The 288,358-nt window shown below is 38.6% G+C and overlaps 8 protein-coding genes and 1 long non-coding RNA gene across 38 annotated transcripts in view; 5 read left to right on the forward strand and 4 right to left on the reverse strand.

The window, feature by feature from the left end:
* The first annotated feature begins 7,912 nt into the window (after positions 1-7,912).
* Positions 7,913-9,121, forward strand: LOC129725902 (uncharacterized). The gene has a single exon (XM_055682315.1). It carries the CDS (start codon positions 7,913-7,915, stop codon positions 9,119-9,121), a length of 1,209 nt encoding a protein of 402 aa, XP_055538290.1.
* A 5,844-nt stretch (positions 9,122-14,965) lies between these two features.
* LOC129723405 (uncharacterized) lies at positions 14,966-15,729 on the forward strand. The gene is made up of 4 exons (XR_008727758.1): positions 14,966-15,088; positions 15,150-15,235; positions 15,342-15,490; positions 15,559-15,729. It is a non-coding gene; the product is annotated as an uncharacterized LOC129723405 (long non-coding RNA).
* Positions 15,730-26,870: 11,141 nt separating this feature from the next.
* On the reverse strand, positions 26,871-28,174 carry LOC129722936 (protein YIPF1). The gene is made up of 5 exons (XM_055676802.1): positions 27,925-28,174; positions 27,663-27,859; positions 27,415-27,606; positions 27,269-27,361; positions 26,871-27,205 (listed from the first exon to the last, which is right to left on the reverse strand). The coding sequence occupies exons 1-5, from the start codon at positions 28,058-28,060 to the stop codon at positions 26,942-26,944; spliced, it is 882 nt and encodes a 293-aa protein (XP_055532777.1). The 5' UTR covers positions 28,061-28,174; the 3' UTR covers positions 26,871-26,941.
* A 651-nt stretch (positions 28,175-28,825) lies between these two features.
* LOC129722937 (probable protein BRICK1-B) lies at positions 28,826-29,538 on the forward strand. The gene is made up of 2 exons (XM_055676803.1): positions 28,826-29,113; positions 29,289-29,538. The coding sequence occupies exons 1-2, from the start codon at positions 28,996-28,998 to the stop codon at positions 29,396-29,398; spliced, it is 228 nt and encodes a 75-aa protein (XP_055532778.1). The 5' UTR covers positions 28,826-28,995; the 3' UTR covers positions 29,399-29,538.
* Positions 29,539-34,407: 4,869 nt separating this feature from the next.
* LOC129725918 (uncharacterized) lies at positions 34,408-35,781 on the reverse strand. Its single transcript, XM_055682356.1, has one exon. The coding sequence runs from the start codon at positions 35,779-35,781 to the stop codon at positions 34,408-34,410; it is 1,374 nt and encodes a 457-aa protein (XP_055538331.1).
* Positions 35,782-41,558: 5,777 nt separating this feature from the next.
* On the forward strand, positions 41,559-43,868 carry LOC129724648 (uncharacterized). The gene is made up of 4 exons (XM_055679723.1): positions 41,559-41,710; positions 41,766-41,819; positions 43,214-43,581; positions 43,646-43,868. The coding sequence occupies exons 1-4, from the start codon at positions 41,701-41,703 to the stop codon at positions 43,730-43,732; spliced, it is 519 nt and encodes a 172-aa protein (XP_055535698.1). The 5' UTR covers positions 41,559-41,700; the 3' UTR covers positions 43,733-43,868.
* A 334-nt stretch (positions 43,869-44,202) lies between these two features.
* On the forward strand, positions 44,203-53,406 carry LOC129724646 (gamma-glutamyl hydrolase-like). Of its 7 annotated transcripts, none has more exons than XM_055679716.1 (5): positions 44,203-44,330; positions 44,494-44,863; positions 51,757-52,242; positions 52,300-52,661; positions 53,169-53,406. In XM_055679716.1, exons 2-5 carry the CDS (start codon positions 44,610-44,612, stop codon positions 53,225-53,227), a joined length of 1,161 nt encoding a protein of 386 aa, XP_055535691.1. In that variant the 5' UTR covers positions 44,203-44,330; positions 44,494-44,609; the 3' UTR covers positions 53,228-53,406. The 7 variants fall into 7 exon arrangements, with proteins under 7 accessions (XP_055535691.1, XP_055535697.1, XP_055535695.1 ...); XM_055679722.1 differs by having other exon boundaries at positions 52,300-52,553; XM_055679720.1 differs by lacking the exon at positions 53,169-53,406 and adding an exon at positions 52,765-52,990.
* Positions 53,407-61,715: 8,309 nt separating this feature from the next.
* LOC129720677 (arginine-glutamic acid dipeptide repeats protein) lies at positions 61,716-160,849 on the reverse strand. 9 transcript variants are annotated; one of them, XM_055672227.1, is made up of 18 exons: positions 160,374-160,849; positions 147,815-148,802; positions 110,853-110,884; positions 76,094-76,402; positions 72,703-72,924; positions 72,446-72,625; positions 71,661-72,380; positions 70,140-71,592; positions 67,859-70,052; positions 67,365-67,790; positions 66,993-67,046; positions 66,299-66,394; positions 66,159-66,235; positions 65,654-65,697; positions 65,439-65,550; positions 64,429-64,520; positions 64,127-64,191; positions 61,716-63,773 (listed from the first exon to the last, which is right to left on the reverse strand). In XM_055672227.1, exons 4-18 carry the CDS (start codon positions 76,157-76,159, stop codon positions 63,710-63,712), a joined length of 5,865 nt encoding a protein of 1,954 aa, XP_055528202.1. In that variant the 5' UTR covers positions 76,160-76,402; positions 110,853-110,884; positions 147,815-148,802; positions 160,374-160,849; the 3' UTR covers positions 61,716-63,709. The 9 variants fall into 9 exon arrangements, with proteins under 9 accessions (XP_055528202.1, XP_055528197.1, XP_055528196.1 ...); XM_055672222.1 differs by having other exon boundaries at positions 67,859-71,592; positions 76,109-76,402; XM_055672221.1 differs by having other exon boundaries at positions 66,299-66,379; positions 67,859-71,592.
* Positions 160,850-166,681: 5,832 nt separating this feature from the next.
* The window catches only part of LOC129726060 (protein phosphatase 1 regulatory subunit 12A-like), a 125,063-nt gene continuing 3,386 nt past the window's right edge, over positions 166,682-288,358 (reverse strand). For 5 of the 16 annotated variants that reach the window (XM_055682633.1, XM_055682629.1, XM_055682630.1 and 2 more), the window contains exons 3-21: positions 222,907-223,019; positions 215,272-215,820; positions 215,122-215,210; positions 214,693-215,046; positions 213,436-213,687; positions 213,028-213,106; positions 212,308-212,460; positions 211,892-212,053; positions 210,805-211,329; positions 209,966-210,125; positions 208,282-209,280; positions 207,921-208,116; positions 207,616-207,860; positions 207,501-207,551; positions 179,572-179,699; positions 179,414-179,504; positions 179,263-179,352; positions 177,132-177,893; positions 168,568-168,706 (exon numbers count right to left, since the gene is read on the reverse strand). In XM_055682633.1, the coding sequence (XP_055538608.1) occupies positions 177,777-177,893; positions 179,263-179,352; positions 179,414-179,504; positions 179,572-179,699; positions 207,501-207,551; positions 207,616-207,860; positions 207,921-208,116; positions 208,282-209,280; positions 209,966-210,125; positions 210,805-211,329; positions 211,892-212,053; positions 212,308-212,460; positions 213,028-213,106; positions 213,436-213,687; positions 214,693-215,046; positions 215,122-215,210; positions 215,272-215,820; positions 222,907-223,019 (4,353 nt within the window). In that variant the 3' untranslated portion in view covers positions 168,568-168,706; positions 177,132-177,776. Of the gene's footprint in view, positions 168,707-177,131; positions 177,894-179,262; positions 179,353-179,413; positions 179,505-179,571; positions 179,700-207,500; positions 207,552-207,615; positions 207,861-207,920; positions 208,117-208,281; positions 209,281-209,965; positions 210,126-210,804; positions 211,330-211,891; positions 212,054-212,307; positions 212,461-213,027; positions 213,107-213,435; positions 213,688-214,692; positions 215,047-215,121; positions 215,211-215,271; positions 215,821-222,906; positions 223,020-288,358 lie in introns of those variants that run through there. The other 11 variants (XM_055682635.1, XM_055682636.1, XM_055682637.1 and 8 more) reach the window with 11 other exon arrangements.

The raw sequence follows: 288,358 nt of genomic DNA on the forward strand, positions 1-288,358 counted from the left end.
TAACGCGTGTGGCCCCACCACCGCCACCGCCATATAGCGTGCGTGGCTAGCTGTATAGCGTGTGTCTATGTTTATAGCGTGTATGTGCATGTCTATAGCTTGTGTGGCTTGCTATATAGCGTACGTGGCTTGCTATATAGCGTGTGTGGCTTGCTATATAACGTGCGGCTAGCGTGCATGGCTTGCTATATCTGCTATATAGTTAATAGCATGTGTGGCTTGTTATATAGCGTGTGTGGCTAGCAGTATAGCGATTGAAATTTTCATATATACATAATTGCTAATAAATCACCTCATGTAGAATTTGATTATCACTGTAAATCATCCAAAACTAAATAAAAAATTTGCCATGTTGAAAAAATATTCACTTGTCAATAAATGGCATTGACACACACAATTAACTTCAAAGTTTATCTGAAGAATTTCTGAGCTAGTGAGCCTGAATCGCATAATTTTTCGCGCAAGTCTTACTAATTGCAGCAATCAGTTGTAAAATTATCTATGCTATCGTAAAACGCAGAAAAATGTTATTTGAACTGTTATATCACAGATGGAGAATGCACTATTTGCCCTTGTCTATAGCCTCTTCGTAGCCACTGTCTAAATTAAGATATCTTAGTGCAACTTGATACAAAAGACAGCCACAAAACAATTCAATTTCATTCTTGTTTTGGATACGGCAGCAAGTGAAACCGCGGTGCCGGCTACAGAGGTAAACGTCATCTGGAGCAAAGAGACTATTAAATTAATTAACCCCAATTGAGTGTATTCCCAAACCTATGCCAAGAAAGACATTGACACAAGACAGGCTGTCGTATTCTACGTTACCTCTGCGGTCGTGTCTTATAAACAACCTCTTCCACTTTTTCTACAAGCTTTACAAAGAATGAATAATCGCTTCTACAGAATCGATCAGCATGTATATATACATGCATTGCATGCATGCATTTGTATACAAATGCCAAATTTGGTTTTCTTTTTCTTGATTACCCAAGAAAATTTTTTTGGCTAACTAAGCGCTTTTATAACTAATCTTATTCAGCTGACGGCTGAACATAGGTCGAATAATGTATTTCTAAGTGTTTAATCAGCTTTTAATCAGTCGGTTTTGGAGAACTAAATCAGCTATCTGTTACATTCGGCTTCCTAAATAGCCGAACACGGGCTTAATATGAAATAACTCAGCCATTTAAACGACGTCGTACTCGCACAACACGTGCTAAATATATGGCAGTATGTGTTGTTACTTGACTGGGGAAGAATTTTATTGCCTTTTAAGTAAGGTTTATTACCCAAAAGGCAATTTTGCGCTATTGCTTCTAAAGTAATAAGGAAAAGTTTTGCGTGTACAGTAAAAGTACAGTAAAACCGCAGACACGTCCAAGCTGAGTTCCAAACTTGTGTAAAGTTTTTTGTAGTACCAATCCGCTACCAGTACCACCAGCCTCGTGCACCAGCTAAAAAAATGTATTGTAGCGATAAGGTCACCAGGCGGCGCTAGTGTACGAGTGATTTATAACGCAATTTACTTTGAAAATTTAAACGGAAATTTTGATCAATGTTGTTTTTGCGTGGACGTCTGTCTGCGGTAAAACCATTTTATTGATTCTGAGAAATAATGCATACTAGTAGCTAGCAGTGTTTTCTGACCCGGCAAATGTTCCGTTCATGATGAAAGCGCAATTTTACTATCCTCAATTTGATCGACAGAAATGATTTTAAAAAATGCTATTCCTATGTGCCCACTCATCACATTTACGGCAATTTTTTTCAAATTAAACGTTTTGGAATAATTCTCGCGTAATTTTTCAAAAGGACCTAAGTAACAATGAGAGATTCTCTCCTCTCTCACTTTGTTTCGTTAATTACGTCGTCATTATAAATATTTTCCAAGCTTTCTTCCCCTTAATCGAGAGATTTTTATACTGTCTTGCTTACTATGCATTGAGTGTTATGAAATATGGAAAAAATAACATAGTTATTGACCAAAGAAAAAGTAAACAAAGAGAGTCTCTCAATGTTAGATAGGTCCTTTTGAAAAATTTTACTTTGTGACTGAGTTGTTGAGAAAGAGTTCGCGTTAGGCGACCCATTAGGTAATCTAACCTCAGATGGAATAAATTCTACGTATGTACTTATATCACAGACAAACAGACGTACCACGAGGTTTATTTCCATGGATCAAAATAACGGTCATTTCAAACGAGTTACAGTTATGCGGAATATTCCCGCCGCAGCGGTGGTAGCCCAAGTAACAATTCTATAGCTACTTAGTTTTCTAACGGTTTTATCACAGCAATAAATATTACCAACGGTTTTATGGCGGTTAAACCCGTTGCCAAAAATAGCAAGTCGTAATGAACACTGATAGCTGTCAATAAAACTCTAATAAAACATACAATAAAGCCGGCAAGAGTCAATGCGATTTTGCTTTATTATTGGTTTTATTATTACTATCTATTGCCCCATAAAACCACTCCAGCTTACTGTCATATAATAAGAAACCAGTTTTATTGCGGTCATTCAAAATCTAAAAAACTACTAGTTGGCTATGAAAAATATCTCATAGAATTGTAATAAATGCCCAGTATTAACCTGTCAAACTTGTAAACGAATATATGCAGGCAATGATATACATACAGGTGAGACAAAACCGGCTTATTAGGTTAGTGTGATGCAGAATTCTGTCGCATTCTCCGTAAGATGAGTGTAAAATGCTTTAGAGCATCTTACAGAGCATTTGTGAACATTAATGACGTAGAACTCCCAAAATCTAATAAAGTAACAGGGCAAACTTAGTACTGTTCGGTAGTATTTTTTAGATTTTATCGCCAGTTTGTCTTGTTTCGGTTGAAAATAATTTCCTATGTCGTTAAATTATGCGTTCTTAAAAATAAGGTAGGGGCAAGACACTATTGATATATTTCGGAATATATTCAATATTCAATTAAACTAAGTATGTATCGTTGCATTTTTCGTGCATCTCTCTATTTATATCAAAGCTTGTTGATTCCTCATTATCGTCGGTGTGATGTCATATTTTTCATAAAAATTAAGTTGTCTAGGTCCCAGGGCTTTACCATATTTTTCTCTAATAATACAGGCATCCAACCTTTGCCGCACCTTACAACATATATATCATTGAACTAGGCTTATTGCGGTTACGATTGATACCAACTAATTACCAACCGCGCCATATTGATCTTTTGAAACTTTTTATGATCTTGAAACGAAAATCGAATCGTCGTCTGACTAACAAGAAATTGAACATCCAAAGTTGATTTTGATCTATCTCTGTATTGAAGAACACGGCTAGATTTTTTTTCTGAAAACCTGAGCTAAAACAATCCAGTTCATTTTTGCTAACAATGAGATCATTTTTGTAAGCCCGTACTATTTTGATGGCGCATAAATTTTAAGCGCCCATGTTCTCAAAATGCACGAAAAATTTTCATGCGCATATGCTTGAGAGCTACAAAACCTACCAAAAACCCCTTTTTATTTCTTATCTTTTTACAATATCACCATCAAATGAAATCGATTGCACGATGATAACCAACACAGGTGAAACATTTCTCCCGCGATGAGATATTTCCTTATTAAAAAAAGTGACGTGATGTTCTGGTGTGTGTGCAGGAACGGCACAACAAATCAACTTATTACGGTTGCTGTCAAGCAATGAAAAGTACAATTGGACTTATTGTGGCAAGTAGCAGAGCGCAATAATGCAACCAAACTTCTTGCGCTCTTAAAGAGGTAATGCCAGCTGCTTATAGTATGCGGTACTCTTTCCATGTTGTTTTAAAGCAGTTTTATTGCCATTCTTATAATTGCTTCAATAAGCTTGGCAAGGGTGGGCCACCTGGCTGTAAAGCAAACTTACAGCGGTTATCAGAAGGTTCTGATAGTATTTCTAGTTTTAACAGCAGTTTTGTGAAATTGGTCATAAAAACCGCTAAAAGAATGCAATACGACTTAAATTGTTACTTGGGAGCGCTGATGTGCCCTTTCCTTTGAACTCAGTGAACAGTATTCAAGCACAGTGCTGCCAAAATCAACAGAAAAGCTGAAAGTTTATCTTTTGCGGAATATGTCCAGTAGGTTTCGCACAAGTTGATCGGAACCACAATTTTATTAGAATTTTGTATGCAGTGGCACGTCTGTTTGTCTGTGCTTATATCACTAAACACTACGTTTTTTTATACTAATCTTTTCGAAATAAACGATATTTCTACTCGCTTTGTGAATGAGATGTTGACAGAAGGATTCGCATAGGGTGAACATAAATTACTCCATCCGCCATTATGGCACGTAAGAAGCTGGATATAAATTATAAAAATTTCTGATCATTCCATACATAACTATTTTGAATCTTTCTAGAAAAAAATAAATTATATGCTTTTAAAACCATTTATTGTGACGGACATGTTTCTGCTACTACCGCTACTTCTCGTAACATATCACACATTATTAGATTCGTTCTTATCTGAATCAATCTATCCTGAAGGTGGCATTGGTACACAACCGTGTGGCGGACACCACCAATCCGATCGCTTCTGACGTTTCTGGAAGTGGAAAGTTTAAAACAGAATTTTTTTCGCTGTAAGCACATGGCGATTGCAAAAATATACCAAATTAACCAGAGACGCTTCACATATTTGCTGGACTAATGCACAAACAACCACGAAGATAACCGTTTTAATCCAGTTCATATTGTTTACCCTGCAACCAACTATAAATTGCACAATTAAATTTGGTAAATCTCGTAAACTGTCACGATATTTATATACCCTCCAATTACTACGCTTACTTCGTGGTTTAAATCGATTTTTGAGCATGCAATTGATTCCGTGTATGGCGGGTTCTGGCAGCAAGGCTAACTCAGTGTGCATTGAAAGTATTCACTCAATCAATTGATTTTTTTACTGAAACCAGGGGGGATCTATCTGTCAAACATCGCGTAACCAACATATTCGGCAACATGGCGTTTGTTTTGGTTTTTGTTCTTTTTGGTCATGAAACTGATCGATGTAAAATATTATAGAAATGGACCGTTTTTTTATCGAAAATCGAGAATCCACGGAAAACTTTCAGGAATGTGTTGTGTAGTGATTTTCCCCCATTACATGTTCATCGCAAACATCATGGACCAACAAACGTCATGGACCAGAGTTGATCTGCGATAACGCACACTTAGGGGTACTGGGGGTAAGCCCGGCACTGAGGGTAAGACCGTCACCCCTAGGATTTTACTAGAAAACGCTAATTAACTGTGTTTTGGAATATGTGAAGTGTTGGTATTTATTATTTTAGACATTTTAAGACACATCGAAGCCATCGTGAAACGTCAAAATAATAGACAAAACATACGCAACTGCAGCCGATGCGTAAACGGATGTAATTTTTCGTGAGTGGAACTTAAGCTTTTATTCATTTAAAAAGACTAAAATGTTTTTTCGTTGCTCTACAATTTATTGCCTGTATTGTTAGCAATCACAGGAATTCGATCTGAGGTAAATTGAAGCGATAAATTTGTAGAAATACTCTTTTTAAAAAAATGTGTGCTGTCGGGGTAACACCGTCACCCAGTGAGTGGGGTAAGCCCGACATGGTCTGAGGCTAGTTGGATGTTACTGACACATATTTCGCATCTATTACCGATGTCTCGCTGATAAATTAATTAATTAATTGACTGTGATTTATGAATGATTCCAAGGGTTATTAGAGGTGTCAAATGTACTGAATCAAGTTACAAAACTGGCGGCTTTCCCGGTGGTATATATTTGAAATATGCTCCGGTGTGATCATTGTGATCCTGGCTTCGATGAAACCAGTAAATAATATGATTTAAAGTGCCACATGATAGGCTTGCCGAGAATCAAATTCTTTAATTGTTTATACATAATGTTCACCGGAACTTGTTCCGGCAATCTCCCCAGAACCAGCTAACCGACAACAACCAAATTCAACAGTAACATACAGAAATGTGAGATCTCTCATTCGGCGGTTTCCGAATTCAAATTGGTTCAGTTAATTCGATTAAATTCATAAACAAACTTAGTTGCTGGTGTAACCCCCAAGGGGTGCCGGTTTCACCCGCACTGATTGCTAAATGTCGTTTTGATCTAAGTTTCAAAACTTCACTATTCCTTGTAAAATAACAGTTTGAAAGTACTGAAAACCTTCATATCTTGTAGAAAACAATCTGGGCAATCATTCTGTGAAAGAAATTTAACAATATTCGCCATCAAGTGCTACTGAAGAATCAGTTTCCTTAGGGGGCCGGGCTTACCCCCACTACCCCTATATGAAATTTGACAGCAGTGAATCCCCTCTGACTGAAACTGATGTCTGAGTTGATTTGTTTCAGACTGCTGGGTACTCCAGAGTAAGTATTATTCAGTGAGTTAAATAATAATATTGTACCTGCTGCCAGTCCACCAGAGTTTTGGTTGTATTTGTCGGGATTTCAGCCACTTATCTCCTCCGATGACGTGCAAAAAATTGTGGCCCGGTGCGACGTGATTCGTTTAGTACCGAAAAGGAAGGATGTCTCGAACATGTCGTTCGTTTCATTCAAAATTGGATTGGACCCGTCATTACAAGAACGAGCTCTACTTGCTTCGACTTGTCTAGAAGGACTAGTGTTCAGGGAGTTTATGGACCAGTCAAAAAACTCTCGTCGACCAGCAGCCAAACCTGTAGACAACGACCAGACGCCAATTTGATGTGCTGTACATTGGACGGTGGGAACCAAATGGGTTCTTGCCCCCACTGACTGGGTCTGGATTTACTACCAAAACGTCCGAGGCGCAAGGACTAAAATTGACGACCTGCTCCTAGCTGCCACAGACAGCAACTACGACGTCATCATACTGACTGAGACCGGATTGAGTGACTGCATCGACTCCCTGCAAATCTTCGGTTCATCGTACAATGTTTTCCGTTGTGATCGCAGTCGCATTAATAGTAATTAAACGACTTTTGGTGGCGTTTTGATAGCAGTTCATCATCGTCACAGTTCCACTCTAGTACGTACTCGTCATGGTGAAATACTAGAGCAGGTGTTTGTTAAAGCTATGGTTGGTTGTAATGAGTTGCTGATTGGGGCTGTCTACATTTCACCTGACCGCAGCCGTGATCCCCAGTTGATGGACGAACATGTGACATCTGTTAACGAGCTATGTGACCACGCTTCCTTTGCTGACCAGGTGCTGATATGCGGAGATTATAATCAACCTCGTTTGCAGTGGTGTAAACCGACTGACGGTAACGTACTTCTGGCTGACACATCGACTACACACTTAAAACTGGATCTCGAGCTCGGCAAAAAAACATCCGAGTTCACTCGGCAACTTTGGATTCAACCGGTATTTCAGCAAAAAAATTGCCGGTTGCCGACAGTTGTCAGATCATTTTGCCGAGACTTCGTCCAAAAAACTAAGCTTGACGAATCTCGTCTCTATTTTTTGCAGAATTTATCGTTAAAAACTGTCGATGCCGAGGTCAGCAGAAACATTACTGGTATCTCGGCAAAAATTTTACTCGTTGCTGTCATTCTTATGAACGAGTTGCCGCCATTTTTCTTAGTGCAAATTTATGCGTGTTACGGGTGAGCAAACAGGAATCAGATACAAGTTTGGCTGAAATTTGTGCAAATTACAAGTGTTTACAATCCGGTAGCCGAAAAAAATGTAATACAGTTTGGTGGGAAGTGGCTGGAACTCAAAAAGTTTCATTTCGTGTGAATACAATATTGTATTTGTTTTAGGGATAGGCATTAGACGTAATTTTAGATTAGATGTTTAGCTCAATGCCCTACTGGCGAGCAAGATAAAGACAAGCAATGCCGAGATTCGGCGAAATTTTTTAAGTGTGTATATCTTCGACAAGTGCTACTTTATAAGACGAAATGAAATATTTGCATATGACTCAGGCTAATTGGCATCGTAACGAATATGATGACACTTTTGATCTTGTGTTTTGCTCTTCTAACTGCAAAACATCTGTTGACATTGCTGCTGCACCACTGCTGCCCATTGACCCACCTCATCCGCCGTTGGAAATATCTGTTCCTGTTCAACAAACGTGCCGGGTTGACGATCGGAATCCATTTTGCAATAAGCGCATTCTGAACTTTGGCAAAATTGATTACGGCGAATTACGTGGTTACCTCTCTACTGTTGACTGGGATTGCCTAAATGCTTGTCAGAATGTCAATGATATGGCTGCCAGTTTCTGTTCGATTGTTCAGCAATGGTTGCAAATGAACGTTCCATCAAAGAGACGGCCTTTTTCGCCTGCCTGGGGTACCCCACTGTTACGTGAACTTAAACGCGAAAGAAATGCTTGCCAACGAAAGCATCGCGTGCTACGATCTTCTTACAGCAAAATTGGTTTCCAGCGCGCCAGCAAAGCGTATCGAAAGCTGAACTCGGCTTTATACAAAGCTTATGTCATGAAAATGCAGTTTAACCTCCGACGTAACCCGAAAAGTTTCTGGAAATTCGTTAACAGTAAACGAAAAAACTCTACCGTGCCGTGCAACGTGGTCTTGGATGATATTGAAGCGAAACCTGCTGAATCTTCCGAGCTCATCGCAAAATTTTTTGCATCGGTTTTCGACGAAACTCCTGCCTATGAATTCGAAGCTGAGTCTGCTTCATCAGACGTTCCTATGGACTGCATTAATCTGACATCGTTTGTGGTTACTCCTGCAATGGTTATCTCTGCTGCGAAAAAGCTGAAAAGTTCAAATTCTACGGGACCTGACGGTATACCGTCGGTGATGTTCTGTCGCTGTGCTTTTGATTTTGCTGCGCCACTCGCAGCCATTTTCACCCGCTCCCTCAACGATGGAGTTTTTCCCGAAATTTGGAAGCAATCGTTTATGTTTCCCGTGTTCAAATCTGGCGACAGAAGAAACGTAAGAAATTATCGAGGAATAGCAAGCTTATCGGCAACGTCAAAGCTATTCGAAATAAACGTCAGTGATGTGATCCGTAGCCAGTCTATAAGCTACATCTCTAATGATCAGCACGGTTTCATGCCTGGGAGATCTGTTACCACGAATTTGTTGAATTTCACCAGCACCTGCAGGGTTGCCAATGTTTCAGTTTAAACTGGATTCCTCCAGTTTTTTTCAAGTGATCCAGTCAAACAGTTTATTCCCAAAATCTTCCAGTTTTTTAAGATATTTGCCAGTTTTATACAGCTTTTTTATTCACTGAAGCTCCGATTGATTTTCGGAAATATTTTTATAACATAAATTTTGTAGATTGATAAATTATTTTGACAACTCTCAACAGCATTTTCAGTATTCTATCTTCTCGCACGAAACACGGTCAAATTAAAGATTGCATGACATGATTGAGATAAAACCAAACAAATAGATTCTACCAGACCATAAATTTTTTTTATTTATTTTCTGTTGCGTAGCAGTTAAAATATTGTGAGAAGAATCAAATACCAAGAGATAGCGAAGTCAGAAATAATTGAAATTCAAACTTCACTGATGTAATGGAAGAAAATGTTGCTCAATTTTCTTAATTTTGAGATAGATTGATTGCGTAATTTTAAATATTGCTGCTGTTAGAGGAAATTTTTCAGTACATAATTTTAACAAAATGTAAGCCCGAAACAAAACAGTTCTGATTAAAATGAGTAATTTTTTGAGAAGAGTTATCTCTTTAGTTGCTGTATAAAAAACTGTCACTGGATTCAGTCCCCATAACAGAAAAGCACTCTCACAATCATTTTTTTGCTTCTTTTGAATTCATTTGGAATCCAGTTTTTTCCAGTTTTTCCCTCAGCCTTTATCCAGTTAAATCGAAAATTTTATTGGTAACTCTGAGCACCTGTGTTACTGCAATGGAGAACAAAACTCAAGTGGATGTCATCTACACAGATTTGAAGGCGGCTTTCGACAAAATCGATCACAATATACTGTTGGCCAAACTGTCTCATCTTGGATCTTCTTCGAGGCTGTTATCGTGGATTAGATCTTATCTGACTGGTCGTGAACTTCGTGTTAAAGTTGACTCCAGTGTATCTTCGAGTTTCTGCAATTCATCCGGAGTGCCGCAGCAACTTAGGTCCGTTGTTGTTTACGCTTTTTTTCAACGACGTTGCTTCGAAATTGCGTCTGGGTTACAAACTCATTTACGCTGATGACTTGAAAATATATTTGGTGATTCGTTCATTTGCAGACTGCCACTGTTTGCAAAATCAGCTGAATCGCAACCGATTATATTTGATTATTGCATCAGCGGGACTTCACTCCGAAGGGTTGAGAAAATGAATGACTTAGGAGTCGTTCTGGACCCAATTCTGTCATTCAACAACCACTACATCTCGATAATTGCCAAGGCCAATCGACAACTTGGTTTCATTTCGAAAGTTGCCAAAGGCTTCAATGATCCATACTGTTTGAAGTCCTTGTATTGTGCGTTGGTGAGACCAATTCTGGAGACCGCTTGCATTGTCTAGAATCCTGTTAATTCTTGCTGGATCGATAGAATTGAAGGCGTTCAGCAAAGATTTATTCGACTGGCCTTACGTAACCTTCCATGGCGAAATCCTCTAGCTCTTTCTGAATATGAAAACAGATGCAAACTTTTAAACATGGACACACTTGAGAAAAGGCGTAAAATTCAACAGGCGTTGTTCGTTGCGAAGTTGCTCAGGAGAAGTTAACTCCCCTCGACTACTTTCCATGCTGGATTTTCGTGTAGCTCAACGTCCTCTCCGGTACCGGTCACTGCTGCAGGAAAGATTTCACCGTACTGCCTATGCATATGATGCGGCGATACCCTCGATGATTCGGACTTTCATGCTTGTGGAGGATCACTACGACTTCAGTGAAACTTCTAGTCGTTTTAGAAATAAGATTTCACGTTCGACAATTTTGTAAATTTTTATTTATTCATTAAGACACTACCCATGTCAGATGAAATACAGACAAATACAAATATCCGTACGAAGCATTATTTTAAATTAGAAGCTACGAGTTTTTGCAACTATTTATGGTATACTCGAAAACTGGTTCAGTGCATAACCTATTTTTATTTATACACGTTTATAAGAAAAAAAAAAAAACAGCTGTTATCAGCGATGAGTATCATTCCGTTTATTTTTTTAGTCAAAAATTCTTAGTTAGAGGGTTAGTGATTTCGCTTATTTTCGAGTTACCATTTTGAATAATGCGACACCCGAAAAAATGTTCAATGCTAAGAGAGGTAATAAAAAAAAGTTTGGCTTTTTACCACAAAATGACACTCCGGTTATCGTACTAGCCCCATGAGCATTTTAAAACAAGCTCGAAAGAATTGAGAACAAAACCTTCAGACATGATCACTGTTTTGTGACACATTACATACTTTTTGCTTATTGAACGTATCTCACTATACAGTTTGGAGTAAAACAAGAATGATATATTTGAGTTATAGTGTGATAGCCTCAGATTTTTTTCGCTGTGCTCAGCACATCATGAAAATCCATGGAAAATTTAAGTTTATAAGGAATAGGTAAAAGTGATGTGATATACGTTGATTTTGGAAGTATAATTTCTTAAACATACTTGCTCTCACAGCAACCTCTCATAAGATACATGTCATCTATCAGAAATTAACATATTTTTATTGCTGTTTTTCGTTATTCAAACTTGTTATCTAATTAGGTGGGGGTAGACAAATGTGAGGCGGACACCAGTCCCCCCATTCATCCCATTGGCGTTTCTGCAATTGATGTTTATGGAAGTGGAAAGCTGTGCGCGGAAGACGGTTGTAAAAAATTATCAAACTATATGGAGTTGCTTCACATATTTGTTGGGTAAATAAACAAACAATCCCAAAGATCAGCGAGTTAATCCAGTTCATACTGCTCACTCTTCAACAAGTTCTAAATTGCACACTTGACTCCAGTCGGTCTCGTTAACTGTCACGATATTTATACACTCTGCTTTTGCCTCGCGCATTTCTTGGTTCGAATCAATCTTCGTGCATGGAATTGATTAAGAGCCATATGATTCAAACAAACCTCGCAAACAATTTTGAAACATTGTCGAATTTATAAGATCCTGAAATATTTGTAATTGTGAAGATTGGTTGAAATCATAGTTTTTGTCAGTTTTGTGAACAAGATCTCTTCAACCAATTTAATTTTTAATACTCCTAGCAGTGCGCAAATTTTATGCATGTAATTTGTATTACATACTTAAAATTTGCGCGATGCTAGGAGCACAGGCTAACAGACATAACACTTTGAACAAATTTCCAATAAAATCATCATTCTAATGATTGCGTTACTGTACGATAGTAACACTAGCACCATCTGCTGCCGTGTTCGTGTTCGTCTTGTATTTCGACATCAGCACCAAGTGCCAAATAAGGAACCACAAAATATGTATAAGATTACATGACAGCGCCCCAGACGGCGTTTTTTGTGGCAATGGAGCTAGGTTCCAATGTTACGCCTGTTAGTCTGTGCTAGAAGTATTAAAAATTAAATTGGTTGAAGAGATCTTGTTTATAAAACTGATGTGAAGTCATTCGTTGCGCTTAAACTTAAGCCTTTTCTTGGTGCCGCATACCAATCAACTCTTAACAACGGGAACCCCACCAAACCAATCAATTTTCTAAGAAGTCTAGCAGTCACACATGAAAATGAATCACGAGTTGAGGAATTACTCATCCGCGCTGGTTGTGTTTCGTTCAATCACATGCGAAGCAAAGCACCAATCACGGATAACGTAAATAGTAAGCAACGCGCAGCTGCTCTGCGACAGCAACAGTCAGCAAGGCGCAAAACAAAAACATCTCTCATGTCAAGGTTGCGGGTCTCTCATACCTATTTACGTATACGCAGGGTACGAAAATAATAAATTGAAAAATCTCCACCATCTCTTAAGTGTTCATCACCATCACCGGTGGCAACAAACTTTTACGCTACTTAGCGAGTCTAAATGTCGTCTTTCGAGGCGCACAACGAAAGCCTGTTTTACAGATTTCGTTTCTTGGCTCTCGTAAGAATGACTGGAATCTGTTCAGTACTTTGGCAGCTTAGCAACTTAGCATTGGGCGATACGACGGAGAGTATCGATACTTCAGTATCGATACCCGAGAAACCAGAAGTATCGAGATACCCAAAATATCGGTCAAAAAGTGTCGATACCAGAAGTATCGATACAATAGCTGAGATCATTTTTTGAATTTTTGATATTTACATTTACTGAAAACCAGTAATCGATTCAGTGATTCGCGAAAATACAGCAAAACTATTTGCTGAACAGAAAACAGTATATGAATGTTTGCTGGAATCCAGCAAAATAATTGATATGGCAAAAGTCCTTGTTGGGCTAGATGAACTTAAAAGTTGAAATGATAATCATACATCTCTAGTTCAACAGTAATTTCCCTATGGTCCGATGGGCGGGTGGAATCTGGTGCCTGACGGAAACATGGTTCCCTTGAACTAACTGGTTAACCAGCAAATTGATTTATGCTTTGCTGAATGAACAGCAAATTGTCATAGCTGACAACCAGCAAGTTGTATTTTGTTTTACTGAACATGCAGCAAACGACCTGTCACTTTTATGCAATTGAGCATTACTGAATAATAAGCAAATTTCATTTTGCTGAACAGATTGCTGAAAGCACAGCACACCAGAAAACAGCAAAATTTTGGTGGTTTCCAGCAATAAAAATTTGATGTGCCGACTTTTTGTTGTTTTTCTGGTATCTATCCGCATTCTCTAGAGCAGCGTGAATCAAATGACTTCACAAACAAATACATACAGGTAATGCAGAAATTCTGAGCTTTGGCAAACAAATGAATTAAACAACTTATATCTTCAAGATTTGTATTCACTGGCCCAATGGGCTGTGAAGCTCCCGTCTTATTTGTATAAATTATTGACACACTTCTATATTAATTGATGAGGAAGTTGATGACATAAAAAGTTAGATATGTCAGCGAAAATAAGATAGTGAAGTCTACCGCTGAATTTTTCTAACTAAATAATATTGCAATTTTATTTTTCACTTGTACTCTAACTTGTGTCGACGGAAAGCATGAGTTAGTTTCCGCTTGCCAATATTCGATCTGAGCAGTGTAACTAGAAAACTTATATTTGTTTTTGAAATACAGTCAAATTTCGCTGGTTGGGCTATGTTTAGTTGGGCTACGTTTAAGTTGGGCTCCCGCTCGTTGGGTTATAGCCCAACTAAATCGAAGCCAAACATCATTTCTGATAACGTTGAATTTCGTTTCAGGGGTTTGTGGATGCATTTTAACGCAGAAAGTAAAATTAATTCAAATAAAAACTAATGAAGCTGAGTATATATAAATGTAAACAAACAATATTTTAATCAATTGTCAGAGAAACAATATAAGTTTTGTGGCTTAATAATGCAACGTAGAGCTATGCCTATTTTTGGAAGTATTTGAGAACACGTTATTATTGAGCCCTCCTTTTTGGCTTTAAATGTGTGGCTTAAGTAGAACAAATTTCGAATTTGGCCCTATGCTGCGCTTGGCTCAGATTTTGACAGTTCGTTTGGCTCACAACATTCTCTCTATCTATTTCTCCATCTAAGTTTTGCAAGTGCAAATAGACTTGTGCGATATTTATACTGACAGTGGCAGCTTTTCAGTGGTTCCAGCTCGTATCAACTAGCTGGCATCTCTATCCGATTTGCTTTGCTTTATCGCAGCAAACATCGCAGCGGTTCTACGATGTGTGGGCTCCACTGACACTGACAGACAGCATAACATAGCGTATGAAAAGTGGCGGTGATCTCGTGTAGCCCTTAGCCCTTGTAACATGGCGCGATGTCAGCTAGCTGGTCCGTGTACATAAAAGAATATCGATACAAATATCGCGGTTTTCAGTATCGATACGGTCTGGTATCGGACGCTTGTGTATCGATTCAAAAAATCGAAATATCTCCTCGAAAGTATCGATATTTCCGATACCGATACAATATCGCCCATTGCTATAGCAACTGCGGAGATGAACAAAATTGTGTGTGTCTTCTGTGTGGGAGTGCTACTGTTTGCAGCAAACAGCTGTACGGCACCGGTTGAGCAGGTAAGTTACTGTTTTCACTTAAAGTACAATTCCAAAAATAAGTGAAGTTCCTCGTCTACAGCAAGACCCTATAACACTCCCACTTTTGGACAGGGTTACCAGATCCTCGGCGTATTTTTCGTGTGGATGGCTGCAGTGTCTCAAAAGGTAGATTTATCTCTAAACCCAGTACATATTCGCTAGCTGTGTTGTTCACCAGTTAGGAAACATCTATCATTCTTGTTTTTCTCCTTCACGCACACACAAAAACCAGGAGAACGTCAGCAACACCACCAACAAGAGTTAGTTAATTAGCGTACAGCGGTCGGCCAGTTAGCGAGGGCTTGCTGTATTTACTAAGAGATTGGCGCAGCATCCGGTTTATTCGCGTTAAAAGAGATTTCGAAGGCTGTTCGCACCTGTGTATGTAATTGTCAAAAAGTGCGTGATGACAAAAGCAAAAATATTTCCTTCTTTTTTTTCGCACGCAGAAACCAAACAAAAATATCAGCAACACCGTCAACGCCAATTGTGGTTATTTGTTTCAGGGTCGCGGAGAGCAAAACAAGCTGACGCTCGAAAAGGATTCCCTCTCGAAAGCAACGTTATCAATTCGCCGCAGTGATTTCATTGGAATAAATAATGAAGCATGATATTGCGAACGGACTTTCAATTCATATTTGATGCTGTTCGGGGTTGATGAATAATTAAAATTTGATTGCGTTGTACTTTTCAACGGTTTAGAGTATGAGTATGATTAGTCTAGTATCTAAAATGTTCAGGCCTTATCTGATTGAATAAAACAAGCAGGATTTTGTGTTATTATCAAACTAAATTGAGGTTGATTCGAACTATTTTTGAATTGAGCGACAATTTTGAATTTTCCATTAATTTTTATTAACCAGAGTGCGAAAAAAAAACAGAAATACGTTTTAAATCACTTGTACACTAGCGCCTGATCTAAATGCTTCAACAAAATTAAGGTGAAACGGAACGGAATCCATCATCATTGTTGACAGTACACACTTAGATATTATCACCGAGTACGGTAAAATAAATAACCGGGATTTTAACAACTGAGATCTCGGTAATTCATTAAAATACCGAGATTCTGTAAGAGAAACAATTGAAAACTTGTCAAACTTCAACGAGATTCTCGGTAATATTCTACCGTGATACTCATTAATAAATGCCAAAACTCGTTTTTTTATTAGAGAGGCTTTCGGCTTTTGGCTGGCTCGCCTCCAAAACTCGTTTTAATTTACTGAAGACTCGGAATTTCAACTGTCAAATTATTACGAAAACTTCAGTAAAATTTACTGAAGTACCTATTTTGCGATCAAAATTGACAATTGATTATCCGTATAATTTTGTTAATTATTAAGTTAAATGATTCAACTATTTACAGCATTGGTAGAAACGGAAGAGTTATGTTGCTTCCTGGAAATAAAACAACATCCATCACTCTGCTACCTTCATCCTGCGGAGCGAGTCGATAACCTACAAAAATGAGTAAAGAAAGAATTAATCGTTTTCTTAAAGTATTATTCGCAATAAACACAAACAAGATCTGAGGAGAAACAATGTTTACTCACTCAATATTTCAGGTTAATCTGAATATTACAGATTTCTTCATAATGATAATTAACTGCAACATCTGCTTCTTTCATATCTGAACCGAAACACAAGCAAAACTGATAGTGAAGCTTTCGTTATATTGACAGTTCTATTTTTCGGAATCTCGGTAAGAGTTTTGTTTTTTGATTCGACGAGATTTCGGTTAAATGATGTCAGGGTTCCGAGATTTGGTATTTTAGTTTACTGAACTCGGAAATTTGCTGTTTGATGGATTTTTTCGGCAAACAAATTTAAGGTATCCCGGTAAACACGGTTTCCGATTTCTCAGTAAATTTTTCACGGAACAACGGTAGACGAAAATGTTTTCAAGAAGTAGTAGTAGTAGATATTTTACTTTACCGAGAACATATTGTGCAGTTAAGTGTGTACACACTTAGATTTTATCGCCGAGAACGTAACAGCTGATAAATTCAGCGAAATGTTCTACAAGTTTTCGGCAGAATTTTCAAGAACTTCGGCAAACGAAATTTAATATCTGCTGGTTAACGGTAGATCGATATATTTGCTGAATGTTCGTCGAAATATATTACTGATAGTTGTTAAAAAATTCGCCGAGCTCCATCAGCTGTTGGAAAGTTTGCCGAGATAAATTAAGTTTGTAGGTTTACAATTTTCCTACAATTCGGTTATTTAGCTATACCAGTTTATTATATCATCTGAAAGAGCTGCATTTTCTAAGTAAAACGTGATTATCAAAAATTTTCTATCGTTTTCCTTCAATTGCTAATGCCTTGTTCAGACTACGCCGGATATCACCTGATATCGCCAGATGATATCCGATATCACCTCGAGCGTTCACATTAGGGTGAGCTGATATGATTTGACATTTGCTTTGGTAATTGAAAAGAGAAGAAAACAAAAACAGGTCAAAGCTAAAACAAGACAACAAGAGCAATTGGATTAGGATAGAGATGTCAGCGAGTTGGCTCGCACCAACGCGAACTCTCATACAGAGATGCCAGATGTTTTTGAAAAATGTCTGCGACTGCTCGAAAAACCGGAAAAATCTGCTCGAAATCTAAAAAATATCTATTCGTGAAAAGTCTGCCAAAATCTGCACACATTTTAAGAAAATCTGCGCAAATATAAGGAGACTCTGACAGAAATCTGCATAAATATAGAAAATCTGCAAATATCTGCAAATCAACAAAAATCTGCACACGGACTTTAAAAATCTGCGTTTTGCAGACAAATTTGCACATCTGGTATCCCTGCTCTCATATGCATTTGTCAACATGTGCGGGATGAAAATAGCAAAAATATTTCCTTCATTTTTTCTCGCATGCAACGAGAAGTTCGAAATTTGTAGGGTTGCGTCAAAAGTCTTTTGGCCGTGTTGCCAACTGCTTGAATCGTGGTTATTATTGGTTTTCGAACATGATATCCGCGATAGCATGTAGCCGAGGTGATATCCGTTGACAGCTCGATTGTATGGGATATCAGGTAATATGGATGGTGATATGGCCTCGATAGCACGAATCGCCTGATATCAGGTGATATGCGGTGTAGTGTGAACGGGGTATAAATCACAATTTAAAACTGCTCGAAATCGCTACAATGACAGTTCGCCGCGGTGTACCAACTGTCATTGTAGCGATTTTTATTCTTCATTTAAAACTCAACAATGATTTAAAATTTAAAAAAAAATCACGTTTACATTCACTTAACTGGGAAAGCAATTACAATCTTTTAATGAAATAAAATTTGAAATTATGTATAACGTGTTGATATGTCACCGTTTGTGGCAGAACACACAAAATAAATTCTGAATAAATATTAGTATGAATAATTAACCCATCACAAAACATCTCTCCTATGAAAGAAGATCTAAATGCTCACGCAGCCTGCTGCTGACAAAAGCAATACAATGGAATATATAAAGGTACGGAGATGGTTTGAGTCTCGGGTTTAAAGGGTTCTTTTTTGTTAACAGTGATGACGTAGAAGTCAAAAAACAATGCCCAAAAATCAATGTTCGGTACATTTTTTTCCAAAAATTTTTCCCAGGTTATAACAGTTTACGGCTGAAAATGCCTACCTGCGTCGTTGAACAATGCGGAACACAATTCCAAATGGCATTTTCTTGTTTTTTGGAGATCTACGTCACAATCCCAACACGTGCTTCTGTTTACCTCTTTTTCGTTACTAATACCACAGATAACAGACATCCAAGCTAGAACAAAAAACTCCAGAAATCGCGTGTAAGATTTCAAATTTTTACTCGTTTGGAATGCTAACGACATCTTTCTGCAACTTGCGACTTTAACCAGTTTAGTGATGGCAGCGCTGGATTATAGTCAAAGCTGCCAGACGCATGAACATTATCACAGGTTATAGAGTCGCTGTTTTTGCAATGATATAACACTGATTTTGTGAGGTGGGTGTATTTTTTGAAGTAGAATACTTCTCTCAGGAAGTTCGGCTACATAGGGATGTGAAATGAAAATCTAAAACCGAAGAAAGTGAAAAATATGTCCAATTTCAAATGCTAATAAATCGGTTAGTATTCGATGGATTTCCTTCGTTCTTGCAGCAATAGATTGGAAAATCTTCTAAGATTCTTCTCAAAATAAGTAATTGTAATTTTAATATTCACACTATTGTACTATTGAAAATAATCAAGCCTTGTCAAAACGAAAAATTCGACCTCTTATTGGTCGTTATATGCTTGCTTCCCAAGCACGGTCGACAGGATCATATACCTTGCAATTGAAAACATGCTATTTGGCCTATATAAGAGCCTGTTTCAGCCGGAGCCGCTCATAATAGTTCTAGACAGCGATAACAGCAGTCGTCCTTCCTTAGCAGCAGCACTAGCCCTGTGGTTGGTCACCACGTCTCAGGAGCAGCGCGGTTTTTCTCAGCGTGTGTCGCCAGACAGCCATTATTCCCCCCGTATTGGGGCAGCATGAAGATTGCCATCAGGAAATCCAATTTTGGAAATCAAAATGCCTTTTTCAATAAACAAGTCATTGAAAGTTAATAATTTTTGTCAACGCAAGCAAGCATTCTGTGTTGCATCCTAGCAATTTAAATTTGTCGCACCCGTCTAAATTTACTGAATGTGAAATAGCTTCCACAGTGCATGTTGTCCGTGTATCTTAATTACCCCAATGTTAGGGCAGCTCAAAGGTTGTAATTAGCAACCGATTTCGCAACACGCAACAGCGAGCAAACTAAATCGCTTGATGTTACAAACCGCAATAAGATACGGGTTAAAACCGTTGCATGTGTGAGAGCACCATCGGTGTTTATTCGCTGGATACAAAAATCAAATGCGAATTGTGGAATAATTCGTCTAAAGAACATAAGGAAATGGTAAACCTGAACTGAAAGGCGTAGACGTAGCACCCTTCGGCTATAAAAGAGTATAAAAGAGCAGTATTTCTGGGAAAACTAGCTACATTCATTAGTCGGAAGGTGAACTGGATGGACCGTCCAAAACGTTGACAGCAGTAACAGCATATATCGACACTCAGCAGTAACAGACCATAGCAGCGGGTTGCGCCTGTGGTTGCCTTCAAATTAAACAAATCACTTGCCCTGTGGTTGGTCACCACGTCTCAGGCCTCTGCTAGGCTGAACGCCAACGCGAGCAATCGGGCGAGATTTTTGCCGTACATCAGCCGACGCTTCCTCTAATGGAAAAGTTGGATCATTTTGTTCAGAAGAATATTACTGTCGGTAATATTACAGAGATGCGATTGCATTATATCCGATATGGAATTGAACAATTGTTCTTTTGAGGACAAACAAAACACTTAACTTGAAGAGTTAATAGTTTTGGGTACCAGTAGCAGTATGGTAACAGCCTCAGCGGTAGTAGGGTAGTTTGGGGTAATTTGGACCCCCTAAGGAAAACTTCTGTTATTTCGTAGCCTGTGCTTTCTATCCCACAAACGTAATGTATTATACTATTATTGACCTGTTTTCTATGTTTTTACACAAAAAAATCATGATATTGAGGTCAAAAGAACAAAAAAATAACGAAACTAAAAATAATGATTTTCGGACATAAAAAAATCGTTTGGGGTGAAAATGGACAACTATTGGGGTAATATGGACAGTGTTTGGGGTGAGGTGAACAGAGTAAAAAATGTGAGTTATCTAGTATTAATGGTTACCTAATACACAGTAGAAGGTGATATTAGGTATACAAAATGATAATTGCAATTCTTAGGCATTGCACAGTGATTCTACCATAGGCCAAAAAAAATTACCCTTTTCCAATTATTCAAACTAGCGCGCGCGAACACACACACATGTGTGTGTGTCAGTGTGTGTATGTGTGTGTATGTGTGTGTGTGTGTGTCAGTGTGTGTATGTGTGACTTAGTGTGTGTGTCAATGCATGTAATATATTTCTTTACCCGAAGTTTCATTAGAATCGGATGATATATCAATTTTTGGAAGCACTTTGAATGTTGCTGTGCCAGGAATTGCAATTAGTTTTATGCTCGAAAATCACAATTTTAAGCTTAACTCCGAATACTTGTAACTCCCTCAATTTCAATCTGATTTTGGATCAACAAATTTTGTTTTGAAGAGAAACGTTTACCAAAAATACAAGCGGTTTTTTAATTAAGTTTAAAATATTATGCCGGGAAACCAAAAATCATGTATCTCAGAACTTATGTGTACCGTACGGTCTTGTGAAACAGTTCGGAATGATTAGATAATCGACAGCCTATGGGAAATTTACCGTACTTTTTGAATTTTTGGATCACGGTTAGCATACCGTCGCTCATAATCCGTTGATCCCAAATCCGTGAAACGGGAAAATATATAACGAATGTACTTTGAAGAACGATTTCTTATTTTTATTGAAAGGTCCATCAAATACCTAATTTTCTATTAAATCTTTTAATCGGTCAAACGACTCAAAAGTTGAAAATTTTTGCAAAATGATTGTCGATTTTCGGCAACCCTGATTCAAAAAGGATTACCCTGAAGACCAAACAAACTCATAAGGGTATAATATTTTTCGATAAAGAACAAGTATACCAATGGTGAGTATGATCTGAACAAAAATTAGTCTAATAATAAGAACAATTTCGGACATCAGAAATGAGTTCAGCACTCCAAAATTGGCTTATACGTTTTTGTATGCCCGCGGTGTTAGTCAGACAAAAGAATTTACTTCAAACTCACCTGACCATATCACTCCAAAAAAACTGTCCATTTTACCCCAAACGGGACGCCTTACAAAAAACGCAGTTTCTTCCACTATTTTTTCCACTATGCTATCGTAATCTTTTATCAAAATGTAGCCTTCTACTAGACAAACAGGGCAGCAAAGCTGATTAGACTTGAAATATTAAAGAATTTCTCTATAACCTTAAATACACGAGCGTAAAACTTACAGCGAAATCAACTTTTGATGTTTCTTTTCTTTACATTGGCACTGCGGTGCACCCATCACAGCAAACCATGAAATTTTTATGTTAGGTAGGGTTCGGTAGTTTAAGGAAAGGATGAAGTAGTACATGGAACCCGAGAAAGTCATACTTTTCAAGATAAAGCACCGGTCCATTTCACCCCAGGGGTCCAAATTACCCCAAACTACCCTAAATGGAAGCAGCACGGCGAAACAATTCGGGTGTGCTTAGACGCGCGTCATTTTTCGTTGTTGATATTATTCCCCGCATGAAACGACGCGCTTTCGTACGATAGCGGCGGTATTAGCGGTAGATACATTTGCCAACACTTACTCCAGTGAAGCTGTGTCTAATTTTCAATGTGAAAACACCTTTTTTTTGTGTTGGCCGTGCGCATTAGGCCTCTGCCAGGCTAAACACGAAAAGCGGCGCGAACCGATTCGCCCGGCCGTAGGTTAATGTACAGCCGTGAGTAGAGCTGTGTAAGAGTATTCTACTTCAACCTTGCGGTCGTGGCTTTGCACACAACCCTCCTGTGATTTTTCTTTTTTTTTTTTCAAATCAACACTAAAACAAACAATTTTATCGTAAATATAAACTGGGATTGAATAAAATTGTCGATTGTGTACAAAGTACGACTGCTCGAAATTTGTACATTAAAAACTGCAACCCTTCTTATTGCGATAATATCGATAAAAGATGTAAAACTATCGATTTTATTAAATCGTTGACTACTAAGTGGTCTTAGCGCCACCATACTGCATATTGCGACATGCCAAAAAACTGTTGAATCTTTTTACACATGAAGCGAAATTAGCTTGGATGTCTATTATCTGTGCTAATACAGACAAATGTCTTCTTCTTCCTCACCTTTGTATACCTCATTGCAAGCAATAGACCATTTTACCTAAGGGGAGACAACTGGGTATAGATTTGCATCCACTTTGGGAACCACTCGCTGATTGGTTGAAATTAAAAACCCCGAGTGCGTTAAAATTTATCATCAGGTTTGCTGGCAGTGTTGCTGAACAGCATGTTTCTTTGTTTTGATCAATGTTTTTTTTTATGATGTCACCTGTTATAATCTAAAATATTTTCAAGTGAACATTCGAAATAAAGTACAAAGCGTACAAATACGGGTGAGGTAAGAGATCCGACTTGGATCATCACATATATCGATTACCAAGAGATCTAAAAGTGCGCAAAGAGATAATACGGTTTTGTCGGAAGTAAATAGTGTAGCGTAAGTTTATTTCTACTTTTGAATCCGTTCTGAATTAAGTTTGGAACAAACCTGTTGAGGCATATTGCTTGTGCGAAGAGTACAATTGGGTTGTTTAGTTATTCACGGATTTCCGATTTTTATATATCATTTAAAAGAGTGTAATTTTCTGAGCAAAACGTGATTTTTAAAACTTTATATCATTATGCTTCGATTTTTAAATGAAGAATTAAAATTCGCTCCAAATCGCTACAATGACAGTTGGTATAAGGGCAAACTGTCATTGTAGCGATTTCGAGCAGTTCTAAATCTTGATTTAAAAAGCGAAGGACAACGATAGAAATTTTTTTTAAATCACGTTTTACTCAGAAAATGCAGATCTTTCGGATGACATAAAAAACTGATATAGCTAAACAACCCAATTCAGATGGGTCAATGGATGAATCATAATCATTGATGGATGACACGTTTGATTTTAAGGATATTAAAGATGCAGATTTTCCGGTAACCCTCAGATAGTAAAACTATCGCCTGCAGGAGGAATTGTACATAATGCTGATAAAAAGCATTAAAAACATTCAAGACTTTTCGAGTGCATGGCATCAGTTACGGAAAATACAACAGGGAGCATCGAGGTGAGTGAGTAAGAAGAGTAAGAAGCCTGATGTCTCCCCTTAGCATTTTACGAGGCGTTTCTGAGCTCAATTCGTGGATGAAATTTTGACAGAAAGCCCGGAACCGTGGACATAACGCACGTAAAGGCAACATATCAATATCAACAGAATCGCGACACTTGTCAGTTCGTCCATGGAGTTGAAAATAGAACAAGGGGAAAAAACGTGATATTGCGACGCCCTTTACTTTTGAGGCAGTGGCGTGAAAAATAGCAGATAGAAAGAACCGTTTTAATGGTTTCACGGTAGAATCAAAGGTGCAAATTGATTAAACTATTTGCTATGGTGCTGGTTTAGCAGTTTGATAACAAATAATTACAGGTTAGTCAAAGAATTTACGATATTTAGTGAGGTATTCCCGAAATGCGGTAGTGTGCAGGAGGAAGCCATCGCTCCTCCCATGCTTGGATTCCGTCCCGCTTCACGGTAATTCGTAGGCGTACGAAACAGCGAAATGAAAAACGTATGCAGGAGTTTCCGTCCCGTAAAACATAGTGGCCCATGAGACACTATGACGACCTTCCCTAGCCATGACCTCCCGGCTTCGGAAAGCTAAAGGACCACATAGGCAACTAATCCAAATGAACATGGATAGCGACTGAGAGGGGGACCCAATTGGGTTGTTCAGCTATTCACGGATTTCCGATTTTTATATATCAGCTAAAAGAGTAAAATTTTCTGAGCAAAACGTAATTTTTCAAAGTTTAATATCATTGTCGTTCGATTTTTAAATGAAGCATAAAAATCGCTCCAAATCGCTACAATGACAGTTGGTATATGGACGAACTGTCATTGTAGCGATTTCGAGCAGTTTTAATTCGTGATTAAAGGACAATAATAGAAAATTTTTGAAAATCACGTTTTGCTTAGGAAATGCCGCTCAGATGATATTAAAAACTGATAAAGCTAAACAACCCAATTAACTATAATGGAAAGGCACTCAAAAACAAAAGCGGGAGCGGATGGATTACCAAATCCATTACGGCGTGAAAGATTGCAAAAATCGCTTTAAGAAATCACGAAAGAAAAGAAAAGCAGGGGCGACGCGCTCATACACAGGACTAACGAGTCTAAATACTCCGAGGTCTTGAGCGCAGCTAAAATATTGTAGTGAAGACGTCCGGACTATTCGTCGATCTCGTATCGACGACATGATCCTAGTACTTCGCAGAGATGCGAAGGGGAAGAGAGCTACCAACAAAGAGGTAGCTCAAAAAGTATTAGAGAAGGACCTGGTTAGAATCCTGGTCGTGAAAACGGCCCGACAGGTCTATTTTGTGTCGAAGTTGTGGTGGTGCAGCCACTTGGGACGCCTCCCAAGTTTTTTCGTATGCACCGGTAAACGGGATGCCAAGCACGTCACAGGAGGCTTCAAATGCCGCAAGCAACGACCCAAACCGCATACTGGCTACTAAACCGCAGGCGTTAACTGGTTACTAGGTATCAGATAAATCCGGGATGGCGGCCATATGGACGACGGACAGGTTCCCGGTTAAGAAGATCGTGTCGACTTCGAACGAGGGCTACGGAGTAGGAAACGGGTAGGAAACGTCAGGAAGGTGCGACGCGCCAAGATGGTGAAGCGGCCGAAAAGCAAAGCCTTGATGCTACATTCCGATTCGGAACTTGACCTTCTATTTACTATACACAGAATTCGCAGCCAACCGTTAAGTGTACAGGACAATTGCGGGGCTAGCGCTACGATCCTACTGACACTAACAGTCTCTCCCCAGTCAAGACTCGAACCTATGACGACTGCCTTGTTAGGCCAGCATCGTACCTCGAGACCAGCTGGGAAGGCCATTAGACTAAAAAAGGCCAAGAAGGCGCGGAGTAGGGGGACGCCCTAATACTCAAGACGGATTGGTCTAAATACTCAGAAGTCTTGAAGAAGATGAGGGGCGAAACCCAGCTCAAGGATCTGGGGGCGGACGTGCGAAGTATCCGCCGATTTCGCCCTAGCGAGATGATACTTGAGATCCAGAAGGACGCCAAGAATAAGAGAGCTACCTACAAAACGGTAGCCGAGAAGGTCCTAGGAAAGGATCCAACTCAAAAACCTGGACGAAATCACCGAGGGGTGCGGCAGTGCACAAGCGAAATGTGGGTCGGAGGTGGCCAAGGTCAATCCGCCTCCGAAAGGGCCGGTGGAGACGCAGGTCGCAGACTAGCGTCGGCGTATGCTATCCTGGCCTTGACGGAAGGTAAATTTAACGTCGGCTGGTCTGTATGCCCCGGGTATACTACAGCAACCGTACATTTGCTTCCGGTTCTTTGAGGGATGAGTTAACGGGTCTAACGCCGTTGGTGGTGGCGGGCGACTTCAACACTTGGGCTGTTGAGTGAGGAAGTCGCTCTACGAACTAGAAGGGTCAGATCCTGTTGGAGGCTTTGGCAATGCTCATCTTAGATCTGGCCAACCTTGGGGCCAAATGTACATAAAGCAGAAATGGTTCGGAGTCGATCATCGATGTAACGTTTTCCACCCCAGGACTGATCACGAACTGGACGATGGATGATGGCTACACCAATAGCGACCACCAGAGAGCGCGTTGGAGGCAGTTGCGGCTAATGCGAACCCATGGGGTGACACCTACGGGATTGTAACGGCCAAGATCAGACGTGCATCAGCCCCGGCAGAGCAGCGATGCAGGAGCGGATCATTGAGTGACTCTTCACACTCCACGAGCCAAAGGCCTGGCCTTCGGCTGTTGTGTCGCCACAAACAGTGAGTGACGGCTGTTTTGTTTGCAAGGCTACGTTTTGAGCAGCTGGAACCCCACCCACCTCCCTCCCTATAAACTTCGTGGCCCTCTTGCTGGCCACGGAAACAATTAATAACGTAATTCAGGCCTGATGGTATATTTCATTTGCAAAAAATACTGCTAGAAGTATCATTTTCAACTTTTATATTTATATTTATATTGTTACACTTATCACAATCATAAACCCAATCCCATCTTCTATTGCGTGGCATTTTTGGATGCGGTTATCACAGCTCCGATCGTTGTCTTTAGCGCTTCAACCTTACCAGTATCGACCGATTCGGATGGGTGAAAAAAGTAGAGCATAAATCCGGTGGCTAGGATAAAGTGCACTAACGCAATAGCGGGTGTGATAAAAATGGAAAACCTAGATGTTTTTATCGCCGGCATCAAAACCCAAAGTAGCGCAAATCCAGACAAGAATGTCGCCGTCGCTACCAGCAGCCACTGAAACAGGGTTACCTGAGGGAAGCAAATTAGCGACAGATTGATTGCAGAAAACGTTCATTCTAATGCAGAGCATACCTGTATAGTCCACAGAATGGAAGCAGGTACGTAAATGGCCATTGAATAACCATAAACACATACCAGTGACAGGAGACTGGGTGTGTAGGTAGGCTAAAAACATTGGATTTAAGTAAAAAGCATTAATCTTGTTGAAAGCTACACACTTCTTCTATATCCAGGTCATCGGTACGGACACTCCATCTCAATAGAGCCCACAAAGCAAACGGCACCAAGCTCGTGTAGAGAATGATCACTGTTGCGGATACTGACACCAGATGGAAATTGTACCGCCAGTGATGGTTCCCCGTGTTCTGCAAATAGCTCGCCATATTTCCAGAAATAGCAATAGTAAATATCTAAATCAAATTTATGAAAAGTGAAAGTGAAGTTGTAATAATGACCCTGTAGTTACCAACGTGATCACAATCCATATCGGACCGTACAAATCCGGATTAGTTCCAATGTTGAGTTTCAGATAATCTGTGGGGGCCCTCTTGGGAATAATCGAAGTGGCTATGCGATCCACTACCGTCATAGTATCAACATCGAAGAACCTTTGGTAGTACTCGAAGCTCAAAAACGATGAGCCCTTTGGCGTAGTACTGTTTTCTTTAAATAAATCATAAAACACAGATTGAAATTCAAACTACCACAACATAATACTAATACACTACCTTCATCGGATGGGATTTCCCGGTTTGGGGAAGTTTTCTTCGGCGAATCTATGTTCAGCTGGGCACTATTGGCATTACCTTCCGATATCAGAGGAAACTCCTTGAAGGACAGCAAATCATCCACACTGGGTTCCATTGTTGCACGTATGCACGACCAGACGGAAAAATAATCCGAGAATTATCGATCTCCGAGAGCGCAAGAAAAACAGAAAACAATCAGCTGCGCCGCGAATTGACACATCGACCAAAACAACAAAAATGATGACGTCATCAATGATGTGCTGATTTTCGAAGTTCGAAATTTGTGCATGCGTAAAACTGGTAAAACTAAAAGCTCTATTTTTCCACTACTGAAGCGTTAAATTTATTATGTGGTGACAGTTATTATGCGATATTTTCTACCTAAAAAATGGAAAATTGTAATTTTAGAAGTTTACCGTCCATCGCTTTATTTTATTCGTTCATGAATATCACCCAGGGGCCTATAAACGTCAACATTTTGCCTACCATCATAAATTCATCACGGCGGTAATATTTCATTTCAAATGCTTACAAAACTTATCTTAGCCATTGAAAGTGCACATTGTACTGAAAACAAATGTTGAGCTCTTGTTTTTTCGCATCTAAAACGACATTTAGTCGAGAACAAGTCTACCGACAAAATGGGACGTTTACTCTATTTCACTTGTTTTAGGGCAAACCAACCAAAAAGTGGGTACCAGAAACGCTGGTACCAGAATCAATGAGTGGTAGATGGAAAATGTATGGAGTTTGACAGCCAAAAGAGCCCCCTGATATCACCAAATTAGATTGAATGATTTGTTTTAATGTTCTACATCTGATCAACTTTTTTCACGGACACCCCTAATGCAAACTTGACGCTGTTTGCGTGAAATCCGTCTGCGTAAAATTTTGTTTGACGTTTCCGAATCCCATCCCAACCCAACTAATAAAAAAGTGATTCTCGTATAGTGGAAAGCAAAAAGAAAAGTTTTTCGTGTCGTTCGGTCTCAATTTAGCGATAATTGCAAATACAACGCTCAACAAGCACCAGAACCATAAAATTCACAGATGGAGACACACCGGGAAGCAATTCAAAAACAAATCCACCAGGATTGGGCAAATCGGGAGTACATCGAGGTGATTACAGCTAGCATCAAACGAATTACCGACTTTCTGAATTCTTTTGGTGAGTTTGTTAGTTATGTTACATTTTTTTTATTTATATACAATTTTGAACTTGGAAATTAGTAATGATTTGTTGATTTGTCATCGTCGGCTTAGACGAGAGCTTGTTTTTTTTTTTTTTTTTTGCTATTTGGTGACATCACAAGAAGCAATAATGTTCTCCGTTTGTCCTTCAGACATGAGCTGCCGGTCGAGGCTTGCTGTTCTCAATGAAAAGCTTACTACACTGGAACGGCGGATTGACTATCTAGAAGCATGCGTGACCAAGGGAGAAACGTTGCAATAATTTCAATATTTTGAAAGCGAAGAGACACAAAAAGGAGAACCTGTTCGGGGAGTGAGAGTTATCTTAAAGTAAGTTTTAGTCGTAAGCAAAATACTGCACGTGCAGTTGAAAAATAAATATATCTGGAATCTTATACATTAGAGGACTACGATAGTGAAATACTATGGAATTTACGTTTTGAAGACAACACTTAAGCTATAAGCATAGAATTTACGTACTATCATTACGCATGATCCATTTCGATTTCAATTCATTTTTGGAAATCAAAACAGGCAGTTGATCGGCATGAACATGCAGAGTGTGCCTCCGTAGAATATTACTTGCGAAGGATTCTCCGCAAAGGTTACATTTGTACGGTCATTCACCAGTATGAATGGGCATGTGCGTCTGCAAGCGACTCTGATTCGAGAACCACTGGTGGCAAATTTTACATTGCAATACTTTCGGCCTCACCTTCGCTTTAACCGACTTTGGACGTTTAATGATTTGCATATGAATTTCGTGTGCACAAAGTAGATGTCTCCTCTTCACTGCTTCAGAACAGTACTTTTTACCACAAATCTCACATGCAAACTTTTTTCCGCGTTTGCCGTGGTTTGATGGCGTATCGTTGGTTGAAATCAGTTCAGATAATGGTAATAACTCATCTTCTGTTTCTTGACTTGGTAGCTGGTCGGTTATTGATATCTCTTCAACTTTTATGCCATTGTGTGTACTTAGCTTATCAAATTCATGCTGCGTATCGTCTAGTTCATGCCCTACGTACTCTTCATTTAGTTCTGGATGTTTCTCACGGGTTTGTTGAATTTTCTTCAAATGTCGCTCACTACCCAGGCATCGCTCCCGAAACCGTACTGCATTTGAAAGCTCTGTCAAGCATGTGCTGCAAATGCTTTTGGAAAATACATCATTCTCTGAAATCTGTATTAAGATATTTTTAATCCATTTAGGATATTTCTCTAATATTAGAAATATAGTGATAACTTACTACAATTCCCCCACAATCCACCAGTAATTCGTAGATCTGACTGTTGAATTCGTCCAGAGTAACAAATACGTTAATTTTGTCATTTCGCTCAGTCAGGCAGCACCGGCATCTTTGTGGCAACACAAGAGACATATTTAATGTAATTCACAGTTCAACTTAAGCTGAAATTCATGTAAAAACAATTCTCTAGTAGATACTCTCAACTTCTTCTTCTTCTTCTCTTCTATTTGAGCTGTCCCTGTTGACAACTCGATGGTAGGGCTGAGTGACTAAGACTATATTGCCCTGTGATTTTTAGCAACGCTCGTAGTACTCCATGTACAACCTGTGAAAGAGATAGGAAAGGAGATTAAGGCAGTATGCAAACTTTGAAAGCAAAAATATATAAGGTATATATGGTTTAAATATCAATTTTTGTTTCCTTAAGAAATTTGACAACTTCTTTAAATGTATTTACATTTCGTGTCTCGAGTAGCTCAATTAATGTATTAAACTTTTTGTTAAAAGAATATTTAATTCGAATATTATCAAATTTCTTACAGAATAATATAGTGTGTTCTGAATTTTCTATTTCCTGGCATGTTTCGCAGTTCTCGTTATTTTCTAATTTCATTTTGGCACGCCAAAATTTCGAATAATCGTGTCCAGAAATAAGTCTATTCAGAAGTCGTGTTTCGTAGTTCGTTAGGCCCTTGTTGTGGAACCATGGTTTCTCTGTTATGGATGATTGAAATTTATAAAATTTAATTCCTTTTCCTTTAGTTTCAGCATAATCACGATACCACAAATTCGCCTCTATGTTAACCTGTTTTTTGATATTTAAAATAGCGTCTTTCAAAAGAATACTATTTTGTAGTGAGTGTGTCTCATCTAAACCATTTTTCGCTAACGCATCTGCTATATCATTTCCTTTGAGATCTATATGGCTAGGTATCCACTGAATTGTAACACCCCAGTAAAAAGCTTTTTTTATCATACCAACTACTAATTTACTTCCGTATTTGTTTTCAATGACATTGTTAATGATGACGCAAGCTGATTTTGAATCGGTATAGATCACAGCATTCTGGATTTCCCTTCCATGGATATCATCGAGAGCCAAATCTATAGCGATCAACTCAGCTGTTGTTATGCATGTTTCTATTTCTAATCGTCGACTGATCCTAGTGTTCGCGTATTCATTGAAAACACCTACTCCACAAATATTTTTATCTTTTGATGCATCAGTGAATATTTTTGGTCTATTTTTGTATTTTCCATGCATAGCGCATAGAGTGGCTTGTTTCAATTGAAATTGATTTAAATTCTTTTTTGTACTTGTAATATTTCCTAAGGTGCTTTCTACTGCTATGTTCTGATAAACTGACGGTAATTTTTCAAGAGGAGATATTTTGTTAATTTGATTATGGTACTCTAAATATATTTTCTCGATATAAGTTAATTTACGTTCATCAATATTAGTTAGATCTTCTAGTTTAAGTTGACTACAGATAGTATTGTTTGTATAAAAGTATCTAGCTATTTCTTTCGCCGTATTTTGTTTGTGTTGCATGTGTATCGGTATTTGACTACTTATTGCCATTAATGTGTTTAATGGGGTGGTGCGACTACAGCCAGTCACATGTCTTATGCAAGCATTTGAGATTGTTTGAAGTGATTTTATATTTAGTTTTCCTGTATTGTTAAATAAAGAGGCTCCATATCCTACAACACTGTTAATTAAAGAGTTATATACGTTAATCAAAACTTGAGGGTGACTGCCATTTTTGATACCAGATAATACTTTGATCATATTTAACCTATCAGTTACTTTTCTTTTAATTTCTTTAATGTGTGATCCAAAACTCAAAAACCTGTCTAGAATAATTCCTAAATGAGAGTAATGACGAACTGTTTCTATTAAACTATTATCAATTGTTATATTAAGAATGTTATTACTATTTTGAAATAATATAACTTTAGTTTTCTCAGCGTTTATGTGAAATTTCAATTGTTTCATATTTAAAATTAGTTTATTCATGAATATTTGAGCTTTTCGCTCTATTTCTTGTAAATTTTTCCCTCGAACTGTAACTGCAAAATCATCTGCAAATTGAATTAACTGAATGTCTTCATCCAAAAAATTATGTAAGTGTGCTGTATATATGTTGAATAAAGTAGGTGACATAACATCACCTTGCGGAAGGCCATTACTAACAATACGCTCAAGTGTTTTTTCTCTAGTCTTGAAAGTTATTCTTCTGTTTTGTAAAAAATTTGTAATCCATGTTATTATTTCATATGGAAAGGAATAATCAATCATTATTTGCTCTAATATATCTACATCGATGGAATTAAATGCATTCGAAAGATCTAGGAAGATAGTAGCGGATATGAATCCCTGTCTTTTATTTTGCTTAAGTTTGTTAATTAGATAGTTGCTACAAGTTGTTGTTGAGTTATTTTTACGGAAACCAAAAGAAGTATTCGGTAGAATATTATTATCTGTTACAAAGGTTTGCAATCTTGACAGTACTTCAGAATTTATCGTTTTGGTGATTGTTGGAATTAAAGATATTGGTCGTTTCCCTTTAATTGTTGACTGGTCTTTGCCCGGTTTAGGTATAGCTACAACATTAATTGTTTTCAAGGACATTGGAAGGTAACCGTTTCTCCAATATTTATTTATTTCTTTAACTATTGCCTGTTTTGATTCAAAACTTAAAGAGCGCAGCATATCGTAAGTAATTTTATCTTCCCCTGGGGATGAATTTTTCTTTTTATTTAATATGTGTTCAAATCTTTCCAAGTCCATTAAATCGTAGTTTATATAATTATAGTTGGATTCTAAAAGCCGAAAATCGTTTCTGCCAAAGTGCTTAGTCAAAAAACTTTCGGCCAAACACTCATCATCATAAATAATGTTATTAGTTTGTTTTCTACGTTTTCCCGTTATTTTGTTTATTCTATTCCAAAGTTCTTTTGAGCTTAGTGAGGGATCGATATTGGTTAAAAATTCCATAAATTTTGCTTTCATTTCTTCCCTTTTTAATTTATTAAAAATTGCATGCGCTCTTTTGTAATTAATTAAATTTTCAGTGTTTGATAATTTGTTAAAATCTGTTCTTGCCGTTTTTTTATTTTGCCATGCCTGTTCAACTCTATCTGACCACCAAAATTTAGGTATATATTTATTTTTAATTTTGTTTTGTTTATAAATTTTTTCGACCATCTTCTGAAAATCTATGATATCATTAATGTTAGCTAAATTAAGTTTTTTTATCTCTTCTGTGATTTTTTTGTAGTTAAAGGTATATTTGTTTTTCGAGTACTCTTTACAGTGAGAGATTAAACTAATTTGTATTGCTATATGATGACTACCAATACTTAAGTCTAATGTTTCCCATTTCAAATCATTAAAAATATCACTAGAAGCTAATGTTATGTCAATTGCCGATGATTGTTTGTTAAGTTCTATTGGAATAAAAGTTTTTGATCCATCGTTAAGTATAAGAACATTGTAATGGTTAATTTTATCCATTATTATGTCTCCCTTTATGTCACGATAATCGTTTCCCCAAGCGTAGTGGTGACCATTCCAATCACCGCCAATAATAACTTTTTTATACATTTTAACAGCCTCAAAAATTTTCGTTAAATCATCTTCTAGCTCATGTGCTGATATTGTTGGTTTAATGTACAATGCAACCAATATTAAATTTAATTTAACAACTTTGATTCCAGTAACCTGTGTTGAATCTGATATACCATTAAAATTTACGACTGTATAACTCCAGTCTTGGTGCAAAAGAATTCCTGCTCCTCCGTAATTGTCGTTTCGCGAGTTTAAAATTTTGTGGTATCGCGATATGTTGTACTTACTCGTTTGTTCCAATTCGTATTTAGTCCAAGTTTCAGATAAAAATGCTGCTGAATAGTTATTTTCGAGTAATATTCTTTGTAATTCATCCTTGTTTTTCAATAGGCTTTGTATATTCAGTTGTAATATGTTGAAACTATCCATTAAGAAAAAAAAATAGAATTAAAAAATAATATCATCTAATTTAAAGTGTTTTTTCAATACTCCCTTCATCAATTGCTTTTGCTTTCCAGTCCAAGATGAAATTTCGCTTTCCTGGATTATATCACTGTAGAAACCCATCAGTGCTCCTTGGGTATTACGGTTCGCTGTATCTGTAGCTGCCTTCACAGCTCCTGCCATGGTGGTATTCCATCGTTCTGCTTCGCTCACTTTGTGCGGGTTAAACCATCCATTTGCTTGCTCCGTGTTATTCATTTCCGCCTGATCCTGTTTACTCCTAAATTCATCGATTTTGCTCCGTTTTTCAGTGATTAGCTCCAAATTTCGTCTACTGTAACTTTGTTCCGTTTGTACACGTCCATTGCCATTTCTCTCCCGGATTTCAATTTTACGTTTCGGAATAGTACCTGTTACCTGGATCGGTTTCTTAATATGTTTATTTGCCGCCATAAAAGCGAAGCTTTCTGCTGGGGTGGGGTCTGTTGCACTCTCAGCAAGGGCTTCATACACGTTGCTGGTTAGAACAGGTGCGACAAGCTCTCGTGCTTCCACAAATGTTAAGCTTCGTTTTGCCATTATTGTTTTAATCGTTTTTTGCTTTTGTCGTTCCGGACATGTTACATCAGTAGTTTTATGGTCCGAAGATTTGCAGTACAGGCACTTCACAGGGTTTGTGCAGATTTCGTCCTTTTCGTCGTGTATCTGCGAACATCTTGAGCACCGTTGTTTACCTTTGCAGTTATCCGTTTTATGATTGAAACGATGACATTTTTCGCAAAACAAGACTTTTTGCACGAAAGGTCGCACCTTGTTAGTGCAGCAGAATAATTTAACCATTTCTGGTAGCTGGTTAGCGCGAAATGTTACACTTACTCGGGTTGTCGGTTCCTTTATTCCGTTTCTGAATCGGTTTAAACGATAAACGTCTACAACCTGGCAGTCGCATTCAATTTCCGCCTTTATTTCACGAATATCGATATGCGTTGGAATTCCCGCGAGGACTCCAGTTACGCAACACAAATGTCGCGGTACATACGCTTTGTATCCAAGCTTTTCCAGCTTTTTGTCCTCAACAAAAAGATTCGCTTTTGTATAGCTGTTCAAAAAAACTATTATTTTGTTCCGTCCAAGGTATTTCAGGTCGATAACGTGGTTCCGATACTTTTCCATTTTTCGAATCGCTGATCCGAGCGAAAATTTATTGATTTTCGTCTCGTTTAAGCATTCGACAATTACTCGATATGGTGCTTCATCTCGAATTGTATATAAAAACGATTCCTTAGAGTTGTTCAGTTTTGGCGCGTTTTCCTTCGTAGTCTGAGCGTCCATTTTTCCAGGATCTGTCGGGCTCGGAAGCCCTTCAGCCCCATCCATTTTCCTTTGTACTCGCAGTTGCTGGTTTCAAAGGTTTCCTGTCCAAAATAATTTCTCCTCGCACTTCTGTATGAATATTTGGTAGCCGCTTTCCACAATTCCAAGTTTGTCTCTGAAAAAGTCGAAAGAAATCCTTAATATTTTTCCTCGTAAAGCACAGGTGAAAACTTGACCTTTCGCCTTGGCGGGAAAAAACCGAATGACTCTCAACTTCTGGTTAGCCGCTGCTTTTATTTTGTGATTCTGGTCTTTAAAAAATATTTTGTTTATATTCAAAACCATAGAAACCTCCAACGCGCATAGAGCTGCTGATTGAAGACGATGTTAGTAAGAAAAGGTGAGGAGTTTTACCACAAGAAAAAGCAAGGTTTTTCAGTTTCACTATTTTCCTTCCTGAAGTGGATTAGCTTGCGATTACTAGTTACAACATATTTAATTTTACCAATTTGAGTTATGCACAGAATGGAACGTATATGCACACTTAATTTATCTCGGCAAACTTCCCAACAGCTGATTGAGCTCGGCGAAGTTTTTAACAAATGTCAGCAATATATTTCGACGAACATTCAGCAAATATATCGATTTACCGTAAACCAGCATGTATTGACATTTTGTTTGCCGAAGTACTTGAAAGTTCTGCCGAAAACTTGTAGAACATTATGCTGAATATATCAGCTGTTAAGTTCTCGGCAATAAAATCTAAGTTTGTGCGTTAGTCATAGTATTGGCCCCATTATTCAATTTCACTTCTTGATACCCGAAAAAATTTATTCTCAAACAAAAATGAACTTGGTTTTGTGGTTCACAAATCAGATATCTGTATCAAACAACAAATTGCAAAATGTGAGTGAAAAATAATTATTAATATCTGATGTTTTTAAAAAATTTTATCAACCAATCAGATTTTCGAGAAGCGATGAAAAATGTTTTTAAATTCAATACGCAATGCAAAACTTTCTAGAAAACAAATAAATTAACCTTTTCCGGTGTTTGACGTGATTCCCTAAAAGCATAGCGGGTAAAGCATATAGTTCAGAAGAAACTATTAGAAATATTATCATAAATAATAGTTTTTTTTCCTGTATGGACTTCCTCACTGCGACCAGAATCGTTGATCTATTGTGAGATATGCCCGGGTGTCTGTATTAGCAATACCGCTATTAAGAAGTGGCATGCTTACTGTTCTCCTATACCGAGCCTCCTTCCTCCTGCCAAATATCGCCATTTATAATTCCCTGGAGAAGTTTCGTCGTGCGTCCTTCTGGCCAGTTTTATTGATAAGAGGGACTTATTTTTGTCAAGAGGAAGTCACGCAAAGGTATTGTAGATTTCAGCGTGAAGAAAGGGTAACTGGTGGGGATTCTGAGAATAAACCCATGCTTAAAAGTCCTTTTTGACATCGAATGGTCTGATTCTACTAAGATTCGAGCCCACGACCATCCGATTTTTGAAATAGTTGTAAACCGCTCGATGGAACCAAACAAGAGATCGAAAATTAAAAAAAAAACACACTTAAAATTTATTGCCAGGTCTCGGTAATTTTTGCCGAGAACGGCACCACTGAGTGCTCGGTTTAAAAAAGACTGGCAGCTGTCATTTTTTCCAGGTCTATGAAAAGACGCCATTTTTCTATGACTGAAAAATGACAAGCAAAATATTGGAACGACGGTGGGTTCGAAATGGAAATGGAACCACAAAAAAGTCACATACAACCCAGTGCAAAAGCATAGCCGCGTCTAAGGGCAGATTTTTTCGTAAATTTCGGTTCAACCTAACTGAAATTTCGGCATAAAGTTTTACTGAGCTGTCACTACCGAGATTACGGATATTTTATGCCGAAATTCTAGTTAGGTAACCGAGATTTACGAAAAAATGTGACAGCTTATGAATTTTTTTAAACCGAGCAATCAGTGGTGCCGTTCTCGGCAAAAATTAGTTTCTGTAGAAGTTGGAAAAATAAAATCTTCTCTAGAAGGTAGAATATATTGAAAAAACTCAAGTTTAATTTAAAATTTCATTTCCATTTTTCATTTTGCGATAAATAGATGGTGGAGCAGTTGGAGCCAAGTCTGTTCAACCCCGATATTAAGGGACGGGTAATGGCTGACTGCCACATGCGGGACTGTATGAGTGCCATTGGAAGGGATTGAGAATGAGTTTGAGTGTTCGCCATCGAGTAGCACGTCTGTTTGTCTGTGGTACTGGTATTATCCGAACGATGATTTTATTGAAAATTTTTAGAAGTGTTATGTCTATGAGTCTGTGATACTTCCTTCTTTTTGTCTGTCTTGATTCAAACAACATCAAAAAATATGGGTCCCAACGCGGCCTGGAAAGCATGAAGACAAAGTAAACTAGAACCACAGACCAATAGACATAACAAGTCGAACAAATTTTCAATACAATCATCGTTTGGATGATTCCAGTACTTTACGTTAGTAACACTAGCACCATCTGCTGTCGTGTTCGCGCTGTGTCATGTATTTCGACATCAGCGCCAGCGTTACTGCATGTGTCAAATGGGGAACTACAAAATATGTATGAGATTGCATGACAGCGCCTCAGACGACGTTTTCGCGCGATGACTGTTACAGTGATGAATTGATGATTCGCTCGTTGGATGTTCGTTAGTTGGAGGTTCGTTAGTTGGGTGTTCGCTAGTTGGGCTGTCACCCAACTAAAAAGCATAATCAATCGCGTAATTTGAAACGTACATGTTATAAATTTACAACATTTTGTGTGTAATTTAGAGGTTTACTGTTCGGTTGTTTGTTCTTTTATTTCTTCAACGCCTTTACCGGAAATATCCAGCGTTCATCCAACTAACGAACACGATTCGCTAGTTGGGTGGTAGTTGTGTTCCAACCAACGAATTTCGGCTGTATTCGATTGAAAATTTGAAATGAACTTTTTTTGTGGCGATGGAGCTAGGTTACAGTGTTACGTCTGTTAGTCTGTACTAGAACCGAAATAATGTTAAACAACCAGCCAAAAGGCCAGAAAACGTAAAGCAGGCAAAAAAACAACAGAAATTAAGTCCAAATTAAAAAAAATCGTTCGAGTGAGCCGCAAAACACCTCTAACACCAGAGAACCAGAAAGCAAATACACTGGGGTCTTTTTTTACGCGGTTGATTGTACCGCGTTTAAAAGTTTAGATTAGACTTACTTATACTAAACCTATTTCAAACCGCGTACCAAAAATCTTCCGAATCTCGTGAAAATAATCCGCTCTATTGTAAAAAAAATCGCGTTTAATAAAATTCATAAAAATAATCCGCGTAAAAAAGACCCCAGAGTACAAGTAAAAAAAATACCAAGAAAAACCATATCAAGTTTAATTTAAAATTGATATAATGGCTTTTTTGCCTTGGTGCTACATTCCATATCGGAGCTCGACCGTCTGTTTATTATACACAGACTTCGCAGCCAACTGTTAAGTGTACAGGACAATTGCGGGGCTAGAGCTACAATCCTACTGATACTAACAGTCTCTCCCGAGCACTCCCGAGGTATAATGGCTTAAGACGCTTTAATTAGGCTGAAAAGATTAAAAAATAATAAATATGATCAAAAATAAGCCAAAAATGGATGAAAAGTGCATCTCAGGTAAAGGACGCTGAAAAAAAGTTGTCTAAAATTTTGTTAGAATTTCTATGAAAAACGAATAAAACAAATTTGGCGTTCCTTCCTGTTTGTTGAACAAAAATTAGAAAAATGAAAGGGAAAAGGCCAAACAGAAAATGATTTAAATTTAGCCAAATGGTTGAACGCTTCTGAATGATAGAAAAAGGCTAAGCAGAAATTGATTCGAAATTTCGCTATAGTTGGATCCATATATGGATGTGACTAAAGACAAAACTGATTTCAAATTGAGTTTCGTGGGCAGTGCATCAAAAAGTTAATTTCTTTTTAATTTGGCCTGAAAAACTTGAAAGTATCTCTGCTATTGAAAGAGAACACGAAAAAAATATTTTTTTTACCTGAAATTATTGATAGTTTCTGTGTTCGCTGGCTCGCAATAACGGGCGATGCCTGCGAGGCGAGTATGGAATGAAAGAATTGAAGGGTAACGATAAATACAGTGCTGTTTCACTGTCATCTGCAATAAAATGTTATTGTTGGATATGTATGAACACGGCTTGTCATGATTTTGTGTTTTTGTTTTAGGCTAGTGGCTCTCGATTCATGACATAAGAAAGTTAATTTACAACCAACATTATGACTGTAAATGTACAAATTAACTGAAGTAAAATTAATGTAGGTACTTGTACCTGAGGCCACAAACCACTCACAGTGCACGAACAAAACATGCTTTCCGATATATGTTACAGATAAAGCATCATACCATTAAGAGTATTTTTTACCGTTAATATAACGTGCTCAGTTCTGCGGATCGCGCAACTACCGGTATTAGAACGGCTGAGTGTACGAAATACACGCATTGTGCACAGTCACCGAAACTAGAGTGCCTATATATATATATATATATATATATATATATATATATATATATATATATATATATATATATATATATATATATATATATATATATATATATATATATATATATATATATATATATATATATATATATATATATATATATATATATATATATATATATATATATATATATATATATATATATATATATATATATATATATATATATATATATATATATATATATATAACTAGAGTGGCGCCGTGTCATCCAAAGTAACGCTGGTAACACTGAACATCATTTCTCTTTTCCCCACATGTGTTTAATAGGTTGTTTGCTCAATTGGAATCAGAGATGCCAGACTTTTTTTTGGCAAGTCTGTATAATCCATAAAAATGTCTGTATAAGTCTGTATACCGCTGCGAAAAAAAGTTACCGATACATTGATACCTAATTATTTGTCGACCTGTCAGATTGTTTTGTTTTATTGCTTGTTTTGATTGTTCTTTTTCGAGTCTATCATAGTTGGTCGATTAATCGATAACTAATTTATCTTTTAAATCTAAGTAACACATAGAAGTAAGAGTCTTTCCCGTGATAAAAATCGTCGTTCGTCGTAATGTAGCTAAACTGATACATGATGGCAGAAGTCTCGCGGTTATAAAAATAGTACCTTCAAGGTTTGGGACATTTTAAGCAATTCTTCAACGTTGGATATTGCTCCGAATAGAACAAACGGTCTTTTCACCAATATAACCTGCATGGCAATCGATCGAGACAATCAGCTGTTTGTTACTGGGGGCGAAACAGGCAGATTAGTGCCCACGGGGCCGATAAAAACCCCGATAGCCTGACTCGATTCCCGTTGTCATGATTTCACTCTCAAAAACGCAAGATTAATATGTTCAGCAAAGTGTTCAGTTCCTAGTTCACTTTTTCCAGCAACGGCTACAGTGACTTTTGGTTTTTGTGTTCGTTTTTTTGTGTATACTGGTAAAACCATTATGTAGAATATCAGATATCTGTGTAATATCTGTATTATACTAAATGTCTGTATAAAATCTGTAGGCTTATGCGTGTCTGTATCGCAACACAGAAAGTCTGTATAATACAGATTTGTCTGTATATCTGGCATCTCTGATTGGAATGACACTGACAGATAATTTTTATTCCGATTTTGACAGTGTCGCCACTCTATATATTTACAGGCACTCTAACCGAAACTAGAGTGCAGCGCGCCGTTAATGATGCTCTTCATCGTGTTACTCTTTTTTTGCAGACCTTTTTTATCCTGAACCGGTAATTTAGTTGATCTAGTACTGTACAGATGTCGCTTCGACGTACAAACCGTGTGGTTTGATTTTCGTTAGTGTCATCCGTGACTGCGAAACGGTTGTTTGGATCCAAATCAGTTTGTTTTGTTTTTGAATCTAGTTTTACGCCGGTTGCAATTCGTTCGAATAATTTGAGATGGATAAAGGTAAAATAAATTGTATGTGGTTCTTCGTTGAATAATAGTTCTTTACTATTCGTAGATACTTCAAGGGTTGTCACACTAAACAAAACTTTAGAGGACATTCGATTGCAGAGTAAGTTTTTGAAGTGAATTGATTCAACGTCGACTCTCTTTTTACGCGGGTAATACGTACCTTGTTGAAATAGCAAAGCAAAGCCTTGGTGCTAAATTCCGATTAGGAACCGGACCTTCGGTTCATTATACACAGACTTCGCAACCAACTGTTAAGTGTACAGGACAATAGCGGGGCTAGCGCTACGATCCTACTGACATTAACAGTCTCTCCTGAGCCGGGACTCGAACATACGGGGACTGGCTTGTTAGGTCAGCATAGTAACTCGAGACCAGCTGAGGCTAAGAGGGTTGTTGAAATATGTTATTCAATAAACAACGAATCAACGAATGAACTGTTTTACGGTAACATTAGGAATACCAGTTCCAAATGTATGATTAAAAGCGTTTGCTTTACTCATCTCGTGAGAGAGCGAAGACTTTGGTGAATATTCGCAGGTGATTGTAACTTCATTCTATATACCTCTGTAGTGAAAGCAGCATATGGCTAAGATACTATCTCCTGCTAATTAAGACTACAAGAAGCAAATTAGACATGCAGGACGATGAGAAATTGTCAATTGTAATAAAACAGATAATTAAGACAATCGAATATTCTACATCAGTGTTAATAATCACTGAAATTCGTTAGAAAGACAGCGAAGTTCTTAGTGCTGCCAAAACTTTGAAAATGTTCATTTTCGAGAACGGATTACCGATCATCAATCTTTATAATTGCCAGAACCATTTATTTACACTACATGTATCTGCCTAATGTAAATATAGCTTGCAGAAACAATCGTGCAGATGAAATTTGTGTAAAATAAGCATTCAAATCAAGTCTGCGGAACGAAACTAAGATGGACTCTGATGTAGAATTTAAACCGTGCAAGACACGGTGTCCACTATGGAACGGCCCTTAAAGGACTCAAGAAAATTTGAGAGCTGTCGGAGATATCTTAAAACGGTTCCCGGCAATATAACTGTTGACTAACCCATTCGTATGAAGCAAATCGTTTTTTGTCATAAAAAAACATGTTCTTTTTAGCATATTGAATACCTATCCATGTTTTTTGTAATCAGTATTATTTTTCCCATCAAAATCATTTGCTGTTAAAATAGGTCCATTTGTTCAGAAGTCATTTTTTTATTTGAAAAAGTAACAATTTTTGGAACCACCCTAACTCAAAGTCACCCTAAGTGTGAACAAAAAAAAAAGCCGAAGGAACGAATAATATATGCACAGAGTTTGAACAAAGTTGGAAAGTTGTTATCTGTTTTTTGGCTGCGGATATCCTGTTGTTATGTAATTTATTGACTTATCAATCGTCTCTCCAAAGTTATACTAACAGCATTATATAATTGTCAGCAAAACAAATATAACGCTTTCAAGTTTTTTTTGTGCATCTCCCGCAGATGCTAAAAACGACAAACTGTTGAAAGATTTCGGTATCGACATTGCCAACCTAAGCGATACGGCTCAGGAAGCGCTGGATAATTACGCCAAAATCCGACAGCTAACCGGTTTGGCTCAGCTGGATCCCTCGTTTGTGGATGAATACTGCTACCAGGAGCAGGCAAAGCGACTGGAAGCACGACTGCAAGCGATCCCACTGAATGCCCGCATCAAGCAGCTGAGAGAGGACATCAAGCGGGAAGAAAGCGACCTTGCCAGGCTGGAAGCCTTCGTTACCGAAACCCAATCACAACTCATACCGACGGACGTGATGGAAAAGATGCGAGTAACGCGCGAAAAGCGAATAGAAATGCTGCGAAGCAAACAAGTAATTTACCCGCATGTCGCGAGCCAGACCTAACAGCTAATTAATTGCAACATATTTTCCACAGAAAACACTAATGGGAAAAGCCGACACCATAAAACTGGATGATCTGATCGCTAAGGTCAACAGCCTGGAAGCAGACGAAAATACGTAATCCCACTGACGTTCCTTGCAATGATTGCAATGTTGCTCTCTATGCTTTGATGTGATTCCCCGGAATGAGATAGAAAAAAATAACTTCATTTAAAATCAATGGCACTCGAATAAAATAAACTATTGTATAATATCTACTCTACATGTTTGTCATTCGTGTGTCCGGTTTTATGGGATTCCTGACCCATGCTTTCACGACATGAAAGAATTGAGCGATGACACTTTTGTATTAATGGGCATTAGTTGGTTATAATTCATACGACAGAGAGAATTTTAGAACGTTATCGTTATGCTAAAATTCTTGCAATGATAATCTAAGCAGTAAACAAAAACGCCCATTTCCGTGCGATATGTCGAGAAAACACTTCACGTCAATTAGGGCTAGTAGATTTCGTCTCCCTTTTAGTTAACCGAGTCATCACAGTTAAATTGATAATTTGCAGCTGATAATGTACACTGCGAATGGAAGGCAATATATAGTAAGTCCGCAAGAGCGAACGAATGGCAAAATGTACTTCAGTAGTAATCGTGCGATCATTTGGTTCATTTCGTTGAGAGTCAAGTTGACGACGGTAGCCAAACGGCACATGTTAATCGAGGTACGTACACGCGACAGTATATAGTTCTACGGTCGATAAAAACAACGGCTGAATGTGATTATCAAGTTCAGCAATGTTGGGTTCAGCTAATCTTGCTTTACAAAAAACTTTTGTCATAGCAGTGTTTACTAATGCAATAGAAATGTGAACAACCTCCCGGCAGGTGTCAGCTGTTTACGCTTTCTAGAGCTCTTGACGGCAAGGAAAGGACGCCAGTTTTGATTACGGTTCTGTACGACTGCTTGAATTGGCATTTTGTGAATCGTTACGTGCGGAGGCATGATGGCGTGGAAGCTACTTGTGTTTTGTTTAGCGCTTCTCGGTAACAAGGCGATAGTGGAGACAGCGACAATCATCGATTCTGGCGAACGGGCGGTGAAAGTTCGGCTCAATGAGGAACCCGTGATTGGAATTCTAGCCCAGGAGATGTCCTACAGTTTGGCCGCCAAGTACGAGGAGGACTTCGAAAGCTACATCGCTGCATCCTACGTGAAGTTTATCGAAGGTGCCGGTGCGCGGGCTGTCCCTATTTGGTGAGTCAGAATTTTAAACTATTGCAAACATTTTTTTTTTTTTTTGCTTTCTTTAAAGGAAAATTATCAAAGTTTTAAGTTATCGAAGTGTACGAACTGTAATTTTTATCATTTTAAATTATCCACTCTAGACGAGATTGTATTGAACCATGACTCGCTGGGAAAAGTTGAAAATGCAACAGCTTAAGGTGAATCGGGACGTGGTCGCGATCAACTCGAATTTTGCAATCTAATTTTTTCTTGATTTATGAAGAGTACGTACATGAAACTTTGATCAATTGTTTTCACAACTGTTGCATGCCTGAAGTAGCAATTTGAGTGCTTTTTATTGAGTGTAAGCCGAATTTTTTACGCTCAAACTACAAAAGTAAAAAGAACTCTAACCTCAAAATTGTATAGGAAAAGACCAATATCCCGATTCACCTTAACAACAGGAGCAAAATGATCCTCAGGTGCACAATCGTGTCTGTCATGACAGCGAGCGAATCAATCCGCTTATCACCGTTCAGTTTGAATTGAAGATTAATTTTTAAAATGATTGGCAATCTTTTTGTCTTGGATATCTATTCATTTCTGACAGCGACTGTTTTTTGTGTATGAACAATATTCTAGCAAAAACGTCATTTTGTGACGATACGTTACTCATAACAGGGTGTGCGAAAACTGTAATTTTGTTGAGTAAATATGACTTTACTTGATAATGTAGTTATTACGATAAGAACGTTTAGAATGTTGAGTGTGTGCAGAATTGCCAGATTTGTTTCCAACACGTCACTCTCAATTTCAGCACAATAACCAATATTCAGGTGGCAGAACTAAAATCCCTACACTGTTTCGAAATTACTGAGATGTATTTGATATTTCTAGCAGTTTTTCAACTAAAATTTCAACATTACCCAGAATTACTACGAGTAACTTAAATTGTTTTTTTTCTGTCGGATAACAAACTAGCAAGCGACCGAGTATTGTCCGGGCTGTTATTCCAGGTTAGGAGTTATATCGTTTCTACATAAAAAATTCCTGGAGGTGATTAAACGAATTTTGAGATATTTTATGATTCGGAAATGATACAGATTAACCCTCTCTTTACCATGGTTACTCTACTGCCGTGAGATGACATTGTGACGTAGATCCAAGTGATCAGTTTTTCAGTACGGCCCAAAAACGAAAGAATTCTTCGTCACTTTTGTATGGAAATGTGTGCCAACGTCACTTTGTTTTTTTGATTTTATGTAACGTACGAATAAGTAACAACGAGAAAGAAGATACCAAAAGATAGGCCTTCGAATAATGAACAAATTGGCATGAAAAACTCATATTCGAGAAAGTGGCACTTACGTCACTTTGTCATCTCACGGCAGTCTAGAGCACCACAAGTTTGGATGTGTGTAACGTTACGAATTATTTAGCAATCTCCTCAAATTTCAAAAATATATTCTTGCACACCTAACTTATGTTCCGGCAAAGAATTATCCAAAAATGTACAGTCAATAATTTATTAGAGTACAAACATTTGAAAAAGTGCCGTTTTTTTCTTCGAAAAATAATTCAATAATTTCTATTGTTCATGAGCTATCACCATCCTATTGTTGATCCGTGCAAAAAATATTTGCTTATTAATTAGGTGTCACAACACTCCTTAAAACAAATTGTAGTCATTTTACTCATTTCAATCAAGTTTTATGAATGCTCAAACCTTGGTGCACCAGAGCACCACTGGGCGAATAACAACAAAAATGAAGTTGTTCTCAGCACGTTTGAAAATTAAGAATTATCGTTCAAAGTGCTGTTTTCTAAAGAGCGACTGAAATAGCACATCGATGCCTTCAATACAATACCGACGTCACGATACGCGACTTGATGAAACCAGAATTACGTTGCTGGGCATTCGTATCGAAATTGCAAACAGGCTCATTCAGCGTGGAAAACAAAAAGTAAAGCGTAGAGGTCGATCCCAGAAACAGATGCCTGTAAAAAAATCTCGACTTCCGCTGAAAGCTCCCGAGTTGAACTCCAGATTAGATGGTGTTGCTCACTGGCCTGTAGCATGTGACGAGCGATCACGTTGTTACCATTGTGATTCTCGTAATTATTTCACATATTTCTGTTGCTCGAAATGTGGGAGACCGTTATGCCTTTTAAGAGACCGTAATTGCTTTACAGCATATCATACATAATATAAAATATTATTCCGTTCCGTTTTATTAACTTTTTATAAGATATCTAGACAAAATGAAGTTAGTTGTTGATTTTGTATTGTTTGTAAAATGTGACTCGTAAAACCCAGTGGTGCTCTACAGCACAATTTTATTTTTTTTTTTTTTTTTCGTTCAAACTATAATTTGGGATAAAATAAGAAGGGTTTGTTCAAGCGCTTTCGCTAAAAACCTATTTTTCGATTTTTGTTTGAGTAAAAACCTTGTGGTGAAGAAAGGGTTAAGGTAAGAAACAATGTGATCATCAGTATCATTCTCAGAATCGCTCGAAAATTTTCCGAAGTTTGTTCGAAAACCAAAATGTTTATGCCAATCACACCAACGTCAATGTTTTTAATCAAATGAAGAGAGTCAACTTCACTGGTCATCTCAGAAGACTTTTATCCAAATCTTCCGTTTTATAATAAACTGCATTGACTTCTAGGAAGACGATGTCGCTTTCAAATTGCCCCCCAAACCAACACTCTGGAATCGAGGAACACTTCTTTGGGGCTCCGAAATATTGTCTCTTTCTACTGCCCACAATCGATCATTTTCTGCATTGTAAGGCTACTCTACTGCCGGTACCCGCATAACTGTCCCATACTGATTTTGGTCACTTTTGAGTTATCATCGGGAATCGACTTAATTGTTATCATATTTTCTGGAAAAAAATTAAAATTGATACTTTTGTATGGAAAAACATGGAAAAAATACCAAGTTGTTTTTGCCCCATATTGAAAGTACCCGCATTACAGTCCCACTGCATTGTGGTACAATCTGCAAACATATAATTTTGCTCCAGATTAGTGTATATCGGATTATTTTAGGCATATAGAAGAATGTCATTTAATTAACTAGACTAACTTGTGGTGCTATGAAACTGTTGGTTCAGGATATAATTGCTGGAAATCAGAAACATGTTGTTTTTCATTATGGGACAGTTATCCGGGTACCGGCAGTCTAGGACTAATAGTTTATCATCAGAGAAAATGAATTCGTGATCAGCGTGCCGTAAAAGTATCATTTTCGCTCTATCGAACCTTTTTTTCTCTGAGAGGATTCGAATACGCCGTGAATTTGCACTTCTTGTAGGCTTGCCTTTTTCGCCGGATACGCTCCCTCAAACCTTTAACGACTTGCGGCATCCTTGCAGATCATGGACAACCGAATTTTCTACGGTCCTCCGAAGAGGATGTTTCCTTGTACCTTCTAACGTTTTTTTTTGTGCCTAGCTGTAGCGTTGTTAATACGCTGAAACCTAAGTCTAGGATTTTTAAGTAGAATCCAACAGCATAAGCAGACAAACGTAGCGATGTTGTTTACATCGGCACTGCCGCCTTTCGGCTATCTAATAAATTTCGAATTTGGTTTCGAATTGTTTTGTTTTGTCGCTTGTATGAATATAAATAAAAGTGAATAGGCAAAAATAAAAAAAATTCTTACCTTTTACCTTCGTGGCTTCTACCTGTTTACCATCGTTGTTGGATTCAAGTTTTTGAGATATGATTGACTTTACATCTCTATATCCAGTCCAGCATAATCGAATATGTTCGCGATCGACAACCTGGCCACCCAGAATTCTGCTATATTTTCTTTGATATAGCCGACGATGTTTCGTCTCAGGTCCATAGCTCGTCTGGTTTCGAATGGTCAAAAATAGGCAGTGTCCACCGGCATTTTTCTAACTACCATAGTACCTTCACTTTCATTTGGAAAATCGTTGAAACTTGTTCACAACACAACATGCCCAGCCCACCACAACCTGCCATATTTGGGGGTGGACTCTGAGATAGCTCCCCAAGCAGCTCCTGCAGTTCGTGGTTCATTCGCCTTCTCCACATTCTGTTCCACCGCAAGAATGGCAGTCCACCGAAGATGGTGCGCAGCACCTTCCTCTCGAAAACCGCAAGGGCGCGTTGGTCCTCTACAAGAAATTCTACTCGATCGGAGCCTGCCATAATGCGCCGGTATCTTTGTCGGCAGTTACCAGTGAGCCCAGATACGAACTTATCGACCACCTCGATGTCATCACCACCAATTTAAACTCGAGGTTGGAGGATAGCACTGTCTTCTTGTGAACCCTTTCCTTTCATGTACTTCGTCTTCGATGCATTGATGACCTGACCAATCCGTTTGGCTTCCGAGCCACAACGTCGATATCGTCGGCGAAACCCAACAGTAGAACAGACTTCTGGAATATCGTGTCACTTGTGTTAATCTCCGCTCTTCTTATGACACCTTCCAGGGCAATGTTAAACAGTAGGCACGAGAGATCATCACCTTACCTCAAACCTCTTCGGGTTTCGAAGGGGCTCGAGAGTGCCCCCGATACTCGAACTACACACATCACTCGATCCATCGTCGCTTTGACCAACCGCGTTAGTTTGTCCGGAAATCCGAATTCGTGCATAATTTGCCACAGCTGGTCTCGATCGATTGTGTCGTACGCCGATTTAAACTCGATAAACAAATGATGTGTGGGCACTAGGGTTAAATGTTAGCTCCCATGCACTTTTCGTGCTCCTTATGGGTCCCATAACAACTGTGTAACTTTTCAGATCGATCGGTGAAACGCCCGATTTGCGCCCGATTTTTAAAATTTCCATACGATTTTATATGGCAAAATCCACTTTTTCAATATTTATTCTCTAGAGATGTCCAGTTGGCTGTTAAAAATATATCAATACATGATATTTGTAGGAAATTTTTCTGGGAAAAACTCTTCTGAAGACCGTAAGGCGCTACGATGCTTGTAGAAACAGCTATTCACCCTAAACTGATTGAATGTCTGACGGACGGCTCACCATTGAAATTTTCCAGCAACACTGCTACAGCATGCTGCTGTGAAGTCTGGGGTGAATATCTTTTTTCACAAGCAAAGTTGCGCCTTGCGATCTTCAGAAGAGGTTTTCCCAGAAAAATTTCCTAAAAGTATCATGTATTGATATATTTTTAGGAGCCAACTGGACATCTCTATAGAAAAAGTTCTCAAAAAGTGTTTTTTCCCATATAAAATCGTATAGAAGCTTTAAAAATCGGGCGCAAATCGGGCGTTTCACCCATCGATCTGAAAAGTTACACAGTTGTTATAGGACCCATAAGGAACACGAAAAGTGCATGAGAGCGAAAAATAACACCATCGCTTTCGTGGCATTCCTGCATAACCTGCCGAACCGCATTTCGAAAAATGTTCTTACGTAATTTGTGGATGACACCATAAGGCTTTGAAATAATAGCACCGCTTCTTTGCACACCAGCTCTCCGTACTGCACCCTCCAAGGGAATGTTGAACAACAGACTCGAAAGCCCGTCACCCTGCTTCAGACCGTCTAACGTCATGAACTGGTTCGAAATTACGCCCGCTATCTTAGCGCATGATGAAAATGTCAAGGGTGGCTAGAATCAGCGTCATCAGTTTTGTTAGGAAACCGTTGTTTGAAACATAATCTACCATAATTCGTTGCGCTCAACTGAGTCGTATGCCGCCTTAAAGTCTATAAACGGTGATATTCATCATGCAGACTTACCTCTCTGAACTTTTCAAGAATTTGACGCAAGGTGAACATTTGGTCCGTTGTAGATCGCCCTTCCCGGAAACGGCACTGGTACTCTCCAAAAAAGGCTTTCGGCAACGGCCTCAGTTTATTAAACAGGATGCGGGAGAGAATCTTGTAAGCAGAATTGAGGCGTGTTATGCCTCGCTAGTTACTGCAATCTAGTCGATTGCGCTAGATTGCGATTATTTTGCATGTTTTACGTAACAATTTTAACTATAACTTCAAATAAAAAGCAGTGAGATGCTCAGGAAACTTTTGATGGAAGTAATTGTAATTTGATGGCTAAAAATTAAGATACTATTCACTAAACTATGTAAAATATGCAAAATCATAATATTTTATGCTTAATTTCCATATCTTCCAGTATCTTAGAAGTGCATAAAACGTCAAGATCTGGTGTTACCTATAAAACAACAACAAAAAATCGACTTTCTGGGACTTTTTTAAATGAGGGAATAAATTTCCATACATAAATTTCCATGAATTGACATAAAATGTCATGATTTTTTAAATTTTCATTACACTTCCAAAAAAATAATCAGCATAAATTAATTTCTTTTAAACGAAAAATCCAATTATGAACAGAAATCCGAATCGCTGAGTTACAAGCTACAAGCCGTCAGATTCTATACAACCGCCTCGTGTATTAGCCGCACAACTATAATTTACCTTAAATTGCTTCTCGTTTCCAACTTGGGTCATCTTTAGGTTCCGCTCGGCGAAGATACAATCATTTTCGACTGGACTGATTTCCGACGGGTTGAGTGGCTTCACAGTAGGATACCGAAACTGATCAATACAGATTATTTTATTTATTTATTTATTTCAAATTTTGTAACGTAAGACTATGTCTTTTTATGTTACATTATGTAGTTTCTAGTAGAAAAGTGCCAGTCTCTAATTATACTTGAAGTTGTTGAACTATAGTAATTTTCTTATAAATATCCTTAATATCCTTACTTTTCGTGTAATATTTTTCTCAACTATTTCATCTGAAATGCTCTTCACATCCCCCCTTAAAAGCTAAAAATGATTGATTGTTTCTAGCTGCTTTGAAAAAAAAATATCAAAACATATTAATTGTTAGTCGTTTCTCCTTAAACTTAAATACTAACCTGTAAAATATATGCTTTCACAGGATAAACAAACCACGTTCGTATTACGAAGGTATCCTACCATTGCTAAACGGGGTACTGCTCCCCGGAGGTTCAACCTGGTTCAATCAATCAAATGGTTACGCCGATGCCGGACGTCACATCTACGACATCGCTACGCAGCTAAACTATGATGGAAGCTATTTTCCGATTTGGGGCACATGTCTAGGTTTCGAACTACTCACATATCTCGCTGTTAACGGGACCGAACATCGTGCTCATTGCAGTTCCAACAACCAAGGTCTGCCGCTGAAGTTCGAGATAGACTTTCGAAAAAGTCGTATGTTCGGATCGGCTCCCGATGATGTCGTCGAAATACTGGCCAGCGAGCCTGTCACTCCAAACTTTCACCAGTACTGTGTAACTCAGAGGAACTTCACTGCCCTTAATTTGAGCCATGATTGGAGAGTGATGTCTACAAACCAGGACTGGAACGGTCTGCAGTTTATTTCCACCATAGAGCACAAAACGTAACATTTCCTTCGTCATCTTATTCAGGAATCATTAGTTTGTTATTTTTTTTCTAGTTTGCCATTCTACGGTATTCAGTTCCATCCGGAGAAGAACATTTACGAGTGGGTCCGTAACAAAAACATCTCGCACACTCCGGACGCTATCAAAGCTGCCCAGTATTTCGCGAATTTTTTCGTCGATGAAGCCCGCAAAAGTGACCAGCATTTCACCAGCCAGAGCGACCTCGATAGGCATGTGATCTACAATTTCCCCGCCTATTTTACTGGTTTGAAAAATTCGGCGTTTGAGCAGTGCTACTTGTTCCTAGGTAATGTTACTTATTTGGATGAAATTCCACCGATCTATACTCCAAACCACCCGGATGATGACGGGGCTGAATTGGCTGGGCACGGGAAAAATTGCTCTTCGGCATCAGGTGTGTATATCACTAACAGCATGCAAGTCACTGGTTTATTAGAAGCAGTGGCCTACGTATATACATTATTAACTACCTTAGATTGACGAATTTCATTTTTCAGTATTATAATCCATTTTTCCCTGGTTCTATTTATTAAAGGATAATCGATTTGGTTCCTGTTGTGAAGTGGTTAAAAAAAGCATGATGTACTTTTTTGGACATTCGAAACCTAACAGTTGCGTATTATTTCACTAAACTAATTAATCAAACTGCTGTCAAACATAAAAACGCGTGTATGTACTGTTCAAATATAATGTAAATTTCAACCCTAAAATTAACAAATTAAAGCTTGCTTAAATGTAATTTGTACAGAATATTCCCTGTTCCAGCATGTGAGAGTTTTGAAAACGATATTAAATATCACTTTGTGTATATTATCATACATTGAAAGGCCATGGACCTTTGCCTGGGAAAAAATTCACGCCATACTAGCGAAATGAGTAATCCGCTATAATTTTATTTCAGAACAAAAATACGTAGAAAGAAAGAAGCCAAAGTGCAGCAAACAAAAGTGCAAACAATAATCGATGTGCACTGAAGTCGGCTGTGAAACAAGAAATTTAAATTAATTGAATCAATTATGATAACACTGGAGCCGTGCGATTGGGGGTACGCCCAATCATACTGCGAAAAAAATAACAATACACTGATGCCGACCTCGATGACTTCATAGTATTTTATTTGCCTTAATTAAAGCATATCATGGGATAACTTTTCTAGTTATTGGCGTTATAAATATCATCCGAAACCCGGCCCTTGTCTATCAATCACACTCACAATCAATCAAATAAATGTATAACTAAAAAAAACCACTGCGACCTATTTTTGATCTATTATGTATTATAAACCGCTTCAATCGCTTTTTCCTTTCTTTAGTTTTTAAAGCGCTCGATGAAATTCCACAAAAAGGTTCTGGACCAAAACATATGGTAAACGACCCTTTTAATTTCCTTCGATTTCATAGTGCAGCTGTCGAACCGAGAGGATTTATTTTCTCACTGGTTTAGCCACTCTAGAATTCAGGGTACTAGGGGCTACCTGACTGGCGCAGAAAGTGCGAAAATATAAATTCCCGCATTTTATTAAAGCATGCATGTTCGCCCATGGGGCTGAATTTACTGATAGCTGCACCTTTGAATTCCGCACTCGTGGATTCGTTAATTCGTCTGTGTAAAAGTTATTCAGCCTTTACAAATTCTACAGTTGAATCATCTAATGAACTGGAAGACTGGGTGAAGTAATGTATCCAGAGCCGGATGGGGGCCCGGGGCCCAGTTTTAAGTGGGGGCCCCAAAATAAAACAAAATCGTTTTTTATCGTACGAGTACGAGATTTGGACCAGAGGTTTTGAAAGATATCTGCAACTGCTCAAAAACCGTAAAGTTTTTCTTGATATCTGAAAACAAAAACCTACCGCATTGCGATCCACAGGCAAAAATTTGCGCACAATTTGATAAAAACTGCGCAAATATAAGGGGACCCTCACAATAATCTACAGAAACTAGGAAAAAACTACGCACATCTGCAGGTCAATAAAATCTTAAAAATATGCATTTTGCAAAGCACATCTGGTATCCCTGATTCGGACAAATAAGCAACAGCAATGCATTAAAAAAAACTTGTGGGCTATTTTCTTTTTCTGCTTTACCTCCGATGCGCGCTGGTGCATTCGCGTTGACGATGTTGCTGATATTTGTTTGGTTTTCGCATGCGAAAAAGAAGGAAGGGAATGTTTTTGCTTTTGTCATCACGCACATTTTGACAATTACATAAGAGAGTTCACGCAGGTGCGAACAGCCTTAAAAATCTCTTTCAACGCGAATAACCCGAATTCCAAGGGAATCCAAGGTGAACTCGCAAAAAAACTGAAGAAAAGTTTCAGATTGAAATGGTCTGTTCGAATTTTCTTGCTATGAATCGAACTTTTGATGGAATCTATTTTTCGATACAAACTTTTTCTCGATTTGTGGGGCCCCAAAAATGCCCCCCCCCCCCCTTAAATCCGGCTCTGAATGTATCTAAGACTTTTGACTGACTACTTTTCATAACTACACAAATCTTTAATGCACAAGAATTTTTCTGGCGCCAACTCGAGGCGATAGAATGTATTTCCACACTAGTTTGAGTGCCTCACTATCGCAAAACCTCTTGTATTGGTGCTTATTACAGGAGTCACTTCACGGTGAAATCAGAGTGAAGTGAATAAAGTCCTATTACGGGACTCACGTAAGTGAGAAAAACGTCGCAAGGTGACATCTGCCGTGAAATCTGGGTTATTATGAGTGTCATATGAGTGAAGTGGAAACGGAAAAAGCGACGTTTCGAGTGGAATTATTTCACGACCATTTTGAACGGTGGAATGATTTCACAAAGATAGGGAAGTTTAAAAATCGATTGATTTGTAATCTAGTGATAATATATATGGGATTCATTTTCCAGTAACAAGGTTAATCTTTTTTTCTTTGAAAAAAATCGACTCTCTGGGACTTACACATTTTTGTGCTGCGGCTAATGGAACGCAAGGGAAAAATTTACCTTCGAATTTCGTTTAGCAGGTAGGGCTCAAAAGTTTCCGCTTGTCGAAAAATGTCCTCATACAAAATTTCAGCTCAATCGACTTTCCGGGACTTAGAAATTTTTGAGCTAGGAAACTCGCATATTTCACTTGTCCTATTCTCTTTTTCACTTCACTGTCAATCCCACTCCACGGAGGCGGTTTTTGTCACCTCACTTGAGGTGGAATCGGGAATAGGTCTCAAAAGGTAAAGTGAGCGTGAAATATATTTCACCGTGAATTGACTCCCGTAATAAGCACCATTATGAATTCTATGGTAATTTGATGGTTTGAAATAAATGTAGATAAACGCTGATCACATATTTTTCAGAATACATAGATTTACTCACCGCGTAGAATTTAATATCATCACAGGGTACTTAAATTACGGTTCAAACGTTATAATCATTATCATTCCTATCTTTCAATCGTTACGGTTCAACGAATGTTATTGAACAAATTTTTATTATTGTTAAAAATTTGACAATAATTTTTATAATCTCGAGAAACTAGAGCTCAGGTGTGAGCTAGGCAATGTAATCGGCTAAACACTTGGCCAAAATGATTTCCACAAATAGATCGTACACTCAGGAAATAAATAAATGCATTATAATAACTATAATGCGTTTTCGCAAAGTTGGTTTATTCAACCTCCTACCCATTAGTTCCTGTGTAACACTTGCGTCGTCTTTGCTACACACTTTCGTTCACTCTTTCTTCAATTTATGGTCGTTTTTAAAAACTTTCCTTGTTTTCTGAAGCTTATCCTGCATGATTGCCCAGAATTTTTCTATAAGGCGAAGTTCTGGCTGATCGTTGATTTCGTACCACTCCATCACCGGTTTCACGTAATGGCACGTTGCCAGATCCGGCCAAAACGTTGGACTTCATATGTTTGACCGTTGATGGTGCCGTTCGTTATTCACGGCTTCCGGAATTTGCCGTACCCGCCTAAAATACCAAGTATTTCTTGTCAAATTTGTCAACCTTCTTCAACCAGAACATCCAGGCGGGGCTTGCCGAAGCATAACTTCAGCCCGGTTATGTACTTGACGTCCGCTCCAATGTACGTCTCGTCATCCATTACGATGCAATTTCGGCTGAACCAATCACTCGTGGTACAGTTTTCTAGAGTGCGATGAGCCCACCGTATCCTGTTTATCGGTTCGGTTAGGTGCCTTCCTTTCATTGAAGACATAAGGTCCGCTTCATTGTCTGCTGGACAATCCAGGCAAAAGAATTGACCTTCTTGGCCACGTCCTGAATGAAAAGGTTTGGATTGCGCTTGAAGTAATTCCTCATCTTGCTTGCCTCTACGAACTCTTATTAAAAATTTTATCACACGGAACACGGTCGAATGGTCGTCGGTTCCTGACTGTTTCAGGATCCACCAGTTCCATAAATTTTGCTTGATAACCACTTGGTTGGCGAATGGTTGGACACGTGTCACTTGAGATCCTATTGGGGTCACTCACCTCTATCCAGCAACTCCTATACCAACCTCCACGTGGTGCCGACCGGGATACGAGTAACCTTAGCGGAGATCGGGTAACCTACCCCGGTGGAAACTTTGGTCGTATGCTAACTGGAAAGGGGGAACGTACGCGGCTGTTTCCCCATGTTAGGGGCGGCGTACAACAGCGTCTGATCCGGAGCGGGCGGCTGAATCATGAAACGCGTTGTCTCACCAGCTATATCGAAGACGGCAGCCCCGTCGCGAGACTAACTAGGTATCGCAGCCCTAGTAAGGCAGCATACCGAATATTAAAAACCACGAACAATCCAGATATAAATACGGAACGGAATAATCGGCATGGACCTAGGCGAATGAAAAAGGACAACGATTATTGGAAACTCGGCACTTGGAATGTGAGGACTCTACTCGAACCGGCACGCGCAAGTATCCTGGCTAGAGAGCTGTGGAAGGTGAATGTGGAGGTTGCAGCTATCTAAGAGGTGCGGTGGCCGAAATCGGGAGAACACGAATTCCGAGCAGTAGATCCTATTACGGACACTTCATTCAAGTACCACATCTACTATAGCGGCGGCGTGAAAGCAGAAAGAGGAGTCGGTTTCGTGCTAATTGGAAAACAGATGAAGCGTGTCATTAGATTGAGGCCGATCAGTGACCGTATATGCGTGTTGAGAACAAAGGGCAAATTCTCCAACTACAGCCTAATAAATGTGTACGCACCGACCAACGAGAAACCCGATGACGAAAAGGAGGAGTTCTATGAGCTCCTGGAAAAGACATACAATGAGTGCCCAGGACACGACATAAAGATTGTCATCGGAGATGCAAATGCACAGGTCGGGCAGGAAGACTTCTTCCGCCCCGTAACTGGTAGGGAAAGCTTCCACTCTACTACGAACGACAATGGCCTGAGGCTTGTTAATTTCGCTGCAGCTAGGGGGATGGCTATCTGTAGCACTTATTTTGCACGCCAGAACATACGTAAGCACACCTTGATGCTCTCCCGAATGGAGAGCTTTGCTCTCAAATTGACCACGTTCTGATTGATGGACGGCACTTTTCAGACGTTACAGACGTGAGGTCGATCAGAGGACCGAACGTTGACTCGGATTACTATCTCGTAGTAGCCAAAATCCGCGCCCGGCTGTCCAACGTGCTGAAATCCAAGGCAACGAGGAGGATGCAGTTGAACATCCAGCGGCTAGCAACTGAAGGAGTGGCTGCAGAGTACTCGCAGAAGGTTGATGAACGGATTGAGGAAATAGTTAAAGGGGACCTGAATGAACAGTGGAGGCACATCCACAGTTCGATCAGCACTACAGCGCGAGAAGTGTTGAGTACAACTGCGACAGCTGCGTCCAGTGAGTGGTTTGACGCTGAGTGCCAGCGAGTGACGGAGGAGGAGAACCGCGCCAGGGGTCACATGTTGGCCACGGCTGTGACTCGTCAGAGCATGGGTAGATATCGAGATGCTAGAGTCGCTGAAAAGAGACTCCATCGCCGGAAGAAACTACAGCATTGGGAGCGTATTCTAGCGGAGGCGGAAGGTTGCTTCTCTAGGCACGATACGAGGAGCTTCTACAAGAAGGTCAACGGAATCAGGAACCGAAACGTGTCAGCCCCTGTTATGTGCAACGATAGGGAGGGGAACCTGATAACCGATAAAACAGAGGTGGCCAGGCGTTGGAAGGAACACTTCAGTGTGCTGTTGAACGGTGAGGGAAACAGTGGAGTCGAGAGGAGCAGGATGACGATTGAGAACGATGGTCAAGCTGTGGATCCACCATCCATGGACGAGGTGAAGAAAGCAGTGAAAGAGCTGAGAAACTGCAAGGCAGCCGGAAAGGACGGCATTCCCGCCGAACTCTTCAAAGTCGGGAGCGAACAGCTGTATCGTGCCATCCATCGGATCATGCTGAGAGTGTGGTCTGATGAAGAATTGCCCTCGGACTGGTTGGAGGGTCTCATATGCCCGATCTTCAAAAAAGGTCATCGCCTGGACTGTAGCAATTATCGGGGCATAGCTCTTCTCAATGCCGTGTACAAAATTCTCTCCCGCATCCTGTTCCACAGACTTAGGCCGTTGCAGGAGACCTTTGTTGGCGAGTACCAATGCGGTTTTCGAGGGGGACGCTCCACGACGGACCAAATGTTTACCTTGGGACAAATCCTCGATAAATTTCGAGAATTCAACTTGCAGACGCACCATCTGTTCATAGACTTCTGGGCAGCGTACGATTCAGTTAAGAGAAATGAGTTATGGCAGATCCACCAGTTCCATAAATTAGGCTGATACGTGCCACCCTTGAAGGTTCTACATCAAGCGTCAGGATAGCCGGTGAGATATCGGACTCTTTCGTGACGTTAGATGGTTTGAAGCAGGGTGACGGGCTGTCGAACTTATTGTTCAACATCGCATTGGAAGGTGCTATACGAAGGGCTGGTGTGATTCGCGAATTGAAGTTTTTTTTTGTCATTGGGACGCTAAAAAAAAAGTTTCAAGGTCAAATATCCACATACATTTTCCATATGGTTGGCTTATTTCCCTAACGTGAACATCAAAAAGGTTAACGAAAACGTTTGCAATAAACGTGTGCGATCATTGGCTAACTATGCAAACTAATCGGCATCGTATTTGAACAGAACTTTAGGTGACATTACCTGTGGTACAGTGAAAAACCTACAAGTCTGTCCAGAAAATGCAGATCACCATTGGAATTGCAGCTTTCTGGCAGTGGAAATGATACATGGTTGTTCATAAGCCAGTAAAATGACCCAGCGCAAAAGCAGGGTGGCGACTCAATTTCCAAATATAAATTCCCTGATTTTCCATGATGTTTCAATTTTTTTTCCCTGACTATTTAAATTTGTTTTGAACTGATTCAGTGTGCGACTATCACAAATTTCCGCACCCAAATCAACAAACTAAAATGATCAGACTTAAACTGGTTCACACCAGTAATTAACAGTTTAGCTTCGCATTTACTAACTTGACTCTTGAATAAAAAATATTTTTTGTTGAGAAACGCATTCAGTTTGATAACATTGAAAATAAAGATTACACTGATTCACAAAAGTGAAATAAAGTTGTCCTGAAGCTCAAATAAGTGCCCTCAAAACAGTACAGCTTATGAACCATTTTTGTCCATTTGGTGCCTCCGGTGAATGTGAAGTGCGTCAAACGGCCGGAGAGTAATTGCTCGCCACGTTCATCCTTTTTCGTTTATTTACGGAAAATTCACAAACGGAAATGGTGGGAAACTTATAGGTTCGTTGCTTATCTCTCCTTTGGAAAAAACAAACGCTATCGCTGAGCATTTGATACCCCACACAACCTTGGAAATAACATTCAAAGCCTAGTCGAACATCTGGTTTCGCAAACCCCTTGCCCTTGATGAAAGGTCCTGTACAGTGCCAGAGGACTATCGTATAAACATAAACCAGGTTCGGTCGACTGTCAAGAACTCCAAAAATATGAAAGCTCCCGGATTAGATGGAATATTTAACCTCACTCTCAAAAACTAAGTGATAAACGCTATTTTTTTAACTGGCATATTCAACAAGCGTCTGGAACTGCATTATTTCCCATTAATATGGCAAGGTATCAAAGTCATACTATTCCTTAAACCCGGAAAAGACCCTATATCTCCTACTAGCTACAAGCCCATAAGTCTGTTATCGTCCTTACGCCAAATATTCGAGAGGCTGTTGCTCTTGGAGGCTATTATTTCACTACTTGCGCTTGACGGCCGCATATTTCGTAGTTGCTCCTCCGTGACGGATCTGAGCTAGTAAAGTTGCACAGAGAGCCAAGTACTGGCAACTTGGGATTGGTTTACCCCATAACGGCGCCGGCCACGTCTTTACGGTCGTTAGGGTGGGGAAGGAGACTGTAGGAAAGATGTTGTAGCAGTCGTTGTTGTCGGAGACGGAGTTTTTTCTGCATCTCCACGACTGTGACGTAAAGGGAGGGTTGCATCACCGTGGTAAGTGACAGAGTCGAACGATGTTGCGTGCGAAGTTAAGCCATTCCGAAGCCGAACGACGAGTATTTTTTGTGTTAAACGCCGCGAATCTATGCTCAAAGCTTAAAAAAGTATTTGCCTATTACCAGATTATTAACAGTATTTATCGACCGAACGACACCTATTCCGATTTACGCTTTTATAAAAGCAACCTGTGAAGTCTGTGTATGAAGGTCGAGTTCTGAATCGGAATGTATTTCCAAGGCTTTGCTTTTTCGTTTTGTTGGCCATGCTTCCAGCTCCCCCTCAGGTCATTCCACTACTCACTAGTTACTAAGGGTGAAAAACATTTAAAAAAGAAGCGTGTCCAAGTCTATAGATGCGACGCTGTTAGATGTTGGGAAAGCGTTTGATAATATTGACGTAAAGCCACAAGCCTTGCAGTTTCAATGTCTCTGACTACCTGAAAAAATAATAAGAAACTACCTCCACGAAAGATCATACCAAATTTCATTACACGGAGACCTGTCCGTAGCATCTCGCATATCAACTGGAGTACCTGATTGCAATACGAATTGGTTCCGCATTCGAGCCAAACTTTTATAGAAAAGACTAGTTCGCTGCGACAAATTAGCATACCTCTTATATTATGCAAAAAATATGCCAAAATAATAGTTTCTTCTTTAAATTAAACAAACGACTGAAATGATTTAGATCAGTATAGTAAAAAAGAATCCACATTATTTGCTACGAAATGCTTTCAAAGGTCACGATCGCTCTTTAACAACAGACAACTGACGAAGAATGGTTTTAAGCGTCAGAAAAAGATACAAAAAAGATAATACATCAAACTCATACCCCCAGTAGAAGGTCTGCTGGGATTAGTAACAACTATTACGAGTTTGATCTTGAATAATTTAAGCCTGAGCTAGCTAGTATACAACAAATTTCTCAGCTAAATACATCTGATTTGAGAACAGATTCTTCAAAACAAGAGTCCTACAGTTCCTTCTATCGTGTTTATTATTTCGTTTACTCGTATATTTTTATCATCACTATTTTTATATTTCCACTTGAATTGTGTTTTCCAGTAATATAGTTTTATCAATATAATTACTATTCAATAATTAAATATGTTTGCTTTAATATAAGATCAATTATTCTGTTTGCCCTTCTCTATTCACTATATAATTGTTTTATCCGTTACTTAGTCATCAATAATATACCACCGTTATTTATATTGTTATTCTTTTTGCTTTTTTCTTTCTCGCAATCTTTCTCTTGTACACAAAAGAATTTGTCGGAACATCATTATGTTCAATAAACGCACATTTGTCATTCAAAAATGTACCCTTATAATCTGACTCTGTCGAATGGGATTGGCCTTGTCGTCGAAAGCTTTTACCCTTGCTCTATTTTAATGTTTTACAGTTGCGCTTCACTTTAATTAGATTTCATCCGATTAGATGGAAAATTCATAATTTGAACTCAAACAAACAGAGTTCAGGCAACGTTGCGTTACTAGTTGATTTCTAAATAGCACTAATTATTAAAAAAATGAAACTGTGGAATTCTACTAAGCTGGCTAGAAACAATCTAATATAGCAGGAAAACGAAAAAAAAGGACTAAGAGGTACTCTCGAAATACGTCAGTTCCGCGTGACTTATAAAAAATGCATCCGATTATATTTAAAAGTGGTGAAGAAGATTTAATAAGTACCGTGGTAGTTCTGGTTCCGCCCATTCTGCACCTTTCATAATGTTTGAAATACTCGGAATTCACTAGAAAGCTCCGGAAGGTGACCAGAAAGCTTACTCACAAATCTCATTTGATTTATCCTGTCCTGCTCACAGATCCAAAAACTAAACAACTGAAATAAACTAAAATTCATCCTACTGTACACAATCGCTTATTTAGTGGCTTCGACGTACGAATATAGACATTCAGAAGTTTCGAAATTTGTCTCTTAAATTTAGAAGCAAAACTCTAGATTATACTTTTTTCCCTTTAATAGTATGTGCAGCCGCCAGTTAGGGTGGTTTCCGCGAAAGCTGCGCGAAAATGGCAGTACACGAAACGACGGTCAAAACCATACTACACCGAAAGCCGAGAGCGAATCAATCCCGACCCTGGCAGCCGGTCTCGTGGAGAAAGACTTGTTTGTTAAAGTCGGCTTTATAAATATAAAATATATATATATACGAATCTACTTACTAGCTACCACTTTTTATACAATTATATAAATGATTTTTTGTTTGCTTACTATTTAGCTTCTCACGTAAATGGTTTTAAACATGTGTTTTTGTTTAGTTTGTATTATTCAATGGTAATTTTCTACAGTAAAGTTGTCATAATTATTCTTTGATTTAGATTCACCGTTCTTTTTGTGTGCGGTAGACCCAGTTCAAACGATTTTTTTTTTGCACTTATGTATCAAATCGAAATATGATTAGTTGTACTGTCATACTGAAACATTACAGCCGGATTACATTGGACCTGGAGGACAATGTTACTCAACGTGCACAACATGCCTAACATAGGTTCCTCCATTGATTGAACATAATACCGGAGTATCCTCTCAATAGAGTAAACCAGAACGAATGCCCAAAAAAGATTTCATAAATTAACTTTGTATTATTGGAAAAAAAAATAAATTAAAAAAATTTAATCAGGTCTTCCAAGCAAATATTTGGAGACAATATATGCTCATTAGTAACTTTTCAAACATTACGAAATAAATAAAACCAAACATAAGATAACAGCTGTCGTCGCACACGGTCATAATTCCCTGCTGCTGATTTGCGTTTATCGTCACGCACTAAGCTTCCAACCCCTAACTGGTATTTGTTCAAAATATTTACAAGAACACGCACGCATATTGTTCTATCTGACAAACGCACACACATATACAACAATAATATCCAATTTCTTACTAGCTCTACCTGTCTCTCTCTCTCTCTCACTTTTTCTCACTATGTTCACTTGCTACTGTGTTTCACACAAACGGGATTCTCAATGTTTACCGCCACGTGCCGCTTCTTCCAGGGCTCTTACTTTCATTTCTCTCTCGTGTTGTCTAAAAATTGCATTCAAGGAATATTAGCAAAAGTACTTTGAACAAAAGACTCTTTAAAAAAAACTATTTTTGCTTCATTTACTTTGCATCCACGAATCGCAATAAAAGTTAAATTAAAACAGAAAATGATAGTAATAGACGTTGGATGCAAACGCTACTGGAGAAAGGATCGAACTTGAACACTCATACACAAAATATAAAATGAAAGCTGAATGCTCAAGATGGGTGTTTAGTTTCATTACCAGCAGGAATTACCAGCAGGAATCAACTCATTGGTAGTGTAACCGCACACTTCTCTGAGACTGACAACCGACTAACGAATGTAAGTACGTAATGATTAAAGAATTCAATACCTAAGGTACTGCTCATGCAGCGAGTGGGCACGGTCTAATGCACTTTGACGCTGGAACTCAGCGGCCTGCTCGAGTGATCGCGATTGTGGTTATTGTTGTAGCAGAAGTGACAGTAGTTGCAGACGTTGTTGTTGTGGTAGTAGTAGTAGTAGTTGTTGTTGTTGTTGTTGTTGGAGAGAGATAGATAGAAAATGGGGTTTTGCTCAGTAATCACCATGATGAGATGGATATTGGATGTGTGGTTCATGTGTTGGGTTGATTTCGGCTCGGCATCACTACTGCGGCCATCCCGGGAACCTTACCTGTAGCGGATCATAGGACATGCGCAAAAGGACTTCCGAGTGGGGATCTCTCGGCATCAGGATATTCGGCCGCGGATACGGAGGTACGTTTGCTAGAAGAAGGAAAGATTTTCGTTTTGTTCGATTCGTTCGACATTTGGCGATTAGATGATGAAATAGAAAAAAGAAAAGAACAAACAAATACAAATTGATTACGCAGTTGAAGCAAACATGAGTGAGAAAGCAATTTGCTGTTATCTTTAGTTCTACCAAGAGGAATGATTAATCTGGAATTATGATACCTATTATAAAGTATGTCAGCGGTATTTAAACATTGACCGGAAAATTACTTTTAACAAAAATACACGCTCAAATGGAAAGATACCGTTTCTCAGCAGTCGTCGAACGTTGTCAAAGTAACGATGAAGAGATGTATGAAACATGATGCATGAAATGTGTGAAACCCTATGAGCGATTCATTAAAGCAATCTATTTCAATTCCACATTATTTCGAATCACAGTTTCAATACTACAAACATAGATTTTAGTTCGGTTTTGTTTAGCCCCATCTCATGTGTAATAAAGAATATGGGATTTTCATATTTATCATTACCGGAATCCGTTGCTGAGTTCAACAATTTACTAGAACTCACTAGAACCCTTGGCAACTAAATAAACTGAACTAAATCAACCCACGTCTTAGAGACAAAACTTGTACACAGAAAAGAATCACATTTTTCTACGGCAAAGTTTTCCATTCGTCTTAATTAAGATAATGTAAATGCTCGATGAAAATATTATGATACGATACAAACACAAACGATGTTTGAAGTGAAAATGTTTGAAAGATTGGATAAGTTGCTCATCGCGGAAATGCTTGTTTTGATTCGAAGGAAGAAGAATAATTAAGAAGTCAACTGTTAAAGTGTGTAATTCCAATGTAAAAGAACACAGATTGCGGTGGAAGTAGTGGTGGTGGTGGTGGTGTGATAGTACCGAGAAAAGGTAAAATTTCTTGAATACAAACTCACGTGGTAGTTGGAAACCGGCCGCTGCCGCTGCCGCCGCCGTGTCTTGCTGCTGTTGCGAGTGCAAATGCAAATGCGTATGGGAGTGAGCGTGGTATTCACCAGCCAATCGCAACTGTAACAAGTGAGCAGACGATAACCACATACAAAAAATAGTACACACTAGGAGCGGGCACGGGTGGAAAGTTTGCTGAGAGGTAATGTTTGCTGATACGTACCATTGGATCGGCCGGATCTAGCCCAATAGGAATTGGCGGCAAGCCTGATTGATTTAATTATATTTGTTTTTGTTTGAAGTGAGTGAGCATTTCATGATCGCCACAATCCATGGAAGCGCACACCTCGTAGAAGCAAGCCACGTCAGGCGACAACAACCGGGTGCGGTGTGTGGGGATTTTCATGGAAATATTTTCATTGGTTTATCAGAAGTAGACCCCACCATTTTATTCATGCAAGTATATCCCGCCGACATCGGGCATTGCCATGTCGTCGATCGATATCAGTTTAGTCAGAAGGATCATTTAAAATCATGTTCGAATTAAGGTATTTTTTAATGTCAGAAACGGCATTTATGATGAGGCGTGTGTTTTTATCAAGTGTGTTTGCATGTTTCGGCAGGTACCACATAGAAGTAAAGATTATGATGTTGGCAAAACATCAGAAAGAGAGGATGAGAGAAAATAACAAGTTACGGAATAAAACTAAAAGGTATGATCGCATTACCTATTCGTTCGCGCTCCAGCTGTGCCAGGGCGGCTGGATTTCCGTACAATGCTGGAAACTGTGACGGGTGCATGCCCCTAAAATAGTAAAAAATGGTTAGTAAATAACTGCAATAGCTGTGGCAGTAGAGACGCGCATACCTCATCCTATAGTACTCCATCCAGTGAGGTTCCAATCGAGATGGACCCATGCCTTGCTGATTCTTGAGATCGTCAAACTCCCTAAAAAAGATGTCCCTGTTAATCGTAGAAGATCGGCAAAAGTTGATCAATATAATTTTTGAAACAATTATATACGTTACTATTTTTTGATAACAGGAATTGTAACTCAAACAAGCTTCTAATAAACTATGGCATATGTGAACTTATATAACTAATGAATTGATATACACATTTAGTTTTTATGTGGTTTGTTTGGAGTAATGGGTTTTAAACGGGTATGATCGTGTTCCAATTAAAAAAAGCTTTTAAGCGCACTTGAAAAAAAATGTTACAAATGGTCGGTATAAAAAACGAATTAGTAATAAGCATTCCAACTGCAAATAATTTTCAAAAAAGATTTTTCATAATATTTTTCAAAAATATTTCAATTCCTGAATACCTTCACCGATCATTGCAGTTGGCATGCTCACACTTGTAACCAGGCTAACAGCCCACTCTGCTGCCGAATGAAACCAAATGCTGTACAGATAATTCAAATGACTTTATTGTAATGAAGAAATAAAAAAAAATGAAATGAAGCAACACAGACGCATAAAGAGCATGTCGAACAAAATGTTATCTTAAAATGGGAGGATAATAATAGCGAGAGGAAAAACTAGGAACTTTGCTGTACCTTTCTCTATTGTAAAGTGGATGATATGGTGATGGTACCATCGTTTCCACCGGACTACAAATAAACCGTGAGACGAAAATAAAAAAAAAGAAAACAGAATAATCACACACGATTCGATATAAGCACGCAGCACATAGTTCTTATCATCCAGCAAATCCGAAGGTTATGACGTTTTACGAATACGTAATTAGGATAGAAAGTACAGAGGAATGGAAAGAGCAGAAAACTATACAAGATACTGTTTCTCTCTCTTCGGTAGCTCTCGAAAAGTGACAATCGTATAATGAAGCAATTCTAGCAGGTAGATATGTTTCGCATTCGTTCAAAATCACGAGACAGACATCAAATATTGGAAGCATTGAGCGGACGTACCTGAAACCGACGTGTGGCCTGGCATATTCCGATAGCTGGCGCAAAGCGGGCGTATCTGGGTATGGTTTAATATCTGGTTTCATCTGCGGTTGCTGCGATGAGGGATGCGACGGATGGCCAAGGGGAACACCCATGCCACCAGGTCCACCGGGCGGTTTCCCGTGTTGTTGCTGTTGGGCTGCCTGCGCTGCAGCAACTGCTGCTTGTTGTTGTTGATGCTGCTGTTGGTGTTGCTGTTGCTGAGCTTGGGCTGCTTGTTGCTGCTGTTGCTGAGCTTGCTGAGCCTTCCGCTCCCGTTCCTTTTCAGCTAGCTTGCGATCACGATCCTCCCGTTTGCGAGCTAGTTTCGAGTCAGGTGTAGGTTTGAACTCCAAGTCCGTACGACAGCATGAGTTGTAATCTCCACGATCGCATCGGCGAACAAAACTAAAAAAAAAAAAAGAACAATATCGATTAACAGTTGTTATGACGACACTGCTGCATAGAATACATACATAGCAGATTGTGAACGGTGGCACTCGGTATCGTCCGGTTTCGCTTCAGGGCTAGGCCCTCGATTTACGTCGTGCACTGGGGAAGGCGGTTCCGGATCCGGGTCAATGTCTAGCGTCTCGATATGCACCGGTTCGTTTGGATGCGAATGATGTGGAGGACCATGGTGTCCGGACCCTGGCGGTCCGTGACCTGGATGATGCCCTGGGTGTCCTGGAGGTGGTCCCAGACCTACGCCACCAGCCGCCGCGTGAGCATGCGCTCGTAGTGCGTCCATGTGACTGGTCTTCCCGCTGACTTGCAGTTGGTTTTCAATGAATGGATTGTGAGGACCTGGTGGGTATGGTGATGGATGATGGGGAGCATTCTGGAATGGACTCCCACTAAGCGGTCCACCAGGTGGACACGAATTGCTAGGTGATGGTCCACCAGCGGAACCACTGCTACTTTGGCTATTGCTACTGTTATTATTGTTCGGTCCTCCGACTGAACCAGGTGTTTTCGCACCCGAACCGGAGATCGAAGACGACGAAGACGAATTCTGTGGTGGCTTGGATGAATTGCCCTTGTTTTTATCATGCGCGTTGCCATGAATTTGAGCGTCCTCCGGTCGTGGGGGCGGAATGCTTGTCGGGTGACCATGCAACATCGGATTGTCTAAGGGAGATCCCGCTGGTTTCATGTACGAAAATCCAGGACCGTACGCTGGTCCGTATGGATACGGGGCAAAGAATGGATTGTGGTGATGAGGATTATACAATGAAGGATGAACGAGAGGATATGCTTGTGAGGGATGCATAACTGAGCCAGGCATTCCAGGAATAGGACCAGTCATTTGCAGTGGCAGTGGCATCTGAGGATGTCGCATAACCGGTGGTGAAGCCCCCGGTCGGAAGGGATGATTCGGAGGAGGTGATCGTTGCCCGGATTGACTATACATTTTGCTCAATGGGCTAGAGTTAAACGAGGATGTCGATGCCGACGATGATGGTGGAGGAGTCATGTGCGGTGATTGTTGACGCATAATTTGACGATCACGTTCCGCTGATGCAGCTGCGGCTGCTGCTGCCGCAGAAGATCCGGGTTGGTGGTGACTTAGATGCATCGGACTAGCCCGGCTAAGGCTGGAATTTGCAGAGTTTGCCGGTGAACTGGATCGGTGATGAAGGGAGGACGGAAAACCAGGACCACCAGGTTGTTGTACACTTGGACTGGAACGGCTGAGGCTGGAAGGGGCTGTTGGTGTGGAGGGCGATTGAGCCAATGGACTAGGCTGGTGAAGCGATGTTGGCGGATGGTGACCGGGCGGATTGTTAGATGATACTGAAGGTGATCTTCTTCCGGCACCTGCTACTTCCATCAGGCTACCCAAGGCAGACGGTGTTGGACCTCCGAGAAGGGGAAGCGCACCAGTTGGACCACCCAAACTCGGTGGAAGCAAACCCGCATGACCCAGAGGTCCAGTTAAATGTGCTGGATGATGGGGCGGCAGTTGCATTCCTGGGTGTCCAAGATGAAGTGGAAGAGGATGAGATAACATTCCATGTGAAGGGTGGACACCCTGTAGTAAGGAATTTATGGGAGATGCTCGCGTCGGAGGCATATCTCGCGGATGTGGTTGATCTGCTGAACGCATCGGTGCAGGAGACTGTGATTGGGCCGACGAAGTTGGCGTTGAAGCTGCACTCGATGTAGGTGTGCTTGGTTGAAGACGTGAATTTTCCGATGGAGGTTGAGGTTGACGATGAGAGGAGGACAGATATGGACTGCTCGGTACGTGCGATGGTAAACTGCTATTTGGTAACATGTGAGGTGGTTGCTGCTGTTGGGACTGCATTGTTGAGGAAGGCAGCGGTCCTGGTTGTAATGACGGGTGGGATGAGTGTGACGGTGGAGGTCCTCCAGGTTGCTGTTGTGATCCAAGAGGTCCACCTGGTTGCGAATTTTGCGATAGATGGTTTGGTTGAGACGTCGGCACCGGAGAATTTGACGACCCCAGTAGTCCCGGATGGCTGCCGGACATTAGACCAGGATTTACAATACCTGGATGACCGGAGTAGCCACTAGGAGGCATGCTTAGTGGTGGTCCCGATTGTGGTGACGCTATACTAGCATGTAGTGGCGGTTGAGAGCTGCTATTATTACTGTTGCTTCCCTGGCTATCTTGATTCGGTGTAACTGCCATCCGAGAGGTCGCTGAAACGTCCAATGGATTTTGATCAGCAAGAGGCGAATATGTAGAACTCTTCATGAGATTGTCGGCCGAAAAACTACTCTTCATACCTGACATCGATTCCGGTGGTAGATACTTAAGGTCCTGGGGTTGCTGTTGCTGAGAGCTCGAAGGTTGGCCATGCGAAGATGAACCTTGGTGGGAATGTGGTTGATTTCCATGCATACCAAATGGTGGTGGTGGCCCCTGGTACTTTCCCATCTGATCAAATTTCATCATTCCGCTAGGGTCATACTGTTGTCGCAACATGCCTAACTGATCCGGATAGTGACTCTTTGGCATCAGTGGCAAACCTTGCGGTGCCCCATTGTCAGATGCCGGAGACTGAGCATACTTATTTCGTTCATCCACTGGGGGATATTTCATGTTTAAGCCCATTAAATCTTGTGAATAGCTTTTGGATAACTGACCATCTTGAGGTCCTCCTTGACTGGAGTTCGGATGTCCCGGTTGTGGTGCTATCTTCATCGATAATGCGCTATCCTGTGGGGGATACTTTCCTGGTTCCATGAATCGTTTCATATCGTACTCTAATGGTTCTTCTTGTCCATACTTCATCACATTTTCCGCTGATTGATTTTGACTGTACTTTAATTCTCCATACTTCATCCCATCATCGGTTGGTCCATACTTGATATGACTCTCATATGCTGGTTTCAACGCCAGATTCTCCGGATCGTATTTCCCATCTGAGGGAGCATCTCCATGAGTAGGTTCTGGATCCCTCATTAGTTTTGCTTCCGATTTGACTTCGATCTTTAGCTTTAGATCCTGCGGCTGTTCGATGATTGGCTGTTGTGTTTCCGGTAGCTCTTCGCCTGGTTCCTTTTTTATAAACACGTCTTTCGTGTTAAATTCGGTAGGCAAAGCAGTTCCACTTTGTGCATTTATTTCTTGCTTCATGTTTGCAAGCTTAGAGAGCATCTCCTGTTCATTGGGAGCTTGTCCAGGCACGGTAGGAATTAGTCCAGTGGCGACAGCCAACTGGCATGGTTCAGCAGGTGAACTATTTTGGGCTGGAGGAGATGAATCGGATGCTTTTTCTGGTGGTTCCTCAATGCCAGTATTTGGAATAGCAGCCATTGCATCTTCCGGTGTGGGTACCGTTGCCGGAGCAGGCGTTGCTACCGGCGTTGTTGTTGCTGTGGAAGGTGGAGTGATGTCCTCTGTTTCAGGTAGCTTGGCCGCATCAGCTGCAGTCGGTAAGGCAGCTGTGACTGCCGCTGCAACTGCTGTGACTGTACCATCTTCATCCTTGTCTTCCCCAGTCTTGGTAATTGATGACGCAGGATTACTACTTTCGGGAGATTCAGTTGCCATCGGTTCGGCAGTCGGACCCAGCGAAAGGGGATCCTTTTCCTCCTCCTTAGAGGAAGGTGCAGTTGGCGTTGCCGCAGCTGCGCTAACATTGATGCTAACTTCCGTGGCAGCTTCGCTGTTGGATTCTGCTTCATCCAACACTGACCCAGGCCGACTGTCGGTAGTGAAGCTTTCGGTTGGGCTCTGTAAAATCAAAAGAAAAAAGATATTTCTAACATATAACACATTCAAACGCAGTTTAATTGACTTACATCCGATCGCTTCCGCTTTTGACTGTCTTTATCATCGCTTCCGTCCGGATCCAACTCATTGGCTCGTTTCTTGCCCTTGCTCGGGGTCTCCGTTCTGCTTTTTCCTTTCTGACCCTTTCCTGAGGATTCCTCTTTTTTGCTCGGTGTTTTAGGACTATCGACTGGCGTTGTTTCAGGTGTTTCCGTTCCACCGCGCTTGGGGCGTTTTCCCCCGGTGGAAGCGTTATTGTTGGCGTTCACTTGTTGCTGTTGTTGCTGCTCCTTCGCAGTCGGTTTCTGGCGAGTTCTCATCCTCGACGGTGAATCCTCACCCGTTTCACCCCCTCCTCCCACTGCTGCTGCTGCCGAAGCCGTGGTTACTCCAGCGGCTGCTGCTGCCGCCGCCGCTGCTGCTGCTGCTGCTATTGCTACGGCAGCCGCTGCGCTTTCCTTAATTGCCTTGGTGGCACTTGAATCACTGTCGCACTCGCTTATATCGTCCTCGGTGACGGAGCTATTCTCCTCCTTGGACACAGGTGATGGCCGCGATGATTCGGTCACGGCCGGTTCCGGAGTTGCTTCTTTTCTGTTACTATTCGGCGGGGTATTGTTACTGCTAGCATTACTGTTGGTACGCGTGTTGCGTCTTCGCAGCGAGCCTGCCCTTCGACGGCGATGCGGCCGATTGTTGTTTGCGCCCGGTGTTTTCTTCCAAAGGTAGTAGAATTCCACTAGTTCGGGCTACGGATAGAGAAGATTGAATTATTAATTAAGTCGAGATTGAAGCATTTTAAAAATTAACACACCGTTGTTCTGTGTGGCAGTAAATCCTTGTGAATGCGAAAAAAGTTCTTCCCAAACTGGCGCAAACCTTTAATAAAACGTTTGGTTTCCTCTTCAGTCCACTTCTTGTCGATTCCCTTCGTTACCGGACACTTCAGTAGGGCCTCTAGCGCCTTTCCGGCGTCATAACCAGAATCGTGTAACTGTGTAACCAAACAAGAGACAACATACCGTAAGCTACTTACTACTACCAGAAGGCGTAGAAATTTGCCACACTTACAACATCAAATGCATTAATCGTAGTATCGTCGCGACTAGCTGCCATACAACCATCCTCCTCGCACATACCCTGAAATGCGGAAATTGAACGGGCAGCGGTCAGGTACATCAACAGATCATTGTCAATGTAGATACCGGGGGTCCATCTAGGTTCCTCTAAGTCGCGATCTTCATCGTCCTCGGAGCGGTAGTTTTCGATTGGTTGATAATCTGGTAACGTTGCCTAAGTTACAGAAAAAAAAAGAAACAGAAATGAATCAAGAATTCGACCAAAAATCACTTCTACATGGTTGGATGCAAAGCGGATGTAGATAGCAAAATAAAAATGATGACAGGAGTGAACTACGAAAATAAATGGAAAACCCAAAGCTAAAAGAATTCAAACATGCGTAACGTTAGTTGAACTAGAAACAATGAAAAGCCACTTTGCATCTTTGAGCTCCTGTTCATGTTTATCAATTTCTGCTCAATATTGGATGAAGAACATTGTCATTTAAATTTTGTTTGAGTGTACACTTTACTAAGCAGAAATAATTTTTGATGAAGGGGCTCATTTTTTGTTCAAAGGTTGGTATGAAAAGGCAGTGCTGTTTATTTATTTATTTTTTGCAAATAGTGTAGTGGAATATATTAGTTACTCAATTTTATGGATGTCATTTAGAAGCAAATTAAAAGCTGCTGGGCATTAAGGGACAAAAATTTAAACAAATGGAATAACTTGAACGAGACATTGCTATTGAGACATGTCATAGAAAATAGTGAACAAAACATGAATTTTTGAACACCTTTGATGCCAAAAAAACACAAATTTCTTCCCTATGCATAAAGAATTGCTTCAACTTACTTGGAACTAGGTTTTTCAATATTTTATGCAAAAGGTGTGAACAAATCAGCAGACTAAATCTTGTGGAAAATTAACCTTCATAATTCAAGTGTAAACAGACCGATATAGACATAGGAAATAAGCTTGTATTTCTAGAAAGTCTCAACCATTTTACTTCATTTGCCAAAGAAAAAATATTAAAAAAAAAATATACAAAAATCGTATGCAGTGCGACCTAATTGGATGAAGATGGTGATGATTAAAATGCTTATAGTGTTAAGAAAATAGATTTTTGAATCTAGCACCTTATACCAAATAGACTGATCGATAGCTAAAGTTAAAAACAACCTGAAATCAGTTTTGGTTTATTGCCTTTTCACACACGGTTTCCAGTTGATCGGAGTTTTGTCCGGGAAAAATCCGAACTCATCAGTTTTGCTGTCAATTTTACTACTCTCGTTGTCAGACATGCATTATCGCAAACTGTACACAACGCGGCGTCAGGTCTAACCAAATAATTCAATTTTATAGCAGATCTCAACACTATGCTTTTATGTTTTTTTCTAAGTCTACAAAATATTAGATAATAAAAATGACTCATTTTCATTCGACACTCAAACGTAAAAATCTCTCCCCGTCGTCCCACGTGCAACACAAAAAAAGTTTGAATTCTATCGTCATCATAAACCCTCACTCAAGTTGCCTTGAACTAATTGAGAACACCGTTAAAATACTTGAAATTTCTTTTCGAATTCTTTATGTGCTTCCCCTGTCACTTCCACTGCTCTCGAATATTCATGCCAGTTGTGCCGTATTCAAAGGTAAGATCGCAAATCGAAAGAAAAAGAAAAAAAACGAACCGAAAAATAATGAACAAATCACTACCTAAAAGCGAACGCGCACAACATCGCCACCCATTTCATTACTTATTGGCTAATTATACACTGTGAAAAATTTGAACTATTTAAAATTAATTACGAAGCTGTTAGCTGACGGGCGGCAAGGAAGGGCACGAGAAACGGTGGCAGCGGAAGGAAGCTACCGAAGACGGTCCGAGATCGAGCGCTTGAAGCAATAAATTTTCGAATGGCAAAACAACAACAAAACGCGTGTTGATACTCGCAACAAAACGGTTCGATGGCATTCGACTGAGCTCGGCACTCTGGCGGTTTGTTTGCTTTCCTCCGTTCACGCATTTGAAGCGTTTTTCAATCACTTCACCGTGGATTACCACCGCAAGTGCAAGTGAACAACGGCCATTCAGAAGGAGATAGTTAGCAGTTTAGCTTCTCTAGTATCCATGTCATGTGAACGTAAAATTAGTTAAGGAAACTGCACACTTCGGTGGAGACATGCTGGAAATCTATGGATGGCAAGAATTGTTTCGAGCACGGTTTATAATGTAAGGTAATGAAATTGCTAACACATGATCGACTTTTTGGTTCATAAATTATGTTTTTTAAATTTATCTCAACAAGTAGCGAGAATGTAACACCGCACATGATATATCACAGTGTTAATTACACGGGAAAATCTCGCAAAGGGTTACTCTTTACCGACCTGAGCTATGTGCCTGCACATGTAAACACTGCAGGAATGTTTGCACCACAATTCCATGATTTATTCATAGCAAGTGACAGTTGAGCATCTTGCTAATGAAGTATCTTTGCGCCTAGCCAACTTGGTTTATAGAAACATCAATTAATATTACTCGCTTCGGCACGTTGGTTGTAAAGAGGAGAAAAAAAAAATACAAAAAGCAGCGAAAGTGTGTTTATGAACAGATGTACAGATATACCAGGCCCAGTCATGTTTTTCTCATCGCACACATTATTGAACGAAAGCGTTGAATAATCGCCTCAGATGAAAGATTAGCGACGAATGGCCGTAGGAACCACAAACAGCGCCGTGCTTGTTATTTATTTATAATTTTTGTTCATTGTGGCTTCCATTTCAATATGTTTGCGTTAAGTTGAAACAATTTATGTGGTTTCTGCGGAAACATTATTCACTCTTCGGTTGGGTAGCATAGCTGGCGCGGTGTGAACGAGTTATGTAGGTATAGTTTGTGTGGCGTGCCCTACAAAATGGGAGTGTGTCCATCATATCGGAAAATTCATTAGATAACGCAGAACAGAAGTTAGAGGAGAGATTTTCACATTATGAAAACTAACTGACAGATTAAAGATTCCTCAAACATACTGGATGAATTCAATCGAAACAAAAACATTTCATTTGCAACACATTAAAATGGAAAAGATACAACATTTTTATCAGTCTTGGCCAATGTATGGTTGGCAATAAATGCTAACTTTTGCTTCCGCTGATCGTGCAATATCAATCAGCTTAGAACGAGAGGCTAAAAAACCGAAAAACTATGCTTCTTTCGAATGAATTCAACCGAAACAACAAAACGCCGGTTTCTTGCCGTGCAACCTAATCATCAATTACAAAAACAACTTCGACATTCGACGCACTCGCACTAGCTTTTGACGAGAATCCAAATCAAGAAAACTCCATTACCGTGTCGTGGCGATTTCAGTTAGTTTTTGAACTTGGGCTTACGTACATAGATATCGTTTACCTGATGGCCGGGACCCACTCTGATTTCTCCCTCGGTTGGCGGTGTGGCCATATTAGCCCCTCAAGATCGAACCTAGCACCCCAGGTGAGACCCCTAACCGTTGGCCGTTGTTGGTGGCCGTTTCGCCGCGCAAGGTCAACAACCGGGGTGGTGATGTTCGCTGCCGGAAGCGCCAGTTCGCTGGAAGCTGACCGTTACGTGCAACACACTAACTAGACGGAAAAGTCTAGCCCTGGACTGATGGGCTTCATTTACGCAACGTTGTTGGTGATAGCGCGATGACGGTGATGACGTCTGAAAATGAAATTAGATTGAAAATGTTTTGATTAGTTGCCAGTTAGGTTAAGGAGCGATGGCATGAAAAATGGATTATTATTGTTATCTGTTGATCACTGTGATGTTAATACATATTGTTGAGCAGTGCTTTTTCCCATCATATGATAGTTCACACAATTTATGGCTTACTTTTTGAACAGCGTTCATTAAATGGAACTTGTAGTGAGTTTGGTTGATAATCGATGATCAATTGACAATCGTGTCACAGAAAAATTTAACATTCTGTTTACATACAAAAATATATACTTCTCCTATAATTAACCAAATAATAAATGACGAGAAATATTATGAGAATACAGAAAATCCCTACCTAGCCGTACTATCGGCACAAATTAAGAAAAAAAATCTGCAACTTCAACGGTTTCCAACCATTTTCTGTGGATCACCCATTAAATCTTGACCTCAATCAACCAATGATATCATATGGCATCATTTTCGGTCCGATCATGGAGAAATCAGGGAAAAAGTTATGATTTAAAAATTATTTTTTTTTTCGAGGAACATATTTTTTTTGAAGACAAAATTGATATCTACAACTTAGCCAAAGATACTATGCCCATCATTCAAACCCTTCTGGATGTAGAAATATTTCCAATTTCCAATAGAGCACTCTATGGGGAATTAAAAATATTAGTTATTACATTTTTACAGTTTTACATTTGTACAGTTAAAGTTGTAGTCATGAGGTTTTTGGGAGCAAGATGTTTCTTCGACACCTGCCCCTCCTCTGGAAAGGGAGGATTCTCATACAAATGAAACACAAATTTCTTATAACTCGAGAACGATGAAGCAAACGGAACCAAATTTAACATGGAAGGCTTTAGGGGACAAGAAATGCTCCCATACAACTGAAACACAAAATTCTGCATAGTTTTAGAACCAATCAGGTAAATGGAACCAAATTTGGAATGTGAGGAATTCAGAGTACTTAAAAATGTTTCCGTGATGATTTGACGTTCCTCACTACTCTGAGAGGCGGGCGGGTATCCACACAAACGAACACCTATTTCAACCTTTTTTGCGGAAACCAGGTTGAAATTGTCAAGATGATGCACAGAAGCGAAAAATTGACCCCAGAGACCATTTTAAATTCTAAGATGGCGACTTCCGGTTTCTAGAAATCAGACTAAATAGGCCGAATACCACCGAATATAGGTATTACCCGAAACAGAATGATACCCAGAGTCCCGTGCTTTCAATGTTCAAAATTGATTGAATAAAGAGAAAAAAAACAGGCGGGATGAAGTTTGCCGGGTCAGCAAGTTCGTGATAAAAACCTTGGTTCTTCATCCACAACTGACAATTCCTTCCCAGAAGATCATTAGGTTCCGCGCATTTATCAGCGAGATAAAATTTTCGAGCGCGTGTTCAGCCACTAGATCTGGCTTAAGTGTCCTGTTCGGTTGCATACAGGCACGGAAAGAACGATATCCTCTTCGTGGATTAATCCTCCGGATATTGTTATTACTATATATTTTTGGTGACATACCGATCTTAGAGTCCTGGATTTACCTTGATTGCCTTTAATACGTTTTAGTTTAGCTGCCGATCGTATTTCCCACTACGACACTTATTCTGATCCATTCCGGGTCACGGTAATCTGTTCTCGGAAACGTTTAAACACATCATACACCGTTGATATGACGAATTTCAGTGGGTTTTCGACGCAAGTGTGCAGAATAATATTTCTTCTTTTGTATTCTATTCAACACAACTCTCTTAGAATTTTCAGTACGGAAAAATTAATAGTTACCAAACAAATACTGCCGGTAACCGCAAGTCAGTCTCTTCTGTAAAATTGTCAATTTTGAGTTAATGTCAGATTTTAGCCTATCTTTGAGAGTATTTTCAAATGTACTGATAAAGAAAAGGGGTTTATTCAACAAAAGTGAAAATCAATACCAAGTCAAATTGTCCTATTATGAAAAGAAACAGCAAATCAGTTCCAGAGGAAGCATAATTGAGTGTCAGTCCCAATTAAAAAAATCATGCGTAATACAATAAAAGGGATGGGGAGTGGAGAAAAGAAGTTTGATATAACTGTTTATAGAACTTCCGGCATACCTCTCAAGGTTCGATTTTATAGGCCATTAAATGAAATCTGTGCTTCTTCCGCTTCTTAGGTTCCTATTTCTCGACCAGAAGCGTCTGAGTTCCAGAATCGATCGTGAACCTGAATCCTGCCATTCTTCGTTATCTAGTTCACGCACTGTAGTCGACATTAATTACAGTTGATTGCCTCTATGGCGTGTGACTTGCACCTCCTCGTTGCAGAGTCCTCTTTTTGTTTTTTTTTTTCTCTTGGTTCGCTTCTTCGTGGATCTATTCGGAAAATCTTCATTCTCGAAAAAAATTCCATCAGAATCCAGGAAACCGTTCCAAAATATCTGCGAAGGTGATGCTCGAGACCCAAACGGATTTTGATCATGTTGACATTTGTTGTCGAATAAACCAACTGCAGTTCTGGCGTCAGTTTCTACTTCCGAATCCTCACCGAATGAGCTTTCATCGGTTCCGTACATAATGAGACTTTCCAACGCCGACTTTATTTTAAACTGTTCCCATGGAACTGGGAAGTGTTGACGGCTTTTCACGGCAACGAATAACAACACGTCAACACGCACTCTTTTCGGTGTGGAATGTAACGACAAGTCAGTCCAACTAAAGGTTTTGAACATGAAATGCATGATTTCAGTGGTTTAAACAACATAATTTGTGTAGGCTAGTATACAAACTATATTATAGCACAATTATCGTCAAAATAGGTCATCTTGAAATGAGGAGAGCTCGAACATTTTCTTCAAAATTAATCAACCTTCCGAAAACCGGAGGTCATCCCGATTCCGAAAATACCCACATTGCAGCGCAGTTAGCTTGGTTTTCGCAGATTTCGAAAAATCTGAAGTTCTAAGCGTCACCCTGGTTTCGAAAATATCAATGTTGGGAGGTCCTTGAACTTGTTTCACAACCTAATATAACTTTCCAGAAACCGAAAGTCGCCATACATACTGGATCTCAGAATGGCGTTGAACATCACTTTTCGGTCTCTGGACATATACTCCCGACCACCATACATAACCAAGGGCCTGACAATACTAGTGCTGGGACTTTTAACCGGATATATTCGTGATCCGGTTATCCGAAGCTCGGATCACGGATGTGTAAACGAATACTATTCGGATGTCCGGATATCCGGATACGGATAATCGAATATTCGGATATCCGGATATACTATCCGGATATCCGGATTTTTTTTCTGTTTTCTAGGCCCGTTCGAATGAAATGCAACGCGAAAAATGGCTTTTTCCACAATCCCCCATCCCCTCGTAAGTAATTATTTACATAATTCTCATTAAACTATGTTCGGATACAATATCCGGATATCCGGATATCTGACTATCCGAAAATCCGGATATCCTGTCGGATAATATCCGGATATCCGGTTGATCCGGATTTTGGATATTTGTCGGATATCCGAGGTCGGATATCCGGATATTTTAATCCGGATAGTCCCAGCACTAGACAATACTAAGACTCCTCCGATAATGCAGGGTGCTACACACAAAGGGTAAAGTGCTGTTATCATTACTTGATTAAAATTTGAATAAAATATACATAAGACCCACCCTGAAACTGAACGAAGCCAAGCACAGAGGTTACGAAAGTAGTGTGAAACTCGATCTTCCCAAAGGAAATCCACAGAATTTTATAGTAGGAGTGAAAATCTGATTGTAATGACACCCATCCAAGAACCGAAATTTAACTATCCTTCTATTCTCATTAGCAATGAACATGGAACATCAGCATAAATTACGTAGTTGTTAATTTATTTAAAACCCCAAATGATATTGCGAAGTATTACCCCGCTAATGGCTCTACAAGTCAACTACTGTCAACGATTTTTCCACTCAGTCAACTGCTTCTCGGAAGTTACGTCTGAACTAAGCCGGCAATTCACAGCTAAATTGGACAAACATAAGGCTAATGAATATAAATACAGGTACTGAACTAAACGCCGAATCGAATCGGTTAAATGAGATCACATGACGGCAAAAAAAACGAGTAAGAAGCCAATTGCTTCAGTGGTAAAGGCCTGCTCCCCAGCAGTGCCGCCAACAACGACGACATAAGCTAGTAAAGCGAAGTGAAATTAAATGCCCATTCTGTTTACTCATCCACCCCCTCATCCACTGTGCTGTGCCATTTCGGCACCGTAACTGGTGCTCCATTTTCGGCTGTGGCCCGCTGGGACTTGGACAGCCGCTGTCCGCCGTAGAAGCTGGCATGCTCAATTAGTTGCTTTCGTTTACAGCGACATTCGAGTACTGCGGTCGGCCGGCCTCGTCATTGCTGTTCGTATCTCATTTACTACATACATAGTCTCTAACCAAGTGGATTTGGACACCGCCGTGGGGTTGCTTTGCTACCAAAAAGCGAAAAGTCAATCTGCTTACATGTATAACAATTTGCGTTGGTTGCTGCTGCTGCTGCTGTTGCTCACTGGCGACGACGACGAGTTGAGCTTATGTTGTCGGTTTATCGTGTGTGCGCCTTGCCAACGGACATGACCGACGATGCGGGTCTTATGACTTGGTTTGGAATGACTTGCCGCAGTTCGACCGGTTGCGTGGCAAACGCTAGTAGAAGGTGTGGGTATGCTGCGCATATATCCGATTACAAACCAATCATCAAATAGATGGTGTAACGAAATAAACGGTTACAATGTTTGATTCCTCTGTAGCAAATTATCCGAACCTAAAACTGCAAACGCAAACGAGAATCACTTCCCCTCCCGCCGGACGCCCGGTGTCCAATTCTGCACGCTGTTGACTTGCTTAATCGTTATGACTAAGTGTGAAAAGAGACGGCTACGCTAAAGTGGCAGCTTATTATTGATTATACAGCTAATTTGTTGAAAAGTACGCAGTGAAGCGTATGTTTTGTGTTTATTTTTTTTTTTTTTTGTTTCAGTGACCGCAGCAGTTGCCCGTGAGGAGATACAAACGATCGTGCACGAGCAGTCGATTTGTCGTCCGTGGAAGCAGCGAGTGGAAGGAGGAAGAGCGACGCTACAAGTTCGCACCGCGATACAGTTGAGAAATCGGTTAGTAAATGGTGACAGCGCAGTGTGGTGGTCATTTGTCGTTACTGCAGATTGCACTGTGTTCAAGTGATTAGCGTGACTGGTTGTGCTTTAGGGACCGGGTATAGACAGAGAGTGACAGTAAGATACATAGATGCTAGTAGTAATTTCAAGCTGTAAATTCTCGTATGCCAATCGGCGACTGTTTTGTACGAGCGTTCTGTTGAATGGATCGCTTCATTTGAATGCCATTTGAAGTGCTCCTTTATAGCTATTTCCATCCAGTGTCTGTAACTAGAAGGACACAGCGACGTAAATTATAGTTTGCGTGTATCAATACTATTTAAAAAGTCATTTTCACCTGAATAATTCAAAGGTTACCCTAGCACATTGTAAGCTAACAGTCTTATAATCGGGTTTTTCATAACAGACGAAACGTAAGGGGTGGATTGAATTTATAGTGGAATACGATGAACCCACAAAATTTGTAGAATCATGTCAATTATTAAAACTTAGTTTAATTTTACTATTTTTCTTCAATTAGGCCGGTGCATTAAACTTGTGGTGGTCCCCGTGACTCTGTGGTTAGCGTTGTAGGTCGGCTAGCTCTCCCACACGGTTGTGATATCGGGTTCAATTCCCGATCGAGTCGAGGTTCTTTTCGAGCTGAAAATTTTCTCGACTCAGCACTGGGGCACGGTGTATCGTTGTACTTATCCTACACATGCAAAATGTGCCAAAAAACAATACCGATAACGAATTCTCTCAGCTAATCTAGTTGATCGAGACCGCTATTAGGTCCAAGGCTAAGCGTGCGATATTGTTATTAAACTTGCCAATTTACCTCTATGAAACAGATAATGAGTCCATCCGAATAGGTCGAAATCTATATTTTAATTTTATACAAGTTTGTATCGGGAAATAAATGCTGAAAAGTTTCTCCAAATCAAACCATTTCCATTTTTTCCGCAACATTTATCGTCAATTTTTACTACGACCAATTAGATAAGAACGCACTTATATTCTTCTATTTCTCCCAAAAAACGTGTCCGAAATTACAAATTCAAACCGTTTTCACAAATTTACAGATCTGATAAGTAGATATAAAATACGTATAGAAAATCACAAGCATCTACTATACTTACATCAACCTGAATGCGCCGTAGCTACTCCTAAGATTACATTAAGCTCTATTCGTCGTAAGTAGGAAATAAAGCCGTAAATAATCGTATTTCTGATAAGGTTTTTTTCTGATAATACTGTCTGCAATTTTATTGCGATTATATTGAAGTTGATTAGTGGTTTTCGCATGTAAAAGGATTGATCACTCTTACTACCGAACCACGGACTGATTTTAAATCAATCATCCCACCGCGAGTTACTTGAAACAGGTGAACGTCCGAACTATCCTGAATCAATCCACACTCGGATGCGGTTCAATAACCGCACCCGAGGGACAGGTCTACCGCACCGCTAACACAAAAAACATGACGTCAATAATATAAAGCAAATCCTCCCACACTCGATCGGCTCTATAATACGTTTTGGTGTAAGAACGAGATCAAGTAGCACAGGAGTAGAAAACTGGCCGCCCGGAACAGGGTCGGGACGGAAACAGACATATTTGTCACACTAAATGTGACAACTTTAAGCAGTTATTTATACAACCGACGAAATATTCATCACGTCTTTATTACTGCAACGACAAGAAACAAAACAAATCTCGAGATAACGAACAAAAGCGGTTGAAAATGAACCTCCGAGTCGAAAAATCGCTATAATGACAAAATAAAACACTGGTTGAGTGTACATGCCGCCGATGTCCTCTACCCCAATCCGGCCCCGACGAAGACGAACGTCGAAAGCTGAAAAACAGTCGTCGGATAGCAGGCGATACATTTTACTTCAGTTGCTTTTCTTTTCGGATGTCGTATTTCCCTCACTCTGCTTGCTTGCCGTAGAGTTCTCAATCTATCTGTGGGGCTGGAAGTTGCTGCCGCTGCGATAGCCGAAACAATTTCACAGACCCTGGATGCCAAGCTGGGAGCGTTTCACATCAGAAATCCGAAGCGAGAAAAAAAGACGGAGCAACAGACAGACACGCTGCAATCCGTTTTGATCCCCGTAGTAGCAGTGGGATGGGGCAAATGCAATGGCAGTGCATTCCTATCTGAGCAGTGTGGGAAATGTTGCTGTTTGCGGCACTGTGTATCCAGTGGCTTAATTGAAACGTATTTTAAGTTGTCTTTAAAGGTTGATTGTTTCATCACTGTACTTCGATGACCTCAACTGATAGTTGATGTTCCATATGCTATAATGATACCGTGAACATTCTGTTTACTTTTGCGCAATTCTAGCAGGTGTCACGACAATTACAAAACGTTAGTTTCTATACACCTTTCAAAGTCATGATTTAGGCTTGCACTGAAGTAACTGCAGATGAGATACTTGAAACACCAACAGAAATATTTAGTAGTTAGCGAAAAAAATGTGGCCACAAACGCGAAAGAGAAATACAAGAAGGTATACAGCATTGTATGAAATAGTAACGTAGGACTAAACAGTGTAATTGGAGTGCTTCTTAGTTATAAACCCACGTAAGTCCCATGAAGACCCGTTCTGAAATTTACAATAAATCTAGAGTTATAAGTATCGTATCAATTTTGAATTGGGCCTGTCTTGAGATAAACTGACGACACAAACACCTGCCTACGTTGCCAGTTCTTACACTGCGAAATGACTATCTACAATGTGTAAAAAAATAGAACGAATGCAAAAAGACGGTGCAAAACAATGGAAGGCAAACAAATAATGTCTCAGAGCCTCTTCACACTCCATGTGACCGTAGAAAAAGCTTTAAAAATAAAATATTCACTATTTGGTGCTATTCTTCATTCATTGCGTGCCGATCCGAAGACAAGCTTCAAGCACTGAGTGCACATAACAATATCCTAGGCTCATAGAAGCAAACATTAGTTGACCTGCTTGGGACAGGGAGATTTTGTCGTGAAGAAAATTTCGGAAAAAAGTCCTTGCGTAATTTGTGGATGACGCCATTTTTGCATACAACTCATTGCCGCCCTATTATACAGTAATTACCGTTTGAAATCTTTCATTCCCCGACGTCACACCTTGGATATAGGTTCCGCAGCCCCGATATAGTGCGGTAAAACATAGTCCTACACCAAAAAATTCCCGTCCGAGCTCACACAATCGTGTATGTAAAAAGTGATGGGAAAGAAAACCCAAATCGAAGTAATCTTCTAAATATATAAAAATGCACAGGGTGGCCACTCAAAACTCGAAAGTAAATTCCCGGTTTTTTCCGGTTTTTCCCGGTTCGTTCAAATATTTTTCCCGGTTATTTGTACTTGTGAATTCTGCAGTTTTCCATACAGTTAAGGATTAAAAAAGCATGACTTTCGATTTACATCAAAATATGCTCAAAGTCACTTTTTAAACGTGTTCAGGCTTATTGAAATCTAGAGATATTGTTGCAGAACTTTGAAAAATGTGACGGACGTCATCTTTTCCTAGAGGATAACGTTTGCGGTAAAAAAATATGGACAAAAATTGTCGATTTTTCATGGGTTTACCTTTAATCATCATGCATCATCAATCATAGTAACCCATTATTTAGCACAAAAATTTGACAGCTCCATCCGTCAAACTATAACTGTGATGGCGAAAAAAGTAAAGCAACTCCGTTCAGAAGTGTGCGTTCAAAGAAAGATACCCCGCCGCGTCAAAAACGGAAATCGTGCGGCACTTTGTGGACGCCGGGTATGGCCGTTCCGGCATCTACAACATCTTGACACAATTGGACAACGATCAGAGCATCGATAGAAAGCCCGGTTCCGGACGGCCAACGACTCTGAGCGACAAGAAGCTTCAAAGGATGCTGAAGAGGAAGACTGAGGGAACAGTGGCTAAATCACTGCGTGCACTTGGCCGGGAGGTTGGTGCATGCGGTAAAACAATGAAAAAGTATCTGGATAACATGGCCATACATGTCAGGAAGCGACAGTCCCGTTCACTGGTCTCGGAGCCACAGGCAATGACGCAGCGACAGCGGTTGAATAAGATGATCAAGCCGATTTTACGGCGAATCGCGACGTGGCAGTGGTGATGGACGACGAGACCTATCTCACCCTGGATGACAAAGATTAGCTGGGCATTTCGTATTTTACTTCCCCACGAAGGAAGTGAACACCGAGGTGAAGTTTATTTCACAGACCAAGATCCCCAAGAAGGTGCAGCTGTGGCTAACAATCAGCGAGAAAGGGATGTCAAAGTCGCTCTTCTTTCGCTCCGGGCTGGCCGTGAGCGGAGAAATTTATAGTACGAAGTACCTGCCAGAAGTTGCGTCGTTCATCAAGAAATACCATGAGGGCGAAGACACGGTGTTCTGGTCAGATTTGGCGTCGGCCCACTACTCGAAGCGATCGTTGGAGGAGATGGAGCGGCTAAATATCGATGTGGTACCGAATTCCATAATTTTGTCGCGAAAACGGAGGAGGAATTATTAAAAGAAAACGAAGAAAGAGTTTAAAAACATGCCTACACGCATGTTTTCGTCCGCCATGGCGAATGTTCCGGTTAACTGCCGGAAGGCCGCTCACAAGGGCGTAGATTTTTTTTGCAAATAAGATAATATAATTACCACTAATGGAAAATTTATCCAACTCAATTATCCGTCTTAGTTTTTTTCATCACCATCTGAAAAAAGTCCATTTTTTTACCGCAAACTTTATGTTGTCTACAAGTAACTTATTAACAACGCATATAATACTCATTACCAGGGACTCCTAGGCCAAATTAAGTTTGTAGGAACCGTTTTTACCTCAACCACCTAAGATTCAATATATAAAAGAATTATGTTACACGTTTCTTGCAAAACAAAATTTATATTGATCAGACCAATCAGATTCTCATAACACTTAAAACACATTACTTCACATTATACTTAAACACATTAGCTTCAAGAGCACGGGTCTTCTTCCGGGCTTCTTCATCTTGATCTGAATATTCCTTCTTCTTTGTCTTCAACAATTCAACATATCGGCTATGTGCGAGCGTAATGGTTTAACGACTTGGTGATATCAATTTCATCTCCACCACCGGCATCCTGTACTGCATTGTACACCAACCGCTGGATCAAAATCTTCTTAAAAAACACGGTCAAGTTAGGAAGTTTCTTGCCTAAACCAGCTATCAGATCTCTACAGAAAGTATCGAGGCGCTTCTCGCTACGGCGGTAGGAAGTCACAAAGTCTTCATCGAATGCAATCTGTAAACTACAGTTCCCGCGAGATTATCTTTGTGAACCATATGCTCTAGGCAAAATTCGATGAATAAAAACAAAACTGATATATGCACTGTAGGAAATGAGTTGAACATACTGTCAGCCGGGGTGAGATTGTGCCATTCAGCCCGTGACCTGTCAGCCATCTCTTCCGGGTCAGAAGACCAATTTTTCTTGGTCAAGTTTACGAGAAAACTTATTCAGGAAATTCCGGTTTTGTGATCGCCATGAGATAGCTGACAATCTCACCCCGGCTTGTAATATTCAGCGAATTTCCCGGTTTTTCCCGGTTCCAAACAGTTCCAGGTTTTTTCCCGGTTCTCCTGGTTTCCCGGTTGGGTGGCCACCCTGAATGCAGTTCTGTCTGTTTGTCTGATCCATAGGGACTTGGAAACTCTCATAAAAATGAAACACAATTTTCTACATAACTCGAGAACTAATCAAGCAAACGGAACCAAATTCGGCATTTTCTATAATAGGTTTACACTCCTCCTTTCTCTAAAAGGGCAGTCACACAAACGAAATACAAATGTCTGTATAACTGAAGAGCTTGTCAGGCAAATGGAATCAAACCTGGCATGTAGATGTTTCGTGAAACAAGAAATATTTGCATGGTAGTTTGATACAAGTCCCTGCTCTAGAAGGCAGGGCTCCCATACAAACGAAACACAAATATATGTATAAGTCGAGAACAAATCGAGCACATAGACCCAAATTTTACGTGTGGTAGTTAACAGGAGCAACTCTCGAAGGGAGGACTCCCATAAAAATTATACACAAATTTCTGCCCAACTCGGGAACTAATTAAGCAAATGTAACCAAATTTAGCACGTTGAGGTTATTGGGGACAAGAAATGTTTCTGTAATGATATGAAACCTCTCACTATTCTTGGAGGGGGGGAGGGGGGGCTACAAATCTAGAGGCGGCTTGTGGCTTTTAAACCTGCCTGTTCAACTACAAATTCTGGAAATCACAGTTTGTGGTAGTAATTACAATTATTTCCGCGTAATCACGCAAGTCATTCTCATGGTTAAAATTTTAAGTGAAACCAAAAACCAATAAAATAAAAATACCTATGGACGAGTCGCCCCTGTACAAATCTCTGCAGAATTCAAGGACGAATCAAGCATATAGAACCAAATTTAACTAGTGGAGGTTTTTGGAAGCAAGGAACGTTTCTATGGTGGCTCGAAACCCCTCCCTCTTCTAAAAGGGAGAGCTTCCATGCGAATGAAACACGAATTTCTGCATAACTCCAGAACTAACCAAGTAAAAAGATCAAAATTTTGCATGAGTATGTTTTCGGATGCAAAAAATATATTCATGGCAGTTCGACATCCCTCCAAGGTGGCGACTCAATTTCCAAAAATAAATTCCCTGATATTCCCTGGTTTTCCCTGATGTTCCTAATTTTTTTCCCTGACAAATTTATTTTAAACTGATTTAAGTTACGACTATCATAGGTTTTTCCACCTTAATCTACTTAAAAGGATCAGACGTGAACTGATTCCTGCTAAAATTCCCACCAGTAATTGAAACAGTTTAACTTCGCTTTTGCTAACTTGAATCATGAACAAAAAAAAAATTTGTTCAGAAACACGTCCAGTTTAATAAAATTGAAAATAAAAATTACACTGGACGACAAAAGTGAAAAAAAATTGTCCTTGAGCTTAAATAAGTGCCCTAGGAATATTATATCTTTTTAACCTGTTCATTTTGGTGACCGTGGTAAATGCAGAAGTGCTTTGAAAGTGCTCACCGGGTCGTTTTTCCGTTTTACGGAAAAATTTTATTCAAGTTTCTGAAGACTTGGAGCATTTCCGAAACGTCTAGGGGCACCAAAATTCACAGGAACAGAGTTATCAATTAACTATTTCGAGACACACCTGCTTTGACAAGAAAATCAATCAGATTTGGAATTCTGGTTGGATCAATTGAATAATTGTTTTAAAATCTTGACTGTAAAAAGTAGAAAATTCGAAATTAACAATTTCGCAATCAAACCTTTATGCTAGACACTGTCGAATGAATTTTCCATGTAAAAAAGAACAGCTCCACCTGAATAACCTTCAGATTCATTAGCTCGTATCATCATAAATTGATTGGTCGACAACTTGAAACCTCAGTCGGTTTGTTATCCGGTTTTAAAATTTGAGTATTTTTGTCATTTTTCCATAATTTGGCAAAATGATCAATTTAAAACAGTTTCTGAGAATTAAACTGCTTTTATACTTTTGAAAATTTGAATGATAGATTCAATCTCATTTAAGTTAGTTTCAATTCATTCTGCTGGTAAAAAAATCCGGGGTAGAAATTTGATAAAATTAACGTGTGACTTCGTCTTTAATTGGACTCACTATATTTCGAGTTGTGAACACACTCAAACTATTGAGCAAGTCTTTGAGTCTTCTGTAATTGGTTGCAAAAAAGTAATCACCATTTTTGATTACTGTAATATGACAATAGCGATAGTAAAGCTTGCTCAGGCGATGTTAGACGGTGCGTCAATAGTTCGGAAGCAATTGCAAGAAAACGAAGAAAAAAATCTCGTCTAACCACTGTTTTTTACAAAAAAGCGTAGTAATTATCATAAAATGCTCGCACTACTTAATGACTTGTTAATAAATCCAATGCAGAACTAACTCCGTATAAAAAATCCCAAGCCTCTAAAATTTTCCCTGATGACTTCTTAAATTCCCTGATATTCCCTGATTTCCCTGATCGAAAAATTAAATCCCTGATATTCCCTGATTCTCCCTGTTTTTCCCGGTAGTCGCCACCCTGTTCCTCCCTCTTCTAGATGGGGGGGGGGGGGGGTGTCCCATACAAATGAAACACGAATTTCTGCACAACTCAAAAACTATCAAGTAAATGGAACCAAATTCGGCATGTGAAGGTTTTTGAGAGCAAAATTTTTATGGCGTTTAGACATCCTTCCCTCCTCCCCTCTTCTGAAAAAGAGGGCTCCTATACAAATCAAACACAACGTTCTGCATAATTCGGGAACTTATCAAGCAAACGAAACCAAATTAGGTATGGGAGGGTTTTTGGGAACAAGAAGTGTTTCTATGATGGTTTGAAACTCTTGTATACTCTGGAAAGCTTTCATACGAATAAAACAGATAGTTCAACTAATTTTTCCGAAAAACAGCCGAATGATGTACAGAAGCCAAAAATCGACTACAGACGCCATTTTTAAATTGAAGTTGCAAACTTCAGGTTGCTGGAAAACAGCCAAAAATTGCCGAATACCACCCAATATCGCTATTTCCGAAACCAGAATAATGCCCAGAGGCCGGAAATTGACTCCACATGGCACTTTTAATTCCAAGATGATGACTTCCGGTTTTTGGAAAGCAGCCAAAAAGGACCACCCAATATGAGTATTTCGGGCATCGTAATGATTCACAGAAGTCAACGCCGGGAGTGGGTTAAGCATATATTAAATGATGGGAGCATCAAGGTAGAAAAGAAGATTGCGTTACTTGCTTTGCATCTCGAAACAAAAAAAAAATAAGTCGAGCCGCCCGTCACACATGTTTGCTCTTCGAATGCTATTGAATTTATCTCAGCAGTGCGCATCGCGGTGTACTCAATCTTGTGGTCTAGTGAAGTAAACCACACACATTTGCACGTGGTCCCTACAGCACTACTAATGTCTGCTAGTTTTAAACTGTACCAAAAACAAACTAAATGTGCATCTCTAATCAGCGGACTGAACGGAGAATAAACCGGTAATATTCCAATAGCGACGAGTAAAAAGTATATGTATGATCGGATCACTTATCAAAGTGAGTCCTGATCCAACTTACCCTTCCCTACTAACAAAAACGTCCTTCCTGTGACTTTTGTGGAGATGCAGAAGTTAGCACGGTCTCCAAATAGCAAGAGTCACACTAACATCCCTTTCCTCTTCCCACCTGACAGCAAGGACATGGGCGGCGTCGTTATTGATCCTTCAAAGTAATAAATCACTAAAACTTGTACAATGAGAATGGTCGGTCACTTCCAGCCCCGTTCATTTGATTCACTGTGCAATTTTACTGATTCGGATCAATCACGGAGTGCAACCATTGATATGTGCAGTCATTCAAACTAAGCTAAGCTAAGCTAATCGTAATGATTCACAAAAGTCAAAAGTCGATCTAAAACGCTATTTCGAATTCTAAAATGGCTATGATTCGGTTAGATTTCTGGAAAATAACCAAAGACGACTGGCACCCAAAATGGTTATTTCTGGAATGACATTGATGCTTGATTGACTCCACATGCCATTCCAAAATACAAGATGATAACCTACTATTTCTAGAAAACAACTGAGAATGACTAGACTCCACCCAGTATGAGTATCATCAGAATCGAATTAGCCAAAAGTCGAGGATGTTCAATTCCGATAAAAATGATCATATCAACCGATTCGTCTTTTGAGTTCAGTGGCGTCGGGTTCACCTGTGCAACATGTGCACTGCAGAGGTACCCTATGCCCTAATATCCGGGCATATGCAATTAATAAAATATGATAACCTATAAAAAAAAGTAAGCACACTAGCGAAAACCTTCAATTTGAAGCATCGTACACTTCGGTTTGGTTTTCTTCCTTCATTTAAAAAAAAGAACTAAAATAAATGTTTGATGCACATGTGACGAAATCAGCCACGTGACGCCTCTGGTTTGAACGTATCCAATATCCGCTCTGTCAGAAAATAAATTTGTAGATTATAAACAAATCGCAAAATCAATCGTTGGATGTATGTAGAATCATTTGAAAAGGTATAAAATAATTTCAAATAAAAAATATGGGCGAGACGAAGTTTGCCGAGTCAGCTAGTTGCTCTATACACTTGTTTGCTCCATTTTTTTATTTTTCATAGCAGCTGCGATGTTGACATTAACGTTATGAGAGAGCAAACGTAGCCCGGTTGGAAGGGTTCACAGTCTTTGGCCGACACAGAACTGACGTGGCAAATCAAAAAGGCCGAATGAGAGTTTCACGTAAAGTGAAATTGAGCGAGCTAGTTAAGATCACAGGCATCTTAAACGAACGCGTTGCGCAGTCATGGATGTGTTCACATGAAAAAGCTGGGTACGCGATGTCAAAATTTGGATGGAGAGAGTCTTGCGCTAAATGAGAGGAATTTTTGCTGCGACTCGTAACAATGGACCCACTCACAACACACCTTAGCTTATTCAGCAATCGGTAGAATAACTTTTGCCTGGTGAAAGTCATCCGAAGCTCTTAACAACGCAAAAACAAAAAAAGGTAAAGTGTAGGCTAGTGTTTTTTGGGATTCGCAAGGCATAATAATTATCGACTACCTTGAATATAGTAAAACAAACAATAAGCAATGTCTTTAGATGGATTAGACGCTGAAAGCAATTCGAAACAGCCACATATGGCAAAAAATGCTCTTTCACAAAGACAACGCTTCGGCTCATTCTGCTCGTGATACGAAGGATGCGCCAGATTCAGCACCAAGCAGCTATTTCTTTTTTTCCCCTGGTTGAAAATGCAGCTTTTTAGCTAGCGATTCCACTCGAATGAAGAAAGTAGAGTTGGAAACAAACGGCTATTTCTAGGAACGGCCACAATTCCTATTTACCGACTCAATTGGGCTTGAAGTATGTACAAGGCTTAATTATTAGTGTTATTAAAAAACAATTGAGGAAAAATTTCATAATATATGTGAAAAACTAGTGTAGGAGACGTTCAGTTTGCTTTGGTTCAATCAACTTTGAGTTATGTGAATAATTTGCAGTAATTCAATAAATTAATGTACATTTGTTATTTCACCATCACTCTCCACGAAACCAACCAAAGCCACCAACATGTAATTTCGCAATCGCATGACCTATCGTCCCACGTTTAACATAAAAAATCTTTCAGCAGATGTGCAAACTTCCTAAACATCCTAACATCATTTAAAATTTTAACATCTCTCCAATCGATAGCGAAAGTAAAGCACCTTGATTTACACAAGCTTAAAATAATAAAAAGAATTAATAAGCTTCCGACGGTAACTGAACAAACGATACACATCATAAATAAGTGTGATATAATCGGATTACATAAGCACAAAAGACGAAAATAATTCCACCATGAAACGTTGCGTTCCTTTCGGTCCTATTACGAAGTAAGTGCATTCATCTTTAACGGGAGCATCATTTTTACAAGCCCAAATTGACAAGTCCAGCCATTGATTCTAAATCGAGAAATAAAGGAGAAGAAATCGGAAGAACAATTAATTTTTTTCCGACACCTCAACAGCCACAGTCGGAAGATTGATTAATTTTCGAAAACCCATCAAACGTAGCCACCATTTTACCTTCGCCGTTGCGGAAGAGAACTGTTGAAACAGGAAGGTGGTGCTGGTAGTGGTAGAGAGATAAAAGCTAGGTATAGTCTGGTGCCCGTGATGACGGCCTACGACGACGATGCGATACTCGGTATGACGTAGCCGAAGCCGACGCTGAAGTGCTTGTGCTTCGGGTATATCAAACACCGACCATCCAAATCAAATTATGGATTAAATAACATATTAGCACGAACATAAAAACATCGGATGGCAGCCGGTTGCGTTGTTTGTCAGTGAGTGAATGAAGAGGGACTACTTTGAAACTGACGAACAAATTAAAGGGAAAGACGTGAGTAGTCGTCACACACAACCCCTCTCTCGCTGGTGATGTTCGATTTTTCCGAAATTTGCTGAAGATGATTGTGTACCCGGTACTAGCATGAGCAACCCTCACCAGTGTTGTATACGACCTCAAACGGTTATACAGCATCGGCGCAGAGCTAAATCCGAAACCATTGTATTTCAGCCGTCAGTGATGAAGTATAACTTTCTACTCAGAAAACGAGAAAAAAAGAGGAAATCTGTGAAGAAACGGGGAAATGAATCCAACCGCATGACGAACCATGCCAAACGCCTGCCTGGCCACCCTCGTCTGTATAAAATCTGTATAGAATGGTTCACGGGAGGGAAAGAAATAAATTCAATTCCATCAAATTGGGTTGCTGATTTTTATCATGTGGGAAAAAACTATCAAATGATAGTATGTTTCAATTCAATACAAGTGATGGTCTACATATGAACCACCTTAAAGCAATATTCCTGCCCTTCCGATCGACGGATGGGTCGATAGGAAAATGGTGGCAGGCAAGCATGGTAATCGGGGCACTGCCTGAACGGCATGGATCGTTACATGTACCTTTGCCGCAATATATATGGGGGAATCGTTTCGTAATTTAGGGTGGCACATCTTTGTCTAAACATCCCATCCAACCTAGTAGAAAAGAGCTCCTACCACTGTCTGAGTTTGCACGATGCGAACCACTCTACTATGACTTCACCGCTTACCGGCCCGATGAGGCTCTCCGCTATGCAGATCCATGTTACACCCAATATAATGGTGTAAAGAACATAAGCAACGAAATCACCCTCATTTCACTTTACTAAAATGCGATAAACTCATTGTTATTATTAGGCATAACAATTCATCTTTATGATCTTCGTCACAGGAAGAAACACAACAACAGCGCCTAGCGAAGTGCAAGCGGAGACGAGCAAAAGCTGACGAGTGACGCCCCCTATTAGCAGTGCTGTTTTCCAGCTCTAACCGAATCAAACGCCAGTTATGTCGGAAATGCTACCTTTAATTACGACAAAAGGTGCATGGTTGTAAAGTTTACCTATTTCAATCAAATTTAAAAAGTAAAGGGACACCACCAACACAAAATGGTTTCATTTCCAGGTTGATTATTTTGCGTTGTATATTGCAGAGTGCTAAATTGCTCGTAAATCGTCACTGATGGCGTAACTATAAGCAATATAAAGAAAACATCTGCAGTACTTTCATATGTTTTTTTTTTTTGTTAAAATATTTCTCCGCAACGGTGAAAAGATTAGATATTTTATCACGACGGAAATGAATCCATAACACGACAACTTGAAGTGACATTCCTGATAATAATTAAAAAGTATAAAAACAAAAACAAAACATCATCATAAAAGTTGGCCTCTATAAAATATAAAGCTTTTAAGGGACACCAAGTAATCCCTAATGGTGCGTGTGATTTCAACACAGCTTACGTTTAGGTATCACAGAATCGAGTTGAATGGCATGAATAGTTTTGACAGACGAAGAAAAACATTGAGGAGATATCGAATAACTACCTTCTGCAAATGTTGTTGATTATTGTTGTTGATCATAATGCACGGATTAAAAATGAAAAATGTGGCATACACACTTTAAATAGCTTGTGAGAGAAACAAATTATACAACACATTCCACATCGCATAGACGGCATATAAATGCCGTATCAAAAAAAACTTCTCGGATTTGAACGCTATTCATGAATCCACCCAATTTTGAACTCTTCGAGCGAAAAAGAAAGGTAATCGAATAAAATTATGTCAGTATAATGCAGCTGGTGGGGTAAGACGTCTCATTCCAGCGTTTCTAGGTGCGTTTTACGGTGTTAGAAACATGTGGCCGAGCGTAGTCGTGCGAAAAAATCACTTTATCGGGTTTTTTCTTGTATTGAGGCCAAAAAGTTCACGTAAAATCCCGCGTAAATTCCGAAATCCGCGTAAAAATCGTAAGAATTCCTAAATCTGCTTGAATAAAACCGCGCAAATTTCTAAATTCGCGAAAATTCCGAAATCCGCATGAAAAAACGCGTAAAGTTCAAAATCCGCGAAAAAAAACTTCGGTTTTCAATCACTTCTACTAAATTCTTTCGAAAAAGAATCAACAATAGTGTTATCTCCACCTGCAAATCGTGCTGAAGATCAAGGAAAAATATAAAATTCAACGTGTACGTGTTATCAGAAGAAGCCTTATTCCCACTGTCAGGGATATCACAGAGATGCGATCAACATTATAACCGGTATTCCATCGAACAACAAATTGCCCTTTTAAGGAAAAATTAAATACTTCATTTAAGACCTAATACTACCGGGTACCCGCAGCAGTTGCAGCGGGTACGAGTAGCGAAGCGATAGAGGTGGTAGCAGCGTCAGCGCTAGGTGTGTATTAATCGGCACTTCCTCCAGTGACAAGCTATGCCGTATTCTGGCAACGCACAACCGTTTTCGGGATGCTGGAAATCATAATCTGCTGGCCGTATCTAGTATTCAGTATGAAAATACCCCTCCACTTTGAGATTTGGTAGTATTATTTGAATCAAATGTTTACAAGATTTTAAAATATTTTGGTGCCTTCGTCAAACACAAATTCACCATACTTCCCGCTGTCGGCGTAGCGCCAATCTCCAATTCCAATTTTAAATCAAACAACAAATGTCCTTTTGAGGACAAACAAGCAAATGAATTGAAAATGGATAATTTCAATGTAACGAAAAGCAAAACCTCGCGCAAATGGCACTTATTAGGCTTTGGCTCCGACATTTTCACGCAATCAAACAAAAGTAAAGTCAATCGAAAATTGACAAGTTTCTGGTATCATAAAATGGTTCGAAGAACATCTAACTGTCGATCCAAAGTCAAGATCCGAAAAAAGTTATTCATATAGTGACTCGCAAAGGCCTTCAATTGGAAACCGAACCATTCGTTCGAGATGTGGCAAAAACTACATCTGAGCAAGACATTCGTCCAAGATGCCAAAGCTCGAGCTGGACTATGTACGTTTAAGGATCATGTACGTTTCAAAAGGCCCTAAAACCGTAACGAATGTAACTCGGAAGTTTTGCAGTTAAAGACGTAATGAACGACGAGACTTATGTTAAGGGAAGGCTGACTTCAAACAGATTCCACAAAACCTGTATTTCACTTCTAAGGATTAGTTCGATGTTCCAGGAAACCTCTTAACACAGAAGATGTCCATGTCACCAAGAAGTACTTGATTTGGCAAGCGATTTGTTTCTGCGTAGAACGGGATACATCTTAGATTTTCCCGCCGGATTTGGCATAATGCCACTACACGACGCACGTGCTGGAGTTCTGAGCCCCCCAAAAAGAACGGGGCTGCGCCAAATCGAGAAATACTAGGCTATTATAAAAAAGCATCTTCTGAAACATCCTGAAATACACTAAGGTCGCTTTTACGCGTCTTTTTTTACGCGGATTCCGGAATTTACGCGTTTTTTACGCGGATTCCAGAATTTACGCGGTTTTTTATGCGGATTCCAGAATTTACGCGTTTTTTACGCAGATTTCGGAATTTACGCGTTTTTTTCTACACGCATTCCGGAATTTACGCTGTTTTTTCACGTGGATTCCAGAATTTACGCGGTTTTTTTTACGCGGCACATAGCCTTCGTGTGAAAAGTGACTAGCGTAGTTCCTGAAGACAATTGAAGAAATGGAGAGAGCATGGGTAAAGCTTACTTCATTTGAAATTTTGCTCATACAATATGGCGCTCCTGGTGAATGGATTTGGAAATTCTTGGCACCCACGAATCGGGAACTTTATTAAGTTTCACCTATGTATTTTTACATTCCGCAGAACGTTTGTATTTTGTAAACAATCAACATGGAAAAAATTGTACACAGGTTTTTGGAAAATCCTTTGTGGTTTGTATCAATCATCGGAATAGGACTTTCGACCGGAAACTGCGTAATAAGATTTTGGAGACCATCAAGAGAAATCTCAGTCGGTAGAATCATGATTTGGCCAGAATACTCGGTGCTACCCGTAATCCCGTGAGGAAAATTCGACTCCGGGAAGGAAACAAGCCGTATCGAGCTATCAAACAGCCAAACCGACCATAAAACAGAATGGAGTGGTCAAAATCCGTGCTCGAAAGCTATACTACCAGGCTGATCAAGCTGGACGGATGTCTTCTGATGGACGATGAAACCTATGTGAGGGCTTACTTTGAACAAATCCCAGGTCAAAATTTTTACTTAGCAACGGCTCGGGGGAATGTTCCAGCCATATTTAAATTTATTTTTGCCGACAAATTTGCACGAACATTTATGATCTGGCAAGGTCTTTGCGACTTGTGGCAGAAAAACGAAAGTTCTCGTTACAAATAAGACAATGACGTCGGAACTGTACCAAACAGAAAATGTCTCAAAAAACGAATTTTGCCGTTCATTTAATCCCACAACCATCCCGTGATGTTTCAGCTAGATTTGAAGAGTTGTCATTTACGGCCCAGTAGTTCAGTAGTGGTTTTCAGAGAAATGGGTCCAGTTTGTTCCGAAAGACCCTTGACCTCCCCAAATGAATCATGAAGAGGAGACTCAAGGCAAAGGAAAAAGTTGTCGAAGACATCAATCAAATGAAGACCTTGGGCTTGGTGTATTGAACTGTTAAATTATCTTGTAGCATAGCATAGCATAGCATATTTGATCACCCGTGTGTTGCCCGCGATTGACCAGAATCAGCTGAAATTGTACAAAGAACCGTCAAAATGGTGCCTATGAGTAGCAAGCCATTTTCAGTGTACAATTCCTGGTGATCTTTCTTTTCACTGGTCAATAACGTAGCTGGCCACGCCCAATGCAGATCAATAGAGGAAGGGATATCGGGAGTGTTAGTTTGATACTTGTTGCTACTAGAGACCGAGGAATCCTCTGCATCATCCACAAGTATCAAAGGAAGGAATTAGTGTTAGTGAAAAGGATTGATCTGGATCCATCGAGGTTGATGGTGCGATCTTTTCTACACAAGTTCGCGCACGATATGGTTACTTCTCGGTCTCTGGGCAACCGGCCACCAGGATTATATCGTCTCCTGGTACCATAGATCCACGCCACGATCGCTGCATCGGCATACAGGAGAATTGAAATTTCTAGTTATCTTCGGCAACCTACCAATCGTTAACAGTCTGTATCTCACTAAGTTTCATCTCGTGAACTTTTTTAATTTACTTTGAAACGAATGGTTTTCGTAAACGCAACAACCGCACGCCAAACGCAAACTAAGCAAACTACTGGTACCAGTGGAAAATATCACGCCGCGTTGTTTCGTGACATTATGGATGAGCGCTCAAATAACCGATAAAGCGAGTAAGGGGGAAAAGTCTCTGACCAAAGAGCCAATACGAGGCACACCCGAGCATTATACGATGTAAGGTCGATGATACGTGGTCTTTGAACTTCGAAACCGATGTATGAGGATAGTCACACTGAGCGCAGTCAAAATACCGCGCGCAAAGCCTAATGTACAACGCGGTTACTTATGCACCATTCTTGTCTTGAGTAATAATGCGGTTCGGGGAAGAAAACCGACCAGGGTTACCGGCAAAGGATATTTACCCAAAAAACGCGGACTTTGTAATTCGCGGAGAATTTTATATAAACTATAATACCTACTGAGTAGAAAAACTGGCAAAGTTGCATGCCTTCAAAGCAAAAAAACTTAGAAAAATGCCAATATGCATATCAAACAAAACAGAGTTCGAAGTTCATTTACAAAATGCCAAAACAATCGCTATCAACACTCAGTCGCATGGTCTATTGTTATGCCGACCAACGAGATTTTCAAAATTGATTTAAAAAAATACTGTTCAGGTTTTGCAACATTCGTCCAAAAGCTAGTAAAATCATAAAAAAATTCTAAGTTTATTTGCAAAATGCCAAACTGATCACAACTGAAATGCGGTTATCATGGACGGCGTGTTGTATGTTTCCAACTTATGTATTCGAAAAAGTGTATATGTACAAATATTTTTTTGACCGAACTGAGCAAAGCTTTTTGAACAAATGTTAAACTAATGACAATGTGTGGTCAGTGTGGACTCATGTTAGCCCGACTCACACGAATTGAACATAACCATTCAAAACAGTACACTATTCGTTCGAAAGCTACGAAATCATAAATTGAATTTTAGTTTCAGGTTCATGAATCCTGAAAATAATCCTACTGCGCACACATGCCGCCGCCGAGCAAATTTTTGAAAGCAGTGCTAATTTACTTTCTCATTATTGCACAATTATTTAACTCTCTAATTTCATTCCAATTAGTAAAACACTGTTCAAAAAGGGCTAACACAACACTCTCTCATTTTTTCCCTCGCACCGCTCAAGTAAAGCACGCATATATTTTCACAACACAAATATCTCGCCATTTTCTTCAACACCGCCAGGATCATTCACGAGTGAACAACACTTTTTTTGGCCAATTTGCACTTTGATTGATAAATTATTCACAATTTTTTAAGCTTCACCTACGACGTTCTTGATAAAGCGGTTTGTTAATGAGAAATTTTTTAATATTTATCAGACAAAACCATTCTGAACTTTTAAATTATCTTGTAACAAAATTAAACTACAGACATTTATAAAATAGACCAAATGAATTGATCGACCGGTTTGTTACGAGGAAACACGAACAGGTAAACTTGATTTGTCCCTGACTGAGACTTGAGAAAGTTGATAACATTTACTATTTCTTTATTTCTGTACAAGTTCCGTCACAACAATATGAGTTTGTGAGGGAGGCACTCAACGAAGATGTTAGTTATTGTACACCTCTCTGAATACTCTTTTGTGAATACTTTCTTGGTTCCATCAGATACATTAATTTACAAATTATAATGTTATTGATTTCCAACCAGCTTCCATTATAGAGAATGGCACATTGACACACGGGTAAAAATATTTTCCCGTTTTCATGACCTTTCAGGTCATGAAATCATGAATGTTGTTTTCCGACAGAATCATGACCTATGACTCATGATATCATGGTGTCAACCCCGAATATCATGAGCTATGAAAAGCGTTTTCAAGAATGTGACTCATGGCTATTATAAGCGTAACACATCGCTGTCGCATGGACTCATAGAATCATGAGTTATGACATGGGTTGGACTCTGAATATCATGAGCTACTCAGAGCGTTTTTATAAATACGACTCATGACTGCTAAAAACGTAACACATATCTGTCAAACTTTGCGCCGGTATATTCAGTGATTGCAAGTTTAGAAACCGTGATTAACACCGTAGGTGGACTAGCGTATTTCATGTGCAAAACAAGGTTTTCGCGAGTGAACGTGTTGATAAAACATAAGACGAGTGTCCGGTTGCATAAATTTACTCAACCAGTATTATCAAATGCGGTTGAAACTGAAACAACTGTGGCAGAGAACATACGATTGCTGCTAGAATTGATGGATAAGAAGCTGTGCGGCGTGTGTCATCTGCCTATTATTGATTTGAAACCAGTGCCCCGCGGTTTCTGCGATGCCTTTTGTCACATCGGCTAGCAATGTTGTGAAATTCACGGTCGTGCCCACAAGGATTTGTTCGCACAAGGGAAGACAATGCTTATTTGTCCCGCCTGTAAAGATAAATTAGGCGGTAGAAGAATTCGTGCCTATTTTGCCGGCTGTGCCAACGAGTGCTGTTCAATTTAAACAGCTGTGTGTGTACGTAATTCTGCAAGCCACGGTAGTAACTCGATCGATTTGAATGATCTTTCGGTTGCATCTATCACCCCCGTTCCCCAATCAGTTAGGTGGTGGTTGTATTTGCTTCGCATGAACTGTAAACTGCAGATTGGTGAAATACCTATGTGTTCTCCAACCAGGTTTTCTGACAAATTTCACTAGCGGAAATTTGGAACTGTAAACTATCTTGACACATCACTGAATTTGAGCATAATAAAGACTTGTTTTTTTACGTATAACTACATTTCTCAGGAAGATCGGCTACATTGGGGTGAAAATGAAAATATAAAAACGGAAAAGGGGACAAAATTTGTGTTTTCAATGCTTATAAGCCGCTTAGTTTCCAACGCATTCCCGTCGTTTTTGTAGCAATCAATTGAAAATTATCCACGCATGAGCCCATAAATACAGACAATTGTAATTTGATTATTTGAACTAGTGGCAGTGGTTAAGATTGCTGCAGAAAACCTACCGAAGCCTTTCGCTACCCTACTATTGAAAATTGTTATTGAAAAGTGTTAGAATAACAAGAAATAAAACAAAATTTTTTGAAAAGTCTTGAAAAAGCAATCAGTTTACTGGTGAAGGATGGGTGCTAACTATGTAGCAGCGGGCAGCAGCGATAGCGAGTACCAGTAGCGGTAGCAGTAGCAGCGTCAGCGGTAAGTGTAACGGTATTACCTTTTCTAGAAAAAAGCTGCTTATGTGCGGTAGCGACAATTCCTCCAGTGAAAAACGTATTTGGCAACACACAAACGGGGGTGTTGGCAATCAAAATCTGTCTGTCGGCAATTTTTTTAGTCCGAAAACAGCTTTTAATGTCAGGAATAGCACAGTGACGGGATCAGCATCATATCCTAAATTGAATCAAAAAACTAATTGTCCTTTTAAGGATGAACTAAATAGTCAATTGAAGAGTTGAAATTTTGTCGTTCATACATTACACCTTAATCAAAATGTTGGTGTGCCTTGATATAGACGATTGTAAATTCGATATGATCTTCATGTCTCAGTACGAGTTCGAAATTTAAATGTGCACCAAGGAACAAATAACTGAGTGACCAACTTTTTTATAAGTATACCCTGTTGATGTTTTCCACAATAATGCGAAGGAGCCCAGTTTAGAGCAACCATCAACGTCAAACATTAGTTCTACTATTCAGGATGTCCATGATGTTCAACATATTGCTTTCTGAGAGAGTTTGAGGCGACATTTTGACGACAACTTATAAACATTTAAGCATCTGATAGGAACAGCTTTTACTAAATTTACACAGTTTACCTAACTATAATCGATCCGCTGCATCACGCCACGCCATTCCGATGCGTCTTGAAACAATTATTTTTGGCTGATCGTGCTCGCGAGTAGGGGAGTGCACGCGAATGTGTGTACATGGTTTCGGGAGCGAAGAAAACTCACAAGCGTCAACACTCGGTGGTGTGAAATGAAGGAAGTGTGAAAGAACGAGAGCTGTCTCTTCGAATGGTGGAGGTACTCCATTGTGTGTGTGATTTCGGTAGCGGTGAGAACACTACTTGGAGTATCGCATGCTTGTTTAGAGCGAGTTTAGCAACACTGGAGCATACAACCATTAACCATTTATAGTTAAAAAAAAACTTTGAAACAAGTTGTTTTCCTTGTTTTGTGTTGCAAAATAATTTTTTTTGTGTATACTTCTATCGGTAAGATAAAACTGTTATCTGCAACTTTTCTGAAGAAGTCACACCGATTAAACAAACGGTTCTGTCTCTAAAAATATTTTTTAACCATCCATAAGGCAATCCACGGGTGACGTTTCACTGCTTGTACGTTTGTAATTGTTTTTTCAAGTTGCAAAACCAAAACACATCCAAACACAAAATCTTTTAATGCCGGAAAAAAAATCTAAAGTGATATTTTATTATTGAGTAAAGGATTGTCACTAACCATACTGGAGCAACCGATCGTTTGTTTTTCGTGCTTTTCGATCCGGGTTGCATCCAAGTTGCGACCGTTCGAACATACCTGAGGCTGTCAAAAGTTGAAAACTAACCGAAATCAGCTGACCGCACCTGTCTCGTCGATTGCCTTAGCAACATCCATAAATTACGTAACGCTAAAAACCCAATTTTTGGACCCCCACCCTCCCATATGTAACGAAAAGTAACGCCAAAACCTACCCCCCATAAAAATTACGTAACGCTGTAGAAGAATATGCCAAATAAAAATGCTCATATTTGGAAAGTCTCCACATGGCTTTTTTGTTACGTAACGCTGATCTTACCTCCTCCCCTATATAACAAATCGAAATGCCAAAAAATATATCCCCTCTCCCTCCTATAAGTATTACGTAATTTATGGATGCCGCCAAATCATTCGTGACCAAAAACAAAAAATAATAATAGCACAAAATGACATCTTCAGCCCATAAGAACATCTCTGCAAAGTGCAAATGCAATGCTATGCAAATGACATTTAAAAAAAATAGATGAGAAACATTTTGTGTTCTCTAATGTCATCGATAAAGAATTACAGTACTTTTTTCAGAAAAATAAAAATCCGTTAGGAAAAACGATCAAAAAGGGTTTAAATGTTATTATAAATTGATTAGGGTAACGAACGTCTTTGGCAGGTTTTTGTATAATACTGCTGCAGAAAAGCTGCCAAATAAAACTTTTTAATTTATGTTTTACTTTGTTTTGCCGTGCAAATCATAAATAATACTGACTGTCGAACTTGTTACTACAAACGCAAATCCTCAAACCCGTAACGGTTTGGCATCTAAGACCGTGAACAAAATCTGATCTTTTACGATTTTTAGTTTTAAGTTGAAAAATTATAATTTCAATAATTCATAATCATGAATCAAATTCCAACTTATCAGAGTGATGTTTAATGTTTAATGAATTTTATTGTAGTTTCATGAAATAAATTACTGACTTCATAAACCAAAACACGAATTCAAATATAATGTCTAATTTCATTCGTGGAACGCTAGATAACATGAATTATATTTTCAGTTTCGTGATCGATAAATCATGACATTAAGATTTAATGAACCAAAGTGAAGTTTCATAAATTAAATGTACACCCAGTCCGCACAAATGACGTGTTGGTGCCCTTTAAGAGAAGATTAATATTCGTATTAGGAATATGTTCTGTAAATGGTCAGGAATGCTGAAAAAGTGTCGAAATGGCGGGGCTTAGAGTCTTATACAATTTTCTGCATTCACATGTTTTCAACTGTGTGATATTCATAGGAGAAACCAGAAACGTTTCTAATTTTGATTTAAATTGTCATCGCGAGTCGTATTTTTATCAACACATGCATGAATATTTTTCGTGACAAAGTTCTTAAATAAAATATAATGTTCGTGACCAACTCCCGAACATTGCTATTTAATTTTTTTTTATTTCGCCGATAAAATTTAGAAATGATTGAACGTGTACATATTAGCAATAATATAGAACAAGTTGAATTTGCGATGAATGCCAAAAGCTATTTTCAAATGCAATCCCATTTTCATGGAGAAAGTATGTCGCCTACCCCTAAAATTTTCGCGCGCCTTCCCAAAAATTATGTTTTAGATAGTATTCGTAAAATTATAAATATTATAGAAACACTAAAAATTAAATTTATTGTTTTTTTAAGCGTCTGTCTGTTAATGGATAACTCTCGTTGTAATTTTGTTACAAAATATATGAAACTTATCAAGGAAAACTTCTAAATCATATTATGGTTTAATTTTATAATATATGTACTACTTCCGTCAAGCATTGCCTCCATTTTAGTGTGCCAACAAACTTTAGGTGCTCGTCACCAGTTATTGGTGACTTTCGTAAAAAGATGCATTCCTCTTAATAACGGTTATGGATCATTTCTTCATTCTTCAATAAACATCAATTAATACGGGGACTCTTTTGAGACTAATCGAACGTTAGTTTCAAGATATATGTGACCTTATTAATTTCAACTAATCTTTTCGAAGCTACTTGATTAAAAAGGATAGTTACTGAAATTCCGCGAAATTTTTGAAAAGATCGCATATTCATAATAACATTTGACATATTCTTTACAAAAGTCACGGTGACTAAAAAGTAACATTTGTTGATTGAAGCCCGACGTTCACTTTTTCTGATATTTATTTGAACTAGAAGAGATGATTACTAAAATCACTGCGACAATGTTAATAACATATAAGTTTTTTTCAAAAGGTCACAAATTCTATTGAACAAAACTTTTGACAAATATTCTCTCACAGAAGTCACAGTGACTAACAGGGGAAACTATTCCTATGAAGTTATCAGAAAAATTTAAATGTACCTTTTAATGACTTAGTGACTATTCTAAGACAACATACCATTTGTACTTCAAATTATCACCGTGACTACTTAATGGAAAAAATAATTTCGTTTCACAAGTGGAATAATTTCGCCTGTGACCCTTCAGAGAAAAATAAATAAATTTTAGTTCAAATTGTTTCATAATCATAGCGCTAGTATCTTTTGTAAGAAAACTAACACAAGTTTTTCTATAAAAAGTAATGGTTACTCGCGTACAAAAAATATTTCCATATTATTTTTAAAACATTCGGGGGACAATTGTAAGAAAAAAGTCTTATTTTGTTTATTTTATTTGTGACTCTTATGCGGATTGGGCGATTTCGTGAATCGGATCGCACAAATCATGATTTCATGAAACTAGCCCAATCAATCATGATCAATCAATCAATTCATGGTTTCTTAAATCAAAGCAAGGTTTTATAAATCGAACACCCGATTCCCGGAGTCAAATGCTATATGTTCCGACGCGCAACTTATGATTTCATAAACCAAAATCAAGGTTCTAGTAGCCAAAGCAAGAATTCATAAATCGAACACCCGATTCCTGGAGTCAAATGTTAAATTGCATGACTCGTGACTCATGATTTCACGAGTTCAGTTCATAATTTCATGGGTTAGAATAAGCCAAAGCAAAAATTCATAAATCAAACACTCGATTCCCGGTTTCATGAGTCAAATGATTCGCCCGATTTCATGAGTCAAATTTCATGACCCATAAATCATGGTTTCAATCCAAATTGCTCATGATGTCAGCAAAACAGTAACGCACGGGGTGGGTTACGAACAATTGGCTCATGATTCCATGAGTCTTTACTCATGGTGTATATTTATACCATGAAAATACATCCAAATCATGAAATCATGAGTCATTTTGCCCGTTTTCGAGATTTTATTTCTACCCGTGATTAACTAGTAGAAAAGAAAAGAAATTTTGCACGAAGTATTTACATAAAGAAAAAAAATTCAATAGTGAATACTGCCAGGATTGAAGAAGTTATTTGTTGCAGCACTTTTCCCTCTCAACCCACACACACCGTTGATGTTGGGTAACATTCAATCAAACTCGACAACGACAACCTACACCGGGATGTAGGTACTTCCTCCGATTTCTGTTTGATTTAGCCCGGGAGTGCTTGCGTTTTATTTTATTGCTACTTTGTGCCAGTCTCAAAATGTCTTCGCCGCAGGAAAACAAATAAAGGACACACAACACAACCGTTAAGCGGATTTGCGACATAACGAAAAAGCGATGTCGATAATGCCAAACACTTTTTCTATTAGTGTAGCCAATCGTACCGTCATGTTTGGGAGGTGTCGCAAATCAGTGGAATTTATGAAGTTAGCAAACGGACCGAAACGTGTTTCAGACGAGCTCAAAAGTCGTCTCCCAAAGCATGCCGAGAACTACTTCTGCCCGGCTTTGTGCCCTGTGTCAGCTCGCATAAAGAAGAAAATTGTGACCAAACACATTGGGAGCTAATTCTTGCAGTTGCAGCAGTTCAAAACGAACAAAGCCCGGCTGGAGACAATCAATGGAATTGCTGGAACATGCGACCAAAAAGGGAAAAACAGCACGTACCGTAGCGCGGGGTTCGTTCAGTAATTTAGATGTGACGGTGAAACTCATTTCAAAAAATGGATAACGCGCAGTCAGTTGCTAAGTACCGATCATAGGATATATGATAAATACTTGCGCAACATAGGTGCAGAAAAGCACATGATATCATCCTAATGAACCTACCCCTGAACATCTCTTGTGGAACACCCGAACAGTGCAGCACTTGTCTGGTTCATATCCACCCTCTCAGGCGGTATTTTAACGGACCGAGAAGCTGGCTGGCTAGTCGGAAAATTGATTTTATTTTCATGTGATTTTACTCGGAACAACACCCCTGGTGCAGTTCCATTGTGTGTATACAACCATGTGGCGTCGTACAACTTTATATCGAAATCGAGCACATGTACACTGACACAAGTACAAGCAACCGAGAAAGAAGGTTATCAAATGCGGGTAAAGTGAGCATATGGCTCAATAAACATCGCTTTCAATTAAGGTCTCTCTCTCTCTCTTGGGCACGCTACGAGCCGTCGGTCCGGTTACGAAGGCGCAGAGACGGGGGTGGACTCCACAGGGTTTTGACGATTTTCTGCTCCAAGGTGACAAAAAGCGATTCTGATTGCCCGGAGGTTTGGTGGTATGGTATGACGGGATATTATGTTCATGTTGTATACAACCGACCGACCAATGAATACCCCCGTCGTTGATTGTGTCTTAAATTTGTCACATTGTTTTAATTGTGTGGCACTTTTCGACCTCCTTTTGCCTCTGCTTTACTGCTTTTTACACAGATGGTTGGTGGTCCGGCGGTTATGATACGGGTTCGTCATTTATACTCTGTTATATTGTACAAACCGTACGTAGTAGGGTGATTCACAGCATATTTGACATAATTAGGTGAAGTTTGATTCACATGCTGCCAGACAGATGGATTCACCCATACCTAAGATTTACGATCTCATTTTGACTTCATCGTTTGCTGTTAATTGATTCGTTTAAATTTGAAGGGCTTTCGCTGAAAAGGATAGGGTGTGAGTGCTGAATCACACTAAAACATCCTCGCAGCGGTGCCACGTTGCCGTGTATATGTCATAAACGGTACTAATGGGGTTGAATGGCTTTGATCGCCGGAAGTGAATTAATAACGAGTGAGAGATTTTATCGGAACAATGCGGAATATTATTTCCGTTTGGTTTTTATTGCAATAAACATGCAAAAAAGATATACGTACACTCATGCGGAAGCCTGCCCCGGCTGCGCCGTAAAACTTTCAACAATAAACAACGATAAAAATTCATTCGAAGGCTTCATCAGATTGTTTCATCGTGTTGTTTATTAAATGGTCAATATGTAACCAAAATAATAGCAAATTGTTCGAGGCGACATTCGGAACATCCACTTCCATCTAAAGGAAGTGTATTGATACAAAACTAATCTTAAAGAATATCTTATCCTAGATGGAGTCTTAGAGATTCCATCTAGTATAAGCTCCGACTATCCGAGAAGTCGTACACACAGTTAAAGAGATGTGATATTTTCCCTACATTTTAACTAAAAATAAATTAAAATTTAGGAAAAACTAGAAAAAAAAAACAAATTCACAAAAAAAACCTAACTTCTACTCTGTATTTTTGCTGTATTTTCACAGTACACACAGACAGTATAACATAATGTAGTATCAGAACAACTTGACTTAATTCTAGGATGTAATAAGTTGAATGTACAGCGTATATGTAATCATAGAGTAATATAATCATAGCGTGAATATAATCATAGAGTAGCTTGAAATTGAAAAGATTCTTCAAGATCAACCACATTTCTTCAACTCAAACTATTGGCAAGATGAATACACAAAAGTTCCTGTTTCTGATTTGGTACAAACAAAAGATCTCGAAAAAAAGCTCTGCTGAGCTCAGCTATAAGAATAAACAGAAGTACACCGCGGTGCGCACTGCTGAGATAAATTCGATAGCATTCGATGAACAAACATGCGTGACGGGCGGCTGGTTTTTTTTCAGTATCAAAATGCAAAGCAAACAACGCAATCTACTCTCCTACATAGATACTTCCCTCATTTGATGTATGCTTAAGAGACACACAGTAAAAGCAGTGAACTCGGTTGTGTAGTTATTTTTGAATCTTATTTGCATCACCGTTTGTTTTATTTTGCGGGTTTGAATTCATGTTTTTCGGTGATACTAAAAAAACTTTTCCTTATTTCTTTACGTTTCGACCTACTTTATTTCTTTCGGCCATCTTCAGAAACTTTATTGAATGAATAGAAAAAAAAACAGAAAAAAAAACAATTACAAGTTTTACAAATTTATAAAGGTACACTTACTAGTTCGCTGCCTTGCGTTATTCCATCAAGGCGCGCAATTTAAATCTAAATGACAAGTTCGAAGAGAACTTCTCCTTTTTTAAATAATTCTTTGAATGGTAGACGCCATGATTACGATAGACTATCTTATATCAATGTGTTGATATAAATTTTATCAAAACTCTGGTAGGTAACCCTGAAAAGATTCAAAAAGGAATCGGGGGTCGATTTACGAGCTCTGGATATCATATCGGTTCTGAAAATACTGATATTGGGTGGTGTTCAGTCATTTCGGCTGTTGAAGCAGAAACCGGAATAGCCATCTTGGATATTAAAATGGCAACTTGGATTTCAAAATGACATCTGGGTTTTTTTAGTATCTGCGTATCATTCCGATTACGAGTTGTTTTCCTGAAAACCTGAAGTCACCATCTCGAATTTTAAAATGGCGTCTGGACAACCAGAAGCCCTCGACCTCCTGAACAATTTTGCTGAAGTCGGCAACTATTTAAGTGGTCGGATTCACGCTCCATTTCGAATCAAAACGAGCGCCAACTAAAAGCCCTTGACCTCCTGAACTTCTTCTTTACTGAAGACCACAAGCTCTAGGGTATTTGAAGCACGAGATAGAGATTCTAAACTTCTGGCGGGTAACGTACATAAATAAAGACGAAATACGGTTGGAACAACAGCATTAAAAAACGCCAGCCATGAATACAGAAATTTTTAATATTCATTCAGACATTAAAATATAATGGTATTTCTAAATTATTTCCTCCTCCAACCTATTTATTATTAAAAGAGCAGTAGTAAGCTACATTTACGGCACAAAGATTTTAAAATAACAAGTTTGTCGATTTTTTCTAACAGAAGCTTCCAATGTTACTGAAATACAAAATAAAAAACTAATTTGTTTTTTTATCGATTTCAGATGTGATGAGTTGCTTCCGTTGCCGCAACATAACTTCGAGACTTCTTTTGAACTCTTCTTCTCTTTTTATGCTCGAGCGCGCTCGTATCAACAAGTTTTAAGATAGAATAACTTTTTATAACATCTTCATGGACGAGTAGAAAGACTAGGAAATGAATTCACAAAGTGTATTACCATTTACTATAAAGCATTGCATACACGAATCCAATGCCCTTTTACAGTTATAGTAGGAAAAACGGCTCTACTCAAAAAAATTGGGAACAAAACGCCTGATATCGGAGCAATTCCACATAAAAAACGGGCCGATTCAAAAAATAAGAAAACTGGAACATTTTTTGGGGAACTGCTCATCGATTGAAATTGGATGTTTTCCCCTTGAAATTTTGTCTTCACGTTGTGTAGTACAATTGGCATTCATTCAGCAGCAATAACATAACAGATGGTTAGTAATAAAATATCAATAATTTAATATTCATGAAAATATGCATCTGTGGCAGAAATTGACAGCACGTTTAGCTTCACCTACCTTGATTATTGGGTATTCCTTTCGTGTTGAAGCTGGAATGAGAAAAAAGAAAGCATTTTATAATTAAATGTCTCATTTAAACAAAGAAGATTTCATCTAACACTGAAATTATGATTTTTTCTCGTGTGAGCCTGACTTCCCGAGAAACCACAACAAATTGTTGACGGACATGGGTGTGAATCGATACGTACCAATTATGTACCAATAACTCTATCTATCGGAAAACACTTCAAAAGTGAGTTATTTCCAGAGCCCAAACTGGGACACGGTAGACGACCACCAAATCTATTTTTATAGAAAAAATTGATAAGAGGTAAACTTGCGCTTGCAGCAGTTTTCTATTTCTTCAATGGAAAACTTTGTTCTTTAGAAAACTTGAGTGGGCATCCGAGCATTAGTCTGGCACAAATCCAGTGAAATACAACTTTATCACGACGAGTTAAAGCCTGCTAGAAATTTCAGAATACCTCACATGTGGGAAAAATTAAACAAATTTAATTCAAAAAACTTTTCCTTAAACGTATAGGATATAAATCATCTCAAACGTTCTACGCCAATTTGAAGTGATATGTGCGAGAGTGTAAGTTCATAAAAATACGCTCACGCACGTAGAGAAAAAAACGACACTTGCGATGGATAAGTAAATTTGCCCCACAATAATCGCAGCTATTACACAGATTTACAAAGACTTCCCGCAGATTAAACAGCGTCTAAATAACTGCCAACATCAAAACCGAAAGTCGCCGCGCACGGCAGTTTTTCAGAATGTACAATTTCATAACTGCTTATCGGAAGACGGAAGATGAAACCATATCCCGCCATCACAGCGCGAGTGTACGACGACGACGTGAGTCTTCTTCGCTTTTGTGCCGGCTCCTTTCGCGGCGGCACCCACCCACCCGCACCAGCCACCAGCAACCGCCAACATCCCAATACACACAAAAGAGAGGTGAAAGGGCGGTAAATTCCAAGAGCAGATTATGATGATTTTCCCGGTGTATTACAAATTCTTTTGGGGGTTTCAGCTTTCATATCGTATTTGCTGCGTTTTTCTGCGCTGTTACAACTGTGCGCTTCTTTTTCCGCCGCGCCCGCTCTGTGCTACAAACATGGTTGGTTATTCATTTCCTCACTTTGAGCGCCCTGGTACCGTCCACTGGAAGGACTTGACTATTACGAAACAATTTTGTGCCATTAGGAGTAGTTGATAAATATGAGAAAAGTTTAGCCGAGCGCTCGGTTACTTTAGTGTTAGGTTTTAAAGAGATTTTGTTAAATATTCTGTAAAAAATGTGAGTTTGTAAAGTATTAAATTATGCTGCGTTACGGCCACGTTTTCAGTCGTGTTGCGTAGCCTAACTTAGTCTTCTTTAGATTGAAAAGCGCTTGGAGAAAACTGCTGGGTTGGGTGGGAGCGGTGGAAATAGGAACGCTGGCCACCGACTCAATTTTCAGATTTTCTCGTTTCGCACACTTGAGACCCTTACCGCGCCGTCGTCATCGTCATCGTTGCCACCGGTGTATAACAGAGGCCCCGAAAATTATACTCATCTCGCTGTTCATGGGGTGCCATAGCATAACACGTAGTCGTTGGAAGCCATAAGACCGCCTTCTACTCCACCAAACTATGGGCGGCCAGTGGAGCGAGAACATAGGGTCAAACGACCGATTGTTACTCCTAGTCGGAGCCAATCTGGAAACGACAGTTACTGAGTTAAATGTTTCGCAACTCCCGTGTTGACGTAAATTAGCTTCCGCAAAGTATACTCATTAGCATACAAGCGCTGTTCATCATTGCTACCGCTGATGAATGTCAACAGTTGACACCTTCACTATAAGCACTCCGCACAAGAATCTCATTCGAACCTGATATGATCTGACTTTTGCCTGCTCTGCCTTGATTGACATCGACCAGCGGCCAAAAGTCTGACGACTGTATTGTGGTGCGAAAAACGACCGAAAGGAAGATGTCGACAGCAGTCGAGTATGATTTCGAGCTCTTCACAGTGGGATGTGCTTTCGCAAGCGTTTATTTAGGTTAATGTCAGTAATATAGGATGCTTTTAGCACACAGGTGAATACACTTCAGAACAACATGTTCCTGGACGGAGTTAGCTGAAATTTAGACAAATGAGCCATTCCATGCCAAACTTTCAACGTCGGCCATTTTGAATTTCAATAAAAATTTGAACACATATTTGCTTTAGTAAATTGGGCATTTTTCGAGGGTGGTTCAATTTTTTACACTCGAGAGTAAATTTCTAAAACGGCGTATGTATTTTAACATGCACTTTATTTAAAGCACTGTTGCTCATACGCCAATAATTTTACAGAAAAACTCCCTAGAAATGAGTTGTAAGGAATTGACAATGCTTTGTAAAAAATACACACCGAAAAAAATAGCAAAATAAGGTCAAATAAATACTATATTTTTAATTAGGAAAAAGAGTTGCAATAAGGCAGTGCAGGTTTCGAGCAGATTTTTTGAGAATTTATTTCTTTTCCTTAGGTAATTTTTAAATTCTATTTCAACCTTTTCGAGTTCATTAAAATAGAATAAATGTGTAGCAGAAACAACAGTCAAGCAATCGGTAACTGAATAACATTTGAACAAAAGAAAAACTAAAAAACCGGTTTGCTATTCCATACAGTAAATATTAACTGAAAGAAAGTTAAACATTGCATTTTCGCCTCAGTGATTTTTCCGCGTACTGGAGTATAAACAGTAGCAGTATGCTAATGACACCTCAATTATACATAAATAGCAAAAAAACAATATGGAAATGAGACATTAACAAACCAGATCACCCAAATCGGTTTAGCAATTGCAGAGAAAGGCGAGCAAGGACATATTTCCAGACTAAATGTGAGACTTTGTTCTGCGAGTGTTAATTAAAAATTCTTTGTTCTTCCAGCTTAAAGGACAAGAGCTGGACGAGAATTAATGAGAGAAGATACACTACATATACGTACACGGTATAGGAAATAACACTAAAGTTATGAAACAACCAAATCCACCCTATACGTACCCCGAGTTTAACCTCCTGCGGAATGGACTATCTGTTACCTTTTATATTACTGTGTGCGGATTCGTCGAAACCCAACAATCAATGGACGAAAGAACGACCGGCACCAGGCAGAGCGTTCTGTACCCGGAATTATGAATGTTTCCCTTGATACGTATAATTTGCTCGAAAAGCACGTTCGCCCTCTGCCATGCCAGCAGCAACAGCAGTAGTGTGTAAGTGTGCTCTCCTCCGTGCAAAGCCCCTACAGTTTAAGGCAACCGTGTACGTGTTTTGGCTGCGGTGTTGAAGTATTAGGACTAATTTATATGTTTTGATTTGGATTCGGATTTACTAACCGCCGGCAGCCAGTGTTCGAACAGATTAGTGTGCGATTTTTTTTTAATTCCATGCGATTGAATTTTCAGTACTGTTCCCAGTGAAAACACTGCAAACGACTACAAAAATATACCTATCAGTAATATCGTGTAGGCACATAACTGAGCGATTTACCAACCGGTCTAATTAACAGTGATATTGTACAAAACAATTAATTTGGCTCGGTGTCATGTCATTCAAATTCATACCCTGCATAATAGACTGCTAACGACGCTTTCAATTATTGTATGAGCACGAAACCATAAAACGTTCGATTATCATTTTATTCATGCAGCCTCGTGGAGGCGTGTAATAATGCGTTGTAAAAACTGCGATTCGCATAAATTTAGCCAAACAAACTCTGGTGCCGAAAACGCAACCAGCAGAGCGGTATGCAGATTATTCATTCCATCCAAAGCGAATGCAAATTAATTCAAACAAGATTTGAGTATCAAATTTCTCCTTCCATTCCCCGCTTCTTCTGCTTACCGCCATCCGGACCACAAATCCAAACATTGAATCCTTTTCCACACTCATTTTAGTCCCGGTAGAGGAGTATCTCTCGCATATCCTAAATCCGAGCCATTTTGTCTTGTGCTGCTGCCCTGTGTCATCAGCACTGCTCGACTCATGCACGCTTCACAGCACAGCGAGAAGCTGGAAACACTTTATTTAAGCAATTATTCACTCACTTCACCCAGCGTTTCTCGACCGTGTCCATACGAAGACCCACGTTCCGACCCCTCTGGTCTAAGCTACAGCCCTATTGGAAGCAGGATCCAGCTAGGGTGGTTGTAGCATGCGTTTGAAAAGTAAACAGAATGATCTCACAGAAATCACTGCATACAAAACACTTTCTTATTGCCCATTTAAAATAATTTGACTGATTCGTAATCCTCCCCATCTATGGTCACCCTAGGTTGCATGCTCGTATTACCCATATATAATTTTTATTGCAGTCGCTATGTACCCCTCAGCAAGTGGAATATCATGACGAGGAAAAAACGAGTACTCAGCAGAGTGTTTTGTGTTTCGGTGCAAGCAAGGCAACGAAAATTGTCACCATCATGGTCTTTTCCTTTTCATTCAGTATGTTTTGAAATTCATCACCGATCTACCGGACCGGACCGGGCCGTTGTCCTTCCTCGGGCCATCAGCTGTTGACGCAAAGCTATCACACAGAGACCAGGATGAGTTCTAGCGACCTCTATTTCCGTCTGCGCCGATCTGTGTGGGACGGATATAGGACTGGTTTCATCGGAAAATGCGATGATGATTTGACTTAACCGGTGTAGCTCGAATCGGAGCTCATGAATTTCAATTGGATTTGCGAAAATCAAAAGCAATTTTCGGTAACGCAAGCTCTACTATCCGTATTTGCATCATGTGATTGATTTGAAGCGAAGCACAATGAGTCGACTAAATGCCGACTACATAATCCTCAAAACGGCTGTTCAATTATGGAATTTTAATCCTATTTTTTCGGGGTAACGAAATATGTTAGTTTGACACGCGCCAAAAGGCAAAACAAAGTCATTCGTGTCTATTTCGCAATCAGTAAAAAAAAAAAAAGTCAAATTAGGATGAATAATTTGGATTGAAATATGACTTCAATCTCTTATGACCGAATAATAATCAAATCATTTAGGCCGTTTGAAAAATTTTACCGATTGCTGAGAAACAACAGCTTTGTCGAGGACCAAACTATAAAAACAATGCAATAATATTTAAGTGATACTATTCGATCAGAATAGCAATACATAATGGTACAAAGAAATGCCAGCTCAAAGCGCGTAATTTCTGTTTCCACCTGCTCATTTTTTTTGATTTTAATTGTCTGTACTGTACTACACTGAAGACTAAACAAAAAAAACAATATTTTTTGACGTAGAACTAGGTCTCTCAGGAAATTCCGCTACAGGGTGCGGCAGGAAAAAAATGCGAAAAATGTATGATACATCTCCAAATATTATGTAAAATTTTCAAGTTCAGGTATCTTCATTAGGTTCTATCGCATGGATGTACTCGATGTGCCCTTCTTTTTTTTTCAATGACATCCTCAAAACAACGCCGGAAGAAGAACATGGCTTGGCTTTTGAACGCAGTCCTCCGCCTAGCATAAATATCACTTTGCCCGGAATATTCGCAAAATTCTTTAGTAAAAGGAACCGGTCTTTACGGCTCGATGCTGAGCAGCTCTTCGACGGAGAACAAAATTATAATTTTTTCATGCTTCAACTAAAAAGCAATCTCTTCTCCTTTACTCGCTGATTTATTTGTTCTAGCTCTGGAAACGTTTAGCATGCATGCAAATCACAGACCTCTATTTTCCTTCCAATACTTAGAGACTTTTTAATGCAGTAAACTGTGATCAAATGACATCCTATCACTCTGGCCACCTACAGTGGCGTCTGCTGGGCGAACCGGAAACTCGTAATACCTTCTTAAGCATACATTTTCTCAAATTTGCAATAAAATACACTAAGCTCGCTTTTTACGCGTTTTTTACGCGGTATTTTTGCACGGTATTTTTTTTTCACGCGGATTTCGGTTTCTCTCCACTCGGATCGTAGAAATAACGCAGGTTTTTTTTCTACGCGGACTCCGGGATTTACGCGGGTTTTTTACGCGGATTCCGGAATTCACGTGTTTTTTTTTTACGCGGACTCCGAAATTTACGCGTTTTTTACACGGGTTCCGGAATTTGCGCGTTTTTTACGCGGATTCCGGAATTTACGCGTCTTTTTACACGGATTTCGGTTTCACTCGGATCGCAGAAAGAACGCAGGTTTTTTTTTATGCGGATTCCGGAATTCACGCGTTTTTTTACGCGGATTCCGGAATTTACGCGTTTTTTTACGCGGACTCCGGAATTTTTTTTTACGCGGATTCCAGAATTTACGGTTTTGTTTACGCGGATTCCGGAATTTACGCGGTTTTTTTACACGGACTCCGGAATTTACGCGGTTTTTTTTACGCGGATTCCGGAATTTACGCGTTTTTTTTTTACGCGGACTCCGGAATTTACGCGTTTTTTTACGCGGATTCCGGAATCTACGCGGCACGTTTCCCCGCGTAAAAAGCGACTTTAGTGTAATTCCGATGTTCTGATGCACCACTTGAAAATAAGCGTAACCAAATACATTATTAACAGAAATAAGTCATTTGTTACACAAATCAACCCGATGTTCAAGTTTGAACATTTTCGTTTTTTTTCCTGCCGCACCCTGTACATAGGGATGTGAAATACCCGAAAAAAATAACATTAAAAATACATTTAAAGAACCTTAGAAAATGGCTGTAATTGTACATAGCTATACCATAAATTAACTCTAGAGAAACATTTCAAAAGGTCCTATCTGCTTTGATTGATTTTTTATCGATCACCTTCATTCAACCATAACAACTTATTAAAAACCTTTTATAACACGTTATTTGCACAAGTTGATAGCGGAGGGATCACTCTAGCCTCCTGAATGGAAACCAAGCTTGGGAGAGTTAATAAAGCTGTACCATTACCAAAATAAAAAGGCGCTTCAGAAAAACGAGGAAAGCAGATAGGACCTTTTGAAATGTTTATCTAGAACTATGTTTTTCATTGTAGATACATCAATTTTACATTAAACTAGCTGACCCGGCAAACTTCGTCTCGCCCATTTTTGTGTTTAATTTAATAATTTTAAACATTCCAAATTCATTCATTTCTTGCGATTTGTTTATAGTCTAAAAATGCACGACGAATCGGCCATAGGATATGATCAAAGTCAAAAGGCAAATCATTTGAAATGATTGGTTCTATCGGAATGACAACATCCTCGACTTTTGGCTTTTGTACATCACCTATATTCTGAAAATATTCATATTGAGTGGTATTCGATCATTTTCAGCTGTTTTTTTGACATCAATCTGATTCCGCAAATACCCATATTGGGCGGTGTTCAGTAATTTTGTTGTTTTCCAGAAACTAAAAGTGGTCATCTTTGAATTCTAAATAGTGTCCAGGGTCAATGCTTGGCTTCAATCCATCATCTCGATACGGAAATATTTATATTAGGCAATATTCAGTCTTTTTCGGCAGTTTTTCCGAACCCGGAAGTCGCTATATTGAATATCAAACTGGCATTTGGAGACAAATTCTGGCCCCTGGGCGACATTATGGTTTAAGAAACACCCATATTGGGTGTTATTTGGTCTTTTTCGGCTGTTTTCCAGAAACCAAAAGTCTTACAATTCATAATGGTGTATGTGGTAAATTTTTAGCTTCTGATTCCGGAGATACTCAAAATAGGTGGTATTTGATCATTTTCGGCTGTTTTCCAGAAACCGGAAGTCGCCATCTTGGATTTCAAAAAGGCATTTGAAGAAAATTTCTGGCCCCTGAACGTCATACTGGTTGAAGAAACACTTTTATTGGGTGGTATTTGGTCATTTTCGGCTGTTTTTCAGACACCGAAAGTCGCCAAAATAGTGTATGTGACCGATTTCTAGTTTCTGTGCATCATTTTGGTTCCGGGGGTACTCATATTGGATGGAAATCGGCCATCTTCGGATGTTTTCCAATAAACCGGAAGTTGCCATCTTACAATTATTGTCAAAATATTGTCTGAGGTCGACTTGTGGCTTCAGAGCACCATTGCGATTCCGGAAATACCCATATTAGAAACCGGAAGTTTCCACCTTAAATTTATAAATCGCGTACGGAGTCGAGTTTTGACTCCTGTGCATAGATCCGATCATTGTAGGCTGTTTTCAGGAAAACCTGGTTGAAATATCTGTTCACCTTGAATGGGAGACCTGCCTCCTCTTCCAGAGTACGGAGAAGTATCAAACCACCATAGAAGTTTATGTTTGATTTGTATAAGAGCCCTCCTATCGAGAAAAGGGAGGGGTGTTGAAACACCATTAAAATATTTTTAGCCCCCAAAAACCTCCACATGCTAAATTTGGTTCCATTTACTCGATTAGTTCTGGAGATGTGAAAAAATTTGAGTTTTATTTGTAGGAAACTTCACCCTTCCAGAAGAAGGAGGTGTGTTAAACTATTATGGACATATTTGTAGCCCCTAAAAATATTCACCTGTCGAATTTGCTTCAATTTTATTGGTTAGTTCTCGAGATGTGCAGAAATCTGTGTTTCATTCAGATGGAACCCCTCCCTTCCAGAAAAGGAAGGGATCCCGAACTATCTTAGTCACCTTTCTCGGTCCCTGAAACCCCTATACACAAAATTTCACGCCGATCGGTTTAGTCGTTTCCAGTAGTTGGATCAGACAGACAGACAGAGCTGCATTTTTATGTGTTTAGATAGTTGAACCGATCACTGTGACGGTAGCCAACAGTCGAGCGTGATTCTATTTGTATTTAATTTTCGGTGGTAGCTTTTGAAGGATGATTTCAAAATAACTGTCGAGAGTCACCTATTTTAAATTGCTGTCATATTATTGTTGTTCATTGCGCCTTCTGCGATCTCATTTCTTCGTTGTATGGAAATTCTATTTTCGTGAATTCCACCATTTTCCTTTAAATTTTCTTAGTTTTCTCGCCGTAACAATTTGCCTTGGATGAAGACAAACACAACAAAACAAAGCCAGCTCAAATCAGACGCTCCGTTGTAAAGTTATAGGCGGTCGCACATATATGTAACTTTATTTTATATATAAGATATCATTGTCCAGAACAATTAAAAACATCGTTTTTGCCATTTTTACCATGAAAAAGGGGGGTCGTTATGAGCATGAGCATGAGCATGATTGACCGCCCGCGGTTGCTACTCCGTTATTGCCAGATCAGCTGTAATTACACAGAGAACCAATGGATGATGCTTGGGATTAACATTCATCCTCAATGTGTAAAAACTGGTGACCTAAATCTTTATATTAGGCAATACCAGCGCCGGCCGCATCCGAATGCAGGTCAAAGAAAGAGTGTGTATAGGAATATGTTGACGTGATACTAGCTTTATTGGAAGCCGAGAACACCTCTGCACTTCCACGAGAAATCACTGGGATGTTGGCAAAAAGGGTAAGGTTTGCAGCAGGTTTCGTTTTGGTAAACGATGCGCTGAGTTCTAGTACCGGGTTCATAATAACAATTATCGCGCGTACGAGTTCATTATATCTTCTACGGAAATCATAACGCGATCCGAACTCATTCCGGTTGATGATGTTACACCGCAAATAAAGCGCACGCGAGGATACCGGACCTATGACTCAATCAAGACAGACTCAAAGATTCGAAAATCTGTTTATGAAGTCATTATGCAACTACCGAAATATATCTCTCATTGATTTATCTCAGCTGACTACACAATGTTACGAAAGCTTCGAGAGTTGAGTCTACGTAAACGCCTCGCCACTCCTATCACTTCTTCGAAAATTATAACACGGTTATAACCAATCTGTAGAAAATACGACCTCATGAAAGGTACCGACGCGAAGTCTCTAGATATTCGGTGACCCGGGGCTTTGAGCTTAACAGGTTGACTAACGACGTTTCTTGTAAATTGTTCGTATGTTCTTAAAAAGCGATTTCCTGATTTTAGACCGATTTAAAGCAGAAATAAACAATAGATTGTTATTGAAACCACGCACAGGTGTGTGTGTGTGTGGTATATTCTAGTGGAAGGCAAAATGTTATACTACACAATGTGGACGATTTGAACTAACATATTATAGAGTTGGGTCACTATATTTCGAAAACATTTATATGAGCAGAACTCTCCCGGGCCGGAGACGCATTTGCACCGAAGCATTATGCACGACCGCTCAATCCACGCCTACCGACGGAGACGCTCGGGAGCACGATATTTCACGCCGATTCTTTATTAGCTGTTAATGCGAGTGTTGCCTATCAAATAGAAAAATTGGCAAAGTTTCATGCATCCAAAGCCCCAATAGTTTAAAAAATGCGGATATGCAAATTGACCAAAATATATATCTTAATTTTGTTGACAAAATGCCAAACTAGTCATAATTGGGACATAGTATACAAAATCCTCTGCTCAAAAGCTAGGCAAATCGAAAAAATTTAATCATAAGATTTCGACTTCGACTAGCAGTCTCGTCGTATTGTTCACTACGTGCACTACACCAGGTGTTGTTGGTGGGGGCTCCATACCAATTTCAAGAATAACTAACAAAAATCAAAAGCTAAAAAAAATCCATCAAACAGTATCAATGATCAACTAATATTGCTCGCTGTGTACCATCTCTAGTGCACAAAATGAAAAAATACATGTGACCCACTCTACCATAAGTTAACTCTGGAAATCAATGAGTGATGCGAACGAGAGGCATAAAACAGACCAAAAACCTCTCTGCGCAGTTCACTTATCAATGTACACAATATTGTTATATATCTACATACATAGCGTGTACGCGTGTGGCCAGTCAATTTGGTTTGCAAGACCGATGTGTTAGTGTTGATTTCGTGCACTCCCGTCAGTGAACTTGAAGAGATGAGAACAAACACGGAGAGCGTCGAAATTTGACAACGTCGTACACTCTCCGCAAATCGCATGTTGCTTCATTCAAGCATTGAATGCAGCTTTATTAGAGAAGGGGTAGGTGGGAAACTGAGTGAGGCTGAGGTCATACAGGAAACGATGCGGCACGAACATCATCTTTCCTTACTTGAAGGAATAACTTCAACAGTGAAAACTGACGCGCGTCCGAACACATCCCCAACCGTTTCAATGCTATTCGCGCCGCATAACCCTCGGCCCCAGCGTCCAGGCAAAAAACCCGATCAAAGCTAAAGATGACAAAGCTGCTCTCTCTCGCTTTATTCCTCTTGCTATTCAAATAATAAAAAAAACACGAGCAAAATACTAATACTTATCGTGCGTCTGTTCTCTGAACTATGGTGTTACTCGAGGATCGTCACATGGGTGCGACACAATCTTCCTGTACACGCGCTCTTCTTGCTACCTAAGTTCACATTTCACTCACACAAACCCACGGTAAGCGCTCACGAGAAACGCGTTCCGCCACCGATAACATGAGGTTTTTAGCAATGGCTTCACTTTCACCGGCAAAACGAAACAGCCTAATTTCGTATAACTTTTTTCTCCACCCCTTACAATTATTAAAATCGTGATTACATCACCGAAACACTAAGTGAGATGCGATTATGGCACTTTTTGCAACAAGAACTCAATTGATCGGCGCGTACAAGAACTTAAGGCCGTTGACATACTGGCGCGTTCTGCGTTGCGGAGACGGTTCGCCTCGCCGCGGGTTAATGTACAGCTCTACTTAGCGCTGTACATTAATCCACGGCAAGGCGAACCGTCTCCGCAACGCAGAACGCGCCAGTATGTCAACGGCCTTAATTGATCGGCGCGGAGCATTCGGAAAAAAACGAACCGCACAAGTCGAGCGCTCGCACCGAACTCTACCATGAAAAGGGGGGGGTCGTTATGTATCTTAACAGCATTTTTTCAGGCATTTTTCCCATACATTTAGAAGTCACTGACAATGTTGTTCATGGTAAAATTATTGTCGGTGGTAGATTCAACAACAAAAAACATGGTAATGACAACAATCGTTTACAAGCTTACAGTAAAAATACTGTGTTTTTTATGGTTACAATAAATAAATATCTACATATATAAAAAATGGAGTTCTGACTGCCTGTCTATCTGTCTGATCCATATAGCAGGGTATCATAAAAAAAAATTCCATTTTCCCAATTGCATGTACTCCCCCCGGTAGATTTTCGAGGGTCGAAAAATCACAACTTTGAGCGCTTTGAGGCACCCCTAAATCATGTCCGATTGAGCTAAAATTTTGCACAGATATTTCTTTCAGGCTTGAACAAAATGTACATGGTCGGTTTTTGAAACTCGATGATGAATTTTTTTCCATACAGTCATTGCCACCCTAATAAACATATTGATACAAAATAGTCTAACATGATAATTATGTTTGTAATTCGAAGAATTATTGAAAAGGAGAAGTTCGTTTCGAACTAATGATTTGAAATCACTCTCGAATGCAACAATGGGTTTGATGTAACAAACAGCCTTATGTAATTCTACGTCATACTTGCGGTCGTGTCTTTGTACACAACCCTTTCTGATCATACGATTTATACTTTTAAACAACTAGAATTGTTTGTTTTTAAAATAGAGGATCAAACAGAGAACTCTCTTTCCCTTTGAATAAATAATTCAATTGTCAGGGATATGTGGTTACTTGGGCTATTTCATTTCGCTGTGTCTTTTGAGTTTGAACGTATCCTATATCCGATTCTTCATGCATTTATTTATATTTATAGTCTGTAATAAATAAACCGAAGGTCTATCTGTGGAAGCATGTGGAATTAATTTAGAATGTTCAAAACTAATTGAATAAAGAAAAAATGGGTGGGACGAAGTTTGCCGGGTCAGCTAGTATTCCGGAACTCGCGTAAAAACCAGCGTTAAAAACCGCGTAAATACTGAAGCTCGTGTGAAAAAAACACGTAAATTTAGCTAGTAGTTGTAGTCAGACAAATATTTTCGAAATAGACTATCGAACAAAAAAATTACATCTGGAAACACAAATAAAAAAGGAAAATAAAATCAGAGAAAATTCGAGGATTTGAATTAAAAAATTGACCCGGCACTCTGAAAATACAATTTTATTACAAAAAATAAATAACAAAATACGCTTGAGCTTGAGTTTGACGACCACACTTCTAGTAGTTGCTCCTCCGTCGATCTGAGCTAGTGAAGTTGCACAAGGAATCTCGTATATGGCTACTTGGAATTAGTTTGCCATCTTCAGTGTACAACAATTCAGTAGCTACCGCTTTATATGGATCGATAACGACGCCGGCCACGTCCTTACGACCGTTAGGGTGAGGAAGATGATTGTAAGAAGGGAATTGTAACAGTCGCTGTTGTCGGATACCAAGTTTACATCTGCATCTCTACAACTGCGACTGAAAGGAATGGTTGTGTCACCGTGGTAAGTAGCTGAGTCGGATAGTGTTGCACGCGAAGTTAACTCATTACGACGACGAACGATTAGTATCTTTTTTGCCAGAATTTGCGGGCCTACACGAGCGGCGCGCGCGAGAATATTTCAGCACCAGAAGCATCCAACTGTTTAATTATTTGTCTATTACTATTCCCGAGTAGCCTTGAGAAAGCAAATGCATTTCGGCAGACGCAAATTTAGAAAATTTTAAGCGCTATTATAGAATCAACGATAGCGATCATCGACTAAATGGTCAGACCGATTTTATCTCTGCATCTCCGCGATTGCGGTGGAAAGGAAGGTTTACATTTTTATGTCACCGTGGTACAGTCGAATCCGACATCTCAAAGGACCATCGTTATAGAGAAATGTCGTAATGAAACGAATAATTTTTATGCATGTAAAATAGAAGGAACTATCGAAAATGTCGCTATAAAAAGAGTCGTTATAGAGGAGAGTTCGACTGTAAATGACGGAGTCAAACAATGTTACGCTCGAATTTCGTTTATTACGGAAACGAACAATGAGTATCTCTTGCCAAACACCGCGGTTCTCTGTGTGTAAGGGTACTATCCATCGTAATTTAGCAAGGTATGTCCTGGTTTTAAAATCCTATTTGTGCGTCCTGATTCATTGTTCAGGTTCTAGTGTTTGTTCTGATTTCCTTGAAATATTTAACCCTTAAATGCGCAATGTTGTTTTAAAACAACAATGCGAATAACATTTCAAAATATAAGTGTCAGGCTTGGAGCCGAACCCATGTTTCGATCTTATTGGATCTCATCAGAACGTTGCTTCATCCACCAGAAGCCATTCGTTTACATGGTATACAAGTAGTATTATCTATAAGACATTGCGTCTATGGACGGTTCAAGTAGAACTGTCCCATACTGATAAGTCGAAGACGAAACGCACGGATACTTATTTCAAAATAAATTTATTTTATTTTATATTTTTTTAATAGAATTCATAGAAACAGTTACCTAAGCTTCAATACAGAAATATTAAGGCCTTGATAACTGTTCCAAAGCATTATATTATTAGAAAAACTAAAATACATTTTTTTCACAATTTTGTTTTAAAACAACACTTTAGAATTTCCGGAAATTGCTCAGTAACTGTTTTAAATTGTACGATGTAACACTCACTGCGGTCGAATTTTTTTACGTTTTCGTTGGTTGAATCGTAGAATGATATGAAAAATCGTCTAGGCGTTGATGTTTACTCATGCCTCGGAGAATGGCTTAGTTAAATTTATGCCGAGAGAAGGTTGTCTGATTTCTAACTTCGACTAAATGGTATCCCTATCTGCATGAGACGCGCGCGTATACCGCGTCTTTACTGGTAAATACGTGAAAAATAACGCGCATAAGAAGTCATTTCTCATCCTGAAATCTGCGTTAAAAAAGTGTAAAAAGCGAGTATGAAAAGTGTAGTAGATAATTCAAAAACAAAACAATTTTAGCAAAAAAATACATAATAATACAATAAATACTTTATTTTAGCTGGCCTTCCCAAAAAGCATTTACCGAAAAAAATAATAATTAGAACTGTTGAGTAGATCTGATGAGTTTTTCTTAATAACATGTGCAACAATTACTAAAAAATTTATAACAGTTTCGAACAGTTTATAGACTGTAAACAAAAAATTGTGTTAAAATTAATCCACTACATAATTTGCGTGCTCTGGAAAACCAAAAACAGTTTTCCAGCTGCTCACTCTCGCTACTGCATGATAAGCCCACAAATGAAATCGATAGTTTTTCGATAATTAGCTTACGGACCACAAGGCTGACTAGGCTACAATACAACAGCTGATCTTGACCAAGCGAAAGCAAAACACTACCGCAATGACTGAGTATCGGTAATTGATACAACAATTGCATTAACATCTCTCTCAATAGCCTCTAGCTAAAACCGCCGGCAGCCAGGCAGGCAGGCCCGATAGTACGGAAAATAATTTGTGTATACCTTCCATTAAACCACCAATCATGTACCCACTTACCGTGGATCAAAAGCAGCAAAAGTATAATATAATTACTCTACAAATGCCATAATCTCCGTTCAATCAAAAAAATAAACCATTATAAATAGATGAAGCCCCCTCTCCCTCTCTCCAATTGGATCGATTGGCTTGTAGTTATTATATTGCCGGTTTCCATTCCACTCGAACGCGCTTTCCGGCATGCGGTTTCCATCCCGCACTGGAGCACCATAAAATCTACATACGACTGGTTGGCTTTGGCTGAAAGCGAAGCTTTTCCGAAAGCAGGAGAATTTTGATTGGATTACAAGCCTAGCCACCGCCAACGCCAGTACCTGTGCTCTTATCAAAACAACAACAATACAAACAAATATTTAGTTAAGCATTGCGGCCGATTGCCTGTCAGTGACTTATAATCGAATCTAATTTACGAGCATTAAACCATTATGCCGAGCACTGGTTCACAAAACACCGTTTCTAGAGCTCGTACCGAGTGGTGTGTGCCCCTTGCGGTTCATAATTTTTTTTTTTTTGCTCTCAGCGGGAAATTTAATTCCGAGCGTAGGACAGTGGAAATTAAAAGAAAAGATTGATAGATTGATTTTCACTTTTTATGCAACGCTCAAATATTCCCATTTGGTATCTCCTTAAGATCGGGTAAGAAAATCAGCATAATCCACCGTTCGCCGAAGGTCTCTTTTCTACTCGAATAAACGCGTATAACTACTTTGATTACGAGAATAAAATATTAATTATCCATTCATAATGAGCTACTTCAGTTTCATTTTCATGTCGGAAAACAGTGTCATGGAACGAACACGGGACCAGTTGATAACGACGGATGCTATGGAAGCGTTTTGGAAATATTGTAAACGGTGAGAGTCTTGTCCGGGGAAGGAAAAACTTTTCTGAGGATGGGTAGTGAGCAAATTGGCTAAATTTCCCAGAAACCTTTATCACGAGAATCGTTTTGAGCATTCGCCATAAAACGGTAATGCGCCGGGCTTTCCGCCATTGTTTTAGTGAAACTCATTTATATTACCAAGATAGGAGTTTTGACGTCGAGGTAACAACGCTCAGAGTGGTGGTCGCGAGTTAATTAAAAGCCAATTTTTTTTAGACTTTTTTAATGATAAATTCATATGGTTACCAAAACCAACTAATATTTTAGGTAACGGGGTAGGAATCTACGGATGGTCTAATCACCCAATGAACGACTCTCTTCTTTGGCAAGCTGCAACGATACTTTCGGAAAGGTTTTCGACCACCAAAAAACATCAATTGACGTCAAACGGAAACCGTACCCAGAGCACTCTGATTTGCGCAACGTTTTATTTTGAGATGAAATTAGACGGAACATATTGTATTGATGATGTTTTTTTTGGGCATTCTTTTTTCGCTTCTACCGAGACGAAACCTTTCATTTTTTTTTATTTTGTGCAAGATTAGTGTTTATACTGTCCGGAAATACATTTATGGATGCATATTCTTATGAATTCGCACAGGAATAAGACCAAACAAGCATTACAATATTATGTATCTACATAAAATTAAATAACTTATCATCGATTACTCGATGATTGCGATTGCTATCATTACTTTCGAACTTAAAATATAACAAGACTTCCCATCTGATTTAATCCAAACATTTTACAATAGTGATAGATGAAGCGGCTTTTCAATAGAATGGAAATCAAAGAATTGCTAATTTGAAATTAGACAAAAATCACCGGTAAATTAAGAAGGAAAATTATGGTTTTTATCTTAAAAAATGAAAGTTTCATATCTTTTTCAAATTTCCTAGTAATTACAAACTTTGTAATTTGATTCTAATAGAAATGAACACCACGTGACGCTGTTAGAATTTTGGCTGTTTATCCAGGTGCCCAAAGAGCTTCCGTAGGATTAGATCTATCATTAAGATGCAAGAAAATTTACACCTTCGCAAAAACAAAAAAGAAGTTGAAAACTGTACGTGTACTAATACTGCAACCTGTTAAAATTATATCGATCCACCAGAAAAGATTGCAACGTCATCGATCAAAACTTTCAACGCCTATGAATTTGGACACAAAAGAAGGAACATCCGCAGGAAATATAGCCGACCCCACTTGCTGCTCTGTCTGTCATCCTGCACCGAGGAGATACGGTGTAGTGTCCTCTCGATAAACTCTCCCGGTATTATACTCGTAACGAATTGTTGGTTGCCAGCTTGGTCCGTTGTTACTGATAGCAAACCACATTGCCTCTTCCTTCCTCTCGAGCAGCAATTTGCTTCCCGTGCCGAGACGGCGGCCGAAATGCGGGAGAGCTGGAAAAGGGTGCGACACAGAGAACCCAATGTTTATTAAACTGCTTACATCTACTTAATAATATTAACAGCAATCAAAACGAAACGAACCAATGAATACACGGGCCGGATCCGATGTTTTGCCCGGCACAAGGCATGTAGGCACGCATATACATACAAATGTAGAGACACGCGCACGAGCGGACAGACACGAGTTACTACACAACCAGACCCAATGGCGATGGTTCCGACGGCGCTCGCAGGAACGAGCGAAAAAGGGCGAACGTTGGAATATGGAATAGTCGGCGTCCCCTATTTTCCGGTTTCTACAACGTTAAATGGATATATACGTACCTCCTCTGTGTACACGCTGCTGCAGGATAATCAATTCAGTGTGAGCACGGAAAAATGCTGCCAAGAGTTTGCGTTTTCTTCAAATTCGATGGAATAGTTTAATCTTTACAATGTGGCAGTAATTGTAATATGCATAAGAAATGTGTTTTGAGCTCCGCTTAGCTGGTAGACCATATATTGCTCTAGTTTTTACGAGTTTACAGTGTTTTGTGTCATGTTTCTGCTTTTTTTTCGTGTCCACGATGGTTGCCCATTTTTCGCAATGGATCCTTCCGTTCCGTTCGGCACACGAAAAGAAATGGTGGTAATCGGGGCGAAAGTTTAGCAGCACACACTCAAGCTGTTGATCAACCCCAAGCACCGAACGAGGGTTGCCAAGTGTTACGCCAGATTGTTATCTTATCACATTATTTCGTTTCAATCCGATGCAAAAAAACCAAATCCGTCTCGAAGTAACACAGACGATGAACTTGCTCTGCCGGTGCCAGCAGCAGGAAATGATGATGATGCTAAGGAAAATAATGATGACAACGATGATGGTGTCCCATCGCTAAACAGATGAGTAATACTGAACCATTTAGTCATTATCCAGTATCACGCGGGGAGGATTCGGGAAAGCTTCGTTAGAAGCATTACCCGCATGGACTGCTAATCAGATATGATTTACAATGGGGGATTTAATGATTTGGGTCACTTTCTCATACATCTAGATAAGACTCTCTGTTTTAAAAAAAAATACTGGAAAATTTACCTAGTATTGTGGTGAAGTCTATTTAGTTTAGTTATTAGTGTTTATCAGTATGAACTTCAAAAATCGTGAAAATATTTAACACCGAAAAATACCAGCCATTTTTTTTCGGTTTGATTATATCACTACAAAACTTTTAAATTTTTCAAAACAAAAAATTAAATTTGAACAATTCAACATTCTTCTGCAGCCTCCCGCGGTATGGTAGTCAGAAGTACCTTCTTCCCTCGCAAAGACATCCACAAAGCCACCTGGAGATCACCTGACTTACAAGTGGAGAACCAAATCGACCACGTTCTAATCGATGGTAAATTCTTCTCTGACGTCATCAACGTTCGCACCTACCGCAGTGCGAATATTGATTCGGACCATTACCTTGTTGCAGTATGCATGCGCTCAAAACTTTCGACGGTGCGAAACACGCGTCTGAGTCGCCCACCGCGACCAAACATCGGGCAACTACGGGACGCCGAGGTTGCACGGGAGTACGCGCAGCAGCTGGAGGCAGCATTACCAACGGAAGAGCAGCTTGGCGCAGCTACTCTTGAAGATGGCTGGAGGGACATTCGATCAGCCATAGGTAGTACTGCTGTAGCGGCGCTTGGTACTATGGCTCCGAACAGGAGAAACGACTGGTTTGACGACGAGTGCAAACAGTTAGTGGAAGAGAAGAATGCAGCACGAGCGAGAATGCTGCAACACCAAACGAGGGCGAACGTGGAGCGCTACCGACGCGCACGGAACAGGCAAAACTCGGTCTTACGGAAGAAGAAGCGCCAGGAGTAAGATCGAGATCGCGAGGCGATGGAGGCACTGTACCGTGCGAATGACACACGAAAGTTCTACGAGAAGCTGAACTGGGCCCGCAAAGGCTATGTGCCACAAGCCGACATGTGCAGGGACCTGGGCGGCAACCTTCTCACGAACAAGTGTGAGGTGATTGACAGGTGGAAGCAGTGCTACGATGAGCACCTTAATGGCGATGTAGCAGAGGACGACGACGGAGTGGTAGTAGATCTCGGTGTACGCGCAGATGACGACGGAATCCCAGCCCCTGACCTCCAGGAGGTTAGAGAGGAGATCGGCCGGCTGAAAAACAATAAAGCCGCTGGAGCTGACCAACTCCCCAGCGAGCTGTTAAAACACGGTGGTGAATCACTGGCTAAGGCGCTACACTGGGTTATTGCCAAGATTTGGGAGGAGAAGGTAGTACCGGAGGAGTGGATGGAGGGTACAGTGTGCCCCATCTACAAAAAAGGCGACAAGTTGGATTGCTGCAACTACCGCGCAATCACGTTACTGAACGCCGCCTACAAGGTACTCTCTCGAATTCTGTGCCGTCGACTATCACCGTTTGCAAGGGAATTCGTGGGGCAATACCAAGCGGGATTTATGGGTGCCCGCGCCACCACAGACCAAGTATTCGCGGTACGGCAGGTCCTACAGAAGTGCCGTGAGTATAACGTACCCACACGTCACTTGTTCATCGACTTTAAATCGGCATACGACACAATCGTTCGAGACTAGCTATGGCAGATTATGCACGATTACGGCTTTCCGGATAAACTGACACGGTTGGTCAAGTCGACGATGGATCGGGTGATGTGCGTAGTTCGAGTTTCGGGGACACTCTCGAGTCCCTTCGAATCTCGAAGAGGGTTACGGCAAGGTGATGGATTATCGTGCTTGCTATTCAACATCGCTTTGGAAGGTGTGATACGTAGGGCTGGTATCGACACGAGTGGCACGATTTTTAGAAGGTCTGTTCAGCTCTTCGGCTTCGCCGATGACATTGATATTGCAGCACGAACCCTAGAAAAGATGACGGAGACGTACATCAGACTGAAGGCTGAAGCTGGACGAATTGGACTGGCCATAAACGCATCGAAGACCAAGTACATGACAGGAAGAGGTTCCAGAGAAGACAGTGTAAACCTCCCGCCACGAATTCATATTAGCGGTGATGAAATCGAGGTGGTAGACGAGTTTGTGTACATGGGCTCACTGGTGACTGCTGACAACGACACCAGCAGAGAAATTCGTCGACGCCTTATGGCAGGAAATCGTGCCTACTTTGGACTCCGGAGGACACTCCGCTCGAATAAAATCCGTCGCCGCACGAAGTTAACCATCTACAAAACACTGATCAGACCGGTAGTCATGTACGGCCACAAAACCTGGACTATGTTCGTGGAGGACCAACGCGCCCTTGGGGTTTTCGAACGAAAGGTGTTGCGTACCATCTGTGGTGGAGTGCAGATGAAAGATGGATCATGGCGGAGGCGGATGATCCACGAGATGCATCAGCTGCTGGGAGAACCACTCATCGTTCAAACGGCGAAAATCGGGAGACTACGGTGGGCTGGGCATGTCGTTAGGATGTCGGACGACAACCCGGTGAAAATGGTTCTTGATAACAACCCGACTGGAACAAGGCGACGGGGCGCGCAGCGAGCAAGGTGGCTCGATCAAGTGGAAGACGACCTGCGGGGCCTCCGCAGACGACATGGCTGGCGAGCTACAGCCATGGACCGAGTTGAATGGAGACGACTTCTTCGAACAGCAAGGGACACTTCGGCCTGGAGCTGACTGGTAAGGTAAGTAACATTCTTCTGCAATTAGTTGTTTTCAACAATAGTTTTGTTTTGGTTTTAAAAAGCTCTACCTAGTTTGGCATTCACCTCAATACTTATAATTCCCGGAGTAAACTGCTTTTACGACTTATTGAGCAAAAGTTCCACAAAACTTATTTTTTAAATTTTTGCAACAATTATGGCAACTCTTCAATGACCACTAAATTTTCTCTGCAGTTCGATGAGATTGAATCTAGTTGCTGATCGTGTTGTAAAACTTTTAACTTAACAAGACATGCCATTTTTCAAAGTCTTTATTTTGAATTTGTACGTATCGTAGAAATACGACTAACAAATATAAGGTACTCAGAGCCCCAACAAACTAAATGGATGCATGGTTCCCAAACTAACACACAAAGAATCTTGAGTGAGAATTCTCAGGATACCTATAACTCGGTGACGAAATCGTTAAAGGAATCGTTTCTGCAATACAGACAAAATCTGTTAGAATCGCATACGGAAAACATTCTCAGATTCTTCAAGAATCCAAACGAATTGTGAAAGGAATAGTTTCTGCGAAACGGACAGAATCTGTTCGAATCGTGTATGAAAAACCTTCTCATTGCTCCATCTAGAATCAAAATGTAAGAATCTTTAGGTTCCATTTTGAAAAATCTTTTCGGTTCACATACACGCATCTGTAAACGATCCGATTTGTACTGGAAATATGATACATGTTTTATGAAAAATGTTGATTATTGTGGTTCTACACATTGCGATTTGTAAATTTCATCGTGAAACAGTGATGTTACAAAGTATTATAATACATATGCTATTGTTAACTTTATTTAGATGATAAAGGCGTCCTGGTTGAGGCAAATCTTTCGTGTCTCTAAAAGTAACACAAGTGGATTGCAATATATATTCTACAATATAAGAAAATTAAGGTTTTGACTCAGTTTCGGTTCCCTAAGACATTTTTACGAGCTAGTTTATCTGTGGAAAGCAGTATCTGACAACCGAAAACTTTTGACTAACCCGGATTTGGAAATGAAACATTCCAGATTTCGATTCGGTAAAACAAGTTTCTTTAATATTTAGTTGGCTTCCTTTGACCTGAACCTGAAAGAATATGATTCAGAATAACCAAAAAATAAGGGAGATCCGTAGCTGTAAGATAACAGAGTCTGCTTTGGTAAGCGGGTGGTCGTGGGTTCGAATCTTAGTAGAATCAGGCCATTTGGTTGCCATAGGATTTTAGCATGGGTTTATCCTCAGACTTCCCACCAAGTACCTTTCCTTCAATCTGAACTCTACAGTACCTCTGTTGACTCTCCTTCTAACAAAATAAGTCCTGTTATGGTAAAACTGGTGTGAGTAACGTATGAAAGTTCACTCCAGGAAATTGTAACTAGGCGATATTATTAGGAGGGACAGAGGCGCGGTATAGTAGAGTAGTAAGCTTGAAACGGAAAGGTAAAACTTACAAACAAGCACGGATATGAATGATAAGCGTATCACTTACTTCAATAGTGATACTGCCAATAATATGAAGTGCGGAGTACAGAAAACACCTCGGCAATATCACAATAGATCTAATCTTTGGTCGCAGTGATGAGTCCACACAGGAAAAAAAGACCAAAAATTAAGCATATAGCAGCGAAATGAACATGCATCTTGCGTTCATCCAGCATCAAACCGAAGTTGCTTCAACTTCCTAGGCCGTTTACATACTGGCGCGTTCTGCGTTGCGGAGACGATTCACCTTGCCGTGGATTAATGTACGGCGCTAAGTAGAGCTGTACATTAACCCACGGCAAGGCAAACCGTCTTCGCAACGCAGAACGCGTCAGTATGTAAACGGCCTTAGAATTGCTACTGCTTTGAACATGCGTACCGAATTATAAATTTCAACAATTAACACTAACGAGGACAGACTATTCGACATGACTGACATGAGAATCGAGTTATGAGAATTTTTCGGATAGGAAACCTTTCACTTAAACCGTTATGTGCTCGACGGGATACACAGGTACGTTTTTAGGTTTCATAAGACGAAATTTCATAGTTCACCGCAACAGTGACGACTCAGAACTCATTAAGAGGCAACATCTTACAGCAATAGTAAAAAATCAGTGGACTGCAATTTTCACATCCGTACTCTACTACGATCTTTATTCAAGTGAAGCTCACGTTTTTCCTGCTTATTCTCTTTTTGTCAAATTCTGCAATATATTCCATGAAAATCAAGAAACTCGAATCGTCAAAACACATCGAAATAGGTCTGTGCTACACTATTAATCATGAATAGTCAATATCAAATAATACACTTTTAACTGGTTCAACAAGCTTTCGTATAGTAATGAAGGGTGGTAAATGGGATGGACTTGATTTCTTTACCCCTTACGTGCTCGAAGGGGTACCCAGTACGTAATTTTAATCCGATTCCGATAATTTCAGCACCAAAAGATTTAGTAACTTATATACTTTCCTCATGTCAGCGGTGCCCTGAGAGAATTCACTCTTTCCCGGAAATCCGGTTTCATGGGCAAATGCTCAGAAACTGAGGAATTTAATGAGTATTTGAACAGAATCTTCCAATTCTTGGTTCAAAGTTTAAAAAATTACCTTCGTAGGCTATTTGTATTATCTCGGGCATTTTGCTGATATGCTCTCGAAATGGTCTTTCCGGAACAGTTTCCACTGGGGCTTCTAGTGGCCATAGAAACAATTAAATAAAACACAAATACCATTTGAATGGGTATTTTTGGAGCCGGGATGACGTCCAGAGACCGGAAATCGACCCCAGACATCAATTTGAACTTCAAGATGGGTTACTTCCAGTTTCTAGAAAACAACCGAAAATGGCCAAATAGCACCCAATATAAAAAGGGGGATGATGCCAGAGACCGAAAAACAACTTCAGGCGAACCGGAAGTCACCAGAGTAAAATACTAACATGTTTGGAGTCTATATTTTAGTATAGTATAGTATAGTATAGTATAGTATAGTATAGTATAGTATAGTATAGTATAGTATAGTATAGTATAGTATAGTATAGTATAGTATAGTATGGTATAGTATAGTATAGTATGTATCAAACTAACATTGCCAAAATCTCTACCTTAATTGATCTGCACTAGACGTGGCGTAGGGTACTAATCACTTGTATAGGAAAAAAGTTACAAGAAAATTTCAAAAGAAAACCCCATACAAAATGTTCGCCTACCCGAGAAAACACCTTGTGCAAAATTCCAGCTCAATCGGATTTCAAAAGGGATGGCGCAAAGCAATTGAAGTTTGGCCTCTAGAAAAATATACAATCCCCCACAATTATGGATCACTTAGAAAGATGTTCGAATTCAAAAAATCATTTCTGGCCAATTTTATTGTTCATCAATAATCTATAAATGTTTTCAGTCACAGAAATAATCTTTCGCTTGATTGAGTATTTGTTTCCATGTTTTGTAAATATTTCTCAGAAAATATATTTTTTCTATAACTCATCAAATACACCATTATGGATCACTTTTGAGAAAAAAATTGCATCATACAGTGCGAGAAATTCCTATAAGCGCACATATATATTTTGGTTGTTAGGTCAATGGATACATATTTTCAAAATGTTTTCATGGAATTTAAATGAGCTTTGAAAATCAAGTTTATCTTACTAGGAAGAGTTCCAATCCTATTCTCAACAGTTACTTGAAATAAAAAAAACATATTTTTAAAGTAGAACTTCTTATAAGCGCACATTAGATTTATTGTCAAAGAACGATTTTTACAAAAAAGTAACAGCATTTAATATTTGGTTGGTTTACCATTTTTTTGGATAGTTTCATAGATACGGTTTGGCATCGAGTCAATCAAATTATCCAACATTTCTTGCGGAATTTTATTCCACTCGTCCCTTACACACCTCTCCAACTCACGAACCGTTCCGAACTGCCGCCCACCACTGTAGACTCGCCTTACCAGGATTCCCCAGAGGTTTTCAATAGGATTGAGGTCCGGGCTACGAGCTGGCCAGTCCATAACCCGAATGTTTCTTTCGAGAAACCATGACAATGATTTTTTACTCACGTGAATGGCTGCATTATCCTGCTGGAAGATGAAGTTTTCGTTCATGATATCTTCCGTAAAAGGCACCAAAACACTGTCCAGGAGCTCTAAATAACTGTCGGAGTTCATCCTTGTCGAAATAGTGGCGATAGGAGTCTTCCCTTTTCTTGAAAACGCAGCCCACATCATGAGACTTCCACCTCCAAAGTTCCTACTCAACTTCAATTGGGGATTTTTTCGTAGATCATGCCAATAATACGCACAGCAGTCGGGACCATCAAGATTGAACTTTTTCTCGTCGGAAAAAATCACTTCATTCCACTCTGCCTTCCAATCCATGTGCTGCTTAGCGAAATCCAATCTTGCCTTTATGTGCCTTGGGGTGAGGTTTGGTTTCTTTGCCTTCTTCGTGTAAACCAGATGTCCAGATCCTCGCAAAATTTGAGAAACACGTCTTTTCGTTATGGGAAGGTCCAGTTCCTGCTTTATTTCTGGAGCATTGAGCTTTCCAGTCTCCTCAAGCTGAATGATTCGGTTCCGGTCGCGGTTTGAAATTTTGGAGTTACCCTTGTTTTTCTTTCTGATGCCATATTTTTGGCCTTTTTTGAGGAAATTTCTGATCACTGTTTCCCCTCTATTGATCCTCTTTGCTATCTCTCGGTTGCTTAAGTCGACATTCTTCAATTCAGTAGTTAATCTTTGCTCAGTTTCGTCCAAGAACTTACCTTTCGGCATCTTGAAGCACGATTCGATTGCGTCACTTCACCGCGTGGCTAATTGTGGTTTAGTCGTTCCTACCTACAACCGCATCAGGGTGTTATGACAGGTAGCCAAGATATTTACATACTGGTGGGAATTTTTTTTGAAATGCCAGTTGCGCTTATAACATTTTCGCTCCATAATTTTTAAAATGTTTCAGCAAGAAAATATGTTGACGCCAGTGGTGATTAAACCAACATAGTAAGTACACATTTAGTCATTAGAAAACCACAACGTGAAAACGGTTTGGTTTTATCTACTAGATTTATAAAAATTTCAGAAAACCTTGGTGCGCTTATAGGATTTTCCTCCACTGTATTATGGATCAATATAATGAGAATTTTTGAACCTTATTCAAATTATGTAATATTAGGAAATACCATGTTCCATATCGTATTAAAGATCTCGCATGGCCTGGTCACATTTTATGTGGCTTGCGAGGTTGCAGTAAGAATGAGAGTCCAGGTATATCGTTCCCGAAGGTAGCGAAGAACCGTTACATCATAACTTTTTGACAATTAACGTAGCTTTCCTATCCCGCGTGCTTCGAGAACAGTATTTTCCAAAGACTCAACACTGTTTATTTTCATTTTAGAGCCCAATAGAAATTGAAAGGGAGTTTTAATTGGTGAAAATCACATTTGAATCGAAGTGATCCATAATTGTGAAAAACTACCTTGTCCCGGTTTTTACTATGGAACAATTAGAAAATAACTTATTTTTATAGAAAAATCGCTATCAACCATCAACATTTTGAAAAATCGTGAAAAACTTACCTTGATCTTTGCGTATGAGCTATTTTTTGCCCAAGAATTAGCGACTAAATCAACGATTATATCACATAGAAACCTTATGAATGAGGAGCGCGCTACTTACACTGATTGAGAAAAACGACACATATTTTGATAGATTCTATAGATGATATAAAGATAGATTCTATAGATGATATAGATATCATACGCTCATGAGAAACGCGTCTGTCTATAGACTATACCTATAGAGATAAAAACGATGTTTTCTGTGTTCAAAACTTGCAAATATGGCATATTTTACTGCAAAAATGTTACATACCTTAAAACAGTTTTTTAAACTGAGTTAAATAATATGAAACACAAAAGTGATCAGTAATTGTAGAAGATCCATAATTGTGGGGGGCTCATTTCAAGATGGCTTGACAAAGTATTTTTTTTTTAATTCTTTTAGCACCAATATTTAGTGGTTAATTTGTGGTTTCGAAATCCAATTTGTGGTAATTTGTGGTTGAGTAATTTCTGAGAAATTTTCAGAAAACTGAGTCAAGCCATCTCTGAAAATTATTTCGCTTCAAATGAATCGGACAACGATGATATATACATCAATCGAAAGCTCTTAATTTGTGGTTCACGAAAATGTACTTTTTGTAGGCATAGTTCATATTAAAATAATTAAAAAACTATTATTTAAATTTTCTAACATTGTTTACCTCTTGTTGTCAACACCGACCGTACGCGGCGTTGGATGAGCATAGTACTGGCACCTGCCGATGTTAGTGCTAGTGGGTTATCTAGAACATATCGACAGTCGTTCATATACACTAAGGTCGTTTTTTACGCGGGGGATGCGTTCCAAATTTGTATGGGCCCGCGTAAAAAAACGACTTTTTTGAGTTGCAAATATAACAAAGAAAACCGTCCTAAAACGTTAAAACCTCGTTTGAATATGATAGTGGCCAATCTAGAGACCAAAATTCAATATTTTAAATTTAGAGTATTTACACCAAAAGTTGTGAGTTTTTTTAAACTGATATATGATCACTCGTGGCCTAAAACGGAAAACGTGATTGAAATGAGGTCGATATCTTGTACCGTTTTTGAGTAATGGAGGAAAGCAACCCGCGTAAAAAACCGCGTAAAAGGCGACCTTACTGTATACGACATACAGTTGTCGCTGCCGTTGAAAGCTTTTTTGTTTTATTATTCAGGGGGTAGTTGTAGTAGCATATTCCTGAGACGAGAAAATATCGAATTTTAATTCTAGTCAGGACTCACACCTTTGGGCATTTACCATGCGTTTCAACCGTTTCCTACAGTTCTAAGGCCCATTCCCAACCTTCAGGCATCATTCCGGTTTCTAAAATACCCACCAGTCAAATACAGTTGCGTAGTTGGTTACCAAAATATTATTATATTTATCGAAACAAAAAATTGTTCTTTATTATTATCAGGCTGTAATTTATTCCAAGAGTTAAAACGTATGTGCTAATAGATTTTAACATATAATAGATTTTGTATGAGAAAGACCAGATCACACCCCTAGGTGTATTAATTTAGTTTTTTTTTTTTCAAACAATCGGTAAACGGCAAAACTACATTTCCGGAAATGATTCGACCAAAGATCGAGAAAACTACGCTCGCATGTCTACGTAAAACTTCATTTATTTTGAGGAAATTTACGTAAAACACACGGAGGCTTGTCAACTACAAATATCTGCTAATTGATCAACATTTGCATTTCGCAGCAAATCTGCACATATAGTATCCCTGCTGTTTACATACTGTTTCACCTAGAAATACTCACAGGAAGAGATTCGCGGTGAAAAAAAAACGCCAATTCGGCAACTGGGTTTCATATGTCAGAGGTGCAAGATCTCTTCTCAAAGCGCAATGTTGACTAACATTCGACTTGTATAATCGGTGGTGACGGTGAAAGTCCCTAAGAATAGTGAAGTGCTTCGCAAAAACTGTGAGGGGGATATAATTTATGTTTATGTTTAATTTTATACACCTTCATTTATTTTGTAACCTATACACAAGGTTTGTTGAACTCCGGGTAAAAATCACTCACAGCATTCTTAATTCATTCATTGGCAATAGAACTAAAAATCGCATAGAAATAAACACGTTCTTTTTTGTACCTGATTGCAATACCTCTCAATGTGGTGTTACCTTTCTTGTTCGTTTGGCTTCAATTTTGACGGTTCGTTTGGCTCACCGCATATCTCTCCCTCTGAGTATCTCTAGTTTCACCATAGAGCTTTCTACGCCAGATCTCACCAATACAGGGTTAGTCTGTATCCTAATAAAATCGATTTGTTTTCAACCAAAAAATCAGCTGATAATAAATTTCAAAAAATATTGCACTTATGAATCCTAGTTCATTAGTGATACCTGTTTTAACAAACTATGTTTTAGTGGAAAACCAGATGAAATAAAACTAAAAATCGGCTTACAACTTGAATAAAAGCTCGGGGCAGAGGAAATTTTTTGTTGCTACCAGCGTGTTGATTATTTGCAACCAAAATTAAACTTGATTAGTGAAATCGACCACTAATACTAGCGCAGATAGGAAGGTCTATACTCATCGCTACACGAAAGCTTTCTGAGAAAAAAATCATCTTGATGGTCTACCAGCGTCGCGTACGGTCGGTGTTGACAACAAGAGGTAAACAATGTTCAAAAATTTGAATAATAGTTTTTTAATTATTTTATTATGAAGTATGCCTACAAAAACTACATTTTCGTGAACCACAAATTAAGAGCTTTCGATTGATGTATATATCATCGTTGTCCGATTCATTTGAAGCGAAATCATTTTCAGAGATGGCTTGACTCAGTTTTCTGAAAATTTCTCAGAAATTACTCAACCACAAATTACCACAAATTGGATTTTAAAACCACAAATTAACCACTAAATATTGGTGCTAAAAGAATTAAAAAAAATACTTTGTCAAGCCATCTTGAAATGAGCTTGTGGGGGAGTGTATAACTCCTGTTAAACAAATGGTTTTATTAAGGATGTTCCTTTCGTTTCTGAGGTGTATTCGACAGTAGAGTGGCCCTAACCGTCATTTTGGAATGATGTTCTGAGGCCGGAAAGCGACCACAGACACCACTTTGAAATTCAGGATAGCTACTTTAGGTTACTGGAGTTTAACCAAAAATGGCTAAAAACCATCCAATATGGGTATTTTTTGAAAGTGCGCTGATTTCCATAAGTAAAAAAATTACTTCGACGTCATTTTGAAAACGGTGCTTTACAATTTCTGAAAAACAGTTTAAAAGGGTTGAATACCCACTAATATAAATGTTTCCGAAAACAAAACGATACTCAGAAGTCGGGAATCAACTCCAGTCGTCATTTTGAAATCCAGAATGGCGACTTCCGGTTTCTGTGAATTTTTAAATAAAATTCTACATGGGTATTCCCACTCTGTGCGTTCTAAGCATATTGATGTTGTATTAAACTGATATTTAAAGTGTAGGATGTAAAACATGATGCAAAATTTGTGAAAAGAGTGCAGTGTAATATAAGAAATGATTCCTAATTTTAAATTCTTTTTATCCCGAGCAACGCACAGTGGAGTACTTGAACATCAAACCTGAAGATTTTTGGACAGAAAACCTAATTTTGGAACGAATAAAGTATTTGAATAGTTAACCTTTAAGTGATAGGTCACTTTTCTTATGATGTAGTTCGGTTCCAAAAGTAGTTAATTAGAAATCTTTGATATGCGAAAATTTTTTTGTGAACCTTTAAATGAACTAGAACTAATTTTTGAGATCAGTGAGGTTTTGAATTTACATTGTCTTGTTGATTGATCAATCAGAGCACTGGTAAGAATCCGAACAATCACTATTATTATCATCACTGTTTGTAATGTATCACTCGCAGTATTTCCACTGCTTCAGACGAACAAGTCTGACCTTTTTTATTGGATTTTGGCCTAGAACATGAAATCAAAAGATCCAAACTTAATAGCAGCCTGTTGAGAATGTCGCGCTTATAGGTTACTCTAGAAAGTTTCTGTAAAAATTTCGACCGGACAAAATGCTATTTTTCGCTTCTGCAGCTTCCTCAGAGAAAAATCCAGTGGAAATGAGCGTTCTCGATTACAACGGCTCCAAAGATTAATACTTTATATAAAGTCATTGGATGCCAAGGATGAAGCCGAATGTTAATTTGAGCAGTTTAGAGAGCATACTTCGTGAACCGCTGGTAATAACCTCCAGAATTACCTTCAACCCTTGAATAGGCCTGAGACCTACGCCTGTTATTCTCGAAGATATCTGAATCATCTAAAAATCGCCTTTTTGAACCACTCATCCACCACATGACAGAAATATATTCTTGAAACCAAGGCAACAACACTGCAGAAGCTGGAAAGTTTAAATTTTCCTATGATTTTCAAAATTATGTAGCTCATGAGTTCGCATTAGTTCGGATGATCTCATACCGCTCGTTTAACAGGAACATATAGATTTTCACTCACCATGCACTACTGAACTTAACTTACTTCATATAAAATGACACATAAAATGTCTCGTTTACAGTAATGTTGTGTAAACCAAAATCTTCTCTGGCAATATTGAGGCTATTTATAAACGTTCTAAATTTACAGAGGGATTAAGCTAACTATCTTTGATAAGTTCATTAATTGGTTTGATGAGAAATCACTTCGTTGCCTCGATTATTTCATAAAATGTTAAACGGTACGGGAGCTAAAATTTGATCAATCTCAACCACCTATGACAAAGGGTAGCACAACCCTTACTAACACGCAGAGAATCCTGAGTAAGAATCCCCAGAATACCTTTAACTCGGTGACGGAATCGTGAAAGGAATCGCAAACACGATCCGGAGGATTCCCACTTAGGATTCTTATACAAGAATCCTAGAGCCATATACAGGGCATTCCTGAGGATTCTTTTTTCAGGAATTCTTTTCAAGGACTCTCACGAATCCAATGTGAGGAATCCTAGAGAATTTATGCGAATCGTATGTGTTCGTCCGGGAAACTCTGCATGCTCATAAGCTGTCAAATGATTTAGTGGGTATTACACTTCAAAAGGAGACTGTGCAAATAGATTTATGAACTATGAAGGGCCATAAAAAGTTTTAAAAACAAGTTTTTATAAATATTCATCTTATAGTGAATTTCTTTATTCCACTGTGTGCGGGCAAAAATGCCGAGGAATAATGAAACGTCATCGCCATTCAAGATGCAAGTAAGAAAGAGATGCCAGATAATTGTTGACGAACTTAGCACGTGCGGTGGTAGGTTGAAGCTGACAAATTTTACAGTGCGCTTCGGACAGCACGGCAGGTCAAAACTGGGTCAAAATCGAGCGAATAAAGAAGGGTTTTGACAGCAGTTAGTGTGCCTCCAGGTTAAAACGAGGTGCGCTGGTGGAATAACGAAATTCGCTACTAGCAAAAATGTTCGTTGTAAAGCTATAACTAAGACAAAGGAAGATGAGAGATTTGAAGGCGATATTTTTATTTTTTTTCTTGTTTTTGAACATTTTGTTTTTTTTTTTTTTTTTTGGTAATGCAGATCTCTGGAATATTGATTCGAATTAACTTGTAGATTGCTAATTTGTTCTATGATTTTGTTGCAAAAGGTAGGCTTCTGAAGATTTCGATTTTTTTGCGAAAAAAAAAATCGTAAAGTTTTTAATGCACTACGTTAGGGTCTCCTACGAAAGGAGGAAAATCAAAAGGCGGAATCACGAAAGGCAAAATCACGAAAAGCAGAATTACGAAAGGCAGAACATTTCATAAGGCAGAATCACAAAGAGCACGAACGGCAGAATCAGAAAATGGCAGATTCGATTTTGGTTATGTACTTTACTAACATTGTGTCATTTTTTTTCCTTTAATAACACACACTCGCGGCCTTTGGCTGACTCTATTGTCCAAGTGTATGTTGTCCTTACTCGCTACCGCTCGTTCGGACTTAAGTAAGGGAAAGAAAACCTGTTTGAATAATCCTAGAAATCCAGTAGATCAGTCGTTTGTATGCGAGAGGCCGCCACTTCCGACGGCGGGTCGACGGCCGACTCGGACTGCAGAAACCACGGCGGCTTTGTGCCGCCTCGGTTGCTTGCCCTTGGCTATGCGTCTTCGCCGCATGAACTGTTTTATGTTAATTATACCCAACAAGCCGTTAAGACTAGTGTAAGTTATACCTAACATCGAAGAAGTTCTCTCCGCGACGCCGTGAAAGTCTTGAGGACCTAAGCCAAACCAGTTTGCGGGTTTCGGATCTAATAATTAGACTTGATTTGCACCTCTCACCAACACAAGTCATTGCTTGTGACCAGGTATTAAGTCTGGCTACCAAATAATAATAAATAATAAATGTAGAGTAGCAACTTTGGTGCCGTGACCAGGATTCGCACCAATTTGCCATCACGCACTTGGCTATCATGACTCAGGTTTTACTTCCAGTGATCCTGTCTTTCGTGCTCTTCGAAATTCTGCCTCTCATATTTCCGCCTTTTGAAATATTCTGCCTATTATGATTCTGCCTTTCGTGCTTCTGCCTTTTGTGTTTCTGCCTTCTGTGGCGAATCCCTACGTTGTAATTCCCTCGCACCTATATGGATGTCTAAACTGCGCAGCAGTGTCAACAATAGCAATAGAATTTTCAAAGAAATGATCTACAGTAGACTACTCTTTTCGTTACTAATCATGACAGGCGTCGTCCCTTTGGAAAACACTTTTTCAACTAAAAAAACTTGACGTTAACGCCTATCCCGCTTTCCGACGGGTATCGTTATTCGGTAGATATTTATTAGTTTCTTTGACTTCTACATTAAATTACCTTCAATAAACAAAGCTGCAATGTGTTATCTACCAATGAATTAAATAATACCAGTGGTTTTTATTCTACACAGCAAATTTTTTTTTCTGTTTTTTTTTTGTCTTTTGTCTTGATGACGGAGACTCCCTTGAATCGGGTTACACAAGATCTCTACAAAACAAATTGAACTTTTTTTTGCTTTAATTCCAAATTTGTGAACAAAATTGTGTAATCAAGCCTAATGATTCGAAACGAATTTACTTTATTGAATATCTAAGTAATCATTCCAATCCTGCCGATTGGAAAGCTCGTCGATTCATATCGTTTGATGTGAGTCGATTTCGCTTCCTATTTGCGGACGACTCGATTCTATGAAATAAAAAAAGATTCGAAACCTATCTCTATTCATTGTCCGAACACAATCAAACACTTCTTTCGAAGCAGCTATTTGCAGAACTCTAGCCACACAGCAGAGATCCGGATGAGTTCGACAAGTGCCAGTCTACCAGGTGTAGAGTACGTAAGAAAATCAACCATGTATGGAAATCGACCCTACCAATATGGTGTGCTCCACTGCCACAGCAGGTAGGCAGGCACAAACCATCATCTCCGCTCTGAATCAATATGTCGAACGGATGATTGAGTACAGAATTGGACAAAATGTTTGTTTGTATATCTTAATGAACTGACGATAGGAAATGTTTCCATTTTTCATCAATTATTTATACGTCTACCGATCGGCCTCTTCGACCTGGCTGCTGTTTGCCTACACTGTTGTACCATGCGGTAGGGTGGTTTTATTTCGGATGCAATTGTATCATTGCTAGATTATTCAGACATTCCGATAAAACAGTCTCTGAAGAATATATCGTTTGACGAGAAATGTTCATGCGGTTAGAGTTAATAAAGTTCCGACTGCTAATTGACCCATGCTTGGCCTAGACTATTGCAACCAGTCTAGTCTAGCCGGGTGCAGCTGTGCACAGTCCATCCCTCTTTCTGGGACGGTTGATTTGCATTGCACACAGTTGTTGTGTGTAGCAGCAACCATCGAAGGAAGACGTGAGTAGAATATGGTCCGGGCGAAGTTTGTTAGTTTAGTTGTGCAGCGCATCGAATTTATCTGTGCTGCCTCTCCTGCCGCATATGTTACACACGTGCCATCGGCCATCGGACGTCGATAAAAGCGATAACGTTATCTACGCCAATGTCAATTAGCTCGTTGCATTGTTACCTTCTCCGGTTTCAGTTCAGCGCGGGGGCTTTAATTTGGTAAAACATGATTACGAGCTAGATAGCGCGATACATTTGAATTGAATTGCTAAATCAGCAATTAGTGTCTTTCCGTTCGGTTAGCTTTGTTTGGACGTTTTTTTCGTAGCTAATGATACTTGATAATTAATTTTATTTGTGGAACTTAATTTACACAGTTTACCACACCTTGTCGGATGGCATCCTTATTGATTTTGAATTAGCATCGAATGTTGGATTGATATTACTCAATTTGTAATTTATAAAAGTGAAAGTAGGGTTATCAGCTTGGAATTCTTGGAATTTACCTGGCTACTGCGGAGTTACTTGAACCTGTCTTTCATCATCCGATAGTGGAAAGCTGCTCTATTTCTAAATAGTCATTTCAATAGTTAGTTATTCCAAACAATCAATTTAAGATGCGAATGGTCGATAATCGATCCGCATCTTTGTAATCACGCCTAGAATAAAGAGGCAGAACATTTGTTTTTTACCAAGCACATTCCTTTAAAACCTGTATTGTGCGGAACATAAGCGTCGGAAATTGGTAATAAACTATAGCAATAGCGGAATCCCAACTAAAATTGCATTCCCCTCCAAAGAACACCCGTCATTGTTTTTATCATCCTATCATGTCCCATAACTACTAATGGCAACAACAAAAAACTACCAGTCCCGGTGCGCCTTTCCGTTTACCGAACTCCAATCGATCGCTCGTCTGGTATGTCTATGAATAAATTTGTTCGCCTTCTACGAAGTGCACCCCTTTCAGCAAGTCGATTTTTTTTTCGAGTCACAACGGAACGAATCATCCGTCGTTGTCGTCGCCATCTCCATCGTCATCTTCATCGCAAGTTCGAAGCCATCCTGAAGAGGGTACGAAATCTCGATAAAGATACGACAGATTTCCCTCCACAGCAATTAGTCCGTGCTCGGTGTCTTTCTCCGTTTTCCGAACGTGCACTGTTGGAGCATATCTAAGTGTAGTGCGAGATTGGCGGAATTGGCTGGAATGGATCATGTCGTGTTGTGGTGGAGGCAAAGACGAAGACCGGTGAAAAATAAATAAGGGAAAACAAACGCGCTCGGAAAAGCCACCATCCAAAGAACTCTAACCACCTACAGAGGATTTAGGATTGGAAAGTGAGCAAATCGTCTTTATTTCGAATTTGAAGCGAATAAAAAATCGAAAACAACTTGCACAGAACATTTTATTTCGATCTGTCAGTAAAGTCCTATGCTGGCCATTCACAGTGACTGTGACAAACCATCTTTACAGAGTCTTCGGGAAGCATCGGAACCGTCCAGTCCATCGATACTGGAACAGCCAAATGTGTTCGCTCGCTGGTAAGGAGTGGAGACAAAGACTTGGGGATAACACCGCACTGGGACTATTTCTCGATATCAACAACATCGGACAAATCGAAAGCCGAATCCCGGTCGTTCATGTCGATGACGATTTATACTGACAGTACATTTTCCTGTTGCCTCTGTCGGGTTTTATCCTTGTATTCTGAATGGATGCTAACAACTACAACTGGGACCGGATACTAACATAGTTACCGGATTGATTTTTATCGATTAAAACGATCAGACGTGGGTGGTTATTTGGACTTGGGATACTGTTTTCCAATCAATGATTTCATAGAGCTTCAGAGTTTAGTGGACTGTCTACTTGAGAGCACTGATGGAATTTACAACATACGTACAAATATCTTCAACAAGTAATTCCTTCTAATTGGTTTAATCGCAAATATTACTACTTTGACAGTTTCAATTGACATCAATGATGAATCAATTCAGTTGTCGATTCAATCTATCATGGCGAAGACAACCGAGCAATTCTAACGCCACCAGATCCACATCAAACTCAGTTCTCACGCTAAAATACAATGTTCTAAAACAGAAGCTTGGACCGTGCCGTGCACTTTCATGCCGCCGCGCGGCATAATACATTCGCCCTTAATGGATTTTAAAAATAATAATCAAGCAGCACTCAAGAAGAGGTGGAAAAAATCGGTGTACTCACTTGCTTGACCGTCGCACAGAAGGTGAGCTTATTCGGACCGATCGTTCGTCCGTGTCCAAGAGATTGGCTGGTGGCCTTAGTAGCAGACTAACTGCTCACTAGCAGAGGCACCGCATGCGGAAACGCTCTACCCGCGCACCGTACGCCCGCCTGGGCCCGCTTCGCAGCGCGTTGTCGGTAGGCAAATTACAAATTGATTGATGATTGACGGAGGCGACACGGAGTGAGGGAGTTTTCCTCCTACCTTTCCAATTTTATTTTCTTCTTGTTCCGTTGCTTGCTCACCCGAGAGCAATCTTTATTATCTGGTTTCTACTTTTTTTCTTTCTTCTTTCAGATGGTTTTTCTCTTCCCACTAACCGACACTCATACACTTTGACATCCACAACAGCAGTGACGTTCAAAACGGTACTAACACTTTCACTAACACGAACACAATCGAACTTTTACACTATTAGTTGCGAGTTGCAATTATTATTATTTCTTTTTTTGCTTATTCAAGCTGCTTTCAATAACTTCATTCAATAGTATTCTTCTTCGTTTAAACCCTGTGGAGCAATGAATGTCTCGTTTTCACTAATTACTGTTTTGTCTCCTCACTGACCAAGACGAGCCGTACTGAACTGGACAGAAACACGAAGACAGCAGCTGCTGCTGTTGCTGCGACACACACGAACAGAGGTTTCGACATACAGCGGTAAAAACAGCAATTTTTCACCAAGGTTTTGCCTCACGATTACTTCTCGTCGTTGCTTCTTTTTGTTGTGCTACAAATTCTTCGAGTTTTTTTTTGTTTCCACCGACAGAGAAGAGCTTTGCTTTAGCTTTACGTCGAGTTTTGAACTGCACCGCCGCCGCCAATAAATGTACACAGCTTGGATTCACTGGGTTTCATCGGTTCAACATTGTTAGGTTATATTTTTCTTTTTTTCCTGAACTCCATCACATCGCTGATTGACTCACTTTCTGATATGCAATCCTTTAATGACTGAAAAAAAAACAACGAAAACATATGAGTTAGCATGCTAAAGTGACAGGTATTAAACTTTTATTGTTTCATTGTAATGGACACTTAATGGTGAGAGGTAAACTAATAAAAGATGGATCGCAGCTTTCTCTGTGGAAGCGAATCATACTAAAGATTACACTGGTCAGCAAGAGCGAAGAAAACTTGCCCTAAAGAGATTATGGTTATTTAACCATTCCTGTGAGTTTTGGTGCCCCTAGTTAATGAAGAAATGTGTCAAAAGGCCGCAGAATAAATGCTCGCCGAGTTGTTCGCTTCTAGATTTGCTCATTTAAGTCTCTGAAAAAGTTATCTTTGCTATGTCGAGCCATGTTTTGAATGAAAATTTCGACCAATCAGAGCTGAAAACAAAAGCAAATACCACCCAAGATGATTTTTTTCGGAACCGAGATGATATCCAGAGGCCGGGAATCGACCCCAAATGCCATTTTTAATTCCGAGATGTCGGTTTCCAGTTTTCAGAAGGTAGAGAACAGCCCAAATTGAAAATTATCAACCAATATGGGGTTCCGCAATCAAGATGACGCACAAAGGGCAGAAATCAAAAAATCGTCGTTGAAGTCAAAACCTTTCGTAGAAAGCAGTTTTCAGCCCAAATTCTATTCAAACCACTCATTCATGACAAATAATTTACAAAAGGCCAAAACTGGACTTATCTACTAGGGTAACTGTACCAATTTTGGCACTAGTAAAAAATTATACTGTGTGATATGGTATGACCATATTATGAACTAAAGAATTTAGATAGTATATTACCACAACTAATATCATTGTGTTTTTGCGATCATAACTGATAGGGTAGAGGAACCATATTTCGTCCGGGCACCATATTTCGCCCTTCTATGGATCCTCACTAGGGCGCCAATCATCGTATGGAAAAAAAGTGACCAGAAAATTTAAAAAAAAAAAAACCCTGTACAAAATGTTCACCTGCTCGAAAAAACACCCTGTGCAAAATTTCAGCTCAATCGGACTTAAAATGGGGTGGCGCGAAGTGATTGAAGTTTGGCTTTTTTGAAAACCGAAAAATCACCCAAGGGGGAGGTACGTGAAATTTCGGTTTTCGAAATTTTTTTTTTGATGCCAAATGACTTAAAAACGCACGAAACGTCGAGAATTGGTGTCATCTGAAAAAATTTTTTTTTGCAAAAATTTACTCACTGGGACGTTTTTTCAATTGTGGAAGGCGGAGTTCGAAAAGTTTAGAATTTATCTTTTGAAATTGATCACTAGTCTCTCGAAATCGCTTGTATAATGATATACACTATAACTAGCATCGAATACATTATGTTTCATTAGGGTGGTTCATTTATTCGACATAGGGTGGTTCATAATATTGTGTAAAAATGAGTATAAAATGAAAAAAATCACTTTTCACTGAATACCAATAGAAATATTCCTGAAAATATAATATTTGTTATATCAATGTCGTTGGGTGGCGATGTTGAATTGGAAAAATTATAAGTAAAATGGCAAAAAATTACATAACAAATTTACAAAATGTATCAAACTACTCTGTGCAAAAAAAATTATCTCAACCAAAATTAAGATTGTGTATCGTGGAAAATGTTGAATGCTTTCATGTCATCTGCAAAATCACACACAGGAGGTACATGGAATTTTGATATTTGAAAAATGTTTTCGTTTCCAAGTGTCTTAAACTTTTAAATGAAACGGTGGAAACTGATGGAATATGTTATATTACTTTGTTTGAAAAATCTACTCTCTAAGACACTTGCACTCGTCTTTCGAATGTTGTACCAGACAATTTATTCGTTTTATTTACCACAATAATGTCCTTTGCCAACACTAGAATGAACACACAGTGCTCTGGCTTATATAATCGGACAAAAGACTGTATCGATGTTATTCAGTGATAATGAGAGTTTGGGGATCTCAATCAGATACGCAACACAATTGACTCGTTGTTTCTGGGTTTGCGTCGTTTTGACAGTTCGACCATACATTTTCTGTCAAGTTTACATCATCAGAACGTGAACGAGCCCATTGGCTGAAACTTTGCATAAACGTTTTTATAGGCAAAAGATGCCATTTTGTGCTATTGGTTTAATTTATTGAAACCAACTCATTTTTGAAAAGCCATTGGAAAATGCTATTTCGGATAGGTATTGATGATTACAAAATTTTTTAGAGCCAACACGGTTCGTTTGAGCAGTGTGACATCTTCGGCAAAGTTGTAGATAATAGTTTTGTTTTTCAAAAAAAATATACACTCTAAAAACAAATTACTAATTAAAAAAATAAATAAAAGAAAGTTATAAATTAATTATCGAAAACAGCCCATTTGAAAAAACTGATTTTTTTATGAAAACCTCGAAAGTTTACCTGAACAACGAAACCGGCCATGGAGAAATCGGAAAAAAAGTTATATATTTTAAATTTATTTTTTTTTCACAGGGTACAGTTTTTTGGAGGAACGAAGTTATTATTTACAACTTTGCCAGATACGCTATGCCAATCAAATAAACCGTTTTGACTGTAGAAATATTCTTGATTCCTCATAGAGTGCTCTATTGGAAATTAAAAATATGTCTACAGTCGAAGCGGCATAGTGTCTTCGGCAAAGTTGTAGATAATATTTTGTCCTGCCAAAAAAATATGCCTTTTAAAAAAAATAATTGAAAATAATTCGGACTGGTTTCATTGTTTTGGTAATCTTTCATAGGTTTTAATAAAAAAATCAAGTTTTTAAAAAATGAGCCCTTTTGAATAATTAATTTTTAATCTTTCTTCTAACTTCTGAATGAATAATTTTTGGAGTGTAATTTTTTTGAAAAGACAGAATTATTATCTACAACTTTGTCGAAAACGTCACACCAATCAAACGAACCGAAGTGCTTTTTTTCATTTTATCCTCATTTCTCACAATATTATGATCCACCCTATGCCGAATAAATGAACCACCCTAATGAAACATTATGTATTCGATGCTAGTTATAGTGTATATCATTACACAAGCTATTTCGAGAGACTAGTGATCAATTTCAAAAGATAAATTCTAAACATTTTGAACTCCGCCTTCCACAATTGAAAAAAAGAACTAAGTACCAGAGAGCAAATTTTTGCAAAAAAATTTTTTTTTTCAGATGACACCAATTCTCGACGTTTCATGCGTTTTTAAGACATTTGGCATCAAAAAAAAAATTTCGAAAACCGAAATTTCACGTACCCCCCCCCCCCCCCCTTGGGTGATTTTTCGTTTTTCAAAAAAGCCAAATTTCAACCGCTTTGCGCCACCCCATTTTAAGTCCGATTGAGCTGAAATTTTGCACAGGGTGTTTTTTCGAGCAGATGAACATTTTGTATAGGGTTTTTTTTTTTGATATTCGAGATGACCATTTTGCCTGGCACCCTAATCCTCACGATGTTAATGCTTTTGAATGTTCAAAGCCAAATAATTCATATTCGCTACTCTCAAGCTTGAAATCTCATGATATCTTTAACGCTGGTACGTGATTGAGTGTTATAATATTTTACTATTTTACGAGCTATCAATAGAGCGTCTGCTAGTTAGACTGATTTTCTTTTGGTTTGCAGAAACGAGTGCTAAATATTTCTGAGCAGAATTGTACTTCAAACTAGGAGCATATTGTGTTTTTTATTGGCATTTGAAATTTCCTGAATGTGATTTCATTGATTTCATGTTAGTTATAACAAAAATATCGATTTTTCTGAAGATTTTTCATAATTATTTAGAGGCGAAAAATGGGTCACATTACTTGCCTCGGTTCCATATTTCGCCCTGGGCGAATCTCTATACACTGTTTTGGGAATATGATGTGTGCCTAATTTTCGCCCTGTCTACGAATAACAATTAAGTGGAAAATAATAACAACGTTTCCGACACAAGCTTGATATGGTCTTTTTATATAAAAAACAAGATTTGTATGCATGTATATTTCAACATAACTTTTGAATGCTTGTATTGATTTTCATCAAACTTGGCATACGTGTGTTTTTCACAGAGCTGATGGTCATAGAATTGAAAAGAAAGAAAGGGATAACCATCTAGAAAAAATATCTTGCTCAGAAACTTAGAATCGGTGTCCGATGCCATTTTGAAGCCCGACACGGCGATTTCCAGTTTACGAAAAGTAGATCGACGTTTTCCGGTACTCTTCATACATAATTAACCACCGTTATCGATTACTATTTGTATGTTTTAGGAATATCTGTGGCTGATGTTGCATATCCAGCGATTTTTGGTCTTTCATAAAAACATTTTTAGAGAAGCACTTCAAAAATTCGCTTTGATCGATTGTTTGTTTTCACCTCCCGCTTCTTGATGTAGCAATAATAATAATGATTTGATAGCGGAGAATCGTTGATCTATCGTGAGATATGCCCGGGTGTCTGCTGTATCCGGCACTTTTGTTATTAGCAATACCGCTCTAAAGAAGTGGCATGCTCAATATTATTTTATTCAAGGGTGTGTAATATGATTTAATTTTTCCTGTTTCACACTTACAGCTCTACTATAGAGTTTTGTTCCTCCTGCCTAATATCGCCAATTATAATTCCCTGGAAAAGTTACGTGGGGCGTCGTTCTGGCCAGTTTTAGTATTAAAGGGACTTATTTGTTCTAATGGCCAGAAAATCAACATTAACTTGCCTTGTACGTAAATTATCGTTTTTTTTATCCAATTCCTGTGTTTTATAGAAAATTCCGTCTGTTTGTTTCGATTTTTCGCGACGTTTTTCCAGAGCGGTTGACTGAAACTCTTAGGTTAAAAGTAAACAATGCGCACTGCCTCTAGCGCTGATTTGGTGAAACTGTTAGGATGAACCACGAACATTTGCTTCGCGAACCAGGATCTGAAAACTAATATTGTATTATAAAAAAAATCACAATCGGAGACTTTTTTCTATAATATAAGTTTCAATACTGGTAAAATAGAGATGGTTCGAGGTTTAAAAATTAATTTGAAGTTTTATATCACGAGCTAAAGTACTGTAGAGAAGTTTAAACAGACTGCTTCGGTGAAGACATTGGCAGCCGAATTTACATCTTTCATTAGCTTAGCTATCAGGGCTAGTTGAAGTAGTTTGCTTTAAAAAAATCAGAGGTATGTATTGTTAAAAAATAGAAGCAGCTTTAAAAATTAATTTATTAAAAAATCTTTGACTATTCCATGGTTTATTGATTATTTAGTTTATGGCGCGAACCAGGATCAGTCTTTACATAGTGCGAACCACGATCATTCCCTACACAGACTTCGCAGCCAACTGTTTAGTGTATAGGACAATTGCGGAGCTAGCGCTACGATCCTGCTGACACTAACAGTTTTTCCCGAGCTGAGACTCGAACTCACGACGACTGGCTTATTAGGCCAGCGTCGTACCTCGAGACCGTCTGGGAGTTGCCAAGTACCATCTAATATTAAAACTTGCGGAAAATCAAGACGCCATTTTTAAATCCAAGATGTTGACTTCTGACACTAAGACAAATAATCGAGTTTGATAAACTTTCCATAGAAGTTAATACTTGAAAAAAATCTATGCCCTTGCGAGCGGCCTTTGTGCAGTTAACCGGAACATTCGCCATGGCGTACGAAAACATGGGTGCAGGCATGTTTTTAAGTTCTTTCTTCGTTTTATTTATCAATTACTCCTCAGTTCGTTGGAGTAGATATTACGCTTCAGGTTTATCCAGAAATTCTCGATGGGACGCAGCTGGGGAACGTCGGGGGGATTCACCGACTTTTGTACCACATCGATACTCAGCCGCTCCATATTTTTCAACGATCGCTTCTTCGAGTAGTGGGCTGACGCCAGATCCAGCCAGAAAACCGCGTCTTTGCCCTAATGGTATTTCGTGATGAACGACACAACCTTCGGCAGGCACTTCGTACTATAAGTTTCCCCGTTCTAGCCAGTCCGGAGCAAAAGAAGAGCGGCTGTGACATCCCTTTCTCGCTGATTGTCAGTAACAGCAGCACCTTATTGGGAAGCTTGGTGTGTGAAATGAACTTCACCTCGGAGCCCGCTTCTTTCGTGAGGGAAGTAAAATACGAAGTGCCCTGCCAGTCGTTGCCATCCAAAGTGAGACAGGTCACGTCGTCCATTACAACCGTCGCACGTTGCGATTCGCGGGGAAAATCGACTTGACCATCTTATTAAGTTACTGTCGCTACCTCATTGCCTGCAGTTCCGAGATGGGACTGCTGCTTTCTGACATGCATGTCAATGTTTGCCAGGTATTTTCTCACTGGTTGGCCGTTTGCACCGACCTCCGCGTACGCAGCGATGTAGCTACATTTTTTTCGGTCACACTTCTGAAAGGAGTAGCTACACTGTTTACGTCATCCCGGTTAGAGTTATTTTTGTCGTCAGTGGGTGTGAAGGTGAACCCATGATAAATCAGCAATTTTCCTCCCAATATGAATATTTCTGTAATCAGGATGATGCCAAAAATCGAACTCAGACGCTATTTCGAATTCCATGATGGTGATATTCGGTTTCTATAAAACAGCTGAATACAGATTCGAACCTGTGACATACCACTAAAGCGGACTATGTAACCTTGCGGCTACGAAACTCTCCACATATATAATTAGGCAATATCTCAACAAATTCCTATATGTTAGCTTTGTTTCACTAAATTTCAGATTATTCGAAACTTGTATTGGTCACTCAGGCCATTTTTACTACTTCACGAATAACCACTTTCGGGCATTTAGCGGACAAAAATGCGTCAAATGCGCAGTAGTTATTCAATTCAACAGTCCAATCAAGGCAATGATATCATATTATATCATATTATAGTTTTGCCAATTTTTTGATTTTTTTTGGATCAAACCCGTACCCAAATTAGTTTCTTTTTCACCAAACTCTGTAGAAATTTTCAACCGCCTTTAACATAGCTTCTAACATCATCTTGTCTGACTGTATCTCTTTTCTGCTTTTGTGATTTTTTTTAAATGAACTAAAAATATTGGCTGCAGGGTCGGTTTTACACACACAGACACGATTAAAGGGATTTAGGTCATGGAAGCTGCTTGAAATTTTAAAATGTGTTCACCCATGATTTGCAAATTACTATTCAATCGAAATAGTTTGAGATTTTTTTTCCATCCTAATCAAGTATGCACTAACAGTATGTCCATAACTACGGTTAACCCGTAAAGACCCGAGACGAAGCTTATTTTTTGAAAATGATCGTTCTCGGCACTGGCGCGGTCGATTTGGGAAAACTTGGAAAATTATTCAAGGGTAATAGTTGCTTTAAGTTTTGGTATAGGTACCACCCCTCCGGACCCCTCCCCATTCCCGTGAGATGCAAATGTCTGTGTTTTTTGCTACTTTTTCAAACAGATAATGAGCAAATGATGAGAATTTTCATAGGTATTGATTGTTTCATTTATCAAATCATGTCAGGTAGATGAAATATGACAAATAAGAATGAATTTGGAAGTTTTCAGAATATTTCAGTACAAAATCACAAAACTACGTATTTTTAAAAAATTTCAAAAAACATTGTCCTCCTTCAAGTTTTAGTTCTACATTTTTAGAATATGGTTTCTTGAATTCCTACACGATGAAATATTTATTCTAGCATGCACATATTTCGAGGAAAATGGGTTTGAATTTAATAAAGTACGAGTTTTTATGAAAAGTTGATTTTCTCAAAATCTTTGCATACTAGAATAAATATTTCATCACGTATGGATTCAGGAAACCATATTCTCAAAATGTAGAAAAAAAAACTGGAAGGACGACAATGTTTTTTGAAATTTTTTAAAAATACGTAGTTTTGTGATTTTGAACTGAAATATTCTGGAAACTTCTCAATTCACTCTTTTTTGCCATATTTCATCTACCTGACATGATTTGATACATGGAACAATTGATACCTATGTAAATTCTCATCATTTGCTCAATCTGTTTGAAAAAGTAGCAAAAAACACAGACATATTTGCATCTCACGGAAATGGGGAGGGGTCCAATGGGGTGGTACCTATACCAAAACTTAATGCAACTATTCCCCTTGAATAATATTCCAAGTTTTCTCAAATCGACCGCGCCAGTGCTGAGAACGATCATTTTAAAAAAATAAGTTCCGTCTCGGGTCTTTACGGGTTAACTAACCTTCTCTCAGCATCATCATTGCACTGAGAACTGACATAGACCGACATTGCTACCGAAGGCGAGCATACCACAGAATTTGACATTCATTCCAGCAGAAAAGATACCTAACGTTACTAGTGCTTCTTCCTGTAAGCATCCTTACACGTAGCATAGCACATTCAAATCACGAAGTAATCTCGAAAACTTTTCAATCAATTGCACTCCGTTGACGGTGGTGTGGAGGAAGAGATAAGAGGAAGGAAAACTCGTCACGTAAGCCGAATCCCCTAGCATTCGTCGTACTTTGCCATGCCAAACCATGCCAGGCACAGTACGAAAAATCATGCACTCGCATCCGACCACCCGAAACGAAACCACCCACCGGCCATCCGATCCGCCAACAAGTTTAGTCTTCTAGTCCTCTCACATTGCTCCTGCTCCGCTTCAGTCACTCTATTTCACGACCAATTTGTTGCAGTGAGTGAAAACGGTCCTCTTCGGTATATATCGCTTCGATAAACGCTGCTACGTACCGTTTCTAGGTACCTACTCTTACACTTTATAGCCAGCAGCGTAGGGCAATCAATTGAAATTAATTTAGCCGCTGCTACTGTTGCTGCTCCCGGCCGCGCCACACTGATGATGTCGAGGCGAGTAGCCAGGCAGGCAGAAGCAGGCAAGCGTTTATTGAGCAATGCGATCCGAATGGAGATGAACTGCAAACATGATGATTGTTTATGCTAATTCGAGGCAATCGCTGCCTTATTGTGGATTTGCTACGTTTTTTTTTTTGGGTGGGTGACAGAAAAACAGCATTGATTGGCTCTCCAGACAGCATCAAGTGACAGAAGAAGCGGCGAAGAAACGGCGCGCATACACAGCCGACGCAACGAGAACGAGGGTGGTTCTGATGAAAGTGGTATGGGTTTTGGGTAGTGATGCAGTCTTAATCAGTCACTGAAGTTACTACACCGTGGATTGTTTCACATTGTTTGACGTTTCAGCTTGTAGGGTGGCAGTTAAGAAAAATATTTAATCAAACTTAACATACTTTTAGCCTAATCTAAAAAAAAGGTCGTGCGTGCAAAAGTAAACAACACATATGCTATGAAATAGCAAGCTTGGCAAACAAATGGCAATCAAAGCATAGTTTTCTTGTGTTTGCGTACCCTTTTTGTTAGTTCAAGCTAAAATGCTGAAATGTACTCGTGTTCAAGCTAAACGTTTCCTGTAATGTTCTAACAAACTTCTTGTTTGATAAATTAAATAAATATTGATAAATACAATAATGAATAAATATTTGGCATTATACTATAACACTTAGAAACTTATGGAAGGAAAATAAATATATATTTAAAGAACGGGGTGTCGATTCAAACTGCAATAAATTAACAACATAAGATTTTTGGACTCTCATTTCCAATTTACAAACTAAATCAAAATTTGAACTGGAAATATGCAATGCTGTCAGCAACTGTTATTAACATGAGTTTATCTGCATGTTTGTAATTGCCAAATTGAGAGCACACTTTCTGCCCAAGGAATAATAAACTGCGAAAGAACTTCCAGTTATTTTTCCTGAAAACCTAATTATTTTGCTTGCAAACGTTTCGATTTTCGAAATATTCTATATAAATAAATATCACATTTTCAGTTTTTTTAGTAGTCCTAGCATAAGGTTTGTGTAGAACATGGGACAACTATGCCTGAAACGGCAGATAATGTCTTATAACTTTGCCTTTTATAAAGGTTAAAATGAATTTGTTTGGAAGCATCAATGTATCTGGAAATTAGACACTAGCGAATTTAATCTAGGATATTTATCTTGTGAATATCGAGAATTAGTTTGAAAACAATCCCACACAAAGTTTTTTATTGACATTTTGTGACATTGGGGGAGGGTAGGGGGTTTGTTTAACTTGAGTGTCACATCACAGTTCAACTCAAAAAAATAAATAAATAAATAAAAAAGACACATAGCTATACCACAGAGTTCAACTTAAAACCTTGAAACGATACTTGCATCATTCATTTATACTTCTACGATCACATCGTTCGCTTAAGATTTGCTTGAGATAAAATGAATGTCATGTGAATTTTTTGTGAATTTAAAAAGCACAATGTTCATTAGCTCTTTTTACCGTGCATGTTTGTTTATGATTAAAACTACAATTTCATTCGTTTTTAAGACTCCTCAGTCTTGCAAAAATCGTGACAAAATGTGAAGATTTGGATTGCGAATGAATTAAAGAATAGGTATTAGATATAAATGATCTTTAAAAAATCGTTATTGTCTCGGCTTTCTGTGTACGACGCCATTAATAGAGTTCTTGGACTTAAGAATTAGCATTCTTTACAATTATCTTATATAACCTTTTTTTATTCAAGTTTTGTTTTGTGTTTTGTCCTAAAACACCTAGTTTTTTTAAATTTAAAGTGTAGTTCACTGTCTGCAAGTTGCAATGCTCGTGGTTATAAACCAAGTTGAAACGACACACAGCCGAGAACTTGCTTGATAAACTAAAGTATAATTCACTTCCATAAATGATTACTAGGAAATGTTTACCTATGAACAACGAAGCAAACCTTTATACGAACATTCGGCATCTTCCAGGATAATTTCGTTTGACCAAAACTCGAAGACAAATAATAATCCCAAATTCCAAGATGCAGCTCTCTTGCTTAGACCTCACAGTTTTATACTTTCGATACAAAAAAGCTATTGCTTTCAGTGTAAATTTTATGGAAAAAGGAGTATATTTTAGTCCCTGTGGGCTAATGACACCCGGTTTTATTATTAATCTTGCAGAGCATTTATAGCTTACATTTACAGCTTAGATATTTAACAGCACTGTGTTAAGTTAATCCCGTAAAACAATACCAAGATAGTCATTCGACTAATCCCCAAAAAGAGTAAATCAAAATTGTGATTAGACCTTTTTGCCTTTGGACAAAAACATAGCGCTTATCAAGACTTTTCATACTCAACAAATATTAAATGTATCACGTAATAGGTAAATAAAACAATACAAATTGACAATCGTAATAGACAAAAAAAAATAATTCCGGCACCGGATAATCACAGCAATGTCCCTCAAACTGCGAGCACGGAACCACCCCAACACACCAAAAAGGTACACAAACACTACGCACTCAATACACTCGAATCGAGCATAAAGGGATTTTGCAAATGGTATCCTTATTTTGACAGAAACTATCGCGGCCACCCTATGTGCTATTCCGTCCCTTAAATGGGTTGGCCAGTTCGGCGGAAGCCGTGAAACAAATCTTCACCTAGGCTTTCGCTCGGGTAGCACTGATGGACACAAAGAAAAAGACGTGAAAAAAAAACTTCCACTGAGGTCATTCCGAATAGTGCTGAGCTGCTATGCTTGTACAGCCAGCTACCATCCGTCAGTCCTGCGGGTGGATAACTTCGCTCACCTTCGCTTCGCGTCGGAAATCGGACGGCAGTCCGGCGGAACAACGAGCCGCTGTAGCAGATTCCGTAAACCTTGGACTGCTACCTCCAAAACACGAAATAATCCGTAAAATACACGATAATTTCTCACACAAGTGACAACATTATGCTTTCTCACTTCTTTTTTTCGCTTCCTTTGATCTCTCGACTGGTCTCACTTTTTTTTGCTATACACACACTGCACGGCGGGGGACAGGAAAACGTTGATTTTCTCTACATTTCCGGTTAATTTTTCTCGCACGCACGCACTCGTATTCGTCCATCCGGTGGCCGATTCGATTGGCGACACTTTCTGCCCGGTCCGGAGCCGTTTTCCGGGTGAGAATAATGATTTTTTTACGCAACAATACCCGCGACAAGCACTCGCGTTTCGACCACGGCTCCGCAAAAGTTGGCCATTTTGAAAAATTTTCCTCTTGCGCTTGGCACCTCTTCTAGCGCGACGTTCGACAAGAAACAGCCGTGAAGCTGTGTGTGCATGTTTACCTACCAACACTAGTGCAGGTACGGTGGTGCGAGCGAAACGGCAAGCAAAACAGGCTGATTACAGCCCGGCGGGTAGAGCGAGATGGTGTGTTAAAATCATTGCTTCGCAGATACACCGCTATGAAGCAGTTCGGCGCTAGTAAGCTATTAGCCGAGGCACACCGAGGCAAATTTCAACGATTGAATACAGTGAAACCCTGATATTCCTGCCATCATGAATCCGAAACAATCATCCTACACTCTTACGGCGTAAAGTGTAGTTTTTGGTATTTTATAACATATGCTTTGCAACAGGACTACAGATTTATTGTTGGGATTGACTTTAAATTTGTAGTATACTAACTTTTTGATGCCTATTATGAGCAATCACCTGTTGAATTCAGTGGCAAAAATTTAGAGAATAATAAAATTCGTTATAAACAGAAATTAGTTTGAGGTTAAAATTGGGTTTTCACGGCTATTCAGGGATTTCTGATTTTTATATATCATCTAAAAGAGTGTAATTTTCTGAGCAAAACGTGTTTTTTCAAAATTTTATATTATTATTCTTCGATTTTTAAATGAAGAATAAAAATTCGCTCTAAATCGCTACAATGACAGTTCGTATATGGGCGAACTGTCATTGTAGCTATTGCAGATTTCGAGCAGTTTTTAAACGTGATTTAAAAAGCGAAGGACAACGATAGAAAATGTTTGAAAATCACGTTTTGCTTGAAAAATGCAGTTCTTTCAGATGACATAAAAAACTGATGTAGCTAAACAACCCAATTCTATTAGCGGAAATCGTTTTGGTTGGCAATAAACATTCAAATTCACTAGTTTGTAATTATTTATTCATGCACTATTATCTATAAAAAAAATGTTTTTTGGCATAGTTCCTGTAAAAAATAAATGTAAACAGAACGCGCCTTTAGAATACCTAAATAGTTCTGTGTAGTTAATTATAAGAACTGGTGGCACTAACTTTGACCGCTATATCACAAATGGTACTTTGCGATGAGAAACAATTGTTGGTTAGATAAATGTTTTATCGAGCGTCTTAGTAGAATGGAATTAGATATTGAAAATAGGCAATTTTGCTGTCCACATAAGCACTAATGATTATGGTGATAACCGAAATACGTATCTGCGGACGATTTACGAGGTATTCGACTTTTTAAAGTAGAGTTAAAAGGACATAATAGGCAATGTTCCAATATCTAATTACATTGGTTCCAGCATCCGGAATGTATAACCAGACCAGTTGATATTCAAATTGTTCACCTCAAATGGACGAGAGAAGTAAATTTCGTAATTTTGTTGATTTACAGTTAGTAACAATTAATAAAGCTGCTATTACACTGAGTTCAAGTCTAATAAACTGTTACACTATAAAATTGTTTGTTTGGTAATTTAGAGTTATAGAATAAATTCTGTGTTCAACATATTTTTACTGTAATTATTTTTATGAACAAATCTTTTTAGTAATTGCAATCCAGTGAAAGGAAAAATATTATGGACCGTATCACAGAAGTTCGACGAGAAACTCGATTCGTTTGAAATATATGGTCGCCTTGAGGCTACTCGACAAGGCCCTATGCTTCAAAAAATACTGATTAATCATGTAATTTCAGTTTTTTTTGCTCGTATTTTGAACGAATCAACATAATCAAAAAATATTGTAAAACAAACTTAAATGTATATTAAAACATTATCACAAACAGGAGTTCAAGCTAGAACAACATTAATTGAAAATTCCATGTGGATTTTCAAGAGAATCGCGTTATAAATCACTTGTGCACTAGCGCCGCATAGTGACCTTATTGCTACAATTTTATTTTTCGTGGGCATACAAACCTGGCGTCACTGGTAGCGCTGTCTGGTTACGTATTACCAGTAATATAAAACTTTACACGAGTTTGGAATTCAGCTTGGACGTCTGTCTGCAATAATAACAAATATTTTACTAGAATGTAGTTCACTTGTGTATGAGCATAAAAACACATCAAGTTGCACTCTTAGTAACAGAAAAGGTTAGTAGTACATTTGAATTGGTCTACAATGCATGTTAGAACAACGAATCTTAAAAAATCTATTCAATACTAGGGGCTAGACACCTTTATCACAGACTAACAGACATGACACGTCGAAGAAATTTTCAATAAAATCATCGTTTGGATGATTCCAGTACTTTACGTTAGTACTAGGACTAGCACCATCTGCTGTCGTGTTCGCGTTGCGTCATGTATTTCAACATCAGCGCCAGCGTTACTGCATGTGTCAAATGGGGAACTACAAAATATGTATGAGATTGCTTAACAGCGCCCCAGGCGACGTTTTCGCGCGATGAGTGTTATTCGACTGAAAATTTAAAATGAACGTTTTTTGTGGCGATGAAGCTAGGTTCCAGTGTTACGTCTGTTAGTCTGTGCCTTTATTTTTATAAAAATATTTCGATAATATTACTCTATATTGGTAGATATATTTTAATATTTATCGTTTATCTGGTAATTGACAATCCTCCAACGATAATATAACGTCAATTAGCTATGAAATAAATAGAGGGGTGCCCAAAAATGTAAAGATAAAGGTGCTTATTACGGGAGTCACTTCACGGTGGAAGTTATTTCACTCTCACGCTCACCTTACTTTTTGAGGCCTATTCCCGATTCCACCCCAAGTGACGTGACAAAAATTACCTCCGTGAAGTGAGATTGCCAGTGAAATGGAATTGAGAATAGGACAAGCGAAATTTGGGAGTATCCCAGCTCAAAAATTTATAAGTCCCGGAAAGTCGATTGAGCTGAAATTTTGTATGAGGACATTTTTCGACAAGAGAAAACTTTTGAGCCCTACACACTTAGATATTATCACCGAGTACGGTAAAATAAATTACCGAGATTACAACAGCTGAGATCTCGGTAAAAATTTCGGTAATACATTAAAACACCGAGATTTTGTAAAAGCAAAAATCAAAACCTGTCAACTTTAACGAGATTTTCGGTAATATTCCGCCGAGATACTCGGAAATTTCAACTGTCAAAGTATTACGAGGACTTCGGTAAAATTTACTGAGGCACGTATTTTGCGATTTTTTCTTTAAATAACCCAGATGAAAACGATTAAATATACAAATTGATTTATTAATTACTAAGTCAACTGATTCAATTAAATACAGCTTTGGTGAAAACTGGAGAGTTGTATTGCGTCCAAGAAATAATGTAACATCTATCACTCTGCAACTCCATCCTGCAAAGCGAGTTGATAACCTACAAAATTGATTGAAGAAAGAATCAATCGTTTTCTTCAAAAATTCTTTGCAGCAAAAACACGAGATCTGAGAAAAAAAAGTGTATACTCAATCAATATTTTAATTAATTTGAACATTGCAAATTTCTCTATAATAATAATCAGCCGCAAAACCTGCTTCTTTTCTTTCTACACCAAAAAACAAAAAAAAAGTTAGTGAAGCACTCGTTATTTTGACAGTTCAGTTTTTCGGAATCTTGGTAAGAGCATTTTTTGTTCGATGGAATCTCGGTTAAATGATGTCAGGGTTCCGAGATTCGGTATTTCAGTTTATTCTAATTTTCGGTTCTACGGATTTTTCCGGTGAAAAAAATTACGGTATTTCAGTACGTTCGGTTTCCGATTTCTCAGTAATTTTCTTACCGAACAACGGCAAACTAAAATGTTTTCGAGTAGTTCGGTATTTTACTTTACCGAGAAAACATTACGCAGTTAAGTGTGTACCGCTAAACGAAATTCGAAAGTCAATGTTTCCCTTATGTTCCATTGGCCGCAGCTCAAAAATTTATAAATCCCAGAGAGTCGATTGTTTTCAAACAAAAAAATGATTCGTCTTGTTACTGGAGAATAAATCCAATATATATTATCATTAGATCACAAATCAATTGAGTTTTAAACGTTTCCCATCTCCGTGAAATCATTTCACCATTCAAAATGGTCGTGAAATAATTCCACGCGAAACGTCGCTTTTTCCGTTTTCACTTCACTTTTATGACATTCATAATGGTGTTTATTACGGGAGTCACTTCACGGTGAAATATATTTCACTCTCACGCTCACTTCACTTTTTAAGACCCATTCCCGATTCCATCTCAAGTGAGGTGACAAAAATTACCTCCGTGAAGTGAGATTGACAGTGAAGTGAAATTGAGAATAGGACAGGTAAAATGTGGGAGTTTCTCAGCTCAAAAATTTCTAAGTCCCAGAAAGTTGATTTTTCCGCTTTTAGATAACACCAGATCTAGACGTTTTCTGCATTTCTAAGATATTTCGCATTAAGAAAAAAAATTTTTTTTCATTGGTCAAAAAGTTGAAACTTTGACCGCTTTGAGGCATGGATCGAATTCTGATTCGTTTCATTACTTAAAAATAAATCCAATCAATTTTAGTCGTGCTTATTACGGGAGTCACTTCACGGTGAAATATGGGGCTTATTACGGGAGTCACTTCACGGTGAAATATATTTCACTCTCACGCTCACTTCACTTTTTTAGACCTATTCCCGATTCCACCTCAAGTGAGGTGACAAAAATCACCTCCGTGGAGTGAGATTGACAGTGAAGTGAAATTGAGAATAGGACAAGTGAAATGAGATTGTTTCCCAGCTCAAAAATGTCTAAGTCCCAGAAAGTCGTTTTTTCCCGTTTTTTTAGATAACACCAGATCTTGACGTGTTCTGTATTCTAAGCCATTTGGCATAAAAAATGTTTTTTTTTTTCGGTATCAAAAATTTCCTGAACTAGTTTGCATTTTTTTTATCGGGCTAAAATATGATAAATTGACCGCTTTAAGGCACGGATCTAACTCTGATTCGCTTCGTTACTGAAGAATAAATCCAATATTTACCATTAGATCACCAATCAATCAACTTTAAGACTTATGGCATCTTCGTGGAATCAATTCACCGTTCAAAATGGTCGTGAAATAGTTCCACGCGAAACGTCGCTTTTTCCGTTCTCACTTCACTGATATGACACCCATAATAACCCAGATTCCGCGGCAGATGTCACTTTGCGACGTTTTTCTCACTTACGTGAGTCCCGTAATAGGATTTTGTTCACTTCACTCTGATTTCACCGTGAAGTGACTCCCGTAATAAGCACCATTTGCTACGTAGCTCACCCTTCCAATTCTACGTCATTTATGGATGTTCCCTAAGTTAATTTAATTTTTTGATTTTCTTTTATTTATAATTGCGACAGACGACGTTTGATTTTTCACTGGAAATACCACATGCTAGCAGCACTACTTGCAGTAACATAGCAACATCAATAAACAACGGGTGTTATGGTTTTCAAATTTCGCCGGATGGATATACAGAGTAAAACAAAATATCTACTTTTATCCGTTACTACGATTGAATTCTTTCGGGGAGTTGGTGTTTTGGTTTGATAAAAAAAAATCAATTATGTACTGAATCATTAAATGAATTATAATTCTAATTAAAACAACATGCGTCAAATTTTATCATTTATTTGAAATATAAATAACACAAACAAAAGTTAACATTTCAAAGGCATATGTAAAACCTTATTTCTATACGGATTGCGTTGTAGTAGGGATAAGAATACGGTAGAATATTGAAGGGAGAGAATTAAAGAGATTAAATGTTTTCCTGCTTTCATTAGCGATACCGCTTACCTTGCAACGCACGAGCTGTTTAACCGTTAAATTCTCTACAAAAACCACACTTACGTACCCTGATTGGTCGAAATCCATTGCTTCGGTTTTATAAGAATAGCATTGAAGATACTTTCGGATGTAATAATTAGTTGAATGACCGTTTATTTTTTTATATTTTGAACTTTTTCATATTTTTTTTCTGAAAATAATAAAGTTTTCCATACTAATACAAAACATAAATTACAATGTATGGGTGTGTTGCATGTGTGCTTTTTTGACTTAACTCGAGGACAAAATACAACGTGATAATCGGTAATAGTAATCAATAATTACAATAGTAGTAAAATTATCATGAATAGACAGGGAAGTACTTGCTTGTGTATTTTCATATGTTTGCTTATTTTCCCTTCCTACAACGTACATATTTGAATGACTTAAGAGCAAATATCGATGAACTAAATTCAAGAGATACAATAATAACACAAATAACAGTAGATTATGTGGACTCGTTTGTGGCCAAACTATTTCGACTCTGACTTGAGACGATTTTTTTCTCAGTTTTTAACTTTACATTTAGACACAAAAATACCGACAAACGAACCAATTTCAACAAAAAGAGTAACATGCTTGCTAGTACTAGCCAAGGAGGACCAGTCCTCTCTTGGCTGGAAATGAGGAGCTTTCTAACTATAGCACTCACTGACTACAGTGGGACGAATTTGAATGGAAACAAAGCATTCCAGAGAGGGAAATTGCAAAACAGATAGTCGGCAGTAGAATGTATTCAATTGAAATGCCATTTTCACTATTTATACACTGTGGAAAACCTGAACACTAACGCCTCCACTGGAAGTTGGGAGTAAGTAAGCAAATGTTGCCAAAATTGGTACAAAACAATGCAGGAGATAGTGCTTTGGAGAATGGTTATACAGCGCAAATTATTACTGAAAAACACCAATTTTACAAATATCTATATGTATATTGAAGCCCTATAGGAGCCAATGGAGATCAAATCCGTGGTTGGGTGTATACGTTTGTGTTTGTGTGTATGTTGGTATTACACGTGGCTCTCCTTTGAGATATCATTTCAAACAAGGAACCACTTCCGTTGCAGTTATACTCCAATTAGCACAATCGTAGAAGAAACTTGTGACAAAAAGTGATTATTATCTCTAGTTCTCTCTGTGGCCTTTTCCTAAATGATGTATAAATATAAATATGCTGCGTGTAATCGCTATAAAAATCTATAAATATACTTCGCTGTTTCTTTACACAAAACCTTACCGAACAAGTCTAATTATTGTTTAAAGATTCTCGGTACTACTCAACAAAGCCATTTTTTTCCTTTACAAAATTGAAGCGAGAAAGAATTTACACATTTTTGAAATTCACTTTCACATCCAAATATGGTTCAAAAAATCCAACTATGGTTGTTTTTTTCTCTTTTCAGCGTCAAAACTAACACTTATAACCTGGATTTCAATCATTCGTATTTATTTCCTTTGAAGTAAATCAAAACAACTGAAGAAAATCCATTTTTACATAACTAACAATTTGGAATTCTCTAAAGATAAAATTAAAACATCTCACAGTTTAAAAATTGAGACCACCTAAACTTAACGAAAAAGAAAATGTTAGTATATATATATAAGGTCTGATAAACACCACATATTCTAGTAAGAAGCGAATGAAATCGTTTTTCGTGTTTTGATCTTCTCGTAAATAGTTTTACTTTTGCACTCTAAAAGTTAGCTCGCACAGTAACTTTGCGGTATTATCCGGCCCAATTCTGGCCGATTATCTACGTTCCCGATACTTGTTTCTTTCTCTTTTATTTGATTGCTATTTGTAATAGTCTAGTAATAAAATTAAAGTTTCTGTTTTGTTCTCTAGCGGTGTAGTAGTTTTTCATTTTGTTTGTTTGTGTGGCGAAATCATAAAATTCCACCATTCATTTAAGCTCCCGAAAATTGTCTCCACCTTGGGGAGAGACTTTTGCTCTTTTTTCTCTTACTCTATCTCTTTCGGTATCTATCGATATCTCCCGCAAACACACGAACGCCCCCATTTAAACGGTGGCCGCCTCTATTCTCTATCTACTTAGCTTGCTAATAACACGAATTAGCGCTCCGTTTTCGTCCTTCAAGCGCTGATTTTCGGTTTTGAGGGCATCCAGTTGCTGTTCGGTCGGTTGTATGTGACATTTAAAGGGTAGTTCACGAGCATAGACGATTCGAAGAAAGTTGGATAGTAGATGAAAAAACAGAAAGCAAAACTATTAAAATTCGTTCACAGTTGTTAGGACGAAGTTAAAACAAAAGAAAGAAGTAAAAGCGTCAAACATTCGACGAGGAGGTTAGTTAAAAAACAAAAAAAATCTATATATACAGCTTAGTAAGTACAAGTTTTTTTTGGTAATTTTGCCGTACGATTAGCAGCAAACCACAAACAACAGGACGGAACGACAACAAACTCGATTGGCAACAAACACATCGAACAATAAAGAATAGTAAACAACAAGTATATATGGAAGCAGAATCAAGCAAGGCTCAGCTGAATATTTACAAGAGAAAAAAGGCAAATAGACAAAAAACATACACATTAATATTTTAAAACGAACTTGAAGACCTTCAACTCTGGATATTCAAATCTAGATATTTATATAGTAGGAATCTGTACAATAATTCGGAATTGAAAAGATTTACGACCGATGGCCATGTCGAAACTCAACAGGCAACTATTTCTGCTTACTAAATTCCAATTTCGAACACTATTTGAGTAGAAAATCGTCATCTTGAATTGCAAATTTAAATCAGACAAAAAAATTCTTGGATTCTAGAACTTAATTTAATTCAGCATAACTGACAATTCTGTTGAATGTTATTGCAAAATATTTAAAGTTTCGAAGGCCTTGTTGAAAATATGAATTTTACCGTTTTGTTAACTCTCAAAACTATGTTTTTTTTGGTTCAAATACGAAAGTTCATTTTACAAACCTTCCAACCTTTTTTATAAATTCCATTTAAAAAGTATTTCCTTTTCTAAATTGTTCACCGTAAGGCGCCCTAATTCCGTGCACTTTGCATCAAAATGTAAAAAAAAAGTCAAATATAAAAAGAGGTGTAGGTGTGTGTGTTTACAGTTCATCTCCCACTGGCCGGCAGTGCTTTTATGGAAAAAACCTATCTGCATCTATTTCTATTTAAAGCTGATTTATTTTTTAATTGATTTTTTAATATATTACATAATACAAGATGCAAATATTTTTAGCCCTGGAGATGAAAGGTGACAGCTCTAGTGTTCATCCAACGACCCATTTCAAGAATGCCTGGTAATACACGTACATTCCGAGATCGTCTTCATAAACACTAAGCCCCGCATGAATACGTTGTTATATCTATTAGACATAACATTGTATTCACACTTCCAGACTAATTTACATTAGTGGCTCGTATTTAATATTACTTGATAATACAGTTGGTGTGGTCCCCGTGGTTCTGTGGTTAGCGATGTCGGTCGGCTAGCTCTCCCACACGGTTGTGACATCGGGTTCGATTCCCGATCAGGTCGAGGATCTTTTCGAGCTGGAAATTTTCTCGACTCAGCACTGGGGCACGGTGTATCGTTTTACTTATCCTACACATGCAAAATGTGCCAAAAAACAATATCGATAACGAATTCTCTCAACTAATCTAGTTGATCGAGACCGCATAAGCCCCCCAGGCTTGCGTGCGATATTGTTGTTTGATAATACAGTTACAGTTCAGAACGATCTTATCAACGTCTTCTTAAAGAAATTCTTTAATTCGAATCTGCCCACGTTTTCCATGGCAGCTAATTCGTTTACCCGCCACCGAACGGCGGTGGCGCTGCGAGCGTATCAAATTTTACTTCTTGGTCGATGAGTTTTGTGGCTGGTTCAAGTGCTCCTCAAAAACAAAACACTTCGAAAATATAGCGATACTTATCCTGCCCAGAGCGGTCCGTTGATCCTCTTCTTCACTTTTCTAGATATCAGAGGAACCGGAACTTCGCGATTTCACCAATTACTCCATTTTTATTTCGCGGGAAACTGCCTTTATTACTTAAATTTTACGTTGAGGTAAAACGAGCACAAAACTCAGTTGGCCTTGTTGCCAGTCTTTTTCCGGTCAAATATAAGAAGAGGTATGTTTGAAATTATCGTATCGTATCGTCTATAATCGTCTATTAATGAAGTAAAAAAGAACTGATCTTTTGCATCTGCTCTGTAATATGAACCATCATGCAAGAAACTACCGCTCTAGGACATCATTTACCCTCTGGCGATAATAAACCATTTTACGAACTGACAGATGTCACGGATCCTGCTGATATTGATGCTGCTTTTACGTGCGTTATGTCAGCGGTTCCGAGCTTTCTGTCGAAATTTCATTCATGATTTGAGTTCAGAAACGTCTCGTAAAATGGTAAATAGGACAAACCTGTCGATAATACAGGGTGCGCCGGAAAAGTCGTTTTGCGGGTCGATATTTGTTGGACCCAGAAAACGAACAACGATTAAAACTGAACCTTCATGCAAGACAGTGCTCCGGCTCACACAAAGAAGACCGTCTGGTGCAAGTCCAACTTTCCCTCAGTTATCACCAAGGATGAGCGGCCTCCAAACTCGCCAGATCTCAACGTGGTGGACTTCTAGATTTGGGGGATGTTAGAAGCAAAGGCCTGCTCACGAAAACACACAAGTTTGGACGAGTTGAAAAAGTCTTTGCTCAATTTGCTGGAAGGAAATTCCTCAAAATGACATTCGGTCCACCGTCGAGTCTTATCCTAAGCGTCTCCGAGCTGAATCCAGGAGGACACATTAAATGAGTCGTTTTTTAATTGTTTTTACTCAATTAATTTTTTTTTCAAAACTATTTCTTACTTGCCAACAACATGGTTAACGGTCCTCTGTTTCTTGTTGCAATAATTATGGCGCACCCTGTAGAGTCGAAGCCCTATTCTTTCACATTTTGATATATTGATATATTTTTTCACATTTTGATACGAAGTGCACGGAACAAGAAGCCGTACGAAATTAGGACGCCGCACGGTAAACTCTTAATCCTCGATTCAAACCCGGAGCCATGGAATCGAACGTAGAAAAAAAAATATATTTTTTCAGTTGTTCTTTTTGATTTGGCTGAAGCTTTGCGCAAATGTTCCTATGAACTAGAGACGCCATTGTTTGCTATTATTTTTTGGTTTTCGAATCACGACTCATTTTTTAAAATGGCTTATGTGAAAAAGGTATCGAAGATTTTACAGGGTGGCGAAATTGTTTTCGAAATCGAATTTCCTGATATTCCCTGAAATATAACAATAGATTCCCTGATATTTTTCAGCATTCGGCACACAAAAAAGGACCGTACATCAACGCAACGCTGAAACCCCAGGGAAAAAAGCATTCAACCGGATATAGAACCGAACCATAGATGTCCCGAATTAGCCTTTTATGCTGAGAAAAAAACAGTTTTTGCGTTAAAAAGTCGTTTGAAAAAGAATCGCGTTCCGGTTAAAAATTTTCCCTGATTATTTTTCAGTTTTCCCTTATATTCCCTGATTTTTCTGATCGAAAAATGATTTCTCCGACATTTCATGATTTTCCAGGTTTTCGCCACCTTATTACAACAATTATTTGTGAGTCAACAGGATTTGTTTGATCCGTGTGACGTCTTCGGAAAAGTTGTATTTTGTCTTTCCGAAAAAAATATACGCCACGAAAAAAAAATTTTTTTTCGAGTTGCAATAAAAAAAAAAAATTAATTATCGCAAGAAGTTTTGTTCTGAACTTTTTTATGAAAACTGAGCAATTTCACAAAAAAGGCAACTATATTAATCGCCCATTTTTATTTGGTAAAGACTTCGCATAGATAAATCACTAGGTAAAAGATACCTTGATGATCACGACTCGTTTTTGAGAAGCTTTGTAAAAAAATTATGTAGAAGAAGTATTGATGATTACAAATACTTTTAAAAAACGGTTTGTTTTATTGGTGTGACGTCTTCGGCAAAGTTGCAGATAGTTGTTTTTTCTTTCTGTAAAAATATACACTCTGAAAACAAATTTGTTCCCTTCTTTGAAAGGAAGGGCTCCCATACGAAAGAAGCACATATTCCTGCATAACTCGAGAACTAATCAAGCAAATAGAACCAAATTTGACATATGGATGTTTTTGAAGGTAATCACTTTTTACATGGTGATTCGACACCCCTTCCTTCTCTGGAAGGAAGGAGTTCCAGGAAGGAGTACAAATATAAACATATAAAAATGCAGTCCTGTCTGTCTGATCCACAGTGGCTTGAAAATGACTGAAGCGATCAGCGCTAAAATTTTTAGGGGGGGGGGGGGAGTGGGGATCGAGCAAATGGAACAAAATTTATCATGTGGTGGTTTTGAAGGCAAGGAATGTTTCTATGATGATATGACAAGTAGGAAGGGCTCTGAAAAGGAGGGAGGGGGTCCATACAAATTTCAGCATAACTCGAGAACTAATCAAGCGAATGGAACCAAATTTGGCATGTGGAGCAAGAGATATTTCTATGGTGATTCAACACCCCTCCCTCCTCTGAAGGGGAGAGTTCCCATACAAATGAAACAGAATTTTTTGCATATCTCGAGAACAAATCAATTTAGAGTACAATAAACGTTTCTATGAGGACTTTTTAACATCAACTTGGCGTTTTTTATCATCAACTTGGCGCGAGAAATAATCTTGATGTCCCGAATTTTGTGCTGACGTAAATCAAACGTCGGGACTATTTTAAAATTTTTTTTTTTTTTATTTTTTTGGTTAGCTTATAACTTGCAGTCTTCACAGAAAAAAACAGATTCATGGAAAGTGAATTTTTTTTCAGATATTCAATTTAAAACTATATTTTTGTGTAACTTTATATTTTTTTCTGGAAGGATACGACGGACTAGGACTTTGCTGAAGACAATCAAACCGAACGTTCTGGTTTTATTTTTGTTTATTTTTTCCAGAAAATTTTAATATTTTTGTTTCTCATTTCTCCATGATGTTTAGCTAATCTTTTGTAGTTTTGATAGAAAAACAGTTTTTGAAAAATAAGTTTATCTGATTATTATGATTATCTGAATTAACCTTTTTTTTTGTTTTCTAAAAACTAAAATTTTTTTTGAAGTGTATAGTTTTTTAGAAAGAAAAAATCATTTTCTACAACTTTGCCGAAGACGTCACACAAAACAAACAAACAATTTTGGCTCTAAAAATATGTTTAGTCATCAGTACTTTTTTTACACAGCATCTTTCATAGCTTCCCGAAAAGGAATCCCCCCACCGTAGCATTTCGTCACAAAGTCAGGGCTCCCTTCTAGATGATTAAGTAGCTTTATAACAAACCCCCACACCCCCCACATATTTTTTGTTTGCAAATTTTATTATCAAAAACATACCTTGTGTCATAAATGATCAAGAAAAAAAAAGGAAATAATAAAAATGACCCTAAACAGGCAGAACAGAAAAGTCCAAATTTTGCTACGTATCTTGGCTTGACCCCCCCCCCCTCCCCCTCGTCACATTTCGTCGCAAAACTGCAAACCCTTCCCTATCCCTCGAATGCTACGTCATTTATGAATGTGCCCCAATAGCACAAATGGCATCAGTTAAAAAAAAATATTAAAGCTGGGACATTTTCTGCGGAATTCTTACATTACATAAGGTTAGCTAAACTTTGATGATTGATTGATCATGGAGATATGAGAAAAAAGTTAAATGTCAAAAAACATATTTATTATCTGAGCGACAATGGTTTGTTTGATTTACGTGATGTCTTCAGCAAAGTTTTAGATTTTTGTCGTTCCAGAAAAAAAATCTTCTTGAAAAAAAGTTAAAAAAATAATTTTAAATTGATTATCTCACAAAATTTACTTTTCAAAGATCTCATTTTTTACAAAAACTACACATTGTTAGCGAAACATTGATGCTCGTTTGAACTTAGTGAAATAAAAATTTTGAAATGTAATGAATTTTTGAATAAAGTTCCTTCTTACAAACTTGTATATTTTTTTTTTTCTGGAAGGAAAATTATTTAGACAACAGAAATATTTTTTTTTTTTTCATTATTAGACACTAGGCGAAGGATATAATCGAAAAGTTTGATTTATGTTAGCACAAAATCCGGGACAGTAAGTTTCGGGATTATCTCCGGCACCGAGTGTCTAATAATGATAAACATATTTCTAGTGTCTAAACGGTAAACGGTCCTTGGCAAAGTTGTAGATTTTTTTTACCTGAAAAAATTCAATTTTTTTAAAATATAAGTGTTTGTGTTTATATTTCACCAAATTCAAACAAGCATCAATGTTTAGCTATAAAAAATCAGTTTTTTAAATGTATTTTTAAGGTGTTGAATATACAGGTCGGACTCGATTATCCGGAGACTTGATTAACCGGAAACTCGATTATCGATTACCCGGAATTCGATTATCCGGAATTTCAGACTCGATTACCCGGAATTTGATTATTTTGGTGTTCGTTTTCAATTTTTTATCCGAAATTTCACCCTTACCAGCCCTTCTGACATATTTGTTACCATTCGTGTCACTTCCGGCAAGTTTGAGACATGTTCGAAATAAGTGAAAACAATCAATGTTCAATTTATTTTTTATGCTTCTCAAGAAATCACCCCTTTTCGCCTCAGAAATAATTTCTGGTTACGCCTCTGCATCATACAAGTAGAATAAAAAAAGAAAATATTTATTTTATGCTCGTTTATAGTAAATTTGAATATTTTTTCTGTGATTCAATTATCCGGAAAACTCTATTATCCGGAATAAAATTTTTTTGATGTTCTAAAAATTTTATTTTTCATATGAGGGGCATTCACATTCTACGAGGACAGATTTTGAACGATTTTGACCCCCACCCCTTTCCTCCGTGGACAACTGTCCATATAAATTCTAAAAACTTTGTATGGACCGTGAACATTGCAAATACCCCCTCTCCCCCAAGCTGTCCACGTGGAATGTGCAAAGCCCCTGATTCAGATTTTTTTTCGAATGACAAAAACACTATCTTAAACTTTGCTGGCGACAAAAAAACAATTTTTTTTAAATTGTAACTTTTTTTCGAATTTTTTTATGATCAGACAACTATCAATTCAACTAACTTTTGGTAGTTTTCATAGAAAATAAGATTTAAAAATAAATAAACTTTTTGAGATAATTTTTTTTTTTTTTTTCATTTTTTTTTTCTTATTATTATCTACAATATTGCCGAAGACGTCACACCGATTAAACAAATTATTATGACTCTAAAAATATTTGTAATCATCGATACACCGAATCCATCGAATTTTACATAAGCCCTTCTCAAAAATGAATCGTGATTCAAAAATGAAAAATAATAACACAAAATAACATTTCTAGCCCATAGAAACGTTTGTGCAAAGTTTCAGCCAGAATTAAAAAGTTCTATTCAATAGTTATCCTACGTTGCTTGGAATCATCATGCAATTGCAATCATGCAATTAAAAAACTGCACTTGCGAATTTTATTCGCAAAATTTTGATAAATTACAAATTCCCAACCATGCGAATATTCCCACATTTTCCCTTATATCATGGTATTGAAATAGCACAAATAATCTCAAACAAAAATCGCCATGGCTTTTTATGAAGCTACTTATATAGATTAACGAAAAGAAAAACAAAATTAAGAGACGAAACAAACCACCAAATAATTATCTGACGCAACTAGTTCTATTGAAATCATTTAAGCATTTTGACAGACACAAAAACAAGAAGGTAGTTGTAAACAGAAACAAGCATTAACAAAGCGTAAGACCACTCCACTCCATTGCTTATTAGACTATTAGTATACCGACGCTGTGTTACGTGTTCTTGTGTGTTGGTGATTTGTCTACTTTTTCTCCGGTACAAAAATTAGAGGACAAAAATCTCTGGCGACCTCAGCCTTCCCCCCACTGTTTCAAATACACCGAAATGTAAACGACTAACTGTTGCTTTTATTAAAATACCAGATTGGGACCGTTTCTTCTATGACACATTTTCGAAAAATATAAAAAGTGCGCCTATGCCTTTTTTGCTGCAATGGAGTGGACTTGTATCGAGTGCAAATCGAGAACATTCATATTGGTTGAAAAATATATAAAAAGTGACAAACCAAAAAGTTATTGACAATGGCTAAAGAGGCATCAGTTCTGTACAAAGCGAAAATAGATTTAGAAAATCAAGAATCAAATAGCACAGCCAACGGAAATTTAGACAGAAAAAAACAACAACATTAGGTACAAGAATGAAATGTTTAATCATGTTTTTAGTGGCAATAATCGCTCAACAAATATGAGACAATATATTAACAATATTACACATTTCTCAAAAGAACAAGTCGAAATGAAAGTATATTAAATACACATCTATAATTAAGTTTATTTTTCTTCCGCAAATCAATAACACTTGTGTATGTGTGAAACAAAGGAAAAAAATTAAAATAAAAACTCGGCAAAAACCAAAACAAGTGGAATTAATCAATCACTGATTTAAACGTTTAATTCGAGTGCATCAGAAAAAAAAGAAAAATAAACCATAACGCCTCATACCAAAATCAGTTTCGGTGACTAGAGCCGCGCGTACTTTCATTTCGGTTTTCGCTTGGGTTGATCGGTTGCCTATGACACCGTATGTCTGTATTCTAGTACGTCGTTGATAAAAGGGGAGGTGAGCGCAGCGAGGACGTGAACCGGGGGTGGTTTAGAAAGTCGTTGGATGGTCGTTGTCTGATTTTGTTTTTCATGGTGTGCGCTAAGGGTATCCATCCTTATTCTTCATTGTTGATCTTTTTTTTTTCTCCGACTCTTTTATAGATTAGGTTGTCGTTTGGCCACTCTGATCACAACCCGCAAACACATGCTCACGCTTTGGCAACAATTTTTAGATTTTGTTTTTTTTTAATATATTGATTGGGACACTACCGTTTATCAGTGTCTATCTAGCGGTAAAGTTGCGGCAATATTCATACTAACATTATTTTAGTTGTTAAGTTGGCATTTTTATGTAGACCTACCAAAAAACGCTCTATTGATTCAGGGGAAAAAGCAGTACTAGAATAGGATAACTCTTGAAGTTGCAATATGTTGAGCATTCGTGCGAGCGGCTGCGGCAGAACTGCCATCACGATCAACAGTAGAGTGCTGCTAGCGCCGTAGCGGAAGCAATTCACGCTACTGGCACTACTGCTGCGTTTGCTATTGCTTGCTGTGCAGCTGATTTTGCGCAGAAGTCGTCAGCTTGGACACAACCCGCGTTAGGGCCCGATTTTCGGCGCGAAGACGTTCGTTCTCTGTTTTGTATTTTTGTAGTAACTGCGTGTGCAGGCATCGGTTTTTTTTTGTTTACGGTTGCGCGTTTAACGTTGCAGCGTATTAGCGTTAGAACGAAGTTTTGGTGTTTTGTTACACGGTTTGATGATTTTTTTTTTTGGTGGAAGATTGTATTTTATAATAGGTCGTGTGTTCGTCGAAAAGAGAAAAAGAGAGAATCATTGTGGAAATTGTACAAGATAACAGTTGCAATTAATTATGGTATTTTCTCTGCAGCGATGAAGATATTGTACATGAATGTGAAAATTCGAAAGTAAATAATTATAGAATTTATATATGTAAAGTTAAGGTTCTAGCACTTCTTTTGATTTTAGATAAAACTGGCCAATCCTGGGGACTATTGTAAACCCACGTATCTAAAAATGCTACATTTCATGCCAAAGGACGTTGAAGACACATAAATAAATGAAGCAGCGGTTATTTACAAATTTCATACTTCACAGTCCGCCTTTAACACTAAACCTTAACTTCCATTTCGAGATACAGAAAAAGACAGCGAGGAATGCGTTGATTCACTGATAGAAAGAAATCGGTCTGAAGAAGTGTTAGTGTTGATCTTTGAATTAGAAATGAGTAGTATTAGTCTGTCGCTACATTAAAAAAAAATACATTAGAAATATGCGATAACAAAAGCATACCGAACGATGAGAGCTTGATGATTGTGTGTTTCTGTGTACGATCGAGAGATGTGTGTATTATTTTTGTAGTATTTAGTAGAAGCGGCTCGCCTTCCCTTATTTTTCTTTGGAAAGGATTTCGATTTGTTGTTGTTTTTAATGTTCAAAACAGTATTTCAAAAAACAAAATTCAGCACAAGCACAGGCACCAAAAAGAAAAAAACTAAAAAAATCGAGCAAGACCAACTAAAATGCAAGATATATTGTGATTTGATCAATAGTGTTAGATGTGTTTATTGCATGAGTAGTTCGTGTCGCATTCGTGGGAATGTTTCTGTACTGTACTCTGTTAATTGTTTAGCTGTTAATGAATGAAGAAAAAATATGTGTAGAAGGAATCGGATCGCTCTTTTTCGATCGAATCGTTCTAGGAAACGAGATTTTTTTTCTACATCTTTTTAGTAAGTGGAATGGAAATGTAAAATCAGAAACGAAAAGAATTGCTTTTTTCACATTGACCGGATGTGTAGTCTCTTGCAACATTCTCGGTACGGTTGGTGTGCGAGAGCGAAGTTTATTAGCTCAGAAAATGAGATGAACTGGTGGTTGTTTGTGGAGTGAAACAAAGTGTGTTCGATCCGGACAGTAGAGAGGTGAATAGAAGGAAAGTAAACAAAATAAACACATATCCTAGGATGGCTGATTCTCCGTAAAATGCGAGATTTATCATTTACCTTGAGCTCCTCTTCCATTTCCGACATTTTTCGCTCCATTGCTCGTCTTTCCCGCTTTTCCAGCTCCGAGAGCGAGTTGTTCTTTGTGGTCTGCAAGTGAAAATGTACTTTGTTTTTGAAGAATCGAATGAAGGTAAAGCGTCAAACTTACCGCGGTAGTGAACCTGTCGAGTGCGGCTTTCAAACTAATCACTTCCTCTTCTTTTTTCCTTAGCGAGCCTTTAAGTTTATCATTATCAGCTCTGAATTTGCAGGAGGAAAAAACCGTTACAGGAAAACTGATGGAAAAATTATAGAAATGATACTTACTTGGCCTGTTCATAGAGAGCTTTGTAGTCGATGTAATCACCGCCATTTTCCTTGGACTCTGCGTCTTTCTGATCCGCAAGTTCTGAAGCGGTCGAACCAACCCGTGATCGACCGCGTTCTGTACCGGACTGTTCGAAAAATAAAAAAAAAAATAGTATGCTTTTCATCTCTCTTAAACACATGAAATAAAACTAAAGACAATGGTTCCTCCCTATTCCCCAGTAACGCTTACTTCATATCCTTCGCTCTGAACGGAATTTGAACTGTACGACCGAGACATCGTCCCAGTGTTAAGATTGGACGCCATTGAGGCTCGGCTCCTGCTGCGACTACGCCGCTCATGGTCTCTCAGCGACTGACTGCGTCCCACATGGACGCCGCTTCTATGCGATGGGCTAACGTAATTGGAAGGTGAATAACTGTTCAGGCTGCCATTCGACCCCGAAAGTCCATTAGAAGAAAGATGACTGGCCCGCTTCAGCCCATAGCTGCTGAGCCCGCTGGAAGCGGAATGTCCGTTATCGTGGGAAGAACTCGAATAGGGACTGATGTAACGATCCTTATACGAGGAGCTGTACGAGCTGCTATTTCCATAGCGGTCCTTATCTTTGTAGGGAGACTTATAGGCAATGCTTGTGTTACTACCGTACGAATCCCGTCTCGACGGAATATTAGAATAGTCGAAGTAGTGGCTGCCATTGCTGAGATTCAACCGTGCCGATGGGCTCGAGGTTGTAGCTGGACTGTACGAGCTGTAAGCACTGCTGGCTGAGCTGTAAGGATTACTGACGGGAGTGTACGCTCTACTATAATTGGAGCTAAGCGGACTGGTGATTGCGCTGTTCAGTGGAGTGCGCGTCAAAGACGAAGCGCGCCGCGTGACGATGGGCTGAACGTTGCGAGATCTCGAACGAAATGACATTTTCCCAAACTGCTCTGTCCACTCTCTTTGTTTGAATACCTCTAGAATGTGTCACTATCCTTCCGATTTACCATGAGCTCATACCGCTAAACAAAGACAAACCCGGCTAAAAATTGTGTGCTTGTTTCCTGCGCGGTGGGTATAACGTCAAAACGAATTCTGCTTTCCCTACTTCCCCGCGGTGCTGCTACTCTTCGCCGAATGAAATGATTTATTTTTGAACAATCATCTGTGCTATATCACCTTTACACATTTTTCGTTCGTTTCAAATTCGAAAACCTGAGCAACAGGAAAAATACCCACTGTCAGGTTGCCTGCGGTAAAATGGACGAACGCGGATATTTTTAGATCCTAATGTCTAGCTATTAATAGTGGAAATCATCCGAAATAAACCGCACTCCGCGGTCCCTGCGTCGTATGCGTGATCCATAAATGAATGGCCGCAAATTTATCGGAACGTGCTACGACGATTGAATGTGAAGCGCGCGCACGCACCAAAGGTGCACGAAAAAAAATGGGGTGAAAAGTTGTGGGAAAAAAATCTTTAGAAATACGACGGATTATTAGATTCGAAATGGGTTAATTGATGGCCTTGACCGGCACACGAACAACTTTTGGTTTTCTCTTTGTTTTTATTTAATAGTCTGGGATTGTAACCGACTGCGAAATGGTGGCAGGCGTAAGGTTCGACAGAGGCTAACAAAAAATATAATACAATTATAGTATTCAATTAACAGAATGAATGGACGAACATGTTTGAATGAATCCTAATTTTATTCGTGCTGCGAGCCCATATATTTAGAATACGCGGCTCAATGATTTCATTCTGTCAATCACTCACAACACATTTCAAAACGAACGAAAACATCTCTTTCAAAAGCCACTTAAACTAAGTGTTTTCCAACTTCTAAGCTGTTCGACACAAACAATACACACTTGAGCGAATTACTAACTTTCAACTGTTGTTTAGTTAAAATCACATTTTGGTATCATTTAATAAATGTTTTTATTTTTTTGCATAATGGATGCAACATTTCACTTTACTGAAACCGCCAATGAACATTATTCAGGGGAATGTGCATTATACAGACTGCGTCAGCACCTGTTTTGAGAAAATCTATTTTGAATAATGGGTTCTTCGAAAAAAAGAAAAAAAAACATCATTTTTAGGGTTGCGAGAAACAAAAACAATCCAGCTCGTTGTGCGCTGGCCAAGTAGGTACGTCGTCCCTATCTAGAGATATAGTCTAGCCGATTAAAACTTGGCGTTAAACATGTGGAAGAGTATTGAGCAATTAAGGAAATAATTAAAGATAAACATTCACGATTTACGACCGGGAACCGCGTAAGCACCGTCCGTTCTACGATCGCCAGTAAAGTTCGAAATCGTTATTCCGGACCAGCAGATTGATTTCGACAGAGAAGTGCGGAGCTGATATTGATGGTTCCAATAATACCTCAGCCCGGCGATGGGAAAGCTATACACTCACTGGACGCAACGGTGCTATCATCGTTTAAAAATATCCCGAACCCAACTGATGTTATTTATCTTCGCAAATTCGTGTTAAACAGGCGAACAAAGCTGCGCGACATTTCTGGCTTTAAAAATGATAGAATCCAGGAAAAGCAATAATTATCGTCGTTAAAACGCATTGATCAATAAACATAGCATTACTTGCTCTGACCATAAATCACCTAGCGCTAATCGGCAGGTATGCATTCAATTCTACGATTTAGCCTATAAAGGGCATCTCGGAACATTCAATCCGTATCGAAGGTTGTCTCGTTACCCATATTAGGTTACAATCGAAAAGCAATATCTCATAAAACACACAAATTACACATGTCGGCGGAGAGTAGCAATCAGCGCGGGTAATTCCATGGGAACGGAAAAATAACACCAAACACCACGCACAACTGGTTAATCCTAAGTTGGAAGTCTAATTTCAAATGTCACTAGCTGAGCAGCGGCGTAAGTACAACCTCCTGAAAACCGAGTGCGCGGACACAGGTATGAACAGCGTCAATGATGCTCGAGTAAATGATGACTGAAGTGCAGTTGCGGTTTGCGTTTCGGTTTCTAGAACGAGAACTTTCGCGATCTTTCGTCTATCCCGTACGTGAAAAGACTGCAGCGGCGGTTTCTACGGTTTCTACTCATTAAGGTACTGAGCGAAAGACTCCGCTCAGCAGCTAAGCTGTAAAGGTAAGCCCCCGGTGTGTAACTTGGGGAAAAACACAACAACAGAGAGTGAGTGAATTTGAACCGCGAGCGCACACGCTTTTCCAAGGCGGGCACATTTTCCTGCGTGACGCACACTAAGGGGGTTTATTTTTTTTTTCTCAGAGCGCTACCAACTGCCGCCAAACTGCGGTGCGGTGCGATGCCTTCTCTGAGTTTCCAGAGAATCTCGGTGAAGTAACCGTGAGAATGTTAAGATGGGACACACTCTATGTTTATTAGGGCAAACTATACTATTTAAGCTCTGGATGATATTTCCAGAGAGCCGATAGTCTGGTTAGTTCTTGAGAAAATCAACGAAACAACAGATTCGATAAATTTCTAATCGTTCGAATTATAACAAGGATAGATGGTTCTCTGCAATTTAAGAATAAGAGAATACTTTCAACTGTATATTTAATGTGATATAAGAGGGCAATTTGAGTCAATACGAATGCCAAAACTTAGTCGAGACTTCGAGAAAGATGTGGTAAGAAAACATCAAGATCTGCTCTTTAAGCTTTTAAATTAATATATTTCTCGGTTCTCTAGAAAACTGAAACGAATAAACAAGTTTGTCATTATGCTTTACAGATCTAGATCATCAAAGTATTCATGAAAATTCATTTTATATTTTTCTTTGAACATTAGAATGTTTATGAATATTCTTTCCAAGATAGTGAATTGCGCATACACACTTCAGTCTCATCTGGAACTGACATGCAAGCAGCGACAGCAAAATTCATGGACAAAAGAAAAAACAAGAAAGCGGAATCGACGTTGCTATAAGGTAGACTGGGCGTAGTTGCATTCAGTGATTGGCCAACTTGATAAAATTGCAAAGAGAAACAGTCCAATGGCACTCGAGAGTACGAGAGGAATCCAAGAAGGATTGATCATCGTAGATTTTGCTCAAAGTTGAGGTGATTATTCAACTAAGGTAACTTTTAAAAAATCTCGATTTTGGTGTCAATTGAAATAGCCTTGGTCTTTAAGATCCTTCTCTTTGTTGCAAAATAATTTTTGACGTAGGATTACGTCTCACGGTGAAATATATAGGGGTACATATTGAAAAACCAAAAACATCGAGAGCGTCACCAAAAATTGTCCACTTTCAATGCTTCAAGCTCGCTCTTCGTTCGATAAAAAGTATAAAGCATTCTTCTTATTTCTTAAATAAAATTCGTTGTCATTTAAATGCTTTATCCTAAATTTCATCCCAGATTACATTAGTGTGGATCCCTTCTCATTCTTCAATTGCGGGCAATGAGATGGCAGATTCATTAGCTAAAATGGGTACAATACATGGTGATATTTATGAATGGCCTATTGAATTTCATGAATTTTTTGGTACTATACGTCAGCAGTCGCTAATTAACTGGCAAAACTTTTGGGATAATAGAGAACTCAATGCTCACCTTCGTCGTATAGGGCTCACAGAGGATAACCTTTGCGCCTGTGGTCAAATTAAGAAAAACGTGTATTTTTCAAATATTAATAATTTTTCTAGCTTAAATTCAAAATAACTCGAAAACCGATGCCTTTAGAATGTTAACTACCAAGAGCTTCTTGATTTAAAATGACTCTCTGCATCTTTTAGAATCATCAGAATACAAACATTTTGAAAAATGTTTGAATTAGAATTTTAATAAAACTACAAGGTATACAGCCCTAGGGTTGTATGAAATGGTGACGTGGGACTAAACACTGTAATTAGGGGATTTTTTGTTACAAAATATACAGAGTCTGCAGACAGAATCAATGTGTTTGCTCAGCGACTGTACGTATTTTTATTTTCAGCCTCCCTGTAAATCAATTTTTGGAATATATTCAACAACACTCAAAAGAATATCATTTATATTTGGCGATATTATGCCTGTAGTATTTTTTTTTGTGCAAAAAATATATAAAAATTTCTCGTAATGCGTCAAAGTCAGAATTAACTCTATATCCTCAAAAACCAAATCCAATAATACTTACGTTATCATAATGAATGGTTTTGTCTCATTTAACTTTAATTAAATCAAATCTATAGTATGGATCTTACTTTCAAAATAATATGGAAGCCCTTACAAAGGTTCATCAATTAGCAAACAGAAGAAAATATTTTAAACAAAATTATTAACAAGTTCCAGCAAAAAATCGTAGCAATCCACAATTACATTTTTTTTGCTTGACAATTCTTTTTATTTGCCTACAACTAGATTCGCTGTATTACGGAGACAGGAAATATACGTTTATTATGATAAAGCTTAGAATAATCATATATTATCTAAAAATTTTGAAATGTAAAAGAGATTCTGTACGAATCTCACTAAATAAACAAAAAAAAATCACAAGCATTCGCAGGCTCTTACTCTTCTATAAATGTATATATTTAGGAATTTACTCTTTCGATACTATCCGGTCAAGATTATTTAGTGAATATCGAAGATAAAATTAAATAAATATCCGTTGCAAAAATTTACAATTCTTGTTGAGTAATTTATGGCAATCATATTTATGAGATAAACTTTCAATCACCATCAACAGCAACATTGCAGTTTTTCCTCAATTGCATACAAATAGAAATGTACGAACAAAAGTGTACCACTGCAATACGAATAGTACCGCTGCAATACGAATAGAAGTGTACCGCTGAAATGTACGAATAGAAGAGTACCACTGCAATCATAGACGACGAGAGACCTGCGGTTCTTTACTCCACTGGTACTGTTGCTTTTACCAGCATGTTTTCTTTCAAGACATCAGTTTTTATTAGGTTCTTCAGAACCTAACACGCAGGTTTAGAAATTGTTCAAGGATGGGTATTGTTTCAAACTTTTAGGAAAGCTTTTACCTTCGAGACATCATATTAGTCTAAGCTCATGGAAGCAAAAATAAATTGACCTATTGGGACGGGGAGACTCTGCCAATTTTTATTTCGAAATTGATACAGGGAATATCACAGGGAACGGATGGTGTCCATTCACGTTGTCTGTGCTAGGAATGCTCGCATGTAATTGGTTCACTATTGACGTAAATTTGTTATTGAAATTTTTCATCAATTTTACCGCTTAGCAATGAAATTAGAGTGATAATTAGCATATTACAAAATTGTTATACATTTTATCTATCCAACAACATATTGGTTATTATTATCCATCATGTGGTTATGCTGTTATTATCGTTTGAAATCTGACGCAACATTTGCCCGTTTCATTTCCAATTTTACAGAATGCGTCCCAGTATAGTAAACAAAGACGTGTCCCACGTCAAAAAAATCAATCTGCCATAAAAAAATTATTTTTCATTTCTCCATCCTGGACTTTTTTTAAAATGTGGGTATTAACGTCAAGTTTCTTTAAAAAAAATATAAAAAAAATTCAACTCTTTTTTTAAATTGAAATTTAATGTTTATTTTTAAGTTTTTTTGGTCAAAAAATTTGTTTTGTACAGTGTATATTTTTTCTTTGATGCATTTTTAATTCCCTACAACTCATTCTCAGACAATTTTTCTATACAACCAACGGTTTCTGGGATACAATGCTTCGAATAAAACCTATGCCAAAAGGCATACGCCCTTTTAGAATGTAACTCATGGGTGTGAAAAATCTCTCCATCTGTGAAAAATGCTCAATTTTGCTAAGCCAAATACGTGTGTTCATTCAAATCAAAAATGGTCGATATTCGACCATAGGTCATTTGGCGCGATCTTGCTCTATACCTATATCCATAATTGTATTTATTTGTATGAAAAGATGAGAGTTTTTATGCCTATTTGAGGAGGAATTACCATATAAATTTTACTCAAGCAGGCTTTTCCCTACTCCAACTGAATTTACGGCCCCGTTATGCTTCCTGCGTCTTGGCCTTCTATTATTATTATTGATAAGAACAAAAAAAAATGCTTCAAGCTGAGTCAATTTCCAAGCAATTTTCTTCATTCTTACAGCAATCGAATAAAAAATAAAAATTGTGATTTCGTGATGCTAACTTTTGTTCATTGAAAAACGTAGACCCTTATGTTTGATTGGTCAAAACCTGCTATAAATTATACATCATAAGTGAGTTATAATTATTTTTTTACTCGCTCTAGTCAACTCTTAGTAATCACGTACAAAATCGAGCATGCAGAAATTTAGTCTGCGTTGTATAACCTACTGCAGCAAGAGGACGGTTGACTATTCCGGCAAACTAGCAGCTGATTTTAGCGCAACAAGGCTAAGCAGGCGATTCATTCAATCACAGCATTTCACAGCAGACGGACCAACCGGCGTACCGCTGCACTACATGCTGTACATGTCCGAACATGTGATAAGACATTCTATATTTTAAGTTGTTAGCCAAGCGGCGATAATTTAGTGGAAATGTGGGTTTCGGTTTTCTACGTAATAATCACCGCTAGACTGGCATACAATTTCTAATGTAAAATTGGTCAACAAATCGATTAGTGATGGTTTATTTTGTGCAGGGCACGGAAAATGGTCTATTTTACCCCTTTTTATCCTGTTTTTGCATATTTTGAAAAATATAGATCCTTTCCTGTGCCCTGCACAGGATGAAACAATCACCAATCGATTTATTGACAAATTTTACATAAGAAATGCTATATTTCAGGTTGCCAGCCCAGCGGCCTCTAATTAGTCGGAATTTGTGTTCATTTTTTCCCAGTGTGCAACGGCGTGACCGTTATGTTATGTTTGCTTGCTTGCAGTATGTGCAAAGCGGAGAATAATAAGAGAACTAGAATTATCCCGTGTCGTAGGTAGATGGCAATCTAAAATCAACGCGTCTCTTCAAGTTACCAAAAATTAATACAAAAAGAGAGTCAATTAAATCAATTAAAGAAAAAGAAAGAGTTGTGAATATAGCACTTCACACCATTAAATTGAATAACCCCAATAGAGTGTATTCCCGAACCTTTTGCAAAAAATACATTGACATAAGACAGGCTGTCGTAATTCTGCGTTAACGTTGCGATCGTGTCTTATAAACAACTTTTTCAACTGTCCTTGGGCCTCTCCTGTTCAAAACCAACTTTTTCGTTTATTTACCAATTATAGACATAATAGGGTAGGAAACGGCTTAAGCGGCAGCGCCTATTTTAATCAGTCGAAGAAAACAGGCCTCAAACTCCTGCATTTTGATCAATATCGACAATTTCAATGATGGAAACGAAATCTTTGATTGTCTAGCCTATATTGCAGTTATTCAGGAGCCACTTCGGGTACTGAAAAAAAAAAACGCTTGCAAAACAGATGGAAACTGCTTAAAATAGGTTCGGGGTGATTGGAATAGTGTCCCTCGATTGGTAACTTTGATTGATGATTGTTAAAGTGTGCTAACTTAGTTCTACAATCTGAAAACAAGTTCTGACAAAGAAAACGATAACGAACAGATTGATATACTACTGTTTGAGTTTCACCCAAAACATTTCGAGTATTTCGTCTGAATACACAGACGGTTCCTAAAGCTGCTTAGAATATGTTCCCTGCCCTATGTCCGAAAAATAGTGATAAGTGATTTTTGAAGAATATAACAGATAGTTTGTATGCAAAGCCACGACCACAAGGTTGACGTAGAACTACATAAGGTTGTTTGTTACATTACTTCTATTGTTGTATACAACATCACAATAATTTTATAATTTTATCCAGCACTAACAACATAACTCACTGGAAATAATGTTCTTGGAAAATAACCACAGATGACCAAATACCAGCTTATATAAGCAGAGCCGGATTTGGGATTGTGCCCGGGGGCCAAGTGTGAGAGTCCGGAGGCCATGGCCTTCTTGGGCCTCTCCTGATTCCGGCTATGTATATGAGTATTGCCGGAACCAGGATGATAAAAATAGGCCATAAATCAATCCCAGTTGCCAGGCCGCCACATTATTTCCAGAGATAAATAGTGTTGAATAAATGTTATTAACGTTGAGATGGTCGTAATCCTCTCGTATATCATTCAAATTCGCGATCACCCCCGGATACAACAATGCAAGTGTTGCAGCAAACCGCTACTGATACTAGCCGCTGCTGCTTAGTCAGGACCATCCTACTGGCCATCAACTAGTGAACTGATTGATTTGAGCAGGAGCACGCTATAAATAGCCCGAAGAAGGCATTCCCGGTTTACTTGTTGTCGACCGTGCTAGGGAAAGCGAGCATCACGCAACCAATCAAAATTCTAAATCAGGCAGGCTTGCACCTTTTAATGGAATAATGGTTCGAATAATCATTTTACAATTTTCAGCATTTGGATGATTCACCAAATCGATTGCTGCAAGAACGGAGGAAATCCATTGAAAACTAACCGACTTAATAGCATTTAAAATTGGATATATATTTTTTTTCTCCGTTTTTAGAATTTCATTTCACATCTATCTATACAGGTCGGACTCGATTATATATAGTCTCCGATTTTTTTAAGTATATATAATCAAATCAGAGAAAAAAAAATTTTATATTTATTTTTCATAAATGATTTGTTGTTTTCAAATAAATAAGAAGAATTTTATTTCAGATTCATCCCCTTTAAAGTCAGAAAACACATTTCTTACAAAAAATACATATCTTGTAGTTATTTCTGACGTAATTGCAGTCAAATGTAAAGAAAAATTATAAAAATATATGTAGATTTGTCAACTCGTTTGTATTTGATTTCTCAAATTTTTAAAAATTATTTTTTTTATTTTTTTTATTTTTGAAATTATTTTTATTCAGGTATTTTTCTTTAAGTACTTTAAGGTTTTTTTTTAATTATTTTCAAACAATTTCCAAAATTGAATTTTTTTTTTAATTTTTTCCCTTTTTATCAAACGTTACGTATTCTGTAGATATTCTCTTACGATATATTAGCTCTAGATAAGTCATATTTGAAATTCTAGAAAAAAATTGTTTTGCTTCTGTATATAATCGAGTCTAAAATTATATATAATCGATTCACATCAATCGAGTCAATATATAATGGAGTATCTGAATAATCGAGTCCGACCTGTACTATGTAGTCAAACTTTCTGAGAGACGTAGTTCTTCGTCAATAAACCAAGGAATCCAGAACAAATATCCCTGAAGGTTAATGTTGGAGGAATAATGGGTGACGTTACATCCGCCCCCACTTTGACATGATGTCGCTTCTTAAAGAGAAAGACCTACATAGGCCTGTTATACCTGCCACTAGATAGGAATAATATTTGTATAGCTCTCTATATGCGAGTTTTTTTGTGTATGTACATTTGAGTACGTGAAAATCATGCTCCTGGTTGGTCGTCATCGGTGGACTATACGTTGTGAGTCGAATGACGGAAAAAATCGAACTGACGAGGCGTGTCGAGCCGTGGGAGGTTCTCGTCAGCTGATATATACATATCGTAATAATATTTGTCTGTCATCCTCCGCACATATAGCTGTGCGCCGGGTTATTGAATTCGTCACGACGGTCACCCGGCAAAAGATTTGGTGAATGCCAGTGATCCCGTTATACAATAAAGTAGTCTGTCTCATTGCCCTTAACCGACAGTGCAGGTTTTCTAAAGATCCGCATCCTTGAGTTCGCTTTGTTATGTTTGGCTTTCTTCTGCAGACTCTCTTGGGTATCCTAATAATGAGAAAGGATTTCATTCCTATATCCTCTATGTCAGCGGTTCTCTCTTTGTCCGCGTATCCCTTGGCAATATTTTTTATATCGCTTGTACCCCCTGCTGTCTTGGAAGGTTTTCGCGGAATGGGAGAAAGTAGTGGTAGATCATGGTGATCTTGTTCAGGTATGGTTTATTTGATTGATTCAGTCATGTTTTAAGAGCAAGATTGAACAACAAATGAACTATTATAAAGAAAAAATGCTCTGTCCGCCATTACTGATTTTTCTTTCGCGTACCCCCTGAAGGCTTTCGAGTACCCCTAGGGGTACGCGTACCCTAGGTTGAGAACCGCTGCTCTATGTGTATCACTCATTAATTTAGGGCAATCGCTGTTCGCTTTAACCGTGTGTCTAGCTCAACCTTGAACCGCGTCGATTTGCCTTGCTTGTACTAGTCTTCGTTGTCATCAATATTTATCGCCTGTATCTAATCATCCTTCTCTTGAGTGCTGCACGTAACCTCTTTCGGCCGTCGACACCCGACCGTCCAACTTCCCCGCAATTGACTCCCTCTTCTTTTTGGCTAATCCCCTCTGCATCCTTCTCGTCGGCAAAGAAAAATATAGTAGCGTTCCCATGAGTGCTAATGCTTTGACATATCATACACGCGGCTACTATTACAGAATATGTCTGTGAGAATAGAATGCCGCGATTTTCCTCTAATTCGCGAAAAGAAGCTTGTGCATCAGGTTCATAAAAAGGGATACTCATGTCTATGGAAATAGAATGTTTCATAATTTTGGGAAGGCCTGTTCAAATGTTTTCCTGTAAAAAAAACGGAGAAACGACAAAACAAGCGAGCAATTACTCTGCGGTCGTTTAACGCATTTTTTAGGTAACTGGGGGCACTAAAACTCACAGGAACTGTTGAAGAGTTACAATCTTTCAGCTTGGTGGATCAGTGTAATTCTCCCAAACAGGTTACTAATCAAAGCAAGCGAAATAAATGATCGATAACTGGAATCCTCTGCTAGATTATTATCCGGCTTCAAAATCTGATTTTTTTTTGCATTTTTTTTATAATTTGAGCAAATACACAATTCAAAATAACAATTTAAAAATTTTATTGAAAGTTATATTGTGCTCTCAGCTAGATTTTCAATTAAAATCGTCTCTTTGATTCTTTCATTAAAAATCCGAACATGCACCATGGTTTGAGAAGACTAATTTTGAACGTATGCCATCAGTCAAATAACGCAAAAATAAATTTTGTCTAGCTCGAATGGTGTCTGCTCAAACAAGCCAAAACCCAAAGGCAATGGTTGGACTACGCGGCAGGTGACTCTTGGAAGTGTGCGCATTTTGAACCGAGCAATGTCAACAAGTGTCATTGACCAAGCATCGACTGACCTGATAACAGTCCAAAGAAGTTCGCCTATAAGTAGCATTTTAAAATACATATATGTAATCCTACTTATACAGTCTCTAGTAAATTTCAGGCAAAGAAAAATTCACTTGTGTAATTCGGAATTACTTAATCAAACCTCAATCAAAAAAAAAAAAAAAACAAGTTACAACTTCGGAAACAAAAGCCGTATATATTAATCCCCAAGTTGTGCAGGTTGAACCAAAAAAAATTGATGTGTTTAATGATTTTATCTCTGTTTACGACACTCTAAACCAATTTAGAAATTTCCCGTGTTTCCTAGAACAAATTTTCGTGTATTTCGGCATCCTCGCTTTGACAGCTGGAAAAAACACCGCGAGCAGTCTTTCGGTGTTCGGGTGAATCCAAGGCTGAATCGGGATCGGCGACGATTTGATTTAGCGCAAAGATTTCCGAACCGTTTCATCTGTGCGTTTATAAACCTTTCCGGGGTATTTTCTGATCGAGATTTACGACACTACGCTGCGACAGAAAAAACAAACAAACCGTTTCCGGATGCTGACGCAAACCCAACGAAAGAAAAAAAAATTAAGGTGAAAATTACATTTTCACACGCTCAACGGGAGCATAACAGCGCAATGAACGATTATGGTGAAAATAACCTTGCTTTCCATCTACAGCCTATTCATGGACCTACAGCGGCGGCGACCAGCTTGCGCCGGTACGTGCGTTCTAAATATAACCGCACTTTGCTGATGCAAAGAACGAAAATCTCCTCATTCAAATTAGGAGTTAAACCGAACAGAACACCGGCGCCGACCCCTCTAGGCTAGGCGCGACGCAGCGTACTGCTATCGTGTTTTCGCTTGGTCGGATTAAAAGATTTTCTTCCGATTTTGATTCTCAGTGAAATGGGTCGTCAGTATCACCATTAGCAGTAAACTGATTGATTGGTTGATATGGTAAGAAAATTAGCAAATTAGATTTCAAGTAATTTGGTATAGTTTCTGAAAAACAACAAGAAACACAATTTATTTCTGTGCTTCAGCAGATCCTTCACTTTTCACAACAATCTTAAAACAGTCCTGAGTTGTTGTTTTAAATTTAGAGAAATTAATTCAGACAGCTTGGGGTTTCACACCCCCGATCAAGATGCCCTCCTCGGTCTGTTCCGCTAGTCAGATTGTTCATTGTACTGCGTACCCACGCTCTATTGCCGCACATCAACGCCACGAGACAGTTTGACTACGACGGTTGTGGCGGAACAAAAAAATAATTACAGTTGAAGAAAATTTGAAAAAAAAATGCGTCTGCTTGCTCGCGCGCGATCAATTTTTCTCTGACTGATGTCTGATGACGACAAATTTACACTCGATGTTGTTTGCCTCCCTGCACGCTGGCTGGGGGGAGGCAAAAAGATTTTGTATACATTTCTCAGAAAGCTGGATGTCTCATTTTTCTCACAGTTTTTTCTTGCCAGTGCGAAGCAATGGATTTAAACGATCCGATGGGGGAAAACGGTGTCACGGTCGTATTTCGACACTGTCGAACTAGCGACGAAATGGCCCGAAACAGGATTAGCAACCACGTCAGAGAAAAACAAATTCGCTAATAGCAAGGGCTTTTATAATCAAACTTTTAAACAAACACACAGACTGAATGTGTGCCACAAAAGAAGATGGTAGGCTATGGATTTAATGTGGTTTTAATCACTGTAATACCGTGCGTCGACTTAAATGAAATACCGATGGAAGCGCATGGTATGACAAACAAAGCTGCAAAATTGTGCACAACTTCTTGACTGAAAAGAAACTGGCTTATTTCGCAGCCCTAGGGAAGAACGCTTTTGAAACATTTATGAGACAAGTAAGTGCTTCACTGACATTGAAAAAAGCACACAGGTGTTTTTTGGTTGCTCTATGGTCTGACCTTAGCACTCAATGACCGTTTGGAATTGAATGTTTTTGGAACATGGACAGATGTATCTGACATTGAACTAACACCGTTTCTCACTGAGTGGTTTATGATATTTTAATATACGCGCCTTCCTTTTTAAGCGATTCCGGTAACGCTTAGGCAATATTTAAGCTAAGAAAGTGGTTATGTTATTCTTGCGACAGATCATAAACAAAACTGAAAAAAAAAAACATTTCAAACGTTCACAATTTAGACAAATTGGTTTGCCGTACGAATTGAAAAATACATATATAAAGCGAAAGGTTCCGTACTTCACAGCGAATAGCTGAAAATATTCTAATTTTGCTAGCTGAACGGAAACACATCCTAAGTAGTTAGCATTTAGCTGCTTCTTTCTCGTTATCTTCATTAACATTTAACGGCGCATTTCGAACATTTAGCTGTAATCGTCCGTTCACGGAGTGTCCGCAAAACTGACCGTTTCTCAGTACGTGTATTCACCTTGCAAGTGTGTCTGGTACAACTCTGTCGAGGAGAGTGTCTATTAGATGGATATTTGCAGCGCGGCGTGACGTTTCTTCCCCCTCAATAACACCATAGGCGTTCTAACGTATGATACTCCGTAAATCAGTCTGCTGCCGGTTTTCAGCTGAATGTGCATAAGATCAACAGCAAGTGGCACGTGAATAAACAAAATTTACTTCGCACACGCTACTATGACCGACAATTTTTCTTGCTGCTCTCACTGAATAATCGGAATGATTTTTTTTGTTAGTATTTCACACAGCTGCTATTAGACGATCCTGGAAATTGGACTCAAATTTTTTACGAACGAACGAACGACAACCCCTTTGAGAATGGGTAATGATTTATCATCTCGCTTGAGCGAGTCAGTCAAACTGTATGTTAGGTTTGTACGCAGACAAGATTTACATCATTTCTATTTTCTAAAATAGGCACAGATTTTACAGCGAGCAAGCAATAGACCGCAGTGACCGGCGTACGTATGAAAGTGTAACCGCTTTGCAGGCTGAAAATAGCATCCCATCGTAGTCCTGAAGGGTCGAACACTTCAACTGCATTCGCTTGTACACACCTTGTCACTAGCACCTGCTTATTGGATGGAACGCTTGGCCAAACTGCTACCACCTAATAAAATTTAATCTCTATAAAATACGGCACCACGATTATCCTACGTTCATTCAACAACGCATGCATGCATGCATCAACCTAATTTATGACCTTAATTTGCAACCGCTCGCTGCTTAGCGCTTGATGAGTCGTTATTAATAAATGCTAATTGACTACCCGATGTCAACTTCACGTTCGCCCGAAAGACAGATGTTGAGTGCCAACAACAGCTGCCAAAAACAATAAATTTGTTCGAAACAACTTTTGACCAGAAGTCACTACCCGGTTATCACAGCCTAGCTCCAACATGCATCGCATAATTGCAGATGCTATTTGCGGAATTTATATATCCTAGGTAAGGTAATACGCAAGGACGAAATGAAGCCAAACAGAAATAGTACGGACAGCTTGCGGTGCAATGAACTTCCACCGGTACGTGTAACGAAATCCCCGGGCCATGCAATGTTGGCGGACGCAAGATTAGCACGATGAGACGAAATAGCTAAAATTAAATTGCCATGTCAAACAAATAACTGCCAACCGTCATTCGGTACAGCGCAGCATCGAAGAGCACGAAGCAGCAGCAATCTGCAGTGCATCGGAGCGAACATGACGTCACTTAGAGCAGAAGATATGTGGGACAATTTAGATGCGGAAAGCTGTTATGTTGGGTCTCTGATCGTAAAAGTGTATACACTGCTAATTAAAATGAAAATTTTAACCATTTGCGGATCTCATGAGCAAGTTTGCTCGCAGTTTTCCTTGGACAGTCTGAGAGATAGCAACGAATTTTTTAAACGGATAAGTTAGGAGTTATTGAAGTAGAACTATTTTTTTTTTTCAAACATCGCCATCTTTTTCACGACTAATTGAAAAGGTTCGGCTAACCCAGGTTCCGTGAGAGCAGCTCTTCTTTCATTAGCGTCCAGAAGTTTTTTCACGCGGTTGTTCTAAATAGAACTTTGAGGAATTATTAAAGGCCAACTTAAGAAACAAAATTTATCAGGACGAAAAAAAAATAAAAAAAATGCGGTCACTAGTTGAGCACAAATATGTTGAGCGCATTTTTGTTCATCCTCACCGTGACACTAAAACTATGTCGCATTTTGATGAAATTAAATTTAAAATTAAAATAAACTGCAAGTAAAATTGTTAATAAACAAATTAAGTTGCCATAATTTTTCATGATATAGTTTAGCTCATCACACACGCTCTATGTATTTTCAAACTACTAATTGTTCTGATCTCTGTTCCGATTGCTTTCCCACCAAATCACGATAAAATAGTAGGAAGCTGTATCCAAGACACGACCGCGTCGGTTGAACTACTAATTAAGCTGTTATATAACAGACCAAAATGAACAGACGCTCCGGAAAAACGGTGAAAGCAGATAGGACCTTTTGAAATGTTTATCTAGAAATGGTTTATTTAGAGTGTTTCATTAATGAGTAATACTTATTTGTTCAAATCAAGTAACTTTTCATTGAATAGTCCATATGGATATTGATTTGTACAACTCGAAATTGTTGAACAACGCAACTGGTGCAAATTTCTCCACAGCTCAATTTACGAACAAACATTACGAATAAACGCTTTTATAATATTAATGCACCTTTTGTTTGGCAATTTATAAAAACTGAGCTTTATTCTTTTTGCATCCATGCACACGTTCGCACGAGAAGTTGATAAACTATTACTATTGTACCTTATAGGTAGGTATTGATGATACTTTTAGTTGACTTCTTTAAGTGTGGCTAATTCAAGAATTGCGTAGATTTTTGATAAAAATAGTAAACTCACGTGTACTGTATAGTACTGAAATGTAAAAAACTCATTAATTACTTCAACTGAAATCAAATGATCGCCCCTAAAATGACGTTTGGGCTAATTTTCAACAAAGCTGGGAATCAATCGAATTATTCCTTTTTTCCTGTTTTCTTCGAAGGCAGAGCAACTTAGATAGTTGGGAGAACATTTCCCTAGGCAATTCAGTTCAGTTTCTCGTCATTGCATAATACCACTTGTACGATGACTCTTGTTCTGTTATCTCTAGCAGCGTTCCCCGCCAATTCCAACACGTCCGTAGCATGGTACATTGTAGCCGCCAGATCGATAGGTACTCCTGTACCCACCCGCATAAATCACAAGTACTGGCCGTGACGATAGCAGCCTAAGAACTGGCTGTGCGTCTTGTTCTACGTTTACCACCCACGTGATAAGAACGTAATCACGACACGAGTAACATGAAAAATAAATGTGAACTGGAACCAGCTTCAAAATAAACACCCGAATTGCGCGAAAGTCAGTGGACAAATGAATGATGCTGTTTTGAAATAAACCCGTGCGATTGTCTCAAATATCTACGGAGAGAACTTACGCCGCAAGTGGGCGGGGCCACGCACACGGTATTATGGAAGAAATAAAAATAATGGGTATGGGTATGGAAAGGAAAAAACAGTGGGTTCGAATCTTAGTAGAATCAGGCCATTTGGTTGTCAGAGGACTTTTAGCATGGATTTATTCTTAGGCTCCCCACCACAAACCCTTCCTTCAATCTGAATTTCACAATACCCCTGTTGACTCTCGTTCTAACAGAAATAAGTCCCTATTATAATAAAACTGATGTGAGTAACGTATAAAAGTTCTCTCCAGGGAATTGTAATTAAATATTGTAAATATTGTAAATACAGGTCAGACTCGATTATGAAAAAAATTTCATTTCGGATAATCGAGTTTTCCGGATAATCGAATCACACAAAAAATACTGAAATTTTGCGATTAACGAACATAAAATAAATATTAATTTTCTTTATTTTACTTGTATGATGCAGTGGCGTAACCAGAAGTTACTTCTGGGGCGAAAGGGGGTAAAATCTTAAGAAGCGAAAAAATTAAATTGGACATTGATTATTTTCACTCAATTCGAACTTGTCCCAAACATGCTGAAAGTGACTTAAATGGTAACAAATATGCCAGAAGGGATGGTAAAGGCAAAATTTCGGAATAAAAATTGAAAATGGACACCAAAAAAATGAAATTCCGGATAATCGAGTCTAAAATTCCGGATAATCGAGTTTCCGGATAATCGAGTCCGACCTGTATTATGAAATATGCAGTTCTACATTTTATTCAAGAGACTAAAAAATTACGCTAAAATTGTTTTTTACTAAGTGCGATTATATTTCAACTATCGAGCTAGTTTGAATTATGTTTAAAACTTGTTTTCTGTCGTTATTGAGTCGTGTAGTATGTGTTATACAAATTGAACAGCTAGATTAATGCAACTACACAACTCGGAGAAATCGTTTGATAAATAAGTTAGAAAATAACGCTGATGTGTCACAATGTAGACGACATAAACACAGTATAAAGATAAGGACGAGGAACTGGTGGAGAAAAATCAAACATTTTTGATCGTTGCTTTTGCCATCTGCGGTCAAATAATAAACACTAAGAAAAAGAGCGAGATATCACGAGTGGCAGAAAAATAATAACAACTTCAAATGAATAATTTTGATGCATGAAATTGTTGTTGAGACTAATTGAAGTTTTAATGTCAATGGGCGTGTCGTTGTGCACTCGAGCGAACAAAGCAACATCAACAACAACAAATCGTTCACAAAGTCAAATAGCTGTGCTGGGGAAGTGCTTGGATTGCATCATTGCGGGCATGCGATTGGTTGAACTCTAATCAAATTGGCTAAGAATTAAAACCTCTTTACTGTGGAGAAATATTTCAAAACTAGTTGGCCCGTAGTGGCTAGCCACTTTCGAATGCATTTTGGGCTATTGTAGGTTGGTATTTAATATGAAATGATAAATTATTTTTTGAAATATCGAGTTGAAGATCAAGATGTAACTATGACAATATCGACAATTCGATGCAGATGGCCAACGCTGGTTTAAAACTCAATTATCTTAACTGCGATAATTCCTCCGTTCAGTAGATCATGACAACGCTTGGATTGATTGCTTACTTGAAAACGAATTTACATCTCGCTTATTATACGGATCCACTGCACAGTTTTTTCTTCATTATCTGAAGACTTTTTCTCCATTATTTGATTATTTTCGAAAAATTGTTCTCGAACGATTCATTTTTTGCCTTTCTCCTAGAAAGGTATAGCAATCACTTGCAAAACCGAAAGTATAAAAGTGCTCCAAAGGGCCGAATGGCATATATCACTCGACTCAGCTCGACGAGCTGAGCATTTTCTGTATGTGTGTGTATGTGCAGATTTTTATTCTCACTCACTTTTCTCAGAGATGGCTGGACCGATTTTCATGAAATTAATTGCAAATGAAAGGTCTCATTGTCCCATAAGACCCTATTAAATTTCATTGTAATCGGATTTTTAGTTTAGAGGTTATGTATCAAAATGTAAAAATCATGAAACATCATTATCTCGAAAACTACACAACCGACTTGAACAAAATTGATTTCAAATGAACGGGCTACCTAAAATACCCTTAACTTTTGAATTTCATAAAGATTGAACACGTGGTTCAAAAGTTATGACAAGAAACGTGTTTTAAAGACTACTTAATCTCACTCATGTTTCTCAGAGATGGCTGAACCGATTTTCAAAAATCAGTGTCAAATGGAAGGTCTAGTTGCCCCATAAGACCCAATTGATTTGTTTTGCAATCGGACTATTACTTTGTCTGTTATGTTTAAAAATGTGAAAGGAACATATTTCGAAAACTACTTGAATTCACTCACTTTTCTCAGAGATGGCTGACCCGATTTCCACAAAATTAGTGTCAACTTATAAGTCTAGCTGCCTCGTAACACCCTATTGAAATTTACTGTAATCGGACTGTAACTTCGTCTGTAAAGTACCAGAATGAAAAAATCACGAAACTTCATTATCTCAGAAACTACACAACCGATTTGATCAATATTATTATCAGATGAGCGGGCTAGTTAAGGGTTAACTGATGAATTATGATTGAACACGTGGTTTCAAAGTTTGGCTGCCCTATACGTTCCCATTTCATTTGATTATAATTGAACTTAAGCCATCGTTATGTATTAAATTGTCAATAAAACAACGAAAGTCTATTATTTCAAAGATTACATGACTTATTTGAACATAACAAGTGTCATACGAACGAGTCATCTCTCAAACTTACAAATAACAAACTTCATAACAATTTGATATGTGGCTCAAAAGTTATGGAAAGAAAAGAAATTCAAAGGCTATTTAAAACTATACCTGCTTTGATTGACATATGTGGTCTCCACATAATTTAAATGTGGTTTTGTACTACTTAAACGTTCCAAATTCATTGATTCCTTGCGATGTGTTTGAAGTCTGCAAATGCACGACGAATCGGCCATAAGATATAATCAAAGTCAAAAGACAAATCGTTTGAAATGATTGGTTTTATAGAAATGACAACATCCTCGACTTTTGGCTTCTGTACATAGCCCTAATTCTGAAAAATATTTAAATTGGGTGGTATTCGGTCATTTTCAGCAAATTTTCTGGCATCAATCTGACACCGGAAATACTCATATTGGGAGGAATTAAGTTATTTTGGTTGTTTTCCAGAAATTAACAGAGGTCGTCTTTACATTCAAAATGGTGTCAAGGGTCAATGTTTCGTTTCTATGCATCATCTCGATTACGGAAATATCCATGTTGAGTATTATTTGGTCATTTGTTATTGTTAGCTCATTGCATCATTCTGGTTCTAGAGATACTCATGTTGGATGGTATTTGGTTATTTTAGGCTGTTTTTCACAAACCGGAATTCGCCATCTTGGATTTTAAAATGGTACTTAAGATAATTTCTGGCCTCTGAGCTTCATACTGGTTGAAGAAAAACCCATATTGGGTGTAATCCGATCATCTTCCGCTGTTTCCCAGGAACTGGTAGTCGCCAATCTAGAATCCAAAATGGGTCTTTGGCCGATTTCAGCTACTGTGTTATCATTCTAGATCCGGGGATACTCATGTTAGACGGAAATCAGCCATTTTTGACTGTTTTCCAGAAACCACAAGTTGCCATCCCACAATTCATAATGGTGTCTGAAGCCGATTTGTGGCTCCAGTGCATCATTACGATTCCGAAAATACCCATATTGGGTGGTATTTGGTCGTTTGCCGCTGTTTTTCCGAAACCGGAAGTCATCATCTTAGAATTCAAAATGGTATCTGTAGTCGAATTTAGCTCCTGTGTATCTTTCTTTATTCAGATATTATTATATTGGGTGGAAATCGTCCATTTTTGGCTGTTTTCCAGGAACCGGAAGTTGCTATCTAACAATCCAAAATGTTACCTGAGGTCGATTATCGAACATGTTTGTTACCACTAAAAACATTTAACTGCCAAATATGGTTCCATTTAGTTCATTAGTTCGCGAGATGTGCAGAAATTTGTGCAGAAACATGTGCTTCTATAAGAGGGAGGGGTGTCGAAGCATTATGGAACATATTTATTACCCTTTAAAATATTCACATGCCAAATTCGGTTTCATTTGCTTGGTTTGTTCTTGAGTTGTGCAGAAATGTATGTTTCATTTGTATTGGACCCCCCCCTTTCCAGAAGAGGGAGGGGTCTCAAACTATCATAGGAACCTTTATCGGGACCAAAAACCCCTACATACAAGTTTTCACGTCGATCGGTTTGGTAGTTTTCGAGCCTATTTGGATTAAACAGACAGACAGACCGGACTGCATTTTTATATGTATAGATTACAACATCATTATTTTAGAACCTAATAAGTGAATATACATTTATTGGATTGAAGCGTTCATGTAAATCTATTTTTACAAATAAAAGTTTGAATGAAAAAGGCTGGGTCTGACCGCTAGGTGGATTAATTTAGGTTTTACTTCAAAACATAAATAATAGTTTGATGTTATATTTCAACTAAACTTACAAAATGAGTGTGATTGAAAAAAAATCACAGGAGGGTTGTGAGCAAAGCCACGACCGCAAGGATGAAGTAGAATACTTTTACAAGAAAGAAAACCCGGCTGCTTGCGTGTCAGTCATTTTTTAATTTGTTGTTCAATTCAATATCGGATAAGATACTGATCACATCTTGGCGTTATCACTGACAGTGAGAATAATGTATTCCTTATGATAAAATAAACAGTAAAAAGCTGATTTAACACTCAAAACTAGACGGCTCATGTGTTGTCAAAATGAGTCAACTTTTCATTGAATGCATTTACTAAGGCCCCCTATCGCACAGAGACTGCATTTCACTAAAGTGCCTCACTGCATCAGCTGCTATCGATGCTAAACCCGCTGCAACTGCTACGCTATCCGTAGCCATGCTAATGTTTTGGACGCTACACGCTGCTATTGGTATCCGCTGTCCCTGCATCAGCTGGCCCAGCTGCTATCGATGCTAAGATTGCTATGCCACAGCTGTGGCCGCTATCCGCCTGGTATCCACTGCACTGCTACTACTACTGCTAAGGGAAGACTGCTGTTGTCGCTGTCTAGAACTATCATGAGCGGCTTCGACTGAAACAGGCTCTTATATAGGGATGAAAAACCTATCGATAGTAGTAGGAAATCATCGAAAACTATCGAGCCATAATTCCCATCCTTACTCTTATACAGACAAATAGCAAATTTAAAATGGCAAGGTCTATGATTCTGTCGACCGTGCTTGGGAAGCAATCATATTAACGACTAATCAGATCAGTCAAATTTCGCGCTTCAACAAGGATTGACCATTCTCAATAATATAGTTGCTTGTTATGATTTGGACTTAATAATTTTTGAATTTTGATTATGCGAAAAATTAATTTTTATGCTGATAATGAAAGCTTTTCGGATGTTGTGCTCATAACTGAAGGAAAAGATAATTCAGTACGTTCTGAGACACGGAGATGAAGCCAAATATATATCTGTTCCAAATTTCTTGAAAGTGTAAATTGATTTATGAGAAAATATTAACTCTTCACTCAGGTTTTTATTTCACCCTGAAAAGGACAATTTGTTGTTGATAAGATGCCAATCACATCTTTGCGTTATCACTGGTAGTGCAAATAAAGTATTCCTTGGGGGAAAATAAACACTGAAAAGCTTTCCAGAACGTTCTTTTCGTTGGATGCATTTGCTAGTGTGCCTGCTATCGCTCAGAGACAGCATTTCACTAGAAAGCCACACTGCATCAGCTGACCCTGCTTGTATAGATGCTGAGACCAACGTCAACCGCTGCGCTATCCCCGGTGCCACAGTAGTGGACGCTTCCGTTGCCATTGGTATCCGCTGCCCTGCATCACCCGGCCCTGCTATCGATGCTGAGCCGCGCTCCGCTATCCGTTGCCATACCACAGCTGTGGCCGTTATCTGGTGCACTGCTACTGCTGCTGTATCCACTGCTGCTGCTAAGGGAGGACCTGTTGCAGTCTAGAGTTATAATGAGCGACTTCGAGTCAAACAGGCTCTTATATAGGCCAAATTGCACATTTCAAATGGCAAGGTCTATGGTTCTGTCGGCCGTGCTTAGGAAGCAATCATATAACGACCAATCAGAGGCCGAATTTTTCGTTTTGACAAGGCTTGACGATTTGCAATAGTACAATAGTTTGAATGATAAAATTACAATTATCTGCATTTGGGAGAATCTTAGAAGATTTTCCAATCTATTGCTGCAAGAACGAAGGGAATCCATCGAATACTAACTGATTTATTAGCATTTGAAATTGGACATATTTTTCACTTTTTTCGGTTTTAGATTTTCATTTCACATCCCTATGTAGCTGAACTTCCTGAGAGAAGTATTCTACTTCAAAAACAATTTACAAAAGCAATTGCTCATGAAAAACTATTGGATTGCTAAAGAAAATATTTACACGTGCAAATTTGCAAACTGCAATTTGTTAATAGTCATAGCAAAGCTTGAAATAACTGAGTTCTGTCCTCCTTTAATTATTGATGGGTAGTTCGAATCGCTCTCTGATACTTCGATATAACTTGACACAACTCAATTTCGGTGGAGAGAAACCAGTTTTTACCTTAAAAAATGAACTTAAAACTCTTATTACTCATCAACTATTTACACAATTGACATAAACTGTATTGCAAATTAAAGATAGATCTTTTCTTCCATGAACTTGAATTAAAGTTTGAATATCACCCGCCGGGAATGGGTCAATCTTATACTGTAGATTTTATAATAACTGCTGAAATTTTCACGTATCGACAAAAGAATTATCGTTTTCGCCGTACAGTGTGAACGTCGTAGTATACTTAAAGGATATATTGAAGGATGTCTATCCTCAAATTACAACGGGTACGTACTGCATTACTCCATCACTTGACAACCCAAATTTGATGTCAAAGTTATTATGTTATAGAAGTTTTTGGGCATGTAACTATGAAGTAACGTTCATAATCAACTGAAAGTGGTTTGGCTTATTTTAAATTTCATTTACATGCTTGATATTTTCGATACTATGTGCGACCAGACCGAACCAAGCGCCATTTTTTGAAAACTGAGTTTTTAACACCAGTGGTTGTGAAAATTAATAATCTATCGTTCATGAAAAAATGAAATCATTTGAACAGTTCATGATGATTATAATGAAAATTTCCTGTAGTAGCTTGCAGAAAATAAACGGGGTGGTAAAACTTTAAACCCCGATTACTCGAAATAATGTTTTTGGCGCTTGGTTCGATCTGGCCGCACGCCGACCATCTCAAAATTGCCTTCCGCCCATTATTACATTTTTGGCGGTTTTTCTCGCTGCACCTGCATTAGAAGCTTTAGCCATGTGCTAATTTAACACGTGTGCCGAATATAAATTAAGACGCAGTTAGCTTTGATTTCCTCACGACTGATTTCATACCAGTCGTGCGGAAGTGAGTGGAGGACTAAAAGCAAAGGTAACTTGTAGTCAGAACAGGAGTGTTTGCGTTGCTACCCACAAAAAAATAACAAACATTAGTGTACCTCAGCTTCAGAGTTTGCTTGGGAAAAAGGCAATTTGAGTAACTTTCGTTTGTCGTGCGCGTGACTGAAGGACAAGCAAACTATATATATTCCGATTGTTTACATAAACTAGAAAAATTTGTTCTCTATCGAACGAGATATCAATGACTAAAATTTGGTCAGTGGTAACAAAGTTGTAAGCATTTAGCATTTAAAAGTTTTCATTCTGCCGTTTTATTCCATATTCGTTATTTCGGATTGGCATCCTATTAAAGTAAGACGTATTCTACGTAAAAATACAATTTTTTTCATTGGTTCTCAATGGCTTTTTTTTTACAGGGTAACGAAAAAACCTTTAAAATTGAACTCTCTGATTGTTCCTGACGTTTTCTGATACTGTGCTTTTTTAGCAGTCAATGTGCAGAATACGCAGCGAAGATGAAGGCAACTTTGAAATTCCAATGGAAAATAATTTAGATCAGATATGACCAAACCAAACAGCAGAAGCTCCGCGCTTAGCACAAAATCGTGTCTGGGTCAAAATTTTCCCACAACTGTTTTTTTTTCTTTTCCCTGGTTTTCCAGGCTTTTACCACGTCAGCAACTAACGCTTGTTGATCAATTACGCGGTGTCAACCAATCATCCTCTTCCTATTGATTCTAAATGCCACCGGCCAAGGTTAAACAAATTATGCGTTATGCGCAAAAAGCAAATCTGAAATCGGTAGAACACTACAAACATCGAAATACGAAGTAAACTTCCGGAAAAAGAATTTTAATTGCTTTTGAACCACTCTAGTGAAAAATAAATGCACCACTCTAATGAAAACCTAGCTCGAGATGCCTAACATAAGAATAATTTACATGTGGTTTGGGGCAAGTTGTAAGTCAATTTAAATGTTAATACTAAAATATCCCATATTAGGCTCTCGGTTGTCCAAAGTCTCAGAAAGTTCGGCCAAAGTTTTTTTGTCGAGACAACACCATATCCCGACGTTTTATGTAGGTATTTTTAAGTCATTTGGCATCGAAAATAAATTTTTGATCTTCACAATTTCATGTACTCCCTCCTTGGTAGATTTTCGAGGGTCAAAAAATCACAACTTTGAACGCTTTGAGGCACCGAAATTTGACATGGACCTTTTCGCTGCCACCCTAATGGACATACATGCCAGGAAGCGGAAATCCCGTTCACTGGTCTCGGAGCTGCAGGCAATGGCACAGCGGCAGCTGCAGATGGTCAAGTCGATTTTCCCAGCGAATCGCGACGTGGCAGTGGTGATGGACGACGAGACCTATCTCACCCTGGATGGCAAAGACTGGCAGGGCACTTCGTATTTTACTTCCCCCACGAAGGAAATGAGCTCCGAGGTGAAGTCAGCTGTGGCTGACAATCAGCGAGAAAGGAATGTCAAAACCACTCTTCTTCCCCACCGGCCGGCAATGTTCTACCAATTGGACGATAGACACGTATTTGTTTGTAAATTAACACTTTATTGTTGAGACAAAGTCTAGAATTTCTGTTGATAAGAGGATGTAAACATTTTATATATATTTATTGCACTTTGATTGGAAATTCTTAATGTGCTTCTTGAAAGATCCTCCTCCTGAGATTTAACTTGATCAGACCAATTTAAAATCGCTTCGTTCATCTCAACAACGTGATTATTGCTGGGTTTGAGAAATGAAACCCTCCATTTGTCAGGAAAAATAATTGATTGTGATTTTGATGCATTAGAAGGAATCTTCCATTTCTGCAAGTATGATGAATATATACCTATCTAGATTTTTTTGCAGACGACTGCATATGCCACGAAGTTTTTTTTTCTTCTACGGAAATGCTTGCATCGCCATAAAGTAAATCAGGAAGATCAAAAGTAAAAATATTATATAAGATTGAGCCCACGATACTTCCTTAAGGTACACCGACTCTAACAGACAATCTTTCTTTACCATTTGTGTAGTTAACCTGAAAAGTGATGTCAGTCATGTAACTTTGTGTCGTTTATGTGATATTAAGAGGAGAACGGAAATTGAACCTTTTTTCTATTAGAAGAGCACCTTCAGCGGAATAGCCTTCAGATTTTTTTGCTCGAATCATATTGATAACTGATGAATAGTCAAATGCCCATGGCGAAAACCAAACTGCTTATTTCCAAAAACTGAATTCTCATTAATATGTGTTATCATTCTATTAAAAATTATGCTTTAAAAAAGTTTGATTATAGAAGAGAGTAAACTGATTGGCCGATAACTCGATGCTTCAGCTGGACTTTTTGCAGGTTTTATAATTTAATCGTTTTCCATTTTGTGGGAAAATATACTAGGTAACTCAAAGCATCTGCTAAAAATTTTCATTAAGAAATTTAAAGAGCTTTCTCGAGTCTTTTGAGAAAAAAAGACTGGAATACTTAAAAAATGGCGAGAAGTTGGAACAAACCATCCGCTGAGGTGGACCAGGGATGTGTGCAGAAAACAATAGCGCGAATTTCAATGAAAGTTTGCGATTCTATCCAACGACTGGCGGAATAATTCTCTCAAATTTTTCTCTAAAAGTACAGAAAAATACCTTCTTAAGTCAACTCCGAGATAGAACTAGTTTATTTGAATTAGGTTCTCAATGAAGCAAGCTTAGAACATGGAACAACGCGGGGAAAAACTTTTATAGATTGTGAGGACTATTTATTTGATATTCTTGGATTACTCCAATATTCCAAGTAGACGCAGTGCTGATAAACAGCAATAAGGTACAAGCAGAGCTCAAAGTAAGAAACCATTTTGTCCACTGGGAGAGTACTCTCGGATGACCCACGCTTACAACTTTAACCGAATAGTCAGAAACCATTGCCTTCAGTACTAGAAACAATAGCAAAGAAAGACTTACCTCCTTCTCCTCACCGTCGACAGGAGAATCTTGCCGGTCCGGATCAATATCCTGCAAGCACAAAAAAGAGGAAAGTATTAACTCAATGGATCCGTAGAACAGATTTCTACATTACCTCCATGTCGACATGTACGACACCGGTGGACCGCCGCTTCGGGCGTCTCCTTCTCTGGATAACGGCCTGCGTTGCCTGAGCATTGCCACGATTTTCGTTTTCCTTGTCGTTCTCCTTGTTCTCCTCGCTGGCTTTCAGAGGCCTTCGCAGATGCAAATTTGCATCATTCGCTGGCTGCTGTTGTTGATTGCTGCTGATGGCTGTCGTTGTTGAACCAAGCTCGGGTGCCGATATCGGGCGCGTTGCTATCGATACACACGACATTAAGATAAAAAAGTGGAATACTTGATTTGGAATGCACTTACTGCTTAAATTACTGCTGTCACCGTTCTGTCTCCGCTGAGCCAAGGAAGACATAGAAATACTATTAAATTCCGGCTGTTGTCGGCTATTCGAGGAATCCAAGGCAGTGGCGGTACTGCTAGTGGTGGTTGTGACGGTATTGGTAGATGCAGCGACGGGAGTGCTGCTAACAGGCGCCGAAGCATCTTCCAATTTAAACTGAATAATGAAACAAACAAAAAAATCGAATCAATATAGCGAAAGTTACCTCCAATTCTAAGCGAGACTAGGTTAAGACTCCAAACCAAAGCGTATTTTAGCTTCTGCCTGTGAGTAGCGAGCACTACCATAAGTTACACAGTACAAGGCATGCACTAGACTTACCTTTGAACCGCCATCAACCTTCAATCGCCATGATGGCCTTCTTTCGGCTGTTGATTGTTGGTGATGTTGATGCAGCGGGGAAGATGGTGCGCTTGCTGTATCTTTTCGCGCTGATATCGTACCTTCGACGGAGGATGCCGGTGTTTCGACAGTTGATGTGAAATCACTTTTCGCAGTTATTGCAGCAGGAGCGGTAGTGCTAGGCAGGGACGTAGGTCCTTTGAAACCAACGAAATTTTCTTTATCACTCTCCGCGTATTTGTTTGCCTCTTGGCGCAGTTTTTCTGCCAGAGTAAGCGAGTTGGCGTTATCGATGTCGAACAGCGAACGCTTACTCGTACTAAAGGAAGCAGGTGCTCGAATTGTGGCCGCTGTTGATGTCGACGTTGTGGGAGTACTGACGTTGGTTGAATAGTCGCCAATTGTGGCTTTAGTTTTCGTTAACTCGTCTGATTCAGTCTTTTTAATAAGATTATTGTTACTACTGTTAGGGTTGTTATTGTTGTTAGTTGTTGTCGCGGGGTTCACGCTTGACGGGACACTAAACACCGCTGTCACAGTGGGAGTGTCTGCTTTATCTTTCTCTTTGGTGTTCGACGAGATTTCCGACGTGGTCGAGCTGCTGAGCCTCGGGGTTGAAATAGTGTACGAAACACTGATCTTGCTACCGTCTTCGTCGGGTGTTACTGGCTGATGACTCCCTCCGCCCCCTCCATCGCCGCCGCCACCACCTCCACCAATGTCGCCTCTCTGGGCTTTGAAGGCGGATGAAGGTGGAGCGCTGATTGTGAAACTAGCGGACACTTGCCCTTCGCTGGTGGTGGAAGGCGTAGCTAGAGAAGGAACTTTGCTGCTTACCTCGCTGTTGGTACCACTGGGGTCCACCGACGGTACACGATCGTTTATGGGGGCGGATGTAGATGATGACATAGATGTGGTGGTTGTTGAAGCTGTTGTTACTGTAGTTGCAAACGGGGTGGTGCTGGTGGCCGGGTCATTCTGTCGGTTTGAGTTAACAAGGATTCGGACATATAAAGCCATATGGATGTAGTGATTGATTATAGTGGGTGCTAGTTGTATTGTTTTAAGGTGTTGTTTGGTGAAGGATGAACTTTTGCTTTCAGGGGTAATGCGAACAACAACGCAGAAGGAACCTCGGAGTTTAGAGTATACAATTCTCCCGATTGCTGCTTCTTTGTAACTTTCATGACATTGTAATATGTTAATTTTAAATGTTGTTAACCCTGAACATTGAAAATTACCTTTCACTCCTATATGCGCTAGTTAAACATCTGCCGTTGATTATGTACAATATAATGAAAAATATACAAACAATGAAACAAAAATAAAATAGGAAACCATATTAGAGCCCCTTCTGCTCAAGCAAGGGTGTTATTTTGGTTTTTCGAATGCGCTCTGGGTCGAATCATTTCCTAATTTCGGACGGGTTTCTTTGTCTGGATGAGGGCGGCACACAATGCACACTAACAAAGAAAACCAGCATAATGGTGATAACATCGCACCTATGGATACTTACCCTTTGCTTGAGAGACACGCAACTATGGGGCTTACAAATAAACGTGAAACTCAAAAGCAAATCCTTTCACCAAACAAAAAGCGATAAATCCAACAACGCAACCCGCTTATAGGGAAGTTCACTTATCACGTAAACTCTATTACTTACATCGCTGTTGGAGGAGTTTTTCTTTTTAACCAGCTGCTCAGCGCTCTTGATTTCGTCCAGCGTGACACCTTGAGTCGAACGTCGCGTTTCTCGGACCCGCTTGGCGTGTGCTTTCCGCTGCGTTTCACTCTCCTCGTCTCGGGTCGGTGGTACAAAGGATCTGCGATTGTATGTAAGAACATAATAGATTATAGAATATATTATAGTTTACGGTAAATTCTAATCATTAGCTAGCTTGGCACACAACATTCAACATTCTTCATGTACTACGCATGAGAAGCAAACGCTTTTTTTGCTTGGATGAATCTATAAAGGGGCAATGGGAATAATGGTGTGTTCAATTCACTCGTCGTGAAACGTTGCCTAGTTTTTTTTTTTTTTTTTGGAAAACATAGAGATGTAATTTAGCGGACGGTGGGTGGAGGCAGCTTAGTTAATAATGATGAATTAGTACTTTGTGGTTCTCGGTTTGGTAAAAATCGACGTTGAATCAACAAAAATCATTGAAATCTCATGCTGTTCGATTTTTCGCTGGTGACTTTTGTAGATCAATTGTCTGAAAACAGGATGTTAGAAACCAAATGGACGCATTGGCGCAGAGCCAAATTGTTCAAAATGACAGTAGAATTTTCAAAGGGACTTTCCAGTGAAATTCTATCTTGAGTGTAAAAAAATTGCTTCCATTGCTGGTTATTAGTCTACGAGCAAGTTAATTTACCACAAACTCACACAACAACGCTAAACTGGCCACGCGCGCTAGTATCCAACCAAAAGCGGTTGGAATCGGCTACAGCGAGCACCAGAAATCGTAAAAGCAAACCATAAACGGTAATAGTTACTTGAAGAAGTTTTTGAAAATATTGCCCGGCGAAAGCTTGTTCGTAGAGGTCACTGTCAGTGGCGAGGTCGCCGTTGGTGCGTTGGTCGGTGATGGCGGAGCGTTGGTTGCGGAGCTTGGGTGGACTGTGGCTACGCTCTTAGCGACAACGGCAGGTTCCGTCCACGACGGATCTTTTTCTGCGGAGCCGGATTTTGCGGTTGTCTGCTGTGCTGCTGCTGATGACGCTTTCGTTTCTTGCTGCTGTTGCGCCTCCTGTTGCTGCTGCAGTTGTTGCCTCTTCTCGTTGAGTGAGGAGAGAAATTTATTACGCTCGTTATTAATCTTCGTCTTCTGGGCTTGTTCGATATATTTTCGGTTCAGTTCGAACAAGCTATGATTTTTGTTGATCGCGTTACTACTATTGTTGGTAGTGGTGGCAGTGGATTCTTTGTTGTTATTATAGCTATTGTTGGCTGGTGTGACGGTGACCTCTAACGGTGTGACACTGTTGAGATTGTTATTGTCACTGTTGGTAGGTGTGATGCTGAGGATGAAGATGGAGGCGCCGATAGATGGTGTTTTTTATTGGTCACAAGATGAGTCACACATTCACACATTATCACAAATATCGAGTACGAATCGATCGACGAACGGTACCGACGTTGGCAGAAGAAACAAAAAAATAGTTGCTTGATTTTTGTACATTTTCAACGATTAAGCATGATTTGGAAGGGAAAGATTATTTCTGAATTTGGCATTCAAAGCATTCATAGCTAAATAATATGATAGATCCAAGCCGGCTTCCACGAGGAACATGAAAGCCAGTCTGGATTCTAACACACAACAACTAATAGGTCATAAAAAGTAGAAATAAAGAAATAACCTTCCGCTCGCACTAACTTATCGTAGCAACTCGTTTCGGTAACTTCCCCGATGATTACTAGTTTGGTTAAAGCAGTTAGCAAATTCTAGACATTCAGTTCTAGTTTCCAAATCTAGCATGACTTTCCTTTCTCTTTTTTTATTCATCCCCAATTAATTTTTCTCTCTTAAAAGCATCTGAAATGAATCATTCAAACTTTCGCTGCCAACCGATCGGTACTCACCTGCGTATTTGACCGGCGCTGGGTGTTGTGGTTGGTGTACCGGTGGGACTAGTTGGAGGTGACGTGGTAGATGGCGTCGTGGAAGTTTGTACATTCCCTGTTGCAGCTGGACTGCTGGTAGTACTACCCGTGCTTCCCAGCACTAAGTTGCTGGTAGCTTTCCTGCAAAACAAGTGAATTTTTGAAGATCATTCAGTGGACATGCTTAAGCTGCTTCGAAAGGCGAAGTTTTGAGAAAATAGAATACATCGGAACAAATCTTTATTGCTAATAGTAGAAAATTATCGGCATTCAATCAAAATGGTAAAGCTTATTTGCAACGATGATCGGAAATATTGCGAATTAAAACAAAGATTGATATTACAAGAGTTAGAGGTAAGCTAGAGTTTAAAACACAGCATCATACTGTAGATTACCTTAGTGTTCGATGATCTTTGAGTGAGGCTGACCTTTGTACCAGGTAGTTGCTGACGGCAGTTTTCGCGTTCGCTGTATTGTTCGTGTTCGGTAGTATCGGGCACGAGTTGGCCTGTATTCGAGCCCGTAGTTCCACGTACTTTTGATAGAACCTGGAGGGATCCGTCGGGGTGCACATCACAATGGTCGTAGCGCGCATTTGTCAGTGTAAGGTGTAGGAAGTGATGGTGGTAGTAGAAGTAGTAGAGCATAGTTTGTGTATAAGTAACGATCATTCCATGTCAGTGTGAGTTACGGTGTGCAATCACAGGACGAATATTTTAGTTCACGGTGTTTTGTTGATTGAAATATAGCAATCAGTTAATCGAATGGTAGTAGCATGATGGCAGATGAGATACACACACATACGCGTTTGTTCAGTAGAATTGTTTTGAAACAAAAAACTTAACTTTTTGTAAATAAAGGATGATTCGATTTCGTTGATCAAGCAATTAATCAATCAATTTTAACATAGGAATTTCAAAATCGAATTATGATTTTGTTTCAGACAGAATCATCCTTCATTTTTCTTCATAGGAACCTAACTGTTACACATCAAAAAAGCGGAACACCCTACTAAAACATTCAGACTGATTTTATGAGGATAAAAAAATCACTCAAGCAAATACAATTGGAAGACAGGAAAAAAAATAAACAAAAATAAACGAATTCTAACTTACTTTTCATCGCTCTCGAAACTCTGCGTCCGTCGTAGTATCACATCGGGCTCGGTTGGCTGATTTTCTTTCTCAGGAACTTCTGCAACGAGATAGATAAGCAGATTAGCATGTTTAGTGGCAGTTTCAAGTTTCTGAAGAATCTTCAAATAGCTGCGAAGTATGAAGACGTATAATAGAAATGCTTGCCACGGGGATTACGAGAAATTATGCGATTAAACAGACTAGCGAGAGCATTTCGATTCGCGATGGGTGCTTTTATGTACGGGTCTATCCATTGCTATTATGAAGTAGATGCAACGAACAAACGAGCGATATGCAACGGTAATAATTACAATATGAGCTGAACACAATGTGGCGAATGGAGGCTATGGGCTTATAAAAATGAAGAAACCAATAAAAAGCCATTACGATTTCGGTACGAATCGGAAAGGTCTCCATTATGTCGTATCCTGAGCGTGTCCTGCTGATGTTGGGCCTGTTCTATAAACGGAATTGGTGTTGGGGTGGCACGCGCCCGGCGCCAAGGAACTGGTGGCGGCGGTGGAGCACTCTGCTGCTGCTGTTGCAAATCACCTTCGCGTTTTTTCGGAACAATAAGCTGTTCCACAATCGGCACTGGGCTTGGTCGGGATAAAATCGGAACGGGTTTGGATATTTCTCCTGCGCAGTGCAACCGAGAAAGTTTTTAGAAAAAACGAGACAAAATGTTTTAGTCAGATTGACTTGGCACAATTTTAAGAGCAGGAAAAACGCAGGCAGGAACCAGAACTGGGTAAAAAATCAAGTTAATATCATTCCGGGTAGTATTTTGCTAGCTGCCTCATTATACGACTAAAATCAAAGCGCACAGAGGACGCCAGTAAAGTACTCTGACTCACACAGTTTCGCGTCTATTGGAGTGTAGATTGTTCAAGCGAATAATCACTCTGTTATGAAAACCGACTAGATCGCAAATGATGATTAATGAATAATAACTCTTTTCTCTGCTAACGTTGAATTAAATTTTCAGGAAATTTGTTGCAATCTCTTTGAACTGGAGCACGAGGATGCGAGCATTTCTAATTATAAATAGGAGAGGCCAGAGTACACTTTACAAAACTAATCTTTCTAAGTTTTTTCACCACCCGTCCGCTCTGGCTACTCCTGAACAAATTTTTATTGGGTATTAATTTCAACTAATCTTATTGAAACTATTATTTAAAGAAAGAGTTCAAGAAACAGATAACATGCGGAAAGAAAACAAATGCACAATAGAAAATATGAGTTTCGTTGGGTTGTAAATACAATGCACAGTTATGTAAATCCTCTGTAGTTGTAATTGAGGACTGTATAATATTCGTTTCGCTAAAGTAAACTTTCGATAATCCTGCTACGATTTACAAATCTGTGCATTAAACCCGCTTGAGAGCCGCCAATAAATTCGTAACATACAACTATCGAAACTGAACAGTGCAGCGCAGTTTACGCAGCAGCCAAGCAATTCTGGATGCCGCTCTTAAAACAGTCCGTTGACGAATGTCTACATTTATAGTAAAAGGACACACGATTGGCTAGCAAAGATATTAGATAAGTAGCGAGCGGCATTCAAATTCAAACGGAGCTCAGCGGCACGCAAACAAATTGAAAAAATCTGAATTTTTTCATCCGGTGCCCCAGAAGGTATACCTGCATCGGATTCTGTCAAACTGCTGTCAGCTTCTGTACTACTACTAGAGGAAGAATAGGGAGATGACGCTTCTGAGGAAACGCTAGCTTCTGATTCTGATCCCTGCTCTTGTTCCTCCTCTTCCTCCTCCTCTTCTTCTTCTTCCTCCTTCGCTTCCTCTTCCCCAACTGCTGCATCTGCCCCTTCCTCGATCTCCAACTCTTCTTCCGAAGCTTGACTGCCGTCAACCAAGTCTTCTTCCGGGGCATTATCATCACGATCACTTCCGCTGTCTTCCAGTGCATTGTTGATCTCAACTTCTGCTTCTTCCTCCATTCCTTCCTCCTCTTCCAGTTCACCATCACTGGTGAATTCTGAATTTTCTCAAACGTTTTGCGAATAACATATCACACTAATTTACTAGTAAATGGTATACAACAATTACTTACCTTCTTTCTCTTTGCTGTCGATTGGTTTGACTTCTACTCGAATGACCTTTGTGGGTGTTTCGATGCTATTCTCGATTGTATCCGTAATTCTGAAACGATAACAAACGTTTAGTATTCGGGTGAACCCAATGCATCGATACCTAAAGTTACCTAATATGACTAGCAGGTCGCCGTTTCGGTCGCTTAATGTTCTTTCGTGCTTCGTCTAGCAGCGGAACAATATCCTTTTGTGCAATATCGATCGCATACTGGCCACTGTAGTTCTGGATGTCGATGTCCACGTTGGCATTTAATAGCATCTGTACTGCTTCCTTCTGGCCCCAGTAGGCGGCCGCATGTAGTGGTGTCCAGCCGTCCACGTCTTGCTTGTCAAAGTCCCCCCGTCCGTCCAGCAGCAAACCGAGCACTTTGATGTATCCTTTCGCCGCCGCCACGTGAACGGCGGTCGCGCCAGTCTTGGGATGAGGTTTATCACAGTCAGTGCTGTCGCTGCGGAGCCACCGTTTCGCGTCGATCAGCATAATTTTCTCCTCGATCTGGCGAGCTTCGTCACAGTCGATGCCCTGCTCGTCGATGTGTCGCTGGATGAGATCCTCCATCGCATCCGAGCAGGCCAGATCCAGTGCCAGCTCGCCGTCGCTGTTGATGGCCGCCAGGTCGGCGCCGTTCTCTATCAGGTAGCGGGCTATACTGAGGAACCTGGAATGGTGCAAAAATAGAAATGTTGAAACGTCAATTAGTTGCTAGTTCAACAAAATTGCTCTGTTAAAAAAAAATAACTAGAATAGAAGCGCTTGAATTTTTTGGTTTCTATGTCGTTTCGATCTCAATTATAAATACAACTTTTTCAAATTTATATGAAAGACAAACTTTTACAAACAACAACTATACAAAATATCTATACATATAAAAATGACGTTCTGTCTGTCTGACCCCCTAGTGATAAGGAGCACCTTCTTTCCACGCAAAGATATCCACAAACCCACCTGGAGATCACCTGACCACCGAACAACAAATCAAATTGACCACGTTCTCATTGATGGCCGATTTTTCTCAAACATTACAAACATACGCTCCCTCCGGGGTGCGGATATCGACTCAGACCACCACCTAGTAGCAGTACATGTGCGCTCGAAACTTTCCACAGTATTTCACACACGTCAGAACCGTCCTCCACGGCCAAACTTCCGACAGTTGATCAACCCGCAAGCTGCCGAGAACTACACGCGCTTACTCGATGAGGCACTACCTTCCACGGAAGAATTATGTGCTTCGACTCTCTACCATGGATTGTGGAAGTTACGCTCGAATATTGGAGAGGCCGCAACCGCGGCACTAGGTATGCTTGTATAAACTATCTGAGCATCGTCACAAGAGAAAACGCGGCCAAATACCGACAAACTCGAAATGAGTTGACCACGATTCTGCAGAGAAAGAAGCGCTAGCAGGAGGACAGAGATCGTGAAGAGCTGGAGCAACTGTTTCGGGCTAACGATACACGCAAGTTTATTGAAAAGGTGAACTAATCCCGTAAAGGCTACACACCGAGTCCAGATATGTGTAGGGACGTGGAGGAAAACTTGATTACAAGCGAGCGCAAGGTGGTTGACAGCTGGCAGCAGTTCCTCGATGAGCACCTCAATAGCGGAAGGAGGCGGAAGTTACCATTGGAGTACCTAGAAACGACAGTAGTGTCCCAGTTCCCGATATACTGGAGATCAAACGGGAAATTGATTCACTCAAGAACAACAGAGCCGACGGCAAGGACAGGCTACCGGCAGAGCTCTATAAACACGGAAAAGAGGCACTAGCAACGGCACTCCACTGGGTAATCTCTAGGATTTGGGAGGAATGGAAGAATGGATGGGAGGAGTTGTATGCCCCATCTATAAAAATGGCGATCGGCTACAATGCAACAACTACCGCGGCATAACGCTGCTTACAACGCTCTCTCCCAGATTCTACTCCGCCGTCTATCTCCTTTAGGGAAAGAATTTGTAGGGCAGTATCAAGCGGGCTTCACACAAGCACACGATACTACGTATCAAATTTTCACCCTCCGGCAGATCCTACAGAAATGCCGGGAGTACAACGTGCCCACACAACATGTTTTCGTGGACTTCAAGGCAGCGTATGTTACTGATAAACTGACATGACTTAACAAAGCTACCTTAGACCCAGTGATGTGTTGCGTGTGCGTGTTGGGGATTTTTTTTCCGTGTTAGGTATTTTCGTCACTGCGACCAATTTTTTGATATTTTGTGACAAATTCCCCCTTTTTAATTTTGCTAAGTCAGGATAACGTATCACTATTGGAAGTGGTCGTTACAGTCTGGCCAAAAGCATCAGTCCAGTCCGGTATTATACTTCGTATGAAGCGCACAACCGTACTGGGATTTGTTCTCCAGATTTCAGAGGGTTCCAGAAGACCTCTCTCGAAGAACTTATATCTTTTGAGAAAAATTGTCGGACATCGGCATAACAGATGTTCCGAGTCTTCTTTTTCCATGCCACATACTCGACATGTATCATCTCGAAGTTTTTTCATAACCCCCAAATGATAACGGCTCGGACAATGCCCTGTTATTAAACCAGTATACGTGCTTAGATCTTTTTTTTGAAAGATCCAGTATTTTACGAGTCATAGAAACGTTCGGTGTGATGAAACGCTTCGACTGCCTACCGATGAAGGTGTTTGTCGAGTTGGATTCCACTTTAACGTCGGACATCATGCAAATGTTTTAGCGTCTGTATTTTCTGCGTAGGTATATTTCAGAACATTCTAGTATTGCTAGGACTTCAGCTTGGAAGACAGTTGGCCATTGGCTCATTGGAACTGACAGGTCTATTCCTGGGCCAGTTACTCCTGCTTCCACGCAATTGTTCATTTTTGAACCATTTGTGTAGAAAAGGATTGATCCTGGGCGGAGATCAGGAGCACCGCGTTCCCAAACATCACGCTCAGGTTCAAACATTCGAAATCGTCTTTCAAAATTGTATCTTTTCTCCATCCGGTTTTCATTGTTGATCACTAGGGGATTGATACGAATAGTTTTTAGAATACCTAGATGACTCGTTAAATCACCCTCAAAGAGCTTTAAGATCCTTTGATCCGTGTTGGGGATACTCTCGAATCCCTTCGAAGCGCACAGAGGGTTGAAAAAAGGAGATGGATTATCCTAGACGTTGTTCAACATTGCCCTTGAGGATGTAATCCGACGAAGAGGCATCGAAACGAGAAGCACGATTTTCAGCAAAGGTAGTCAACTCATAGGCTTCGCAGACGACCTGGACATTATTACGAGAAACTCAGCGACGGCGGAGGCAATCTACGCAAGACTAACAGTGGAAGCTAGAAGATTTGGACTAGAAATAAATGCGTCGAAAACCAGTTATATGAAAGGAAGAGGCTTGAAAGAATCCAACATTCGCCTCCCACGGACGGTGATCTTGGACGTTGACAAACTCTAAGTGGTAGAGGATTTCGTATACTTGGGATCTCTGGTAACCGCCGACAGTAACACAAGTAAGGAGGTCCAACGACGTATTCAAGCTGGAAATCGTGCCTACTTTGCCCTCGCAGGACGCTTCGATCCAGGAGCATACACCGCCGCACAAAACTGACGATGTACAAAAACTTAATTAGACCCTAAGTTCTCTATGGACTCGAAACCGTTACGCTGCTTACGGAGGACATACGCGAACTGGTCGTATTTAAACGGAAAGTGTTGCGGACAATATTTTTTGGAGTACAAACTGAAAGCGGAGAGTGGCGTACGCGTATGAACCACGAGCTGCAGGCACTACTTGGAAAGATTCCCATTGTGCACCTGATGAAGGTCGGGAGGCTGCGATGAGCCGAGCATGTCGCGAGGATGCCGGACGACAGTGCGGTAAAATCGGCACCAGGAATAGAGGGGCCCAACGTGCTAGCTGGCTTGACCAGGTTGAAGCGGATCTGCGAATATCGAGACGTTTAGAATATTATAGCCCAGGACAGAGTAGAATGGACGAAAATTCTTGATACGGCACGAGCAACCACGGCTCTAGGCTGCTGAAGTAAGTCTGTCTGATCCATATAGACGGGGAAAAGACTGAACTAATCGGTGTGCAAATTAGTATGTAGAGCTTTCTGAGGCCGGGAAGGTTCTTATGATAGTTAGAGACCCCTCCCTCCTCAGGAAGGGAGGGATCCCATACAAATGAAACTCGAATTCCTGCATAACTCGAAAACTAATCAAGCTAATTGAACCAAATTTGGTATGTGAATATTTTAAGAAGCAAGAAATATTCGTATGGCAGTTTGACACCCCTCCCTGCTCTAGCAGGGAGACGAAAGTAAAACAAATATCAGTATAACTTGAGATTTAATCAAGAAAATTGGAACCAAATTTGGCATGTTGTGGCTCACGGAAGCAAAAAAAATTTCTATGGTAGATTACTACCCCTCCCTCCAGCAGAAAAGAGGGTTCCCATACAAATTAAACATAAATTTTTGCATAACTCGAGAACTAATCCAGTCAATGGAGCCAAATTCTACCTATAGCTGTTTTTGAGAACAGTGTATGTTTCTATGATGATATGAAACCCCTCTCTACTCAATAAGAGGGGGGGTCTATACAAATTTCTGCGAAACTTAAGAACCAATTAAGCAAATGAAACCAAACTTGGTTTTTGGGAGCAAGAAATACTTCAATGGTGGTTCGACATCCCGCACTCTTCTAGAATGGAGAGTTTCTATACAAATAAAACGCAAATTTTTGCATAACTCGAGTATTAATCAAGCAAATGCAATCAAATTTGACATGTTAAGGTTTCTGGGAGCAAGAAATGTTTTTATAGTGGTTCGACAACCCACCCTACCCTGGAAGAGGGGGAAGGGGGAGGGGGGTAGAGTCTATACAAATCTCTGCACAACTCGAGAACTAATCAATCAAATGGAATCAAATTGTGGAGGTTTTTGGGAGCAAGAAATATTTCAATCGTCATTCGACACCACTCCATCAAATATCTTAAAATAACAATATAGTTCACTCTAGGATTTCCCATATATTTCCGTGGAGACAGACAGGGAACACCCCCTCTTGTGGTGAAAAAGGTAACTAAACTCATTGCACAGTGGTACAGTAAGGCATTTTAGGCGGACATAAGCTTTTCGTTGCGATTTTGGTTTGCGGTTTAAAGCCATAGTTTTTGTAAAAAGTTGTTTTTTATACATAGTCCTCTATTTATGTGCAAATGAAAATTAGGGTGGTCCTAAAATCAACGAACTAAAAACAAACTAATTTGTTTTTATTTACATAAATAATTGTAAACATTCTTTGGCAAACTTGTAGATCAACTAATTCTAAGTAACTTTTTTGTAGACAATAAATTTGGTTTCCAAAAACAGTCTTTTCGCTCTATTTTTTCAATTCAAATTTAAAAACAAAGTTTTCTTCGGTAACTTTAATCAAAAATACGCCAATTTTGACGAAAAAACATTGTCGATATATTGTACAGATGAAGAGTTTTCCCTTTTAAAATATTAATGTCTCCGTTTAGGGCAAACATAAATAATATTTTTTGGTACCATTTGAAAGAACAAATATTGTATAAATATTGTGAAGAAATACCGAAAGTTGCTTAAAATTAGTTGATCTACAACTGTGCCGATGAATGTATACATTTATTTCTGCAAATAAAAAAGCTAGTGTTTTTATTTAGTCGATTTCAGGAACACCCTAATTTTCATTTGCACATAAAAAATAGACTAAATAGACTAAACTCATGTCCGCCTACATTGCCTTACTGTACCACTGTGCATTGTTGTTGAATTTCTGTGAGCGTGTGACATTCTCACACACGAAACTGAGTTTACTCAATTTTAGATTTAGTTGACTCAATTTCATACTTTAACAGAAAAAATATGTTGTAGATTTCGTGCGTATATTGTTTGTATGTAAAACTAACGCCATTCCGGGAGTTAAATATTGATAATATAATAGATGTAGCTTATTGAGGCACGAAGAAGAAATATTCAAATAATCAGGCCACGACGTGTAAATGTAAACTAATCCCAAGCAGTGATGGAAACGAAACGAATATGATGCAATCATCGTTTAATCGGCAGTTTCCCATTCACCGGAAGTCATCATTTTACAATTCATAATGTTGTCTGAGGTCGATTTGTAGCTTTAGTGCATCATAACAATCCCGGAAATACATATAATGAGTGTTATTTGGTCTTTTGCCACTGTTGTTTAGGAACCGGAAGTCGCCATATTGGATTTCAAAACGGCATTTGGAGACAATTTCTGGCCTCTGAGCATCATTCTGGTTAAAGAAACACCCATATTCGGTTGTTTTTGGGTCATTTTCGGCAGTTTACCAGTCACCAAAAGTCGCCATTTTACAACTCAAAATGTTGTCTGAGGTCGATTTGTGGCTTCAGTGCATCATAACAATCGCGGAAATACCCATATTTGGTCATTCGCCGCTGTTTTTCAGAAACCGGAAGTCGCCATCTTGGGTTTCAAACTGACATTTGGCGACAATTTCTGGCCTCTGAGCGTCATTCCGGTTAAAAAAACACCCATATTAAGTGGTATTTAGTCATTTTCGGCAGTTTTCCAGTCACCGGAAGTCGCTATTTTACAACTCAAAATATTGTCGGAGGTCGAAAAACGTACAAACCGTGGAACACCACCTATTGATTGCCTCATACATTGACGTTGTTACTATTATAAAATATTCGGCCGAGTCCACTTCACAATAAAATGAGCATTTTTTTCAGTGTACCCATTAGGGTAATATTATTGTCAAAAGTTACTCTATTTCGCATGTCGTGTAGAACAAAATCAGAAGTGGCGCACCTAGCGGTCGAAAAGGTGACTAACGCTTCTGTCATTTTCAATTTGTCTTCCTAATTTCACGTAAGTGAACTATATTGGTATTTAAGATATTTGACTCCATCCTCTCGAGGAGGGTTCGCATACAAATGAAACACAAATTCTTGTATAACTCGAGAATTAATTAGGCGAATGGATCCAAAAACCAAACATAAATGAAAAACATGTTTCAGCCGGTTTTTCGGAATAGTGGCCCCGAAAATATTCGGAATGGCATTTGGGGTTAATTTTTGGTTTCTGTGCCAATTACGAGAATACCCATTTCGGGTAGTATTTGATCATTATAGGCTGTTTTCCAGAAACCGGAAGTAGTTATTTTGGTGCATCATCCATATTACGGAAATACCCTTATTTGGTGGTATTCGCTTGTTTTGTCCTGTTTTCCATAGAGCGGATGTCGCCACCTTAGGTTTCAAAATGGAATGTGGGGCCCATTTTTGGCCTCTAGGTATTATTCTTATTCCATTTTAGACTGTTTCTCGGAACAAGGACGTCGTCATCCTTGATTTCAAAATGGTATGTGTGGAGTCAATTTCTGGCCCATGGGTATCTTCAGATTCCGGAAATGCCAACTTCGGCCATTTTTTTCCAGAAACCAGAATTATAAAAAAGTGCGCGGTATCGATTTTTGGTTTCTGTACATCATCTCAATCATTTTAAGCTGTAGGGTAACTACCCGAAAATTTCATTAGTGCTGGATTTTGAAATTGCTAGAATAGTATTACTCATTCTCATTCCAAATGGAACGAAAGGCTAAATAAAATGCAGTGGTCTTTCTAGTTGAATTATCGTTATAGTTAACGTTAATGTTTCTGCTTTCAATTATCTACAGAACTAAACTGACGGCAAATTTCAACACCGATTCATCAGAGAAAAAAAATGACAAACAACAAACCCGCAGGAAGATGTGGCGTGCAGGGGTGTCCATCCTTCGTTGTCTTTCCTGTTCACATCGGCTCCATTCTGTACCAAAAATTCCACCATATCCAAATTATCATCTATACAGGCCTGCAACGAGAAAAGAAAATAGACACCAATTAATCATTGTGCGTGGCGCGCCGTTGGTTTCGAAAGAGAAAAGCTACATCCATCTGCATTCCAACATTCATAAAATTACAGGAAACTACTACTTGTGTCATCAGCATCGCACTCCGGAACAGATTCGGCTCGAATATTTCAAGCAGTCAGTCTAAAAATACACACCACCCGCAAGCATGATGTGGTGGGCGGTGAAAATGAGCAAAAGCAAACATCGGATATTTTTCGCCGTTTGCCCTCGACAACAATATTACCAACCGATCGCCAATCATACCGAGCAAGACCTCATTATAATTCGACAGTGTAGCAGCCAGCCGCTCACCTACCGCTTCACCATCATGATCACCATCCGGTGGGGTGCCGGGGAAGGTTTGAGCTTGGGGAGCAACGCTAACCCACAGGGAGAAGAAAGTGCTGCTGTTTCCAAAAATATACCCAACTCAAGGTTAATTGTTCAAAATGCTACTGTGCTGCACGAAGGAAGCACCCAATATCGTTCAATTCAGCTGGAGAGCAGCTAATAAAAATGAAATAACGATTTCACATTAGGATTGTGCGATGTTCAGCAACCGACCAGACAGCTCCATTACCGAACCCGGGGCGAACACAGGAAGGTTCTGCTTGATCAAATGAATTGCAAATTAAGAACGCTTTTACGCCGGATCCATAATATCGTTCAGCGTATTTGCATATTTATTTAAATTAGACAATGGAGTATTTAAAAACTTAATTTAACCAAACGGCTTGTTGTAATATGAACAAATAAATTTATTAGGTAGATAATTATTCATCATCACCGGCTTCGGTACCAATGTTACATTTGTTTTATTTTCGATGTGTTACTATTTTGCCAAACCTGAAGACGATGCGTTGTCGGTAACTGGTTTAAGTTAACTCTGCTCAACAAGCCGAACAAAAACAACTAACGCAAATTATTTTCCGCTGTGTGCAAGTGTATTTATAGCCACATGACACAGGTTAGTGATGTTAAAAATAATGCAGTACCCCATTTATCTTTCTTATGACCGATGTTCAATTTCCGATAACACAAACTGCATTATTGTCCTATTAGATAGGTCACCGTTTTTTTGACATCGTATAATAGTTCATCTGAAGCCGAAGGGGTCGATGAACACCGTCGCCAACAATGAATGGAGGCGCGTTGTACTTGTCAGTTTGGTATACTATATGAGTATAAAACGTAACGATGTAAAACACAACTAGTCACTCGGCCTGGCACTCGAAGGGATCGACGACGATCGCTTCATTGTATTGCAACTGTACGACGTGAAGGAGCATGCAAATATGCCGCGGGTGCAATGCCATTCGTTGCAGTGCCGAATTCGAATTGCTCAGACACAATCCCTGACTGCCTGACAGACCGGCTGTGTGCAGTAACATGTACCTACCAGTACAGTAATATGTAATTTATGACAACAGTGAATAACTTGCTCCCCGGTTATGGGTCGCCACACGGTCTACTGTACGACGATGGTAACAAAAAAAAATATACATATACGAACCGTGGAGGATTACCGCTAAAAGGTGATATAATTTTGCGAATCGAGATCGCGGGAAAAAAAAACGTGAGAAAGTTTTTAATTAAATGCCAAATCGATGCGCTAAGGAATAATTGGACAATTTTCGGTCCGATTCTTGAATATACATATTTAAGCTTTTTTATAACCCACACAGACTGTGCTGGAATTATGAGCTATACTAGACATTGAATTACTTCCAGTTGAACTAAATTGCACTGGTCGACAAAAGCGAAAAAAATTCTGCCCTAAAGAAGCTCAAAATAGTTTGCCAAAAAAGTGAAGGCTTTTGAACCATTCCTGTGAAATTTGGTGCCTCTAGCGCGTCAACTCACGTCAAAGTGTCGCATAGTGAAAACGTAGTGTTTACGAGAAAACTATTTTAAGTCTCCTAAAAAATGTTGTGGGCTAGGGAAACCCAAATTCACAGGATTGGTTCAAAAGCAATAATCATTCATTTTTTCCAGTTTCAGCATTAGGGTCGCGCCCATCAAATTACTATATTGTTCAAAATTTTTTCTTTACTCGCGAAATTAGAAATTATATAACATCGCCTACCACGGCGAATCCTGATCTTATCCTACCCTGTCATACTAACACAAATACCTTTCATGTGACATTTATGGAAATGCAGAGGGAGCTCGGTCTCATAACAACGTGTGTCGGACTAAAAATCCTTCTCCTCGCTTTCCCCAAGGACCATGAGACTGAAACTTTGCACAGACGTTTCTATGGACAGAGGATGCCATTTTGTGCCATTGGTTTAATTTTTTGAAACACGACTCATTTTTGAGAAGCTATTAAAAATGCTATTTTGGGAATGTATTGATAATTTCAAATCAAATTTAACATTGGTCGATTGGTTGCCCTTTTTTTGTGGAATTGCACTACAGAAGCCTTCATTGTTTTTATTCTGACTAGATCTAAGGTGTAACAAGTTTTGGACTTAAATGGCGTGCGTATTATGCTTAAGTAGGTATTACTTCTTGCGAAATGTATTTGTTTTCAAGTTGGTTTTTGGAACTCTGTTCTACAAGAGAAGGATTTCACGCCCACTCGACTGAGGAGCAGGCAGCACCGTCTCAGGAACTCCAACACTGAGAAAAATTCATTTCAAAAAGCGGAAAAAATTACAGTTTTTCTAACAAAAACTTTTTCATGTCTTCTTAGAAGTACGGTAATGACAAGTTGTCAAACGATGACTTCTAGGAAATTATCTGGACTTTTATTTGAAAATATTGGAAAAATTGAATTGAAGATCCTGCACTGGAATTTTTTTATTAAAACAAAAAGCGATTTTAAAAACATCGATTATCTCAGATTTTTCCAAAAGCAGTTTTTAGATAGACAATTTAGTTCAGTTGCCCAAAAATCTTCTGAGTAAACCAAAGTTGGGAAACCGGTGTTTTCCTCATTAGCGATACCGCTTACCGTGCAACGCACGTGCTGTTTAAACCCGTTGCGTACTTTAGTCAATAGTCAATTCGAAAAAAACCTTCAACTTGTTGTTCATGCCAATGGGAATCGAGTTTCCGAATTTAGTTTACTTTTGTCTTCTCGGAAAATTCCCATGAAAAATTCCTGCTCAATCGTGGAAAAGCCTCTTTCCCAGAACCAGATATAATCACGAAATTCCATTTCCACAGACAGACATACGCTCGATGCAGGCTTCTGTTGCATAATCTGAAAAAGAATATTTTTCTGACACTCCGTCGCCAGAAAAAGTGCTTGTAGGCACCTTGTTTCCCGTGGGAAAAACAACGATGACAGCAAATGAGTAGGTAACAAAAAACATGCGATAGTTTTTAAAGCCAAGAATTAAAATACTAGAAAAGAACAAGTTGAAAAATCGGAAAAAAAATTGTTTCTCTCCGGGCTTTCTGTAGGATTGGTTTAATAATATCAATCCAGCAACAGACTCGAATCCGGTCGTTATTTTCTCCACACGTACGGGACAATTATGTATTACAAATCGCTGGCAAAGGTCTAGAAGAATAATTAAGCCTTTACAATCGGACTTCTGAAAATCATGCCTCACAGCGGTCAAAGTTTCACTTTTTTAACCAATGATTGATGAAAATTTTTTGTTCATGAAGGACAAAGTTAACAAAGATATTTTTACAGTCAAAACAGTTTGTTTGATTGGCAGTGTCTTACGCAAAATTATAAATAATAATATTGTCCTTCAAAAAAAAAAGGAAATTCCGTGTGATTTTTTTTTGTTTTAAAAATGTAGCTTTATTTTTCCTTATTCCTTCATGATCGGACTGGATGCAGTGTTTAGGTAATCTTTTGTCGAAAATCAGATTGTTAAAAAATGAGCCAGATTTGAGATAATTTATTTTGAATTTAAAAAAAAATTTTTAGGGTGCATATTTTTTTTGGAAAGACAAAATTATTATCTACAATTTTGTTGAAAACATCACACCGATCAAAGAAACCGTTTAAACTCTGAAAATATTTGCAAGCAATAATACCTTCCCGAAATAGCATTTTTATATAGCTTCTCAAAAATGAGTCGTGTTCCAAAAAATAAAACCAATAGCACTAAATCACATTTTTTGTCCACAGAAACGTCTATGCAAAGTTTCAGCCAAATCAAAAATGACAGTTGAAAAAAATATTTAAACTAGGACATTTTTTGTGTAACTGCTCTCCTAACATCGTAACAATGCTCGTAACCCTTATACCCTATACGCGGGACGTACTTTAAAGATATTCTTTTCAGCGTTGAGTTGAAATTCTACACTACCGACTTTCATTCAATGTTTTTGACGTAGAATTACGTCTAACAGCAACATATTTAGGGATACAAATTGAATAACCGAAAACATCGAGAGCGTCACGAAAATTGTACACTTTCAAATGTTTAAAACAGCGGTTTTCAACCGGGGGGGAATTCCCCCCTAGGGGGGAATTTAACCGTTGCAGGGGGGGAATTGCGAGTGGAAAAATTTCACATGTAATGAGCTTTTGTGATTGACGGTGGTGCGACATTTTTTTCATTTTTTTTTCAAATGGGCTTGTTAACGATAAATCGTCACACACACCTTCACAAGAGATGCTGAATTGTATGCCCGTGTATTGGTGTTCTCCTGCTCCTGCTTGAAACCTGGTCAAAATTAAAGTTTAAAAAGCCTTATATTTTTTAATTACTCCAGCTTTTCTTTCATGGTGCTCATAGGGGGGGAAAAGCTTGTAAAAATCATCAAAAGGGGGTGCATGAACTGAAGAAGGTTGAAAATCACTGGTTTAAAACTTAGTCAGTACCCAACCAATTTCTTTAGTTCTTATAACGATCGATTCAAAAATCATCTATGCAACCTCTCAAAAAGCAGACATTACAATTGTCTTATTATACAAACTATTGTACTATAGAAAATTGTCAAGCCTTGTTGAAACGCCAATTTCGGGCTCTGACTGGTCGCTTATTGCTCGCTTTCCCTAACACGGTTGACAAAATATTATGCCTAGTTAACCAAGAAGGCACTAATTGGACTATATAACAGCCTGCTTCTACTCAAACAAATCAGTTTACTAGTGGATGGCCACTATCACGGTCCTAGTCAAGCAGCAGTGGTGGCTGCAGCGGGGTACCAGCAGCAATCAGTTTATTAGTGGATGGCCACTAGTACGGCCCTAACTTAGCACCAGTGGTGGCTGCAGCACCAGTTTCTCTAATAAAGTTACCTTTTTGCGATACCGGTAGTACAGCGGCAATACTTCCTCTTGTGAAAAGCTACGGTTGTGCGGTAGCGGCAGTATGAGCGGGGTCTACATTGTTCGGCACTTCCCTAAGCGAAAAGCTGCCGTATTTTGGCAACACACAAACGGGGGTGTTGGCAATCAAAATCGGTCGGCTGTCAAGTTTTTAGTGTGTGCCTTATTCTCATTGTCGTAGATAGCACACATATGCGATTAGCATCTATTCTGTTATCTGCCCCCATACGACACTAAAACGCATAGTTAAACCTTGAATAAAACAAACAGTGCCAACATCTGGTTGACTTTTCCTAACACGATCGACAGTATATAATGCCTCATTAACCGAGAGTGCATTCTTCGGACTATATGAGAGCCTGCTTCTGCTCTAACTAATCAGTTTACTAGTGGATGGCCACACGGACGATCCTAACTAAGTAGCAACGGGTAGCAGCAGTAGAGACAACGATATATCCGATTACTGTTGCAAAAGTTTAATTTACTGCAGAGCAGAGCTACAGCAGGCGGCGATTTCGAAGGTGAAGGTGCATGCATTCTCTTGCGGACGGAGCAACAGAGTAAACAGCATTTTTCCACTGTGCTAGATTTGGAAACCCCCTCCCTGTGTGGGAACACCGTCGATACACAGGCATGTTCCCAGTTTTGTGAAAACTGAACCCAACCGTCCTTTTAAGGACGAACTCGCACAAAATAACGAAATAACGTTATTTTACGTTGCGTAGGAAGAAAATCATTTTAAAAGCTTTCAAATTCATCAAAAGTTCATAGAATCATTTATAGTCAAACCAGGTTTAACCTTTCTTATGCATTTTCATATCTCTTTTTTTTATTTTTCATGCGTTTTTTGTCGCAAGGATTTATACTTGTTTCGCAATTGTTGTATCGAAATTACGATATATCGAGATATGACTGTAGCAGTATCATAAACTCTCACTTAAAATAAGCGATTAATGTTAAAAATTTTAACAACAAACAAATATTTGAACCGGTCGTAATTATATGTGCTGTTTGAGACTTGTCTATTAGTTGATTAAGGAGGACAAGCTCAATAGCTAACGAAGTCATTTTGGCCTCGAAAATCAAGAAGCACCGGGGAAACAGTGAGAGTGTATTCGCGCGATAGTAGCAGATCTCTATTTTTAGTTAACGAGCACCGCCCTTTCGCGAGAGTCGATCACAGGCAGCGAAGCTGGATTATACTTCCTAACAGTGCCTGCCTCCACTTGATGCTGGTATACGCATTATAGGTTGGAAGCCACTCGAACTCTCGAACGGAGTGTGTGTCGGGAATAATCGCGTCGACTTGCAGCGTGTGTCTATTCAGATTCCCACGCGTATTTGGTAGGAAAGCAGCAGCTGTACATTATACACGGATTAAGATTGCAACAGGCAACAGTACAAAGTATCGCTACACCTTCAAGGATCGAAACCGATCAGACATCTCCATCACCTGCGAGATTTCGTCCCACCAACCAACCAACCATTGGGTCTAAATCGTCAATTTATTTCCTTGATGTTGCATATAAGCAACTAACCCAACGGCTGTGGGGCAATTCACCGAAGCACACGCTGATTGGAAGTCGACACAATAAATACAGCTCTTTACGACACCACCCGCACCTTGCTTGCAGTGCAGGTCCATGCGAACACCGTCATTTTTTTTTTTTTTCAAACAAGAAACATCGACAATATTTTCCGCCGATCGAACCGAAGCGTTAAACGGATTCGGTAGCAGACAGTTCGTAATCTTATATGGACAACATGTCAAATAAATTTTCGACGGGGCAGACAGTGTTGCCAAGCGGTAGTGCTGTCGCTTCGGTTAAAGCTGTTATAATCGCCGAAATAAGCATAAAAATCTCACAAAACACCCGATCTTGTGCCTAATCTAAAAGTGGATCTTTTGCCACGGTAAACGGGGAGAAAATATAATCATCCGAAAAGGTCGTTAGATATCGGCTATATTTATCTCCAATGTGCCACGCTGACAATTTACAACTCTGTCATCCACCTCATTCAAGCCATTCATCCATTCATTCATAGTGTACCAACAAACGTGAATGGATAGACCGTGGACACCGGCGTCGCTTTCGGTCCACCCACGTAGCATTTGTTGTACCCTCGGTAGGACGATGGTTTTCTATTGAGAAAAGGGTACAACAGGAATGGGCACTAGTTTTATTTCGAATGACATAGTCAAAAACTGACTAAATGACTGCGAAACCAAATTGCCGTGGTCAGTCTCTGCCACAGCAATGGTGCTGCTGTAGATTAGGCGATTTAGGTCGCGTGGCTGCAGGTTGTTGAACTTTGATTCGAATACAATCATTGCGCGTTCTAATAATAACACGACAGCGAAGACAGAAATATATTTTTTGCAGCCACCAAAGCTAATGCCGCCGGCCGTGATTCGTATCAACTTCAAAGGATCTGAGGCCGAACCGGTGCAAATAGCGATCAATTGGTAACTTGGTTCGATACACACGCAAGCATACCGGCCGAGCAACCCGGTGAATTTGGCAATGTTCACCAACCAATGCGTATGACAAATTGAATGGGCCTTGAAAATAATAGGTGGTGTGCCGCAGGAATTTGGTATGCCGTGGTAAACACAAAGTGGTATCTAAAGAAACATACTAACTCAACTATTATATCTTAGTTCGTAAAGAAGCTCTATATGGAGCATAGAAACCGAAATACAACTCGAAGAAGGTCACGCTCGCAAAACAGACACACAGAAGTGTAATTTTTCAATTTTAACTCCATCCAATCACGGGCGCATTTTTTTTATTCGTCATTAGCAGGCTGGATAACTTTGAACTCGCTAAGCAAAAATAAAATGGCAATGATATCAGATCGATCTGGTCACTCGTTGTGGTGGTGGATGATTGAACAGTAATCCCCGCAACAATAACCAATTTGCAATAATAACGAGCATAAACATGCAATGAACTGTCGAACAACGTATACCGAATAATTTAATCCAAGTGGGGTTTTTGATCATGTCTTTGGTACAATTGGTGTGAATGTTATATGAAAAATTGTTCGTAATATTAGTTGGGTAATTATTATTATAATATCAAAATTATATTTAATGAATAGTTGGTGATGAATGAAAGAATTGTTTGAACCGGAGAGTCATTTGCCGCTCTTATTAAAAATGAAATACAAAACAAAAAGTACAAAGTGAACAAGACAAAGGCTTCATCTCGATCACGGTTCTTTGGGAGTTGAAACTTCAGGCGATAAATAAAATTCAAAACTATTTTTGAGAAGAAAATTTTAATGCATATCACATCGCATATCAACTTCGGGGGGGAATGACAACCCCGTTCGCTGTTTCGTTTGCAAATTAACCCACATCTGACTGTTGTTAAAACAAATATATATTAAATGGGAATCGCAGAAATACCATCACGTACCAGCAATTTGCACGATTTGTTCGCGTTCATATTGTAGGCCGATCCGGCGGCGCGGCCGCTACTGATCCACATTATTGGGCGGGCACCAAACTGAGTTGGTATTGGACACTGTGTGTGTACACAGTACAGTGCCAGTGGCTGCAAAATTCGTCCAGTTCAGTTTCACTTTCTACTTGACTCCGCGAACATGATTCACTTATGGTGGTTTTTATTTTTTGCAGTGTAGCGAGTGCTGTGTGCAGTGCATCAGGCCCCGTTTATGTTTTATTCATGCGGCAGGAGATTTTAGGCATGTAAATATTTACTACCAAACAATATTAAAAATCCTTTATTATTCACCCAACAGTGAAGAGTATTCTTTTTTTGTTCGCTAACGACTATGGAGAATATTCATATTGTTAAAAATGCTATTGTGGGATATGAATTATATCGAGTTGCAGACTGTACCGACAGTCAGTAAGCGGTGAGAGTCGTTGGGGATGGCTTATTAATTTTTTTATTGGCCCGAATTTAGAGAACAAAAAAAGAAAGGTCCCATTTTTATCATTGAAAGTACAAAAAACTGAAACACGATTTTTTTGAAAAAGTAGAAATCATTTTACCATTTATCATATGTCATTACGAAATCCTTGACTTCATATAGTTGAAAAGCAACATTGCATATATTATATCTCTTGTTATCAGCACTATATAGATCGACGTAAGTTGGCTATCAGACAAAAAAAACGACGTCAGATTTTCCAATAATAAAAGCCCGTTCGAAGGGCAACGTATGGCCGACTGGCAGGAAAAGCCGCACTTGCACAATATGTCATTCTAAAATGCACACAGCCAGCGAGAGAAAGTACGGTATCGCGCGTAGCATTTCGCTCGTGAGTTCACGATTCAACAGCCTGTTGTTTCAATCGTTTCTGGTACGAATGGTGTCGACAAATAAAACAGCAATAGCAAAAAAAGAGCAGATAAGTAATGAAGAAATTAAGCCTATAAACGGCCATTGACTGGCTGCTTGTACAGACTGGGAGCATTTTGTGCGTATGGTTTGCATGCGGAAAACGCTCGGAACCTTTTGATTGGTACCCCATATGTCGACTTCACTTCAGCTGCATAGTAATTAATGATATGCTGATATATAATAGAAAGCAGTATCATTGGCAATCATTTCAAGCCATTTGGCGGAAGAAAAATGTTATCGTTAAAGCGACTCAACCACATTCAAATTTTGTTTTTTTTTTTTATTTATGACCTTCAAAATCAATATACAAATACATATGTTTTTAGATGATTGTTGGCCCAATTAGAGATTAATTACTTTTTAAACCTTCACGAGTGTCTTAAGCGATTTCAAGAAAAATGTTAGAGTATTTTCAATAGAACTCTCTATCCCTATCCCTATTTTTCTCCCTACCCCTAATTTTCTCAACCGTTTTAAATCCATTCACCGCAGGTGATGTCGAATGGAATCCTGAGCCTGAACATTGATCTCATTTTGATAACTGCTCAGAATGTATTGACCCGTAGTATATACTATCTGGCATCAGAGATGACGGGTTCAAGTTCCGTCTGGATGAGAATAATTTTTTCTAAGTCTAAGTCACACCTTCTGTGTTCGTTAATTTCTCGCACCCTCGTAAAACTATATACATTGTTCGCTTTACAAAATTTAAAATGTAAGAAGACAAATAATGAAATTATTTAGTAAAGTAATAGATCTACCCTCTGAAATCAGCAAAAAATTCTTGATATTCAAGCTACGCCATTATCTTCTCAATAATAGGGTCATACAGGTCCCTCACTGCCATATCGAAACGCACTGAGCTATAGAACGCATTGTCGAATTCCCCTTCAATATCAAGAAATGCAACCAATTCAATTTCCTCGACTAGAAGTGAAATCTCGATTTTAATTGAAGTGATTGCAGCGCCATTATTTTAAATTTCCCCGATTGGTAAAGGAAAAGGTTTTTGCAGGGGAGTTAGCACTTATCTTCCCTGCTGAAGTAATGCAGGGAGAATTTCATCTTTTCCAGCAGATTAGAAAGGCTGGAAAGATCTCAATGCTCATTTAAGGCTTGAAGGCGTGAAGATATCAGAAGCTTTAATCGTAATCGTAATCGTCTTGCTTCATCTAGGTCCTATGCTCTACTAGATACAAGTATCTGCCCAAGGAGGTGAGTTCTCATCATTACGTCCAGTGGTCCAGAGTAATCAACAGTAAAACTGCCATCCTTTTTTGACGACTAGCAAGGCTATTCGAATGATCTTTCGGAGAACTTTATGCGTTCCTGCAGCTGCTGTAGTGTTGTTTATCTCTTAACAGATCCAATCCTTTCGTTTGGCACGTCTTATCTATACAGGTCTTGTTATATTCAGTCTGAGCCTTCGTGTATTTTTTCTCAAATCTGTCAATTTTGTGTTCCATCAAGGAGCATCCCTTCTGGATGTTTAATGTTGGATAGGACAACTGGCTTGGAATGATGAGTATATTTTGTTAATGACTATGTGGTGCGGAGAGAAGGCAAGTGTGGTAGAAAGGCCTATTTCGGCTGCGACTAGCAGCGTGCGATTGAATTGAGTGAGAGTAGGCGAATACACACTCTCTTCCTCGACAGAAAGTTCCGATCATCAGCCAAATCATTATGAGTTGATCAAGATTATTCAATAGAAATACAGGTTTCAAATGTAATGTCTCCCGGTGGCCGGAAGCCCAGAGACCGCGAAGTATCCATAACGAGCGCGTTTGTTACAGAAGATCGCACCACCAACCTCAGTGGATTCAAATCAGTACCTTCCCACTAACACTGTTGATGATGCAAAGGTTTCCTCGGTCTCTGGTAGCAGCAAGTAGCAAACTTACACTCCTAAAATCCCTTCCTCAACTGATCTGCATGCTATTAATCATTGAAAAGTAAGATCACCAGGAGTTGTACTCGTGTGCAATTCTAGCTAATTATAATCAATCGCAAACAACACACATGCGATCAAATATGCTGCGCTATGCTTTTCTGATGTTAATAATTAGGCTTCATAATCAAACCTAATTTTGTTTGTGATCGGGCAACGATTGTTCATCAGAAACGTAAACAAAACCTTGGTGCTGCATGCCGAAGCACAACCTTCTGTTTATTATACACAGACTTCGCAGCCAACTGTTTAGTGTACAGGACAATTGTGGGGCTAGCGCTACGATCCTACTGACACTAACAGTCTCTCTCGAGCCGAGACTCGAACCTACGACGACTGGCTTGTCAGGTCAGCAACGTATCTTGAGACCAACTGGGATTTCGACCACTGATTGGTTGCTTAATGTTTGCTTTCCCTAGCACGGTCGACAGAGTTATACACCTAGTAAACCGGGAATGTACTATTTGAGCTATATAAGAGCCTGCTTCTGTTTAAACCAATCATATTACTAGTGGATGGCGACTATGGCAGTCCTAAATCAGCAGCGGCAGCGGATGGCAACAGCGGTCGTGCTAGCAGCGGCAGCGGATGCCAACAGCGGTCGTGCTAGTAGCGTAAGTGGTAGATGTAGCATCATTAGTAGATAGATCGGCCGGTACTTCCTTCAATACAAAGTTGCCGTATTTTGATCTGTACTATCTCCCTGAATTTATTTTACTTCAGCAATACGTAGAATCGAACAGCTTCTGTTATCTGCTTCTAAACTACTTTAAAACGTAAAATAAAGCCTTGAAAATTATCAAGCCTCAATCTGTTTGGTCGTTTAATGATTGCTGTCCCTAACATAGTCCACAGAATTTTAAAACTGGTAAACCAGGAATGTACTAGGAACGTCAGATAAAAAAAGTCTTGGTGCTACACTCCGATTCAGAACTAGCCCTTCTGTTTATTGTACACAGACTTCGCAGCCAACTGTTCAGTGTACAGGACAATTGCGGGGCTAGCGCTACTGACAGTCTCTCCCGAGCCAAGACTTGAACTTACCACGACCGGCTTGTTAGACCAGCACCGTACCTTGACACTAACTGGGAGACACCGGAAATGTAATATTTGGGCTATTTAAGAGCCTGCTTTTACTTGAATTAGTCATATTACTAGCAGATAGCGACTAGGACAGTCCGTCGGCTGTCCGGTTTTTATTTTGAAAAACAACCTGCCACTTTGTTATCAAAGTGTCTCAATTAATTTGGTAATTTGGTGTATTGTTTTAATCCGAAACGACGAAACTTGTTTTTTGAAAATGCTCGTGCTCAGCACTGGAACAGCCGATTTGGGAAAACTTGAAATTTTATTCAAGAGGAATAGTTGCTCTAAGTTTTGGTAAAGGTGCCACCCTTCTGGACCCCTCCCCGTTTTTGTGAGACGCAAATATGTCTGAGTTTTTTTTTCAAATTTTTCAAAAAGCTGAGCAAACACTGGGAATTTTTATATGTATCAATTGCTCCATGTATCAAATCATGTCAGGTGGATGAAATATGTTAGGTAAGAGTGAATTTTGGAGTTTCCAAATTATTTCAGTACAAATTCACAAAACTACGTATTTTTATGAAAATTCAAACAACAAAACCGTTTTTCAAATTTTAAAATCTACATTTTTACGGTAAGATCTCCTGAATCCATACACGATGAAAAATTTATTTTAGCATGCAAACATTTTGAGAAAAACCAGTTTAAATTCACTAAAGTACGTATTTTCATGGAAACCTGATTTTCCCTTCTCCCACGATAGGTTCAACTTAGCTCTTCAATTTTCAAGCTCTATATTTTTAGAGTGACGTCTCCTGAATCCAAAGATGGTGAAAGATTTTTTCTAGCATGCACAGATTTGGAGAAAATCAAGTTTTCATAAGAACTCGTACTTTAGTGAATTCAAACTCGCTTTTCTCTAAATCTGCGCATGCTAGAATAAATCTTTTAGCATCTTTGAATTCAGAAAACGTTACTCTAGAAATATAGAACTTGAAAATTGAAGAGCCAAGTTGAAACCTACTGTGGGAGATTGAAAAAACCAGGTTTCCCTGAAATACGTATTTTTTTATTTTTTTAGTGAATTTAAACTCGTTTTTCTCAAAATATTTGCATGCCAAAATAAATATTTCATCGCATATTGATTCAGGAGACCTTATTTCAAAAATGTAGAGCTAAAAATTTGAAGAACGTTTTTTTCATTTGAATTTTTATGAAAATACGTTGTTTTGTGATTTTGAACTGAAATAATTTAGAAACTCCAAAATTTACTCTTAAATAACATATTTCATCCACCTGACATGATTTGATACATGGAGCAATTGATACGTATGAAAATTCCCAGTGTTTGCTCAATTTGTTTGGAAAATTAGAAGAAAACACAGACATATTTGCGTCTCACGAAAACGGGGAGGGGTCCAGAGGGGTGGCATTTTTACCAAAACTTAGAGCAACTATTCCCCTTGAGTAAAAGTCCAACTTTTCCCAAATCGGCCATCCCAGTGCTCAGCGCGAGCAATTTTAAAAAAAAAAAACAAGTTCCGTCCCGGGTCTTTACGGGTTAATCAAATGTTTTCAAGATTTTGAAATATTTTGCTTTCTCCCATTCAATATAACAGATGAAGCGATGCCTTCGTCAAAAGCTAATTCACAATAATCTCGGTGTCGGGGTAGTACACAGGTGCAATCAGCATCATATCCTGTTTTAAATTGAATAACTAACTGTCGTTTTTAGGACAACCAAACAAATAACCCAAAGATTTAAAATTTTCTCGTTTTGCGCTAGAAATAAATTTGAAATGTTATTTCAATCTGCATGCACTCTGACTGTTGAAACTTGTTGGCGCCGCATAGTATTTGTTCCATTGCTACTCAGTGATGTTGTATTGAAATGTGCGAATTGAAATTCTGTAGCACTTAAATTTCTCTTTTGCACAAAATTTAAAAAATAAATTCAATATAGGTAATGTAACAAACAGCCTTATATGGTTCTACGTCTACCTTTCGGTCATGGCTTTGCACACAACCCTTCTGATTTGTTTGTCTTCATTAGGATCGTTGGGTAATTTCTAGCTTTTTCCAAGCCTCCCACAATTGAAAGGCCAATTTGATAAGGAATGTAATTTTCTTTTTCATTCTTTGGAAACATTTTTCGCATTTGTTGACATGTAAAAAATATATGAAAATTGTTATCATATTTTACCGTGATGTTTTCTTAACATCTTGAAAACTTCAAGAACCTTTTAGGCGATTTCAGGTAATTTTAATTGCAGGGTAAGCTCAGGTAGGTTTTGGTCGATTTTTATGGGTATTGTAAGTCTAATTTGGAATTTTTCACTTTTGCTAGTTTCTACAAGTCATTGAAGTATTCTGTCATTTTACCCTTTTGTCGTATCTTTTACGCGTTTTTTGGCATCAATACTTTCAAATTCTGTTTGGAAACACTTCACAACTTGTGAAGTGACTACTAGAGATGGTCGGGTTTGATTTTTTTCAAACCCGCACCCGACCCGAACCCGATTTTTTTTTCGGTCGAAACCCGAGCCCGACTCGAACCCGATCGAAGTAAACCACGAACGCGAACGGACGTGATTTTTCTCCTGCGTCACAGTTTTCTCGCTGGATATTTTTTTTTATTGTTTATGGTAAAGGTGTTTAAGTGTTACAATGCAGGTCGGTTCATGAAGATGAGGCTAGGACTGAAGTGGTGTCTCTTGAAACTGAGGAAGAAAACATCTGAGCATGAACCAAAGAATTTTGCAGATCTTCTAGAAAGATCTCGAAGCCGCCATAAGGAGAGATTTTCGCAACAGAAGCCAAGGATACTGAATATCCAACGAATTTTTTCTGCAACTTCATCCAGGCTGAATGATACTCGACAGATTGGCATCAATGAATAGGATGTGGATCGATTTTAAATGGTGAGAACGTTCTTTTTTAGCTTAGCATTTCGCTATGATTGTGTTTAATATTGGTGCAGTGCGACAGTTGAATTTCTGCATCCTTTTGTCAATAAATATAACATGCTATTAAATACGGGTCAATTTTTTTGACACAAATGTATCAAACGAATTGAAAGTCTAAAAATAATAATGAAATTTTCAAGATTCTAATATTATTTTGAGGCGGGGCTTACCGATTGGAAAATTACTCCGGAATGTACTGCAAGTACTCAGCCATTCTGTAAAGGGTCTTTGGAAGGTCGGTAGAGCTAACACTTTCTAGATCCCGAAACAAAGATGGTTGCAGAAATGAAAGATAATTGCAACTGTCTTTTTTGCACTACCTCACTGCCAGACAGTGGGATCAAGAAAGGTTCCACTCACACACACACGAAACCCGAACCCGACCCGAACCCGAAAATTTTATTTCTTTGAAACCCGAACCCGACCCGAACCCGAAATTGTGAAACCCGAACCCAACCCGAACCCGAGATTTCATAGATTTTATAGTCGGGTTTCGGGTTTTCATACCCAAACCAGACCAGAACCCGACATTTTCAAACCCGAACCCGACCCGTACCCGACACTTTCAACAATTTTCAAACCCGAACCAGTCGGGTACGGGTCGGGCTCGGGTTTGAAAACCCGAAACCCGACCATCTATAGCGACTACAGAGAAAATTTCGCAAAGCGTAAGCTATGGCAACATCCATAAATTACGTAACGAAAAAAAAAACAATTTTCGGATCCCCACCTCCCATATGAAACAAAAGGTAACGCAACCGCCTACCCCATCATAAAAATTACGTTACTCAATAAAAGAATTAGCTTAATAAAAATATTCATTTTTTGGGTGAAATCATTGCCTTCCTAGATATTTTTCGGTACGTAACACTAATCTTCTTACCTCCCACCTCCCCTATATAACAATTTGTAACGCTCAAGGGCATTCCATCTTCCCCTATTGTACATTACGTAATTTATAAATGTCGCCTAAGGTAACATTCGAGATATTTTAACCTGTGGTTTATTTGATTGCTTGTAAACAATATCCTAGCGATTTAACCTTCTCTAGTTTTTAGAAGCAATTTAAGTAATTTTGGGTCAAACTTTTGCTTGCATTAAAATCATTTCTCTGTCTCATTCTTTTTTTTTTTTTCAATTAATTGCAAGCTTAATTCCTATTCTGGGCGTTTTTTAACCAATGAAAGTCTAATTTAAAAATTTACAAGTTTGTTTTGATCTATTGGGAGATATATATTTGTCATTATTTACTTTCCCAAGTGGTTGTCACAAAAACCTTTCGGATAAAAACTGTGTTGGTAACAGTCTTTCGTGATTCTAGTTCTCGTGTTCTGCTTTATGGGAGGTTCTATATTCTACCTTTTATGAATCTACCATTTGGACTTTTGTCTCTTAAAGAATCGTTTTGAAGATAGTAGATTTGACGACGGGCGGAGAATTCGACTACAGTACGACGAATCTCCCGGAACGATTTCAGATGTTGTCACCGAAATTTGCTAACAAAATCATTGGTATGACAGGAACAATTCTAATAAGTTATGAACAACTTGTCTTAGAGAAGGGTTCCAATAATGAGCATGTTTTCTTTATTAAATCGTATCAGAGTCCGGTCAAGATATCTTAGCGCGGCGACCGATATTCAGAATCTCATTTTGGTGGAAAAAACCTTTGAGCTAAAGTACTTAAGTACTGAGCTAAAGTACAAAAATCGTCTACTGTGCTCAAACTGTCTATATGAATTGAACGGATTAATGAAATAAACTTTCGTAACTATGATTACACATCGCGAAACAGCCTGAACAAATCCAGCCCGTCTTTATGGTTGAGTTATATCCTTATTGCGCCAATGATAAATCGCTGAATACCTAACAGCATTCAGACGCAATTAAAAATTATGGAAGCTTTCCTTCATAGAACGGCCATAGATTGAGCTGTCAATCCCATAGAAGTGTCGGTCCTGCATATACTAGATAATTTGATTCGTTGAGAAAACTGCTGCCGTACCAACATGCGCTACCGCAATAAAACTGGAAATATTTAATGAGCACTTACTGCTCAGGTTACACTCGTCCAGGAAAGCCTCCGAAGCTCTCGCCGAAAACCGAATCGTCGAATGAGGCGGCGAGATAAATTGTGCAATTTGTACGTATTGTAATTGCTCTATCAAGCACCGCCCTCTTTGAGTCCTGGTTGTGTCGTGCCCCACCGCGAGAACTGTGGTTTGTTCTTGTCCGCTTGCTAGTTGAATGGTGAGTAAGATTTATGATAATCACTGGGCTGCCACAGCATGACACTTGTCTGTGTATATACTCAGATACGGTACTACCGTAAAAAGTGAGCGGTAAAACACGCTTTAGTCAAACATCGGACGCTGATCGGTGACGATAGTTGGCTCAGCCACGAGTCGAGGTTTATCTCATTTCTAACCTAAATATTCACGTCGAGCCCGCAGGAATTCTACAGAGCCCGATTGGTGAATACGATTATGAAATAGTGCGCAAAATAAAATATGGTAAATGGCTGAATTTAAGCCATATTCATCCATCCACTAAAAGGGAGGGAAACGTGGGACTATCGCTCTACGCACCCAATATGCAACGTGTCAAATCGGGACCAACATTGGAGCAGATTTCCCCCGAGAGCATCGAACGCTGCTATGCGTTGGCCAACAACAGTGACCAACTTGTTGGATAAACGTTACTGACAGTTTGACATCTGCTCGACTGGCACTGTATAGTATAACACGACGACAGTTGGCAACAAATGTGGCGGTCAGTTTGATCGTACATCAGCCAAAGGTTTATGGGTGTTCGTACATAGTAAGGCAGCACATATATCGATAATTTCTAGTTAAAGGATTAAAAAAATAATTACATGTACAACTTTTACTTGTCATTTTCACGTGTTGTGGTGTTTAGGGGGTACACACACGATGCATCTGTGCTGCGATCGATGTTCAACCGTGCTGCTGCCCGTGAGAACGGGTAGAGCGTGTTTCGAAATGTTTATCGAAAGATCTATACTAGAAGTGCAAAAGCGTCAACAGTTAGCACGGATTTAATACAATACTGATGCTCTGGGATGTTATTTTCTGTTATTTCAGATGCTCGCCGGGAAAACATATCTACGTCATGGCCACCCACTAATTAGGGCGGCTTAGAAATACACATTTATCGCACCAGTGAAAAACATCAACGGTGATTATTGCTTCGCTCTTGTCAGAAAAAAACGTTGTGCATTTATCATTACACGGCGTTTATTCAATTTGTCTGTAACAGTGGTTCTCAACCTGGGGTACGCGTACCCCTAGGGATAAGCGGAGGTCTTCAGGGAGTACGCAAAAAATATCAGTAATGGCCGGTAAAGTATTTGTTCTTTAATATATTTCACTCATTTTTTTTTAGACTTGTTCTTAAAACATAACTGTGGCAATCAAACAAAACATAGTTTGATTTAAAATCTAACACAACATGATCTACCACTACTCTTTCTCATTCTACAAGAACAAACCAGGCCAGGGGGTACAACTGATTTGGAAAATATCAACAAGGGTTACGCGGACGAAAAATGGTTTAGAACCGCTGAACCATAATAACCCATTTGCAAGTTCACTTTTTATTGGGGTTTTACAGCAGGCATGTTGTTATGGTAAGTACTGTATTTATTACTATAGCAAAGATTGGTTTATTCACAAAAAACGTTAGGCACTTCACGTTCAACAGACAGAAAAGCTTTGAAACTTGTTTTCAGTATTTGATTTAACTTATTTTGAATTCCTTGATTAGAGGTTAAATGTTCGCAAACATACAATAGCAACGTTTCCCCCACAAAATCGAGTGTCCAATAGAGAGGATGGTCTGGGTTAACGATGGAACGGCACCTTCGGGCACGCTTGATTTTTTACTGGATCATGCGTTCTGGATGATTAATGTGTCTACATCTTAATTGATAACAACGAGAGAACAAGAAACGCAAAGTACAAAGTTTATGTAATATTTAAGAAAAGTGCTCGCTGGTTGGTGCACCGCACTAATCAGTTCAGCTAACAGACCTCTACACCCGTACAATGCAAGTGGTTCGATAGCCTACGCGAGACGCGACGTTAACTAGTTAATTCCCAACCATGAGCGGAAAGTTGTAAGTAAACAGCCCCGGTCGGATAGAGCTTCGTTCCTGCCGCTTTGAGAGACGTGTTCAACCAACGGACTCCGCCCTCACGAGCCTTGCACGATTTGCGTTTCGGGTTGCACTGTCAGTTCAGATTCCCATCTGACCGGCAAACCGACTCAATGGACAGACGACGGACCGACGCGCGGGCTCAATAGGTCGACTATTTGCTCGCGGGTAATTTTCTTAAAGCGAACATAAATTACTTTTATTTTCACTTGGCCAAGTAATCGTCCCATTCTCGGTTTCTTCGCTGGACATTTCAAGTACGGAGAGCTCGGGGGATGGTTGTTAGTGGTTTGCGACCGCGCGCACAGCATAGCACGTGCAGAAGTTTCATAGCCGCAACAAAGTCTGAAGTATGATTTTGCTGATGCACTTGGCTCTGCCGGTCAGCCCTCGGATTTCAATGAGCAGTAGTCTAATTCCTCATATAAAAAAAATAACATATAATTTTTTATGAGATCAGTTTTGCGAGATTTGAACACACGTGGGCTGACTCATTAGATCAGAATCGGCATCCTTCTACTCTACTATGTTTTTCAAAATTTTTAAATGGGTTTTTCCCCAAACAGCAGATTGGCATTCAGGATTTTTTTTCTTAATTTTCACCAGATTAACCTTTAACGAGAAAAAATGGAAGATTCTAGGTTTTTAGCCATTTCTGTGAATTTTATTGAATTTTTAATATACTTAAATGAGTTTTCTCGTAAACATAACGTTGAAGCATTTATCACTAGACTTCTCTTGAACCGAAACGCAAAGAAATGTGTACAAAATACATATACCAATAATCTTATAAATTCCCGAAAATTTGAGTGGAAACTTCAATTTTTCGAACAAAATTGGTATTAAATTATCGAAGCCATAACAATGCAATGACGTGAAACATATATAAAACGATATCAAAGTGGGTAGAAGAAAAGATTATGAAAATAACTATAACTGGCCAAATATAAAACAGTATTGAGTATACATTGAAATAATATTAAACATAAAAACTAATTTAATGAGGGAGCCAGTATTGTATATAATGCGATAAAAACATGCGATACATGAACGAGAACTGAAGATATGACTTAGGCGTAGAAGAAGTATACTTCACCCAGACGAGGGAATTATTCAAAATTAAACTTGAAGAATATAGCTTCCCAGTAGATCTCGTTAATTTCTCGTATTTTCAGAAAATTACATACATTGCCTGCTTTGCGACAACTTGAAAAGTCGCAAAAGACAAAAAATCGAAATCAATCCGTAAAATCAATAATCAAAATAATAGCATGAAACAAGAAGAACAGAACAGTGTTATAAAAATCGAAAAGATTACACTAATTGACCAAAGACTGCCCTGGAGCTTAAACTAGAGAACTAAACATAAATGAAAGATCATAACCTAAAAATTATTATAAGTTTCCTCGTAAGCAAACGTAGGAGCGACGAACCGATGAGTAATTAAAATGTGCCAAAATTTAAAAAAGCAATAATCTTTCATATTTTTCCAGTTGAAAAATAGACAGATCAATAAAAAGTTTGCATATTTAAAATCATTTTATGTTGAGCACATGTTAAGAACCTTTTGAGAATTGCAAGTAAAACGAGATATATATTTTCTTTTTTGTTTTCTCTCGTTAGTAGAGGAGCTTTTAGCTTTTTAGACCAATTTGAAATCATACCAATTTGAAATCAATTTCATAACTTGTTTTAGCTCTTTGAGGCACTTTAAACACAAATCTCCGAGCTAAATTTGGAACCAGTTTTGTCTCTAGTCTCAACGACAGTCTCATATACGAAACCACTTATAGTTAAATTTGGTATCAATTTCTGCATTGCCCTTTTCATTATTTATTCAACAATTAGTTTTTCAACAATTAGGATGAATTTGAATCATTTTCTTCTAGCCTTTACGTCTTTGAGTCGTTCTGCTTTTGATTATTTTATTAATTTAAGCAGAATTCGAGATCATTTTTTCTTTGTTTTGGATTCCACAAGAATTATAATTAACTCGAAAATACATATCTAGTTTGCTTTATCCGTTTTTTTACCCCTTTTTGGCTAAATATTGATCATATTTGTTAAACTTTTCCGCTTAACCCATTCCCCGCGGGTAATTGTTCCATTATTCATTAAACCAATATTCACGAAGAATGCACGGATTAAACACCAAATTTTCGCGAAATCATTGAAAAAAATAACAAAATACGCTTACGTGCTCTTATAAAATCGCCCAGCATTGTATATTTAGTAAAATTAGCTAGATTTATCCTGAATTTTGTAAAACAAACCATTTTTCACAACACTTCCATATCCATCGCAAAACTCAAATCACTGCTCAATTATCCATCTCATGACGCCCCCATATTCATCACACTGTTAATCATGAATGAATCACATTATTATGAATGAACGTAGCCGCAGACCTTCGTAGTAGGTTACCCAGGTATCCGCTGTAGTTGTTTACATGCACAATTGGTAACCTAGGTAACCACTGCAGTGCTGTCGATTTATGTCAATTAAATCGGAATAATTTAACATTTTCAGTATGATTTTTTCGTATTAACAGACACTAATTTGGCAACTTTTAATTTTCTTCAACGCAGTAAAAACGGATGAAAATACATACAGTTGAAGTTTCAAATTTGTAAAAATTCATCTCATATATTTTTGCTATTTAAAGCTTGATTTTGGCAATTTGAAGGGAACATTCTGAAGATTAATGTATTTTTAGTATAGTGAGCGATTTTGTTCAGTGAATAAAATAAAAAGTGGTCCGCTAGTGATGAAAAAGACTTTGGTTGGCTGCTGAACGAGTCCCGTTGTAGCCTCTCTGAGGTAGGTGATGAGAAATGAGTTAGAGAGTGCAGATGCCTGACTATTATATCAAATTAAGAGCCTTCAAGTGAGTTTTTGAGGATTCTACTTTATGATAAATCTAAAGTAAACTAAGAAGAATCCATTTCATGGATTAGTAGATTGGTTTAGTTAGAAAATATGCTTTTTTCTGTTTTCAATTGGCTGAATTGGACCCCTAGTTTGTGCCAATTATGCATGCGGTTGCTGAGTAATAAGAGTTTGAATGTCATTTCTGACTTTTCATAGCCATCAAGAGAGGTTTTCAAACCATTTTAGCTGAATTCGCAGGTTGTTTTTTTTTTTTTCACTCTTCCACAATATTCTGGTTGTTTCGTCTTCTAAAAGTCGGAGATATGTTTGAAATTATTTCGTTTTCATTCTTTTTTTTATCCGCGTTAGAAGCTTTTAAAGTGCTTCCAATTATTTTAGTGTGCATTATTTTTTGATTATTTTTCTTCTGTTTTTCTTTAGTTTTTAGGTCACCTGAATAAAATTCAGCAAATTTTCTTATCTTTTCTGGTGGTTTATATACGTGTTATGAAACTTTTGAATCGTGTGATAATATGTATAAACATGTAATTTCTATCAATTTGTTTGTTTTTATCAATTTTTATCAATTTGTAATTTTTATCAATTTATTTCAATATTTTGGTTCGGGTCTCAACGCTCTTTAAAAAGGATTTTGTTTACCTTCAGATGCCACATTCTACGGGGACAAATTTTGACACCACCTAGGCTTTTATGGATGTAAAATGAAAATCTAACAACGGAAAATGGATTTCAAATTTCGAATGCCAATAAGTCGGTTAGTTTTCCTACGGATTTCCTACGTTCTTGCAGCAATCGATTGGAAAAACATCTATGCATTCGTCCAAACATGGAAAATTGTAATTTGATTATTCGAACTATTGTACTATTGAAAAATGTAAACGTAAGCTTTATTAAAACGCAGAATTCAACCTCTCATTGGTCGACTGAATTATAATCTAGTAAACCAAAAATGTATTATTTGGGCTATATAAGAGCCTGCTTCTGCTTAAACCAATCATATTACTAGAAGATGGTGACTAGGACAGTCCCAACTCAGCACCAGCAGCAGGTAACGGAGTAGTGACAGTAGATAGCAGCAGCGGCGGCAGCGGACAGCAGCAGTAACTGCAGCGATTATCAGCAACGATAGTGGCAGTGCTAGCTGCGATAAATACAGCGGCACTTTCTTGACTAAAAAGTTACTTTTGTGCGATAGCGGCAGGGCCAGCTGCAGCGGTAGTGGTAGCACCGGTTCAGCGGTAGGTGCTGCAGCATTTCCCCTTGTAAAAGCTGCCCTTGCGCGGTAGCGGTAGCATCAGTAGTAGGTACATTAGCCGGTACTTCCTCCAATAAAAAAACTGCCGTATGTTAACATAACAAAATCTGTGGGCCGTCAAATTTCCAGTGTGGAAACAGCTTTCCACTGTGTTATCAGAAAAATGACCCATTCCCACTTTCGGGGATAACACAGAGATGCGATAAGCATCCTATTAGCTATTAACTTGAACAACAAATTGTCCTTTGGAGAACAAATTAAATATCTAATTGAAGAGTTAATATTTTCTTGTTCATTCATTACTACACGTTATTCTAAATGTTGGAACGGTTATATATTTGACTTAATCTTTATATCTCAGCAGGTACTGAAGTATACCACACCAGACAACTTCTGTTATCTGCTTCCAAACGACACTAAAACGCATAATCAAGCCTTGAAAATAATGAAACCTCAATTATGCGAACAATTAAAAGTTAAAATGATCAAACCTTGTTGAAACACCAAATTTGATTGATCTGATTAGTCGTTCAATAATCGCTTTCCTTAGTACGCTCTACAGAATTATATATCTGGTAAACCGAAAAGGTATCATTTGGGCTATATAAGAGCCTGCTTCTGCCCCATGTAATCCAATCATATTAGTAGTGGATGGCGGCTAGGAGCGATAGTGATAGTAGTGTCAGCGGTAGGTGCTTCGGCATTACTTCTACCTCCAGTAAAAAGCTTCCTCTGTGCGGTAGCGGTAGCATGAGCGGTTGGTGCATTTGCCAGTAACTTCCTCTGGTGAAAAGCTTTTGGCAACACACAAACGTTTTTTGGATGCTAATAATCAAAGCCTGTCGGCCGTCAAATTTTCAACGTGAAAACAGCTTTCTACTGTGTTATCAGAAGAATGCCTTATTTCCACTGTCGGGGATAGCAAAGAGAGGTGCTCAGCACCATATCTCGTAATAAACTAAACAACAAATGGTCCTTTTGGGAACAAATAAATGCTTTAATGAAGAGTTTATACTTTCGGGTACCAGCAGCGGCAGCAGCCGCGGATACCAGTAGCAGTAATGGCGATAGCAGCGTCAGCGGTAGGTGCAGCGGCACATCCTGTAGTAAATACCAGAAGGGCTCTGAGTAAAGCCCCGACAAGTCGACGTAAAACTATATGAGACTCTTTATCACATTACTTGCATTATTGTTGCATTTGATAATGATCAATAGCAATAATTCTTATCCAACACTAATAAAATAACTCTGCAAATAATGTGGTTACACTGACAAGATTTAAAATGGCATCTGTAGCCGATTTTAAAATTTAAGATTACCGGTTTTTTGGAAAAAAGCCAAAAATCTTGAATATGAGTATTTTCGGAGTCAGCAGGAAATCGACTCCAGATGCCATCTTAACATCCAAAGTGGTAACTTGCTATCTGGGAAACAACCTCAACCCTCTAGTGCCCAAATTAATCTTAAGATGGACTTCAGTAAAATCACCATGAATCTTTATAAACATTTTTTGAGTATTTATTGAAGCTTTCCAGAGGTTTGACTAAGGCCCGTCTAAAGACGGCACTGGGCACTAGAGGAAATAATGACCATATACCACCTTATAGAAATATTTCCGGTTTCAGAATGATATTCATAGCTCGAAAATCGACCTCAGTTTCCACTTTGAATGTTTTTAGGGCCCCTACATTGTTTTCGGAGAGTTATTTCAATAGTACTGGAAAAGAATTATTATAATGCCTATCGTAATCTAAGCGTCAATCAGTGAATTTTAATGGCCGTTTTTCAATTTTTTGGCTGGTTTATGTATGGTTTTGCACTGATTTTGAAATTATTATTGTTTTTTTTTTGGTGACAATTTTTCATGTTTAATCACTGAATAGGCCACAGAAACAAGCGCATCTTAGCTTTTCTTTTCTTTTCTCCACGGTTGTCCTCCTGCATATTTTTGTTAGTATTTGTGCTTTTTTTCTTGTATTTTAGAAAACCTTGGTGCGCCTATAAACGATTTAAACCAAGTTGTGTGAGGGACGAGTGGAATAAAATTCTAAAGAAAATGTTGGATAATCTGACTGACCTAAAATTGAATGCTGCCATTTTCATGTTTGAATTGTTTTTCGTCTGATGTGCGCTTATAAAAGTTTCTATTTGAAAATTACGGTTTTTTTCATTTTACTTTTTCACATTTTACTTGATTTAAAGTTTATGACAATATTTAGAAAATAAGTTTCCAGTTAAACTTTCAGTCAAAATAATGCGGAATTTCTCGCGCTGTATTACAAAACGCAAAGGTATAATTTTTCGTGATGTTACGCAAATTTCTATTTCACACTATGGATTCTCGTGATGCGTGAAAATACCGTTAGCTCTAAAATCCGTGTAAAAACAGCATTAACTCTGAAATCTGTGTGATAAAACTTGATTTGTTTCTCATGGTGTCTGTTGAATACTTTCGATAAAGACTAGAGAGCAAATTTGGTTTCCCCTGCAAATCCAGATGAAAACAAAAGGACAAATAAAAAGATTGAATAAATTCAGAGAATTGTCGGGAATTTGATTTTAGAACTTCTATTGACGCCAAAAAAGATACCGTGTAAAATATAAATTTTCTGGAAAATCTGTGCCAAAAAAATACCAAAATTTGAGTAAAAACGACGTCAACCCCGCCTTAGTCTGAAATATAATCATTTTTTTTTTTGCTAATATCATGTTCAAGTGTAATGATTAATTTAGGCGAAGTGATTTGAAAATATCTCACTTGGTCTATTACTGAATTAGTCCAGTATGAGATGTCAAGGTAATTCAAAACTATCATGCAATAAAACCGAATCACCAAGGCTTTGTTTGTTGATTGCAAAAACGCATATGAAATATAATCAACTCCTACACCACAAAGTTGCGATTCTTGGTATTATACAAGTGTAAAGTAATCGACACGAAATGTAAAAAAAAGTCATAATTCACGTGTGTCGTGCGGCTTGGGTTAAATTGCAATTAAAACACAAAGACCCAGCCTTATCGAGTTTCGTTAACTGCTCAAGATAACAAATCAATGATTTACCCAAAATTCAGGCCCAATGCACATGTTTTCGGCGAATCGATAAACCAAAGTAAAAGTTACTAATGTAAAGTAACGGTGCGTTTTATTGTCAAGACAAAAAATACTGGACAAGTTGAATACTAAACACAATTCTTGTAAAGTGCTAATTAATTTTTTTCTTTCTTGACTTACAAATGTTATTTAAATTGATGAAACTAAGTTCAGTAGAAAAAAAAATATGTCAGGCAACACGAACAAAATAATGATGTAAAAGTATGTTATTATGTTGTTCACAATGTACGTTGATTATTTCATGAGACAATCATAAAAAAGGCTAAAACAACTCCTTGAATCGTTCCACTATACTGTAACGAGTAAAACAAAAACTTACGAAACATATACGGCTTCTTAGTTGTAATAGTTATAATAAACCAACCGGCAAACAGCCAACAGCGTACAACGTTTGCTCGCAACGAAAGTTTAACATTTTTACGACACCCGCACCGATGTCGACATGTGTATAAATTGATTAACCCCTACCAGCCCGGATGACGAAATTCGTTGAAAGTTATGACTTCGTGCACTCGAACACACGAAAACTCGACAGTGGCGGCACTCAACAAAGCCTTCACGTAAAACACTATTTCAACGCGTTAAATGGATACTACACACCAAGAACCCCTGCTGGCATACAACGAGGCACCATTCATCATCATTCTCGCATCGATAGCCCTTAGAGGCCCCGTACCAGGGGCGACTCGTCCATAGGTGCAACCTGTGCAATGCACATTGGGGACGTCAGGCAAAAAATTAATCTTAAATCCAAATTCATGCTCTTATTTTCTTGTTTTTTAGTTTTATTTTTAAATAGTAACAAAGGGAATTACTTGCTTTTATTCGCGGATAAAATTGTAATTACTTCCCCAAACTCTGATTTTCAGAATTTTTAGTTGAACAGGTAGGTTCAACAGCCACGAGTCGCCCCTGCCCCGTACCAATCCTAACCGAACGCGATAGGAACGTGCACCAGCGAGCGTCCTAATAAGCTTTTAGTGTCACTAGAGAGATGTATAACTAAGTACATTTTCTATACTCTATACTTTTCAGGAAAGATTTATGATCGTCTATAAAAATCCGCGCGTCGACTCGCGGGCACTCACAGCTCACAACGCGCACCGTCTTCATCATCCGTACGTCATCTCGGGAGCAAGGGCCTTGACACGTAAAGAAAAAAAGTTCCTGCACGAATTAATACACGCACACTCGAGTTGTAGTGCTATGGTCAGCAATGTAACAGTCTTCCGTCCCGCAGACTCCCAACGTATCCCGATCAGGAGAGAGTAATAACGAACATATTTCTCGAACTCGAGGTGTGATGCGGTTTGTGTTGTAATTGTTTGTTTGAGAGGGACCAGCATCGTAGCACTAGTTTTGCATGTTTTTTTTGTGAGCCGTTGTAAATGTTGGATACGCCAAAGTGAGCAATGCCTTACACTGTACAAAAAAAATTTTTTTTTGACCAAAAAAAATTAAAAATAAACATTAAATTTCAATTAAAAAAAAAAAGTTGAATTTTTTTCTTATTTTTTTTTAAAGAAACTTGACGTTAATACGCAACTTTTAAAAAAAAGTCCAGGATGGAGAAATGAAAAATAATTTTTTTATGGTAGATTAATTTTTTTATAAAAATTCTAATTCAAACATTTTTCAAAATATTTGTATTCTGATGATTTTAAAAGATGCAGAGAGTCATTTTGAATCAAAAAGCTCTTGGTAGTAAGCATTCTAAACGCATTGGTTTTCGAGTTATTTTTAATTTAAGCTCGAAAAATTATTAATATTTCGGAAAATACACGTTTTTCTTAATTTGTCCATGGTTCTCCAGCAAAAACCTTACGTTCATTGGAATGCTTGATCAAAAATATACAATTCATTCTTTGACAACAAAACGATTGGATAAATAACTCAAGCGCTAAAACTTAGCCTACCTACACGTTCCCCTTTGCCGAATGTTTTATAAAACAATATGTTTGTCGTGCAACACTACCTACTTGTTTACTAACACTAACTGTTTTTAAAGTACGCAACCAATAACTACTGGGTTACTTATAATATCTGTTTTCGTATATAAATACGATTGCACTACTCCAGATGTGTTAGTAACAGTTTGCATTTTGTGAAGATGAATAAAGTGAAAATGGAATACACCAAGGCCAAATGCTGTAAACCCTTTCCTGGTCATCGGTGCTCATCAAGCTTACGCAAATTAAACGAAAACGTTATTGCAAAATTAAAAAAGTGGAAGAGGTTGTTTATAAGAAACGACCGCAAGGTTAACGTAGAATTACGACAGCCTGTCTTATGTCAATAATTTTTTGCAATAGCTTTGGAAATACACTCGATTAGGGTTAATCATTTTAATGGTGTGTAGCGATATATTTTTCCGCATATGTTTCGTATTTTATTTTTGCTTTAATGGAATGGAATGGAATAACTGGAAAAATAGGTGCAACTAAATTATTTCCAGTTATACCATTCTACAACGTTCGAAAAAAAATACATCTCATTCATCCTGGCTCAGAGCGATCATTTGATAAGCTCCACCTCTTTTTTCAGTTTCTAAAGTTTTTCCCCAGTTTCTTAGCACGGATGTACAAAAATGATTTCTTGTGGATATTCTGTCGAGCCGGACCGATAGCACTCTCATTGAAGCAACAAAATAACATGTTTTGTGTCGTGTTGCGTAGCTTGGTTGAAGAAAATGTTCCCGTCCCCGTGTCGAATGAAAGCAGATTATTGCGTGTTTGACATTGCCGATGGTAGACATGAGTATGAAGATTGATATTTTGCTGAGCTATCAAAATAAAACCGTTTTAATTTAAGACGCAAGAGCGTAAGTGTTGCATTTCTATTATGTGCTACCATCCAGCACGAGAACGAATATAAATTGTTACCGGTCCGTCTCAGGGCCACCAACACGTTCTTGAGGCAATGTTGAATTTTTCCTCGCTTGCGAATGCTGCAATTTGCGGTTTTCCGTCTATTACACATGATGAAAAATCTTAACTACTTCAAACACATAATTGTGGAGCACCAACAGGTGCTATTATATTTGACAACAGTAACAAACTGGCAAGTTTGTTCAATTATCATCATTTCGGATAACCATTCGCCGATGATTCTAGTTCTCCCGTTTTCTTCAGTAGAATTGCTTGCCATTTCCAATAATTCTGCAGCCACCGAAAACTCCATAACAGCCGCCAGATAGTCAGGTGCTTAAGTATCAACGCGCCCAGCGCGATCGGCCAGAAATTGAAACCGAACTTTTCTTTCTTCTTCACGATCAGCAACCAACGTCCGTGTGGTATCGGCACAATCATGGAATGAATTATACATAAAACACAAAGCGCGCATTCTTAGTCAACTAGGTATATTCTGTCGACCTTGTTAGGGAAAGAAGCATTGTGCGACCAACCAGAGGTCGATATTTGCGTTTCGACAAGGCTTGACAATTTTCAATAGTACAATCGTTCGAACAATCAGATTACAACTTTCTGCATTTGGACGGGTGCTTGGTTGATTTTCCAATCGATTACTGCAAAAATAACGAAAATCGGTTGGAAACTGACTGAGCTTAAAACGGTTGAAAATAGACAATTTTTGTGACGCTGTTTTTGGTTTTTGAAATTGGATCCCTGTAATGAAATTGGTCCCCTGTATATGTTGCCGTAAGACGTAATTCTACGTCAAAACATTGAACAGTCAAGCTCATTTTAATGCGTCTTTATCAATTTGTGATTCGTTTAGTTATTTGAATAATAGTCAAGCCACCATTCATCCCTTCTTTGTTTACTATTCAGAATCTGGAACACTTAAGAATTCCAGCTTCATCATAATATCGGAAGTACTCCATCATGTTACTGTTGCGGTTCAGGTGTTAATTGCCAAATTAATGAGTTTTTCGAAAACAACAATAGGGTTGAAAAAAGCGATATTAATGTCTGATGGAGCTGCCTCACAATATAAAAATAGAAAAAACTTTGCAAGTTCAAAACAAAATATAACGTCGATGCAGAGTGGCATTTTTTTGCGACTTCTCATGTTAAAGGCCCATGCGATGCAATTGGTGGCATATTAGAACGAATGGCAGGAAATGCAAGTTAAGCTAAAGAACATGAACATCCCATTACAAGCGCAAAAGAATTGTATGATTGGTCTTATCAGAAAAGTAATAAAAATTCATCAAAAATGTCATTTAGTTGGGTATTATATGAAGAATATGAACAAGGAGTAACAGAATGGAGCAATATTTTAAAAAAATCTATAATAATAGCTGCCACACAGAAGTATGACTCTTTTGTTTCGATTTCAGAAAATAGGATACAAACGAAGCTGTTTTCAAAAGATGACGAATCATTTACTTATGATGTATATGAAATATAAGGTGAAACTAGTTCTGTAAAGTATCTGTCATGAAAAAATATGTTCTTAAGATAATAAAACTCGAAAATAAATATTTGATTCTTATATATATTTATATTACTTAAAACATTTAACTCTTTTCTTGAGAACCGTTCGCCCAATCGTTTTGTTGTCAAAGAATGAATTGTATATTTTTGATCAAGCATTCCAATGAACGTATGGTTTTTGCTGGAGAATTATGGACAAATTAAGAAAAACGTGTATTTTACCAAATAATTATAATTTTTCGAGCTTAAATTAGAAATAACTCGAAAACCAATGCCTTTACAATGTTAACTACCAAGAGCTTTTTGATTTAAAATGACTCTCTGCATCTTTTAAAATCATCAGAATACAAATATTTTGAAAAATGTTTAAATTAGAATTTTCATAAAAAAAATAATCTACCATAAAAAAATACTTTTCATTTCTCCATCCTGGACTTTTTTTTTAAAGTTGCGTATTAACGTCAAGTTTCTTTAAAAAAAAAATAAGAAAAAAATTATACTCTTTTTTTTTTAAATTGAAATTAATGTTTATTTTTATTTTTTTTTGGTCAAAAAAAATTTTTTTTTGTACAGTGTATATTTTTTTATGGTGCATTTTCAATTCCCTACAACTCATTCTCAGACAGTTTTTCTATACAACCAACGGTTTCTGGGCTACAATGTTTCGAATAAAACCTATGCCAAAAGGCATACGCCCTTTCAGAATGTAACTCATGGGTGTGAAAAATCTCTGCACCTGTGAAAAATGCTCAGTTTGCTAGCCAAATACGTGTGCAAAGTTTCATTCAAATCAAAAATGGTCGATTAAATTTTCGCGTATTTCCAGGCGATTTGAAATGATTCTGCTCTTTTGGCTAATTGAATTGGAAAAAAAAAGAATGAAATTGGTTAACGACTATCAACATCAGAGCGGCCGACCGAATAGTGGCTTGGGCTTTTGCATAAAGTGGGTGTGAAAAAATAAACGAATCATTAACCCAATTTGTGCGAGCAACTACTACTACACTAAAACAGTTTCCTTGTTTCATTTTTATAACTCTGGTGGCTTGATGCGTGAAGCTGCGCGCAGTACAAAGCATGAGAGCAGCATGCAATGAATTATACGCTTGTTCAGAAATGATACAATTTGACAGGCAATGACTTTCATTTTGTTGAGAGATGATTGATTCTGTTTTAACCAGGTCATTATTGCTTTATCTTTTGAATATTATTAAAAAAAAACTCCGAAAAAACTGAAAATAGTGTAATGGAAAACGGTTAGCTGAATAATTTCCTTTCTATTTTTTGTATAAAAGGTTTTCGAAAAACAAATTATGAACCGAGGTAAGATACTTAAGCTAAGAGGTTTGAAGAGATAAGCTGGCATCAACCAAGATAGCCAACATTGTCAGAAACTTTTTTTTTTATTTTTGAAAATGATTTACCATCTAACAACGACCGCTGACCACACACGCATCCATGTGAACTGGCGTTAATAAATAATTTAATACTTCATCATAAATAATAAATTTCGGTTGCTTTCGCAACCAACCAAGAGAGCAACAAGCGAAGGTCCATCCGTGCAGTGTAGGTGGTTAGATTCGCTTCGTCAACATCAGTGAGTGTTACCATAGATGGTATTTTGTTCGCCAAAACATTGTTTTAATTTAATAAACAGAAGAATAAGCAACTTGGTTGCGGCAGGAAAGAAAGGTCGGTGAAAGTGCGATGACATATGATGGTGTTTTCGGGCTTGTATGATTAACGCAATTTCCCCCTCGTCGTTAGCAAGCAAGAGCCTACGTCGTCTGTCTGATACAGTTTTATACCTCTTTTTTTGGAAGATGATAGGTTTAACCAACCTCGGTTCGGCGATCGACCAAAGATTGCGTAATTTGTTAGGGAGGTGACTGATGGCGATGGTCGTTGTTACAGATTGAGATTATTACCTGAAAGCAGAAACCAAAAAGAGATATATTATAACATCGAATTAAAAAAAAAGCAATTTTATACTATAATTGCGTAGAATTTTCTAGATTCTTAAAATTTGCGTAAAAATCGGTACAAACAGTGGTAAAAACTTTACATAAAAGTAGTTCAAATTCCTAAAATTTTAAAAGTTCACACAACCCTACCACCAAACAATGTAATCCTCGATGACCAATTTTTTTTCAGTAAAAACCATAAGCCGAGATCGAGAAATACTGATAAGTTTGGAATATCTTCGCTAATAGGTAGGTACAAAATATTGTGTACTACAATATCTGATAATTCCGATTTTGTACAAGGTTTGATTTCGGTAATCGTTCACAACCCTTGGGATGCCCCCTTTGATGGCTACTATAGGAAAAATTTGAAAACTACTGTGAAGGAGCACCCATGGGCCATGAGTAATCCGCTTCGGTTTTGCTGATTGGAAATTGTTATAAACATAGAGAATGCAATGGAAAGTAGAAACCTATATTAGTCATGAAAGATATTTTTTTTGCATTTATAAACGGGTGGATTCTATGAATTATTATTAATAGTCATGAAGATATAAACCGTGGTTAAGAACAAAACTATGGGCTCCTGTCTCCGGACGTTATTGTTGTTGGAAATACTATGAGTCAAGAACATGGAAAAGTTCCTCAATTGTCGAACAGCTAGTATCGAGTACTTTTAATTAGAACTTTAAGATATTTCTGTTGAACGGTACTTCGGAATTGGTCTATTTTATATGACATTAGACAATGATTTTTGATCTGGTTGAAACTTTGCACAGATGTTTCTATGGGATGGAAATGTCATTTGATGCTATTAGTTTTTTTTTAATCACGACTCATTTTTGAAAATGCCTATGTAAAAGAGGTATCGATGATTACAAAAATATTTGGAGCTACGCCTTCAGCAAAGTTGTAGATAATGATTTTGTCTTTCTGAAAAAATATACACCCTGGAAAACATTTTTGTTTAGGAGAAAGTATCAAAAAGCTCATTTTTTAGCTTTAAATCCACTACAAAGGGTAGTTTTTTTTTTGTTTTTTTTTTAGTGTAATTTTTTTTTGAAAAGACAAAAATATTACCTCAAACTTTGCCGAAAACACTTTCCCGATGAAACAAACCGTTTACACGCTAAAAATATATCTTCATCATTAATAAACACTCGTCTCCTGCGTCTAAAGTTCCCAAAATTGGATTTATGTCAGCACAAAACCCGGGACATCAAGTTTCAGGATAATCTCCTGCGCCAAGTGTCTATTGATGATAAAAGCGAAATTTTTAGCGTCTCAACGGTGATCGGCATAGTGTCTTTGGCAAAGTTGTGGATAATAATTCTGTCTTTTTTTTTTTAAAGAACCATATTTTTTTTAGTTTTTTTTTCGAACAACCATCATTATTCAGCTAACAATGTATAGTTTTCGAAGGAAAAAAATCAGGACTTCGAAAAGTAAACTTTCAGGAGATATTTAATTTTTTATCATTCATTTAACATTTTTTTCAAGGAAAAAAAATTTTTTTTTCGTGCGGTGTTTATTTACTCTTGAACAATAGAAATACTATTTACAACTTTTCTGAAGACACAACATGAATCAAACCATTTTAGATTAACATCACCAAGTTTTGTTATACCGTCAGCCGGAGTGAGATTGAGCCATCCAACCCGTCACTTGTCAGCCATCTCTTGCGGGTCAGAAGACTAGTCTTTCTTGGCTAAGTACTTGAGTAGTTGTTACTTTATTGTGTAAAAATTACACTTATCAAAAGGTTCTTTTGGATACATTTCATATTTTGTGACAATTTGTAAAATTTGGCACAGAAAAAGTAGGGGGTTGTATCCAAGACACGACGCATAACTGACGCACATTATCAACAAATGCATTGTGGAGAGTGTTAAATTAATGAGTTTAAGTCTACTATGCTTCAAGTCAAAGTCTGGAGCAAAGCCTTAGTGCTCCGTTCCGATTCGGAACTCGACCTTCTGTTTATTATACACAGACTTTGCAGCCAAATGTTAAGTGTAATGGACAATTGCGGGCCTAGCACTACGATCCTACTGACACTAACAATCTCTCCCGAGTCGAGACTCTAACCTACGATGACTGTCTTGTTAGGCCACCATCGTACCTCGAGACCAGCTGGAAGGGGATTAAAGTCAAAGTCTACTATGCTTCTAATCCAGAATCTTCATTAACATTAAATAAAAGCTGGGTGTCTGTTGTACGAGAAAAGTCTTTTACTATTTGAAGTAAGAGACAATTTGCACGTTTTATGCCATGCTATAATGCTGATCGCAACCTTTGTGCTGCCCTGACAGTTGGGGGAGAAAGTACTCTGTGTGTGTTGTCAGAAAAAGCTGTTTTTACATTAAGAAAATTAGACGACCGCGGCAGAGTTTGATTGCCAGTATCCATCACAGAACGCTTGCTTGTGTTGTTGGCAAAATAAGGTGAAGCTTCATCGCGGGGAAGAAGGCTGAAGCCCTCAACCTGCAAATCGGAACGTTTGTTGCTACCGCGCTGCTGCTGAGATATGTGACTAGCCGGTAAGTGATTCAAGCCGAAAGCAAATTCGAAACGCCAGCTGATACTGGCGTAATTCGCAACGCTGCTACCATCTGTCCGTCCCACCGTCTACCAAAAAATGTAATTAGTTTGATTAGAAGCAAACTCTTTTATAGCCTAAAGAGTGCATTCCCGGCCAACTAAATATACTATTCTGTGGACCTTTTTAGGAGAACCTAGCAAGCAATCAGAGAACGTAATTTTCGTTTCAACATGGGTTGACAATTTTCAATAATACAATAGTAATCAAACAACCATTATCTGCATTTGGGAGGATGCGTGTATAGTTTTCAAATCGATTGCTGCAAGAATAGAAGGAAATCGGCTGAAAATTATTGAAAAATCGGTAAAAAGTTTCAGCGAAATCAGAAATGACATGGTAAAAAGATATTCATTTTTATTTATTTTATATGGAACGCCTCAATTTCGCTTTTATCGACTAATTTTTTTGTGTGGCTCATCACAAAAGGTTATTCTGCAATACTATTGTGTAATAGAAATTGTTAAGACCTGTTTATCTTCGCAAAAAAGGCTAGAGATCATACGTAAAAACGTAACCATACGTAAGAAAGTAACCTTACAACTAATTCAAATGTCAACTATATTGACTATGAAGTGAGCAACATTTTGTGATTTTCTGGAAAACAGTTTATTCGGGGAAATATCTTTGGAAAAGTAGTGCATTCGGGAGTACATCTTCCGGGAAATGGTCTTTTCGGCGAAGTATCTTCCGGGGAAACAGATTACGTGATACTGGTTTCCGGGAAAATGTTATGGGGCCGTCCACATTCCACGTGGACAACTTCGCGTTTGCCCACGGAAAGGGGGAGAGGGTAATGATATTGTCCACGTAAACAATTTTTTTTTTTCATAAAAATGGATATCTGCCAAAAAATAAATTGGCTTATTTTAAAAATTCTGGTTCTGCTTGTCAGCTATATTCGAGATTAACCTGAAATCATTGAATTTCGTTTTTTTTTTTGAAAGATTCTTTAGACGTATCGAGCACATGTTAAATGAGAATTACACGTTTTAGACGTTTTTTTTAATTTAGAAGCATCCTCAAACTAATAAGCTGAATCTGAATCATTTTCTTTTTTGCCATTTTCTCTCATTAGAATGACCTATGTACTTTCTTATTTCTACCCAAATTTAAGACCATATGCATTTTTGGTTTCGACTGTTTTTAAAAGTAGTTTCTGTTTTTAAAACTAAATTTTGAACTTTTTTGTTTAGAAAAGGTTTCAACTGCTTGGGGATAATTTATAATTCCGTTTATTTTCGATTTTTGCCTTCGATGCGTTTTTTCTTTCCTTTCGACTTCTCCTGTGTTTTAGGGAAGTTTGTTAGCATATACTTTTGTATGCTTTCTTCCTACCAGGGATGCCACATATACAGATTTTTCTGTATTTTACAGATTTTTTAACTGGAAAAGCAATACAGAATCTGTATTACAGAATAACAGAATATTGCCAAAAATACAAATTTGACAGATTTTTTTTTTGTTATACTGATGAACTGAAATCAATTTCAAAGGTGGAATTCAACTATACGGTTTTCAAAGTTTTGTAAAAAATAACAACATTAGGATTTTATTGGTATCGATGCTGAAGAAGTGGAATGTGACTTGAACGATACAATTTCCCAAATTTGTAGCAGTGACTGACAAGGGCTATCTAACGAATTTCGCACGCTTGAAAAAAACTTTTTGGCCGGAAGATTCATTGAAACAAATGATTCAACCTGGTCTGAGTTGTTGAACACCACTATAGGCGGGATGGTAATTTCAAGTTTTCGTTACAGATCATTTGTGAGTATTTTTTAATAAATCCACACTCTTCTGCTTATTTAGAACGCATACTTTGAATATATAGTTGAAACCTGGGAGGGAGAAACGAATACTACACTCAAAGCAGAGAAAACGGACATGCGTCGTTTTTTGATAGCGGGTAGAAATCTTCTTGCTGTAATGCATGCATGACTCAAACGAAGTTTTTATTAACATCAGGAATACTGAATGTGCAAATTTGTCTGTAAAACACAAATTTTTTGAGTCTGCGGTTTTTCAATTTGTCGTTGTATAAAAGTTTCTTCAGAGTTTTGAGTTTATATATATTTGCGCAGATTTACTGGAAATGTGTACGCGAGTGTAACCTGTGAGGCAGGTTTTTCAGGGTTTCATGCAGTTTCAAAAATTTTACAATCACACATCTCACTATTTTGTGAAACGAGAATTAACATTCGGCCGTGAGGAATTGTGTTCGAGATAGTAACCAAAGCCTTAAATCCAGACAAAACGCAAGTTTAATAATCGAAGTTCGCTAACATCATTATTACTTAAAGCTTATGAAATTTATTATTTTACATAAAAATAAACCAAAATATTTTGTAAAACGACAATGAATACAAAAACTGTTTGCGATGAATATTTTTTCAAGCAACGCGATACCGTTCAGTTATAACAATACTCTTTATAAATAAGCGCTTTTTTTCTCTTGGTTCAAATTGACAGTCTGTGACAGCTCATTCTAGTTCATTTTGACACTCACACAGCTTAGTATCCCTTTCTCCCTTTCAGGTTGAAACCAGAAATTGCATGGCCTTTAAGCCAATGATCTCAATTTCAAAAGCTGAAAGCTACGTTGCAGACCAAGGAGGAGATCCTAATATTAATTAAACAAAAACTTTAAAAAATGAATTTAGCGAAACCTGTATAAACATCACGTAGAGAAAAATGAATTGGTTTAAATATATTCTGCAAGTAAAAATGTTTCCATCTAACATTCTGAGTTTGCTCGATACAGATTTTTAATACATATTTTCTGGTCAGAGATGCAAATATACAGATAGATATTTTCAAAGAAAAATACAGATAAAAATGTGGCAACCCTGCTTCCTACCTTTATAGATATTTTAAAGTTTATTGGGGTTTATCTGAGATAAATTTTTGATAGTAGCTTTTGGCCTTTTCTTGACGCGCATTTTTTTGGATTTTCCTATTGTTGAACTAAAACTAAAAAAAAATCAAATTAATATATTTTTAATTTTCTGTAATTGTTTCAGTAAGTTTTCATACATTTTGAGTTAAATTTGGTGTATTTGTTATTTTTTAAATATATTTTACCTAGTAGAACAGTTTTTATATTTCCAGCTTGTACAAAAGCTTCCAGCCATATTAAACTAACTGTTGAATCCTTTTTGTTTTTGGTCTTTTATTCGATTTCTTCGAGCTTACAACTTTGTTAGAAATTAATTTTTGTTTTGGCCATGTCATGGTTTTATGAATTTTGTGCAATGTTTTTACTATTTTCTGTTTGGCCTCTAAATTTGTTTTGAAGGAATAATTTTAGAGTAGATTATGGAGTCTATTGTGTTATTTAAGAAGCGTTTTCAATCATTCAAAGCATAACTTGTGATTATGTATCATTTGGGTTTTTCTAAACTATGAAAGTGTTTCAAGTATTTGGATTTTTTTTTGCTGGTTTGAAGAAAAGTTATCGATTTTTTTTTTCATCATCCAATATGAGATCAACATTTCAGCTTTTTTTAACGAGAATTTCCAGCAACATTTGAAATTACTTTTGTTTTTAGACTCTTCCAACTTTGGAATCATTTACAGCAAAATCTTTTCCCTTTCTTTTGGTGCGTTCCGCAGCTCTTTTAGGCAGAATTATGAAGGGATTCTTTTTATTCATGGCTTTTATGATGTAGGTCATTTTAAACTAAATCTGGAATTATTTTTAATACTTTCCCTGACATTTTTTATGATTAATCACCAAATAAACCACAGAAACGAACGTTTTTTTATTTTTCTTTATAAAAAATTATCCACGTGGCAAAAAGTCAATGTTCATGGTTGTCCACGAGGGGGGGCGGGGGGATCTAAAATGACGATTTTTCTGTCCACGTAAAAAGTGGACGACTCCTATACAATCAGTCTATGTATTTCAAGTAAACCAAACCAAGGGAGAGGCTTCTAAATCATTTTCAGTTTTTTTCCTAAATTCTTTGAAGCGTTATCTTTCTTATGGAACCAAAGCTTGACCAGATCGATACAGCATAACGGATTGCTATTTCAATTTTTTTTTTGTAAATTAAAAGTTTGCCTTTTTATCAAATTGTTTCTCTAATTGGAAGGATATTTCATATTTGTAATGCACTTCATTAGAATATTTTATGCACTCTTTCCAAATAAGTGTTTTCATCGTAAATAAGTTCCAAGTACCAAGTTCAAAGTAAAACAGTTTTTGAAAATTGTATGCAAATTTTGAAATTGCGCATTGTGCTCGCAGGTATTATTCAGCTTCCATAGTTTTGAAATGTGCAATGATTAATCTTACCTCAATTAAGTTAGTTTAAACTATTCCTTCAGGCAAAAATTGCGAGAAAACATGATTTTATTAACAAGTGACTTCATCTTCAGCTGAATTCACGAAATTTAAATTCGAATTTTGAAAACACTCAAACTGTTGATCTTCGAGATTTTTATACATTATGATCGACATGTTTAGGTATTATAACAGGCTTCGCAGGTTTCTTAAGAATCTTCGATAGCTCCTAAACGGGTTTTGAACATAGTTTTGATTCTTCGATTTTTTTCCCAAAATTCCATTTTTGCAAAGGAATACATCTAAGTTTGCACTCTTTCTATACATTGTAGTTGAATAATTTTTAAAACAGGGGCACTCGTGTCCAACCGATTCGCTATCTGGCATGGCAATGTTCAGTAGTGGAAATAATGTTATTATCAACCGAGCCGTGGGCCGTTTTACACGATTTTTCTCCAGCAACTTGCATGATCCAACCATTCTCACACCTTAGCACGAGTACCGCGCGCTCGGTAGGGCCGCCGTATCATTAGTCGCATTCCATTTCCTATCAATCAAGTGCATCTGTGCAAGTTCCCGGTTTCATCAAAATAAATTACCCGCGCAAAATTGCCCCTAAAGAGCGGCTCATAAAGCCTAAAAATAATTAATCAACCAATCAATGAACGTTGTTAACGGTTTCCCTTCGGTGCGGGACCTGTTGGCTTCGCCGTGTCCGCCGAGTACCTAGATTTGCAACGCCATCCGTCTTACATACAAGGTGTCTCTCGATTCGTCCGTTTCGCACTCTCCGACCAAAGGGGAGCGCCACATAATGGTGCAAAATTTAAATTAATAAGACCGAACAGCATCAGCACAAGCAACAGCAGCAGCAGCACAGGTACCTGCCTTCGAGGCAAATGATCTGTTCAAAGAAGTTACCACACCCCGCTGTCGAACCTTTCCGTAAGGTAAATCTCTGCTGGTACCTTGCTGACCACCACCAGAGTGGTTGTGACCGATGTGCGGAAACCCAGGCAAAAACACCGCCGCCGCGATCACTCGAGCGTAATTTTTGGGTGGCGATAGCGACGGTAGCGACGAAGGTGATGCCAATGGCAGTTACATTCGCGAAGGGGATTCCGCGAAGCGGGGCGGGACCTGAACGGCGTAATGAATGGAACACACTATATTTTGAAAGAGAAGCTCGATTGCTTCGCTGCCCTCGCGTCACCATGCATCAGGTAAGTTGGGCATGGGCAAAACAATAATTATGTTGTTTGGTGGCACGATATACGGTACGGTGCTGTATAGTAGCGGGAAACTAACTCGGAATTAGCTATTAAACGAAACATACGACGGAAAACAGAAATATTAGTATTGAATGCTTATTTTTTCCTGGATGCGAGACTGTTTTAAGTTACAAATCTATCAGGGATATTCTTTTGCAGAAGACAAATAAAATCTCTGATCAGTCGAGCGCGCATCGAAAATTAATCATGCCTCTGGCAGTTCTGCAAGTCCAACAAAGACGACCGTCTACGAACTGTCTATACTAACTTTACTATAAACAATGGCTACCTCTGACCCCTCAGCAAAATGTCTACCATCTTCAGGTTATCGTCTGACTGAGTAATCTACCCGAACGTCGCGGTGCAACTTTGTAACATTTTGTAGCCATATTTCCGTACATGTACTCTGTTTCAATGCCGGCATCACCCACTGAACATAACTGCATCGCCTGCAAACATGAGTACCCGCTGTGAGACAGAGCCTGTTGAACTTAAGCTGGTAAATTAAGTGATATATCTTAAAATAGATTTCACAGTGGGCTAGACAGAATAAAACAAGAATAGGTACATCTTTAAGTAAACTACCAGATAACGTGTCGAGTGTTGGAGAATATTTTTAGCAAACTGTGATTAATGTGAGTATGGTAATGGCTACTGATGATAAGTAAATAACCGAACAGTGACGAATGGCAGTACCGAGAACTGACCTACGACAGTAGCCAATTGTGCATTCAACGCTACAAATTGAAGGCATGTTTTGAATGCACGCAGGATAGTTTCAGAACCACCATCATTATCATCATGCGAATGCGTTTGCACTGGTCCTCTGTCAACTACATAGAATAAACAATAAGCGCAAACATGAAGGTGCATTATTAATACGCATACCTACGACGAGGCGTTTGGAAACGTTTTTCGCACACTAATCCGCGCAAAAGTTGTAGCACTCGAGACTTTTATTTCCGCAGCAAATTTCATATTGAGTTGCTTCTTGCTCCCGCTCAACATCTGCGCTGTCATTAGAGGTTACATGGTATAGGATGGTGTAGTACGAGATGCGGTTTGTTCGTTGTGCCGCTGAGCTGATGATGGTTTACCCTGAGGCTTACGACTATAGAAGTAGGTATAGGCCCTACTGCCAGTGCGCGACGCTGTAAGAAGGCGTGACGCAGGCTCAATTGGCTGCTAATCGTGAGTCATATTGCACTTGCAGCTAGGGTGCTCCCACTAGCCGTACGTTATCTACGCAAGCGTTTGTAATGCGATTTAACCTGACAGTTGTCCACAGCGCTGGGGAAGCGTTGCGGTGGGAAATCTCTGCAGTGTTTCGAATGAGTTATGCTTCAATACTGCGAAAGGTTGCGATCGTTCTAGACTGATCATAGAACGGTAGTATTGATCTAGGTATATATTGCTGCCGATAGTTTGTATTGATTGATCATATTTACTCATGAAGCACTGATAACTCTTTAAGTATCGCCTATATGATTTTGTAGCATTTTCTACAACGATCGTGAAGACAAAGTTGGGCTAAAGAATTTTGTCTTTTCGAAAAATATTCCCATGCGAAATTTGAGATTTGACAGTTTTAGGAATCCATTTGGCAAAGTGCGATTGAGCTAAAATTTTGCATGGAGATTCCAACTTTGCCTAAAGAGCTCCGCGAACATACGAACGAGTTTCAGGGATTATTAACACTAGTGTAGAATTTTTCTTTGATTTTGTTCTGAAAAATATATATCGTGCCACACGTCGGCTCTCGCAGAGGTACGCTGAAGCAAAAGAGATGGGATTCTTTAAAGTTTGCAAGGTCTGTACGAGTCAAACATTGCCCATCAGAATTGTTTCCTGAAGATCGAAATGTTTATATTTTCAACATGTTATATAAAATTGTATATTACTCATCTGATGACCAGAATAGCAGAATCATGCAGAAAATATCATTCATTTGTCATGTTTATTGCATCCCTCCTGGATCAGCTGCGTAACTAAATTCTCCCAAAATTAACCGGGGAGTTCTATTATATCAAAGAACAGCCGGTACCCTACTTGTGCTTCGGGAGAAATATATATTGAGAGAACATCTTTATCTTGTATTGTCATTTGACAAGCGACAACTCCGATTGCTTGAATCGAGGGGAGGTTAATACGATATAAAGAATAGCACTTCTTAATCCCTAGAAGTTCCCCTCCGTAAAGGGTATCTCGATCAAGGGGAATAAATAAAAAACATCCCATTTGTATTTATTAATAAAAATTTTGAGTGAGTAAATTTTGAGGATGATACTTCAACAATTTCGGATGATTACCCATCGAAGAATACATTCACCGCAAGGATGGGTCATTTAGCAGCCAACTGCTTCGTAACGTTTTATTTGTAGGCAACAGTACCAGCAGATGACTTTTGAGAGGATCACTTATGTTGAAATTTTCAAAAATCCAGCCCACAATATCTCAAAACTTTAGCAGTCCAGATTCTAGCTGAAGCTTTGATAAAAAAAGGAACAGTTGGGTAATTTGACGTTCCAAAAGGTGCTGGAAACTCATTTCAGGTACTCAGATTGGCCAATCCCGGAGGGGCATGCTGTTAGCAGGCGTCATTCGCATGTTGCTCTCCGCATTTACTACATCTCGTATTATTACCGTTGTGGGTGTCCCTATGACCCCGCTGTTTATAATTGTGGCAATACAAACGGTTGCAATCCAGTATCTTTACCGGTTGAAGGATGGAATTCTTGAAACGGCCAGTTCTAACCTTCAACAAGTGCTTTTCATAAGAAACAAATTTGTTGAAGACATCATACTTCTACCTACCTACTTAAATGGATTTTTGTAGAGTTTTCTCGAGATTACCCAAAAAAAAATTCCCAATTGAACTTTTTAAAGTTTTTTAATGTTCAATGTTATATTGTTTGCTATAACGAAACAAATAATGTCTTCGAAGGATATAGTAAGTCACTATACAAGTGTGAGAGCAGGCAATCGGTCAGTTACACTTCCACAAGGCAATGTGTGTGGTTAATCGAGCCGTGTGTGGAGCATAGCGCAATAGAGAAGGGTGACCGATATTGGTATTAGGGGAAACTACCTCTCCCAGTAGTTTAATTGGCCAAAACACCATGCCGGAGACATCGGAGATTCCTGTCCCGTCTGGACGAGGGAATTTCTCTTAAGTCTGTATCACATCCTCAGCCCGTGTTCATTATTAGCATCCACGAAAAAATCACATACATTGCCTACTTTATAACTTCGAAGGAAGTTTATTTTTATCTAACACACATCTTTGGTTATTGACGATTTTTACTAGAATAATGCACTTTCATACATTGTTTTTTTTTTTCACTAAATAAAATTGATTTTGGAGCCGTAGTGCATTCAGCAAAGTTGTTTTATCAATTATTTTCCATTTCATAAAAGTTGGATTTTGTGAATTAAATTAATGTGACCTAGAAGTGAGGAACGGGCTTTATTTTTCTCACATTTTCACCTAAAAATTTACTTTGTTCGGCAAAGTTTTAGCAATACAATACAATAACGCACGCTAGCCTGGGGGCTAATTCGGTCTCAATCAACTAGATTAGTTGAGAGAATTCGTTATCGATATTGTTTTCTGCACATTTTGTATGTTGTAGGATAAGTACAATGATACATCGTGCTCCAGTGCTGAGTCAAGAAAATTTCCAGTTCGAAAAGATCCTCGAACTGATCGGGAATCGAACCCGATATCACAACCGTGTGGGAGAGCTAGCCGACCGACATCGCTAACCACAGAACCACGGGGACCAGAAAAGTTTTAGCACATTTTATAATAAACAACATTGTCGAAGACACCATACCTCTATCTTCCAATTTGATTTAACTAGTGTGGAGTTTTTTTCAGAATGCCTCAAAATTCTTTTTTAATAATTTTTTTTCTAAAAATTTGTGATGTTTTACAATGTTGTTTGCTATAATAAAACTAATATTCATCTAGAAAGTATCTCTTACATTTTTTAGTTATTGAAGGTTTGTTAAAATAATGCACTACTTTACTTACAGATGCCTTCACAGACACAACGCAGGAGACAGCTAGAGACATATACTATGGATTGAATAATGTTTTACTTATGCTTTAATAGAGATATAGTTTTGTCTTCAGAAATTTGCAGATTTTGTTTGCAGATTTGCAGATATCTGTTAGTAAATTTGTGCATCGTTTTGATAAACATCGTAAATAACAAAAGAAATATGAGATAAAATTTGAATGAATTGTAGAAAGTTAACGTTATATAAAAAAAAAATAATTAGTGGCAATGTAAAGAAAACTTCACAAAAATACATTTAAATAAGCAGATAGAAGTATGGTGTCTTCTACAAAGTTGCTTCTTATTAAATCTGCTACAATTTTGCCGAGCAAAGTGAATTTCTGTATCCAAAAATGGAAAAAGTAAAATTCGGTTCCCAATTTTAGGTGGATTAATCACAAACTTACAGCTTCTATAAAATGGAGAATAATTAATGAATCAACTTTGCGGAAGACACTATGGCTCCAAAATCAATTTTTTGGGTCCAAATAATTTCGATCAGGTTTTTGCAGCTTTTGGAACAATGTGCACCGATCTCCACTGTGCGAGCTGGAATGTACACGTGTTAATCCAGTGCACAGTGGTCCAGAAAGACAATTTAGGCGGACATGAGCTTTTCGATGCAATTTTGAGGTTTTAGAGATATAGTTGCTTCTGAGAAGTTGTTTATTATAGTTGGGACCTTATTTTAATATCAACGTAGAATAGGGTGGTCCTAAAATCAGCGAATTAGAAACACTAACTTTTAATTTAAAAAAATAATTATACGCGTCCTTCGACAAGGTTGTAGCAGAAGAAATTATAAGCAACTTTGCTATAAAAAGTTTTTTTGTATATCTAAATTTGAGCGATTTAGAGACATTTTTAGGGTGGTGCCAAAAAAATAGTTTTTTCGCTCCTTTTTTTTCAGTTCGAATTTATCAGCAATGCTGTGTTCGAGAAAGTTTTAGACCTTCAAAAGACGCAACTTTTAATGTAAAAAGGTCGTGAATATCTTTTTGGGACCTTATTTTGATATCAACGTAAAATAGGGTGGTCCCAAAATCAACGAATTAGAAAAAGTAACTTTTATATTTGAAGAGATAATTATACGCGTCCTTTGACAAAGTTGTAGCAGAAGAAATTCTAAGCAACTTTGTTGAAAAAAATTTTTTCTATCTCTAAATTTGAGCGATTTAGAGACATTACACCAATTTTTTTAGGGTGGTGCCCAGAAAAACAATTTATTTATTTGGTGTTTGTAAATAAGCGAACATTTTTTGGCAACGCTTTCGCTCAGAGTGTTTCTAGTATTTTCGACATAAACCCTTGGTTGTGGCTCATAAATTAACTGTTTTAAAGTTATTTTACAAAATTAAACAAGAGAAACTTTGAGCCCAAAAAATAAAATGAAAAAAAATAGCCGGTTCAGTTTGAAAACGAAGAATCGTTAATGTTTTTATTTAACAGAACTATGTATTTGATCAACTACCCGAAGAACAAAATTCATAGTTTGCAATGAGATTTCAGATAACATTATGTTTCAATAATGAATTCATGCTTGTCATGCTTGTGTTTGTGGTGCTATCTTATCGTTTGTCGCTTACTAACGATGAATTACTCCAGAACCATAAATACGTCTAAATTTTGTAAGTTTAGTGCAAAAACAAAGGCGCACGCTACCTATTCTTGATTTTTCTCACGTGTAAGTACACGTTCTCACGTGTATGTACACGTTCTAACGTGTAGCCAACACGTGAGCACTCCAAGCTGCCAATTTTTTTTCGATGTTTTAAAATGATATATTTTGAAAATAGAAATGCTTGTAACTTTTCACCAACAAAAGATAATCACGACATGTTTAAACAAAAAGTTGCGTCTTTTGAAGGTTTAAAACTTTCTTGAAGACAGCATTGCTGAGAAATTTGAACTGAAAAATAATAGAGCGAAAAAACTGTTTTTTGGGCACCAACCTAAAAAAAATTGGTAAAATGTCTCTAAATCGCTCAAATTTAGAGATAGAAAACAATTTTTTGCAGCAAAGTTGCTTAGAATTTCATCTGCTACAACTTTGTCAAAGGACGCGTATAATTATCTCTTCAAATATAAAAGTTACTTTTTCTAATTCGTTGATTTTGGGACCATTCTATTTTACGTTGACACCAGAATACGGTCTCAACTATAACAAACAACTTCTCAGAAGCAACTATGTCTCTAAAACCTCAAAATGGCATCGAAAAGCTCGTGTCCGCCTAAATTGTCATTCATTTTAACTGGAAAACAGAAAAGTTTAAAATTCAGTTTATTCTAAATAAAAAAATAACATGAATCCAGTTTTTGCATATAGTAAAAATCAATGTTTGCTCTTAAAAATGGTATCGTAAAATATTTTTTACAAGTGCGACCACAGAAGTTATCGATTTTTGAAAATGGCGATTTTCGAAAATAGAAATGCTTGTAACTTTTTACCAACAAAAGATATTCACGACCTTTTTACATTAAAAGTTGCGTCTTTTGAAGGTCTTAAACTTTCTCGAAGACAGCATTGCTGAACAATTCGAACTGAAATTTAGAGCGAAAAAACTATTTTATTGGCACCACCCTAAAAAAAGTGTAGATACAAAAAAACTTTTTATAGCAAAGTTGCTTATAATTTCTTCTGCTACAAGTTTGTCGAAGGACGCGTATAGTTATCTTTTTAAATAAAAAAGTTAGTGTTTCTAATTCACTGATTTTAGGACCACCCTATTTTACGTTGATACCAAAATGAGGTCCCAACTATAATAAACAATTTCTCAGAAGCAGCTGTATCTCTCAAACCTCAAAATTGCATCGAAAAGCTCATGTCCGCCTAAATTGCCTTTCTGGACCACTGTGCAGTGTGAAAAGCTCACAATCTCGTTTGCTTGCTTGAGGCTTGACCCCTGAAAATCTGCAGTGTATTCATTGCCTCTACTATGGGCCGGAAAAATACAACCCGGGGTTCCTAATATTTTTCCGGGTATAGCTTTATTCAATAGATGAGATCTTCTAGGGTTACTTTTCCAACCAGTGGCACCTTGTACACACCTGGATTGGACGGGGAATCGATCGAGATTCTGTCTCCGGAATCGCAGTTTTTTCTTCCTGAATATTGGACGATGGAATCAAATCCGCAAACCAAATGAACATCTAAACCATAGAAGAAAATAAAACAAGAAAAAAATACCTTCAATGGCCACTCTTCTTCTCAAGTATGATGCTTCTGCTGCTTATAACGGTACCCGGACGAACACATACGATTCGCATAGATTCTCTAGGATTCCTCACATTGGATTCGTGAGCGTCCTTAAAAAGGATTCCTAAAAAAAGAATCCTCAGAAATGCCCTGTATGTGGCTCTTGAATAAGAATCGTGAGTGGGAATCCTCCGGATCGTGTTTGCGATTCCTTTCACGATTCCGTCACCGTGTTAATCGGTATCCTGGGGATTCTTACTCAGGATTCTCTGCGTGTTAGTAAGGGTAGGTACTCTTTATTGCAGGCAATTTTTTCCACAGCACAGCACCGAGTCAAATAAAAGACCACGTGCCGTACACAGGCTTCGTAGCATCTCTCGTTTTTTATTTTGCTTATTTCACATGACCATGTCCCTCCCCAGTGCAAAAATTATTTAGCCGAGCAGTAAATACACCAAGCAATTTTTTTCTACAAAATTTTATGATTTATGGGGATGCGGATGCGAATGCGGATGTCAATTTTCATGCGGATATTCCGCATTTGCGGATGCGGATGCAGATATCCGTAACATCCCTAATCAAGATCCCTTCACACAAATCACAAACTAGTCGTGATTCAAAAAATAAAAAAATAAACCATTTGCACAAAATGACATCTCGAGCCCATATAAATATCTATCCAAAACTCCAGCCAAATCAAAAATGGCGATTAGGAAAATATATTGAAATTGGGGCATTTTTATGGAACTGCCCATATTTTTTATTACTTGATTATTAATTATTAACTCAATTTCGTTAAATTTTTTTTTTACAATATTATCATAAGACTTTGACTTTTACAATATTTCATAAGACTTTATGACTGTTTTCGTCTTGTCTCTGCTTATGAATATATTTTTTAGATTGTATTTATAACGTTTTTTTATTAAAAAATCAAAAGAAATAATTATCGGTTTCCGTTAGACTCTACTAGAAATTTGGGAAACTTTTTTACTTTTTTGGCTAACGGACCGTTCACCGGTCCAGGGCCGAACGAATTAGAGATGTCCAGCTTCTTCTGTCTTGGGCAGCCGTTTTCCAGTCTCCCCGTACACCAGCATATCGTGCATCTTCTTCCACCGCGCACATCCACCGCGTGCGAGGCCTACCACGGAGTCGACGGCCTCTTCCTGGTTCTCTACTGAAGATAGTTTTGGCGGCTCTCTCGTCAGGCATCCTGGCTACATGTCCAGCCCACTGAAGCCTGCCCCGCTGTATTACCTTCACTATATCAGCATGTTTGTATACTTGATACAACTCGTGATTCATGCATCTGCGCCACACTCCGTCTTCCAGTTTACCACCAAGTATCGATCGCAGAACTTTACGCTCAAAAACTTCGAGCACTCGTCGATCAGCTTCCTTCAGCGTCCATGCTTCATGTCCGTAAAGGGCCACCGGAAGTATCAGCGTCCTATACAGCGCTAGTTTTGTGCGAGATTGCAAACTACGGGACCTTAGCTGGTTACGCAGTCCGTAGAAAGCCCTGTTCGCAGCTGCAACTCGTCGTTTCACTTCACGGCTCATATCGTTGTCACATGTCACAAGCGTACCAAGATAAACGAATTCGTCAACCACTTCAAATCGTTCCCCATCTATCTCCACCTCAGCACCAACACCACGGGGACTCCCACGCTCTCTGCCAGCTACCATGTACTTCGTTTTGGCAGAGTTAATGACAAGTCCCAATCTCGCTGCTTCTCTCTTAAAAGATACGAAAGCCTCCTCCACGGCCTTACGGTTGATACCGATGATATCGACGTCGTCCGCAAAACCAAGAAGCATGTGAGATTTCGTGATGATCGTACCGTTTCTTTCGACGTTTGCTCTTCGTACTGCACCCTCAAGAGCGATGTTAAACAGTAGGTTGGAGAGCGCATCCCCCTGCTTCAGTCCATCCAACGTCACGAATGCGGCTGATGTCTCGCCAGCTATCCGCACGCACGATTTTGATCCCTCCAGTGTCATACGACTCAGCTTTATTAGTTTCGCAGGAAAACCGTGTTCCAGCATAATCTGCCACAGCTCATTTCTTTTCACTGAGTCATATGCCGCCCTGAAGTCCACAAACATATGGTGAGTCGATAAGTTGTACTCCCGGAACTTATCGAGGATCTGTCGCAGGGTGAAAAGTTGATCCGTCGTGGAACGCCCTTGTCGAAAACCAGCTTGGTATTCGCCAACAAAGGATTCCGTTAACGGTCTCAATCTGAAGAACAGGATACGGGAGAGCACTTTATATGCGGAGTTGAGCAACGTTATCCCTTGATAGTTGCCACAATCCAATCGATGGCCCTTCTTATAGATAGGGCATATGAGGCCTTCCAACCAGTCGTTCGGCATTTGTTCGTCCTCCCAGATTCTTAGTATTATCTGGTGGACCGCATAGTACAGCCGCTCGCTTCCCGCTTTTAGAAGTTCGGCCGGGATACCGTCCTTCCCAGCGGCCTTGCCGTTTTTTAGCTCACTAATCGCCTTTTTCACCTCCTCCTGTGTCGGTGGCTCCACACCTTGTTCGTCACTCATAATCGTCATCCTGTTCCTGCTCTACTCATCCGGCTCCTCACCGTTCAATAGCGCCTGAAAATGCTCCTTCCACCGGGCTGGGACCGTCGGTTTATCAGTAAGCAGGTTGTCGTCCTTGTCATTACACATGACCGGCACAGGGAAATTCCTGCTTCTGACTCTGTTGACAGTTCTATAGAAACTCCGCACGTCGTTTTCAGCATAGCTGTCCTCTGCGCTGTCGAGCACCTGCTCCTCGTACTCGCGCTTCTTCCGACGGTGGGTTCTATTTTCGGCAGCTCTTGCCACCCTGTACCTCTCTCTGTTCTGACGCGTAGCCGCAACGGTTCTTCTCATCTGTCGCTCTCTGGCACTCGGCATCGAACCAGCCGTTAGGCTGTCTACCACGCGTCGTACCTACCACCTCTCTCGCAGTAGTTTCGATGGCGCCGTGAATACTGCTCCACAGCCCATTTATGTGTTCAACTCCTTCCTCCTGCTGTTCTGCGATCCGTTGATCCAGCTCTCTGGCGTATTCTGCTGCCACGCCATCAGCTTTCAACCGCTGAATGTTGAAACGCATCGTCCTCTCTGTGCGAGATTTCAGCACGTTCGACAACCGTGCGCGGATCTTACAAACGACGAGATAATGGTCAGAGTCAATGTTTGGTCCCCGAAAAGACCTAACATCAGTAACATCCGAAAAGTGCCGACCGTCAATCAGTACGTGATCAATCTGGGAGCAGGCTTCTCCATTTGGATGCCTCCAGGTGTGTTTCCGAATATTCAAACGTGGAAAATAGGAGCTACATATGGCCATTCCTCTGGCCGCGGCAAAGTTTATCAGCCTCAGGCCGTTTTCATTGGTTGACGAGTGAAGGCTATGCCTTCCAATGACCGGACGGAAGAATTCCTCCCTCCCAACCTGTGCGTTTGCGTCTCCGATGACGACTTTTACGTCGTGTTTTGGGCACTCGTCATAGATTCGCTCAAGCTTGTCATAGAACTCATCTTTGACTTCATCGGATTTGTCGTTTGTCGGTGCGTAGGTGTTGATTAAACTGTAGTTGAAGAATTTGCCCTTAATCCTCAACACGCATATACGGTCATCTACGGGCCTCCACCGGATGACTCTTGTTTTCTGATTTCCCAGCACTACGAAACCGACGCCCCGTTCCGCTGCTTTGTCGCCACTGTAGTAGATGTGGTACTTGACAGAAGTGCGTGCAATAGGGTCTACTGCACGGAATTCCCTTTCTCCGGAATTTGGCCACCGAACCTCCTGAATCGCTGCGATTTCGACTCCCTGCCGCTGTAGTTCTCGAGCAAGCAAGCCAGCCCGCGCCGGTTCATTGAGAGATCGGACGTTCCAAGTACCCAATTTCCAATCGTTTACCTTAATCTTTTTCCGTGTTCTTAGCCTAGGTCTCTGCCGATTGATCCGTTCCGTATTTCTAAATTCGTTGTTCGTGGTTGATGAAAGGTTTCGGTATGCTACCTTACCAGGGTCGCGATACCTACATCCTGCTGATGGGGCTGCCATCTTAGGTGTAGCTGGCGGGATACAGCATTGCATAATTCAGCCGCCCGCACCGTGTCAGACGCTGTTGTACGCCGCCCCTATGGGGATACAGCCGCGTACGACCCCCTTCCCAGTCAGCATACGACCATAGTTTCCACTGGGGTTGGTTACCCGATCTCCGCTAAGGTTACCCGTATTCCGGTCGGCACCACGTGGAGGTTGGGATAGGAGTTGCTGGACAGAGGTGAATGGCCACATTAGGGGCTCAAGTTACACGTGTCCAGCCATTTGCCAATTAATTTGGGAAATAAATATTGAAATTCAGTCCGCCCAAATATATATTTCGACTGTGACATACAGTCATCCACAGTGCTTATGTGTATGTCTTCATATTTAACGTTATCTTGTGATTTTTATAAACATGAATTACATGCCAACTTTTGATCAAATTCTTGTTGGGTTTCATCAACACATATTTTTCTAATTCATTAATTCACAGTTAAAAAATACAATTTTAATGACATTTTAAATCTGTACACACCAAAAACCATATTCATATTCATAGACTGGTTTCGAGCTCGTAATTAACGTTTTTCACTGTTTGCAGTAAAGCGAGACTTTTTGTCTGTTTACAGAGAAAATTTATTTTGGAATATATTTTTCTATGGTAGTAATCAATTTTTCACGGAAATACACCGATGAAAGAAAAACTTGAAAGAGTCCATGGCCGTTCAGCCTCTGTGAAACCGTCACACGTTCATCGCACCGATATACTTTCGCTGCTTCGTTCGACCTCTTGCCCGGACGAACGGACAGAGGGACAACCCGAGCACAACCCATCAGGGACAGCCAACAACCATGAGAGACAGTTCGGGACGAGACATCACCCTCCGTCATCGTAAGGTAAAACACATCCGAAGGGGGAAACTGGGGACACACACAATCAATGCCAAAGAACCGCAACAACCGTGTTCGAAAAGACGCACCACCAACTCGAAAGGAATCTAATTTTAGAACCCGCAAAATGATGAACATATTTCTGCCCGTCTAGTGCCGCTGTCAATTTGTTTATCCGTAACGAAAACGATCGGGCGCGCACACACACAGACACATCACGAAACAGCCAGCCGTTCATCCGATCCTTCTAATGACAGTGACGATTGGTAGGTCATTTCCTTCTCGCAAGGTTTTCCGTTTTTTTTCCTCATACGTGTTGATTGACCTGCTTCATTGTTGATCCGCGGGATGTAATTGGAACGAAGCATTCCAGTTGCTACTGTTTGCGCCATTCGAAACCACTGACTGGTAAACAAATGGAGCAAGCAAAGGACATGCGCAATGGAAAGCCTTTTCCTACGTGTCCTTAAGGACGATCCTTTGTTTGGGTTTGATTGGCGCCAAAATAGAGCCCACCCCTCTTTTGTTTCGGCTGTTATTCGGTTTCATAACCCAAACAAAGCAGCAGAAGGAAGGATGATATCGAGACAGAAAGTAACATGGGATACAATCTATAGGCATTTGAAATGTGAGATAAAAGTAGTATCGGGCGGTAGAAATGTGGGATTATTGATTATAGAAGGAATTGCCGTTGCCTAATAATAAACATTCGTATAATGATTTCGGACTTTCGTTCATAATTTGGTTTAGAGTTAACAATCTCATTCACTCATACAATTTGATGGTTTGTTTTAAAAGGTAGTCCCGTTTTGAAACAGGTTGTATACAAATGAATAAAAAAATGAAACAATATTGAAAAAACTTAGTTTTCGGAATGTTTTGGAGCCTAAATAAAATTAATTTATTATTTCAACAACTCTCCCAGACGGTCTCGAGATACGACGCTGGTCTAACAAGCCAGTCGTCGTTAGTTCAAGTCTCGGCTCGGGAACGACTGTTGGTGTCAGTAGTATCGTAGCGCTAAACACGCAATTGTCCTGTACACAAAACAGACAATAATTATAGAAGAAATTTTGGCACGGTAACTTGTACTTTAGAAAAATGATCAAATTATTTTGCACATTTTCTTATGTCAATTTTCTATAGATTATACCTATAAATCAACCAACATAACGCCACCCATCGACTCGAATCCTTCAGCCTGCTTCGGCAAACAAATGATAAAACCTGAAACTAGGTACCTTGCGAGAGGGCGAAGCAGACCTGCCAAGCCCATCCCATCAGACATCAGTCGGTCCGATAATAAAGTCAAGGTGTATCGAATAACAATAAGTGCACCGCGAGCGGCTTAACTGGTACTGCACCGTACTGCCACTGACGCGGGTACTACTACAACTACCACTACTGACTATTACCATTACCCGTTGATTGCTCGCTGGTAGAGTGGATGCTGCTTGACTGATGCATTAATAACAATAACGAGCAAACTACCGTCGGCCGTAATACCTGGCAAGTTCTACTATGTACACAGGTACAAATCCACAATGATTTGCTCGTTAGCGTCAGATGAGCGAAGCACAAGAAAAAAAAAGCTGGTTCGTACGACTGCGAATAAACTGTGATGCCTACCGCAGAGCGCACAATTTTTCATTTTATTTTGACAAAAATTGTCAGAGCTAATAAGATAATGGAAGGATTTATTGTAGAGATACAGTCGTGTCTCGAGTATGTACATAGCATTTGGCACCGGGTGCTATACCGGAACAAACCATGAAGTACGTTTACTCCGCTAGTGTGCAGCACGAACCAGCAGGCAGTTAGTTGCTGTGGGTACTAGCGAATTAAGCGGTTAAAGGAGATTTACGTCACATTTTAGTGGTTTCAGATTTGAACTGACGACGGTATCTCGTGCCACCCCGAAGCTAAGTGACAACTCAGGCTGTGTGGTTAGTTGGAATTTATGCAGCCGATCACATTATTATTATTGATATTATCATGCCTGTCTGTTGAGCAAGCATTATGTTCGGTAAACATGAATATAAATCACTAAGCGAGAGATTTCATGGTTCATGGTGTTTGTAAAAGTAACTGTACAACTTAATTTGGTTCGCTAAACACCTGTTGGGTGTTCTGAGCGACGAGTGAGATTTGGATTTTATTCCATAATTGGGCCACTAAAGCGTTTTAATTTATGTTCCTTAGAATTCACTAAGTAAAAATCTACAACCGTTAAACAGTTAAACAGTTATTATCGAAATATTATTAACACCATGACAAGACACTTCTTTCCATAGTATGAATTTGTCTCGTATAAGACTAGAATATCTTGGCGTAGGAGCTACCAGCAATTTCCACGATGATTAGTCGGGCGCGTCTCTTTCAGAAATAGCATAGCACAGAAAAACTGTAACCTTCAACGTTGGCGAAAAATTTGGTTTACTGTTTACACAAAACCATACACGCTTACAAAAGACCGCCTGTGAAGTCAGCAGCAGCACTGTAAAGGTCTGAGAAAATCTAAACACCTGACCCCGAGTATACACCTTGATTGTGCACGCAGTTGGCGTTTTAAAGAGAACTTCGTTTTCCGATTTCTCAACGAATCTAATTGAACTACTACGCAACAACAAGAAATTCTTGTGAAACTTATTTTATTGAACATATTATGTACGTGTATTTCCGTTGCCTGAAAACTAACGGAAATCAGGAGGAGCTTACACATGTTTGGAAGAAAAATATTGATTTTTGTTATGTTACCACAACGCGGTAAAATTCGTATTTCGGGTCTTCTCCCAAAACAAAGAGTTATGCCCTATTTCAAATTTTATCCTAAGATATTTTTTTTTTAATAATATAGACTGTTCCGAAAATTATAAATACATCTTCTTTCTTGAAAAGAAAAAACAAAAAATACAGGATTTTTCGGGTCATTTTATTCTGAAATATAGATAATAAGTGTTTTCTTTCCAGTTTCAATTCAAGTTGGAATTATTTTTCGTAGGATACGCGAGTTCTCTAACTTTTCTCTTAACACTACTCATAAGCTTTTGCACAGTGTGTTCTCCGACCATTTTTACCACTTTAAGCCAATCTTTTTTAAATTTTTCAACATTGTCCGCTGGTTTGACATATTTCCTCAGTTTTGCCTTGGTCAAAGCCCAAAAAGTTTCAATAGGGCGAATTTCAGGGCAGTTTGGAGGATTCATCTCCTTTGGGACACATGTGACATTATTTGTTTTATACCACCCTAGTGCATCCTTACAGTAATGGCAGGAAGCAAGATCGGGCCAAAAGATTGGAGGATTGTTATGCTGCTTAACCGTGGGTAACAATCTTTTCTGCAAACACTCTTTCACGTAAATTTTACCATTCATTGTGTCATTCGTAATGAATGGACGAGATATTTTGCCACATCCACAAATGGCCTGCCAAACCATTACCTTTTCTTGCCGAATTTTTCGGTGTAAATGGCTTTCACTGGTCCAGGGACATCCTTTCCCTTCGGTGATGTATAAATTGTCTTATAGTCCAATTTTATGTAGGTTTCGTCATCCATGATAACACACCCCATTTTTTTGGTCAGAAGTTTGTCATAAAGCTTCCGAGCTCTCGGTTTCACAGATTCAGCTTGTTTTGGATTTCGTTTTGGCTGCTTCTCTTCCGACGGGTCTGCAGACCCATTCTTCCCTTGGCACACATAACGTTACTCGCCGATCAACCGTTATTTGAAATGACGGTTGATCGTAAGTGTATTTATAATTATCGGAACGGTCTATAGATGAGAGCGCGTTTTGCCTTGGATATTGATTTTTCTGTTTTGCTATTACATTTTCTTCTCTTACGTTTTCAAAAGTATATGCGATACAGATATTTGCGGTTCTAAAACAACGGTTCTCAACCTTTTTTTGTCCGCGTACCCCTTGGCGATATTTTTCATATCGATTGTACCCCCTGGCTTGGAATGTTCATGCCAGATGGGAGAGAGTAATGGTAGATCATGTTGTGGTAGTCTAGTGAAGGTTCCAAATTAAACTGTAGCTTGTTTGATTGCTACGGTCATGTTTTAGGGACTAGATTGACCAACAAATGAAGTATTATAGAGAAAAATTGCTTTGTCCGCCATTACTGATTTTTCTTTCGCGTACCCCCTGAAGGCTTTCGAGTACCCCCGGGGGTACGCGTACCCCAGGTTGAGAACCGCTGTTCTAAAACGATAATTACAGTAACGAAAATGCATTGATGTTACTTTTATTTCAATTTATTTCAGATATTTTAAAACGGACGAATTCAATCATTAAGCAGTGCACTCAAGAATATTAATAATAATCCAAGCAGCGCTGCTGTCATTAAAATTGATTCGCAGAGTTTATTTAAACAACCTTATATTACAGTTTTTGATGCCTTTTCAAAAAATCTTCAAAACTAAATTGGTCAAAAATCGGTCCCCGGGGCTTGTTGTCATTTTGAAATGCTAATCGCAAAATCTGTAACAGAAAATCTAAATTTAAAATTAATTTCTCACACCAAATATTTTAAATGAATGAAACGTTCCGAAATCCGTATGGAATACTTAGTTATTTTTGCGACAAAAACTGTTTTTCGATTTCATATAGTATGACTTGCTTTAGAACTTTCTCTAAATAAAATATAGATGGATAGGATTCTTTATACATTTTTATTTGTAATCAAGTTTCTACGCTCTATTTGTATACTTGGTACAGGTCGGACTCGATTATCCGGAACATCAAAAAAAATTACATTCCGGATAATCGAATCTCACAAAACATACTGAAATTTTGCGATTAACGAACATAAAATAAATGTTTCTTTTCTTTATTTTACTTGTATGATGGCGTAATAAGAATTATTTCTGAGGCGAAAAGGGCTCATTTCAAGATGGCTTGACAAAGTATTTTTTTTTAATTCTTTTAGCACCAATATTTAGTGATTAATTTGTGGTTTCTAAATCCAATTTGTGGTTGAGTAATTTCTGAGAAATTTTCAGAAAACTGAGTCGAGCCATCTCTGACAATGATTTCGCATCAAATGATTCGGACAACGATGATATAAACATCAATCGAAAGCTCTTAATTTGTGGTTCACGAAAATGTAGTTTTTGTAGGCATACTTCATAATAAAATAATTAAAAAACTATTATTTAAATTTTTGAACATTGTTTACCTCTTGTTGTCAACACCGACCGTACGCGACGCTTGTAGATTTTATACACCTTCACTTATTTTGCTACCTATACACAACACACACAATATCGCACGCTTAGCCTTGGGGCTAATAGCGGTCTCGATCAACTAGATTAGTTGAGAGAATTCGTTATCGATATTGTTTTTGGCACATTTTGCATGTGTAGGATAAGTACAACGATACACCGTGCCCCAGTGCTGAGTCGAGAAAATTTCCAGCTCGAAAAGATCCTCGACTCGATCGGGAATCGAACCCGATATCACAACCGTGTGGGAGAGCTAGCCGACCGACATCGCTGACCACAGAACCACGGGGACCACTTACCTATACACAAGGTTTGTTGAACTCCGGGTAAAAATCACTCATTCATTGGCAATAGAACAAAAAACCGTATAGAAATGAACACGTTCTTTTTTGTACCTGATTGCAATACCTCTCAATGTGGTGTTACCTTTCTTGTTCGTTTGGCTCCAATTTTGACGGTTCGTTTGGCTCACCGCATATCTCTCCCTCTGAGTATCTCTAGTTTCACCATACTCATCGCTACACGAAAGCTTTCTGAGAAAAAATTACCTTGATGGTCTACAAGCGTCGCGTACGGTCGGTGTTGACAACAAGAGGTAAACAATGTTCAAAAATTTAAATAATAGTTTTTTAATTATTTTAATATGAACTATGCCTACAAAAACTACATTTTCGTGAACCACAAATTAAGAGCTTTCGATTGATGTATATATCATCGTTGTCCGATCCATTTGAAGCGAAATCATTTTCAGAGATGGCTTGACTCAGTTTTCTGAAAATTTCTCAGAACTTACTCAACCACAAATTAACCACTAAATATTGGTGTTAAAAGAATTAAAAAAAATACTTTGTCAAGCCATCTTGAAATGAGCGCGAAAAGGGGTAGAATCTTGAGAAGCAAAAAAAAAATTGGACATTGATTATATTCACTTATTTCGAACATGTTCCAAACATGCCGGATGTGACTTAAATGGTAACAAATATGCCAGAAGGGATGGTGAAGACAAAATTTCGGAATAAAAATTAAAAACGGACACCAACAAAATAAAATTCCGGATAATCGAGTCTACAGATAATCGAGTTCGACCTGTAGTTGGATAGATTTCTGGAGATGTTTTATTCTCAGTGAAATTCAATATTCGTTAAAACTGTTACCCCTCTGTCTTCATTTTTTGAATTTAGAATCAGTTTTCATTTGAGAAAAAGTGGTTTTCTTCCGAACTCGTGTATCGATTACCCAATTTTTCCATATGCCCTGAATGACATATTCAGACTAGGAATTTTTTTGTAAGGAAAACTTTCTGCAACATTTTTTGGACAATGGAATATTCCAAGCTTGGCGTATGCTTACCTAATCAATAATTAGAAACTGCTTTATAAACACACTTATTGCTGTAGTTAGAATGTGAACGAAAAAAATTAGGGATGAATTGAAAAAACGCACAAGTGTACAAATTAAATACTTAGGTTAGGACTTTTGTCCTCTACAAACATCAACATTTGTTCTAAAAACTTCCTGAGTTTTCAGATGAAACCCAATTCCATAGTTCTGGTTTATAGGACTTCGTCATACTCTAGTAGGGTGGCATGCTGTGGAATATGTATAAAAAATGCGCCCTCCTATTATATAACATTAAGTTATTGAGGTTTGATTGGTTGAACTTAAAAATTGATATTCTATGTGAATATTGAATCATTAATTTCGAACCGGATTATAAGAAGATAATTTTGCTAATCAGGGGTCAATCTCCGGTTTACGATTCTATAATCATTTTCTTATGTGAGAAAACACCCGTTACAAGTTTAGTAGATACAGGTCTAATTGTTACGGAGTGGTGATGGAAGATTTATCGATTTCTTAATTCAATTCCTAAAAGGTTTTCGAACAGTCTCGATTGTGTTCGAATGCAGCGTCGAGAATCACGAAGCGTCGAGAAAACGAATTAATTTAGAACGTTCCCAAAACGTACAAAAAATTTTACTTCCTTATCAACAAAGATTCTGTACTTCTTCTGAGGCTACCCCTTTCTTTTTTCAATATTTCAATGACCACATTTTTTGTACAATACGTATATGAAAATCGCTTCAGGCATTCAAAAGTTATATTGGAGCATACATACTTACAATTCTTGACTACTGTGTTAATAGATTTATAGATTTATCTTCCAGACATGGGATGCATCAATCAACACTTTGGAGGTATGGGGACATTTTGCTCCAAGTTTTGAATCACTTCCGATTTTCACCAAGTTACACAAACCGAAAGTCGCCATCTTGGATTTAAAAACAGCGGTCAACATCATGTTGTGGTCTTTGAAATTCAATCAGTTCATTCCCATAATACACGAAAAGTCGACTTCTTCATGAATTAGGTCAGGGGGTAACCAGCACAGGCATTCAAGAGTTAGGCTGGAACATAAAAAACTTGTCTTTTTTTTAAATAGATTATGTTACTACACTACTCTGTTACATGAATGTACAGAAAATGAACCTTATTATGTATTTGCAACCAGTGGAACCGGACTGATGGAACTTTCAGCCAAACAACAGAATGACACGTTGTATCGTGTTGCGACTTAGAAGGAAGGCCATTAAATTCTTCTCGTGTCGGATGCAAGCACAAGATGCAGCGCACTCTCAGCCACGCAACAGTTTATCATGCTGTTGCGAGTTGCATACTGCTGCTGTGCGGCTGAGGGAAGTTCTGTTTGTGCTAACTGGTGGGTAAACCAAGTTTGAAACGCTATCCACAACGACGTGATGTAAGAGGCTCCGCCTTTCTTTCATGTTATATCATTTCCCAGAATTTATTTCGAATGTGTATGAATGATGAATCTCGTTCTGCGTCGGCCAATGTTGGAGCTCTCACATACGCAACAAAATAAATTTTTGTATCGTGTTACAGCTTGGAAGGTAAACAGTCAATTTTTTTTCGTTTTGGGTAAAGCAGATAGCAAAAGGGAAACACTCTGAGCTCAACCTAACCTTTACTACAATTTTATGGCATAAATAAGGTGTATCACTTTCACGGTGACACCCTGTAATAAAATCTTTAAAAATCTGTCCACGTGGTATGTGGATGGCCCCTTATTTAATCGATGACAAAAATGAAATCGTCGGTATCGATTGTTTTCCCGATGCCAAACGTCTTAGAAATGCATAAAACGTCGAGATCTGGTGTTATGTCGAAAAAATTGACTCTCTGGGGCTTAAACATTTTTAAGATAAAGAAGTTCCAGTTTATCGAAAGTGCACTTAATTTATTAAAATTACCTGCGTATGGAAGCATTCAATTGGCATCTAATAACATCGAAAGGTTTTTGATCGTTTTCAGAGGAAAATATGAAAAAAAATGTAATCTTTGCATTTTTGCATTATTGTATTTTTAAAAAATCTGAAAAAATCAATAAAACTACAGTCCATCCAAGCACTGAAGAATGCGCTATGTCAGCGTTGGAATGCGTTTTTGCAAGTGATAAGTGAAAAGTGTAGTGTAAAAGAATGAAATTACGTTTTTTTTCAAGAGCATCTAATAAGCATCAAATTATTTAGACCATTTTACAGCCGCGTTTATTGATTGGGAATGCTGTTATTGACCATTGTTTTGCTAACATTTTTTAAGCTAGCAGGACAATATTTTTTGGTTTTTTTTTTAACATCAATCAAATTGTTATGAAAACCAGTCTTTTGAAGAGCATTTAATTGAGCATTGAATTATTTTGATCGTTATAGAACTGTTCGTAAGGTAAAAATGCTATTTTCGTATATAATTGTTCTGCTGTTTCCTTAAGCTAGTCCAAGTGGAAGTGGAATTTTTATAAATTCAGTTTCATTAAGTTTGAATGTCATTTCAAAGGGATTATTTTCCGCCGTGACAATGCTCCATCACAAACCAGTTTGTGAAGTGTTGGTGATACTAAACTAGGTAATTTTGTTTTCTTTTGCGATTTGTACGAAGATGCAACAAAGAGGCCCGATATCCACAAAATAACTGAAGACCGAGAAAAATGGTTCAGTTAACTTAAAAAGCATACATTGCATACTTCAAATCATTCTCTTAGCACGCAAAAGTTGGACTGTGCTTAACCGCATCAATATTGCGTCTTTCTAGAGCATCTTTTGTACTGTTTCGGAACCGGTACAACGAATATGTGTTGTTAATAACGCATTTAGAGCTCTAGCGAATATTCAATGTATTGGACAGCTCAAAATCAAAACACTTTTGAAGTATTACCCGGTGATGATTTTGTTACTGACTAGGTTAATGCAAATATGAACTGATCGATTCACTATCATGAATCCGGTCATTCAAAAACATCATCGAATCAATAACAATTAAAAAGACATTGGATTTGTTTAAAACATTTTGTATTTAACGACGACTCTGGTTTTATTTATATGCATTCGGTTCAACGTTACCAGCGTCAGTAAATTCTGTTACAACGAGGATCGCTGTTGGCTGTTTCAGTTGCTGACGGTGATTGGGAATGCACGAGCTTCTTGATACGCACCGACTCGCGCAAGTAACCAGCGGTTTTTGAGCGCCCCAAAACTGATCTTTTGCCCAAAACCGAAGTCTACCGAAACATGATCAGTATATATGATACATTTTCTGATTTCGATCTCTGTCAATGTATTCATTACGCAACTGTTGCGTTATCCTTTTGACACATTAGTTGTGCAAAGCCAGAGCATTTAATGTGCGTTTTGAGAGGACACATCTAAGCTTGAACTTTTGCGTGTAGAAGCATATTCGCCAAAACTTTTTGCTTGCTCAAAATTAAAATCAAATAATAAAAAATTAACCACAGTGAATTTGGTTACAAACTTAACACACTATAGTCTCCTTGGAACAACAACAAACAATTAAGCTCAATTTATGGCTAGTCATTCTTGGTATTGTTTCCAACGGTCATTTACCGACACAGACTGAATCTTACGCGAACGGGTAAAAATCCCACTATAATAAATAAGTAGGTACACAGTGTTTGCGATTGTAAAACACGCTTCGCCTGGTATGAGCCAGAAGACCGGGTTCCAATCAATTCAATTTTGCCGGCCGGCTCCCGCTGCTGCTGCTGCTTTTCTATTTTTACCGTGCCGGTGGCGTACTAATTCATGGGAAAATGAGTTTCGGCAGGCTGCATCCGTGGCTGGCGCTTGTCGCCAGTAGTTTATAGTTGAGCTCGACGGTGATTTGACTCGCAAGATTGAACGGTTTATTTGATTTTTTTTAATAACCCTCCTCAGAAGCCCGAGATGAATGAATTAGAAACATTTGCATTCTGATGATGTAAAAAATCATTTTAGAAATTAATGGTATGCCAAAATGGGTCGCTGAGCATTAAATTGTTCCTCCTACTAAGTTTGAAATGAATGAGCAGCGAAAAAGCCATGCGGGGGCAGGGAATCTACTCATAAACGTCAATCAGCGAGTTCTGAAAATAAATGCTCAAAAAAAAAATCTTATAGATTAACGACAATAATGTCGTTAAGGGGTTGGTCACTGACGGACATATTTTGTATTGGAATGCGAGTGACATTTACCTAACACTATGGTGAACATAACTTATTTGCACATATAATAACCAAGCATGTGTTAACACTCATTTACTCAAGTTTTTTTTTTAAATCGATGAAATAAACGGAACATTGGAAAACAATAATTGATGAGACATATATTTTATATTCATATGATATAAACGGAAGCAGTTCAGTAATATTATATCCAGGGAACAAAGGAGCAGGTTCTAGACACAAATGAAGCGTAACAAGTAGAAAAATAATGGGTGATGAAATATACTTTAAGTTCTTTTATGAAATAATTCTTTGCTAAATTTTTGTTGTTGCCTCGTTTAATCGATAGAGTGTCTTGGAAGACAGCAAAATAGAAAAGAGATCCATGTAATTGAAAAAGTATGTCGTTTGGGATGAAATTTGCGAAGTTGCGGTCCGAAAAGTGCTGCCCCGTGACCTTCGAAACCATGAACCAGAAAATTTCATCAAGAGGAGTGACTTCAGAGAGGTTGCTGTCGTTTTTGGAGCAGCGTAAGATTGATTGACAACCTGGCAACCAGCAGTAGTAGAAGACAAATCGAGAAAAAAGCAACAGGAGAAAATGGGATTTTGTAACCAAACAACATTTGCGAAAACAGCTAATACAGGAGAGGCTGGACCGTGTGCTGGAAAAAGTTTGATCCATATGCTTTAGTAAGAAGTTAAGATTGATACAAAAATTCTACAAGCATGAATAGGAATATCCGATTTTTATTTTTTTTCTAGTTAAAGATTATTTTTCTCGAGTTTGGGGTTTTGGTCAAAATTTAAA

The sequence above is a fragment of the Wyeomyia smithii genome, chromosome 2 (assembly GCF_029784165.1).
Source record: "Wyeomyia smithii strain HCP4-BCI-WySm-NY-G18 chromosome 2, ASM2978416v1, whole genome shotgun sequence".
Lineage (NCBI taxonomy): Eukaryota > Metazoa > Arthropoda > Insecta > Diptera > Culicidae > Wyeomyia > Wyeomyia smithii.

Excerpts from the sequence above, each read along its gene's own strand:
- LOC129725902 (XM_055682315.1), top strand. The coding sequence starts at position 7,913 with ATGAAATATTTGCATATGACTCAGGCTAATTGGCATCGTAACGAATAT.
- LOC129722936 (XM_055676802.1), bottom strand. The coding sequence starts at position 28,060 with ATGGAACCCAGTGTGGATGATTTGCTGTCCTTCAAGGAGTTTCCTCTG. Across the intron at positions 27,607-27,662 it reads TATGGATTGTGATCACGTTG|ATATTTACTATTGCTATTTC; the intron begins GTAACTACAGGG and ends AATTTGATTTAG. Across the intron at positions 27,206-27,268 it reads CCATTCTGTGGACTATACAG|GTAACCCTGTTTCAGTGGCT; the intron begins GTATGCTCTGCA and ends TGCTTCCCTCAG.
- LOC129722937 (XM_055676803.1), top strand. The coding sequence starts at position 28,996 with ATGGAGACACACCGGGAAGCAATTCAAAAACAAATCCACCAGGATTGG. Across the intron at positions 29,114-29,288 it reads CGACTTTCTGAATTCTTTTG|ACATGAGCTGCCGGTCGAGG; the intron begins GTGAGTTTGTTA and ends TTTGTCCTTCAG.
- LOC129725918 (XM_055682356.1), bottom strand. The coding sequence starts at position 35,781 with ATGGATGGGGCTGAAGGGCTTCCGAGCCCGACAGATCCTGGAAAAATG.
- LOC129724648 (XM_055679723.1), top strand. Across the intron at positions 41,820-43,213 it reads AGAGGACATTCGATTGCAGA|ATGCTAAAAACGACAAACTG; the intron begins GTAAGTTTTTGA and ends CATCTCCCGCAG. Across the intron at positions 43,582-43,645 it reads AAATGCTGCGAAGCAAACAA|AAAACACTAATGGGAAAAGC; the intron begins GTAATTTACCCG and ends TATTTTCCACAG.
- LOC129724646 (XM_055679716.1), top strand. The coding sequence starts at position 44,610 with ATGATGGCGTGGAAGCTACTTGTGTTTTGTTTAGCGCTTCTCGGTAAC. Across the intron at positions 44,864-51,756 it reads GCGCGGGCTGTCCCTATTTG|GATAAACAAACCACGTTCGT; the intron begins GTGAGTCAGAAT and ends ATGCTTTCACAG. Across the intron at positions 52,662-53,168 it reads AAATTGCTCTTCGGCATCAG|AACAAAAATACGTAGAAAGA; the intron begins GTGTGTATATCA and ends ATTTTATTTCAG.
- LOC129720677 (XM_055672220.1), bottom strand. The coding sequence starts at position 76,159 with ATGGCCACACCGCCAACCGAGGGAGAAATCAGAGTGGGTCCCGGCCAT. Across the intron at positions 71,593-71,660 it reads AAAAGCGGAAGCGATCGGAT|AGCCCAACCGAAAGCTTCAC; the intron begins GTAAGTCAATTA and ends TTGATTTTACAG. Across the intron at positions 66,236-66,298 it reads ATGGAGTACTATAGGATGAG|GGGCATGCACCCGTCACAGT; the intron begins GTATGCGCGTCT and ends TTACTATTTTAG.